Source organism: Chiloscyllium punctatum, chromosome 17 (assembly GCF_047496795.1).
Source record: "Chiloscyllium punctatum isolate Juve2018m chromosome 17, sChiPun1.3, whole genome shotgun sequence".
Lineage (NCBI taxonomy): Eukaryota > Metazoa > Chordata > Chondrichthyes > Orectolobiformes > Hemiscylliidae > Chiloscyllium > Chiloscyllium punctatum.
In genome coordinates this window covers 59,038,507-59,297,003 of record NC_092755.1, presented here as the reverse complement: position 1 = coordinate 59,297,003, position 258,497 = coordinate 59,038,507, and the positions used below count along the sequence as shown (strand labels likewise).

Below are 258,497 nucleotides of genomic sequence, written 5' to 3'. Positions count from 1 at the left end.
TATCTTTGGAAAATCTTCATTTAAATGAGAGAATTCAGAGGGTTCCGAAGAAATTAACTGAATAGTTACTCAGGAAAAGTTAAACTATTAAATACCTAGTTTAGCTTCTGAATAACTATTAAACTGAACCCATACTTATTTCACACACCCTTCAGCCTCTTCCACCCCCTCAGAACCTGACCTGACGGCCCCTTCTCTCCCCCAAGGACTCAACACCTCCACTCACCTCGAGATCCGAAATTCCCTTCCCCCACAATGGACCCAATCTGCCTCCTCCAATCTCTGCTCTCTTTCCCCCACTCCCCGGGACCACCCGCCTTGATCACTGCATCACTCACCTGGCCCCAGTCACCCTATCCCCTGACAACATAGCCCTACATACCATATTAAATCCGTTTAGCACTCTATATCCACCCCACCTCCACCGCACCCAATCATTGACATTCTACCTGCATTGACATTCCCCTAACATCGACTACTTGGCACCCTACTTCCCCATATCCTAATCACCTATTCAACTGATACCCTTCCTGCTTGACACCCTAACCTCACACTTACTTTTTGTGCTTATTGTTTGAGAGTAGCTGTCAAGTGGTTATCTATGACTGGATCTTTACATTTCAGAGTATGGCAACTGACCGCTCTGTAAAATGGAGCATATTTCGCCTCCCCCAAACATTTCCACTCTACAAGGGCACTTGTCAGAATAGATAGAACCTGATCGGAATCTCCTGTGTGAAATGCAGAGTTCTCTTGTTTCATTTCATTACTAACTCCTATTAAGTTGTGAAGAATATCCTGTACTTGCATAAATTGTGTTAGACATTTATGCATATATATATATATATATATATAAATATAAAATCCCTAGAATTTCTGCTGTATTAACCTAATCACTTGAGTAGTAATAATTGGTTTCTGTAACCTTGGCTTGCTGGAATGAAATCAGAAATGAAAATAAAAAATGCTCACAATACTCAGCAGATCAGGCAGCATTTGTGGAACAGAACAGAGTTGACATTTCAGGTTGATGAATTGAGGAAAGATAGAAATATAATTAATTTCAACAAGTATTTTGGGGAAGGGAGTGGGAAGATTGAAAGGGTGGTTCATAATAGGGTGGAGGGTAAGAGAAATGAAATGCCAGAATGTTTTGTGGGACAAAAGCCAAAGAGAGTGGTATTGGGACAAATAAAGAAACAGAAGATGTTCAATGGTAGGATAGCGGCTGAATGCAAAGTGAAGGAATAAATGATTTGGAGATGCCAGTGTTGGACTGGGGTGTACAAAGTTAAAAATCACACACCAGGTTATAGTCTAACAAGTTTAATTGGAAGCACTAGCTTTCGGAGCGCTGCTCCTCACAACGACCAGATGAAGGAACAGCGCTCCGAAAGCTAGTGCTTCCAATTAAACCTGTTGGACTATAACCTAATGTTGTGTGATTTTTAACTTTGAAGGAATAAAGAAAGAAACAAGAGAAGAAGAAAAAATTAGTAACAAAAGAAAACATAACACAAGCAGAAGTTGTGATATAAAGCTGTTGAACTCAATATTAAGCCCACGAGGCTATTGAATGCTACATTCACTCTGTTGGATTAGTGGATGACTCCACGGTTAGGGGCTTCACCCAGAAGCATTGCGGGGACATAAATAAACGGTAAAGGGCATGAGTCCATTCCGATTGGCTGACCCTTAAACTGAAAAATTGATCAAATTCAGCCAAAGTACCAGTTCTGGCAATTTCTTACACTATGTTGATTTGCCCATCCCAGCAACTTTGTAATGGTTAGCTGTTCAGCTATTTTTAATGGATGTAAAAAGGTGACCTAGAACAACACAGGAACTGAATCAATTTCCATTTCTAAGGTAACCGTTTTGTTCCTTTGTGAGCTCCATGGAAACTGTTCCCACTCATTGAATTTGAATACCTTGGAAAAAAGAAAGCTTTTGTTTCATTCATCCAGACAGATGCAAACTCATCTTGTATGGATGGAGCAATTTTATTTTGGAGCTCAAGGTAGAAAATAGACCAAAAATGGGCATGCAGCAGTATCTTTGTTTGCTTCAGTTTATTTGTTCCTCTTGGCTGCTAGATTTGCCAAGGTATTTGCAATTGTGCTTTTCCATACCAAGACAACAGTCTCTTCATTCGCTACTTATGTTGATAAAGAAACTATGGTTTCTAAAGAACCCAGCACAGTCACCAAGATGATACTTGGCAGTAGTGGCAACACTGACATTTGTTTGTCATTCAGGAAAATAAGCAATATCAGTGGGTATCATTGTTAAAGGACAAAGAAAGACCTACTTAAAGTACTAACTTTGCCCCTTAGTCATCCTAACAGATGTTAGCATCTTGCTCCAGGTGTCCACATTAAAATGCAGAGGAAAGCCATCATTACTGAAATTGGATGTCAACATACTTTTCTGCTTGATTTCACTTTGATTGAAGTATTTTTTAACTAACATCAGTGTGGTTTTGAGCAGTAGGAGCCAAAGACATACCTAGCATGATCAAACTCATTTGAAAAGACTTCTAATTAAACAGTGTCACACATTTATTGGGTGACAATGCAGATCACCTCAGCTGTTTCTGGTTGACTTTGCTTCATATTATTTTCAAGATTTGGCACAAAATTTCAAGGGTGAAAAGATGTTGACCACCATTGGCTTCTCTGGACAGTGTAAAGAGGCTGCGATCTATCCTACTGGAAACTTACTGGGGATTTTTACAGCCACCTCCATTACATTCATTAAAATTATGCAAGACAGAAGGAATCCATTGGGTCCTTCAGACCTGTGCTTACCCTTTCAAAGAGCTGTCCTATTAATCCCACTGCCTTGCTCTTTTTCTATAGCTTTGAAAATTTGAAATGGATTTTGTTGGCAGTTTTCTGGAATGAATTTCTGTGTCTCTGTGAGTTGAGAGGGTGGTGATGGGAGTGAGAGGTGCTTTCAATAAGTACAATCACTAGTTGGGAGTCCAGTAAACTTTGGGCTAATCAAGTACAAGGGCTGAGTCCAGAAAGCTGGGGGCACAAGTGAGAGGTGGATAACTCACTGCAGCACTGAAGGAGTGTTGCACTGTTGGAGGTGTCGTCTGTCAGATGCAGTGTTAAATGAAAGCCTTGGCTTCTGGTTTCAGGTGGGTGTAGAAGATAGCATGATGCTATTTTGAATGAGAGCAGGGCAGTTTTCCTCAGTCTCCTGGCCAATATTTATTTCTCAATCACATGACCTATTCATAAAGTCATAGAGATGTACAGCATGAAAACAGATCCTTAGGTCCAACCCGTCCATGCTGATCAGATATCCTAAATTAATCTAGTCCTATTTGCCAACATTTGGCCCATATCCCTCTAAACCCTTATTCTTCATATGTCCATCCAGATGCCTTTTAAATGCTGTCAATGCTGTAAATGCAGCCTTCACCACCACTGGCAGCTCATTCCATACATGCACCACCCTCTGTGTGAAAACGTTGCCCCTCAGGTCCCTTTTAAATCTTTCCCCTTTCACCTTAAACCTATGCCCTTGAGTTTGGACTCCCTTTCTCTGGGACAAAGACCTTGGCTTTTCACTCTATCTATGCTCCTCATGATTTTACAAGCTTCTATAAGGTCACCTCTCAGCCTCTGACACTTCAGGGCAAACAGCCCCAGCCTATTCAGCTTCTCCCTAAAGCTCAAAACCTCCAATTGCGGCAGCATCCTCATAAACCTTTCTGAATCCTTTTATGTTTCACAACATCTTTCTAGCCTAACCAATGTTTATTATGATTTTGCCATTGGTGAAAGCATGCTGTGTGCAAATTGGCTGTTAAGGTTCAGAGATTAATGCTCTTCAAAAATACTTAAATAAACAGAAAAAGAGTTGGAAACAGGGAGAAACAGTTAATGTTTAAGGTAGTTAGTGACCTTTCAACATTTCTAGAAGAAAATAGCAATGGAATAACTTTTATGTGTTGGAATGATGGGGGTGAGGGAACGGAGGGGAAGAAGTTGATTGATAAAGCACAAGAGGAAGGGTCCGTGATAGACATTGAATGACAAAAAAGCCAAAGAAGGTAGTAATGATGCCACCTCCGTGGGAAAATCAATCTCACAGTGATTTAAATGACAAATTTTAAGTAACTTCAGTTAGATTCTTTCATCCACCCACCAATCTGTCCATAATGCACGGTCTAAGACTTTGTCAAAGCTGCAGCACAGTGATAAGTTTAGATTAGATTAGATTAGATTAGATTACTTACAGTGTGGAAACAGGCCCTTCGGCCCAACAAGTCCACACCGCCCCGCCGAAGCGTAACCCACCCATACCCCTACATCTACATCTACCCCTTACCTAACACTACGGGCAATTTAGCCTGGCCAATTCACCTGACCTGCACATCTTTGGACTGTGGGAGGAAACCGGAGCACCTGGAGGAAACCCACGCAGACACGGGGAGAACGTGCAAACTCCACACAGTCAGTCGCCTGAGGCGGGAAATGAACCCGGGTTTCCGGCGCTGCGAGGCAGCAGTGCTAACCACTGTGCCACCGTGCCGCCCATACTGCAGTTCTGCAGTGTCAAAATGTGCTCAACAACTGGTTTGTTAATTTTCTGATTTCTGGTTCTAAATATGTACCTTTCAGCTATCTCCAGTGGTTTAGGACTGAAACCATCCTCCAGCTTATTCACTTTTTGAAAGACAAATCTTTTCCCTTGTTGGGAGCAAATGGCCTCACGCCAATTGGCGTTAGCAAAATTGCTTTCTTGCATTCACTCTAATCTGAGATTGAACCATTTACATTCAACTTCAAATGTGAATGTATTTTAAACTCTGAAAAATGTGTCCATTCTTTGTGTGCATGATTCCTGTCATATGTCGATAGCATTCTGGTGTGCCTCATTGGTCCAGCCACAATATTCTATTTCAGTAACCAATAAATACCTCACTGCACTTTCCATTACAGTGGGACAGATGGAGCCAAGGCAGGACAAACTCACCCAAAGTCCGTCAAGTCAATAGGTGAGTCAGATGCACACTCAGACCCACAGAAGCCCATTCAAACGAGTGCAGTCACATAATATCAGGTGATGGATTCCTGATGAAGAGTTTATGCTCGAAACATCGACTCTCCTGCTCCTTGGATGTTGCCTGACTGGCTGTGCTTTTCTAGTACCACACTCTTCGACAATATCAGGTGATGTTCAACACAATTCAGTCAAAATTTGTGCCGTATTAGTGAGTGGGTAACTGAGAGCCAGTAAATCTCATTCATCACGTTCCCTAATGTGTTTTTGTACCTTCATCCTACCTGGTGCCAAAATGTGTTAGATCTTGGGGAGAGATGCTTGTAAACAAAGAAAAACATGAAGCTGGCCAGTTCGCATGTTTAATGATGTCAGGGTGCACAGTGCAAATTCATAACAAATGAGCACATTCCAATTTTATCTCAAGAGGGTTGGTATATAAAAGCAGCAACGTGCTTCTGAGACTTTATAAAGCTCTAGTTAGGCCCCATTTAGAATGCTGTGTCCAATTTTGGGCCCCACACCTCAGGAAGGACATACCGGCACTGGAGCGTGTCCAGTGGAGATTCACACGGATGATCCCTGGAATGTAGGCCTAACATATGATGATTGGCTAAGGATCCTGGGATTGTATTCATTAGATTTAGAAGGTTGAGGGGAGATCTAATCGAAACTTACAAGATAATGCATGACTTAGAAAGGATGGATCCTGGGAAGTTGTTTCCGTTAGGTTGGGAGATTAGGACCCGTGGGCACAGCCTTAAAATTAGAGGGAGTCAATTTAGAATGGAAATAAGGAGACACTTCAACCAGAGAGTGGTGGGCGCAGTGAAGGCCAGGACGTTGGGTGTCTTCAAGGCAGAATTTGATAAATTCTTGATCTTGCAAGGAATTAAGGGCTACAGGGAGAGAGCGGGTAATTAGAATTGAAACACCCATCAGCCACGATTAAATGGTGGAGTGGACCCGATGGGCTGAATAGCCTTGCTTCCACTCCTATGTCTTATAATGACTGCTGCCTGGCTAAAGGGCATTGACCCCCATGATGTGCTGTGTGTGGTTGCATAGTAGATATACATAGAAGGAGGGGAGCACTTTATAGTTAAGGCATATATCTCATTTTAGAGGCAGTGCCTGTAATGCAGTGTGTATGCAGTTAGAGGTATCATGCACCATGTGGGTGCACAGTATCCTGGTGAAGCCACATATATAGTTGTTCACCTGTTTCTCTCTGGAAAGAGAAGAGTCAATATGTTTCCCTTCCCTTAGGATTCAACATGTCAACCACATTCCTTAATTCAGTGGTGGGTGGCAAACTGAGCTGTTGAAAATGGCAAAGCATTCAATTCAATTTTGTAGGTAGTGAGGGTAGAAATTATGGATGCACTGGTCATAACATTTGGTGATACAGGGAGGTGCCAGGTGACTGGAGAATTGCCAACATTATGGCCTTGTTCAGACAAGACTGTGAGGCTAACGTTGGTTTAACTTTGGCTGTGGAGATACTTCTTGAAATAGGTGTATAACAGTGACATCTGAGTACTGAAAAAGATGTAGGATTTCATCTCTTTTTCTAAACTTCACACTATATATTGTAAAAATTAAAATTGGCCTTGATAAATGAAAACAAATGAAATAATAGTGATTGTTATTTGAAGACAAAGAGACAGTTAAGATCCAAATAACCTATGCTCTCCAAATACTCTCTAGTAATGATACTCACAGTCTGGGCTCACACAACTGGTTAAAGTTTTAAAAGCATTGTGTAGTCCAGCATGAGCTAACACCGTAGGCAAACAGAGAGGGTGAACAAAGAAATTTAAGGTTGCAGAGGAGGAAGAGTGTGAAAACTTGAAATTCAACATGTTTCAGGCACACCTGTAGAACAAGTGCAAAGGACAAACCAATCTTACATCCCCGAACTCTCTGACTTTTGTATCTAATCATGTGTGAAGCAAAAACTGGCAGGTTAATATTGATGAGCTTTCTCCAAAGTCTCTAGTGATGATCAGCCAGGCATCCTTTCCAGTGAGAGCTGATTAGGTGTCCTTATTGCTTATCACCAGTGAAGGTGACAGATTCCATTCCAAGACTATTGGCTTTGATCAAGTGCCTTTTAAGGATTGATGTGCAATGTGACCATCATGCATCACATTAAAGGTGCTTTTCACTGCTGTAAGTGGAGATATGGAGACAGGGCTCATTGATGGAAATTGAATCTTTTAGTAGCCCCTTTGTATGTTGCCTTATTGACACCAGTAATGGTTCTCTCAAACTATGAAGCTACAAAATGCATTATTGAGATCTGGTTTTCACAGAGAAGGGTTAACCTTCTTTCAAGACATTGTTAAAGACTATAATTGTTCAAATATGGCAGCAGTCATCAATTCTTTGATTTGAACACTCAGGTAGGTATTTCTAATCAACTTGCTCAGATGTTGTTATAGACCTCTGGGCCAGGTTGAACTGGGCACCTTGGCTCAGAGATAAGGACACTACCACTGCACCACATGAGGACTTATTTTCTTAATCAACCTGTTCAGAGGGGTTATAACAGACCTCTGGAGCAGGTGGGACTTGAATCTGGGCCTCCCGGGCCAGGGGTGGGGACACTATCACTGTGCCTTGCTATGAGATGTGCCTTTGAGGTTTTGCTCTGTCGTGTGTCGTTTGAGAGAAAGTGTTATAAACTTGGAGGCGTGCTGTCTGCTCTGAGCCCAGCACTGTTGCTAGGTTCGGTTTTTATTTAGAAGCAGATAAAAGGAAAGGATGGATGAAGTCAAACTCCCACACCTCCAGGATTTTAGTTTAACTTTCAGTAGCTGTACATCTCTCCCTGCTACAGCAGAACACTTGAGTTCACTCAGGTGCTATGCTGCAAGATATGATAGTAGTGAATTCAGAAGCGGTAATGCCGTTAAATGTCAAGGGATTCTCTAAAGTAAAAATAAAGAATTGCGGATGCTAGAAATCGGAAACAAAAACAGGAAGTGCTGTAGAAACACAGCAGGTCTGGCAGTATCTGTGGAGAGAAAAACAGAGGTAATATTTCGAGTCCAATGATCCTTTGTCAGATGAAAAGTCACTGGAATCAAAGAGTTAACTTATTTTTGTGTCTCCAGCGCTTCCTTCTGATTAGATTCTCTCTTGTTGGAGATAGTCATTGATTGGCACATGAGGGGCACAAACATCACCTGTCACTTATGAGCCCAAGCCTGAATATTGTCAATGCGTTGCTGTATGTGGACATAAACACCTTTCAAGCACTCCCTGCAGCAACAAGTTCCACCTTCTCCTGGGGCCTATCTAGGTAAAGACATTTCCTGTGAGTCCCTCGATGGATTTCCTATCTTGATAGTCATGATAGTTATAACCTCCCATTTTCAGAAATTCTATTTAATTAGCAGAAATTTCTTTTGATTATCTTTAGAAGTTTCACATACAAGTCAGAGTATTTGGAGCTAAAGCATTAGAAAAATTGCTGAAGCAAATGAGAAAACATTTATAACAGGGAAGAACATTTCTCTCTAAGTTGCACATACCACAGATCCACATTTAACTGAGTCTCAACCACAGCATCTGTTAACATTTCATTTCAAAGATTTTAGCACCTTATCCCTGAGAGAGACTGTTCCTGTTATTAGCCTGTTTCCTAAGGACTCTGAATAGAAACTTTCAAATTCTTTTCTACACCAGCTGTGATGACCCTCTCCTGTCTGCAAGTCTTAAATTTGAACCTGGGTTGGACAAAATATAGCGTTCAGACACTGTCAATCAATCCTCTCTGAGGTCTCCAGTTCTCAATGCCACAGACTCCTTGCCTGTGAAAATAACATCTGCCACTGGCATTAAAATATTAGCATCCTGAACAGTCAAATCAAAGGTAAAAGTGAATAAATTTCCCTCAAAGTTTTCTCTGAAAATGTTCCTGTCTTCCCATTTTCGATTGCTGAGGTACAGTTTTGAGAGCATAGAATATTTTCCCATATCTTGCTGAAAGAGACCAAGCTTCTAATGGGAGCCATTAAATAATGACTGGCTGGGTTATGTCCCTAGCTGGTGGCACTGAGGCCAATTACAGCACACGACTTGGTACTCCAGCTGAGATCAGCTGCTCACCCACTCACCCAATGAAACTATTCAGTCATCAGAAGACTCACAGCAAGTCTGAATTTCAAAGGATGTGACTTCCTGGAATGTTCACTTTTTGAAATTGTGTCCACCAATAGGCTCCAGCCACTTTAATACCAACGGGTTTAGGTTCCTCTGTGCATGACTGTAAAGTTATTGCAGCAATGCCTGTGTGAATTTTTAATGCAGATATTTATCTTATCAAAACAAATATTCAGCAGCTATGCCAAAACAGCACAAAGAGGAACTTCCTCAAAACAGTTAATCTGTGTGATAATTATGTCACACACAGGAAAGTACATTTGAAAAAATTGAATGGCGGTGAAAATTTATCAGGAAATTTTCGTACTAACATTCAACCAGGCGCCATGGACCATTCAGCCTTTCAAGCCTGCTCTGCTATTCAAATAAGGTGACTCAATAATTAGCACTGCTACCTCACAAGCGCCAGGGACCGAGTTTCGATTCCACCCTCTGTGGAGTTTGCACATTCTCCAGGTGCTCCAGTTTTCTCCCACGGTCCAGAGAAGTGCAGATTAGGTGGATTGGCCATGGGAAATTGTCCATACTGTCCAGGGATGTGCAGGCTAGGTGGATTAGCCATGAGAAATGCAGTTTACAGGGTTAGAGTAGGGTGTGGGTAGGATGCCCTTCTAAGAATTGGAGTGGACTCGATGGGCTGTATGACCTACTTCCACATTGTAGGGATTCTAAGATCATGTAATATCTGAATGTAACTTCAAATTGCATTCCTGTCTACCCCTGATAATATTCACCCTCTCGTTTAACAAAAATCAAACCACCTCTGCCTTGGAAACAATCAAGGGCTCTGGTTCCACCATCTTTTCAGTAAAAGATCCGATTGCTCACCACCCACTGACTGAAAACAGTTAGCTCTCATCTCTGTTTTAAATTGGTGATGCCTGATTTTTAAAACAGTGACCACCCCCCCCACCCAGATTTATTAATGTAACATTTGTATGCTCTTCAAAAGGAAGAAAAGCTAACAATTCAAAATTGAAAACCTAACCTTATCAGCGCTCAGTAATCACTCATTTTTCTCTTTGTTCTTTCATGAGATGCGAATATCAGTGGTAAGGCAGTACAGTAGAACCCCCACATCCGCGAATTCGATTTCCGTGTTTCAGTTATTGCGCAATACCGCAGCCCAAAAATATGACATAGAACATTCCAACAATAATGCCGGGGGCTGCCAGGGAGGTAAGTTTCCCATTTAAATGATAGGGTTCACTACTATCCACAATTCCGGGCATCCACGGTAGATCTTGGAACGTATCATCTGGGGATAAGGGGGGTCATCCGTTTTTATTGCTCACCTTAATTGTCCCAAAACTGAGGGGCTGTCTAATTTCTTTCAGATAGTAATTTAGAGTCAACTACATTATTGCAGATCTGGAGTCACATGGAGGCCAGATCAGGTAAGAGTGGCAGATTTCCTTCCTTAAAGGATATTGGTGAGCAGGATAAACTTTCTAACAATCATTGATGGTTTCACCGTGGTTGAAAATTGCTTTCAATACCAAATTTCTTAATAATTAACTTTAGTTCCATCACCAGTCAAAGTGGTATATGAACCTGTGTCCCCAGAGCATTAACTTAGGTCTCTGAATTATTAGTCCACTCTCACTAAGCCATCATCTTCTCACATACCAAGTGTTCCCAGGTCAGACTATGGATTAGTTGAGGAATCTTACTCCCTCTGCTTCACCTCAAAAACATAAATTGGTCTCAACCACAGAAGACATTCTCTTCTTGCACAGATCAGCTTGGATGCTTCTGAATGAGATTTCTCATTTTTGTGAGTAAACTTTAGGCCGACTCCAAAAGGAACTGAACTTAGATTGACTACGTGTATCCGAAGGGGAAAGTACTATGGAAGCTGGGCATCTGAAATACTGACTAAAGATGCAGGAAATACTCAAAGAATCAAGGAAGAAAGAAGCAGCATTAACATTTCTATTCTGAGCTTGTTTATCAGATGTTATTGGGGTAACACTTTTTAAACAGGGAATGGGGTGGTGGGGGAGAAGGGAAGGGTAAGGAAAGAACAATAGGAAAGTCCTGGATAGGATGGACAGAAGGGGTGCCCAGAGAAAGAGCTCTCATATGGAGGAAGTGGGAGGATTCAAAGAATAAGTGAAAATAAAATTAGCCATGATTTGGAGATGCCGGTGTTGGACTGTTGGTGTACAAAGTTAATAATCACACAACACCAGGTTATAGTCCAACAGGTTTATTTGGAAGCACTAGCTTTCAGAGTGCTGCAACTTCACCCTGTGGTTAGATTAGATTAGATTAGATTCCCTACAGTGTGGAAACAAGCCCTTCGGCCCAACCAGTCCACACTGACCATCCAAAGAGTAAGCCACCCACACCGACTACCCTCTGACTAATGTACCTAACACTATGGGCAATTTAGCATGGCCAATTCACCTGACCTGCACATCTTTGGACAGCGGGAGGAAACTGGAGAACCCGGAGGAAACCCACGCAGACACAGGGAGAATGTGCAAACTCCACACAGATAGTCGCCTGAGGCTGGAATCAAACCTGGGACCCTGGTGCTGTGAGGCAGCAGTGCTAACCACTGACCAAAAGATACAAAATTTATAGCAAATGTTTACATTGTGATGTAACTGAAATTATATATTGAAAAATACCTGGATTTTTTGTTAAGTCTCTCATCTTTTAGAATGAATATGTTGGTTTCATTTCTTTCATATGTAAATCACATAACTTTTTTAAAGTTACATTCTCAAGTGAACTTTAACGATTGGTATCATGTTTGCACCAGTCTCACACAGGGCACCTCACACCTTCAATGCATTATCTGGGCTGACATTACACCAACTGTTAAAGTTCACTTGAGAACATAACTTTAAAAAGGTTCTGTGGTTTACGTATGAAAGAACTGAAACCAACATGTTCATTCTAAAAAATGAAAGACTTAACAAACAATCCAGGTCTTTTTCAATATATAATTTCAGTTGCATCACACTGTAAACTTTTGCTATAAATTCTGTGTCTTACGATCTTATACTCCACAACCACCTGATGAAGGAGCAGCACTCCAAAAGCTCATGCTTCCAAATAAACCTGGTGTTGTGTGATTTTTAACTAAGATTAGCCAGGCAGAGGAAGGTGGTGGAAGACAAGCTCTATTCAAGAAACAAGCAAAGTGCCCTCAGATTTCTCTGATGATGAATGTAAATGTAGAGGCACTGATTGTCAGTGTATAAAGGTCACAGTTATTCTGTTCACCTATGTCCTTTAGGGAAGGAAATATGCCATCCTCATCTGGTCTGGCCTCCGTGTGACTCCAGACCCACAGCAATCTGCCATCTGAAAGAGTTTATGAACCACTCAGTTTAGGGACAATTAAGGATGAGCCATAAATACTGCATTATCAGTGGGAATGGGAAATTTAAACTGGAGGAGGGTATCAGGAATGTTACAGATGTAAGTTCAACGTGCTTGGAAAAGTGAAGAAACAAGTGGAGCTAAAGTTATATAAAATCAGTCCACTGGGCAGAACCAGTGGAGTCAGTCAGGATAGTCCTGTCTGTTGTGAGAGAGGTGAGTTCAGGCCAAGTGACGATGAGGGACGATGAGGGAAGAAAACTCACCAGAGAAGATAAGTCACTGAAGATATGAAAATGATGGTTCGGTGTCATGGTCTTTAGGAGAACATAGAATCATAGAATTCCTACAGTGTGGAAGCAGGCCATTCAGCCCAAGTCTACACTGACAATCTCAAGAGCATCTCACAGGATCCACCCCTTACCCTATCACTGTAACCCTGCATTTCTCATGGCTAACCCATACGTCCCAGGATGTTATGGGCAATTTAGCATGGTCAGTGCACCTAACCTGCACATCAAGTCATAGAGTCGTATAGTATGGAAACAGACCCTTTGGTCCAACCAGTCCATGCTGAACATAATCCCAAATTAAACTAGTCCCACCTGGCTGCTCCTGGCCTATATCCCTCCAAACCTTTCCTCTTCATGTACTTATCCAAATGTCTTTTAAATGTTATAATTGTCCCCACATCCACCACTTCCTCAGGAAGTTCATTCCACATGCGAACCACTCTCTGCCTCTTATGTCTTTTTTAAATCTCTCTCCTCTCACCTTAAAAATGTGCCTCTTAGTCTTAAAATCCCCCTTCCTAGGGAAAAGACAACTCCCATTAACTCTATCTATACCTCTCATTATTTTATAAACTTTTATTAGATCGCCTCTCAACCTCCTATCCTCCAGTGAAAACATTCCCAGCCTTTCTTTACAACTCAAAGCTTCCATATCCTGCAGCATCCTGGTAAATCTCTTCTGAACCCTCTCCAGCTTCTTCTAACTGGGCGAGCAGAGCTGGACACAGTAATCCAGGAGAGGCCACACCAGTGTCCTGTACAACCTCAACATCACTTCCCAACTCCTATACTCAAGAGACATCTTTGGACTATGGGAGGAAACATATGCAGGCACAGGGAGAATGTGCAAGCTCCATACAGAAAGTCACCCGAGGGCGGGATTGAACCCGGGTCCCTGGTACTGTAAGGCAGCAGTACTAACCATTGAGCCACCCATGTGGACAGTTAGCATGTCACAGGTCTGTTCATTAAACAATTAACAGTGATACTCTTGTCAGCCAGTTTGATGCAAATGTTAATTTTGAATCTGAAAGTGTGCTGCAAGATCAGACAGAGGTGGGTTAGAGCAAGTGAGTGAAACAAAAGCATTGAGTTGGCTGATTTCTTGCTGATTGTACCCACTGTAAAGATCTAGAGAGGATAAGAGGTTCTCAGTGAAAATGGTGGAGGCAAGGAAAGAGTTTGATGTGCACAATGAAGAGGGTGCAGAGTTGAGGGTGATGGAATAATGTCATCATAATGTCAATCTAGAAGACCACTGAGTTGGAACACAGCAAGGGACAAACCTTCTCTGAACACTTATACTTAGGACCAGAGAGGGAAAGATCAGAGGGGTTAAAACACAGTGAAGAATAAAATAGGAAGGACAAATAGAGTCATAGAGATGTACAGCATGGAAACAGAACCTTCGGTCCAACCCATCCATGCCGACCAGATATCCCAACCCAATGCAGTCCCACCTGCCAGCACCCGGCCCATATCCATCCAAATACCTCTTAAATGCTGTAATTGTACCAGCCTCCACCACTTCCTCTGGCAGCTCATTCCATACACGTACCACTCTCGGTGTGAAAAAGTTGCCTCTTAGGTCTCATTTATATCTTTTCACTCTCACCCTAAACCTATGCCCTCTAGCTCTGGACTCCCTGACCCCAAAGTCCAGAGACTTTGTCTATTTACCCTATCCATGCCCCTCATAATTTTGTAAATATCTATAAGGTCACCTCTCAGCATCCGACGCTCCAGGGAAAACAACCCCAGCCTATTCAGCCTCTCCCTATAGCTCAAATCCTCCAACATCCTTTTAAATCTTTTCTGAACCCTTTCAAGCTTCACAACATCTTTCCGATAGGAAGGAGACCAGGCCTCTGGCACGGAGCCTGTCCCCGCTACTCAGAAGGGAAGGGTGGAGAAGAGCAGAGCAATAATAATTGGGGACTCGATAGTTCGGGGCACAGATAGGCGGTTTTGTGGGAACGAGAGAGACTCACGTTTGGTATGTTGCCTCCCAGGTGCACGGGTACGTGATGTCTCTGATCGTGTTTTCCGGGTCCTTAAGGGGGAGGGGGAGCAGCCTGAAGTCGTGGTCCATATTGGCACCAATGACATAGGTAGGAGGAGTGCTGAGGATGTTAGACAGGCTTTTAGGGAGCTAGCTCAGAGTTAGAACGAACAGAGTTGTTGCCTCTGGTTTGTTACCCGTGCCACGTGATTGAGAGTCGAGGAATAGGGAGAAAGAAGAGTTAAATGCGTGGCTACAGGGATGGTGCAGGAGGGAGGGATTTCGGTACTTGGATAACTGGGGTTCTTTCTGGGGAAGGTGGGACCTCTATAAACAGGATGGTCTGCACCTGAACCTGAGGGGCACCAGTATCCTTGGGGGGAGGTTTGCTAGTGCTCTTGGGGGGGGTTTAAACTAACTCTGCAGGGGCATGGGAACCCAGACTGTAGCTTTAGGGTGCAGGACCTGGAGTGTAGGGAGGTTAGGAATATGGCATCAATTTTAAAGGAGGGTGCCTGTAAACAGAAGAGTGGCTTGAAGTGTGTGTACTTTAATGCCAGAAGTATACGGAATAAGGTAGGTGAACTCGCAGCGTGGGTTGGTACCTGGGACTTCGATGTTGTGGCTATTACGGAGACATGGCTAGATCAGGGACAGGATTGGCTGTTGCAGGTTCCAGGGTTTAAATGTTTTAGTAGGGTCAGAGGTGGGGGTAAAAGAGGGGGGGGGGGTGGCTTTGCTTGTCAAAGATAGTATTACAGCGGTGGAAAGGAAGATGGACGAAGATTTGCCATCTGAGGTAGTTTGGGTTGAGGTTAGGAATAGGAGAGGTGAGGTCACCCTGTTAGGAGTCTTTTACAGGCCTCCTAATAGTCCTAGAATCATTGAAGAAAGGATTGCGAAGATGATTCAGGAGAAGAATGACAGTAATAGGGTGATTGTTATGGGGGACTTTAACTTTCCTGATATTGATTGGGAAAGCTATAGCTCAAGTTCGTTAGATGGGTCAGTGTTTATGCAATGTGTGCAGGAGAGTTTCCTGACACAATATGTAGATAAGCCAACAAGAGGTGAGGCCATACTGGATTTGGTTCTGGGTAACAAACCAGGCCAGGTATTAGAACTAGAGGTAGGTGAGCACTTTGGGGACAGTGACCACAATTTGGTGATTTTTACTCTAGTGATGGAGAGGGATAAGTGTGTACTACAGGCCAAGAGTTATAGCTGGGGGCAGGGAAATTATGATGCGTTGAGGCATGACTTAGGATGTGTGGATTGGAAATGTAGATTCCAAGGCAAGAGCGTAATTGATATGTGGAACTTGTTCAAGGAGCAACTATTGAGTGTCCTTGATAAGTACGTACCTATCAGGCAGGGAGGAAAGGGTCGTGTGAGGGAGCCGTGGTTTAATAAGGAATTGGAATCCCTTGTTAAATGGAAGAGGGCGGCCTTTGTAAAGATGAGGCGTGAAGGTTCAATAAGGGCGACTGAGAGTTATAAGGTAGCCCGGAAGGACCTGAAGAGAGGGCTAAGAGCAGCAAGGAGGGGACATGAAAGGTCCTTCGTTGGTAGGATTAGGGAAAACCCTAAGGCTTTCTATAGGTATGTTAGGAATAAAAGAATGACTAGGGTAGGAATAGGTCCAATCAAGGATAGTAATGGGAAGTTGCGTGTGGAGGCTGAAGAGATTGGGGAGGCACTGAATGAATACTTTTCGTCAGTATTCACTCAGGAACAGGACATTGTTGTCGATATGAATACTGAGGCACGAATAAGTAGAATGGATGGCTTTGAGATATGTAGAGAAGAGGTGTTGGAAATTCTGGCAAGGGTGAAAATAGATAAGTCCCCTGGGCCTGATGACATTTATCCTAGGATTCTCTGGGAAGCAAGGGAGGAGATTGCAGAGCCATTGGCCTTGATTTTTGTGTCCTCTTTGTCTACAGGAGTAGTGCCAGAGGACTGGAGGCTAGCAAACGTGGTTCCCTTGTTCAAGAAGGGGAGTAGGGATAATCCTAGTAACTATAGGCCAGTGAGTCTCACTTCTGTTGTGGGCAAAGTCTTAGAGAGAATTGTAAGGGATAGGATTTATGCACATCTGGATAAGAATAATGTGATCAAGGATAGTCAGCATGGTTTTGTGAAGGGCAGGTCGTGCCTCACAAACCTTATTGAATTCTTTGAGAAGGTGACTAAGGAGGTAGATGAGGGGAAAGCGGTAGATGTGGTGTATATGGATTTTAGTAAGGCGTTTGATAAGGTCCCCCATGGTAGGCTACTGCAGAAAATACAGAGATATGGCATTGAGGGTGAGTTGGAGGTTTGGATTAGGAATTGGCTGGCTGGAAGAAGACAGAGGGTAGTAGTTGATGGCAAAAGTTCATCTTGGAGTGCCGTCACTAGCGGTGTTCCGCAAGGATCTGTTTTAGGACCATTGCTGTTTGTCATTTTTATAAATGACCTGGAGGAAGGGTTAGAAGGTGGGGTGAGCAAGTTTGGGGACGATACAAAAGTCGGAAGAGTTGTAGACAGTGAGGAAGGATGTGGCAGATTACAGCGGGATATAGAGAAGCTGCAGAGCTGGGCAGAAAGGTGGAAAATGGAGTTCAATGTAGCTAAGTGTGAGGTGATTCACTTTGGTAAGAGTAATAAAAAGATGGGGTACTGGGCTAATGGTCGGATACTTGGTAGTGTGGAAGAGCAGAGGGATCTTGGTGTCCATGTACACAGATCTCTGAAAGTTGCCACCCAGGTAAGTAGTGCAGTGAAGAAGGCATATGGCGTACTGGCTTTTATTGGTAGAGGAATTGAGTTCCGGAGTCCTGAGGTCATGCTGCAGTTGTATAAGATTCTAGTGCGGCCGCATCTGGAATATTGTGTGCAGTTTTGGTCACCATACTATAGGAAGGATGTGGAGGCACTGGAACGGGTGCAGAGGAAGTTTACCAGGATGTTGCCTGGTATGGTAGGAAGATCCTATGAGGAAAGGCTGAGGCACTTGGGGTTGTTTTCATTGGAGAAAAGAAGGTTTGGGGTGACTTGATAGAGGTGTACAAGATGATTAGGGGGTTAGATAGGGTTGACAGTGAGAACCTTTTTCCACGTATGGAGTCAGCTATTACAAGGGGGCATAGCTTTAAATTAAGGGGGGGTAGATATAGGACTGATGTTAGGGGTAGGTTCTTCACTCAGCGAGTCGTAAGTTCATGGAATGCCCTGCCAGTAGCAGTAGTAGACTCTCCCTCTTTATGGGTATTTAAGCGGGCATTGGATAGGTATATGGAGGATAGTGGGTTAGTGTAGGTTAGGTGGGCTTTGATTGGCGCAACATCGAGGGCCGAAGGACCTGTACTGCGCTGTATTCTTCTATGTTCTATGTTCTAATTGCATGCAATATTCCAACAGTGGCCGAACCAATGTCCTGTACAGCCACAACGTGACTTCCCAACTCCTGCACTCAATACTCTGACCAATAAAGGAAAGCATACCAAATGCCTTCTTCACTATCCTGTCTACCTGCAACTCCACTTTCAAGGAACTATGAACCTGCACTCCAAGGTCTCTTTGTTCAGCAACACTCCCGAGGACCTTAACATTAAGTGAATACATCCTGCTAAGATTTGCTTTCCCAAAATGCAGCACCTCGCATTTATCTGAATTAAACTCCATCTGCCACTTCGCAGCCCATTGGCCCATCTGGTCCAGATCCTGTTGTAATTTGAGGTAACCTTCTTCGCTGTCCACTACACCTCCAATTTTGGTGTCATCTGCAAACTTACTAACTCTACCTCTTATGCTCACATCCAAATCATTTATGTAAATGACAAAATGTAGAGGAACCAGCATCAATCCTTGTGGCACTCCACTGATCACAGGCCTCCAGTCTGAAATACAACCCTCCACCACCACCCTCTGTCTTCTACCTTTGAGCCAGTTCTGTATCCAAATGGCTAGTTCTCCCTGTATTCCGTGAGATCTAACCTTGCTAATCAGTCTCCCATGGAGAACCTTGTCGAATGCCTTACTGAAGTCCATATAGATCACATCTACTGCTCTGCCCTCATCAATGCTCTTTGTTACTCCCTCAAAAAACTCAATCAAGTTTGTGAGACATGATTTCCCACTCACAAAGCCATGTTGACTATCCCTAATCAATCCTTGCCTTTCCAAATACATATACATCCTGTCCCACAGGATTCCCTCCAACAACTTGCTCACCACCGACATCAGGCTCACTGGTCTATAGTTCCCTGGCTCGTCCTTAACACCCTTCTTTAAACAGTGGCACCATGTTAGCCAACCTCCAGTCTTCTGGCACCTCACCTGTGACTATTGATGATACAAATATCTCAGCAAGAGGCCCAGCAATCACTTCTCTAACTTCCCACAGAGTTCTAGGGTACACTTGATCAGGTCCTGGGGATTTATCCACCTTTACCCATTTCAAGACATCCAGCACTTCCTTCTCTGTAATATGTAACATTTTCCAAGATGTCACCATCTATTTACCTATAGTCTATATCTTTGATATCCTTTTCTACAGTAAATACTGTTGCAAAATACTCATTTAGTATCTCCCCCGTTTTCTGCGGCTCCACACAAAGGCCGCCTTGCTGATCTTTGAGGGGTCCTATTCTCTCCCTAGTTGCCCTTTTGTCCTTTATGTATTTGTAAAATCTCTTCGGATTCTCCTTAATTCTATTTGCCAAAGCTCTATCATGTCCCCTTTTTGCCCTCCTGATTTCCCTCTTAAGTATACTCTTATTTTCTTTATACTCTTCTAAGTATTCACTCGATCTATCCTGTCTATACCTGACATATGCTTCCTTCTTTTTCTTAACCAAACCCTCAATTTCTTTAGTCATCCAGCATTCCCTACACCTACCAGCCTTTCCTTTCACCCTGACAGGGATATACTTTCTCTGGATTCTCGATATCTAATTTCTGAAGGCTTCCCATTTTTCAGCCGGGATGGAAGAGTTTTTGAAGCTCATAGTCCTTGACGCCTGAATGGAAGTGAGAAAGTTTCTTATTAAAGCACTCGGTAAGATAAAGCATGAACTGAATGTGAGAGTCAGAGAGACTCTGAAATAGAAGAGAGAGTTGAAGAGAAACTTTTTCACATCCAAAAGGCACCATACTTCATTTTTACAAAGTAAGCTTCTTAGGAAGGAAAGGGTGCACAGACCAAATAAATGCCCTGTTTGATTGCTGGTCAGCAGTGTGTTTGCTGCCCTGAGTCCAGCTTTAATTGGCCTTAATGCCTGTAGGTGGTGAAGCTAAAGCATAGTCAAATTACCCACTCTGATCACAGTGCTGTAGATCTCCTTCCTGTGTCCTTGATCAGTGTGTTCTAGGCCTAATTAGAAAGCAGGACCTACTAGATCATAGGCTGGGGAATAAGGAGGGTTACATGGATAGGTGTTGGCCAAATGGCCTACTCCTGTTCCTAATTTTAATTTTTTTTTGTTTCTAAATGCATAAAATCCCAACAAGAGCACCAAAATGAGCAGTTTGCTTGACTGCCTGCTTGTCAGGACAAAAGCAGTTCACACCAGGTTTCATTAGGAACAGAAAGATGCCCATTTATTGCAATGCACTTAACTTTAACAACAGCAGAAAAAAGAAATGATTTCCAATCTACTACTGTGTAACTTAAACTATTTCCCTACAAACCCACAAATGCATACATATTCAATCACGATTGAGATTGACAGAAGACAGACAGTTTAACATAGAAACTATGGATAGAAAAAAGATACAGAGTGAACAAAATCCTGAAGACCAAGTCCAAACGGCAAAATGGAAACTTATTTTTGCACAGTCCTTTTTATTTTTGTAATGATCATACCTGTTCTCTTAGGGGGATGCGTGTTCTTCAATACAATGTCTGATCAGGTGGACTTAGGTCTTTTCTTGTTTAATAATTTTTTTGAAGCTTTCTAGATTTTTATTACTTTCTTCCTGGGGGGGGGGGCAAGGAGAGAGGGGGAGAGAGAGATGCCTCCCATGTTCAGGCTCTGAATGTTTTTCTCTGCTGTTCCTGACATTTAAAGCTTTTTAAACACTCCACAGGGCGAGCTCTCAGACAGTTGTTGTCAGGCAGAATTTCCTTAACATAAAAGTTATGACCACATAATCTTGAAGTCTGCCTCTCTCCACTTCAAAGAGCAATGTTATGTTGTAATCTCTAAACATTTGCAGCATTTTATGTATAAGTTGTAAAAACTCTCCATGGGTTTAGAGCAGTACAACTTCCAATTCAGTTTCCAGTTCCAAAAAAGTAAACTCTTAAAATACAAAAGCAGAGAAGTTATGCTGAGCCTTCACCTAACTCAGATCAGGCCCAAGCTAGAGTACTAAACCCAGTTCTAGACACCACACTTTAAGAGGGGTGTGAGGTCCTTAAAAGGGTACAGAAGCAATCTACCAAAATTATTTTTAGTGATGAGGGTTTTTAGCTACAAGTTTGGCTGTATAAATTGGGGTTATTTCTTTTTGAGTAAAAGAGGCTGAAGGGCACTTTGATAGAAGCACAAAATTGTGACCAATTTGGATAATGTAGAGAAGGAAAATGTTTTCTAATTAAGTGATATTACAAGGACTAAGGGACACAGATTTATATTTTTGAGTCAGGGAACGTGACGACAAACTGTGAGTAGTCATGACCTGGAACTGCATGTCCACAAGAAACAGAGAAGAGCAATGATTTCAAAAAGAAATTAGACGAGCTCTTGAATGTATTGAACTGGGGAGTGAGACTGATTTGATTGTCCCACAGAGGGATGGCATGGCCTCGATGGGCTGAATTGCCTTCTTCAATGCTGCAAATGACTGTAACTCCAAATGCATGTGTGGGTGTTGGATTGAGAAAACAGAACAGAGCTTGGCTGTGGTACTCTCTTCACTTAATTTGACTGGCAATGCTACTTGGCTCAGGTATGGAAGATCAGGCAGCATCCGAGGAGCAGGAAAATTTCCAGCTCCTCGGGTGCTGCCTGACCTGCTGTGCTTTTCCAGCAACACACTCTAAACTCTGATCTCCAGCATCACACTCTAAACTCTGATCTCCAGCATCTGCAAATATCACTGTCTCCTCAGGTATGGAAGGGTTGACATCATCTGGGGAGAAAAGCCTTTGTTTCAAGATGGTGCTGACACAAGGAGACTCTTTGTGAGCTCTCTACAGCAGATCTTATTCTCACATTCTTCACAATCATTCTTGCTTTTGTGCACCTTCTTTGCAGCCGTAACTTTGTATTCCTTGCTCAGTTCAATCACCCTATGATCTTTTTATGGTATGATTTGCCTGCACTGCAAGCAAAACAAAACTTTTCACTGTACTTAGGTGCATGTGACAATAATAAATCAAATCAAATCAAATTGAAGGTGCAAAACTATTGAGACCTGGAGCACTGCGAGATATATGCCCACTGAACTGTTATTTACCCCTCTGACCCCACACTTGGAGATGTGTTCCACCCGTAAACTACATTTGAATTGGTCACCCAGAGAGTCAACGGTTACAGTTTCCAAGCAGCAGCAATTCAGACTGCTCTTTTTCACTATCCAGAGATAGTCAGACTTCAGTAAGTCAAGTAAAATTCAGAGGGTTGTTGTGGACTTGTTAGGCGAAATGACCTGTTTCTATACTGTAGGGAATCTAATCTATAACGCATATATTTCACAACAGGAGGTACAATTGAAGAAAAAGACATCCACAGCTTTCGGCAATAATACAAACTGAATGAACTTTAATACTGTTAGTGTGTAAATTTTGAGTGAAAAGACAGAGTTTACAAAGTGATTTGCAGTGACAGTTCACAATTTTTTTGTAAAAATTGAATTGAAATATTTAACTATCAGCAGGATAAGGGGAGAAAAAAGTAAATAACATTTTTATTAAGTCAGGAAAAGATATTTCAAAATCAGAGCTTCAATTTTATCATATTGATTTAATTCACATGGATAAAATAACAGCACAATATGCAGATTTAAAATTGATGCCGCCAAATATATTTAGAGTATCACATTATTGGGAATATCTGGGGAAGGCCAGGCACAATTATAAGTGTTTCACCTGTAATTCTCCAACCATGGAGCTCCCAATCCCTTCCACCTTAAGCAACACTTGGATTAGACACATGATTTGAGGATTTTCATTAAACATATTGCACATCAATATCTCTCAAAATAAAGTAATTCTACTGTTAAAAATATGCAAATAAGTACCTCCTTCATAAAATGTTCATGGCTTTTATTAAAGACCAACTGCCCCAAGTACAGCTTAACCCCTGTTGCTTTCTTTCTCCCCAGTGGCTCGATCCAGACCTAAAGCGTGTTACAAGGTATTCTGCTTTGGTTGGCAAGATTACGGTGCAGTGGAGGACATCTGCGGCGAGATGAAGGTCTCAATGCTGCTTTGACTCGGTGACAGGAGGTGGCTGTGGCCATCCGCTGGCTGTGTGTTTTGATACATGACCAGACTACCTGAGGAAACTGAGAGTGAAGAAGCAAAAGGTAATTGTCACAACGCTGACATTCATTCAAAACATTCTCTACACCTGTCTCCAAGTGAAGACTCTAGGAAAGATATTGTCTTCAGTTTGTCAGGACAATGAAGATTCCTGGCACTCTATCAAATCTGCTTGACACACCACCTGGAGGGCAAGAGGCCACCAAAAGTATCTTTCGCCCCCTGCCTGTTGAGGTAGTATAGTGGTGATGTCATTGGACCTAATAATCCAGAATCCCAGGCTCATGTTCTGACAACATCGTTTCAAATCCCACCATGGCAGATGAACTCCCACTCGAGTTCAATGAAAATTCTAGAATTTAAGAAAAAATGCAATCAATGTTGTAAATATCTGTCCAGTTCACTAATGACCTTCAGAGAAGGAAATCTGCCATCCTTACCTGGTCAGGCCCACGTGTAACTCCAGATTTACAGGAATGCAATGGAATCATAACTGCCTACTGGGCAATAAATGCTGGCCTAGCTAGCAACACCCACATCTCATGTACAAATGAAAAAATATTACTCCAACAATCCATGAGAAATCTCTTTAATTCCATTTTCAGGACAGGGAGAAGGATGGTGCAGACGTTAAGTGTCAAAATGGGGGAACATAGACTGAGAGCAGCTACTTGCAGGTACGTCCACATTTGGAAAGTGGTAGTCTTTTTAAAGTAATATAGTGAGAATTCAGGGCCAGTGTATTCCACCAAGAATTAAGTGCAAGGGCAGCAAGTCCAGGGAACTCTGGATGTCAAGGAATATTGCAAGTTTGATAAAGAAAAAAAATTAAGCATATGTCAGGTACAGTGCATTAAAAACAAGGGAGGCTCTTCAGCAGGGGGCTGCTTAAAAAAGAAATTAGCAGGACAAAGAGGTGCCATGAAATATTTTTGGCAGACAGGATCAAGGAAGACCCTATGGTATTTTATAAGTATATTAAAAGTAAGAGGATTACCAGGGGAAAAGTGGGGCCTATTGGAGACCAAAGGGTTAACTTATGTATAGAAGCAGAGGACATGGGTGAGGTCTTAAATGCATACTTCTCATTTGCATTATAGTCAGGGATATCATTTAGGATGATGAAGTCCTAGAACATTTTAAGGTTAATAAGGAGGGGGGTATTAAATATTTAAGCAGGCATAGGGGTGCGTAAATCCCCAGGGCTTGATGCGATGTATCCCCGGCTGCGATGGGAGGTAAGGGAGGTGATTGCTGGGGCCCTGGCAGAGATCGATGTTTCAGGCAAAAGCCCATGGTTCCTTTGTTCAAGAAGGGCAGCAGGCCAGGTAATTACAGACCAGTTAGTCTGATGTCAGTGGTAGACAAATTATTGAAAAAAATTCTGAGAGACAGGATTAATTAACACTCGAAAAGGCAAGGATTAATCAGGGATAGTCAGTACAGGTTGGTTAGAGGATGATATTATTTCATTTAGTTGAGTTATTTGAGAAATACATTGATGTGTGCAGTGCAGTTGATGTGGTTTACATGGACTTCAGTAAGATCTTTGACAAGGTCCCACTTGGAAGATTGGTTGAAAAGGTAAGAGACCGTGGGTCCAAGACAAGCTGGCAAAACGGATAGAAATTGGCAAAGGGTGATGGGTGGAGGGAATTTTTCATCATTGGAAGCCTGGAACCAGCAGGCTAATACAGGGATCAGTGCTGGGACCCTTGCTGTTTGTTATGTACTTTAACCACATGGATGTTAATGTAGAAGGTATAATTAATACGTTTGCAGATGACTTGAAAATTGGTAGTGTTGTTGACACTGAGGAGGATGGGGTCAGGCTACAGTCAGATATTGATCAGCTGGTAAATTGAGCAGAGCAATGGAGGGTGGACTTTAATCCTGATAATGTGAGGTGATACATTTTGAGAGCTCTAATAAGCGAAGGAAATGCAACAATGAATGATAAGTCGTTGGGGAGTAATGAGAAGCAGAGGGACCTTAATGTATAGGTGCATCAATCCTTGAAAGTGTCAGCACTGGTAGACGTGGTGGTGAAGAAGGCACGCAGATACTTGCTTTCTTTAGCCAGAGCTTAGAATATAGGAGCTAGGGAATCTTGTTACAACTTTATAAAACATACATTAGACCTCAGAAGGAATACTATGTGCACCACACTATTGGAAAGATGTGATTGAACTGGAAAGGGTGCAGAGGAGATTCATCAAGGTGTTGCTATGAGGAGAAACTGGATAGGCTGTGTTTGCTTTCCTTGGAGCAGAGGAAGCTGAGGGGGGAATCTAAATGAATGTACAGGATTATGTGAGGCATAGACAGAATAGATTATGAGAATCTCTTCCCCATAACAGACAGTTGAAGACCAGAGGGCACAAGTTGAAAATGAGAGGTAAGTAGTTTACCTGAGATCTGAGAATTTGTTTTCACCCAGAGGGAGGCAGGAATATGGAATGTGCTGCTTGGGAGGATGGTGGGAGTTAAACTTGCAAAATTTAAGAAGCATTTGGATGAGCACTTAAAATGCAGGGAACAGTAGGCTATGAACCAAGTGCAGGTAAATGGGATTAACGTAGCTTGGTGTCTATCAGTCAGCATAGACAAGGTGGGCTGAACAGCTTGTTTCAATGGTGTATTACTCTATGACTGACTTCTGCTATGTTATTTGATGTCAATCACACTATGGAAAACTGCTATAGAAAATTGCTAATAGAAAATCGCTAAACCCATTCAGTAGAAAGTTCGCATTATCCAAACAACGTCCAAAATTCGTCAATCACGTTATAGCCAATTCGCGCTGACGAAACATGTGTTATAACAGAATGGTCTGTAAGTCACATTGTGATAATGATGGAATGAATTGCATGCTCGTGCCATACTCAAAAATATAGTTAATTTCGTCAAGCTTAAAATTTCCTTCGTGAGTTTGTGATTTAAAACATAATTCTTTTTTGACTGGTCAGCTTTTTCCTGGGATTGTCATATTGAAACCTACAACAGTTGCTGTAAATATTGTTTGCAAATGAACAATCAGTGGAATAAAGATTAGATGAAAAGACATGAAACTTTAAATTATAGACTAGTGAGATAAAGCATCAAGTCTAAAAATGTCAAACATGTCAAGAGCTATAATATTAATTAATGCTTAAATTAATTTACACACCAATAATTAGACATAGTGGTTAATTCGCACCGCAAATTATAAAAAGATTATTTCTTGAAAGCCATTCATTGAAAGGTTAAGCTAAATGGCCAGAAGGCTGCAGATTGGAGTTAGCCTTGAGGGAATTGGTCATGGCTGGGACAGCTTGCATGCTTTTGGAAGAGACAGGAAAGGAACAGTCATTCAACCTTCCTACTGCTTATCCATCATTGCACACCCAGGCCTGGAAACGTTGGCTATGGGTGGAGACAATATGTGGGTCAGGCTGGATTCCCACCAAAGTTCAATACCGACTTGACTCACGATAGAAAATCAGAGCTGTGGTTAAACAGCCCCTGGTTGCCGTGGATGAGTACTTTTCAATGATTCAGAGCTTCATGGCAGAATTTTAAACTGATGTTTTTGTTTAAGAGAAAGGAAGAGGAAAAGGTATGAAAGAGCCTTTTACATTTGGCCTGTCCAATGTTTTTACTTTTTGGATAACATTATACTGTTTGTTACTAATATTAGCAAGGAGAACAGTCTGTAGTTATAATGATGTTTGAACACAAGCTGAGCAAAGAGATAAGACCTAGTTAAGAGCATTCAGTCACATAGCGTTCAGCAGCTGCACTGATCAATTGGGAATTGAATTTAACAAAGTAGACCTGCTTTTAAATAGTAAAGTGATGAACGTTGTGTATACGTTAAGCATTCATCTGAGTTAACATTACTTCAGTTACTTTAGGTAGTAGAAAATGTAAAGGATGTAATCCTCAGCAACTGAACATATATTATGATTCATATTAAATTGAGGGTAACTTCTCTATTAATTTCTGCTCCCTCTCCAAGTCTGTTTGATACATCTGTCTGACCTGGTGGCAGGATTTTGCCAGTATCTTTCAGAAATAGTGCTGGGGGCTGGGTGCTGTACAAAGTTATCTGTCATTTCCCCTCTCTGCCTATGTCCATGCTACGCTCAGCCACAGTCAAGGACTCAGTGGGTGTGAGAGACCCACGTGCAAGTCCACCTTCCGGGAGGATGATGCAGAGGTGCTGGTGTTGGACTGGGTTGGACAAAGTCAGAAGTCACACAACACTAGGTTATAGTCCAACAGGTTTATTTAAAATCGCAAGCTTTGAAGGCACTTCACCTGACAAAGGAGCAGCGCTCTAATAGCTTGTGATTTCAAATAAACCTGTTGGACGATAACCTGGTATCATGTGACTTCTGATTCTGGGAGAAGGCAGTAGATCACAAAGATTAAATGGCCTGGTGATTTACAAGAGTGGGGCCTAAGGGCTGGTCCTGGTCTGAACCTAGCCTTTAAAAACTGTCTAATCTGATACAATAAATTTTCTAATCACCTGGTCCTGCCCCTATGCCCCATTTACAAGGATTGCATATTGGAAAGTTACATGACTTTCTGTTCATTTTATATCCATCAGAGTAACCAGAAAATTTCTTCTAATTAATATAAATTGAGATGACACTGTTGCTTTTATTTCACTCAGGATGGTTATTCCTGCTTGCACTTCACATTTGACAACAAATCTTCAGGTTCAAACTGAAGTTCACGACATGTACAAGAAGAATAAATAATAGAAGTTGCTTGTTAATGGATTGGGTTAGACAGAAGGATGAGGAAAATCGACGTTTCGGGCAAAAGCCCTTCATCAGGAACAATTCATTCCTGATGAAGGGCTTTTGCCGGAAACATCGATTTTCCTGCTCCTCAGATGCTGCCTGACCTGCTGTGCTTTTCCAGCACCACTCTGATCTAAACTCTGATCTCCAGCATCTGCAGTCCTCACTTTTGCCTTAGAGAGAAGGATGACAGCCTTGTACCAGAAGGGTGCAGCATTACGCTTTGCATTCAGTCCTGAAAGATGTGTGACTTGAAAAATAATGTATAATTTCACAGATTACCTACTTTGTGACAATAGGGACTCCTGACGATACTAGCTCTGCTGTAAATTATCGGTCAAAACTGCATCATCTTTATTTCTGTAATCTCAGGTCTTGTGGTTACTGAGAGGGTAGGTTTGCATAGCGTTTGCAATGTCACTTCATGAAGGGCACAGAATAAAGCTTTTCTCCCACGTGGTATAATGTAGCAAATGAATTTGTGAGGATCTTGTCTTCTCAGTAATCCAAACCAAATTGTAAACGTGTTGCCCTTGATACGTGAACATTTGCACTTGAAATGCCAAGAACTTCGGCAATATATTTACAACGTTGATCAAATGATTGATTTATTGTGAGCTAAATTTTCAACTTGCCATCCCAGTCCATCATGAAAAGGGCCCAAATTTCATTTCCATCGATTTTGATTGATAAAATGCCCCTCAAAACAATCAAGCCGTTGCTTGAAGAAGGTAACCATAGAAGGTTATGACGTGAGGAATGGAGAATGGGAACACACTCGGTGGTTTATGTGTGAAAAGCCACAATTTCATCTGCTAAGAACCTCACTTGCCTTCAGGGTGTGAATGGCCATCAGACTAAGGAAGTACTTGGGTGTCTTTGTATTGGAATAGTTAAGTCATTTTAGTCAGCAGTGTGGAAATTTTCACCAAAATTCATCAACCTCAGACACAATTCAACATAAAAAGTTTCGACTGGCTGCAGAGAGCATACTAAATTGCCACTTAGTCACTCATTCTAGCAAGTTAGTTTAAATGTCAGAAGAAAGTGAGGATTGCAGATGCTGGAGATCAGAGCTGAAAATGTGTTGCTGGAAAAGCGCAGCAGGTCAGGCAGCATCCAAGGAGCAGAAGAATCAACATTTCGGGCATAAGCCATGAAGAAGATTCCTGAAGAAGGGCTCATGCCCGAAACGTCGATTCTTCTGCTCCTTGGATGCTGCCTGACCTGCTGCGCTTTTCCAGCAACACATTTTCAGCTCTAAATGTCAGAAGACTCAAGGCATAGATCAGCATAGAATCATAGAATCCCTATAGTATGGAAGCAGGCCATTCAGCCCATTGAGTCCACATTGACCCTTGGAAGAGTATCCAACCCAACCTGCCCCCACCCCTCTGTCCATGTAACCCTGCATTTCCCGTCGCTAATCCACCCAGCCTGCACATCTCTGGCCAATCCACCTAACTTGCAAATCTTTGGACTGTGGGAAGAAACCGGAACAGCTGTTGGAAACCCACTCAGACATGAGAAGAATGTAACAATTGCACATCCCCAATTTCCTTTACCCAACACGGGCAATCCTTCAGCCCTTTAGCATCAAACTCTGAACCTCTCTGCCTAACTCTCACTTTTTTAATGTGTTCACTTGCCCCATATCTCCTTATCTGCCTTGGTGTCAAATTTTGTCTGTGTTCAGTTGAGCATGTAACCATATGGTTTGAACAACAAGGTAAAAACAATGACTGCAGATGCTGGAAACCAGATTCTGGATTAGTGGTGCTGGAAGAGCACAGCAGTTCAGGTAGCATCCAAGAAGCTTCGAAATCGACTTTTCGGGCAAAAGCCCTTCATCAGGATTAAAGGCAGAGAGCCTGAAGTGTGGAGAGATAAGCTAGAGGAGAGTGGGGATGGGGAGAAAGTAGCATAGAGTACAATGGGTGAGTGGGGCAGGGGATGAAGGTAATAGATCAGGGAGGAGAGGGTGGAGTGGATAGGTGGAAAAGGAGATAGGCAGGTAGGACAAGTCCGGACAAGTCATGAGGACAGTGCTGAGCTGGAAGTTTAGAACTAGGGTGAGGTGGGGGAAGGGGAAATCCATTGTAAATACGAACCACTTCTTTGTCTAAGTGGGTCCACTTAATTCCTCATTACTCACTATCTGCTGGATTCTAGCCAAAATAAATGTCTTGAAGTGGACTAACCTTTCGTGTTCTTCAAGAAATTAGTTTATACATGATAAAGCTGTTGTATTTCAGTGTGGAAAATCTTTGCTGATGCCTCACAAATGTATTCAATAAGAAGAGGAGCTGTACAGGTCAGATTGAAACTCAGAGCTGAGCTGAGTTGGCAAGGTTTCTGTTATCCTGATGGACTGTCTCCTTTAGCTACTGTCTCTGTGATGTATCACTGAAAGCAGTGGGTGCAACATCATCTGTGTTAGTGGTGGTGAGGATGGATATTAAACCTTGTTCCAAATATGTCTATCAAGCAGTGGTGATGCTATGCTTCTCGAGTGTTGAGCGTTTGCCCACACAACTGATGTGAACCGATGACCTTTGCGATGTAGATTTGAGCAACTTACCAACAGTAATGTCATTGAAGGGCATGGTGAAATGGTCAGATCTCTTTTTATACCTTGGTGGGATTTGGGTGTTGCTAGCTACACTAACATCTATTGGTCAATCCTAAGAGTTGGCACCATTACTGTGGCACTTTCCTTCCCTAAAGGACATTAGTGAACTAGATGCATTTTTCCCAACAATTGACAATAGTTTCAAGGTCATCATTAGACTCTTAACTCCAGAATTAATTATTAAATTGAAATTCTACCACCTGTCATGAAGGGGTTTGAACCTGTGTCCTCAGGACATTACCTTGGTCTCTGGAAATACAGTCCAGTGATAATACCAGTGGCCATTGCCCTTCCCTCGCATTCTTGGAAATGGGCATTAATTCACACAAATGTTAATCTGCTGCTTTTCAGCTGGAGTCTGCCTGTTGTCCAGACCCTAAGGCTATCATATTTTAGTCATTCTCAGGATATGTTCTTGCTCGTAAAACTAACGTTAATGCTGCCCTTAATTCTCTGTGAGAAGATGATCATGTGCTACCTTCTTGACAACATTTCCTGTTGAAATATATTATACTAATGTCATTGCAATTAGTGCTCCTCCTGAATTTTCAATCTTGCTCCTCCTCAGTTTCAAGTGTGACATCCTGTGCTTCATTCTTGCATTGTTCATGCGCACTCAGCAAGTTTCAAAGGAAGAATATTCCGTACTGAATTCCTTCTGCCTCTCCACTTTTCAGACACTCATCTGAGCATATTCCCTTGACATAGCTTTAAGTTGCAAAAATAGAAACAGCTGGAGAAACTCATAGGTCTGGCAGCATCTGCGGAGAGAGAAACAGAGTCAATGTTTTGAGTTGAGTGACCCTTATTCGGAAGAGTCACTGGACCCGAAACATTAACTCTGCTTTCTCTCTGTAGGTGCTGCCAGACCTGCTAAGGTTTCCAGCTATTTCTATTTTGTTTCAGATTTCCAGCATCTGCAGTTGATTAGAATAGATTCCCTACAGTGTGGAAACTTCGGCCCAGCAAGACCACACCGACCCTCCGAAGAGTAACCCACCCAGACCCATTTCCCTCTGACTAATGTACCTAACGCTATGGGGCAATTTAGCCTGGCCAATTCACCTGACCTGAACATCTTTGGACTGTGGGAGGAAACCCACGCAGACACGGGAGAATGTGCAAACTCCACACAGACAGTCGCCCGAGACTGGAATCGAACCCAGGTGAGGCAGCAGTGCTAACCACTGAGCCACTGTGCCGCCCTTCTTTATGTTTTGTTTATAGCTTTAAATCACCTGTTCTAATATCTCCGGTGTTGACTCAGAGTCAATTTGGATCCAATTATGCTCCTGTGAATTGCCTTGAAATATAACAGAACATTAAGGGTGCTATATCCACTTTTTATGTAAGTGTACCCACTTTTGGAATTTAAAGTAATGTAGTCCCTTCTCCACTTAAAATCAGTAGAGCAATCAATGGGAGCCCACATACAAACGTGTTCTGTTCCTCCTTTCCAGACAGGCAATTTTTGAGATTTATCATGGGGTATTCCAGTGATGAGGTTTGTGTTTCTTTAAGGTCTTGACACCTGTCCCATTAGTGCGACGCATCGGTAAACTTATGTCTCGCCTGAGGTTTTGAACTGAGCTTTGCAACGGACAGCAGGGTTGGATTTAAAAATACATAAATCCTCTTGCCATCCCCAAAGCAGGTATTCCATCGAGGCTGTGAGAAGGTGATGTAGATGTCACAAGCAACATGCCTGGCTGCATGCTCCACACAGGCAGAACACCCACTGCAAATGGAGCTTGTAATGCAAGAAAGGTTGCATTTTCTCTTACAACACTGACTACACACAGTTCATTAGAATATAGTTATCACAGAAACCCTTCTACAATGACGCAGTTCAGTGACAATAGCCTAGGCAATGCACAGTGTGGGCAGTATGTGCCTATCACTAGCAGGGATAACCTCAACAGAACTGTTAGTCAAATATTGTGCAACTTTGATTCTTTTGTCAGGATTTATTGATTGCAAAGCTGAGAGATGGGAGGCAAGCAAGATGACAAGTGGTAATTAAGCTCATTCCTCTTGTGAATTATAGGATAAGATATAGTTGGCACCTGACTCTTGGAAGGGTGGAGCATATAACCGGCCCACATTGAATGAGACTGAAATTTTTGGCAACTGTTTCACCCAGACGCAGCAGCAACAAAGCTCCTCCAGTGATCGGAGGTGGCCGTGGATTCATTTCAAAATGGTGGTGAAGACAGCAAGGTGACAGCTTGGAGGATGGCACCTCGGTGAGGTGGCGGCCTGATCTGGCAGCAGAGCCAGGGACTCCTGGTTGCATGGGCCCAGAGTGGGTCCTCCTGGCATTAGTGAGGCAGTGGCAGAGCCTGGGACTCCTGGTTGCGGGGTGAGTGTGGGTTCAGCATGGGACTCGGCCATCAGTGGTGACATTGATGAGGTGGCCCCAGCAGTGAAGAGATGGTGCCTAAAGAGTGGTGTCTCCCTATGGCGGTGGGTCCAGTGCAAGTGGCAGCGAGGTGGTGCAGGTTTGCTGGTGAGTCGACTTAGTTATATCTTTTATCCCTTTTATTCTTAAACTTTTCAAAATGGTGCCACATTGAAGCAACTGTTGAAGCTTTTCCCTGTATTTTGCTGTATTACTCACTGTAAAATGGGAGTGATAATAAATAAATCAATCATTCATTCCCAGAGTGCTGGCCATGACTTGTTTACTGGACTGAAAGAATATGTCTGATCCAGCTGCTAAGCGCCATGACACTTCAAGCAGCACCAGAAAGAGTGACGACTCAAAGGCGAGAACTGAAGAAGCTCTGGGCTGAAACATTCTGTGCCAGACACATGGCACACACTAACCCTCTCAGGGTGGCACCACTTGAACACCACTAGAGGATTGTGGCATCACAGTGACTCAGTGGTTCATACTGCTGCCTCACAGCACCAGGGACTTGAGTTCGATTCCAGCCTCAGGTGACTGTCTGTGTGGAGTTTGCACACTCTCCCTGTGTCTGTGTGGGTTACCTCTGGGTGCTCCAGTTTCCTTCCACGGTCCAAATCTGTGCAGATTAGGTAGATTGGCCATGCTAAATTGCTTGGGATGTGCAGGCTAAGTGGATTAGCCATGAGAAATGCAGGGTGATAGGGTGGGGGGGTGTTGGTCAAGGTAGGCTGCTCTTTGGAGCGTTGGTGTGGACTCGATGGGCCGAATGATCTGCTTCCACACTGTATGGATTCTATGATTCACAGTAATATAACTACCCTCAGGGAAAACTGCATAAATGCTACCAACTCTAGCAAACTATAGAGTTCAATCATCTTGATTCAGTTCTGTGATGGATGGGATTTGGGAAGAATTTCAGATCTCTAGCTTTGCTGCGAGTGTACCTTTGAAAGTTACTTTTAAACAATGATAAAGATGCAAAGCAGTAAATTTCCTCTGATGATGAGAAAAAGCAATTGTGGGAAGTCGTCAGGCTGTCAGCAAACCACAACAATTAGACGTAACCTCCCTTAATCATGTGCCAAGAAATACACAGGTATAATCTCGACACGTACTTGACATTATGTCTGTGTGAGGGAAAGCTATTCTGTATTCACATCGGCCCTTTCACCCAGATTCGTAAATGGTAGTACATACCAAAACAAACACTGCTGCTATTGCAGTCACCAAATACTTGTTGTCCAAAGCTTTAAACATGTAATCAATTGTATTGTGAATCAGAGTTGTGGGAAATATGGTGAGATACCATATTAGTTGGAAAATCAAAGATCCAAGGTAGTGACTCAATCTCTACTGAAACGACAAGAACATCAACAAAACTTTGCACTACAACATTAACCTACATTTGTATTGTGCCACCAACATATGCCGCCGCCCTTCATAGAAACATAATCCGGTAAATATTTGTCATCTAAAAGGATATTAGGACAAAAGGAAAATACTGGGGTTGCTGAAAATCTGAAATCAAAATAGAAAATGAAGGAAATACTCTGCTGATCAGGCAGTGTCTGTGACAAAATTAGGACAGGTGCTCAAAAACTTGTTCAGAGGGAGGTTTTAAGGAGCACCTTGAAAGGGCAATAGATCTAGGAAGGGAATTCCAACACTTAGGACTTAGGTATAGCTGAAGGTGCGGTGACAAATCTCTGGGCATAGGACTGACAAGAGGCTGAAATTGGATATAATACTTATGATACAGAAGTGTGCAGATAAAGCCTATTGTCTATATCAGGCACTCAGGCCTTAGTAGCCTGTGTGAGTGCCTTTTGCACTGATCTATCTTATTCACTGATTTATTCTGTTAAACCTCATGAATTTACTAGTTTGAAGAGGATTGTCCTTAGCACCGTTACTTCATCATTGGTGGATAAATAATAGATCAAAGAACTGTGACCTTTTGATAATCACAGCTTGTGTTAAATGCAAGTTGATGAGGACATTGATTTAAATTTTACATGAAACCTGAGAGACTAATTGTATAAGACTGAATATATCAGACTTTCAGGTTTGTGATTTGATTCCCTGATGTTTCAACTCTTCTGCATAGTGAACAATTTTGCCACCTAAACATGAATCATGTGTTGTTTTTCCCTTAATAAACACAATCAAAAAAACAAAAACAGAAGTTGCTGGAAAAGCTCAGGAGGTCTAGCAGCATCTGTGAAGAGAAACCAGAGTTAACCAGACCCGAAATGTTAACTTTGATTTGCCTTCACAGATGCTGCCAGACCCGCTGAGGTTTTCCAGCAATGTCTGTTTTCGTTTCTGATTTACAGCACCCGCAGTTCTTTCGGATTTTAAACACAATATTAATTCTGTTTGAATGTGTATCCAGTCTCTTAAAGACATGGGAACTGTAACAATTTTTAAATTACTGAATAGTTTGTTTATGTTTTCTAAACGTTTTGCAGCTTTCAATTTGGATGCCAAATGTTAGCTATCGTATGAAGAAAGGTGACATTTCACAGCATCACCTTCTTCAGGGTAGACTGTCATCAGTCTAACCAAATACTAGACTGTACCTGTGGTGATGGCTGGACTTGCAGAGATCCGATGGATATGTTGAATGGAACCTTCCAGATTCTGCAAGGGGACTTGCTGCGCTGATGTATTGATCTGGTTTTCTGACTGGCTTTCCGAATTTAGTGTAAGAACCTGAATTAAACCAAAAAGGCAATATTAATATAAATGCTATCTATCTATTAGCACTTCTATCACCTTCACTGGATGTGATTGTACTGTTTAAAGCACAAGTGCGTGAGGCGAGATTAGAAAGTTATGTAGGGTTCGGTAGAGTGGATAATGCAGCTCGGGCCTGAACTTCCATGCCTTGGTTGGGCGCGCAGAGATGGGAGGATTCCTGCTTTTGAGAATCTGCTCTTCACAAATGGCTGTCCAGGGTTTGGATATTCTGTCCTTGTGAGGGGCAAGCTGGATTAGAAGTCAGGGCCAGAAATCCTGGAAGAACGGAAGAGTTTGCTGGGTGCAGAGCCAAGTGGGCAGAAAGCTTGTCTTGACAATCCCGAACTGTGTCCAAAGTTTGCAAACAAAGAGTAACACTTGAAACATTCCTCCAGCCTCATCCACCTCCCCTCTCGTCCCCACACACTCCTCATGCTCAATTCGTGCCAACTCATGATGCATCATTTCCCCACCCGCCCCACGACCTCATTCCCTCCATGACCCCTCTACTGCCTTTTGCCTTCACACCCTTTATGCCAACTCATCTCATGGTCACATGGACAGACCTCTGAACTCATGCAGAGATAAGATAAAATGAAGTTCTAAGTGAAGACTCCACTGCATTTAAAAAACACTCTCATGCATATAAACTCATTTATTCCACCAAAATCCCTTCAACTACAGAATGCCTTATAAGAGCAAACATTTCCTTCAAGTGCGCAAACCATTGTAACAACAAGCAGCAGAGATCATTTATAGTTCAACTGCTTACAGTTTATAACCGCTTTGAGTTGTCAATCAATTTGTGAAATGGCAAGCACCCGACTGTGATAATGGATGCTTGTGAAATCAGTCATGCAATCATAGTTCCCAGCAATGGATGCCCTCAAGCCTGTGTCAAGAGACAAAGTGAAGTTTCAAGCAACAATATTTTTTGAACATGCCAGTCATTTCTTTTCCAAAGATTTAAAAGGCAGGACTTTTAATTGCCTTAATGGCTTGATAGCTCACTTTGAAAAGTGATTTTGATGTGTCCTTTTGATACTTCTGACTGTTCCATTTCATAGGTCTCTCTGACAAAAGCCTCTGAGTGTTTTGGCAGTCGATTTTGACAGGTCTGTTGACTATTCCAATAAGCTTGGCAGTAATGAGTTTCTGCACTTATTAAAAACATTAATGCATTCTTTTAACAATTCCAAATTGCGTAACACCCCCACCCCCCACCCAGTGTTTATCTCATCTATCCCTGTGTTTCTGTATAAAGGCTTGGCTCCAGTGTTTTATCACTTCCCCCAGTTGTATCCACATGGATACCTTCCTGCTCCAAAGGAATACACTGGCTTTCTAAACAAATGCACAAAGTTCAAACCTGCTCCTACCAGTCTATGGGTTTCACACACACTATGGATTTCATGCTCCAAAATTACAGAAATCCCATGTGAGTGTAAATGCCTAGCTATATCTGTGTAATGTGGACCCTGACTCTATTCCTGTCCTGTGAAAAGGGATTTGCCATGTTCAGGGCGTGACTTGTCACTTTCAGCCACTTCAGGCATTTTCACTACAACAGAGTCTCAGTGCTGTGATTGAATCTGAGTCACTGTTTCCACTGGGGAAACAGGGACATGAAGACACAGGTACTTGTCCAAAGAACTGAAGGAAGATGAGAATTTTTAATCCAAGAAGTTGTTATTAAGTGAAATTTTCTGCTTGAAAGGATGGTGGAAGCCAATTCTATGTACAATCTTTAAATGGAAGTTATATATATATTTGCAGATCTATCGGGAGACAGTATAAGATTGGGAATAATTGGATGGATATTTCAAAGGGCCAGCACAGGCAGAATGCACTGACAGTCTGTTCAATTCTATTTTATCAGGTATCTTTGCAACTAGTTATCTCCTTCGGTTAAAGTAAATGGCATGATGTGGACTACAGGACCTCTCTGCACTCAGCAACAATTCCAGTGCTTAGCTGTCACCAACAGGAGCCTAATACATCACTTTAAGGAGTATCTAATTGCCAAATTGGCAAGTTTTATTTTTTTGCTGCTATTCTTGAGGATGCTAATTGTATTAACTGGGTATTTAATTCTATCTAGGTAGTAGTCAATAACTAGGGACTCATGTGGTGATTGGAAATTAATAATATGTCATCTGTGATTCTGTATAAAAGTTTGGCTCCAGTGTTTTATCATTTACTGCCTGAATTCTAATATAGTAGCAGAGAATGACTATACCAGGAAGTATGGTTTAATGTATAATTATGTGTGTAAATGTACTTTACATATCTTTAATGAAATCAACTAGTTAGGATACAACATAGTCATTAGCATGCATATCCTTTGATTTTATTTTGTGCAGTAAAATTGTTTCATTTCAAACAGTGAATTTTGTGCCTGAATAACTAGATTTTCACACTTTCAAAATAAAATGGTTTACTGGTCTCTGTGATAATATAAGGTGGGTCATGATGATAAGACTGTGTTTTACATAAAATCCCTACAGTGTGAAAACAGGCCATTTGGCCTAGTAAGTTCACACTGACTGTCCAAAGAGTAACCCACCCAGAACCATTCCCCTACATTTATCCCTGACTAATGCACCTAACCTACAAACCCTGAATGCTATGAGCAATTTAGCATAACCAATTCACCTGATCTGCACATGTTTGGACTGGTTTGTATTTGACAAACATAGTGATCAAGGGAATATGGTTCACCATCATGTTTAATTAGAATTAATTAAATTATCTCAGAGTCTTATGATATGGTTAAAAAAAATTACCTTGTCTCTTAATGCTCACATTTTTCAGATGAAGGTACTGAGGTACAGAGTCCAGCAAGTTCAAGGGCTGGATAGTGGGGAATGTGCATGATTACAAGACTCCTAACACAGCTATCTGCAGGAGAGCTGTCCAGATGACTTAAATGTCCCAAAGAATTAGAGGGATGTGATATTTGTAGGCTATGCAGCAAGACAATGACAGCTAAAAAGGGAAGTCCAGAGTGGGAGAATAAGAAAACACAGTGCAGGTGCTGATAGTGAGTCTGGAAGTTACTCTTGCATCAGAAAACAATCATAAACTGGCACAAGAGAGAAATTTTGCAGTAGTCTTCCCAGCAAGTATAAAATTGGAAGTAGAGACCATGGCTTGAATAGATTGCAAAATGAAATCAAAATCACAGAACAGTCCTGAAACAGAAATCCTTATAGTTGCTACTGATAAACTTTTGGATAGACTAATTGGTAAAATAATAAGTTGCAGTCCACAAGGGACCACAGGCATATCTCTATCTCTAAGAGAATCAATTGGTTATATAACGTCAAGGGCACCAGACCTGGTAAAGCATGGGGCAAGGCAAGCCTATATTAACTAACATAGCTAGTATGGCAATTTAATCCAAATCATTGGAGTGATATGCTAGCTACCCAGGCAACTAAACAAACCAACACCCAGAACAATAAGGTAGCAAAAGAAGCAAAACAGATGGTTAGAAAGTTTATTTTGAGGTACTTGACAAGTTGCAGCCAGTGACACAGACGCATTTATCCTGAGAAATCCCTTGCAGATGGGGTTATGAAACTATAGCCAATAGCTAAAAGGTTTCAGAAGGGACTGAGTGATAGAGATGTTAAAGTGGACTCTCCCCTTGCTGGAAAAATAATTTAAAAATCATTTCAACTCTGACCATGTATTTATGAGATTGTAGATCAATTGACATAAAGATCTTTTTGCAGCAAAATACAGTTTACAGAGGACCGAAAGAGACAGCAGAAGATTAAATTCCCTACAGTGTGGGGACAGGCCCTTCAATTCTACACCGACTCTCCTAGGAGTAACCCACCCAGGCCCATTCCCCTCTGACTTAAGCGTCTAACACTATGGGCAATTTAGCATGGCCGATTCACCTGACCTGCACATTTTTGGATTGTGGGAGGAAACCGGAGCAAATGCACACAGACATGGGGAGAATGTGCAAACTCCACACAGAGAGTCACCTGAGGCTGGAATCAAACCTGGGTCTCTGGCGCTGTGAGGCAGCAGTGCTAACCACTGAGCCACCGTGCCATCTTGGAGGCAAACATACTTAGGAATAGAGTACCCTTTGGAGTGGAGGGTAGTGTAAAGTAGGTGGCAATTATTCTGAACAGAAATAGGAAACTAAAAGTGATACAGCTGTGGGCAAGAGATGGAAGTAATGAGGAAATCCTGAGGCTCGGTGAATGTTTTCTCAAGGTACTTGTTGCTTCTGTGCTCAGTGAAGTTAGCCTGAAGTCCCTAGACCCTCCAAGGTTTCTTAATATGATTCCTTTCAAAGTGCAGTCATGTACAGAAAGAAGTAACCTTTTACCAGGACATTGATTTTACTACGACTTGTATCAACAAGAAGTCAAGTTCTAAAGTTATAAACGGGCCAGGTAGAAATAATGAAGTGATTCAGCATGATGGTAGATGAAATTAAATTAAAAACTGCTAATTTATTCATGGAACATAAAATTCTAAACAAAAGAAAATAAATGGAAACTAAAACCAAACTAAACTAATCCATCAATGATGCTTTGAGGGTGAGGTATTAGTTGGTGAGATATGTTTAGATGAAAATAGTTGCAATCAATCAAAGGCAGATTCCACAATGTTTTATTGTAATCAAAAACTTTCAGACACCATCATACTGCATGTAAATTTTTGTTCTGGTGTCTAATGGGGAATTTGAGAATTTGGTATTAACAAGACCAAATTAAAGTTTAAAATTGAGAACCCAACTTCTGGGGTGTTCGAGTACACTGGTTTAGAAGATGTTAAGTAATAGTAGCCTGATGCAACTTTAAATCCACAATCCTATCTAGATAATATTGCTCCCATCATGGTGAATTGAATGAGGAGGTTATCACAGAAATATGCTCATATATCAAAATGCACCAGGAAACTGTGAAGCTGGATGAGTTAGATTATGTGGCTGCACTCTCAGACTGGGCCAGATGGCAGTTTTGATATGTTGATATTAGACATTTTGACAAAATAGCGCAAATTAGAAAATACTTGAAGGGCAAATAAGACATTACAGAAATTATCACCGGGAAGATGTGTAGTTAAGTTCCAATCCTAAGGTGACCTATTGAAGAAGAAGCTGGTTATGTTTACTGCTGCTTCACCTGCTAACTTGTTAGATGGATAATCAAGTGCCTCTGGTACCATTTGTCATAAGTGAAAATGGGAATGTTTAGTTTCGGAAACTAAACAAAAATTAAAAAGGATCATTAAATTTACTCTGGTTATTAAAACACTTGTTCTTGTGGATGTCAGTGATAATAGGTTCTACTTGGAAAATACTTTATGTAATATGCTATAACGTGGGGATAGTTAAGATAGCATACCCATTGAACATGATGCAGCTTTCATTCATTGCGGGATAATGTATACTCTACAAAACGTGTGAGAAACCATCATAGATTGATCCTGCCAGCCTGAAATAAATGCTGAAGAAAAAGGAAGTATCTAAAATTAGAATGGAAAGATTTAAACAATCAAGTATCAACGTTGTTTTCCTAAAGGAAGTGTGTGACGAAGAAACTATTCAGGAGGAGAAGTGTTTAACAACGTAATGTTTTGTGCAGCACATGGAAGTCATTAAATATTGTTTTTGAAATGTTGATTACACATTTAAGGATAGAAAAAGGAAGTTGCTAATTGTGTAGATATTTCCTTATCAAGTTGTTCAGGGATGTTATGACACACCTCTGAGGAAGGTGGGACTTGAACCCAGGCTCTGCAGTAGAGATATTACACAAGTCCTCTGCTAGTTCTGTACTGTTCTATATCTAGAAGTGCTTTCTCACACACAACCAAACAGCTTTTCCCACTACCAAATCACTTATAACAATTTTTACCTATTAACTCCCATCAGTAAGTGACCTGTGTTTTCCAATTGATTAACTAACTTGCAAAGTCTGTCAAGGGGATAATTGTTTATTAATTGGGTAGTTAATTCAAGTGGTGAGCATTAATTGAGGCTTCCTCTCATACACAAAGGAGCGAGTTGAAGCTATGGTTGTTAAGTTGACAATGTATGGTATATAACATGTCTGAATACTTTGTAAGCAGATAAGGAATTGATTTTCATATTCTGTTCTTTACTGTCTGAGCTCTAGCTCTAAGAAGTGAGCCTGTAATTTTTGTAGGGGTAAAGGTATCTCTGTTGAGATTAATTACTGAGAGTTGTGAGAGCTAATACAGTGCTGCTTTTCAGGGCTCACTTTTTCTAAAATAGCTTTTTAGATGTATTACTTCAGGATATCTGAGCCTCAATAGTTAAATCAGTATTTCTTCCCCATGTACAACTGCCCTTTTGAATTACTGTAGTCTGTGGTGTTGGTATAGCAACAGTGCTGTTAAGAAGGGGTTTTTAGCATTTTAGCTCCGCAGCAGTGAAGCAATAATAACATAATTGCATCAGGATGGTGTGTGACCTGAAGAAAAATTGAGGTAGTGGTGTTTCCCATGCTATTGTTGCCTTCGCCTTTGTCTTTCTAGGTGACAGAAGGCATGGAGTTCAGAAGATACTTCTAAGGGAGGCTTGATGAGTTCTGGCAGTACATTTTGTGGATGGTATGCACTGTGTGTCACTGGACAGGGTGAACCTTTTAAGGTAGTAAGTGAGGTAGCAATAAAGCAGGCTTTTCCTCCTAGGTGTTGTTGAGCTTCTTGAGTGTTGCTGGAGCTGCACCCATCCAGGCAAGTGGGGAGTATTTCATCACACCCTTGACTTGTGCCTTGTCAATGGTGAACAGGCTTGTGTGATCTGGGAAGTGAGTTACTTGCAGCAGAATTCCCAGTCTCTGATCTGTTGTTGCATTGTAAGGTGGTTGTGGTGAAGATATAAGGTTCTCTGATTCGGGACCACAGCATTAAATTGAGGTAGTTATTAACATCCAAGGGGCAGTCAGTAAATCTGTTCATGTCACTGCTTGATAATTTGATCACATTTTCCAAGCCATTCTCTAGTGATCTTGAACTGTTCAAGAGTGTGGACTTGCACATTTGAATCAAAAGATAAATTTTCCCCTTCCTGAGACATAGTGGGAGGATAAATCAGGTGAGAGAGACTCATTTTCTCCCCTCTTGCCTAACCAATGGCAAATATTGGTGAAATGGCATGATCTAAGCAACTCTTCTCTTCATATCACACAGTGCCAAGGTTCAGTTGTAGAATGTGTTGGCTTATGATTATTTGCAGTAAAAACATCATCTTTTAAGATGTTAGAGATCAAATATCATGCACTTTTTTTAAAAAAAAAAGGTATTTGGCCAAAACAAAAACCAACAGCAGTGCACTCCTAATAGTCTGAAACCTTGTCCTTCCTCTGCATCCCTGCCACCAGTGATATTTGGTGACTCCTTTTGCCTAGCTGGAATTTAGCAGATGGATCTAGAGAACAGGTACAGTTTCAGAAAATGGTTTCTTCTCATGTTATTGGCAACAATGGCTGCTGCTACTGCTCTTCAGTGTGGTTTTAGAGCATCCTTTAACGTCTAGCATTCTACCAAAGTCAATTCTGACTGAAATCTTAATATGGAGACACTGTCCAGCTCATCCAAGGGATGTTGGAAAGGCCATTCAGAGTACTATGTTTATAGAGAGCTGGGTTGGTGGAAAAATATTAAGATGCCTGCCTTTCAGAAAGTAGAAATGCTGGGGAAATTCAAGAAGGATTAGATTACTTACAATGTGGAAACAGGCCCTTCGGCCCAACAAGTCCACACCGACCTGCCGAAGCGCACCCACCCAGACCCATTCCCTTATATATAACCCTGAACCTAACACTACGGGCAACTTAGCATAGCCAATTCACCTAACCTGTACATCTTTAGACTGTGGGAGGAAACCGGAGCACCCAGAGGAAACCCACGCAGACACGGGGAGAATGTACAAACTCCACACAGTCAGTCACCTGAGGTGGGAATTGAACCCAGGTTTCTGGCGCTGTGAGGCAGCAGTGCTAACCACTGTGCCACCGTGCCGCCCCCAAATCTGGCTAGATATGTGAAAAGAAATAGGAAAATTTTGGATTTTTAAAATGTTTTTCAAACTTTGAAATAGGAGAAAGACTTGTAGTTATATACTGACTTTCAAGACCACTTTATAACCAATGAAATAATTATTGAAATGTAGTCATTGTTTTGATGTTCAAAAAGCATCTGCTGATTTGCACAGCACTTGTAAAGAGCAGCATGACATGAGGTTTTTTTAAATTTAAGTATAAAACAACAGTGTACAGCACTCCTTGCTCTTATTTAATAAAGCCACAATTTCTTTTTCATTATCTGAGGGGGCACTAAGGGTGACAGTTCAATATGTCAACTGGAAAAATTGTCACCTTCAAAAATGCACTATTCTCTCAGTACTGCACTGAAGTGAAAACCTACAACACACTGGTGTTTCAAGCATTGAATTGAAGACTAATTGGCCAAGTGCTGGAAAATGCAATTGGAGTAGCTTGATGACCAGAATGAATACAATGGGCTGACTAGCCTCTTTCCATGCTGTAAAAACTTTGACTCTGTATTTTATGCTCAAATCTCTCGTTATGAGCCCATGTTCTCTTACGCAGAGGTGATAGTGCTACTGACCTCAGTTATGGCTTATACCAAAAAAGCCACATTAACTAATCAGCTTAAATTTTACCCTTGTAGGTTTCTGATTTTTTTTTTCTTTACCTTTCAGCATTTGCAGAGTTTTCTAACTATTAAATATTTATCAGTGATAAGCTACAATTGTTGAGAACTCAAATTCGACATGATAGCTTGTTGTCAAAGAGTGTGTCTTTTATAACTATTAGGTTGCTCTGCTTGGTTTCTGATTGCAGTATCTCTTATCATATAATAATACCATTCTTCATGAATTTGGGGGTGATTGAAAGCTGCATAGCTACCTGTTATTGAACTGTCAAATTGAAAGCAGCAATTAGTACTCTGTCTTATAAATAGCCAACAGGAGTAACATTAAACCGTCAATATAGATAATCTCTACCCTATTGAACTGTGAAAGAAACTTTAGAGCTTCTGCACAGAAATAATTATATTTTGGAATGCATATTAAAGGTAATTGAGCAAAATGAAAAGTTTAAGTAAGGCAATCCTCAATGCAACTTGTATTTGTCACCATCTATCTCCTGAAGTAGCTCTCTCTTATACTGCACTACAGAAATCAATTTTCCTTTAGCATCTCACTCATGTGGACGTCTATAAGCTTAAACAATAAATGTTAGTAGGTACGTAGACCATGAAGGCTATTGTAGCTGGGTCATCCCAGATGGAGGAAGCCACCCTCAGTGCTCAGTCTTTAGTTCTTATCCTTGTCCTGGCTGATATCCATTGCAGTCACCTATTAAAAAATAGGGATCCCACTAGTCCGGTAGTTCTAGTCCACCAATTCTGATGAAATATTTTAATCTTGGGCTTCTCAATCTGTGTCACTAAAGTACATCCATGTAATAGCAGTTTACATAAGATAGTGTCCTTTCATTATTGGTCTCACACAACCCAATGCATGGTGCTGCATTACATCAGTTCATGAGATGCAGACAGTATTATTACACAAGGTATTGCAACAGGAAGTCAAACTAAACCATATGACCATAGTCACCCAAGATGTAAAACCATGTCACATCTGAGTTATCAATCATTGCAAACACTGGTAGCTATCAAAAAGTAAGAAAAAGTAGTAACTGATGGATAAAAATGTCCATTGGTTCATTTGTGTTGACAAGGTTGGAAAGAATTTCTTTGACAATTTCCGGAATTGGAAATGCATTAAAATTTATAAACTCTTTCTTGAACGCTGAATGACCAAAGAAAATGCTCTCTCCCAGTGAAATCTGACCTTTGGTGGGACTGGTCACAAGATGAGGAGACAAGTTTGGCTCGATGGAGTTGAAGGGTCGCTGGATGTCCAAATCTATTTTGTGGTAACCTCTCCAAAGGGAAGACCGGAGAGTGACAGGAAGTAGGTAACTTGGACTGCTGTCATTTCCAGCTGGCTAACCAGTTTGAGACTAGAAAAGGCCAATTTGAGGTTGAATGAGTGATGGGGAATTAAGTTGAGTGACCTAAAAAGCACAAAAGAATAACAGTTTGGAAATGATATTGTTATGTTTCTCTTGGGAAAGCTCACATCTAAATTTTCCCAGCAAACATGAAATGTGCACTTTCATGTACTTGTAAAGTTGACTCTTCAAGATTTTGAAGAAATGAAATTAAGACGAGCGTACAATGACAAGTGACCCTCAATGTAGGTTAAATTGTTCAAGCAATGTTTGTTCTAGTTATGGTAACTTGTGTATCTGTTATCTTTGCCAGAACGTGAAATAGAATATAGGCTTTTTTGAAACAATTTGCTGCTACAAATCCTCCTTTGACTCCATTGGGTCTGGGCCTTGTCTTATGATCAGTGGTAGAGGATAGACCATTAGAGAGTTCACCAATGAGAAGAGGCATTTCTCTTCGTTAACAAGATGACCTACTGAATCTGAGTCAGAATCCCTACAGTGTGGAAGCAGACCATTTGGCTTATCGAGTTTACACTGACCCTTCAAAGAGCATTCCACCCACCCACCTACTGTACCCCTGTAACCCTGCATATCTCTGGCTAATCCACCTAGCCTGTACATCCTTGGACACTATGGGCAATTTAGTACAATGAAGCCAAGTAATCTGCATGATAGAGGTAGAACTTACACTATTAGTCAGACATAATTACTAAGGACTCTCTGGAGCTATACAGAATATATCCACATCCTTGGAATGCTAATGGCGTGGTCCCCATCTCCACCCAAAGACTGTATGATATGAATGCAAGTTAAATATTAACTCCTTCAGAACCAATAACTTACAGCACAATTTACTATTATGATGATCTCAAATGTCAAGGGGCACAGGAAAGAATGAGGAAATGAGGAATGAAAAAGGAAGACGGCCAAATATTTTCATACAGAGTCTATCAAAAATACACCGTGTTTCTAGGGCCTTAGGTAACATTAACACACAACTGGATGCATCCTTGGAGAGAAAGATGTGAAAGCAGATGGATGGGATTAATCTCTGAAAATAGATCTCTCAAAACAACACTAGGAAACAATGGGTGAAATTTTCTGTCCTCTTGTAATGCATTTGGGCCTGATGCAACCTAAATATTGTGATGTAAGGTGTAATTCATGTATATTTCAACACCACTTAGAATTTGGATTTTGAACTAGTGGCATGTGTGTTTTGGTCTGTGTGTAGAAGGGATTTTAATGATTAATTTGATAGAGTTCTGAAGCGTTTTATTCCCCCAAATACTGTATGACAAAGGGAGTTCTTGCAGTGATAATGGGAATTTGTTTACAATGAGAAAACTTTGTGGTAACACACTCTGCTTGGAAAGCCTATTGATTTCAGTGCCCAGATGTCCTGGTGCAGATTAGATGTATAAAACAACTTCTGAAGAAAGGAAACAATTTAAAATAGGTTACATCAAAGTAAGGAGTTTAGTTTTGAAAGTTCCAGACCAGAAGTGTTTGGGTAGAATCATGAAGGAATGATTTGAAGCTGAGAGTCTAAGCCTAATTCTGTGAATAGTAAAGGAAGAGGCGATCTGACTGTCAAAACTGCAATTGGAAGATACAGTTAAAATAAACCCTTTAAATGTGTGAAAAAGAAAATAATTTTCTCTGGTATTTCACTACTGTAACGGCTTGCTGTTGGGACTGAAAATTTTTACTGTTATTTCAAAATCTTTTAAATTGCATTATATGTAAATAGTTTGGTTTATCCTATTTTGTCATCCTCTACTGGTTGCCTCTACCAACCTAATTAGTTCCAACCTCAAAAGCTCTAATAGATTTATTAAATATTATTTCCCTTTTATAAATGCAAGTTGGCTCTCTCCAGTCATATTATTTTCTAAGTATCCTGTTATCTTGAACCTAATAAGAGAAATCAATATCTTTCCTACAACTGACATCAGGCTGGGTGGTCCAAGCATGCCAGTTTTTTTTAATCTCTCTCTCTCTCTCTTACTGGGAGGTCCTGAGGTGGGACCTGAGGGGATGTGGGAGGTGGACTCAAGGACAAGAGGCCATCAAGGTGCCCTCTTCCTCTCACAAGTCTGTCAGGAGGGAGTGTGGAGTTGAGAAACTAGTAATCATCCAAGGACTGACACCTTCGTTAGTCACCAGCAACAGGGAAGGAGCTTTTAGGAGTCTGCAAACATTAACAACTGCAGTGATATCCTGAGTGATATCCTAGGGGCACTGGTCCTCAGATTTCAAAAGTGTTGACGTTCTGTTTGAAGACCCTGTGCTTGGGTCTTGCTTCCTTCCAGTTGAATCTTGGAGCCATCATGGAAGGGATCCAGCTGAGGAGGTAGCAGTGACTGGTGCTGCTCCTGCTGTTGCTGTGTGGAGGGCATGTCCTCCTTCAACCTAGTCAGGTACAAGCTGGAGCTGCAGAAGATGCTCCTTTGGTGGGCTGGATTTTTGAATTTGTTCACTGACGCTGTTTGAATGTAAAAGCTGGGTGCCTAATCCAGCGGGTGGTCTTCCCACCAGCTACTTACCTGAGGGGCCGTGAAGGAATTAGTATTGAGATTGTGTTGCTGGAAAAGCACAGCAGGTCAGGCAGCATCTGAGGAGCAGGAAAATCGATGTTACAGGCAAAAACCCTTCATCGGGAAGGGCTCCGGCCTGAAACATCAATTTTTGCTGCTCCTTGGATGCTGCCTGACCTGTTGTGCTTTTCCAGCAACACAATCTCAACTCTGATCTCCAGCATCTGCAGACCTCACTGTCTCCCTAAAGGAATTAGTCAGCCTACTGACCGCCAGGCCTCTTGAAAGCCTCAATGGCCTTTCAATTGCATTATATCACTCTGCTGCTATTTTACCCATGATAGGGGGAGGTCTACGCCAAGAGGACAGACTGCACCATACCTTTGGGGCTTTGGTAGTGACCATACCTCTGAGCTAGGAGGTCCAAGTTCAAGTCCCACCTGCTCCAGAGTTGAGGAATAACATCTCTGAACTGGCTGGTTATGAAATTATCCCAGACATCCTCCACCACCCACCAAAGTCAGACTCCCCCTTTTCCCTCGGGATTCAACTTCTCAAATGCAGCCCCCTCCCGGACTATCTCCCTGGCTGGTTCCCATGATATCTTTAGTCCCGTACCCCTCTTTGTCAGGATGGGCTGTAGATCCAGCAACCTTTCACCTGGTGCCCACCAATTGACTGGCATCTCTCCCAAGGTGGTACATCGTCCTGACGTAGGATCAGATGCCTCACAATAAAGAAAAGGACAATGCTCCCATCTGTCAACATGGTGGGCGGGCTTGTGAACTAATCTCTGTCCAGGTGGTCTAAGACCACTGTTTTGTTGGTTGGCGGCAGGAAAAGTGCGGCTGAAGATGAATTAAATTTCAAACAGGGTCATGAGCCTTCCAGGAATTTGGCAATCAACTTTGAGCAATGATTGAACTTTCTGGGAGAGTAAAAGTTGTGAGCTGCAGACCCTCAACAGCAATGGCTGGAGCTCCTCAATGAAGCTAATCAAACCTGGTCTGAAGATGTGCATGTTTGGTGGACTGTAGCCTGGATTGCTCAGTAGGTAGAGCATCCAACTTTTAATCTGAGGGTCCAGGGTTCAAGTCCCTGTTTGGGTGCTGTTTTTTAATCCGAGTTCTCCGTACTGTGTCTAACAATCAATGTGTGATCTGTCTCTAGCGTGGCATGATTGTAGTGTTCTTGCCCCTAAACTGAGAGGATTGGGTTCAAGTCTCACCTGCTCCAGAGGTGTGTAATAACATCCCAGAACAGGTTGATTAGAAAAATAGGTTAAATTTTATGGGTGGCACGGTGGCTCAGTGGTTACAGCGCCAGGGTCCCAGGTTTGATTCCAGCCTCGGGTGGTCTGTGTGGAGTTTGTACATTCTCCCCGTGTCTCTGTGAGTTTCCTCCCACAGTCCAAAGATGCACAGGTCAAGTGAATTGGCCATGCTAAATTGCCCATAGTATTAGGTGCATTAGTCACAGGGAAATTGGTCTGGTTGGGTTACTCTTCAGAGGGTCAGTATGGACTTGTTGGGCCGAAGAACCTGTTTCCACACTATAGGGAATCTAATCTAAATCTAATCTAGGTAAATTGCTCATAGTGTTCAAGGATGTGTAGGTTAGGTGCGTTAGTCATGGGGGAAAATGCAGGGTCATAAGGATAGCGTGTGGGTGGTTATGCTTCAGAGGATTGGTATGGACTTGCTGGGCCGAAGGGCCTGTTTCCACACTGGCAAGTGCTCCACAGTAACCCTGGTGTACTACAGGCACAGCATGGAATCATGCAATGTGGGGAAAGAAGACATTCATGATTTTTACAAAGGCTTTTTTTTAATGATCTCAAATGCTTCTACGCCAGGCCCAGGAGACTTTTCACTGGATTTGCAATCCTTAACTGCAGAAATCTGTCACAGAACAGGATAGAGTTGGGATCTGTCCTTTTTTGAGATTTTTCCATCTCACGGATTCTGGGATCTAGCCCCACTGAGTTGGGAATACTCTGCCTAGAGGTTCTATCCTAACAGATGACAAAGGAAATCTGTGTGCCCAGGACAAGTACAGACTAGTTACCCCTTCCACAGATCAGCCACTCCTAGGTGGGAACTGGTTCTCATACTTTTTTGAAAGAATTGAATTTGGCTATATTTTAATCAGTTAATAAGTCAGAGCCATGTGAAAGTGCAGTCGAACAAGAATCAAAGGTTCAAACACAAGGCCACTGTTGGAATATTGCGTGCAGTTCTGGTCTCCTTCCTATCAGAATGATGTTGTGAAACTTGAAAGGGCTCAGAAAAGATTTACAAGTATGTTGCCAGGGTTGGAGGATCTGAACTACAGGGAGAGGCTGAACAGGCTGGGGCTGTTTTCCCTGAAACGTCAGAGGCTGAGGGGTGACCTTATAGAGGTTTACAAAATTATGAGGGGCATGGGTAGGATAAATAGGCAAAGTCTTTTCCCTGGGGTCGGGGAGTCCAGAACTAGAGGGTATAGGTTTAGGGTGAGAGGGGAAAGATATAAAAGAGACCTATAGGGCAACTTTACATGCAGACGGTGGTACGTGTATGGAATGAGCTGCCAGAGGAAGTGGTGAAGGCTAGTACAATTGCAACAATTAAGAGGCATTTGGATGGGTATATGAATAGGAATGGTTTGGAGGGATATGGGCCGGGTGCTGGCAGGTGGAACTAGATTGGGTTGGGATATGTGGTCGGCATGGATGAGTTGGACAGAAAGGTCTGTTTCCATGTTGTACAGCTCTATGGCTCCATAACTCCATTAGTATTAGCAGCTTGTAGTCACAACTAGATTGTGGTTATATAAGTACTCAGTTGGCAATGTATTTGCAATGTCAGCTCCTATGAGAGACCTGGTTTGTCTTCACATGACCAAAAATGTTCAAAATTTGTGATTTGTTTCTTTCTCTATGTGATATGGGAGGGATTACCAAGGCTTATCTGTACAAAGTCAGCATTCTTAAATGTTATGTGGTTTCATTTTAACTGTCAACACAATATGTAACCAGAGTCTTTCCTGTGGGTGCAGTCTCACAGGCAACCTGATGTTGACCTCCGTCTCACCAGACGTACAGGAATCAGCTCGCACATGATCCACAGGAATATATTAAAGGAAATTCTCCATAAAGTGAATACCCCACTCATGTATGTTTCATTTAACTGGCTTTGACTGAATAATCAAAGGAAGTATCAGGCAATTGTATTGACACTCAGGCTCAGTGATGATATGTTGCTACATCCTGTAACCATAGAAATTAATGTTCATGTGTCAGCTTTACTGAATCATCATGGGAGCTGAAATTAACTCAAAACAAATGGATTAATAAATGAAGCTCAATTGTTTCACTGTAGCTGCTCTGCGTATAATTAGTAAACTGGCTCTCATTATTAAAGCCTGCAAAAGCAAAGGGTGTTCAGAGATAGGATGTAGCGTTTCATTTAATTCTTTACACTGATATTATTATCCGAAGTCCTTTAAATTCTTTTGGATCCACAAACCAGGGTGTTGCACAATTGATCCCACCCTATCCTCAGGATATTGTAGCTAAACATGAGTTCACACAATGGGTTCACGTGTGAGAGATTTTATACTGAATTGGTGCAGAATTGGAGGTTTTAGGCTTAACAGCCAGTTACGCCTAACGTCAGTGATATCATCAAGATGGTAGTGGAGTAGGGCTCCTGAGCCAAGACTTGTTCGCTCTAACTGCTTTTCTTTCTTGTTTCTTTCTTTTTTTTCTTTCTTTGTTCTTTTGTTTCTTTTTCCCTTTTCCTTTATTTACCTCTTGTCCTGAGGCTTGGACGGTGAGAGATCGCAGTGCGAACCCTATGGCAACGGTGAGTGGACCCGAGTGAGCCCTTGCTGACTTTATCGAGGCGAGCACGGGAACTGGTAACAGAATCAATGGCTGTGACATTGGTAGAGGCGCGGTAAACCCAGTGACAAATGAAGATGGCAGCTGAGGATCGGTGACTTTGTCGTTGGTCGGGTCCGGTGCTGACGGTGGCGGGAGGGTATCACAACAACATCCAAGAGATGGGTCTGATGGTGAGAGACTTGACTTTGACGTTGGTGGGTCTGGCGGTGGTGGGGGAGAATCGGCCCAGCAGGAAAAGGTGGCACCTGAAGAGTGGTAACTGCAATGTTGGTTGTGCCCAGTGTCGACGGCAGTGAGGTGGTGGAGGGAGAATGGCAGCATAGATGTCATTGATGATGAGCTGGCTCGGGACTGAAGGACTCTAAGCTATCTCTTACTATTGTTTTTTCTTATTCTTAAATTATTCAAAATGGAACCAGTTCATTGACAACATTGGAAAAGCTTTTCATCATATTTTACAGTTTTTCTCACTTAGAATACATGTGACAGTACACTCATTCATATTCATGTTCAGCTTCGGCTGAGGAAGACTTGAGTGATACGATATCAGTGCCCTTGAGCTACAGAATCTACTTGGAGCCCTGCAAGTCTAGCAGGAAGCCTGGTTAAGTGAATGGTCAAGCAAAAGCACAATTGGGTTGGGGTGGCCCTTTCCCATGTCCAACTCAAGGTTCAATATCCTGCCAGAACTCAATCTGGACACAGACAAAGAACGGGCACTTGCCTGAAGAACTCAAGTGCTCATGGGGCTGGATTGCATGTCCTCTCCAGGAATGACAGATAAAATCCACTGGGGAAAGGAACCGTGAAGAGGTTCCAGAGGAGAGGTTGCAGTCTGACCCTCCCGTCCTCTCTTGGGAGTGCAAAATGTCACTACAGGCCACAATCTGCACCCTCCAACAACCCAGCTGTGATCAGCAACTCCCCAGAGACTGTATGTTTGTGAAAATTCTACGTCAAAAATAACATGTTAGAAAGATGCCACTTCCCTTTTTGCAGATACAAAGCAGGCAATGTTGACTTTTCAGCAACAACACTTATTTACACCTATCAGCTATTAAAGTGTCCCAATGGAGAGTGATCGGGCAGACATATTGCACAGAAGCTGCTTTAAGGATTGAGAGTCTCCCCTGCTGGCTGGAAAGAAGAGGGAGGGGGTGAGAGACACTGTCACTTCCAGAGAGCACTCAGTAGACCACACTCAGGATAAGGAAACAGGTCAGGGGAAGCAGCGTGCTCTCCTACCCCTTCCTCATGCTCCAATCCTCAATCAAGCACTCAGTGCCTTTGTTTGAGGGAACATCTCCCCATAAGGTGGAAACAAACATACACACTTTCACCTGCTGACCAATAACAGGCTCTCTTGCAGCTTGGTCAGTGGCAGAGAGCGGAGATCCTTAAGGAGTCCTTTAATGGCCCTCTCAAAGGCCTCAATTGGCAGTGGGATCCCCGCCCGGAACCAGATTGCCGGGGGGTATGTGGAAGGTGAAAGGATGACCGGATTTGGGTAGGCCACCACCTGACTAATTCAGAGACTCTTCCTCCAAGCTCACCACCTCTGGGAGCAGACGACTGACACTTGAACAAAGGAGAAGTCAATCAGATCGAGGAAAGGCCTACTCTTCAAGGAGGGCCTGAAGGGAGGAAATGAAGATGGCTAGATGGGTAGAGTTCCAGAGAAGCCAACCCACCAGGATTGTCTGGAGATCCCTCGAATGTGGGTCACCAGACAGAGAATCTATTGACCATTCAATTTTTTAAAACATGTTTTATTTGCTTTATTTGAACTTTGCATTTACTTGTTGTGAAAATACTTTGAATGGGAATTAAGTGTTTTAGATTAGATTAGATTACTTACAGTGTGGAAACAGGCCCTTCGGCCCAACAAGTCCACACCGCCCCGCTGAAGCGCAACCCACCCATACCCCTACATCTACCCCTTGCCTAATACTACGGGCAATTTAACATGGCCAATTCACCTAACCTGCACATCTTTGGACTGTGGGAGGAAACCGGAGCACCCGGAGGAAACCCACGCAGACACGGGGAGAATGTGCAAACTCCACACAGTCAGTCGCCTGAGGCAGGAATTGAACCCAGGTCTCTGGCGCTGTGAGGCAGCAGTGCTAACCACTGTTTGATTGGGTTGGGCAGATTGAAGTGGAAGGTGTCTGATGTAGGAATATGTGCAAAAGCATTTACTATTTAATGAGGAGGAATGTAAAAAGGCAAAGTCATCAATTCCTTTAAATACAGAGCTTGATATCTGAATGGATGAAATTGCAGGATGCTGTATCTCCCTGAGGCAGTCAGCACACTTGTTCCCCAATTGGCATCAGGTTTATGCGAGCACTAAACCTTGTGCAAATTGATGGGACACTGTCTGAAGCTTGCTCTCATGGAGATTTTTGACTTGAACTCATTCGTCACTGAATCTGTTTTATTCCCTGATATTTTTATTTTGTTATTGTTTAGTGCTGACAGAGGGACTTTCCCCCGGGAAATCTGCCTGCAATTCCATAAAACATATCGACATTGTCTAGTTTTTAGTCGATGAGCAGATCCCTTGCAGTACAATCTTTCTTTCACTAGGAGTATATGCAGGTTATCACTTGAAGTGCACTTTTCAATCTGTTTAGCAGAGCTTCACAGTGAACATACTGTACACAATTCATGGGAGGGAAGAGGGCACAGAATGCCCACTTGAGACTCTGACGTTTGCCATCTATTATTTAAATGACCACACAGTTAAGTCCTGTATTGGTGGTCTTTTATTTAACAATAAATTTTGAGTTAATTATTCCTTCTGAATTCACTGGTCAGTAGCTGACCTGCATTGTAAAGAAGCGACAATGGATAATAGTCAGGTGTTTCTGGGATGAAAGCAGAAAATGCTGAAAACACTCAGCAGGTCTGGCAGTATCTGAGGAGAGAGAACCAGAGTTAACATTACAGGTCAATAGATGCCTTTCTCTATTTTTATGTTATTTTCAGAATCTGCAGCGTTCTGCTTTTGTGCTTTGACATTTTCTAGCTAACTTCCAGTCGTTGTTTTGCCCTTTTTTGAGTGCAGGAACATAGCAGCACTCGAAAGCTAAGTTGTTTTTCCCTCCCAGGGGAGTCAGTATACATTTACCAGAAAGATGCTTGACAACGCTGATTACCTGCTTCGCCATGGGGAGACTGGTGAGGCTGCTGAGATTGCTGGCATCCGTGAAGACCATAGTCTGGGGGAAGAGACTGGTGTGGTACTGTGGGAGTTCTGGCTTGTGGCTGTAAACAGCTGTATTTAAAGGAAGAAAAACTCATTTTAATAAGTCTCCCCCGTTTACACACCTCTCTCGTGCACTTTACCGTTTCTATATGTCCCATGTCCCAGGGTTGGCCCTGGAATTTAGATACCTGGAAGGTTACTCTCCTTGGAGAGAATGTGGCATTCAGAGGAATTGGGAAGATTGGGGGGCAGAGAAGAAGGACTGGAGGTGGGTGAACAGGTGATGGAAGCTCCCACAATATGCCTCATCAGAGCTGACAGTGTGAAAAGTGCAGACATCAAGGAATTGCTGCCAATTTGTAAGAAGGAAAGGCAGGCCAGGCCCCTAGAGGGCCCAAAGGATCTCACTGTGTACCTTCATAAGAGTGAGCCCTGAGAAAATAACTGCTGGGTGGGGACGAAACAGCAATGAAGTTCCCTCATGTTACTTGGAAAATTTGAGTATTTATCACCTCTTTTTTTTTCAGGGTCTGTGCCCCTTAACCTAATGGTGGGCTTGGAGATGAGATGGACAGGGGGAGGGGGATACTCCTAGGAACTAGGCCCCGCTCTCCCCACTGTAATTTTCAGCTTCAAACCCAGAGGGAGCATGAGGAGTGACAGAGGGAAATGGAGGGAGATGAGGGATGCAGTTATGGACACGAGGGAGAGGAAGCGGGAATTACGGCAAAGCAGGGGAGGGAGCAAGTGCAGGCGGGAGAGATCGGGGGATTAGGAGGGGGAAGGGTGCTGTCGAAGGAGGAGGAATGTGGGATGGAGCAGAGGAGAAGGGAAGAAATCTGAGGTGGTCTTTCAGTTTGAATTTTCCCTGACTGCAGAGGAGAGCTCAGTCTGCTGTAGCAAAGGCAGATGAGCTGGTCTTAAAGAGCAATGTCAGCAGAACGTCATCAGCGGAGAGTCTTTGCATAACTCTCCTTCTGTCCATATTATCTAACATGTGTTGCTGCAGGAAATACATAGCCAGCAAGTTGTCAGCTTAGCAGTTAGATTAAAACAAAACCAAGCCATCAGTGGCACATCTTGAAGGTGTCTCTCTTGTGGTTTGCAGTTTGAAGGTGACTCTCTTGCAGTTCGTCCCTATTTGTAACAAGCAAGGGACAATTAACAGTAAATTATTGTTTCAATGCAGCTATATTAGTCTCCAAAGTGTGTTAAAAACCTCCCTTGGGTTCTGTATCGAAACCACTTTGAAAATCTGCAGGGGGCCTGACAGTTATCACCAGCGAACATACAAATTGCTTTCCCACAACTTCCCATCAATGTTGGAGACCATGAAAGAAAAGATTGGTGTTGGCACAGAAAATAAGCTGATGCAGACAAAAATACTCGTTCTTCTTCCACCATACACCAAATGGCACCATCTTCAGAAGTACTCTGGGACAAAGGGGACTCACTTATATCCGAGTGTCACCCAGTGAAACTGTTTGGAAGATTGATCTCACGGTTCATCGTATACTGTCCAGCTATTGAGTTTTCAACCACAGGGAATGGGAGGGGCTGAAACTGGCTGCACAATATGTTGGATGTGTCTGTGTGAAGTTTCTCTTTTAGCAGGCATGCTGGAGAGGTTGGGTCCCTGGTAAAAGCTGAAGTTGCCGGTTACTTATACTGTGCAAGAATCAACAATCGATTTCTATTTATTCAGGTCTGCTTGGGATGTGGGAAATATTGCACATCCCTGGCTGCTCTGAGGGCATTCCAGGTTATTGGATAGACTCAGCCAAGACTATTTAGATGATATTTACATTTTTAATTTAATTTCATAAACATTGTCCTGGGGGAGGTCATACTCACCAGTGCAATGCTGCTCACACACTGTACCATAATCACCAGAGTACAGATCCCACTATCCATGGACTAGCATTAGAAACGCAACAGGGTGGCACGGTGGCTCAGTGGTTAGCACTGCTGCCTCACAGCACCAGGGATTGGCTTCGATTCCACCTTCAAGCAACTGTCTGTGTGGAGTTTGCACATTCTTCCCAGTGTTTGCCCTGGTTTCCTCCCATGGTCCAAAGATGTGCAGGATGGGTGGATTTGGCCATACTAAATAGCCATAAGTTTCCAGGGATATGTAGGCTACATGGGTTAGCCATGGGAAATGCATGGTTATGGGGATAGGGTAGGATATCCTTCAGAGGGTCAATGTAGACTCGGTGGGCTGAATGGCCTGCTTTCACACTGTAGGAATTCTATGAACACAAGAAAGAATAACTAGAGGAGACCATTTGACCCTGGAAGTCTTCCCCCATTCTGCCCCAACTTCCTGTCCTATTCCCATATCTCTTCATTCTCTAAGCACTTAAAGATCTAATCAAAATCTGTCTTGAATGTGAAACAAAGGCTCTCTGATATATAGAATTTATTCACAACCCTTTTGAATGAAAATATTTCTCCTCCTCTTAGTCCAGATGGCTGACATTTTAGAATCATAGAATCCCTACAGTGTGGAAACAGGCCATTTGGCCCAACAAATCCACACCGACCCACCAAAGAGTAACCCACCCAGACCCATTCCACTACCCTATTACGCTACACTTCCTCCTAACTAATGCAGCTAACTTGCACTTCCCTGAACTCTATGGACAATTTAGCATGGCCAATGCTCATCTTTGGACTGTGGGAGGAAACCCAAGCAGATACGGGGAGAATGTGCAAACTCCACGTAGACAGGTGCCCAAGGCTGGAATCGAACCCAGGTCCCTGGCGCTGTGCAGCAGCAGTGCTAACCACTGAGCCGCCATGCCACCCCTTGAACCAACTGGCTGCCCCCTTAATAAGATATTGATGCTGAATGTGATGTTAATCTTCGAACTCACCTCACCGATCCCCATAATTTTACACTTTTAGACTAATAGAAAATCAACCAATCATTTACAGCATTAAATATTATGCTGGGACACAATGGTCTAATGTATTAGTGTTACACAATTAATCCAGAAACGCAGATAATATTCTGGGGACCTGGGTTCAAATCATGCCATGGCAGATAGTGGAATTTGAATTCAATTGAAAAATAAATCTGGAATTAAGAATCTACTGACTGTGAAAGCATTGTCAGAAAAAAGAAACCTATCTGGTTCGCTAATGTGGAAATCTGCCATCCTCACTTGTTATGTGTGACTCCAGACCCACAGCAATGTGGTTGACTCTCAATAGCCCTCTGAAATGGCCTAGCATGCCACTGAGTTCAAAGGAAGCTATAGATAGGCAATAAATGCTGGCCAGCCAGCAATGCCCACATCCCTTGAGAATAAAAAAAAGTCCTTCCTTTTGACTTCTTAATTATGCTTGTCTGCCTTCATTTATTCTTCAGGAGTTTACACCTCCAAGCCACTCACCACTCTGACTTGGAAATATTCCGCCGTTCCTTCACAGTCATTGGGTCAAAATCCTGGAATTCCCTCCCGACTGGCATTGTCAACCCAACTGCAGCGATTCAAGGAGGCAGCTGTCCACCACCTTCTCAAGGGCAAAAAGGGACGGGCTACCAATGCTTGGCCAGTGATGTCCAAGTCCCACAAATGAGTTTTAAAAAGTGATGGACAGATAACGAGGCACAATTAAATGTCCTTGTTGGGCCTCTGGGAACATTGTATGAGAAATAATTGCAATGTCTTATTACCTGACCTGGAATTTAGGCCAACATCAAGATTTTGAATCGACAGAAAATAAGTAAGACTGACAAATAAGTAAGGCCGACTTCCAAAAAATGAAACCAGATGGATCCAACACACCACGCTTCTACGGATTACCCAAAATTCACAAACCAGGAGCCCCCCTCAGACCCATAGTCTCACTACCTGGAAACACCAACTTACAGATTAGCTAAGGAGCTACATCAAAGACTAAAACACTTCGTAGAAGACTCACACCACTCCATCCACTCCACCCAAGGATTCCTGAAGACCATCAAAGACACTAAGATAGAAGAGGATGAAGTAATGGTCTCCTTTGATGTAACAGCCCTGTTTACATCAATCAACATTAACCTGGCCAAGGGAACACTGACTACACTATTAGAAGACCCAACAACACACACACCAAACACAACTAACTTCATCAACAAGGAGAATATCATCAAGCTAGTGGGCCCAGGCCTTACCACCGACTTCACCTTCAACAACAAAACTTACAGACAAACCAACGGAACACCCACGGGATCTCCGATGTCCGGGTTCTTAGCAGAGGCAGTAATGCAGAGACTCAAACAAGCCATTCTGACAACCATCCAACCAACACTTTGGGTCCGCTACGTAGATAACACCTTTATCATCACTAAACGAAACAAGTTAGAGGAAACCTTCAAGACCATCAATAATACCCTTACTGGCATAAAATTCACTAAAGGGGAGGAAAACAATAACAAACTGCCATTCCTAGATGTCACAGTAGAGTGAACAGCCAATGGGGAACTTCAAACCAGCGTCTACAGGAAAACAACACATACAGCCCAAATATTGAACTACAGAAGCAACCACACCGCCACCTACAAACAAAGCTGCATCAGAATATTATTTCAATGAGCCAAAACACACTGCAGCACAGAGGGACTACACAGAGCAGAGAAAAATCACCTATACTGTGTATTCAAAAAGAATGGATACCCAATGAACACAGTCCGCTGATTTCTCAGCAACAAACTCAAACAAGCAGATAAAACACGTCCAGAAACCCTAGCCACTCTCCCCTACATCAAAGACACCTCAGAAAAGACTGCCAGAATACTCAGACCCCTTGGCATCATGGTAGCCCACAAACCCACCAACACACTAAAACAGCAGCTAATTAACTCGATAGACCCTATTGCAGACAATGAACAAAACTAACATCATTTACAAAATACCGTGCAAAGACTGTAACAAACACTACGTTGGACAAACAGGCAGAAAACTAGCCACCAGGATACATGAACATCAACTAGCCACAAAAAGACATGACACTTTCTCGCTAGTATCCTCACATATGGAGGAGGGAGGACACCACTTCGATTGGGACAATACATCCATCCTAGGACAAGCCAAACAAAGACATGCATGAGAATTCCTAGAAGCATGGCATTCCAACCGGAACTCCATCAACAAACATATCGAGTTAGACCCCATCTACCACCCCCTGAGAAAAGGAACAGGAAGTGACTCCACCACTGGAAATAATATCAGCACAGGAAATGACATCATCAACCCAAAGAAACCCAAACATATAAATAGAAAGCAGGAATTTTCAGCATTGTTTTGCATGAGGTCCATTGAAGATGTTACCTAGTAGGGTAACGGAACGTCTGGAAATGAACCTTTCAGCCCAGCGAGCAAACCTACATCCAAAACCTCAACCTCAGCTACAAATCTTCTCAAAACTTGCTACGAGAAAATTCAGCTCAGAGAGGCTGCAAAGACCGTAAGATCCAAAGGGCTACAGACAGAGTGAGTGAGAGTATGCAAAAAAAACAGCAGATGAAACTTAGTGCGGGGATATGTGAGATTATTCACTTTGGTAGGAAGCAGCTGGTCTGATGAAACATTAACCCTGTCGATTTCCACAGGTACTGTCTGGCCTGCTTAGCATTTTCTGTTTCTAACTATAGATCTCAAGTATTTGATAGAAGGATGAGAAGGCACTTGAAGAGAAACCTTTTCAACCAGTGGGTGAAATGCTTTGGAACTCACTCGACATGAAAGTGTAGGGAAGGCTGAAATCTTCATTGCATTGAAAAAAAATTTCCACACACACTGTAACATGCAGAGATGTGGACCAAGAGCTGCAAACTGGGATTATGCTGGATAGGTTACTTTGAGTAACACAGACAATCATGTGTCAGCCATGTTTCCATGGACTGCAGTTTCAGAGAGCTAGCAGGAAGATGATAGGTTGATTGGCTTCCTTCCATGCACTAGAAGTCTATGATCGGATTAGCAGTAATACATATTTATTTGAGGAGAATCAAACTCTTGTTTTTGTGTAACATGTGGTGGTATAGATCATAACTTTGGGGCCTCATAAAGTCTGTGGTCAATGTTTTTCAAGGTCAGAGGAGTTTGACACTGTTTCTTCATCACTTTCGGTGATGTCTGCCAACAGCCGGAACTCCTTGAACCTTTGTTTGAACTCCAGTCACCCTTTTTCTGGTTATGAACTGAGCAATAGATCTCGGATCTCACCTTTCAATGCTCTCCCTGAAGCAATGTGGTCTCAAGGTTCCTGATGTACAACATCAGAGGAAAACATATTTCAGCGAGTGTTACATGTTTTTCCTTAAAATTTGTGGTTAAATTTAACCACGCTTTTTATTTCCGAGAGATGGACTAATTTCTGCAAAATCAAATGTAGGGTTTGTAAACTTTGTTTTTCCGTGAAGCACTTTTATTGCCTCGACTCTTATGAATAATGAGCTGTTAATCCTCACTGTTTAGATGAATTGATTAACAATGCAAAAGAGATAAGTGTGGCCCATTAATCTGCTACTAAAGTACCTATGTACAGATCACCAATTACACATTCATGGGTGAAATTACCTACCTTTTGCCAAATTATCATTCAACTAAATGATGAAGATGAATAGAATTATATCTTTAGAGAGAAGACTAATCCCTTTAAAACAACATTGAGGCCAGCAAGTTTAACCTCAGCAGTGGAAAAGCTTTTAGGGATGATAATCTGAGACAAAGTTAACAGTCGCTTGGAGAAGTATTGATTAATTAGGGAAAACCAGCATGGGTTTGCTCAAGGCAAATTGTATTTAACTAACTTGATTGAATTTTTTTGATACCAGAGATGATTGATGAGAATAATTTGCATGCTGCGATGCATATGGACTTCAAGAGATTTTTAGATAAAGTCCCACATATAGACCAACAATATTGAAGCCCACAGAACAAGAGAAAAGTGACAAGGTGGCTAAGAAATTGGATGCGTGACAGGAAATAGAAAGCAGAAATGAACAGTTGTTTTTCAAACTGAAGAAAGAAACATTGTGGGGGGGTTCCCTAAAGTCTAAGTTAGGACCACTGCTTTTTTTTTAATGTATATTCATTGCCAAGGCTTAAAACATACAAGGCACAGTTTCAAACTTTGTAAGTGACACAAACACTGGAGGCTGTGAACCGTGTGGGGGATAGTGATAGGCTTCAAGCGGGTGGAATGAGTAGACAGGCAGCAGATAAGATGCAATGAAGAGAAGCAGAAGTCATATGTGTGGGCAGGATAAATGTTGAGTGGAGATACTATTCTAAAGAGGGTATAGGAATGGACAGACCTTATGGGGACATGTACACAAATCATTGAAGGAGGCTTGGCGGGCTGAGACATTTCCTTTTCAAAAACTAGTTTAACATATCGCTGGAGGCCTGGAGTACAAAAAATATCAAGTTTGGATAAATTTTCATAAAACATCATTTTGGCCTCAGCTATGTTTGATTCTGAACACTGCTCAGGATGTGTAGTCCTTATGGAGAATTTGGAGAAAAAAGACTTATGAGACAGGTCCCATGTATGAGGGACTTCTTCAGTCAGGATTTGTTCTCATTCGAGAAGGAGAGATGTGATCAGAAAGTGCTCAGAAACTTGACAGGTCAAGACAGAGTGGGTGGACAGAAACTGGATTTGTAATGCAATGGGGAAAGAGTGAGGGAATGGGACTGTTTGAGTTGGTTTTGCAAACAATTACATCGATATGACAGGCTGAATCTACGGTTCAACGTCATTGAGTCATTCAAGCATGGAAACAGACCCTTTGTTCCAACCAGTCCATGTCGACCATAATTACAAACTAAACTAGTTCCACCTGCCTGCTCCTGGCCAATATTCCTCTAAACATTTCCTATTCATGTACACATCCAAATACTTGTCTAACAATTTCAGATCATAACCACTGCTCCCATTTATTCAGACCAGCGATTAGTTTTGTTAATTTCAGCTCCTCTGGAACTAGGATACTGCAAATCCCTTCACTTGGTGTATAAATTGTTGTTCTCTTTCTAAAGTTGAGTCTTCTTGTGTTTCACCTCCAAGGGATATATTTCCCTCCCCTCCCCTATCACCATTCCAGAGAGACCACTCCCTCCGCGACTCCCTCGTCAGGTCCTCACCCCCCCACCAACCCAACCTCCACTCCTGGCATCTTCCCCTGCAACCGCAAGAAGTGCAAAACTTGCGCGCACACCTCCCCCCTCACCTCCCTCAAAGGCCCCAATGGATCCTTCCATATCCATCGCAAATTCACCTGCACCTCCAAACACATAATTTACTGTATCCGTTGCATCCGATGTGGTCTCTTCTACATTGGGGAGACAGGCCGCCTACTTGCGGAACGTTTCAGGGAACACCTCTGGGACATCCGCACCAACCAACCCAACCACCCCGTGGCCGAACACTTTAACTCCCCCTCCCACTCCGCCAAGGACATGCAGATCCTTGGCCTCCTCCATCGCCAGACCATGGCAACATGACACCTGGAGGAAGAGCACCTCATCTTCCGCCTAGGAACGCTCCAACCACAAGGGATGAATGTAGATTTCTCCAGCTTCCTCATTTCCCCCCACCCCCCCACCTTATCTCAGTCCCAACCCCCGGATTCAGCACCGCCCTCTTGACCTGCAATCTTCTTCCCGACCTCTCCACCCCCACCCCCTCTCCGGCCTATCACCCTCACCTCCTTCCACCTATCGTATTCCCAGCGCCCCTCCCCCAAATTCCCTCCCCTCTACCCTTTATCTCAGCCCGCTTGGCACACCAGCCTCATTCCTGAAGAAGGGTTTATGCCCAAAACGTCGATTCTCCTGCTCCTCGGATGCTGCCTGGCCTGCTGTGTTTTTCCAGCACCACATTTTTCAACTCTTCTTGTGTTTCAGTCCTGTTGGTGAAAAGCTTTGACTCCACATCCCCTGTTATCAAGGCTTAAGTTCAGTGCTTCCAAGCAATTAACACTTTACTCCCTCACCTCCCAGACCAATTTAGGTCAGTTCTCTTATTTATTTTTGTCTGTTTGCATAACTTGGCTGAGAATACAATATATGTAATGTTCTCTTTGAATACATTTTTAAGCCACAAACCTCCTCACAAAAGCTATGTACAGTAATCACCTTTTAGTTACAGCCTGTCTCTCACCGGGACACTGGTGTGCAGAGAGCTACATTTGCATCTGCTCAAGTGGCAAACTGGAAATGAGGTCTTTAAGCGCAGAATCAAATCTGGCAATGGTCTGGCAACAATAGCCACAGAAAGAACTTTGTTAATAGCCTAATAGAGATATGTGTTGTGTTTTGCAATACAGATAAATTGTGTGGCAGGGTCAGCATGGCAATTTATAAACAGGACGAAAGGCATTTGTTCCTGTTTGTGGTTGAAGTGTTTAATATTGCAATGCCTCACACACCCAACTGTGAGAAACAAAATAAACCTCCAAGTATGATCTGCTTTATTCCAGAGGAAAATACTTCACTGAAATAAGTGAGTGGAGACCAGGCAACTGGAACTGTTCAGAGAGTGCCAGATTAGGGACTATAATCTGGACCAAACATTGGTGGCTTGTGGTTGAAGTACAGTGATGCCAAGAATCGGACTTGGAGGTGAGGGAGTAAAGTGTTAATTGCTTGGAAGCACTGAATTTAGGCCTTGATAACAGGGGATGTGGAGCTAAAGCTTTTCACCAACAGGACTGAAACACAAGGAGAGAACTTTAGAAAGAGAACAACAATTTATACACCAAGTGAAGGGATTTGCAGTGTCCTAGTTCCAGAGGAGCTGAAATTAACAAAACCAATCGCCGGTCTGAATAAATGGGAGCAGTGGTTATGATCTGAAATTGTTGGACAAGTATTTGGATGTGTACATGAATAGGAAATGTTTAGAGGAATATTGGCAAGGAGCAGGCAGGTGGAACTAGTTTAGTTTGTAATTATGGTCGACATGGACTGGTTGGAACAAAGGGTCTGTTTCCATGCTCGAATGACTCAATGACGTTGAACCGTAGATTCAGCCTATCATATCGATGTAATTGTTTGCAAAACCAACTCAAACAGTCCCATACCCTCACTCTTTCCCCATTGCATTACAAATCCAGTTTCTGACCATCCACTCTGTCTTGACCTCCTCTGGATCAGGTAGGTCTTGAACCTTATAGTCCAGAGGTAGGAACGCTACCAGTGCACCACAAGAGCCCATATTTATCCAAACTAATACCACATACCAGCCCAACATGCGATGGAGATATTCTCCAATCAGTGTGTTCAGAAATGTTGTGACAAACCTCTGAGACAGGCCTCCTAGCTCAGAGGTAGAGACACTACCACTGCACCACAAGAGCCAATCAAATGTACTCCACTCATAGTATATATATTTTCTAATCTACCTGTTCTGAATTTAGCGATGGTAGAGGGGAGATGAATATTAAGTCTTAATGGGAAGAGGCACTTGTATAATAAGATGTAGTTTATTTCATAACAGCACAAGTTATATTGATTAGTTAGGTGCAATTACGAAATCACAGAAGCCAGAGATGACAAGTCTGGGTATCTCAGATCCTCGCCCCTTCCCCACCCCTAGAATCCTTCTGGACAGGAAGGAGAGTAGCTTCAAAGAGGAACCAGCCACTCACACCCCAACATCACGTCTCTTGAATGGATGCCTCTAGCCCTGAAGTTTGTAGCAGGCCGGCAGCTACTGGGAGACGGAGTTGTAACTAATCAGACCTGGGGACAGTGTCAGTAGTTTCTAAATCTGGAAAGAGTAGACACTAAACATTAACTGCTTCAGAACCATTACCTTTTACAGTCGTAAGGAGTACTATGTTTCAAATCCTTCTGTTTCAATTGACTGTGAAATGCACTGAACAATGTTCCTGGCAAAATCCATACAGCCCCGATCCAGATCAGACAGAGGTATTCTCATAGAGCTAAGGTCAAAGTTCATCATACTTTAATACTGGAGTCTATTACAACCTGAGCTCTTCGGTCTGTACCAATGGGAACGTAGGGTGAAATCTTTTCCTCGTAGAGATGGCAGGCTCAGAGGCAGAAGGAGAACTTGAAGTGGTGTGCCCAGATCCTGTCACCTTCCGGTCTTACCCAGAATTAAGTCTGGGGCAGAAATGCGTAGAAATCACCTTGTCAACAACTAACATCTTTAGTCAACAATTAAGGTTGTCTTGAGGACCTCTGTCCTCTGCTGCTGGAAATAACCAGCTGGGAATAACCAGGCTCCAATACATCTTCCTCTACCCTGTTTACCATGGCAACAGGAAACACATTATCCTTCTATTTCAATAGAAATGTTAATTCATTATCCTTAATTCACAACTTGTTTTCATTTGAATCACTGATTATAATCCAATATCTGCAACAGTTTCATGGAACTTTGGGAGATTCAGTGTCTAAGCCCAACTTAATCAACCTCATGAGACAGTCCCTCCATTCCCAGTGTCAACCTCGTGAATTGTCTCTGGACTGCCTCCAATGCCAGTGTATGTTTCCTTCAAAAAGGGGCTCAAAACTGTTTGCAATTTCCAGCTATGAACTGACTAGTGTCTTGGATAGTTTTAATAAAATTGCCCTACTTTTTTACTTGATTCACTTTGAATAAAATGCCATGTGCCCCCCTTATTACCACTGAAGTTGGATGCTAGCCTTTTGTGAGTCTTGTGGAAGGACAGCTAATTCCCTGTCTTCTATAGCCTTTTTAAATATCTCTCACATTTAAGTAACATTTAGTTCCTCTGTTTTTCCTGCCAAAATACATAACCTCACATTTTCCTACAGTTGTTAGCTATTACCTTTATTCTGGCCTTCTGGGTCAGTTCAAACTGGAAATTAATAAACCTGTGGCCTTTCAACTGTACATGTCTAACAAATCGCAATCATGTTTATTCATTAACCTGTTTCTTTCACTGATTATTTGTAGAAATTATTTGAGTTGGATTCACCTAACTTGATGTTTTAAAATTTGGAGGTACTTAAAATTTCACTGTTAACCACACAGTATGTTTTGGCAGCACAGTGGCTCAGTGGTTAGCACTGCTGCTTCACAGTGCTAGGGACTCAGGTTCAATTCCAGCCTTGGGTGACTGTCTGTCTGTGTGGAGATTACACATTCTCCCAGTGTTTGCGTGGGTTTCCTCCCACAGTTGGGTGAGTTGACCATTTGAAATTGTCCAGAGTGTTCAGGGTTGTGTTGATTAGGTCCATTAGTCAGGGGTAAATGTAGAGTAACAGGATAGGGGAATAGGTCTGGGCGGGTTACTCTTTGGAGGGTCAGTCTGGACTTGTTGATCCAAATAGCCTGTTTTCACACTGTTGGGATTCTATGATTTGATGATATTCCATCTGCCAAGTTTCTGTTCACTTTCTTAATCTGTCTATGTCCCTGTGCCATCCTCACCTCTTGCCTTCCTACTTTTCTTTTGTCATTGCACACCTGTCTATAGTACATTCACTTTCCTCATCCAAGTTATTAATGTATGCAGCAAATAATTGTGGCCACAGCACTAATCCCTGTGATACTCCACTAGTTACCATTCTGAAAATGCCCCCCTTATCCAACTCTTTGTGTTCTCTTAACCCATTCCTGATGAACGACTTATGCCCGAAACATTGACTCTCCTGCTCCTTGGATGCTGTCTGACCAACTATGCTTTTCTAGCAACATACTCTTTGACTCTGATCTCCAGCATCTGCAGTCCTCACTTTCTCCCTGTTCTCTTAGTTAGCCAATCCTCTATCCAGGCCACCCCTACATTATGGGTTCTCCTCTTAAGGAGTAGTCTAATGTGTGGTATCTGATCAAACGCCTTCTGAAAATCCAAATATATTACATCCACTACTCCCCCTTTATCTATGCTCCTCAAAGAATTCAAGTAAATTTGTCAGATCTCATTACACTTGAATAAGTAAAAAGAAACCATTTATTTCTATAGTCAAAAGTGTAAATTCCCTAAGATAGATAATTGCATTTCATCAATGGTATTGTTAATAAATTTGATACAGTAAAAGATTTTTAAAGCATTAAATCTTGGTGTTATTCTTTCAACAGTTAACTGCAAGTTCAAGTTCCTCTTTCAAAGTTATCATTGTCCTCTCCACAAAAATTGTAGCAGATTCCATGGCATTTTTTTGATGAAGTACAGGAAAGTTCTCAGTGTGATCCTGACCAGTATTTAGCCCTCAACTGACATTGCTAAAAGTAGCCATCCAAGACATTTATATCAGTACTGTTAGGGGGACCTTGCTATATGCAATATGGCTGCTGCATTTCTTAAATCACAACACTGACTACACACTGATGTACTTCACATTTGGATAAAATTTAAATTAAATTAAAAATATCTGGAATGAAAAGCTCACCTAACAATGACCATACAACCACTGTCAATTGTTGTAAAATTCCATCTGGTTCGTTAATCTACTTTCAGCAAGGAAATTTATCATCCTTACCTGGTCTGGCTTATCTGTGACTTCAGAGACGAGGAGAAAGTGAGGACTGCAGGCACTAGAGAATCAGACATTCCTCAGACATTCCCGATGAAGGGCTTATGCCTGAAATGTTGACTCTCCTGTTCCTCAGAAGCTGCCTGGCCTGCTATGCTTTTCCAGCACCACCCTAATCTCTGACTTCAGCTCCACAGCAGTGCTTTTGATTCTTAACTGCACTTTGAAATGGCCCTAGCTCTTTATTCAATGGTTAATTAAAAATGAGAAATACATGCTGGCCTCCTTGAGATAGGGAAGGTAGAAATTAGCCAGTGTTCTGCATCATGGTTATCGACAGGTGACTCCTGCTGGAGATCAACTTGATGTTGGGCAAAGACCAAGATGGGACTCCAGAGTGACATCTCTGCCCCTGCCATTAAGTAATCAATGGGAATTCAGAATGGAGATTCGGACAAAGAAGAATGGCCATTTAAGCAGGATAATTAAGGTGATAGGTTGCTCCAGAATATTGCCCCATAGAGTCAGGACCATTGGATCTAGTGGAGAAAGAGTGGAAGAGGTAGGCAAAAGGAAGTAAGCTGAAATTGTGCACCAAGTGAAATTGGAACAAATCCACAACATATTGAGAAACATTTTGAAGTGATCTTCTAGAATCAAAGTCCTGACAACTGTACTTCAGACAGCACAATGGCTTTGGTGCAGCACTATAGCTCAGTGATTAGCACTGCTGCCTCATGGTGCCAGGGACCTGGGCTCGATTCCAGCCCTGGAGTGACTGTGTAAACTCCACACAGACATGCTCCCCGGGACTGCACGGGTATCCTCCAGGTGCTCTGTTTTCCTCCCACAGTCCAAAGATGTGCAGGTTAGTGGATTGGACATGCTAAATTGCCCCAGCGTGTCCAGGGATGTGCAGGCTAGGTGGGTTAGCCATGGGAAATGTGGGGATAGGTTGGGGGGCTGGGTCTGGATGGCATGTTTTTCAGAGGGTCTGGGTAGACTCGATGGTCTGTATGGCTCCTTTCAGAGTTTAGGGATTCCATGCTTCCAACTAATATTTATTCATCAGCATCTGAGTGAGCTTTGGTGGAAAATCTACTCATGAGTTACCATTTAGTGAATAGCTAGATTATTTGAAACCTTGATCAGATAAATATCTAGGAATGGTCAGTTCTAGGTCCAGAAAAAAATGATGTCACAATATTGATCTTTAAAGGGTATTACCCTATTTGCCTCCAACGGATTGGATCGAAGAATCTTTGTGTCAACACTGTTGAATCTGATTGAGTGAGCAGCAGCATCACAATTGACATGAACATTCTAGAATGCAACTTTGGTTTCTGCCAGTCCCATTTTAAACAAAACTTTGGATTAATTAGGAAGTTGTGCAGCTCCCAAATGTTGCCTCCTAGTTAGGAATTCTCGGGGATGATGCCGAGAGGCTGATCACTGTGTGTACAGTGGAAATGTCATGAGTGTACAGTTCTGATTTCACTGGAATGAAGTTCAGTTTCCAGTGTTTGTTCCCACTGTTACTTTGAGGTTTGTGTTTTGCTATTCTTCCATCAAAATCAGAGCAAAGTTGAATAAAAGTAAGACCGTAAGGAGCTTGGGCAAGCAAATGTTTCCTTTGGAATGCAAAATTGGGATTTACATGGAGGAAGGAATGACGGAATGATGTGCAACGTGGAAACATGGAGCAAGGCAGAATCAGGAATTGGGAAGTGATGTGTACAGTTATGAACTGAGGTACAACATGTTAGATGGAATCAAATTGGAGGAGGGAGAAATTGGAGATGACCTTAATGTAATGAGCCACAATTTAGCTTCAGTTTCCAGTCTGCTGCAGTATGATCAATCATGTTGTGCTTCTTCACATTCAACAGCTATGGCTTTCCACTCTCAGATATGTCACCCTGCCTGCCATCTAACATTCCAGTAATACCATAAAAATAATATTTCCTAAATACATGATTATATGATCTCAGAAAATTAAGCTTTTCAGGTAGATCCTACAATCATGAAACACTTTTATCTGGCTGTCAGAGTGTTGTCCTTTTTCTGAAGCTTTGCCTACTATGGTTGTCTTAAGAAAGGAGACTTTTTTAAGGTACAGAATCAGGCAGAAAAGGTATTTGTTGAGCTGATCAAAATCTGCTCTCAAAGCATTTTAACCAAAATAAACATGTATTGGGCAATAAGAGTCATTTTTGTCTCAGTGTTATTGTTGGATGCATTCAGAATAAAGCCTTCTGACCTCATTGAGAAGTTGATACATTTCATGGGATCTTTTGAATTTATTTGTCAAGTTACCTTTCCCTCGTGGGTTCCTCCACATTAGATGTCAGTCTGTGATTACCAATGAACTGTAATTCAACATAGGAACACGAGTAGGCCATTTGGCCCCTCAAACTTACTCCACCGTTCAATGAGATCATGACTGACCTGACATCTCCATGCCCTCTAGGATCAGATTTGATTTGCAACTAAATCCTAGACTTTGTTTGCTTAGTAAATTTGACAGCATTGCTTTAAAAAAAAACTATTTTGCAATGAATCAACATCTGGAATTAGTTGGTAGGTGCAATGGTTAATTGAATCAATGTGTGAAATAGGTAGATTTAATAAAGCATTGATTTGTAATATTGAGAGGTGGGCCCACAGGGGTCCAAGATGCACAGAAACACTGATATAATTTATTGGCACCTCGATTACCTTTCCAAGTGTCCATAAATTAATTGCAAGTTTACTTATTTGCCTTTCATTTGGCAAGCATTAATATACAGTAAAACTATTAACACCCTTACCATTAATATTTGTGTGAAAGTGTTTCATTTCCCAAATAGCTTATCAAATTAGGATAAATTATCGAGGAAGGTTTTATGAGGGGAAGCGATATATTGTTCCCCTAAAGTAAACAATGAATGTTTCTTATTAAAGAAGGGAAACCATTAATAATTACCAAGCAACAGAATGCATTCTGCATTATACCCACTGGCTAAAGTGTCTCTCTGTGACCCCTTTCTTAATCGCACGTTCACTGAAAGGAACAGTCTGTCATAAATGCATTCCTCGATATTTAAGTACTTTTGAAGAGAAATGCAGCAATGTTTAATGAATAATTACAAAGTTTCTTTGTCCTTTATCAAATTAGCCTCCATATTGAGAACAGTAAGGTTAGTCCAGTGGTTTATCCATAAGCAGAGCCATGCTGCTGCAGCTGGCAACCACCATGTCACTTCCAGTTTGGACTGGAGACGGGGATTGTTAGAAACTGCTCGAGTCAAAGAAAATTGCATTTAAATAGTGCCTTTTATGATCTTTTGGTTATTGAAGTACCTCCTAAGTGAGGTCACCGTTACTAAATCGGAATCACGGCAGCCAATCTCCACACAGCAAGCTCCCATGAGCACCAATGCAAATATACCAGGTATCGTGTCTTGTGGTTGTGCGTTAAATATTGGCTGGGAGGAGACAAGAGCAAACTACCTTTGATGCTGCTGGAGATTTGAAATGAGGACAGGCAGTGCTGGAAGTGCTCAGCTGGGCAGGGGTGGACAGGGGTGTATGCATGGAGATTCTGACCATGTCAAAAGCAAGATGATGAAACTGCCCACAATGAAGGGCCAGGAAATGGCACAATGTAACTAGAACATCATTTTTTTCCACACGGCCAATTATTGGGCTCTCCTTTCACTGAGAGAGAAAGGTGTGTGCGCCTGGGGAACTGCTAAACAGAATAATAACAATTTGTGCAAAAAGTACACTTGGGTCAGCTGAATACTTTCCACAGGAATGAAGTGAAAGGATTCTCACACCTAAAGGAGTTGCTGCTGTGTTTCATCCAATGCCTATTGCAGCAATCACAATGCCACAGTGAATGGTTAAGTTCATTCAAGGTTAAAAGGACAGAAACATGTAATCTAAAAGGATTTATTCCCACCACCACAGTGGCGCTGATTCTGACAATTTTCCACAAAGCAATTGTTTAGGATTGCCAACTGAGGTTTAATTGGAATAAATGAGACTTCTATCAAATAATAACTGCTGCTTTCAAAAATGTGAATTATATAGACAATGGCACTGGCTCTGCTTGCCTGAAATGCACCCAACTGACAGAGCTTCCTTTCAATTTAAGCATCATCACCATGTGGCAGTCCGTGACCAGTGGAGTGCCACAAGGATCGGTGCTGGATCCACTACTTTTCATCATTTATATAAATGATTTGGATGCGAGCATAAGAGGTACAGTTAGTAAGTTTGCAGATGACACCAAAATTGGAGATGTAGTGGGACAGCAAAGAAGGTTATCTCAGATTACAAGAGGATCTTGACCAGATGGCCAATGGGCTGAGAAGTGGCAGATGGAGTTTAATTCAGATAAATGCGAGGTGCTGCATTTTGGAAAAGCAAATCTTAGCAAGACTTATACACTTAATGGTAAGGTCTGAGGGAGTGTTGCTGAACAAAGAGACCTTGAGTGCAGGTTCATAGCTCCTTGAAAGTGGAGTCGCAGGTAGATAGAATAGTGAAGAAGGCGTTTGGTCTGCTTTCCTTTATTGGTCAGAGTATTAAGTACAGGAGTTGGGAGGTCATGTTGCGGCCGTACAGGACATTGGTTAGGCCACTGTTGGAATATTGCGTGCAACTCTGGTCTCCTTCCTATCAGAAAAGTGTTGTGAAACTTGAAAGGGTTCTGAAAAGATTTACAAAGATGTTGCCAGGGTTGGAGGATTTGAGCGACAGGGAGAGGCTGAACAGGCTGGGGCTGTTTTCCCTGGAGCGTTGAAGGCTGAAGGGTGACCTTATAGAGACCTACAAAATCATGAGGGGCATGGATAGGATAAATAGACAAAGTCTTTTCCCTGGGGTCAGGGAGTCCAGAACTAGAGGGCATAGGTTTAGGGTGAGAGGGGAAAGATATAAAAGAGACCTAAGAGGCAACCTTTTCATGCAGAAGGTGGTACATGTATGGAATGAGCTGCCAGAGGAAGTGGTGGAGGCTGGTACAATTGCAACATTTAAAAGGCATCTGGATGCATATGTGAATAGGAAGGGTGTGGAGGGATGTGGGCTAGATGCTGGCAGGTGGGACTAGGTTGGGTTGGGATATCTGGTCGGCATGGACAAGTTGGACCAAAGGGTCTGTTCTGTGCTGTACATCTCTATGACTCTAAATCTCCGCTCCGTTTCAAGAAGAAACGATCCCAATTTGGGTCCAGGTTCTGAACTGAAACAGGAGATACAAACGTGGACAGATTTCAGTCCAGCCTGGCTTCCCTCAGTCTCTCCCTCACATCCAGTTAACATGGACGAGTTGGACTGAAGGGTTTGTCTTTGTGCTGTACATCTCCATGACTCTATGACTCTATACTATCTGCCAAAGTATCTGATCATTGCTTGCAAGACAATCTAATGCGAACATGTTTCCACTGTAGTCTAGCCACAACAAAATTAAAAATCACATTCACACATTTACGATTTTGCTAGATAACTGGGAACATTAGCCTAAACCATGTGTGTGTACATACAAAGGCTGGGTTATTAAGGGATGAGCTGGACAGATCTTTGATCAGTAAGGGAATCAAAGATTACGGGGGGAAAAGCAACCAAGTGGAGTTGAGGATGATCAGATTAGCCATGACCTCATTGAATGTCTTATTGTCTTATGTGGTAGGAGAGTTTACACCCTAATAAAGAATTGGGGTAAGTGAGGGCCCACAAAATGCCAACAACATTCATCAATTTATGAAGGCTTCAAGAATTTCCACAGAGTGTAAAAACCCAGACACCAGACTGAAATCACTAACAGAGCCTGGGAATGGAAGGAGGATCGGGGAAGGAATATGAAAGGGTTAATAAAAAGGTGGAACAGTAAACAGGGCGTAATTATCTCTTGCCTCCTTTTCATTTCATTGAAGACAAACAGGAGCAATTTACATTACAATGGCAATTTGGATCCTTTTTCACGTTGTTATTGTACAAAGATTTAAAATCAATGCACTGGCCCTACTAAAGGTACAGCAGCATATTCCTGTCTCATACCTTTACTTGTTCATAACTCCATTGGCATGTTCAGTAAATGGATTTGAAGCAGGAGAGATACAAAGCTAGGGCAGAGGGAGACTGTATTCACAATGCACTTGCGGAGTCTGAATGGACTGACCAATTTCAAACATCAGTAGCCTTTGTTTCCATACTGCTCTTGAGAATGAGTGTTAGCAGCAAGTGCTGTCATACCTTGGGTCTATTGATCCTATTGCCATTTTGCTGAACATCTGTATGTGAGTGTCAGGAGATATTAGGATCCGGCTTAGCTGTAATGCCCCCACAAAGGTTGAATGAGAAACAGATCTTCAGGAAACGATCAGGAAAGCAGCTGGGAGCTCAATCAGAGCATGATACTTCAGGAGAAGAAGGAAACACGTTACTTTGTTTATACTTGAGCTTGTGAGTTCAACCTTTTGTTTCAATCTATCATGAGATGTGGAAAGACCAGCATTTGGTCTCAATCTTTAACTGGTCTTGAATTGAATGGCTGCTAGGCAGTATTAGAGGGTAGCTAACAGTCTGTCATGGGTCTGGGGTTAAACATAGGTCGGACCAGGTAAGGGTAACTGACGGTTCTCGTGGTCACTATTACTGAGACCAGTTCGATATTGCAGATGTAATAATTGAATTTAAATTACATAAGCTGCCATGGTGAAGGTTTGCACCCATGTCCATGCAGCATTAGCTTTGTGACATCATCACTACACCACCACATCAACAACTGCAACCATTTGTACTCAGATAGAACCTTTAATCTACTAAAATAGCCCAAAGTGTTGAACAGGAGCAAAATTTAACAGCAGGCCACATTGGAATAATAAGTTGTGGACCTACAACCTCATCAAAGTAATAGATCTTAATGAGTGTCTTAAAAAGAGTAACATTTTCCATAACTTTCTATTCTAAAGCACAATTTAGCTCACCCAGAAATGGCCTAGAATTGGCAAATAGGACGAGTTGAATTTAGGATGTCTAGTCAGCGTGGAAGAAGGGCCTGATTCTGTGTTGTACAACTCTATGACTCTGATTTCTATTGCATGCAACAGAATATTAAAACCTTGTCATCTCAGAACACCGATGGCCAGTCACCACTGGAGGAGAACTGATTTTCAGGTGATACGCTGTCAAAGGGGATGCAGTGAGCGAACTTCATATGCAGTTTGGTGTTGCTTTAACAACAATCTGCATTTAAACAGCACCAACTTGCTTCAGAAAGAAACAATATTTGACAGTTAAACACCCAGGCGTCTATTAAGATGGTCAAAGGCATAAGTTTTAAGAAGGATCTAAAGGAGGAAAGTAGGGCAGCGAGGAGGAGAGGGAAAGGCAGACTTCAAGAGATTAGGGCTGAGGTATAGCTGTTGGCTAAATAGCCAATGATGGAATGATTAAAATCAGGGGAGCTCATAAGGCCAGAATTAGAGGGGGACACAGAATGATGAGGCCTGCAGTGAAGGGGAAGACGGAGGGGTGAGGCCATGGAAAGTTTTGAGAAGAAAACTGAATTTAAAAATTGATGCATTGTTGAACTTTCAAGTCCAAGGTGATGGAATTGTGTGGGTATGGGCAGCAGAATTTTGGATGACTTTAGGATTACTGGAATTAACTGTGATTTGTTTCTGTTCAATTCAGATGGAGTTCCTCTAAGCTTCACGTGAGCTGGCTTTGTGGTGCTCACAAGATTTTGTTAGTGGCTATTGATGATGTAGAATAATCGGCTTAGAAACAGACAATAGTAGGGAATCTCCATGGTTACAGCTGGCAATTTCTGATGTTAAATGTAGGCAGTTTGATTCAGTTTAGGAATCTCAGTTAGGTTCTTGTCTTGGGTGATTATTGGGTCCTGGGGTATGTTAATAACTATTGACTGGACAGCACACTGTGTTACCATGCTGTTCCTTAATTTCAGAGAGTATTGGTTTACCCCCAACCCAGGGAAACGCTGTTGCATTGCAATGTCTCCTGTGTCTGCTGGAGGCCACCACCAGGAAGGATTAAGAATGAGAATGAACCGATTTTAAACTAACTGGCAAAAGAAGCAGAGGCAGTAAGGGGAACAAAACATCTTCACACAGCGAGTGGTCAGAGTGCACTGCTAAAGAGAAAGGTGGAGTCAGGCTCAATCAAGGCCCTTGATGGGCAGTTAGACTGTTATTTGGAAAAGGATTAATGTGCAGGATTACCAGCCCAACGTGAGATGGGCATTCAGAAAGCTGGCACAGTCACACTGGTTTCTCCTGCACCACTCTGTGAGGACAGATTGATTGCGAAGTTGCAGCAGCAGGGAGTCACTCAGTCCTCCCCTAGATTGCTTCCCTCTGACCCCTGTCCCAGGATCAACCTGAGAGCTGTAGCTGAGCATATGGCAGTCTGTGCTCCCAGCTCCCTGGGCTACCAGGCGATGCCTGCTCAGTGACTGCAGTTTGTTGGTCTCTTTGAAATAAGATGAGCCCTTGGACTTGCCCCCTTCCAGCAACAAGGTGGGAGGGGTCACTTCTCAGCAGCACACGCTCTTCCCAGTCACTTGCTGAAACCTCTGGGTGCCATTAAAGAAGGCGCCCTCCTCTGTAAGGTCACAAGCAGCGCTTCACATCATGGCAACTGCCCCACCCACCTCTGGGTTAATACCTGCAGGGATGGATGAGGCCCTTCACTGGTCATTGTCTGTCCACTTAAGGGTCACAATGGGCAAGAGGGCAGACCACAGACCTTCCCATACCCAGCACTTACCTCTGACAGAGGTGGGATGACTGCAGCATACTTGCACAGCACTCTACCTGATCAAATACACCTCCCTGCTCCCAAACACAGGAGGGGCAGGAAATTCTATCCTGAATTTTTTTTTAAGGCTCTATTGATTACTGTGCAAGGTAGGTTGGACATTTTTACAGTCCTACCTAATCTACTGTAATTAGGGGAGGCAGTGGCCTAGTGGTTTTATAACTGGACTGTTAATCCAGAAACCCAGATGATGTTCTGTGGACCTGGGTTCGAATTCCACCTCAGTCGGAGGGGAGGAATTTGAATGCAACAAAAAAAAATCTAGAGATTAAGAATCTGATGATGATGAAACCATTGTCGATTGTTGGTAAAATCTAATGTCCTTTAGGGAAGGAAACTGCCATCCCTAGCTGGTCTGGCCAGGATGGACAAAAAATGCTGCCTATTCTGTAAATGAATAAAGAAAAAAAGCTTGAAACTCTGCTTGGGTAATGTGAGAACATCAATGAGGCATTCTACTGGCCAATGTTGACCCTACAACGGAAGACAGTTTAGGGAGGGAAACTCTTGGGGAGACTGATTATTCTTCATGTTCTCTGCCCAAAGGTCAATCTGACTCATAATGTCCTTGGTTGGATGAGGAGGATAGTTCTGAACCCACCCCATTCAGATCACAGATCGAATTCCACATTGGGAGTATCAATCTGATCCATGCGATTGTCCAGTCAAATCTCAAAGGGGTCCTAGTTGCTTTGGCAACATGCATTTTTATAGGCAACTTGTAGCCGGGACCGTTGATGACACGACCTCCAATGTTCCTTCCAGCAAACACGTATCAAGGAATCTGTCCTGGTTTTATTGTCGGCCAGTGGCATAGGTTAGAAGTTTTTTTTTCGATTAGATTCCCTACAGTGTGGAAACAGGCCCTTCAGCCCAACAAGTCCACACTGACCCTCCGAAGAGTAACCCATCCAGACCCACTACCCTCTAACTAATGCAACTAACACTATGGGCAATTTAGCATGGCCAATTCACCTGACTTGCACATCTTTGGACCTGTGGAAGAAAACCCACGCAGACACGGGGAGAATGTGCAAACTCCACACAGACAGTCACCCAAGGCTGGAATCAAACCTGGGACCCTGATGCTGTGAGGCAGCAGTGCTAACCGCTGAGGCACCATGCCGGCACCTTCCTTCACCATCAAATCCAGGATTGGGATTTGCACTTGCAGCTTCTGCCTCCGGAGCAGAATGCTAATGAATATCCCTCAAGATTGGAAAATAGCGATGTATAAAGAGACCTAGTGCCCTTGTACACCAAACAGTTTTAGGATTAAAATGGTTTTAGACGGTCATCTCAGGTGCAGTAAATGAGAAGTGGAAACACTACTCCCAGGTGACTGTCCCTCATCCTAACCCCAGTTTGATAAAATGAAATCTTGAAAGAAAACAGGCACGCATACGCACACAAACATACACACGCATTCGTGCATGCACGCACGCACACACACGCGCGCACACACACACACACACGATAGGAGGCGAATGGTATGTTGGCCTTTATTGCAGACGAGTTTGAGTACAGAAACAAGTAAGTCTTACTGCAGTTAGACTGAGCCTTGGTGAGACAATGCCAGGTGTGTCATGGGCAATTTTGCTCTGTTACCCAAGAAAGGATCGACTTGCTGAAGAGGGAATGCTGTGAAGGCTCAAGAGACTGAGTTCTTGGAAGGTCGAAGTGTTGTTTGATTAGGGCAGGAGTTACACAGTTAATGTAGGGCCTGGGGATTGTTGTAGAACAAAGAGACCTAGGGGTTCAGGTACATGATTCATTGAAAGTTGAATCACAGTTGCACAGAGTGGTAATAAAGGCATTTGCACACTTGCCTTCATTGATCAGGCTATTGCGTTTAGGAATTGGGACATTATGGTGAGGTTGTACAGGATGTTGATGGGGCCACTTTTGGAAAGCTGTGTACAGTTCTGGTCACCCTGCTATAGGCAGGATATTATTATATTGGAGAGGGCTCGGAAAAGATTTACCAGGAATGGAGGGTTTGAAGTTATAAGGAGAGGCAGGATAGGCTGGGACTTTTGTCACTGATGCATAGAAGATTGATAGCAGTTCATAAAATCATGACAGGCAAAGATAACGTGAATAGCAGATATCTTTTCCCCAGGTTTGGGGAGTTCAAAACTAAAGAGCATAGTTTTAAGGTGAGAGGAAAAAGATTTAAAAGGGACCTCAGGGGCCACATTTTTCACACAGAAGGTGGTTTGTGAGTGGAATGAACTGCTAGAATATGTGGTAGATGTGTACACAGTTACTTTTAAAAGACATTTGGACAGGTACATGAATAGGAGAGATTTAGAGAAATTGGGGCAAATGCAGGCAAATGGGACTAGTTTAGTTTGGCAATCTTGGTCCACATGGACAAGTTGGGCAGAAGGTTCTGTTTCCGTGCTGTATGACTCTGAGTCTATCACTGGAATTTCGAAGAATGAGGGGGGAGTCTTACTAAAACATATAAAATTCTGACAGAGCTGGATAGACAGGATGCAGGGATGATGTTCGCCTGACCAGAACAAGTGGCCACAGTCTCAGCATATACGGAGGTGAGGAGAAATGTCTTCACTTTAGAGGATGGCGAACCTGTGGAATTCTCTACCACAGAAGGCTGTGGAGGTCAAGTCCCAGAATATGCTTAAAGAATAGATGGACTTCTAGTGACGAAAGTTGTTGAGGGGTCAGGGGAGGGCAGGAGTGTGGCATTGATTTAGAGGATCAGCCATAATCATAATGAATGGCAGAGTGGGCTCCATCAGCCAAATGGACTACCTACTCCTATTTTATAAGTTTCTAAGACCTCTTCTACTAACAGCCACTGATCGTCTCTTAAATTACATACATACATAAGGTGAAGGAGGGTAAAATGTAAAAGGAATTTCTCAACTAAACTTGAATTCTAATGAAGCCTAATCTTACCTGGGCTGCACCTAATCTAATATATTTACTATGTAAAGATACCTGGACACACAGATGTTCTGTTGTAACATTATGCTCAGACTGGATGAGCAGTCTCGAATTATATGGGGAGTGTACAGTGTTGAAAATAGAGAAGAGTAGAACATATTTACACAGGCCAATAGGGATAGTGTGTGATCACATCAAATACCACAGTAACCAATGGAAATAAAACTCATACAGTGAATGCCCCAACTTGCTGCTTTAATCTGGCCCGGTCCCATCTTAATTCCAGTTCAGACCCAAAGCAAAACTGACCTTGGAATCCACGTAACTTCCACACTGAGGGTCAAGAAGCTGTCATAACAGTTGGATCCATCAATTCCCTCCTGGAATTTCACACTGATCCTCCAACTCCATCACCAGTCAGCAAGGTCTCTCACCAAACTCAAATAACAGGAATAGGCTTCAGCCTATATATAGGTGGGTACAATCATATGAGGTTTAGAGGGGATTTGAGGAAATACATTTTTACCCAAAAGATGGTGGGCATCTGGAACTCACTGCCTGAAAGTGTGGTAGAGACAGGAACCATCACAATATTTATTTAGATGACCACTTGAAATACATCAGCAGACAAGCCTGCTGGCCAAATGCTGCAAAATGGGATTTGAAGAGATGGATGTTTGATGACTAGCATGGACATGATGGGCCAAAAGGCCTCTTTCTGTGCTGTGAAAATTCTATGACAATTGTCACCTCAAAGTAGACAGCTACCTGCAAACAAAAGGCATTTGCGATACTCTGAACAACTAAGATATGTAAGAGTAGGCTGAGCTGAGGGGGCGGTGGGAAAGACATCTCACAGTTATCAGACAATTCACCAGAAGCACCAAGAGCCCTGGGTTTGATCAGAACATTCTCCCAAATACAGGCAGCCAGGCTGTGTAGTTTGCTTGCTAACTAAAGCATGATAAAGTATGCACCATACTGTAATAAAGCACAGTTGGCTCTTAATTTGTGCTGATGTTGGGGTAACAAGGTTTGAGCAATAGCTTTTTTTTTGAAATTATGTATTGCTGGGGAAAAAAGAATTACATTTTGTTGAAGCTTTTTGTCAGGCACCCATCAGGACAATTCACAAGAAATACCAATGTTGAAAGGAAAACCAATAATTATACTGTATGTGGATTCTGATTGGTAAGACATAGGTAGAATGCACAAGTTAATGATACACGACAGTTAACTGATAGGCTTTTTTCCCTTAAATTTACAAGTAGGCAGGTTGACTTTGGTGAAGGTACTGCCCTGAGAAATTAACCAGCTGATGGCTATCATCTATATTGCTGAATTTAAATAGAAGAAGTGTATGTACACGTTCCTTTTATCTGCAAAAGACAGGGCCCTGAATATTAATACACATAGTTTCCAGTACACGCAAGTGCACCTCACTGTGAGACTGACTGAAAATCCTAAACTGCTTGTCAGCATATTTCTTTGCACATTTAGTTCTTTACAGGATGTTGCCCAGGTATGGAAAGTTTGAGTTCTAGAGAAAGGCTGGATAGCCTGGGTCTTTTTTCACTGGAGTGTAGGATGTTGAGAGGTGACCTGAAAGAAATTTATAAAATAATGAGAGGTATAGATAGAGTTTATGGTAGTTATCATTTCCTTCGAATGGGGGATTTCAAGACTAGGGAGTACATTTTTAAGGTGAGAGGAGAGAGACTTTAAGAAGACACGAGGGGCAATTTATTTTAGACAGAGAGTGGTTCGCATGTGGAATGAACTTCCTGAGGAAGTGATGGAGGCGGGTACAATTACTGTGTTTAAAGGACATTTGGATAGATATATGAATAGGAAAGGTTTGGAGGGATATGGGCCAGGAGCAGGCAGGTGGGATAAGTTTTTTGTTTGGGATTATGTCCGGCATAGACTGGTTGGACCAAAGGGTCTGTTTCCGTGCTGTATGACTCTATGACTATGACTGTACTATCAAATGACCTTGGGGATGAAACGATATTGATGCTGCCTGACCAATACATATGAATATACAAAATAAGAGAAAAAAAAGACCATTCAATAAGATACATGAGTCAAATTTCACATTTGCATTGAGCTCAATAACCTTTAATTTCCCTGCCCAACAAGAACCCATCCAGCTCAGCCTCAGAAATATTCAATGACTCTGTTTTCATTGCCCTCTGAGGCAGAGTTCCAGGGTCACACATATCACTGTGAGAAATAATTTTTCCTTATCTTTGTCCAAAAAGTGCTTCCCCTCATTTTAAAACAATCACCCCTAGTTCTGGATACTTCCACAAGAGGACACATCCTCCTCATTTCACCAGGTCAAGATCATTCAAGATCTTGTACACTTCAATCAAGTCATCCCTTTCTTTTCTCAACTCCAATAGAAACAAGACCAGCCCATTCAGCCTGTGCAGAGGGCCCTACACTGTGGCCAGCCTTATCTCTTTGATTGTTTTGGTTGACATTTGTAACACTATGCAAATAAGAAACAGAATTTCTGACCAAAATGGGTTGGCCCATAGATGGCACTTCTACTCTCGTTATATGGCAATGAGTTTCTGCTCTGTCACAGGGACTGACCACATAGGCCATGCTATTACAATATCAACTCAGTGCCACAGACAGTAGACTGCACTGTATGATTCTATGATTCCAAAATCAAGGCATTTTGGGTATGTTTGGCTCAGGGTAAAGTCACAAGGAAAAGGAGTGTCAAGTAGAGGGGAGTATTACCGAGTGAGGAGAGGGAAATGGAGACTAAACAACTGCAGTGGAACTGCAGCACCAACTCTGTGTTCAGAAACAAAACTTCTGACTTTGAAATTTCACGAATCTGCAATGATTCCTCCAATATAAAGGTCAAGAATGGAGGCTGATTGGATCCCATGACTAGTTTGTGGGTTAGAATGACACCAGTAAGGCAGGTTCAATTCCCAATCTGGCCGAGGTAGACTTCCTGCCTCCTCGTGTGACCCCTAGCAGTAGGAAGCAGAGGAGGTGCCAAAGATAGCAAAGATAGCAAATGAACTTAGCAATGTTGGATTCACAGACTGTTGAAGATATAAAATTCACAAGACTGTTCTGAGTTGATAGTTTCACTGTGAGGGAGTTAGGGTTAGGGTTAGGGTTAGGGTTAGGGTTAGGGTTAGGGTTAGGGTTAGGGTCAACTGTTGTTGGCTTTCTGGGCAGGCATGTATGCAGTCACCTAAACTGACAGGCCCATTGACTGCTTGAGAAGAACCCAAGGATTGTTGTTACTGGGTGGAATAAGAACAGAAGATTCTGGAAACACTCAGCAAATCTGGTAGCAGCCATGGAGAGCGGAACAGTTAACAGGCTGTGTTTTACCAAGAGTCAAGAGAATCATTGAGATGCAGTGGCAGGGGTTTGGCTGGTGAAGTGGAGGGAGAAGATATGGTGATAGAGCCTGATACCTCTGTACCATTGTGGAATATTCGCGATGACAGGTACAGCAGTGGCAGAGCTGCCTGTTGACAGGACATGGGCATCTAATTGGTCACCTCTATCCCCAACTGGGATGTGGTAGGGAACCACATTGACTTGCCAATGTGTTAGACCTGGCAGCAGGGGGAGGCGTCTTAATAGCCGCACCATGGTGCACAAAGGGGCCCTACAGTGGCAATGGTCAGCCCCACGGCTGAGATGGTACTGCTGGACTGGAGGGATGAGCCATCTCCAATTGTCAAAGCTTGCCATAATCTGTGTGAAGGGAACTGTCTTGCCCTTTGAGGCCATGGAGGTGCTCCCTTCTTCTTACCACTGGGCTTCTCTCCCCAGATGGCACTACTGAAACGTCATCTTCTTGACGTGACTGGCAGCTCTGTGAGGGAGAGCTCAACTGGAGGATGGTGCTTCCAATGGCAGCCATTGATACTATCCCACCTGGGATCATGCTGACCAAACGCTCATTTGGTACGAATGGTGGAACAACTCAGAATTTGGGAAAACACAACCAATGTTTCAGTACACAAGTTGGCCCTTCGGCCCATCAACTCTGCACAACCAACTGTCTATTCTAATCCCATTTTCCAGCACTTGGCCTGTAGCCTGTATGTGTTGGCATCTTAAGAGCACATTGAAGAAGTATTTCAATGTTATGAGGGTTTCTGTCTCTAACACCCTTACAGGTAGTGAGTCCTAGATTCCCTTGGGTGAAAAAGGTTTTCCTGACATCCCCTCCAAGCTTTCTGCCCCTTACTTTAAATCTATGTTCCCTCTAGTCATTGATCCCTCCACCAAGTGGGAAAAGCTCTGATAACTTTTTATCAGGAAGTGCTCAGCAAAGCCGGCATTTTCTGTTTTATAGAATTATAGAGGCCATTCTTTGTGACTTCAGACGCCCAGCATCCAAGGTATTTTGTATCATTCCGGCTGGCTGATATCTTTGCCAGGGAATTCATTTCCACAGGAATTGGGCGTTCCACACATTTTTTTTTTGTTTGTGGTTGAAGAAAAACTGGTCTCTTGTATTTGTGGTGGTGGTGGAAGGAACAGTTCCCTTCCCTTGTTCCTAACATGTTCAGCAGTTACAGCTAATCTCATCAAAGGACTCAGCATACCTCCCCAACCAGGGGTTGAATTCTCAACTGTTTAAGGCGAGATTTGTGCTGAACACAGAGTTCCACGAGGTCACTTTTTGAAACCGTAGGGTAGGAGTGTCTCACCGTGTGGGTTTTGAAGCTGGGCCATTGTAGCCATGAATGAACTCTGAGCCATGTGACCCTGGACCTGATGCATGATTGGCTGCTGATGGTGGGCATGCAGTTGTTGTGGAAACTGTACGGGCTGGAGGGTCGTCAGGCTCCCTCCCACACTGTTGATGACCGGAACATTTTGGGCTTGAGTCGTAGCAAGGCCTGGAAGCACAGAAACAAGTATTTGTCTTTGTATTTTTATTGGCGCACTCTGTGTAGTTAAAACCACAAGACACATTAAACAGTTCAAACACAACACACACTGTGGGCCAATAGAAGTTTTTTTTTGTACGGGAATTAAGGATCATACAAGTTTAGGAGTGACTCCTGTCCACTTCCAGCACAACACAGCTCTGTAATCCGCCATCTCAGTCTCCTGGGGAAAAAAAATTGCATTTCTATAGTGCCTTTCATGATCTCAAGATATCTCACCAAGTGTTTTACAACCAAATAGATACTTTTGTAACGTAGTCGCCACTGCAAAGGTAGGAGGTGCAGCATCCTGCAAACAGTGTGACAAAGGCTAGATAATCTTTTCAGTGGTGGTTGAGGGATAAATATCAATCCTGCCCTTTGTCGAACGATGGGATGGGGTCTTGAATGTCCATCTGGGAGGGCAGACAAATGCAGGAAAGACAGTGCCTCCCAGCAATGCAGTGCTCACTTCATACAGCTGTATGTTACTACACTGCATGCTCAGGTCTCTCTGGAGTGGGTTTTGAAGCCTCAAAGGTAAAAACAATGACTGCAGATGCTGGAAACCAGATTCTGGATTAGTGGTGCTGGAAGAGCACAGCAGTTCAGGCAGCATCCAAGTAGCTTCAAAGTCAAACATGTCAGTAATAGCTGACACCAGTCTGGGAACGGCCACAAGAAAATGTGGATGCATCAACTTAATCAATCCTGCTTGATTTGTGAATCCAAAATGTCCCTGCCCTCTTGCTTTTGTTCATGACGCTTTGCCTGCACTACTCAATCTGAAAGTCTATTCCATCACTTTATCTCACCTATTGTCATGGGAAAGGTCCTCACACCAGTTCCACTTTTACTAGTTTCAGCCTCGATCAGAGCAAACGTAAAATACAGCTGACACCAGAATCCTGAACTACAATCAGCAAGTGCTTAATGACCAGTTATTGATTTGAAGTGTTAACCTAGTTTTCTACCTCCATGGATTCTATCTGCCTGTTTAGTCACTTCTAACATTTATTGTGTTTTTTTAAGAAAATTGTATCCGGGTCCTGCTCTTGTGATTTAACTTATTCTGGATTTACTTCATTTTCATAATAGACATTATACTCGTGAGGTTATAAGAGACAGAATGAAAAACACACAGAGAACGCTGGAGAAACTCAGCAGGTCTGGCAGCATTTGTAAAGAGAGAAACAGAATTAATGTTTTGAGTCCAGGATGCCTTTGTCAGAATGGTTTTGAAGAATATTCCAGCCAGACTTGAAACATTAACTCTGTTTCTCTGTCCACAGAGGTATTTTAATCATTCTGTTCAGATTTGGTGCCATGGTGGGTGGCTCAGTGGTTAGCACTGCTGCCTCATAGTGCTAGGGTCCCAGGTTCGATTCCAGCCTCGGGCGACTGGCTGTGAGGAGTTTGCACATTCTCCCCGTGTCTGCGTGGGTTTCCTCCCACATTCACAAAGATGTGCAGGTCAGGTGAATTGGCCAGGCTAAATTGTGCATGTATGCTAGGAACATTAGTCAGAGGGTGGGTTACTCTTCGGAGGGTCGGTGTGGACTTGTTGGGCTGAAGGGCCTGTTTCCACACTGTAGGGAATCTAATCATGTTACTTACATCCCTCTGAAACAGGTGGGACTGGAACCAAGGCCTTTGGGCTCAGAGCTCGGGCGGCACGGTGGCACAGTGGTTAGCACTGCTGCCTCACGGTGCCTGAGACCCGGGTTCAATTCCCGCCTCAGGCGACTGACTATGTGGAGTTTGCACGTTCTCCCCGTGTCTGCGTGGGTTTCCTCCGGGTGCTCCGGTTTCCTCCCACAGTCCAAAGATGTGCAGGCCAGGTGAATTGGCCATGCTAACTTGCCCATAGTGTTAGGTAAGGGGTAAATGTAGATGAAGGGGTATGGGTGGGTTACGCTTCGGCGGGGCGGTGTGGACTTGTTGGGCCGAAGGGCCTGTTTCCACACTGTAAGTAATCTAATCTAATCTAATCAGGTAAGGACACTACTGCTGTGCCACAAGACCCCCTTTTCAGAGAAGATGCATGAATGGAGTTAAGTATTCCACATTTAGGGACTTTGCAGAGGTCAGCACCTCCGAAGTGCAATGGGATAGTCTCATCCTGGGAAAACCTCCTTCGTGATCATTGTCTCTCCCCTGCTAGGTTAGTATTCGGACACTGCCAGACCTGCTGAGTTTCAGATTTCCAGACTCCACAGCATTTTGCCTTTGTAAGAAAACTGGGTTGCGCAGGATGACAACAGCATTTTTTTTAGATTCCCTGCAGTGTGGAAACAGGCCATTCAGCCTAACAAGTCCACACCAACCCACCCAGACCCATTTCTCTACATTTACCCCTGACTACTGCACCTAACACTACAGGCAATTTAACATGGCCAATTCACCTAACCTACACATCTTTGGACTGTGGGAAGAAACCCACGCAGACACGGGGAGAATGTGCAAACTCCACACAAACAGTCATCCACGGCCGGAATCAAACCCGGGTCCCTAGCGCTGTGAGGTAGTAGTGCTAACCACTGAGCCACAGTGCCGCCCGAACAGAGCTCCCTCTGTTCTTTGACATTTGGGTGTTTCATGACTACTTGCTATTTACAAGTTCAATTAAAATCTCAGTTCAAACAAACTCGGGAGCCCTGAATTGGGATTCCCTCTAGGAATTCTTGTTGGAATGCATTCATGTTGCACTGGTGTCCAAAAACAGGTTTATTTCCATCTGCTTTAAGCATTGTCCCGGGCTAGTGTCCGGATTACGTCAACCTTTTGAACAGTACGTCAACCTTTTGAACAGGTAGTGCTGGCTAAACCTGGCATGAGCTGCAGAGATGGTTGTCCTGCTGATAAAAACTTATAAATGGAATTCATCTGAACTTGGGTTTTAAAGATTTCCATTGATGGGACTGTGAACATTTTCTGTGACATTTATTGAAATAAATTGAATTGAATTAGCTTTATTGCCACACGTACTCACATGAGTACAGTGAAAAGTTTACAAGTCACCACTTGCAGCACTATCTTAGGTACAAGGTACCTTGGTACGCATTCTTCAATATGTAGTCCTTGGGAAGAAAGGTTGCACTGACTTGGAAACCAGTGAGAGTTGTAGATGTTGTTTACCATTTTTTCATTGCCAGAGGGCACCAAGGACTTGTTTCTCTCAATTCCCATCAGTCCATTCCATATTTTATAAATTAGAACAGGTGCAAATGTGGCCTTCTGAGGCTAGACCAGTAAACAAAAGGCAGCAAGACTCATAATCTGATCATACTAGAGCTCCATTTTAAAGAATACAGGATGGGTCAAACCAGCCCGTCTCTGATGTGAGTATTACTGGTTTTCTCCTTTGGGTGTGGAGGACAGCACTCCCACCAGCTCTTATCCAGGACACACAGGTCAGTGGGTTTGGAAGGTTCCCCAATCAGAGACCACTTCTCTCCTGCATTTGGTGCTGAGGTGTTCACTGTGATTGAAGGAGCAGCAAACAGTGAAGATGCCTCACATCTCCTGATCTTCCATAGAGTCCATTCTCTCTACAGCTTTGGCAGCACAGTCCCTCTGTCTCTGAATCTTTGTATCTCTGCCGATCCCCTCTCTCTCTCTGTCTTCTCTCTCTCTCTCTCTCTCTCTGTTTGTCTCTGGTATGTTTGATTCTGTTTGTTTGCCTCATTCTGATCTGTCTCTCACTTTCTCTTTCTGTCTCTCTCTTGTCATTCTCTCTTTGTCTCTCACTCTCTCTCTATCTCTCTCCCTCACTCTCTGTTCTTTCTATCTGTCTCTCTATCTCTCTTTCGCTCTTTCTCTCTCTCTCTACCTGTCTGTCTCTCTCTCTCGCTCTTTCTCCTCTTTCTGTCTGACTCTCTGTCTCTCCCTTTTCATGCTGTGGGATATTCCTATGAGCAGACTGCCTCCATTACAATAGCGACTACACATTTGCTATAAAGCACTTTGAGACATGCTGAGATCATGGGTAGATATAAATGCAAGCTCTTTCTTTCAGATCAATTTACTAGAATACATCCAGGAGGACAGGTAACGATTAAACCAGAAACCGTTGCCCCTTTTAAGAGAATGGCCTATACCCTCCAACATATTAAACAATGAGGATAGGGCAAGGCAGTGGGATTTTATTTACATTTCTCCAGCAAAGAGTCAACATAGACACAATAGGCTGAGTGGCCTCATTTAATGTTGTAGTCTTTGATCATATGATTAGCAATGGTGGCTCACAGCCCCAGGGACCTGGGTTCAATTCCAGCCTTGGGAGTTGGTGTGTCTGCATGGGTTTGCTCTAGTTTCCTCCCACAGTCCAATGATGGGTAGATTAAGTGAATTGGCCATGCTAAATTGCCCATAGTATTCAGGGATGTGCAGGCTAGGTGTATTAGTCAGGGAAAAATGTGGGGTAAGAGGGTAGGGGAGTGGGTTACTCTTCAGAGGGTCGGTGTGGCCTCGTTGGGCCAAATGGCCTGTTTCCACACCGTAGGGATTCTATTCTATTCCGAAGTTAAAAATCACACAACACCAGGTTATAGTCCAACAGGTTTAATTGGAAGCAACACTAGCTTTTGGAGCGACGCTCCTTCATCAGGTGGTAGTGGAGGGCTCAATCCTAACACACAGAATTTATAGCAAAAATTTACAGTGTGATGTAACTGAAATTATACTTTGAAAAATTGATTGTCTGTTAAGCCTTTCATCTGTTAGAATACAGTGATAGTTTTACTTCTTTCATGTGTAAATCACAAAACCTTTTTTTAAAAAAGTTGCATTCTCTTGTTAGCTGTTAACAATGGTGATAGCTAGACAATATGTTGAAGGTGTTGGCCCCCTGTGTTCTCTGTCTATGCCATCATGTTTAGATGGATTCTAATCTAAAAAGTGAGATAACGGAGTTTTACATGAATTCATGCAGTTTTTGAGCAAAGTACAATGTAACCCTGCAAGTACAAATTCATCCCACAAAATATATGTGTGCATGTGGGTCTTTGTCTGTGTGTGTGTCTGTCTGGGTTGGGGGTTGTGAGTGTGAGAAAGTGTATGAGTGTGTGTAGTGAGTGCAGAGTGTCTTAAGTCTGTGAGGGGGTGCATGTGTGGGTGTGGGAGTGTGTGTGTCTATAAGGGTGTGTGTGGGTGTCTGTGTGCGCGTCTGTGTATATATGTGCCCGTGTGTATGTGTGTATAAGACTGCCTGTGTTTGTGAGAGAGTGTGTGTGTGTGTAGGAGTGTCTGTGTGTGTATAGTGCAATGGTGGTCACCTGTAGTGTGATATGAACCCAAGGTCTCAGATGAGGCCTTCCCTATGGGTACTGAACTTAGCTATCAGCCTCTGCTCGGCCACTTTTCTCTGCTGCCTGTCCCATAGTCCACCTTGAAGGATGGTCACACAAAGGTCCGAGGCTGAATGTCCTGGACTACTGAAGTGTTCCCCAACTGGGAGGGTACCCTCCTGTCTGTTGATTGTTGTGTGGTGCCCATTCATCTGTTGTCGTAGCCTTTGCTCAGTTTCCCCAAAGTACCATGATTCTATTCCAGCCAGTGTATTTACCAAATTGAGATGTTTTCTGCTTTTTAATTAATTGATATTTGTTCTTTGAATAGCATGTTAACATCATCTGCATGTGATAGTCAATCAAATAGACGCTGAGGATTTTATGGTATATTTACATTAGAGCCCTGAGTTCTCTTAGTATCTTATCTCACATTTCCTCCCTCGGAAAACATTGTAAAAACAGATTAATTAGTTATGGAATTGACTGCTGGTGGGATCACATCCCACGCAAAATAGTTGCCACAATGTTTTCGTACACAACAGCAGGCTTCAGATATGGAAGTGTGTGTGATGTGTTCAGAGGTGCTTATTGCAGCAATGTGAAGGACCTACTCACCGATGACCAAAGCAGAAGCTCCCCCATTGGTGAGTGCAGGCGACAGGCAGGTTGACTCACTCGGTGCAATGGCCATGACGCTTGGTAAGGAAGCCATGATGAGGTTCTGGGTCTGCTGAGCTACAGCATGTGGGTTGTGGGGTAAACTGTGAAGGGCAGTCAGTGTACTGACCGGGGGAAGGGTTCCTCCTGACGCAGCTATCTGTGAAACAAAACACACCAAGTTAAAACAGGAGGGACAAAACATGCAATGCCCACAGCATTCTGTAGTCTGCTACTATGCATTAGAGGGCACATTGGGACCTTAGCTTGGCCTTAGACCAACTTCCGACTTAAATCTCAACAGGACGTAGGATTCCAACCATTACACTAAGCCACTTCTGGTGCAGGATTTGTGAGTGAGCAGACAAAAGGTATGGAAAATAGGTGCAGGAGTAGGCCATTCGGCCCCTTGAGCCTGCCACACTGTTCAATATGATCATGGCTAAGCATGCCATTTCAGCATCCTACCCTCACTTTCTTCCCATACCCCTTGATCCCTTTAGCCACCAGGATCACATCCAGCTCCCTCTTGAACATATCTAACAAACTGGCCCGAACAGCTTCTTGTGGGAGAGAATCCTACAGTTCACATCTCCCTGAGTGAAGAAACTCTTCCTCATCTCAGTCCTGAACGGCTTATCCTTGTATTCTTAGACTGTGACCCCTAGTTCTTGATCTCCCCAACATCAGGAACATTCTTCCCACATCTAAGCTGTCCAGTCCCAACAGGATTTTCCATGTTTCAAGGTGAGATGACCCCTCATTTGTCTAAATTCCAGTGAGTACACGTGCGGTAGGAGGTAATGGGTTGCCACTTTTTGATGGGTCTAAAGCCAGGTGACAATGTGATGCTTTCTCGGGATGGTCTCAAGTTGACTGTATCCCATCTTGGAGATGGCACATAGGTGTCAGGAAGCTTGGTGTAAGGATGGCCTCCTCCTCACGCAGAAACCTCCCATTCAGTGGTTTGGATTGAGAGTCAGAGAGTGGATTGCTGGAACTGGATAAAGGCATCATGGCAGCAGTCAGGATGAGTGACACTTGTCTATGTCAGCAGCTGGGTATCATCACGCAGTTGCCACTGCTGCTATGGGAGTAAAGTCCAATGTTTGTGTATTCTCCAGCCCTAGTACTGAAACATGTTCAGGACATGGACTGCAAGTGAGCTTTTCAGCTGGGAAGAGAGACTAGAGAGAGATGGGCTGTTTTCCTCAGAGCAGGGAAGGCTGAGGTGAGGGTGGCAAAGTTATGAGCTGCATTAGATAGGAACTCCTCCCCTTAGGAAAAAGAGTACAGCCAATGAAACCTTGCACCTTGGTGCAGCCCGGAATCCTGGCTAAATCCGGAATCCTGCCTTCAATCTGAAAGGAGATGAAGTTAGCTCTGGGCAAGAGTAAATCCTTCACCTGCTTGATGTGGCTGTGGATAACCAACTTTACACAGGGGGAGAGGTTCAGATTAAACTCATTTAACTGCCTTGCCTTCAGTCCATAAGCAAAGTGTCTGATATCCACACTGAGGTGTATTTCCAAATCATTTGTCAAGTTGGTTAGAAAGAAGAGACTCTTGCAGCAAGTTTTCTCTTAGGTTTAAACAAGTAGTACTATTCATTGGCAGTCATGTCTGAGGTGGACTTCTGAATCTCACACAGATGATCTCTGACACACACACACACACACACACTCTCTCTCTCTCTCTCTCTCTCACACACACACATGCGCACGCACGCACACTCTCTCAGACACATACACATATACACACACATGCACTCACACACTCTCTCTATACAACACATACACTCTCTCTTTCTCTCACACACGCACTCTCACACACATACACACACACGCACTCACACATATTCTCTCCTTCAGACACACATGCACTTACACACACTCTTGCCTTCAGACACACACACACATATTCTCTCTCACTCTCTCACACACACACACACTCTCTCTCAGACACACACACACACTCTCGCTCTCTCTCTCACACATAAACACACACTCACTCTCACACACACACACACTCACACACACACCAATTTTTACAGCTACATATATTAAAAACCAAAAGTTAATATGTTAATTCCCAAAGGGTAGCTAATATAACCCCACTACTTTAAAAATGAGGTAAAGAGAAAACTGGGAGCGAGATACCGGCATCAGTAGTGGAGAAAATGTTAGCATCCTTTATAAAAAGCTTACTAGCAGAGCACTTGGAAAACAGAGATAGACTCAGTTAGAGTCACCATTGATTTCAGAAAGGTTGAATGGCGTGTTTTGTGTGTGGAATAAGATGACTACATTTTGAATTCAGCTAGTGACAGAGAATGGACCTGCATGCACAGCAACAACCCATTGCTCCCTCTCTTTCTTTCTTTTCCAGTCCTCTCAGAAGAGTGTGAGAGTTAAAAATCCACCTTCACCACTCAAGGAGTGTTCCAGAAGACAGCTATCTTAGAATGTACTGCATTGCCTGAAGTAAAGGGAATTCAGCAAACGGCAGCGATCTCAGGTAGACAGCCAAGCATCAGGTGCTTGTGTGTGTTCAGAATAACTTCAGACAGACAACAAAATTTGGCACAATCCATGGCAAGCCTTTTGTCTTCGTGAGCTCAACTCTCACTTAGTGTGGTCAGCCCTAGATCCGATATTTTTTCTCTCTAATTGACAAAGTTCACATATTGTTCACAGTCTAAGAATAAGGGTAAGCCATTCAGGACTGAGATGAGGAAGACCTTCATCACACAGAGAGTTGTGAACCTGTGGAATTCACTATCAGAGAAAGCTGTTGGGGCAAGTTTGGTTAGATTTATTCAAGAGAGAGCCGGATGTGGCCCTTGCGGATAAAGGAATCAAGGGGTACGGAGAAATGCAGGGATAGGATTCTGAAATAGCATGATCAGCCATGATCATACTGAATGGTGGAGCAGGCTCAAAGGGGCCAAATGGCCTACTTCTGCATGTATTTTCAATGAATCTAAGAATAAATGCTGATGGATGGCATGCTCCAATGCTGGTTATTGGCCGTAGCATTTTCAAAAGTACATCAGTGACTGCACTCCCTACCTAATGAATTGTCTCTGAAGAACCTTGGAAAGTCAAGAGTTTGTGAAAGGTCCTGTATAGATGCTAGCCTCTCTTACTCTTGTCTCTCAACATGCAGAACAATATCCCAAAATAATAGGCTATGAGGTAAGATCAGAATCTCAAATAGAAATCCTCAGCATTAGTTTCTGAGTCAGTTTCTCAGCTGTGTTGACCTGTCTGCGTTTGCCTTTCAGGACCTGATTATGGTGGTACCAACCAGGCAGACATCACTCCTAGTTGCGAGCTGTAATGGGCTTTGCTGAAAACCACCCAACAACACGATGGATGTACCTATGCAGCACGGATGGAGCACAGGAAGACTGCTGAACACCAACTTCTCCAGGGCAATTAGAAATTAGAAATTTAATATTAGTCTTACAGGTTGTTTAAAGGTGGAAGGGTCTGAAAGGAGTATTACTGAGGAATGTCTTAATCATGATAATGTCATAGATCTATGGGCAGAGCAGCTCAGGCTCTCAGGGGAAGACATTACATCCATCCCCATAGCCTCTGTAACAATGCCTAACAGTTCAATGTAACCTGCATCAAGTTGCAACTACTTCTTGTTCAATACATGAGCATTTTCCAGTTACACCAGAAAGGAGTTTCCTCTACTGCACTAGTCCAGGCAGGCCCTGTACTCAGCTACACTTAAAGCGGATGGTGGCAGCCATCCACTACATGGTGAGATACAGACTCTGTTTAGTTGCAAACACAATATTGCCAGCAACACCTGCATCACAGAAATGAATTTTAAAAAAAGGGCATCGGGGGGAGAGAGCAAGGTAGCAACTGTTGAAAACTCCGTCAATGCTCACCATAGAGTCATGGAATCATACAGCATGGAAACAGACCCTTCGGTCCAACCAGTCCATACTGAACATAATCCCAAGCTAAACCAGTCCCACCAGCCTACTCCTGGCACATATCCCTCCAAACGTCCTATTCCTGTACTTATCCAAATGTCTTTTAAATTTTGTAACTGTGCCCATCCACCACTTCTTCAGGAAGTTCATTCCACCCACGCAAGAAATTTGCCCCTCCTGTCTTTTTTAAATCTCCTCTCTCTTTAAAAATGTGCCATTAACCCAATCTATACCCCTCACAATTTTATAAACTTCTATCAGGTCACCTCTCAACCTCCTATGCTCCAGTGAAAAATGTCCCAGCCTATCAAGCCTTTCTTTTTTACTCAAACTTTCCATTTCTGGCAACATCCTGGTAAATCTCTCCTGAACCCTCTCCAGCCTATCAATATCCTTTCTACAACAGGGTGACCAGAACTGGACACAGTACTCCAGAAAAGGCCTCACCAATGTTCAATACAACCTCAATTTCGCCTCACAGTTCAAAATGGCCACTTTGGAGTGAGGCACAGAAATTGGTAGCTGGTACCTCAAAAGGAAGATGGAGAAAAGGAAGGTGCAGGCAGGAGAACAGACAGACATCTACACTCCCTATTGCGTTGGGTTGTATCAGCTTTTATTCAACTGAGTTGTCATAATGCATAATTGAAATAGCCATAAAACAAAGAGCATTTTACTTAATAGCCTTTAATTTTAGGAGATCTGTTTTATGAAGTGTAAAAACAGTTGATGAAGCCTTCAGTTAATGAATCAAATAATATAAAATAATGCTTCCAAAGCACTTTACTCAGGCAAGGCAATTGCCCATATAACCACACTCAGGGAATGATTACTATATTTGGAGAGAATTGTTCAGCCCTAACAGAAAAATAACGTCGTAATTGGTGTTTAATGAATCAGGCCTGTTCTGCTGGGCCCCTGCTGTCTCCACTCATCTCCCTGACAACTTTACATTCAGCTGAACAAATATGGAAAAGATAAGATTTGTTGACAGCTATAAGTGTTATTCTTCTCAATTGAGCATCACATTCTAGTCTAAGTGTTTTGTTCTGACGCTTAATTGGGCCTATTGCCTTGTTGAGAATTTGGAACATTGCAGTGTGGCTTACAACACAAACAAACTCTTATGTTTCAAATTAGATTTCATTCTCTGTTCTGGGAAACTCTGGCTTATGTTACAAAGCAGTTCACCGGCATTGACTGTCCATAGATACTTCACCCAAGCTGCTGTTCTTACATGACACCACGTTTTTTTAAGGTATTACCTTAAACAGGAGCTCTATTGCCCCTTGATGCTGGGCAAAAGACAGACCACGGAGCTCAGACAAATCATAGAATTCTTCCTGGGTTCCAGGCCGATGTATAGCACTCAATCAATATCGCTAAATTGATAACCTGCTCATTGCCATGTTACAATTTGTATGCTCCATTTGTATGTTTTCCTGCAATATGCGGAGGTGCTGATGTTGGACTAGGATAGACATTGTTAAAAATCACACAACACCAGGTTATAGTCCAACAGGTTTATTTGGAAGTACAAGCTTTCAGAGCGCTGCTCCTTCAGGTAGCTAGTGGGGCAGGATCATCGGGCACCGAATTTATAATAAAAAATCAAAGTGTCACACAACTGATGCAATGTATCGAACAAACCGAAATTGCTGTTAAGTCTTTAATCATTCATGAATGGAGATGCAAATTAATATATAAAACGCAGAACTTCTTTCAAGTCTCAGTCCCGAGATAACTTAAGGTTTTATTTAAAAAAAGGTGACATCTCAGCTCAGACAATGCATTAAAGGTGTGAGATTAGAGTCTGTCTGTATCCCAACCTTGAGTCAGACTGGTTCTATTTCCAATGTAGGAATTTATAAAATATCACATGGACTGACTGCTTGCAGACCGTGTGCTTTTGAACAAAATAAAATGTACCTGCAAATACAAATCTGTAAATGCAAATTCACTCCACAGACGTGTGTGTGTGTGTGTGAGTATACAAGAGAGGGTCTGTTTGAGTGTGATCATGTGTAAGAGTCTGTGTATGTGTGTGTGAGAGTGTATAGTGTAGTGGGGTCACCTGTAGTGTGACATGAACCCAAGATCCCAGTTGAGGCCATCCTCATGGGTTCCGAACTTGGCTATGAGCCTCTGCTCAGCCACTCTACATTGTTGCATATCCCAAAGTCCGCCTTGGAGGATGGTCAAACAAAGACGCAAAGCCAAAGGTTGGGATACAGACAGACTCTAACCTCTCACCTCTCATTGTCTGAGCTGAGATGTCACTTTTTTTATAAAACCTTAAGTTATCTTGGGACTGTGGCTTGAAAGAAGTTCTGGGATTTACATATTAATAAATCAAAATCTGCATCGCCATTCTAAGTGATTAAAGACTTAACAGCGATCTAGGTTTGTCTACTACATTGCATCAGTTGTATGACACATTGATCTTTTACTATAAATTCTGTGTTCTATGATCCCGTCCCACTAACTACCTGATGAAGGAGCAGTGCTCTGAAAGCTTGTACTTCCAAATAAACCTGTTGGGCTATAACCTGGTGTTATATTCTTTCAATATGGCAGTGAGTTTTTAAAAATGTATTTGTGATCGACCAGCATTTATTGCCTATCCCTAGTTGCTCTCAGAAGTTGGAGATGAGCTGCCTTCTTGAAGTCCATCTGCTCTGAGTCAACCCACAATGCACTTAGGGAGAGAATTCCAGGATTTTGGCCCAGCGATAGTGAAGGAGTGCTGATATATTTCCAAGTCAGGATGGTGAGTGGCTTGGAGGGGACCCAAACATGGTGGTGTTCCCATGCATCGGCTGCCATACAGTCACAGAGTCAAAGAGATGTAGAGGCCAAAAACAGACCATTCGGTCCAACTCGTCCATGCCGACCAGATACCCTCTATTAAAATAGTCCAATTTTTCAGCATTTGGCCCATGTCCCTCTAAATCCTTCCTATTCACATTTGCCTTTTAAATACTGTAATTGTACTGGCTCCCACTACTTCCACTGGCAGCTAATTCCATACACACTTCACCTTCTGTGTGAAAAGGTTGCCCCTCAGGTCTCTTTTATATCTTTCCCCCTCACCCGAAACCTATGGCCTCTAGATCTGGACTCCCTTACCCCAGGGAAAAGACTTTGTCTATTTATCCTATCCATGCCCCTCATGATTTTATAAACCTCTATAAGGTCACCCCTCAGCCTCCGATGCTCCAGGGAAAACAGCCCCAGCCTATTCAGCCTCTCCCTATAGTTCAAACCTTCCAACCCTGGCAACATCCTTGTAGATATTTTCTGGACCATTTCAAGTTTAGCATCATCTTTCCTATAACAGGGAGACCAGAATTGAATGCACTATTTCAGAAGTGGCCGAGCCAACGTCCTGTACAGCCACAACATGACCTCTCAACTCCTATACTCGATGCTCTGACCAATCAAGGCAACCCTTGTCCTTCTAGATGGAAGTGGTTGTGGGTTTGGAAGGTGCTGTTTGAGGATCTGGGTGAATTTCAATGTACTGCGGAAGTGGGTTTTTTTAATAGGTGTTTTTATTGAAAATTGAACATATTTTTACAAGTTTACAAAATATAAAAAAAACCCCAAGTATCAACATTGATATACAATTAAATCTTAAATAAATAATGACCAAAATTTAACAAAAGAAAAAAATACCAAGAAAAAAAACAAAACTCAACTAACCTACAACTAACCAGAGTGTATAATTAAGTCTCTTACATTATTCAAATAAGAGAAAAACACCCCGACGGATAACACAGAAATTGGGTAGTGAGATACATGCTCGGAATGTATTAACATTAAATCGTAACAAAGCCTGTATTCGTGCGGGATTCCTCTCCCAAGGGGCCCCGGACCAGCCAGGTTCGCCATCTCAATTAAATAAAAGCCCTTGTTAGGATGGCCAAGATATCTGTATTTATATAATTCAAGAAGGGCTGCCATAGTTTATGGAATAATGCGGTCTTTTGGTGCACCATATTTGTAAGGAAGTCAAGGGGAATACATTCCATAATTAATCTGTGCCAATTTGAAAGTCCAGGGGGGGCCTCAGTTTACCAAAATATTTTTCCTTGCACAGAAAGAGAGAATAGAAAATAATCTCTTCCCGTGCATGTCCAGGGAGGGTAAGTTCGAAAAGCCCAAAAGGAGAGATACAGGGTCCAATTTCCGTTCCTAAGATTTCTGTCAGAGCACTTGCTACTTTAGTCCAATATCTACGGATCTTATGACAGGTCCATAAGCAACGTACAAGAGTGCCCACCTCTATTTTACATTTGGGACACATTGGAGATGCTCCTGCCTTAAATTTTACCAATCGATCCGGTGCTATATGGGCCTTATGAAATATCTTCAGCTGGATAGCCTGAGTTCTGTTGCAGATGGTGATTCTTCTGGCATTTTCTCAAATGTCATTCCCAAATGTTTCTTTAGAGATTTCTAGTCCCAAATCCTGATCCCATGTTTTAAGCAGATTGTCCATATCTCCTGATACTTCATCATGTAATAAATGATAAATAATGCTGACGGAAGATACCCCCATTGGCCATAGCACTCTACATTCTCTTATCTGATTTATAAAGACTATCTAATAACGTAGTCTTCTTCTGTATAAAGTCTCGAATTTGGAAGTATCGATCGAGGTCTCCATTAGGTAATCCGAATTTCTGACGCAGCTGTTCAAAAGACATCAGGACCCCATCCTTAAATAGGTCCCCTAGACATGAGATACCCCTGGATCTCCAGAGTTTAAAAGTGGCATCAGTAAACCCCGGTTGGAATCCCCATGCTCCCACTATCGGGGCATAGGGGGACGTTTTATGTGAGTTGCCCTCATTTTGCCGCATTATATTCCAAGCTTTAATTGTATTTAGTATTATAGGGTTTTTACAGTGATCTGTAATGATTTTCCTCTTGTCTGAAAATAAAAGGTTAATAAGTGGGCATTTTACTTGAGAAGCCTCTATGTCCAGCCAGATTGATTGTGGGTCAGACAAGACCCAATCAGCTATGTAACTTAATAGGGAACTTAACTGATATTTCCTAAAATCTGGGAAATCCAATCCTCCCCTTGCCTTTGGAAGCTGTAGCTTCTTCAGCTTAATGAGGGGCCGTCTATGATTCCAGATAAAGGAACCCAACCAGCCATATAATTTACGTAGTGCCAGCCTCGGCAGCATCACCGGAAGCATTCTCATAGGGTATAGGAGACGGGGCAGGACATTAATTTTAATTAGTGCTATTCTACCCAGCCAGGAAATTGAAAATTGGAAGGTCTCCCCATCGCTGGAGGTCCTGCCTTATCCTTTCCAGTAAATGCACAAAGTTAGCCTTGTATAACTGACCAAATACTGGGGTAATAAAAATGCCTAAATATAAAAAACCCTCCAGGGACCACCGAAAGGGAAAGTGGGATCCGTCCAATAAGTGGGATATACTAGCAAGGCCACCCATTGGCATAGCTTCCGATTTTGAGAAATTAATTTTATAGCCTGAGAATACACTAAATATATTAATAACTTGAATTAAGCGAGGCACGAACATCAGGGGATTACTGAGGAATAGGAGAACATCATCTGCATAAAGAGTAATTTTATGTTTACCTGTACCAATCCTCGGGACTGTTATATTAGAGGCAGCCCGTGTAGTCTCTGCTAGTGGCTCAACTATTAGCGTAAATAGCAATGGCAAGAGAGGACATCCCTGACAGCAGCCCCTATCCACACTGAAGCTATCCGAGCCTAATCTATTGGTAATCACAACTGCCTTGGGATCACTATACAATGTTGAGACCCATTTGGTAAACACCTTTCCAACACCAAACCTTTCCAATGTGTAAAACAAATATGATCATTCAACTCTGTCGAATGCCTTTTCCGCGTCTAATGAGACTACTACTCCTGGTATCTTTCCCTGATGACAGGCTTGAATCACATTCAAAACCCTTCTCACATTATTGGATGATCTACGGCCCTTAATAAACCACGTCTGATCCTCCTTTATGATATGTGGCAATACCCTTTCTAGCCTCAATGCTAACATTTTAGAGAGGATTTTAAAATCTACATTTAGCAAGGGTATTAGTCTGTATGACACGCAATCTTCTGGGTCCTTTCCTTTTTTAAGGATAAGAGAGATATTCGCCTCTTTCAGTGAAAGCGGGAGACAGCCCTGACTATATGCATAGTTATACAAATCCATAAATGGACCAGCCAATATTCCTGTAAATTCTTTATAGAATTCAGCTTGAAAGCCATCTGGGCCAGGTGCCTTCCCGCTCTGAAGTTGCCTGATTGCGTCAAGTATTTCTTGGACTGTTAGGGGAACACTCAAGACTGAGACCTGTTCCAGAGTTAGGCCCGGAAAGGTCAGGTTTTTAAAAAAATGACTGCATCCTCCTAGTCCTGTCTTCACAATCCTGCAATTTATATAAATCAGAGTAAAATTTTCTAAAGATTGCGTTAATCCTTTTATGATCATGAGTCAAAATAGCCGTACTTTCTTTGATAGATGTGATAGTTTGAGGGGCCTTCTTTTTCTTTGCAAGAAATGCTAAGTATCTACCTGGTTTATCGCCAAATTCATATAACCTTTGTTTTGCAAATAATATTTCCCTCTTAGCCATTTGGGTAAGCGTGGTGTTTAGAGCTGTCCTAAGAGCCGTAATCCTTTGCAATTTGATAATAGAAGGTCTGTCAGCGTATGCTCTTTCAGCTGCTTTTAAGCGAGCTTCGAGCAGACGTTGTTGCTCTCCCTTTAACATTTTCTGAGTCGCTGAGTATGAGATGATCAAACCTCGTGCGTAAGCTTTGATGGTCTCCCACATCATTGATGGGTTGCTAGCCGTACTTGAATTAATTCTAAAAAAGTTTAAAATTCATGAGAGAAGTACTTTACAAATTTACTATCTTTCATCAGAAAGGGGTCCATACGCCAATGCCTGGGGGATGTCTCATTGTTCCTTGCCTTGATTTCCATATATACAGCAGGGTGATCGGAAATTGCTATACTGCCTATTTTACAGGATGATATGGAATTTTAAAAAATCAAGGGGGCAAAAAACATATCAATTCTGGTATGACATTTATGTGGATTGGAGTAAAAAGAAAAATCTCTGCCCTGTGGATGAAGGCATCTCCATACATCTACTAATCCTAATTCTTTGTTCAAATCCATCAATTATCTGGATCTGGGAGATACTCCTGCAGTACTCTTGGGAATCCTATCTATTTCCGGATCCATTATACAATAAGGTCTCCCCCTATAATTGTATGACGAACACCGAGAGCCATCAATTTTGAGAAGGCTTCAGTTATAAATTTAAAAGGATGTGCCAGGGGGCAGTACAAATTTAAAATCCTATATTCCTCTCCATTTATAAGGGCTTTAATCAGAATATATCGTCCAGATTTGTCTTTTATCTGATTTAGGATTTTGAAAGGGAAATTCTTCTGAACAAGAATAACAACTCCCCTGCTTTTTGAGCTAAAAGAAGAAAAAAAGGCCTGATCAAATCCAACCTGTCGTAATTTCAAGTGTTCTTTATCCAATAAGTGTGTCTCCTGTAGGAGAGGTATATCAACCCTTTCTTTCTTGAGGTTTGATAATATTTTCTTCCTTTTGACTGGTGAATTACTCCCCTTGACATTCCAGGTGCACCACTTAACCGACTGATCAACCATAATCATCCGGGCAAATCCGATCCCCTCGGGAGGGGAAACCCTATCCAGAACATCCCAAGCATAGAGTATATAAAATTCACAAAAATAAAGGCTCTCTAATACACTCACAACTGTATAATAAAAATCTATTTCTATATTTAAAAAAATATAAAGTGTATTTAAATGGAGATTTTCCCCCTTGTTCCCAGGGGGTATCACTTCCTTTCAAAAAGTCCATCTATCCTCTCCCAAACAGTGTCCCACCCTTGACCCAGGCGCTCCTTAAGAGGATGAAGAAAATTCAAATATACTTCAGAGTTAGAGTTAACAGTGAGCACCCTATACCCCCCCCCCCCGCCCCCCCACCCACACCAACACCTGGATATATTTGGTAATCTTAATACCATGTATAAACATATGTAACTATAAAATTACAGCCTCAACAAGTAATAATTAGAAATAATAATACAAAATAACAAGGGAAAAACAACCCCGCTCCTGGAGACAAAGATAAAATAGGATAAGATAACCACCTCCCCCCACCAACATTAATTAAACCCCCCGGCCTATTTATAATTTTAAAAAAAGGGGAGAAAATCATTAAGTAGAGAACAAATAAATAAATCCCTCTCCCCACCCCCAAGATAATATTAAACAATAAGGTTAAAAAAAGAGGGGGGTGTAAACCGGAGTGGGGGGAAAGCAAACCAACATCAAGTAACTCTTATAATTTATCTAAGAGAGTCCAAAAATTCCTTGGCCTTTTCCGGTGATCTGAAGTTATACACGGATCCTTCATAGTTAAAGCGTAGCGTCGGTGGGTAGCGCAAGGAGTACTGAATATTTAAGTCCCTTACACACTTCTTTGCTTCATCAAACGCCTTCCTCTTTTGGACCAGAGCTGGGGAAAAATCCTGGAATAACATGATCTTGGATCCTTTATAGATCATGGCTTGGGGATCTTTTCCAAGATTTCTGGAGGCTTCTAAGAGTATCTGCCTCTCCTTATAGCTCTGCAGCCGGAACAGGACCAGGTGGGGGCGCTGGTTCATGCCGGGCCTGCGTATTGCAACCTTGAAGGCCCATTCCACCCTTACCTGGCCTGATCTCCACCCTTACCTGGCCTGATCTCCACCCTTGCCTGGCCTGATCTCCACCCTTACCTGGCCTGATCCAGCCTCCAGATTTAAAAGTTATGGAAGCCACTGTTCAAGGAACACTGTAAGCTGCCCTTCCTCTTCCTGTTCAGGAAGGCCCAGCAAACGAATATTTTTTCGACGACCTCGATTCTTGAGATCGTCAATGTGATTTTCTAAGGTCCGGACTCGCTGTTCGAGAGGCCGGACCCGATCCACGGCCGATTGCGCTGTAGTTTCGGAGGTCGCGGCCTTTAGCTCCGCCCCTCTGACTCGGCGCTCGATTTCTTTAATGTCTCGGTCGTGCTTTTGCAGCGCGGCCGAGAGTGAGTCCCATCGGCTTCAGGATTCTTCAATAAAAGTGTTGATCTTCGCATCCAGTTTGGAGATGATTTCTACAAGGCTCGCCACTGTAGGTAAGTCCCCCGAGGCGGCTGTGGACGCCTCTGCTGCAGCTGGAGAAGGTGGGGGAGGGGGTCCTGCTTGCTGAGAGCTGCAGGCTCCCTTCCCTTTAGCCATTTTTACTGGAGATTAAATTGTTTAAATTCAATACTAAACGACTAATTACATTAAGTAAAAACTATTTTAAATGATTTGGTGAGTTTGGTGGGGGTGGGTGGCCCACTTTGCCCAAGTCTTGGGAGGAGCACTGTAGACTCAGACTTGCTGGGTCGCCGCCATCTTGGATCCCCTCGGAAGTGGTTTTAAAGAACTCTGCAGTGCCCTGCATCATGAAAAGTGCTGGTGTCAGGAGTTTATTCAGGGAAGCATAATTACATCCAATTCTCACCATTTTTTCCATCTAAACGTTCCTCCCAATTAATAGCATCTATCCTCACAGATGCTCTTTCCTCTCTACCTTAAGCCACTGTGGCCAATTGTAGATCTCCAGTCCACTGCTGCATTGGAGCCAAAGACTGATGAACAAAGTGCACCCTGAGGGCTGAGCTCCATTGGACCCCTCTCTGGAGAGGCTCAATCACACTCCTTTCCCTTTACCACTTGAACTGTAGGGCTGTCTAAACCAGATCTGAAACCAATTGTAGCTGTTTCAAGGAAGATCTGGCTGTTAGGGATCATCATTGAGTAAGATGTATTTATCAGAATCAGACCTGGGTACAGAGTTCAATCCAATTAAGGTATGTCAAAACAAAGCCAGTCATACTCAGTGCCCTCATAATCTGGTTTTCTCAAGGGATGTGAGGATTATTGACAAGGCCAGCCTTTGTTCATCATTCCTAATTGTCCTCGAGAAGGTGGTAGTGAACAACCTGAAATGCTTCAGTCTACATGGTATAGGCACACTCACAGAGCTGTTAGAGAGGGATTTGCAGGATTTTGATGAACAACTGCAAAAGAACAATGATCTATTTCCAAATCTGGATGGGAGTGTAGCTTGGAGAGGAACTCCACAATGGCGGCATTCCCACATACCTTCTCCCCTTGAGGCACCATCCTGGTGTTGTAGGTGAAGACAGTTTATGACAAGGTCCACTGATCTGACCCAGCGTGAAACAACACCCCGCCTTCAGCAGGACTGAGTTGTCAATTCACTTTCCTTGCAATGGATTTATTACCCTCTTCCTATAGGGACACCTCCAGGGACCAGTCGGTTTTGTCTTCAAATATATTTCGCACCACATCTGAATTTGAAATTTGAATTAGCTTTATTGTCACGTGCATTCGAAGGAATGCAGTGAAAAGTTTGCAATGTCACTGCTTTTTGCGCCATCTTGGGTACAAGATAACCTAGGTACAGACACTTAAATATTTGGTACAAAATTGAAAGAATAATAAATGAATACCCAGCATAAGAATAAAAAGAGAAAAAATTTACTCAATTTGCAGTCCTTTCACTCCAGTGCGTGCCAGCACGCAGTCTCCAGACCACGCAAGCATCAAGTCAACCCAGGTCAAGTACAAATCGAATTCAGTGTGGAGTTCTCTACTTGCCCCAACAACAGGTCTAACTGCAGCCTCCATTAAATGCCCCGATTGCATCCATAACATTTGTTTGTTTTCTTTAGCTGCACTCTATCACTAGGCAGGGCTGGTGACATTTCATAAAAAGAAAACAATTCCCCCAGCCTCACTGATGTGTACTGACAACAATTTGCTGTACTCTTACAGGAAGATCTACTAGTAATATGACTTTTTTTTAAAAAATGAGTGCACAGAGGGTAAATGAGGTGCACCGTTTTCACACAATGTAATATACAGCCTGAAAGGATATTGGCAGCAGCTTCAATAATAACGTTTAAAAAGAGGAAACAGATGAATATTGGATGGGAAGCTATTGATTGGGTTTTGGGGAAAGTGCAGCAGAGTGTAAATGAATTACTTTTTTTTCCTACAGTAGCTGATTTATCACACAATGGGTATTATGAAATATGGCTGCCACACTTTGACATGCTACTGATGCACAGCCTTTATGTAAGAAACACGCACTCAGTTGCAAAGTTCTCTGACCAGAGAGCAATTGCTGAATTGTTGCAACTCTTGTTGTGTGACAACCAAAAAAATGCATTACGAGGCCTGAGACTCTGGCTCCTCCACCTTCGGTCCCTTTGTGCTTGTTCCTCAGCCACAGGGTGTGTTTTGATGATAGTACCTCATCCCAAATTGCTTTAGAGCCTTCTCCAGCTCCAGAGGCTATAGCAACAGCTGCATCACACGTTCGCAGTTTGGTGTTTCCGAGGTGCAGGGCGCAAGGGGTGAGCAGGTTCAGATTTTGGTCAGAGAGCCGTTGTTAGGTCACAGATTTGGAGGAAGAAAGTCTACTTCGGCAATCTCAGCCTGTTTTCACTCCTCTCAGGGCTCACCTCCATACTCGGCTGTTTTGTGTACTTTCTGCTTTAACTTCCAACCTCTTGTTTGTAGGTTTAATTTTGCAGAGTCTGAGCCATTCTAGCACTTTTACAATGCTTTAGCTTAAAGTAGACTCTTGTTAGGAATTTTTGTTACCTCATTTACATGACCTTCATGTTAATTTTCTGATTTCTGATCTTTCGATTACGATTGGACCCTATTGTCTTGCTCTTTTCCTATCCATTCTTTCCCTTAACATTCCTAAAGCACCTCTGTTGCTCGGGATTCAATGCTGGTGAAATGATTTACACCTGAAACATTAACTGGTCTCTAATCTTCATGGATGCTGACAGAATTACTGCACACGTCTCACGCTTGCTTTCTTCTGGACACTTCTTTTCTCGGTCTGCACCAGTGCAAAGTTCTTATGCTACATCAGATGTAGCCTCAATCAGGACATCTGAAAGGACATTATTTGGTTATCTGAAATGGAACAACATGCAGGACTACAGGGAGAAGACAGACAAATGGCACCAAGTGAACCAATGGACTAATGGTCTCCTCCTGTGTTGTAATCAACTAGGAGCAAGTGAGGACTGCAGATGCTGGAGATCAGAGTCAAAAAGTGTGGTGCGGGAAAAGCACAGCCAGTCAGGCAACATGAAGCCTTCCTAATGAAGAGCTTATGCTCGAAATGTTGACTCTCCTGCTCCTCAGATGCTGCCTGACCAACTGTGCTTTTCCAGCACCACACTTTTTGACTCATCCAGTGTTGTAACAATTTTGTGTTTGTAGGTATATTCTTCAACCAACGTCAGTATCAGCTTCATTAATGTTTCCACAGTTTTAAGATGCCTCAATTTTAATTACAACTAAATTCCTATCAGCAGTGACCTTAGGGTCAGAGCAAATTCTAGTCCATTCAGGCATCTCTACCCCTTCCTCTGACAAATTATTGTTGACATTGTCACACACTGCACCTGTTTGAACTCAACAAAATATTGTGAGAGCCATTCTCTGGTTCATTTATCAGGGCAAGCCTTGATCAATCAGAGCCAACCTGCCTGGTTTAAAATTTAAACAAAACTTGACTGTTAATTGTCAATCATTGTTAACTAGTGCATTCTCCATGGCAGCACCTCTACCAATCAGGTACCACCTGGCAACTACTCAGCAATCTCCATCATACAGTGAAAATGTTTTTTTACCCCATTACTGGTATTTCATGTGAACTGTCCTGATGAGGGTGAAAATCTTTGACAAAATGAGTCTTTTTCAGTATACTCAAGCTCTGTACCAGCATACGACAACTTTTAATAGTATATTGGGCACAGTTGGCAACTCAGTGAGTTTTATTCAGGGATTGACTTAGATATTCACACCGTGAAGGTCAATGATGGGGCTATTCTGAGTAAACAACTAATCTCAGACTGGGTAGGAGTCAGTACAATTGGCCAATACATTCCTGGCTTAAGGACAGAAGTATTAACCAGGTTTCCCACACCCATTCATTCTCCAACAACATTGGCTACAAGTCTCAATGTAAGAACACCAAACATCAGGTTCAGCTATGGACTCCTTTATGGTTCAACGGGCTGTTAATATGGACTGTTTAGGTTCATACACAAATTAATAGCCTTTTGGGGAAGGTACTAGAGGAGAATGTGCCTGCAGAATAAATGTCTGAGCAAAGAGGCATCACCATCAGGGAGGCAGGAAGGAGGATCATGGAGAAAGAGAGGAACAAAGCACTTCCTGACTATGTTTGCAAAAAACATAGAACATTTGGCTCTTAGCCATCCTCTCAATTAGCCTGGCAAGATCACTCCCAGTGGTTCAAAGAGGGCAGCTCCCTGCCATGAGCTCAGGGTAATGAGGGATGGCCAATAATTGGCAGCAATGCCTATATCTCGACACTGAATTAAAAAAGGGGAAAAGTCACAACAATGCCCTAGTTCCTAGAGATAGGATGGAATTTGCTGTCAGCCAGGACATCAGGGATAAAGGATAATTTGAAATGTAACTCAGGCGCTTTCAGGCACAACTATTTCAAGATTAATGTTAACTTTAACTCAAGCTATAAAGGGCAAATGGAATTTTTCCAAGAAACACATTATTGAAGTGTCCCACATGTGACTCTCAGGTCTCAGTCCAAATACATAAGCAGACTCCGGCGCCAGTATTTCCAAATGCATTTTATTTGCTGTACTTAGTGTGGGAGCTGGTGGATACCAGTGCCAGAATTCAGCTTTGGAGGAACCTTAACCAATGCCCTTAAGCAATAGGTATGAGGTTCATGCTCCTGAACTGACCATAGCACACGGTCCTGAGCATCATTCAAATGGGTGAGAAAACAGAAATGTAATAGAAATAGAAAACAGTGCAGATAGGGGAACACGGTGGCTCAGTGGTTAGCACTGCTGCCTCACAACACCAGAGAACCAGGTTCAATTCCAGCCTTGGGCGACTGTCTGTGTGGAGTTTGCACAGATTTGCTCTGGTTTCTGGTTAGGTGGTAAACTTGGGTTATGGGATATGGTAAGGTCAGTGCAGTCTCAATGGGCCAAATGGCCGCCCCCCCCCCCACCGTAGGGGCTCTCTGAATCAATGATATACTGTTATTCTCCAGTTAAAAACAGATAGCCTCAAAAACTGTGTTCCCTACCTGGTGCCAACGGTCAGGAATTCTCTTCTGGGCTGGAGTGGGAGGGGAAGGATCCTGTTGTCATGGCCCACGTGGGTACCAATAACATAGGGTGGGCCAGGAAAGAGGTTCTGCTGAGGGATTAGAATAGCATGACTCTATATGCTGGTTTTCCCCTTGAATTAGTATTCTTAGGAATTCTCTGGATGAATACAAGACAGACATTTTGACAAAATGCGCCATTTTCTTTCCAGCATAGCCAAGTCCTAACCTACCAAACAGTAGAATAAGTGTGGCACTGGAAAAGCACAACAGGTCAGGTTGATGTTGCAGCTGTACAGGACTTTGGTTAGGCCACAGTTGGAGTACTGTGTGCAGTTCTGGTCGCCTCACTTTAGGAAAGATGTGGAAGCTTTGGAGAGGGTGCAGAGAAGATTTACCAGGATGTTGCCTGGAATGGAGAGTAGGTCGTACGAGGATAGGTTGAGAGTTCTCGGCCTTTTCTCGTTGGAACGGCGAAGGATGAGGGGTGACTTGATAGAGGTTTATAAGATGATCAGAGGAATAGATAGAGTAGACAGTCAGAAACTTTTTCCCCGGGTACAACAGAGTGTTACAAGGGGACATAAATTTAAGGTGAAGGGTGGAAGGTATAGGGGAGATGTCAGGGGTGGGTTCTTTACCCAGAGAGTGGTGGGGGCATGGAATGCGCTGCCCGTGGGAGTGGTAGAGTCAGAATCATTGGCGACCTTTAAGCGGCATTTGGATAGGTACATGGATGGGTGCTTAATCTAGGTTAGAAGTTCGGCACAACATCGTGGGCCGAAGGGCCTGTTCTCTGCTGTATTGTTCTATGTTCTATGTTCTATGTCAGGCAGCATCCAAGGAGCAGGAGAGTCGACGTTTCGAGCATAAGCCCTTAATCAGGAATGTAGAGGGGTGCGGTGGAGAAGGGAGCCGAGAGATAAATAGGGGGAGGGGGGAAGATAGCTGGGAAGGCGATGGTGGGGGGTGATGGTGATAGGTCAGTAGGGAGGAGGACCAGCTAGGTGGGAAGGGAGATGAACAGGTAGGACAGTTCAAGAGGGCGGTGCATTGGTTTTCATTTACCAAGCACATTTCTATGGCATACAATACTGCTTGTTCTGAATAATAAATGGTGAATTAGAATAACATTATATCCTTCACTCCAAAGACCACAATTCACATGAAGTCACAAACTGCAGGGGACGGGGGTGTAGGAAGAGGTATAGTTAATTACCCTATCAAAATGCCATAGTGTCACGTCTTCCAGCTTAAGATGTGTAACCAGCCACATCTTCATGATTGCTGAGAGTGGCACGGGCAGATTTCAGTTTGTCACCAAACGTCTCCCTTCCCCTTCTCTCCCCTCCAATGCTGTTAAACTGCTTGGCTGTGAATGGAATCACAACAGAGTTAGATCTTTTCTCTACTGGTCATCATCAGGGGGTCAAAATTAATGGACAAACTGACAGAATCATGGTTTTGCATTTAAAAGTGTGGAAAGGCCTGAATTTGGCCACATGTAAAATATACATCTTCATTTAAGCAATATGATATAATACATGACTAATAACTGTGCAGCTCCATGTAGCTACATGGTCATTCTTTCCTGCAAAAAATGATCAGATCAGGGCAGAATATCATCTCAATTACTCTGAGACAACAGGAAGTGATCTGTAGGAAATTGGACAGACTTTCTGGGACAGTTTAAAAGGTTAACCATTATCTTGGCAATTTGTTGTTTTCAAATAAAATGAAAGCAGCAGAAACTTTGGGTGGCTCTGCTGCCTCACAGCACCAGGGTCCCAGGTTCAATACCAGCCTTGGGTGACTGTGTTTGGAGTTTGCACATTCTCCCTGTGTCTGTGTGGGTTTCCTCCCCACAGTCCAAAGATGTGCAGGTCAGGTGAATTGGCCATAATAAATTGCCTATAGTGTTAGGTGCATTAGTCAGAGGGAAATGAGTCTGGGTGGGTTACTCTCTGGAGGGTTGGTGTGGACTGGTTGGGCCGAAGGACCTGTTTCCACACTGTAGGGAATCTAATCTAAAAGTCTGGAGTTAATTTTGTGCCCAAAACTTCCAAATTAACCTTTAAGCTTAATATTTCTCTGTCTTATACAGGAAATATCAATTTTCTAAGTGGAAGGTTTTTTTTATCTCACATTATCTCCTCTCCATTTTGTAAATGGTTGTTAGAGTTCAATTAGAATGCTGTTAGATCTGAAAGACTGGGGCAGTTTAATACAGGTCCTCCAAGTTTGAGCCAAGATCCACACTGAAATGGAAATGTTTTTGTCTGCAAACTTGGTGGCAAATAAGTTACTGAAGGGCTGCAAATACTTCAAACACCACGGGTGTATGAGCAAAGAGGAAACCCAAGTAATTTGGAAGTGCTGGAAAGCAGGAGCCAGTGTCAACAACAGCAAAGATACCACCAGAATTTCAACAAACATTTCCCGTTCAAAGTCACCTTCAAAGTGATATTTCTTTCCAAGCAGATTTCCTGACGTGATCCAATTCAGTCAGAGCCATCTGGTATCACATGACCCATCTGGCACACTGACAGCCATTTTATCGGCCATTTTGAGTAATGACTGGACTGCAGAATTGTTGTGAAATAAGCAGGAAATGTGTCACCTGCAGCACATGAGAGGAAACAAAACCTGCATTTCTAGGATACTTTTGAATGTCCAAAGTACTTTATGGCCAATGAAGCGGTCACTGTGGCAATGCAGGGAATTGAGAAACCAATGTCCCACAAAATCCAGGAGGTTGGCGAGGGGTAAAAATCACCAGGACCATGGGGAGAACTCGCTTACTCTTCTTCAAAATAGAGGCAGGTGATATTTTATCGCCATCCGAGAGGGTAACCAGGAGCGTAGTACTTTGGACAATTTCTTTTTAATGATTTGTTCACAGAATTACAGGCATCCCTGGTGAGGCCAGCATTTATTACCCCTCCATAATTGCCCTGAAGAAGGTGGTAGCAAGCTGCCTTCTTGAACCGCTGCAGTCCTTGGAGTGTAGGGACACTCCAGTGCTGGTAGGCAGGCGATTCCTATGATTCTGACCCACTGAGGAACTTGTGATAGAGGGGCCAAGTCAGGGTGGTGTGTGACTTGGAGGGGAACTTGAAAGTGTTGTGTCCCCTTGCATTTGCTGCCCAAGGAGCCTTGGTAAGTGTTATGGACCAGACAAAACCTCCTTCAAAATACTCAGAAGATAGTCTCAACCCTAGCTACTTCTTATTTTAAAGGTAACCGTCAGATGTTATGTTCCAGATGCAATTTGATTGGTCAAACTACTCGATGTTAAGCAAAGCACAATTTATTCATATGCTACAGTTAAAATACAGCAAAAGAAAAAAAAAATTAATAAAATAATTAGCTTAGCTTTAACTCAGCCAAAATAAAAGATACAGTAACTATTACTAATTAACTGTTCTGATATAATAATAACCCATAAACACACCCCTGGCAAAAGCAAAGGCAATAAAATAGATTGTCTCAACGCAACAACAGCAACCCAGGAGGGAAAGTATCAGGAGAATGCTTACAGAGTGTATCAGGGAGAGGTTGTACTGCAGCAACAACTGCAACTGAAAACTTATGAAAGTGAAAATCCTGGTTCTTTGAGAACTTTACCACACCCATTCAGGCTACTTCTATTGTTTCAACTTAAACAAAAACTCATGCCTCACAAGCTGTTTACTTTATTGGCTTTCAAATTGACAACTCGGCACTGCTGTCTTAAAATCTCTGTTTGAAAAAAAGGACTAAATGAACTCTTAAAGCTATTGTATTGCCATATGAATTACTGCAGTGTATATCGTATATGGTACATACTGCTACAACAGTGCATTAAGGGTGAAGGGAATAAATGGTGTGGATGTGCCCAGAAACTCCTTGCTCTGAATGGAGATTACCATCAACTCAGCAAATGCTTGAATCAATTGCCATAAATCAAAGGTGCTATTTCCCTCAATGATAATTTTACTCGACAGATGAACCCAAATTCCACTGAAGTTTTGAATAAAAGTATTGACAAAAAGAATTTCTACAATTACAATGTGCTTAATCATTTTATACCAACATAATATTTCAGTGCTGCCCCTGTGTTTCTGACTCATACAAACTGCACTGGTTTGTATATGATTGTTTCCAAAGGATTTCACTCTGCTTTACAACAATTGCGCATCTTACAGTGACTATTTAACTGGAGGTTGTACTCATCCCTAAAGGCATGGCTCATTAAAAAAAAACCTCAAGGGATAGACGTAAACACACTTCCTGCTGTTTCCCCAGCCAGAACTAAAACGCATCACCTCTCACTGCCCTGATCACTGGAAGGACTTCCAAGAAATTTCAGAGCCGGTTTGTCTGAATTTGCAAGCTGAGCACTTGAAGCACAGTAGTACTGTCGTTATCTCTAAGCCAGGACATCTGAATTCGAGTCCCACCTGCTCCACAGGTGTGTAATATCATCTCTGAACTGCTGGATTAGGAAAATATCTGCAAAACATGTTAGGCTTAACATCAAGACATGGACTAGCATGTTTGGTGTTTGGTGCAAATTTCTAATGCCTGAAAGCTTCCCTCTTTGGTTACTGATAGAATCTACTGACAAAATTAATGAGCCTGTGCTATACAGATACAAAAATAACAAATGCAATAGTTAAGTCAGTATTGCGGAAAAATAAGTGCCTACTTTTGCAAAATGACTGGCACTGACATTGCACAGCCGATTTCAACCCATTAATTTGCAGCAGGTGAAGGATTTCCTCAGTGTTCAAATGACTTTGATAGGAGGTTGTCTTGACCATTGTGTTGTATGGAGCCAGCCCAGAAGAGAATCGCTGAGCGTTTGCACCAGATAGGTAGCACAGTCTTTGGGGCTGTCTGTTATTACTGGAGGAAACAGTATCTCATTGAATCATACAGCCCCTACAGTATGGAAGGAAGGATGCCCCTACAGTATGGATCAAACTTACCTTGCAATTATTTTGATAAGCAGTGCTGTCACCACCTCATTCTTGCAATGGGAGCAGGAAAGAGATAGAATGAGGATAATTGCCTGGCATCTGTTTCTTTGCAGCTGTACTCTGACCTCACCAGTGTTGTGTTGTGACAAGAATGTCATTCCAGGAACACAAGCAAGTTCAGTCGCGGCAATCCAAGTTCGAGTTGAGTAATACGAGCAAAAGTGAAATGTTTGTTTTTGTTTGATTCTGTTGAAGGGATCATTCAGGCCTATTTAGCTTGGCTCAGCTCCTTGAACAGTCAGTACAGAGAATCCAAACATGTAAAATTAACTTGTATTTACAATTTCTCAGCAGCTTAGATTTCATCTACTGCACCCTCCTCTGAGTTTAAAAGCAAAAGAGACTTTATCATACCTGAGTCAGCTTGGTTCAGTTTGAAGCTCTCTTTTAAAACATTGTGGCCATTAGCTTTCTGAAGCACTGTTTGCAGAAGACCTATCTGTTCTCTTGATGTCCTGGATTCTGATTTCTCTCACCAACACACACCAAGAAAAGCAAGTCCTTGGATTTCCTCCTATTGCTGTTTGTTGTACTTTTTGGAACTGAAATGGCTAGTGTATTTACCCATGCAATAGCAGTCCCTGCTTTTCATATTAACCCACTTGATGATCAACACTAGTGGGCTATATATAAATTCAATATTTTTATTTAAAAGCGAGTCTTTTAAAATTCAGCAAGTTGATCTTTCAACATATCTACACTGATGACATCCCATGTGGGAAAAATAATGGTTGATATCAGAACTCGTGGTTTTGAACGTCATATAAAATAATGGTTTTGAGGAGGAGGACTGTTTCAGAAAGGGGATTGCAGAGCTAAGAGTCAAAACTGCTGAAGGTACAACCACCAATGGTGACATGATTAAAATTGGGATTCTTCAAGAGGCCAGAATTAGCAGAGTGCACAAATCACAGATGCTGGTTAGGTTGTAGGAGATTACAGAGGAGCCAGGCCATGGAGGAGTTTGAAAACATTGAAGGTAATTCTGAAACTCAGCTGTTAGTTGAGCAGGAACTACAGTGAGCACAGGAGGGACTGGAGAAAGGGACACGGTCTGAGTCATGGCCTGATCCCAGTTGATGTTTGCACTGGCCAAAGGTGGATCCCAGACTGAAGTCAAGCCTGAGTGAAAGGAAAGCAAAACAAAATCTGATCTAACAAGATGGCCTTTCATTGAAATACAAAGACGCAACACCACAGATTTGGTTTTAACAATAGAATAGAAGTTCATTATGCAAAAGAACTGAAGATAAAGCAGAATAAACCCAAGCTATTTATACATAACACATTTTGAAAAATTTAAAATTTTGAAAAATTTAAAAGCTCACAGTTAAAATGCAACCCCAGCTATCCCAACACTATATCTAACTGAATTCAAACACGAGACAGAGTTCACTTTTGCATCACATCTAAAGGTTAAACTTAACTGTTGCTTTCATGTCCTGGTATTAGGAGTTTTGTAATTCTTATACTGACATAAACATTTCCTAACAAACTAAACCAGTATTTTTCTTTGGGAAAAACTGTTCAGGGTACCTAACTTCCAACTGGATATCTGCAAACTGAAGCCAAAAGCTTTCTAAGTTATGGGTTTTCTCCTCTCTCCTGACAAAAAAATTTCACCCTTCTAAACAGAAAACAAGCTAATACTCCATAATGTTACTCTGTCCGCTCATAAAACTCTCCAGACACAAACAAATCTGTTATTACCGCAGGCACTCCTTCTCCCATACTAGTTAACAAAAAAACCTGGTTCTAGAAAAACTGAGAAGTTAATTTTTAAATCACTTTATGCACACAAAATAAAACCAACATGCCACTAGTTCAAAACCCAAATTCAAAAAATAAACAATATTATAAATTACATATGACACCCTTTGCCGTACAACTGCCCCACTTAAGAATGAAAATATACCCTTGGGTTGCATTTTACTCGTCCATCCAAAAATTACCGAAACTCTATTTTTATCTGACATATTATAAGTTTAATGTCAATATGTTACTCCTGTCAGTTACCCAGCAACCATATTTTTCACAAGTCAATGAGAACCACATCACTCAGTGTCCTTCATAGGTGCTCTCAATGAAGTATTGCCATAACATTTTCTTTTCCAGGCACATGGACAGTTTTCAAATTATATGGTTGGAGAATTAAGCTCCACCAAATAATCAAAAGTGTGTGTCTCAAAATCTCTCAAAGAAAATCACAGTGTTGCATTCAATAAAAACAACAGGATCTTCCACATTGTTGGTAATGTATATTTCAAAATGATGTAAAGCCAACATAAAACTCATTGTCTTCTTCTCAATCATTGAATATTTTTACTGACATGCTATCAGTTTCTTTGAAAAATGACTAACAGGCTGCTCGATCCCCATTTCATCACCTTGCAGTCAAACAGTCTCCACACTGCTGTCACTGGCATCAATAACCAGCTTGAATGGCTCCTCATAATTTGGTATGGATAGAGCAAGTGCAGTTCTTAGCACAGCTTTGCGGTTTTCAAAGCTGCTCTAATACAGAAGAACCTTGATTATCCAGCATTCGATTAACCGAATTTTTGGATTATCCAAACAAGATTGCAAGGCCCCGATGCGTGGCTAACTATGTTATCCGGCATTCGATTAACCGAATGAAATACTCCCCGCTCATGTCCTTTGGATAGTCAAGGTTCCTCTTTACTCCCATACCCATTCAAATTTTCCCTTTCCCTTCAACAAATTTGTTCCAAGGTGCGGCAACAATGCTGAAATTCAGGGTGAACATGCGATAAAATCCACTCATGAACGTAACATAAAATTTCACGTTTTGTCCTAGACATGGGAAAATCCAAAATACCATTTGCTTTCATTTCTGTAGGTACAGTGTGGCCCAAATAAGTCATTCGGCAAATTCACTCTTAGCCAGCTTTTATAACCAAACTCCATTTTCATCATCAATCAAAACCATTGAGTAAATGATTTTCCCAGGTTTATCTAAAAATAACCAAATCACTGATGTAAACAACATTTTATAGTCTCTCAATTTATTGGCTAACTGTTGAAACATGTTGAAATGCTGACATATTTTCATTCCAAATGGCATGACTTTGCCTTGGATAAAATCCATCTGGTGTGAACAAAGCCAACATTTCTTTCCTCCTATCAGTCAACAGAACTTACTGTTACTGATAAGAGAGAATGTCACAGCTGTACTGAGGAAGAACACCTTGGGAAGGCTCATGTGGTGAGACCATATGGGTAGCGCTCAGGAATAGGAAGGGTGCAATCATTTTGATGGGATTATCCTACAGGCCTCCCTACAGCCAGCGGCTAATAGTGGAACAGATATGTGGACAGATAAGTAAATGGCAGAACCCTTAGTAGCATCATCTTACAGTGGGATCTAGGCATACTGATCCACAGTTCCCTGAAAGCAACATCGCAAGTGGATAAGGTGGTGAAAAAGGCATATGGCATGCTCATTGGATGATTGTTAGATGAATTTTACTGGACTACGTTGGGCTGGAAATAAGGCACAGAACAAGCAATAATACCGCTTGACTAGCAACATGTCAAGAGAAACTCACCCCAATGCCTGGCCAGTACAGACATGATGGGCCAAATGGCCTCCTTCTGGAACTGTAAAATTCTATGATTCTATAAATGGATATAAATATGCAGTGCGATGCTCCTATTGCGCAATCTGAAACACCAACTTGTATGAAAATGTTGCCCTCAGGTCCCTTCTAAATCTTTCCCCTCTGACTAAACCTATACCCTCCAGTTTTTGACTCCCCTCCTCTGAGAAAAAGACCCAGCTATCCATGCTCCTCATGATTTTATAGACTTCCATCAGGTCATCTCTCAGCCTCCGATGCTCCAGGTAAAACAGCCCCAGCCTATTCAGCCGCTCCCTGCAGCTCAAGCCCTCCCAATCACAGCAACATTCTTGTAAATCTTCTCTGAACCTTTCCAAGTTTAACAAAGCCTTTCCTATGGCAGGGAGACCAGAATTATGCACAGTATGTCAGAAGTGGTATCACCAATGTCCTGTACAGCCGCAACATGACGTCATAACTCCTATACTCAATGCACTGACCAATGAAGACAAATGTACCAAATGTCTTCTTCACCACCCTGTTCATCTGCGACTCCACTTTCAAGGAACTATGCATCTGCACCCCTCGGTCTCTTTGCTCGGCAACACTACCCAGGGCTCTACCATTAATTGTATAAGTCTTGCCCTGGTTTGCCTTTCCAAAATAAAAACTAATCAATTTAATGTGTACGATATGAGCAAGTTTGATTACTGAGCCTGGGGAATGAAAGTGCAGTGAAGATACACCTTAACTTCCTTGTTGACAGCACCATTTTCTGTAATTGGGTATGATTCAATAATTCCAGACATACTTACCAGTTTGGTATCAGTCGTTAACAAGCTATGGCTTGGCTCCAGACCTGGAGGAGAAACAGGCTGCAGTACAGTGTGAGTTGTCACCATGGTGCTGTTACTCTGATGACTCACAGATGCAGGCACAACATCATTGGAAGCTTGCTGCCCGTATCTTATACCTGTCACAAGAAAAGAGAACTTAGGGGATTTGTTGAAAAGCACTTATTGTGCGTGCAGAAAGCATCAGCTCTATCAACATCTTGTGGCAATGATGTATACGGAGGGTCAAATATTGGTCACTGCATGTTGGTTTAGTTCTGAGTATGACGGGGTTAAGAAAATTGGTGTGTAATTGACCACATTATTTAACATTTACAACATTCAAATCACATCACAATAAATGGATTATGTCAGACTTGTTCATCTTTGGCGTCTTTGTCATGGGTTGGTGAACAACAACGAGTACTTTTGTGTTCACTCTTGGTGCTGCTGCTAGCCATCACCAAATATGGAATAAAATTAATTTGCATTTATGAATAGATGTAAACATCCCAAAGGAAACTGCAGAGGGATGGGGAATAGCAAGGGAAAGAGAGAGTGGTAAATAAATACAATAAGTGATGGAATTAATGCTGAAACATGATGGGAAATTCAGGAGAGATAGCTGAACATTTGACCAATAAGATAGACTTTTACTGGTTTTTTTAAGGCTAGGATGAAGTAGAAAAGTTTAATGGAGGAGTATCAGAAAACGGGAGAAAAAGAATTCACAATACATCTTACAGAACAGATTGGACACTTGAGAGAGAGTTATTTGAATAGAGAACCCTTAATCTCCCTCTAAACCCAAGGTTGAATGTGCTGAGCTATGTCAAACTTCACATTTCCAGTTGTCTTGTAAATATCTGGTTTTAATGTAATAAGGTAATTTTTAGGACAAGTAATCGTGCATGATGTTAACATCCAGTGAAACATATTTACTATGATTTTGGTTTGCACAAGGTTGTAATTAGTAACATTTGAAAAGGTCACTTGGCTGAGCAACTGAAAATAGTTTGGCTTTGCTTGGACATTCAGTTATCTTTCCCGCTGGGCACTCGCCTGTCTCTCAATTTATTTAAGGCACACATTTTTACACTTTTTTAAAACAAGCTGCAAAATCAGTCAAACTTGAAGTGTAATGGATCAATCTTTATGACCTTGTATGTCTGGGAGATGGGTTTGACTCCAGACCAGGGTGAAAGTCACTGTACAATAGCTGCCAAGTATTACATTAATTTAAGCAATGTCTATTCAGTTGGTGCAACACCAAGCTACCCTCAACTCAGAGATGCTGAGATCAAAATGGCAGCATAATGGAGAACCCCAGCTAATGTTCTGGGGACATGTGTTCAAATCCCACCATAGCAGAAATTTGAAATCAACAAAAATGTGGGATAAAAGTCTAACTGTTCAGATCATTGTTGATTGTCATAAAAACCCTGTCCTTTAGAGAAGGATTATCTGCCTTCCTTATCTGGTCTGGCATGTCACTAAGTGACTCTGGACCCAGAGCAATGTGGTCGACTCTTAATTGCCCTTTGGGGCAATTAGGAACAGGCAACAAGTGTTGTCTGAGCCAGAGTTGCCCACATCCAAATATTAACATGCTGGAAGGGGAAATAGCAATGTCACACTGGTGAATCAGGGAGGTGCTGTTCTGACACAGTATGAAAGCACCTGAATGCAGGAAGCGTTGCTCAGCATCTAACCCATAATTAGCTGATATGGTGCTGACACTAGTGACAAGCGTTGGGAAGATACAGGTGAATCTTTCCAGCCCGGAACAATGTGGGCAGTGGCTAGTCAGTTGGGAAATTACGATGAGTTCAGTTAATTGACATTCCTACTCAGGGTGACATGGTGGCTCAGTGGTCAACACTGCTGCCTCACGGTGCCAGGGACCCGGGTTCGATTCCCGCCTCGGGTGACTGTCTGTGTGGGGATTGCACATTCTCCTTGTATCTACATGGGTTTCCTCTGGGTGCTCTGGTTTCCTTCCACAATCCAAAGATGTGCAGGTTAGGTGAATTGGCCGTGCTAAATTGCCCAAAGTGTTCAGGGATGTGTAGGTTAGGTGTATTAGTCAGGGGTAAAATGTAGAGTAATAGGGAATGGGTCTGGGTGGGATACTCTTCATAGGGTTGGTGTGGACTTGTTGGGCCAAATGGCCTGTTTCCACACTGTAGAGATTCTATTCTATTCTCACTTTGCGCAAAGATGGGTGCTCAAAGCATCTCTACCTTGCCTTGTCCTTTTGTGCATTGCCACCTCATTCACAACTTATAGCACCACATTATTCCTGCCTTGCCTGGCATTGTAGTGCAGATACCAGGTCAGGAAGCCTGTCTCTGTAGTGATCCGTCAAGGGTGTGGGATACATTGCTGTACAGTACCGTGCTGTGTCAATCCCACAGCAGCACCACGTCCAGCAAACACACTCCATGTGCTTCAACCCAATCACCATCTTTCAAAGTCGAAGGGGAGCAGTTCTCAGTCAAATTAAGGAGTCCATTGTAGGTCATTTGCAATGCATAAAGGAACATGAAAGTTTGGACGAGCCGTTGGTGGGAAGCGGAGGGAGGGGGTGGGGTGGTAGAGGCACCTAGACTGAGAGGCTGAGCCTGCAACTCACTCCATCTGGCTGTAACTTTGCTGCCTTCCATCACCATCCCAATCACAAATGTGCAATCGAAAAAGCCAGCCTCAGTGGGACCTGTTGGTTTTCGAGTTTTGGGCAGGGCAATTAGAGGCCAAATGTCCTGCCCAAATGCATGATTTCCCCCCCAGCTCAGCTGGAAATCCCACAGGGTAGAGGGTAGCAGATGGAGTGGAGGTGGAAGCCAATGCACCTCTGGGGTGTCCTCAGAGAAGACAGTTAGGGGCCTGTAAGGGTTCCTCTTCTGGCTGGGTGCCCTATCACCTTGTAAGGAAAGAGGCACCTGGAGTGAGGTCCACCTGAGCGTCAGTGGTGAGAGTGATGGAGTGCAGGACTGTGCACACACCCAGGGAGCATCACGTGGGCTGGCCCACTACCACATCCCTTCCTGACTGGGGTTGAGTAGGTGCTTTGTCTCTGGCAGTCCTCCAAGTGCCAGCACCCCATGGCTTTTCATCCCCAACCAGCTGTAGAGATCATGGAAGCCCTACAGTATGGAAGCAGACCATTCAGCCCATCAAGTCCATTCCAACCCTCCAAAGAGCATCCCACCCAGACCCACCTCATCCCTGTAATCCCATTATTGATCCACCTAACCTGCACATCTTTGGACTGTGGGAAGAGACCAAAGCACATGGATGGATATGGGGAGGGCGTGCAATGTCCACACAGACAGTCGCCCAAGGGTGGAATCGAACCCAGATGCCTGGTGTTCTGAGGCAGCAGTGCTAACCACTGAACTACTGTGCTGCCTTATGCATCAGTGATGTGTTTGCCCGCCAGGACATGTAGAACCTAGCGTCACCACATGAGGGGTCACAGCCCTCTGCAGCTAAGACAAGGATTCTCTCCTAGTGACAGAGAAGAGATGAATGTCAGGCTCAACACCACCCACCTTGGTCCTTTCTGTGCTAGTGTGGGCTGTTTTCTCCTGGAACAGTTGGGATGCTGTTTGGAGGTTCAGGGTGACTCGATAGGCTGAATGGTCACTATCTGCATTGTAGGGATTCCATGACCCAAGGACAGGGACTGAGTGAGACGAAAGTGGTTGGCACAGCTGTGTGTGCTGGTGAGGGAGAGATGGTAAAATGCCCCAAACGGGTGCAGGGGGCAGGAAGGCTTTGTGGCCTGGGGTGGTGGGGCCACAATAATTGGAAGATGCTGCATGCAGTAGTGCAGATGTTAGCCTTGGTGAGAAGTAGAGTGAATATGAAGCAGCAGAGTGCATCTGGTGGTCCTTACAGTGCCAGGGTGGAGAAGGTCATTATTCACCTTCCCATGTTGTTGGATGTTCCTCCAGGCTGTCAACGGCACAGTGACCCTTTCAGAATCATAGAATCCCTAAAGTACGGAAACAGGCCCTTTGGCCCAACAAGTCCACCCACACCTACGCTCAGAAGAGTAACCCACCCAGACCCATTCCCCTACCCTATTGTCCTATATTTACCCCTGACTAATGCACCTAGCCTACACCTCCCTGGACAATTTAGCATGGCCAATTCACCTAACCTGCACATCTTTAGATTGTGGGAGGAATCCCATGCAGACACAGGGAGAATGTGCAAACTCCACACAGACAGACAGTCACCCGAGGCTGGAATTGAACTCAGGTCCCTGACACTGTGAGGCTGCAGTGCTAACCACTGGGCCACCATGCCGCCCTTTGTTTTAATGGCACTTTGCTGGCAATTTCAGCCCAACATGGCAGAGTTGGTGCCACTGCCTTCCCTCCTGCTCCTAAGGAAAGAGGACGACTTTCCTTTCCATCAAAGCATCGAAGTTCCAGCTGGCAAAGCCAGGGGCCAATTGCCCTGCTTACCCATGTCTTCTGGAATCCAGCAACAGTGCACTCTGAATGGCACTGCCTGGTTGAGTACTGTGCCAATGGTATGAAACCCAGAAGGTCCCAGCAGTGGTCAGTACTTCTACCACCAGTGAGAAGACAGTGCCATTGAGGTAGGATGCATTCATACAGAGGAATAGTGTGAGGTAACTTGCTAGAGCTTATAGAAGGAAGCACGTCATTGAATCCTCCCAAAAACTGACACTTAGCTGATTTTGGGTAAAATTTCTGCCCCGGTCTTCAACAGCACCAAATACGCCCGGTTGCTAAACTGGCTGAGATGCATTAACATAATGGGCTTGTGAGTGGACGACTAAACCAAAGAATCCCATCATGCAGATTGAGAATTTGAATTCAGTTTTTAGTAAAAAGAATTTTGCATTGCTATAAATACCCAGCTAGCTTACTCATATCATTTAAGGAAGAAATTATCAATGAAATTAAATGGCAAAAGTTTGATACTGACATTAAAAGTGATCATGAAGACATTGGGTCAATCTGAATGTCTAACTGTATCACTCATGTCCTTCAGTTAAAACAAAATTGGATAATCCTCCCAAGATTGACCTACATGTCATGTGAAATCTGAGCTTGTAAGGTGGCTCCATGTTTGAAACTTTGGAAATAATTTTAAACCAACTCATTGGCACCTCACATGATCATGGTGGCTCAGTGGTTAGCACTGCCACCTGAAAGCGCCAAGGACCTTGGTTCAGGTGGCTGTCTGTCTGTGTGGAGTTTGCACATTCTCTCCATGTCTGCGTAGATTTCCTCCCACAGTCCAAAGCTGTGCTTGGGTGAATTGGCTATGGTAAATTGCCCATAGTGTCACAGGGATGTGCAGGCTAGTTGGATTAGCCATGGGAAATGTGGGGTTACAGGGATGGGGTGGGTCTGGGTGGGATGCCCTTCAGAGGTTTGGTGTAGACTTGATGGGCTGAATGGCCTGCTTCCACATTGTAGGGATTCTATGATTTGGGGACGTCAATGTTGAACAAAATTAAGGGAATATTTAAAAGTGGAATTGTAGCTGATCTCACCATGTTTCCCCAGTGGAAAGGTTAGGTTCAATTTCAAAATAAATCTCTTTGTCTGTCAGTTGTAATATTTTTAAATAACGTGCAAATGCATTGGATTATCAAAAGTTATTAATTTCAAGCACTGATGAAAAGTAATGTTTCTCATCCCCTGTTCTTTTGAAGAACACCTTCGGTAACAGTGTTGTATTTATGGCCATAATGACCCTTCACTCCTTCTGAACAAAAGCATCAATTTTGAGACATCAACAGTTGGGCTCAGACTGCTCAAATACATTTCACACAGGATTCCTATAGCTGACAGACAGAAGAGGCTTTTATCCTCAGCCAGTCCCAAAGATGACAGGCCAGTGCCTAACCTATTTCATTACTCAGTCCCCTGATTAAATACGCTGTAAATTTAAAATAGCACACACACACAGTACATTTTTATCTACTAACACAGGCTGACTCAATAAAAATGAACAGTTACTAATAGTGTAAGTAATAAGGATGGGATTTTTGGTATCACTGTGCAACAGACCTTGGCAATTAGAAAGAAAATCCAACTTTCCAATTCTGAAGCTAATTAATCAGCCGTCGCATCTGAATTCATATATGCACCATCCCACAATATCAAGTAATCCCACACTTTGCATTAATGTGAAATAAAATTTAGAAAATTACTTACTTCGAGGAAGTTGAAAAAATGATATGGAATTTGTCAAATGCCAAGAAGGGCAAAGGCAGGCAGAGGAGCACAGCAGTGTTAACGTAAATGGGTAATTGTGACCAACATCATCCCACAGCACTGAACTATTGTAACATCTGAAGCAGGGCCAACATTGATATAGGTCTCTGCAAGGGAGACTACAGGAATGATGAAAGGTGGATGGATTAATAAGCTTTTAATTATCTGGATGGCATTTTAACTAAGTTCCCAAAGCACAGAAATATTGCACAATGTTAGCACTGTAGTGTGTGATCTGAACATTGGTGTTTCCATGCATGTAAATGCAATACTGCTTCAACAATGCAGAGAACAGAACCTACTGAAAGCAACACAATTTAACGTTAATATTATGTGCCTCTGCACTCTTTTGCTACTCCATTTCCTTCTTCCTTTGTGTTTAAGTTTGTTCACCTGTTTTAATCTTGCTCTGGATTAGAGTGGTGTTGGAAAAGCACAGCAGGTCAGGCAGCATCTGAGGAGCAGGAAAATCGACGTTTCGGGCAAAAGCCCTTCATCAGGAATAGAGGCAGGGTGCCTGCAGAGTGGAGAGATTTTCCTGCTCCTCGGATGCTGCCTGAACTGCTGTGCATTTCCAGCACCACACTAATCTAGACTCTGGTTTCCAGCATCTGCAGTCCTTGTTTTTACCTTGTTGATTTTAACCCTACTGCGAATCCTCTTGCAAGGATGCCTGCCTCGAAGATGTTTTTCTCCTCTCTCTACAAGAATCTCAGTGAGTCTATCCACTCTGCAGGCACCCTGCCTCTATTCCTGATGAAGGACTTTTGCCCGAAACGTCAATTTTCCTGCTCCTCGGATGCTGCTTGACCTGCTGTGCTTTTCCAGCACCACTCTATTCTAGACTCTGGTTTCCAGCATCTGCAGTCCTTGATTTTATCCTGTTTGAATCCTGCTGCCTGGTTATATGCTTCTTTTTCCTCCTCCTCGTTTCTGTCAGAGGCTGATTTCTCCACTGTCCTGCTCTGCCTTTCTTGATGCTGCCACCATCTTGGTGAATCACTGAAGATGGTTGTTTAGTCAGTGAGAAAGAGCAGAAAAGAAACTTTCACTTGTGAGGGGGTGGATCCCAAATTAAGGCTCATTAAGTTATATAAGCACAATAAATTCAATAGGAAATTCAGGAGAGACCCAAAACTGTGATAAAGATTTGGCAAGCATTGCTATCATAAAGAATAGTGGAGCTAAATGGCATAGATATATTTATGGAGAAGGTCATAGAATCACTGCAGTGCAGATACAGGCCATTCAACCCATCGAGTCTGCATCAACTCCCCACAGAGTATCCCACAAAGACACGTGTAGAATGTGCAAACTTCACACAGTCAGCCAAGGCTGGAATTGAACCTGAGTCCTTCGTACTGTGTGGCAGCAGTGTTAACCACTTAGCCACCATGTTGTTACTTAGATAAATAAGGAATAGTTGGATATGGATAGAGACCTGAAGAAGGATCATACTGAATTTGAAACATTAATTCTGCTCACAGACCCTGCTGAGTTACTCCAGCACTTTGTCTTTGTTCCAGATTTTGATTGTCCACAGTCATTTGTTTTTGAAAGGATGGATGTGCTGGAGGGTGAGACAAGGAACCATGTTGGGAACTTGTGTGTAGACAAGTTGAGCTGAATGGGCTGTTTCTGTGCTGTAGGCCAAATGTAGTACTTAATATCTCACCAAAGTGTTTCACTTCAGTGTCAGCCATTTGTGTGTGCAGCAGAACTGGGATAAGTCAAACATACTGGAGAGGCCAAAGGAGATTGGGTGACTGCTTTGAGGAATACCTCTGTTCAGTTAGAGTCATAGAGTCATAGAGTCATAGAGATGTACAGCACAGAAACAAACCCTTCTGTCCAACTCGTCCATGCCAACCAGATATCCCAATCCAATATAGTCTCACCTGCCAGCATCCTGCCCATATCCCTCCAAACCCTTCCTATTCATATACCCATCCAGATACCTTTTAAATGTTGCAATTGTACCAGCCTCCACCACATCCTCTGGCAGCTCATTCCATACACATACCACCCTCTGCATGAAAAAGTTGCCCCTTAGGTCTCTTTCCCCTCTCACCTTAAACCTATGCCCTCTAGTTCTGGACTCCCCCAGTCCAGAGAAAAGACTTTGTCTATTTATCCTATTGATGCCCCTCATGATTTTATAAACCTCTATAAGGTCACCCCTCAGCCTCCGACGCTCCAGGGAAAACAGCCCCAGCCTGTTCAACACCACCCCCCCCCAACCCCGAGCTCAAATCCTCCAACCCTGGCAACATCCTTGTAAATCTTTTCTGAACCCTTTCAAGAGGAGGCAAGATAACTGTAAAAAGAGATGAGACCAAACAGACCATATATGGGCTCAAAAGGGAGATCCCAAGGTCACTACATTGAGTGCAATTTTTTTGTTGTTCAAAGGACAGGTGAATAAACTGAGGAAGGATTTCCAGTATCGTTATTTAGCAGTTTGCGATTTCTCTCAGTAATTTGGAATGGCAGCCTGATTAGAAACGTTTGCTCTAAGCTGCGAGGTTGCAGCCCCCTCCCAGGTTCCACACTCCAAAACTGCAGCATTGATTTCTGGCTTCAGCTGGAAAGAAAATTAGAGGGAATGCTGATGGTTGGCTGGAGATCCCCAACATGCATTGAAAGGAAATTGCTACTTTTATTAACCTGACGGGAACTGATCTTCCCATTGTGTTTCATCCGGTAGAAATATGGTTAAAAATCGCCCAGCGAAAAGCGTTTCAGTTTGATATAGAGTTGGCTTTAGTTACTGAAGTATGTAGGATTGAGTGTTCAAAGTACAATGGCATTTTCCATCACAATATTAAGATGGCTATATTTAAATATAAAAATGACCCAATGCATTTTACAAATATTGGATATGTGCCTAATCACAAATAATTGCAAACAAAATCTGCAGAGATAGTCCTACGAAAGGTTAGAATTGATGTGTGATCAGGTGTGGCATTTGTCTGCAATGAATACTACATTCTCAAGCTGTTGAGCAGACCATCAGATAGGATTGTTATAAGAAGTTAGTAAACATGGCCAATAAGGATGGATATACAGTGTTTACTGGAGTCAGAAATAAATGATGAATAAAATTGCTTTCCATTTAAAGTAAGCTTCCAAAAATGACAGGGTTGCTTTAACAGAAGAGGGCACATGATGGGAAAGAGGAACAGTGGCCGAATGGATCGTTTATCGAGTCTATTGAGTCTTATCTGTGACAGATTTCCACAGAGAAAACGGAGAAAAGCAGATGTGACCGAAACCCCCTCTCTAATCCTCCACTGGTTCACTCTGGTCTGCTGTTCATATAGCTTGATTCAGAATCAAACACAATTTTTAAAAAATATCTACCAGAAGTACTGGTTGAAGCGTTGCACAATGAGAGTCGGAACTGAGTGGGTCACTGATTTTACTTTGTGAATTAACCATCATGCCCTTTTGTGTATTAATCACCATCAGAATATAGCAACTGGTCTTCTTGGTCAGTACAACTAGATCTGGAGTGATGTCATAGAATCACAGAGCACGGAAACAGACCCTTCAGTCTAACCCATCCATACTGACCAGATATCCTAACCTAATCTAGTCCCATTTGCCAGCATTTGGCCCATATCCCTCTAAACCCTTCCTATTCATTTACCTGTCTAGATGTCTTTTAAAGGTAATTGTACCAGCCTCCACCACTTCCTCGGGCAGCTCATTCCATACACGCATTACCGTCAGCCTCATGTTTAAGAGACATATCGAAGAGTGTGGTGCTGGAAAAGCACAGCCGGTCAGGCAGCATCTGAGGAGCAGGAAAACTGACATTTCAAGCATAAGCTCTTCATTATGATCTTCCTGATTAAGAGCTTATGCTCAAAATGTTGATTCTCCTGCTTTTCAGATGCTGCCTGATCGGCTGTGCTTTTCCAGCACCACATTCTTCAACTCTGATCTCCAGAATGTGCAGTCCTTATTTTCTCCTACCCACTATGTCACATGACTTAAAGGTATAAAGATCTCAGGCTCCACTCCACATTGGACCACTTGATGCATGACACTCTATGGAAGCACGCTCCTCTTGTAGTAATCCAATGGCTTTGACTGATCTGGTCATTTATTTGCCTGAGAAATGAAATGCTTCTACATTATAACTTTAATAATTGTCTGGTGGATTCTTCAATATCACAATATCTACATCCAGTTTCTTATTTTACAGGAAATTAAATGAGCATTGCTGTATTGGGTAAAGCACACAACTGGGGACAAACACACTCCAGTTTAGGCCCAGTGCACTGACAGAAAGCCTGACTGAATTTTACCATGGTTACCAGGAGCTCAACATGAGACTAAATGGAAGGGTTCCTTGTTGTCAACTTGCTCAGCAATTTTAAGGGGAACAGTCTAACTGGTCACCTCTGACTCACTAAAGGAGAATGGTTGGGATGGCGATGTTGCCAGGCTAAGCACAAGACCAGCAGCTCTGAAGTCTGGTGCCAAGGGAAATCTGTCCTTTACGTTACTGCCACTCTGCCCCTTCCTAAAATGACAGACTGCAGCACTCCTCCCATCACACCTTGCTGTTCCTCCCCATGCCATTTACTTCCTCTCCCTAGTGTTCCTCCAATTCACAAAATGCTCGTTGGTCTCCCAAAACACAGCCTTCGGCAGTTTAGTTGCAAAATAGAAAAAAATGCAAGCCTCGCACCATAAACTCAGCAAGAGATCAATTAAAGAATAAGCATTGGATAGATCAGAAACTTCAGTGAATCAGAGGCTAGAGGCTGTAACTCTCAGTGGTGGAGGATGCCATCGAACGAGGTATGTTTTATATTTGACTGCCTTCACAAAGCTGGCAGTGTGGTAACCTGAATGTTGGACAATAATGCAAAGGAGACAACTTAACAGCTGCCTGTTTCACATGGGCAGATGTATAAATGGGGTTATCCCAAGGTTGCTCTCTTTTCACATTACCCTATCACAAAGCAGTGCCAGGCTCTAGCGATCAAAATTACTGGGTGATCTGTTTTTGTCATTAACACTGAATGGGAATCTGCCACTCTGCTTCAGTTCCTGTGGAAAAATCCTGGAAAAGAGATCAGCGAGCCAGTGGGAAACATCCCACTTTTACCCAACTGGAAAAGTGTGCAAAATGCAGGCCAGTGAGGTTTGTAACACATTCCACAGCCAATATATTGGGCATTACGATTGCTAAAATGCTGTCTACCCATCACTTACTGACCTACTTCAAACCTTTAGTGCTCATTAAGTAATTGATAAAAAGCTTTAAAAGCATTATGGTTATTAATTGGTTGTCAAATCAGTGCACAACAGCTTGTCAGCACTGAAATGCTGGTAATAGATGACGGGTCTACAGTAAGTGAGCTGCCTGGTCATGGATTAGAACACTGCACTTCAGGCTTGAACAGAGGATCTTGGTTTATGTACTTCTGATGAGACTTGTAGCTCTTTCAAAACAGGCATCAGTCCAAAGCCTCCTGATTGTCAGAGACCAGACCCACGACTGAATGTTGTGTTGTGGTAGAGATTCCAGACCAAGCGGGAAGTGTTTTCAGTTATACAGTTACCTTGCACAGTTACAACATGTGACATTCCAATTTAAAGGTACCAGTGTCTTCAGTCACTGTGTAATGGAGTTTTGCAGTTAATCAGCCACGTGTCTAATGGTCAGTAACATTAGTAATCGCACAGAACCCAGACTGTATGTGTAAGTCTGTGGTACTCTAGCCACGTAACAGTTTATGTAGCAAAACAGTTCTTAAGACGGGTCACATAAATTCTGCTTTCGCTGCACGGAAGCCGCTCGACCTGTGGAGGTTTTACAGCAACTTCTGGTTTTGTTGTTGACGTTGACTAATGTGTTGTGTATCAAAAGTGTGTTCTTTGATTTTATACCTTCTAGGCAACTCAATTTGAGGTCCAGTGTGCTCGGCCTTATTTAAGTTGAATGTCCCACAATGGGTATCTGAAACAATGTTCCACTGCTATGCTGTAAAATGAGAAATAGTGAACAGTTTGGCCTTACCTTGCAATTTACTGGGCGACAAGGCACTTGGTTGCATGGGCGAGTTACTATGGGGTGTCACAGGGGTTACTGTGTGGGGTTGCTGAGTGCCATATGCATCCATTGCTAACTTGTGACGAAAAGCTTCTTCTTTCCTACGGTTCGCAAACCAGTTGTATACCCGAACCTCGGTCACAAGGTTAGAGCCCAGGCCATGGGCTTGTGATGGGGAAACGCCTCGCTGTATACACTCTGCTCTGCAATAAACATAGACGTGAAATGCGTAGGAAGTCAATTTAAATTCAGTACGTTAAATCTTTCCAATTTTTATCCCTAAGCATTTGGACTTAAGAATCTGTACCTAAGATGGCACCTTCTTGCAAGCAGGGCATTTGATCCATCGAGTCCATACTGTCCCTCCCAAGACCCACCTTTCTCATCCCAGTAACTCATCCCCCCAAGGTGGAATTAAACTTGAGTCCCTTGTGCTATGCGGCAGCAGTGCTAACCACTGTGTCACCCCTATAAATGTTTTACTGAAATCATATGATAATGAAGCTAATTCTAATTCTCATTCAATCAGTTAGCAGGGAACATTTCTATAAGGTAGATTACTTTCCAGGTGAGTTACACCTTTTTAAAGCTGCCCAAAATCATACAAAGGATTCATATTTTTTTTTAAAATCATCAATTATGGGTCAAAGAAGGTTTTGTCAGTTTGTATATTGTCACAAATATTAATTCCCTGTTCCAGGCTAAAAATAAACAGAACTTTGTCACCACCAAATAAGCGCTTTAAAAAAAATTATCATCTTAAAAACACAATTGAACCCTATTCTGAACCAGTTCAATTACGTGTAGCAACAATTAGCTTTTCTGATGATAGCCCTCAGTGGCACAGGCAACAACCACAAATTTGCACTTACATAGCACCTTTTATACAGCACAATATTCAAAGACACTTTCAAATTTTGATGTGAAGCAAATTAAGGCAATATTCTGATTGTTTTGGTCAATAAAGTAGATTTTGAGGAATGTCTTAGAAGGAAGAAAGAAAGATAAGAAGCAGAGTGGCAAATTCAGGAGGACATCCAGAGGGAAACACCTAAATAATGGAAGGGATATTTGCCAATGGTGGAGTGATTAAAACCAGGGGTGCACAGAATTGGGAAAGTGCAGAAGAGGTTGGAGGAATAGGGAAGATTGGGGCGATGGGGTGATTTGAAAACATGCTAGAGAATTTAAAAATCAATGCGGTGCCTGACCCAAATGTAGTTTAGCAAATCTGAAGCAGCTGCGATTGGGAACGGGACTCCATTGGAAGCAAGGTTTGGGTGGGTTCAGGTTTTTAAGGTGGGAGGCTGACCGGGAGACCATTGAGGTCCAGAGGCAACAAAGGCACTGGTGGGGCTTTTAACAACAAATGAGGGGAGAGATGTCGTGGGGTGAGATGGGTGAAAATACTCAATCTTGATGGTGGTGGTGGTGATGAGGTCAAGAGCTAAATTTAGGGTGCTAAGGCATCGATGAGTGTATGAGAGAGGTCAGGACAGGGGCTTGGGGGCAGATCGAGATGGCTGCTGGAGAATAACATTTGCGTCATCAACGACTTTGCTCGTTCCAACACTTAAATGAGTCTTAAGTTATTTAAGCGCTTTTGTTTATTTTCCGGCGAAAACACTAGAAATGAGGCAACAGGCTATATTACTGGGTGGGGCAGTTGTGGGTGGGAGGTGATGTGATGAAAACCAAAGAAACATGGCCAGATTTGGTGCCTGGAGAATCATATAGGTGTGAGACTTATCCAGTCACCGTGGCAGATTATGCGGGGTAGACACTAATGAGGTTCAACAGAGCCTGGAGCATTATTTCTGCAAATGTACACAGTACATGACCCCATTTTGTGTCACTTGCAAATGCAGCTGCTTCAGATTTAGATTACATGCAAAAATAAGCTGGATGCCAAGAGGCAACTCTCTGTGTCACTATAATCAGAGAGCTCATTCCTGCATACGTTTGTGTATCTGACTCTCACTATGTACCAGGTGAAAGTGAGGACTGCAGATGCTGGAGATCAGAGCTGAAAATGTGTTGCTGGAAAAGCGCAGCAGGTCAGGCAGCATCCAAGGAGCAGGAGAATCGACGTTTCGGGCATCAGCCCTTCTTCAGGAATGAGGAAAGTGTGTCCAGCAGGCTAAGATAAAAGGTAGGGAGGAGGGACTTGGGGGAGGGGCGTTGGGCTCCACCTATCGCATTCCCAACGCCCTTCCCCCAAGTCCCTCCTCCCTACCTTTTATTTTAGCCTGCTGGACACACTCTCCTCATTCCTGAAGAAGGGCTGATGCCCGAAACGTCGATTCTCCTGTTCCTTGGATGCTGCCTGACCTGCTGTGCTTTTCCAGCAACACATTTTCAGCTCTCACTATGTACCAGACTGGATACTATTCTAGCTGACAAAAACTACTTGGTGGCAACTGTAAATGGCAAGACCTGATATAAACGAGTAGCAAATCCTCTGAACTAACATAAAATCTTCATTTTGCTGCTTTATAAATGGTATTTGTAATGTCTCTCTCCTGAAGTTTCTGACAGGGAAAATGATGGTCATTCAAGGGGTCATTCCTTCCGCAGTGCCTTGAGATATCTCGGGAAAGGGTTCTCCCAATTGGACAGCTGTTTATAAAAAAAACTTGTGTCCTTTATTTTCTTGCTTTGAATATTTTCGTTTGTTCTAAAGGTATTGGAAATGAGGAAATGGTGTTGCTGGATCTAGGGAGCAGTGTAACCTCCAGGAAGTTGTGCAACCAAAGTGTTAGGCCCCTATTACATTTGCATTTGCTATATGTTAATTTGGAATTGTATTTCTTTCTGCAGACTTTAATCTTCCAGACTCACCTTAGTTTGTCCACTTCCTGCCAAACAACCATTTCCTGCCAGACATACACTTCAGCATGTGATGTTTCCCAATCGCTCATGACTGGCAAAAAGGAGTTGCAGAGGTGAAATCGAGGCTTCATAGACGGTTTGAAAGCCTCCCAAAAACCTATCTGCCCGACACTCCCATCCCACTGGGGAGGCTATAGCCCCCTCTCTTATGCAACATCCTGCTCTGAAAACTCTGCTCACAGTTTGAGGACTGTGACAAATTCCACCACAGCAGCTGCGATGGTGCACAAAATTCCAAAGAAAATCAATTCACCTCATCTCCTATTATTAACAGAGCCCTTAAAATAGAATCCAGGAGCCGGAATCTATAAATCCACCAAAAACACCACACCCCGTCTCTGCATTGAAGTTAGTTTTGAAGCTACATTATTCACAAACAAGATAAACAGGCTGTAAACATTTGGCACTGAAAGTATCGTGTTTGTTTATTTTCTGATGTGAGGTTAAAAGTAGGGCATTGTAATTCCCCACAGCCAGCAAAATGTTGCAATTAAAGTTATTGTTTCAGTTAGTGTTGTTTCAGACAGACTAACTCAGAGCATTATCAATCACTACGTGCTCACTAACCGACATTGCTTTCTGGATCACCACACCTCCAATTTAAGAATCACTTTCTTGTTTTAAAATCCTTCCTGATCCTTACCCATTTCTATGAACTCCTTCAGCCCAACAACCCTCCTTGAACACAACATGGGGAAAGGTTTGATAAAGCCCATTGGTGAGTTAGTGATATTGTAATTACACCACACCACACAGGGGCAGCATGTAAACTTTGCACTGTCTGCTCATCCCCTTGATTGAGGTTCACAGGCAGTGGTTAACACAATGCTGAAGGATTGTAAGCTCAGGAGGGGCCAAGGTCTGTGAGAGGCCACAGGAGCTAAAAGGGAAGGTGCAGTGCTGTCTGCTGCAGATGCTCAAAGTGTTTCAGAAAGACTTTCTGATCAAAACAAATGCTAAGCCAATGGGAGTAGCAGGCCAGAGTTTAAAACTGGGGAAGACATTTCCCTTCCTAATTATGACAACTGAGCCAACATCTGCCACATTGGGAATCGAGCTCATGTCCCTCGATCATGGGCCTGGGATTGCTCATCCAGTCTGCCTCCGAGACTTGAAGATGAAGCCCTGGAGATGTTCAGAGTGCGGAGGTGGAAAGCAGAGAGAGGTAACCTTTCCCCAGACACCAGGGAGTGCTCCAGATTTACAGTTGGAACACAACTGAGAGCAGTTATAGATTACTTACAGTGTGGAAACAGGCCCTTCGGCCCAAGAAGTCCACACTGACCTGCCGAAGCGCAACCCACTCAGACCCATTCCCTTACATTTATCCCTTCACCTAACACTACGGGCAATTTAGCATGGCCAATTCACCTAACCTGCACATTTTTTGATTGTGGGAGGAAACCGGAGCACCCGGAGGAAACCCACGCAGACATGGGGAGAATGTGCAAACTCCACACAGTCAGTCGCCTGAGGCGGGAATTGAACCCGGTCTCTGGCGCTGTGAGACAGCAGTGCTAACCACTGTGCCACCTTGCTGCCCACTGCCACCGTGCAATGCCACTGATGTCCACATCCAGTGAACAAAAATTAAACTCAGCCTGTGGTGAGTAACTGGGAATGACTGGGCTGCAGCAAGGCTAGGGGCAAGGACAGGAGGTTAGCCAGGTCCCAGAGGGTGAGGCTCTAGGAGAGAGAGCAGACAGGACAAGACTGATAGCTGGATTTATGGAAATTATTCGCAGGCCGGTCACTATCGAAGGTGCACGGGGGAATCTACTCCATGTTGTCACAGGCCTTAATGTAGAATGTGGCAGCCCCTCCTCTCCAGCCTGGCAATGGGGCCTGATTTTAGGAGATCGCTCATAGGCCCTGCCGGACTGTTGTATGGTGGTAGCAGCACCATCCACACTGCCCTGCCGATGCACCACAGCAACTCAGCAAGGCTCTTCCGACAGCACTTCCTAAAGCTGTTACCTCTACCACATGCCAAGGCAGTATCATGAGCTTTCAGTACCACCACAACAGGCAGCAGCTTATGGAGACCCTCATGCTGGTTCCTCTGCTCCACCAGATCAAGGTTTATTTCTATCTTAATGTTTTTGAATTAGAACTAGATTCCGTACTGTGTGGAAACAGGCCATTTGGCCCAACAAGTCCACACTGACCCTCCGAAGAGTAACCCACCCAGACCAATTCCCCTACCCTATTACTCTGCATTTCCCCCTAACTAATGCACCTAGCCTATACATCCCTGAACATTATGGGCAATTTAGCACAGCCAATTCACCTAACCTGCACATCTTTAGATTGTGGTTGAAGATGTGCTTCTGAAGAATTTGCTCTTGACTGGCCACTCATCACAGCAGTGCACTATGACAGTCTCAGTAGTCAGAGTCAGGATGAGTGACAGACATCCCGAATTAGCTGCACCCTCACATGTACCTTCTCGCAGCTAATATCCGGAACCCTGAGCTGTCAATCATTCTTCCCATTCTCCAGTTTGTACGTCAATGAACCGCATTTCTGGCAACATGGATATACACCGAGCTCTTTGATGTGGTCATGTGGTTCCCCCTTGGACTCATGTTGTCCCTCAAAATCTGATTAATGTTGGTTTTTATTTGTCATATGAACATTTGCAGATTGACGCACGTTTATTTTTATCAGCAACGTTACTGCTGTCATCTTCACAATTGAAACACAAGTGGGCAAAAGTCTTTAGAACAATCCACCTTTTTTCAGGAACTGAGCTATTTGACTATTTCTAATGAGCTCAAGTATCTTTGAACAATTTGGTTGCATCACTATCCTAGACCACAGCTGGGAGTATAGTGCGCAGTGTTGATCTCCCCACCCAGAAAGGACACACTTGCAATAGAGAGAGTACAGCAGAGGCTCACTAGCAGATACCTGGGATGGAAGGATTGTCTTGTGAGGAGAGACTGGTTCAACTCGGCCTGTGTTCACTCAGGGGATAAGAGAGGATCTGATGAAATGTACAAAATTCTAATAGGGGTGGGCAGACCAGATGTGGAGAGGATGTTTCCCCAGATTTGGGAGCCTGGAACTAGGGGAGCCCAGAACTGGGGGAACACACTGTCTTGGGATAGAGTTTAGGACTAAGATGAGGAAAAACTTCTTCACTCAAAGGGTAGTGAACTTGTGGAATTCTTAACCACAGAAATCATAAGTCATAAGCCAAATCACTGAATGTATTCAAGGAAGACAGATTTTTTAAAAGACTTTTAAAAGGATTCATGAGGTTCTGGGAGAAAGCAGGAATACAGCATTTCGATGGAGGATCAGCAATGATTGTATTGAATAGCACAGCAGGGTCAAAGGGCTGAATGGCCTCTTCTCCCTTCTGGTTTCTAAGTTTCAGTTCCCCCCTCCACCCCAGGGGATATTGAAACTATACCTTTATAACCTTTACCAGCACCAACCATCCCTGCATTGAAAAATCCTTGCAAAATTCATTTATGACTACAGCAACAATTCAGAAAACAATCAATGTGATCTTTCCTCCTTTAGTCTTGTCTAGTTTATCCCCTTCCCTCTCTGCCGGCATGAAAGAGAGTGATTTTGACTTTGTGTTATTGTAGAACAGATGATAGTGAATCAGCAAGTGTAATTTTCTATGTGAAGTTTAACAAGAATTTAACATGCCATTGCAGTAACATCTTAAAACTCTCAAAAGGGAGTGATGGTATTTTTTTTGCACAGTGAATGGAAAAGCAGCTACTAACTTGGGGTAATTTGCAATTCAGGCTCTCTCTTCCTCATTACAAAGTGCTGGATGATTTGCACATGAATAACAGCGTGTATTATTCACACATCGTTAGGTTTACAGCATATTCTGAGCCATTCTCTTCTTTAGTGCCTAAAGCTCCCAGGAAATAACCACATTGTATTAATAGAGGGTCAGATCTTCACTTGTGCAACAGCAAATTGGCAGCTCATCTCCCACTGGAGATAGTCATCAGGAAGGATGCATATCAGGCACTCAACTGGCTATCATTTTATATTTTACACCACTGCATGAACTGAAGCTTTGGCCAAGAAGCATTATCACATCACTGTGACAATAAGCCAATAAAATACAGGAGCAGAATTAGACCATTTCGCCCATCGAGTCTGCTCCACCATTCAATCATGGCTGAGATGTTTCTCAAGCCCAGTCTCCTGCCTTCTCCTCGTAACCCTTGATTTCCTTACAAATCAAGTACCTATCGATCTCGGTTTTAAATGCACTCAATAACATGACCCCCACAGCCCCTCTACAACAATGAGTTCCAATCTCCTAGCCTGTCCAAGTTCTTCTGCAGCCTCCTTGCTTTCCCAACACTACAGTCATAGAGCCATAGAGATGTACAGCATGGAAACAGACCCTACAGTCCAACCCGTCCACGCCGACCAGATATCCCAAGCTAGTCTAGGCCCACCTGCCAGCATGCAGCCCATATCCCTCCAAACCCTTCCGATTCATATACCCATCCAAATGCCTCTTAAATGTTGCAATTGTACCAGCCTCCACCACATCCTCTGGCAGCTCATTCCATATACGTACCACCCTCTGCGGGAAAAAGTTGCCCCTTAGGTCTCTTTTATATCTTTCCCCTCTCACCCTAAACCTATGCCCTCTAGTTCTGGACTCCCCAACACCAGGGAAAAGACTTTGCCTATTTATCCTATCCATGCCCCTCATAATTTTGTAAACCTCTATAAGGTCACCCCTCAGCCTCCGATGCTCCAGGGAAAACAGCCCCAGCCTGTTCAGCCTCTCCCGGTAGCTCAGATCCTCCAACCCTGGCAACATCTTTGTAAATGTTTTCTGAATCCTTTCAAGTTTCACAACATCTTTCCGATAGGAAGGAGACCAGAATTGCACGCAATATTCCAACAGTGGCCTAACCAATGTCCTGTACAGCCACAACATGACCTCACAACTCCTGTACTCAATACTCTGACCAATAAAGGAAAGCATACCAAACGCCTTCTTCACTAACCTATCTACCTGCAACTCCACTTTCAAGGAGCTATGAACCTGCACTCCAAGGTCTCTTTGGTCACCAACACTCCCTAGGATCTTACCATTAAGTGTATAAGTCCTGCTAAGATTTGCTTTCCCAAAATGCAGCACCTCGCATTTATCTGAATTAAACTCCATCGGCCACCTCTCAGCCCATTGGTCCATCTGGTCAAGATCCTGTTGTAATCTGAGGTAACCCTCTTTGCTGTCCACTACATCTCCAATTTTGATGTCATCTGCAAACTTACTAACTGTACCTTTTATGCTCGCATCCAAATCATTTATGTTAATGACAAAAAGTAGAGGGCTCAGCGCTGATCCTTGTGGCACTCCACTGGTCACAGGCCTCCAGTCTGAAAAACAACCCTCCACCACCACCTTTGAGCCAGTTCTGTATCCAAATGGCTAGTTCTCCCTGTATTCCATGAGATCTAACCTTGCTAATCAGTCTCCCATGGGGAACCTTGTCGAACACCTTACTGAAGTCCGTATACATCACATCTACTGCTCTGCCCTCATTAATCTTCTTTGTTACTTCATCAAAAAACTCAATCAAGTTTGTAAGACATGATTTCCCACGCACAAAGCCATGTTGACTATCCCGAATCAGTCCTTGCCTTTCCAAATACATGTCCCTCAGGATTCCCTCCAACAACTTGCCCACCACCGAGATCAGGCCCACTGGTGTGTAGTTCCCTGGCTTGTCCTTACCACCCTTCTTAAACAGTGGCACCACGTTTGCCAACCTCCAGTCTTCCGGCACCTCACCTGTAACTATCGATGATACAAATAACTCAGCAAGAGGCCCAGCAATCACTTCTCTAGCTTCCCACAGGGTTCTCAGGTACACCTGATCAGGTCCTGGGGATTTATCCACCTTTAACCGTTTCAAGACATTCAGCACTTCCTCCTCTGTAATCTGGACATCTTGCAAGATGTCACCATCTATTTCCCTATAGTCTATATCTTCCATATCCTTTTCCACAGTAAATACTGATGCAAAATACTCATTTAGTATCTCCACCATTTTCTGTGGCTCCACACAAAGGCTGCCTTGCTGATCTTTGAGGGGCCCTATTCTCCCCCTAGTTACCCTTTTGTCCTTAATATATTTGTGAAACCCCTTTGGTTTCTCCTTAATTCTACTTTCCAAAGCTATCTCATGTCCCCATTTTGCCCTCCTGATTTCCCTCTTAAGTATACTCCTACTTTCTGTAAACTCTTCTAAGGATTCACTCGATCTATCCTGTCTGTACCTGACATATGCTTCCTTCTTTTTCTTAACCAAACCCTCAAGTTCTTTAGTCATCCAGCATTCCCTATAGTTACCAGCCTTCCCTTTCACCCTGTTAGGAATATACTTTCTCTGGATTCTTGTTATCTCATTTCTGAAGGCTTCCCATTTTCCAGCCGTCCCTTTACCTGCGAACATCTGCCTCCAATCAGCTTTCGAAAGTTCTTGCCTAATACCGTCAAAATTGGCCTTGCTCCAATTTAGAACTTCAACTTTTAGATCTGGTCTATCCTTTTCTATTACTATTTTAAAACGAATAGAATTATGGTCACTGGCCCCAAAGTGCTCCCCCAGTAACACCTCAGTCACCTGCCCTGCCTTATTTCCCAAGAGTAGGTCAAGTTTGCACCTTCTCTAGTAGGTACATCCACATACTGAATCAGAAAATTGTCTTGTACACACTTAAGAAATTCCTCTCCATCTAAACCTTTAACACTATGGCAGTCCCAGTCGATGTTTGGAAAGTTAAAATCCCCTACCATAACTACCCTATTATTCTTACAGATAGCTGAGATCTCCTTACAAGTTTGTTTCTCAATTTCCCTCTGACTATTAGGGGGTGTATAATACAATCCCAATAAGGTTATCATCCCTTTCTTATTTCTTAGTTCCACCCAAATAACTTCCCTGGATATATTTCCGGGAATATCCTCCCTCAGCACAGCTGTAATGCTATCCCTCCCCTTTTGCCTCCCTTTCTATCCTTCCTGTAGCATTTGTATTCTGGAACATTCAGCTGCCAGTCCTGCCCATCCCTGAGCCATGTTTCTGTAATTGCTATGATATCCCAGTCCCATGTTCCTAACAATGCCCTGAGTTTATCTGCCTTCCCTGTTAGGCCCCTTGCATTGAAATAAATGCAGTTTAATTTACTAGTCCTACCTTGTCCCTGCCTGCCCTGACTGTTTGACTCACTTCTGTTCTCAGCTGTACCCGTCTCAGATCGATCTCTTTCCTCACTATCTCCCTGGGTCCCACTCCCCCCCCCCCCCCCCCCCCCCCCCCCCCCCCCCACCTTACTCGTTTAAATCCTCCCAAGCAGTTCTAGCAAATTTCCCTGCCAGTATATTCGTCCCCTTCCAATTTAGGTGCAATCCTTCCTTCTTGTACAGGTCATTTCTACCCCAAAAGAGATTCCAATGATTCAAAAATGTGAGTCCTTCTCCCATACCCCAGCTCCTCAGCTATGCATTCATCTGCTCTATCCTCCTATTACCTGCCCCTCCGCCTATCTTTTTCCCATGTGCAAACTTTGTAACAATGTTTTCACTTCCTTCATCCAGACTGTTAATGCATAATGTGAATAACTGTGGTCCCCACGGGCACCCACGGAACACCGTCAGTCACCAGCTGCCAACCTGAGAAAGATCCTTTTATCCCTACTCTCTGACCTCTGCCAGTCAGCCAATCCTCTGCCCATGCCAGTACCTTGTCCCTATCACCATGGCACTTTTATTATTTAGTAGGACCTTGTGAAAGACCTTCTGGAAATCCAAATAGACCACATCCACTGGCACTCCTTTGCCTAACTTGCTCATTACCTCCTCAAAAAATTCTAAGCAGATTTATCAGGCATGACCTCCCATTGACGAAGATGTGCTGAATCAGCCCAATTTTACCATGCACTTCCAAGCACTCCACAATCTCATCCTGAGTAATGGACTGTAAAACAGACAGAAGTTTACCTGGACTTCCACACACCTCATCTACTGTATCCATTGCGCCCGATGTGGTCTCCTCTACATTGGGGAGACAGGACGCCAATTTGCAGATTGTTTCAGACAACATCCCTGGGACACCCGCACCAACCAACCTCACCGCCCCGTGGTGAACATTTTAACTCCCCATCCCACTCCATCGAGGACATGCAGGTCCTGGGCCTCCTCCATCACCAAACCCTAACCACCCAACGCCTGGAGGAAGAATGCCTCATCTTCTGCCTTGGGACCTTGCAACCACACAGGATCAATGTGCATTTCACCAGTTTCCTCATTTCCTCTCTTCTAACCTTATCCCAGTCCCAAGCCTCCAACTCGGCACCACTCTCTTGACCTGTCCATCTTCCTTCCCACCTATCTGCTCCACCATCCACTCTGACCAATCACCTCACCCCCCCCCCCCCCCGCACCTTCATCTCCCTAACACTTTCCCAGCTACCAACCCTGAGACCCATCCCCTCCCATTTATCTCTCAGCTCCCTTGGCCCACAAGCCTCATTCCTGAGGCTTATGCTCAAAATGTCAATTCTCCTGCTCCTCAGATGCTGTCTGACCTGCTGTGCTTTTCCAGCACCACACCCTCAACTCTGACTCTGCAGCATTTGCAGTCCTTACTGTCTCCTGTAAAACTAAGGTCAGGCTAACTGGCTTATAGTTTCCTGTCTGCTGTCTCCCTCCCTTCTTAATTAGGGACATTACGTTAGCCATTTTCCAGGCCTCTGGGATCTTCCCTGACTCCAGTAATTCCTGAAAGATCACCACTCATGCCAGTACAATCTCCTCAGCTGTCTCCTTCAGAACTCTGGGTGTAGTCCACCTGGTCTGATTTATCTACCTTCAGACCTTTCAGCTTCCCCAGCACTGCCTTGTTAGCAACGGCCGCTACACTCACCTCTGTCCCCTGACTGTCTTGAAGTTCTGGTATGCTGCTAGTGCCTTCCACTGAAAACTCAGTTCCTCTGCCATTTCTTTGCTCCCTATCACTACTTCTCCAGCTTCATTTTCCAGTGGGCCAATGTCCACTCTTGCCTCTCTCTTACCTCTTCGATATTGAAAAGAGAACTCTTGCAATTTTCTTTCACATTGCGAACTAACTTACCTTCATATTTTATCTTCCCCCTGCCTTTTTTAAAAATTTCCTCTGCTTCCCAATCCTTTGGCTTCCCACTAATCTTCACCACATTGTACGCTTTCTCTTTTGCTTTTATGCTGCCCCTGACTTCCCTTGTCAGCCATGGTTGCCTCATCCTCCCTTAGTATGCTGCTTCTTCCTTGGGATGAATTTCCGCTGTGCCTCCTGAATTACCCCTAGAAACCCCTGGCATTACTGCTCCACCAGCTTCCCTGCTCGATTCCCCATCCGATCAACCCTGACCAGCTCCTCCCTCATGTCTTTGTAGTTCCCTTTACTCAATTGTAATGCCATTATATCTGATTCCAGCTTCTCCCTCTCAAACTGCAGGGCAAATTTGATCACATTATGGTCACTGCCCTCTAGGAGTTCCTTCACCTTAAATTTCCGAATCAAGTCGCCTCATTCCATATCACTAAATCCAGAACCGCCTGTTCCCTTGTGGGCTCTACCACAAGCTGCTCCAGAAAAAAATCCACAAGTTCCTTTTCTTGAGATCCAGTACCAACCAGATTTTCCCAGTCCACCTGCATACAGATGTTCCCCATGATCATTATAAAAGTGCTTTTCTTATACGCCTTTTCTATATCCCAATTTATTTTCTCCTCAAATCCTGACTACTGCTTACAGCCCTGTGTACAACTGCTATCAGGGTCTTTTCTCCTTTGCAGTTCCACAGTTCAACCCACAAAGGTTCTACGTCTTCCAACTCTGTATTACTTCTTGCTATCAATTTGATTTCATTTTTTATTAACAAGGCAACCCCACACTCGTCTTTTCGATAGGACGTGTTTCATGGGATATTTAGTTCCTGGCTCTGAATCCCTTGTAGCCACGTCTCTGTGATACCCACAACATCATACCTGCCAATGCAATGTCATCTGCGCTATAAGCTAATTTGCCTTGTTTCATATACTGCATGCATTCACCCTCAGTCCCATATTGACTGCCCCACCGCCCCACCCCTTCTCACAGTAGCCTCCTGTGCAGCACCTTGTCTGCTGTGCCTGAAGTTACTCTCTGTTCTATTATTTTTTCTGGAAACTTTAACAACCTCTGATGAGCCCTCCCTTGCCTTTAACTTTTTCCCTAATTTTCCGTGCAACTGAACCCCACCCTCACTATTTACTTTAAGCCCTATCCACAGCCCTAGTTATATGATTCACCAGGACTTTGGTCCCAGCATGATTCAGGTGGAGCCCTGAATCCATTGGAATACCTCCCTCCTTCCTCAGTACTGGTGCCAATGTCACATGAATTCAAACCAGTTTCTCCCACACCAATCTCTAAACCAATTGTTTATCTCTTTAATCTTGTTCATCTTGTACCAATTAGCTTATGGCTCATGTAGTAATCCAGAGATTATTACCTTTTTAACTTTGCCCCTAGCTGTTCATATTCCCTCACTCTCTTTGTTCTTTCTCCCTATATCATTGTTACCTATGTGAATTACAACAACTGGATCTTTCCTCTCCCTCTCCAAGTTCTATCCCAAAAATTCAAGACAGTGAGGTTGCCATCACCAAGGAGAAGGTGCTAGAAAAACTGAATGGCCTGAAGGTGGATAAATCACCTGAACCAGATGGACTACACCCCAGCTCTAAAGGAGAGAGTTGAAGAGATAGTGGAGTCGTTAGTGGTTATCTTTCAGGAATTGCTAGAATCAGGGAGGCTCCCAGAGGACTGGAAAATCACTAACATGGCACCCCTGTTTAAAAAGAGAGTAAGGCAAAAGACAGAAAATTACAGACCAATTAGCCTAACCTCAGTCGTGGGTAAGATCCTGGAATCCATTGTGAAGGATGAGATTTCTGAATACTTGGACGTTTACGGTAAAATAGAGCAAAGTCAGCATGGTTTCATCAAGAGGAGGTTGTGCCTGACAAACCTGCTAGAATTCTTTGAGGAAGTAATGAGCTGGTTAGACCAAGGAGAGCCAATGGATGTTATCTACCTGGACTTCAAGAAGGCCTTTGACAAGGTGCTGCCCAGGAGGCTACTGAGTAAGATAAGGGCCCATGGTGTTATAGGCAAGGTGCTACCATGGATAGAAGCCTGGAAGTCAGGCAGGAAGCAGAGAGTGGGGATAAAGGGGCCCTTCTCAGGATGGCAGTCGGTGACAAGTGGTGTTCTGCAAGGCTCAGTGTTGGCACCACAACTTTTCAGTTTATACAGTAACAATCTAGATGAAGGAACTGAGGGCATTCTGGCTAAGTTTTCAGTTGCTTCAGAGATAGTAGAGGGACTAGCATTCAGGAGGTGGAGAGGCTACAGAAGGATTTGGACAGGTTAGGACAGTGGGCAATGAAATGGCAGATGGGGTACAATGTGGGAAAGTGTGAGGTCATGCACTTTGGTAGGTAGAATAGAGGCATGGACTGTTTTCTAAATGGTAAGAAAATTCAGAGGTCTGAAGTGCAAAGAGACTTGGGAGTTCTCGTCCAGGAATCGCTCAAGGTAAACTTGCAGGTTGAGTCAGTAGTTAGGAACGCAAATACAATGATGACATTTATTTTGAGAGTACTTAAATATGAAAGCAGGGATGGACTTCTGAGGTTCCATACACGATGGAGTTTAGAAGTTTGAGGGGGGATCTAATTGAAACATATAGAATACTGAATGGCCTGAACAGAGTGGATGTAGGGAAGATGTTTTCATTGGCACAGCCTTTGAGTAAAGGGAAGACCTTTTAGAATGGAGATAGGGAGAAACTTCTGCAGCCAGAGAGTGGGGAATCTACGGAATTCACTGCCACAGAAGGCTGTGGAGGCCTGGTCATTGAGTATGTTTAAGACTGAGATAGATGGGTTCTTGAGGATCAAGGGGATCAAGGGTTATGGGGAGAAAGCAGGAGAATGGAGTTGAGAAACTTATCAGCTACGATTGAATGGCGGAGCAGCCTCAATGGGCTGTATGACCTAATTTCTGCTCTATGTCTTATGGCCTTCCTCTGCAGCCCAGATGATAAATCCTGAACCTAGGCACCAGGCAGTCATCACATCCTTCAGGACTCTCACTCTTGGCAACAGAGATCAGTATCTATTCCTCTGACTATACTATCCCCAATTGCAACTACATTTCTCTGTTTTCCCCCCTCCTAAATATCTCCCTGTACCACAGTGCTATGGTCAGTGTACTCAACCTTCTTGCAGCCCCCACTCTCATCCACACAGGGCTAAAAGTCTCAGACTGTTAGACATCCTCAAGGGCCGAGGCTCCTTCAGCACTGCCTCCCGGATCCCTCTACCTGCCACACTGGTAGTCACACCCCCTGCCCCAACCATTGACTGAATTTGAGGCAATTAATCTAAAGGATGTGATTGCCTCCTGAAACCAAGCATTCAGGTAAATCTCCCCCTCCCTGATGTGTCATAGTGTTTGTGCTCAGACTCCAGCTTATCAGCTCTGAGCCAAAGTTCCTCAAGCAACCAACCACTTATTACAGATTTGGTCACTATGAACAGTAATGGGGTCCCCCATTTCCCATGTCATGCAGTTACAACACATAGTCTGGTCCTGCATCATCAGTTCAGTTCTTAATTTGACTTTTAAAACTGGAAAGCTGCAGTGGAGAGAGATTTGGTACAGAACAGGTTAAAACATTAAAGCTGTCAGTGTTCTACCCTAATCAAGACACACTTTGGAATGTCCTGGTTTTCACTGAAATGTCTAATATTCACATCCAGCTGTGCTGTGTGATAGACCGATGGCACAGATACCAAGGATATTACCAACGTGAGTGGAAGGAAATTGTCAATTCACTCAACTTCCTTTATTACGTCCATCTGTTTTAGTGCACCGGAAAACCATGACATTAGACTTAAATAACTTTTGTTACTCATTTGTGATATGTGGGTGTTGCTGCCTCGGCCAGAATTTATAACCCATCCTTAAATCGCCCAGGAGGAGGTAGAGGTGAGCTAACTTAGAGTCATAGAGATGTACAGCATGGAAACAAATCCTTCCGTCCAACTCGTCCATGCCAACCAGATATCCCAATCCAATATAGTCTCACCTGCCAGCATCCTGCCCATATCCCTCCAAACCCTTCCTATTCATATACCCATCCAGATACCTTTTAAATGTTGCAATTGTACCAGCCTCCACCACATCCTCTGGCAGCTCATTCCATACACATAACATGAAAAAGTTGCCCCTTAGGTCTCTTTTATATCATTCCCCTTTCACCTTAAACCTATGCCCTCTAGTTCTGGACTCCCCCAGTCCAGAGAAAAGACTTTGTCTATTTATCCTATCGATGCCCCTCATGATTTTATAAATCTCTATAAGGTCACCCTTCAGCCTCTGACGCTCCAGGGAAAACAGCTCCAGCCTAGTCAACCTCTCCCTAGAGCTCAAATTCTCCAACCCTGGCAACATCCTTGTAAATCTTTTCTGAACCCTCTCAAGTTTCACAACACCTTTCCGATAGGAAGGTAACCAGAACTGCACACAATATTCCAACAGTGGCCTAACCAATGTCCTGTACAGCTGCAACATGACCTCCCAACTCCTGTACTCAATACTCTGACCAATAAAGGAAAGCATATCAAACACCTTCTTCACTATCCTATCTACCTGCGACTCTATTTTCAAGGAGCTATGAACCTGCACTCCAAGGTACCTTTGTTCAGCAACACTCCCGAGGACCTTACCATTAAGTGTATAAGTCCTGCTAAGAATTGCTTCCCGAAAATGCAGCATCTCCTTCTTGAACTGCTGCAGTTCTGGGGATGAAGGGTTGGGAGCGCAATGCAATGAAATGGCTCGGTCTGGGTAAGAATGACTATGTACCTGGATGCAATCCATGCCAGTTAGTTAACAGAAGAAGATGTGGTTCATAGTGACCACATCTGTAGCAAGTGTTGGCTGCCCGAGAAGCTCCGTCACAGAGCCGATGAGCTGGAGTCTGCTGTGAACTATCGACACACAGGAGCTGGGAAGGGAATCAAGGAGGTGAGGGAGTCTCATCTAGAAACCAGGGACAGAATTTTAATGCCCCCCTTGGCTGAGGGTTTCGAGGAAGGAATCGTATATAACTAGCATGTGGGTGAAACAGAGCCAGGAAAAGAAATCATGATCCCTGGCGCCACTCCAAATTCCAGGCTCCCTACCTTTGACAGCATCTGACAGCTCCAACGTGACGCACTTTGGGTTCGAGAGAACAGGATATTTCAGCACAAAAGAAGATCGTTCAACACATCGAGTCTGCGTCAGACCTTTCAAAGAGAAATCCAGTCTGTGCTATCATCACCTCCCCTCCTAATCTAACCCCCTGCCATAGTTTCTCCGCATTTTCTCCCTCCAAGTGTGTATCAAATTTGAAGTCGTATCCACTTGTAACGTTAGGGTGAGTGTGCAATCCAAAGCCGAACAAATCTTTACATGAAAGGTTTTCCTCAAATTACATCCATTCCTTCTGCCAAAAAAGTTAAATCTGCAACATTTGATTACTCTATGGCAGAGGAATAAATAATTCAAATCTCTTTTTCAATCAAAATCTTTTATAATTTTATATACTCCCTTGACTATCTGACTTCTTGGTTTTTAGGAGAACAACATCAGCTTCTTTATAATCCCTCAACCTTGGATGCATTCTGGAGGAAGTGAGGACTACAGATGCTGGAGATCAGAGTTGAAGAGTGTGATACTGGAAGCACATAGTCATGGGCCTCATTCTTGCTGAAGAGCTTATGTTTGAAACATCGACTCTCCTGCTCCTTGGATGCTGCCTGACCGGCTGTGCTTTTCCAGCACCACACTCTTCGACTTGGAACCATTCCGTTAAAATTCTTCCGAATTCTCTACTTCTTGTCCACAGAATTAGAACCAATAGTCACATAAGGTCAAAATGTGTTGTATGGATTCAACAAAGCTTCTTGCCTTTTGTACACTATGCCTCATTCATAAAGCCCATCAAATGCTCAGGTGTGATACAACCATCGCGATGTCAGACAATTACACACAACCTAGAGTGATGGAGTCATAAGACCCTTTGGTCCTAATTGTCTATACTGACCAAATATTCCAAATTAACCTAGTCCCATTTGCCAGAATTAGGCCATTTTCCTCGAAACACTTCCTATTCATAACACAATCCAGATGCTTTTTCAGTGTTGCAATTGTACCAGCCTCTATCACTTCCTCTGACAGCTCATTCCATACACGTACCACCCTCTGCAAGAAGAAGAATCCCCTAGGTCCCTTTTAAATCTTTCCCCTCTCACCTTAAACCTATTCCCTCTAGTTTTGGACTCGCCTACCCAGGGGACCAGACTTTTGCTATTCACCCTATCCATACCCCTCATGATTTTATAAACCTCTATAAGGTCACCCTCAGCCTGCAATGCTCCAGAGAAATCAGCCCCAGCCTGTTCAGCCTCTCCCTATAGCTCAAACCTTCCAACCCTGGCAATATCCACTTAAATCTTTTCTGAACCCTTTTAAGTTTCACAACATCCTTCCCAAAGCGGGAGACCAGAACTGAATGCAGTATTCCAACAGTGGCCTAACTAATGTTCTGTACAGCCACGACATGACCTCCCAACTCCCCAACTCAATGCTCTGACCAATCAATGCCCTGATTACCTGCAACTCCAGCTTCAAGGAGCTATGAACCTGCACCCCAAGGTGTCTTTGCTCAGCAACACTCTCCAGGACCCTACCATTAAGTGTATAAATCTTGCCTTGATTTGCCTTTCCAAAATGTAGCACTTTACATTTGGTCATTCAAGTTATGCAATCAACTCTGCTTCCTTGAACCCAGCCCTGTGCAATATCCAGAGAGGAACATGAAACAGACCAGAACTCATAAACACTGCAGACAATAACCCCCATATAGGAATATCACTAACTCACTGTGATACTTCCAATAGGTGCATGTTCCTGATTTCACTTCCAACTTTAAAAAAAATCAAAACTTTCCCTTAAATTCATATCAACAAATTTACCTACTATAATGTGATTTTTCTATCCACTTAAGTGACTTTAACAAACGAATTTTGTGTCATAATGAATATTTTCTCATTTTACATTGAAACTAACCACACTTACAAATGCCCTGTTTAGAGCATGTAATAGGAGAATAAAATACTACAGATACTGGAAATCTGAAATACAGTAGAACCCCCGTATCCGTGGATTCGGTTTCTGTGGTTTCAGTTATCCGTGGTTTGCCGTGTCCCAAAAATATTCCTGATGAAGGGCTTATGCCAGAAACATCGATTCTCCTGCTCCTTGGATGCTGCCTGACCTGCTGTGCTTTTCCAGCAACACCCTCTCGACTCTGATCTCCAGTATCTGCAGTCCTCACTTCCTCCTGAAAATAGTACATGGATCATTGCAGAAATAATTCCAGGGGGCTGCCAGGAAGGTAAATTTCCCATTTAAATGATAGGATTCACTACCATCTGCTGTTTCGGGCATCCGCGTCTTGGCATGTACCACCCGCAGACATGAGGATATGCCTATATAAAAAGAAAATGCTGGAGAACTCTAGGTCCAGTAGAAACTCTGGTGGGCAACTGAGAGAGAAAGAGTGTTAACGCCACAGGTCCATAATTTTCTAGTTCAGAAGAAGGACTGCTGACCATTGTTTTTTTCTCTGCGTTGATGCTACCAGATGTGCTGAGTGTTTCCAATGTGTCCAATTATAAATGGAGCAAAATTAAGCCCTTTACCTCCAATTGGGGGTCTAAACTTCCAGCTTTTCTTTACTGAACGCCTGCTGGACTGTGGAACTTGCTGCCACATGAACTGGCTCAGCTGAACAGCCAGATGCGGGACAATGAGAAAGGAGGATATGGGAGAGTGTGATGAACTTTGCAAGTTGCAAAATCCCTGCATTTCAGACTGTCCCAAATGTAAAACTAAGCAAGGATTCTGGCTAGGGGACCTAACTGAAATTCCTGGCTGAGAAATCATTTCTGAGAAATTCGATTCTGATAGAGGTTGCTGTGGAACCGAAAACTAGGGAACGTATAACGGCCAACAGCTTCAAATGTGCTGGACAGAGTACTGAAAATACCTGGTGTTCAGGAGAAGCAAGCTGGGTTTTCGAAGAAAAAAAAAGACTGTTGTTAGTTCGATAGGAAAAGATAGGAGGGGAACTCATGGTGCGGAAATGTGCAAGACGGCTAAAAGGGACTGAAGCTTACAAATGGTGTGAATACTTCAGGAATGGTAAAAAGCTGGGTGCTTTTAATCAGAAATCACCAGACTGACTGGGCAGTTGAAAAGGAATTGTGAAAAACTACACTATCATAACTGAGAGAGCAAAAGCATGGGAGGGCAAGAGAGAGAAAGAGCAGACAAACATCAGACAAAGAGAAAGAGCACGAAGCGGCCAGAGAGAGAAAAGACAAAAGATTCATCTTGTTGGTGATAATTCTGTTTGGCAAACTCAGATGGAATAGAAATGATGTTACAAGTGGCTGGAGGATTGAATCCTTTGAGTGGGAAAAGGCTACACTCAGGAGATAGTTTTTAAAGGGCTTTAGACCGGACATGGTACTACACACGTATTGGGAGTGTCACTGAGAAATTCATGAGAATTATCATTGTCTGGCTGTTTAACATGAAATCTATTGTTTCTATTGAAGTAATACATGTCTGTTAATGCATGTTTAATTTATATTGATTTTGGTTAAAAATGTTAGAGTGAAAACTTGTTTTATAAAGGTTAAACCGTGTCTCTTTGGGGAACATACCAAGACGGTGAAAGGAAGGAATTGGAGGTTTAAACAATTGGATTGAATAGTGTTCTGTGGCACAGAACAAGGTGAAGTAATTCTCTTTGCTTTGCTAAGGGCGTTCGGAACAACATACAACCTTAAATCTAGAGCCTCAAAGGCAATCCCAGGAAGCACTCCCCCTCCCAACAAGCAACAGAAATCTAAAACCTCCCCAGAAAGTGGAAGCTCAATTGAAAACTTTGAAACTAAAAATGGCAGACTTGTGCTTGCCAAGGTTATAAACAGGACAATAAAATCAAGACGGGTAAATGGAGTGAAATTCCAGATCAACTGTGATTGAACTAAACAGCAGAGTGAGATTGAAAAGCTGAACTCCCCTCTCCTGTTCCTATTAATTTAGCTGTTTTCCCCTGCCCCGAGTCAGTAACACTGAAGCCAATTTCAATGCCCAATTGCCCAATGCAGTTGAATTTAGCTAATACAACAGATCAAAAGGAAATAGATTGCTGACATTTATCTGTGAACTATGGCAATCCTGAGGGGATGACAGAAGTAAATAAGTGCAAATTCCATTCCTACAAGCCACCCCCTCGCTGTACTGGAAACAGCTCTCTCAAAAATGAGTAGTTCATGATTTGATTTATGCTCGTTCTGGCTACTTCTCATTACGCCCCCAACAACATCATTTCACAGCCTTTCGCTATCACTTACCACTACAATCAAATTCACTTTATCGGGCACGCACCAGGATTCGGTGGTACCAATAAATCAAAATTGCAGGTTAACACCCTGGAAGTGAACTAAAACATGCCCTGGCATATAGTGCAATTTGCAGCCTCTCCACCTTTGACTCTTCTCACTGTTGGGAAAAAAACTTCAATCTTCAGCAGGCTAATTTTATAATCGCTTCAGACTGACATCAGTATTTAATAATGGAATGCCAAAGGGGATATCAGAGATATCAGTTCGAGGAAGATTCAGGTTTGTGAGGTGTCCAAAAACACAAAAAAAGTTATTGTAAATGCATGTGGAAGTGGAATTTCTATGACTACAGGTTTAGTTGAAAAATTAGGGGGTTACAAATGAGTAACATTTTTGGAAAGTTTAAAATCTACCCTCCCCTATTGCTTTGCTATTGTTCTGCTACATTACAGCCTGTACCTGCTAAACACACCCTCGAAAGGAGTCGAAAGTATGTTCACTATTTAATTTTGTTATAAGTAAGTAACAATCACCATGAAGATATGATTTGGAAATGCGGTGTTGGAGTGGGGTGGACAAAGTTAAAAATCACACAACACCAGGTTATAGTCCAACAGGTTTAATTGGAAGCACACTAGCTTTCAGAGCATCGCTCCTTCACCAGGTGGTAGTGGAGGGCTCAATCCTAACACACAGAATTTATAGCAAAAATTTACAGTGTGATGTAACTGAAATTATACATTGAAAAAATGATTGTCTGTTAAGCCTTTCATCTGTTAGAATACCGTGATAGTTTCATTTCTTTCATGTGTAAATCACAAAGTTATTTTTTAAAAAGTTGCATTCTTGGGTTAGCTGTTACCAATGGTGATAGCTAGACAATATGTTGAAGGTGTTGGCCCCCTGTGTTCTCTGTCTATGCCATGATGTTTAGATTGATTCTAATCTAAAAAGTGAGAAAACTTTGACATAGATGGTGGACATAGATACCACCATCACACGTGGGGACACCTCCCATCTTGTACACGGCAGGTACTCGTGTGACTCAGCCAACATTGTCTATCGTATACGTTGCAGGCAAGGACGCCTGGAGGCATGGTACATTGGGGAAACCGAGCAAAGGCTACGACAACGGATGAATGAGCACCGCACAACAATCAACAGACATAAGGGTTCCCTCCCAGTTGGGGAACACTTCAGTGGTCCAGGACATTCAGCCTCGGACCTTCGGGTGACCATCCTCCAAGGTGGACTTCAGGACAGGCAGCAGAGGAAAGTGGCTGAGCAGAGGCTGATAGCTAAGTTCGGTACCCATAGGGAGGGCCTCAACTGGGACCTTGGGTTCATGTCACATTACAGGTGATCACCATTGCACTATACACACACACAGATACTCACACATATACACAGATGCGCCCACAGACATCCACACACACCCTTACAGACACACACATTCACCCCCTCACAGACTTAAGACGCTCTTCACTCACTACACACACACGTACACTTCCTCACACTCACAACCCCCAACCCAGACAGACACACACACAGACAGACAAAGACCCACATGCACACATATATTTTGTGGGGTGAATTTGTACTTGCAGGATTATATTGCACTTTGCTCAAAAACTGCATGAATTCATGTAAAGCTCCGTTATCTCACTTTTTAGATTAGAATCAATCTAAACATCATGGCATAGACAGAGACGCAGGGGGCCAACACCTTCAACATATTGTCTAGCTATCACCATTGTTAACAGCTAACCCAAGAATGCAACTTTTAAAAAAATGGCTTTGTGATTTACACATGAAAGAAGTGAAACTATCACGGTATTCTAACAGATGAAAGGCTTAACAGGCAATCAATTTTTCAATGCATAATTTCAGTTACATCACACTGTAAATTTTTGCTATAAATTCTGTGTGTTAGGATTGAGCCCTCCAGTAACACCTGATGAAGGAGCGACACTCCGAATGCTAGTGTGTTTCCAATTAAACCTGTTGGACTATAGCCTGGTGTTGTGTGATTTTTAACCATGAAGATAGGCATTACTCACTGTACTCTAACTTCATTGCATTTATCAAATCCAACAAAAGCAAAAGCCACATTTATAATTTTATATGACTTCAAACAACATTTTCACAGAGCAGAAGTGAATACTATGGAGCAACAGAACATACACAGAATGTTCTGAATGTAGGTTTGCTCGCTGAGCTGGAAGGTTCTTTTCAGACATTTTGTCACCATACGAGGTAGCATCTTCAGTGAGCCTCTGAATGAAGCACTGGTGGTGTAGCCCACTTTCTATTTATATGTTTGGGTTTCCTTGGGTATGGTGACAAAATATCTTAAAACGAACCTTCCAGCTCAGCGAGCAAACCTACATCCAGAACCACAACCTGTGCTATAAATCTTCTCAAACTCGCTGTATAGAACGTGTCTTAAAATCCATTATAAATCACCATCCTCCCTGTCCTCTTCAGAACCAAATGTTGCATCCCATTCTGCTTCTTAAATGGCATCATCCTAACAATCATCAAGATCATTTTCATCAGCAAAGCTATATTGCCATCGCCATAACACTCCACAAATGTACCATCAAGTGCATTGGGTATTTCGCATTTTTTAGATGATTTGTCAACAATCTTCATTCTGATTTCAACCAGGACTCTACAACTCATTTGCGCAGACTTGCTAACATTAGAGGACTTAGAGGTAGAATTAGAAATAGAATTAGAATTGGACTTAGAATTTGAATTAGAATTAGACTTAGAATTTGAATTTGCTTTATTAGAATTAGCTTTATTGTCACACGTACTCAAACGACTACAGTGAAAAGTTTACAAGTCACCATCTTAGGCACAAAGGTCCCTCGGGACACATTCTTTAGTACAAATTCTTAGGGAGAAAAATAGAAAAAGGAAGAGATAGATGTCCAGCATTAGAGATCATAGGAATGTATTTAAAAAGTAAAGGAATGCAAAGCTTAGAATTATATAAATCATTGGAACATTACTGAATGTCTTCTCTCCTCTGATCATACACATTTTTTCTTATTACTCTTTAAGGGATGGCTCAGAGAGACATTCAAAAATTAAATGAGGGTGGTTAGACCATTGACAATCACCACAATACCTCTGTTTTGTGATCTAACTTCAACAACAATTATTCCCGGTTGTTCATAATACCAGACGAAACCATCGTGCTTCACTCAATGATTGCCCCTAAGTTCAACATGTTGACACAAAGATGGATTTTGACAGGATATGATTCATCACAAAACTATTGTAGGTTCAAGTTACAGGTTTTGATGGAAGAGCTGTCTAAAGCGAGCTGGTAAAAGTAGGTAGATGATCAGGGGTCGGATCTCTAAGCAGAATTTTCAGAATGCTCAGCAATAAGTGTATTCCAGTCAGAAAGGACTCACTAAGAAGAGTGAGCCACCCACGTTTAACAAAGGCAGTCAAAGGAGAGCATCCAATCAAAACCAAAGCACACGGGAGCCAAAAACTAATGGTAGGCTAGAAAATAGGAGCTTTCAGGATCAAGCAGCAGATGACTAAAAAGATAATAAAGAAATGAAAAAAAGTGATTATGTAAGCAAGTTGGCAAGAAATGTAAAACAACATAAACTTTGTTAAGAATACAAAAAGACAGTAACTAAAATTAGTGTGAGACCCTTCGAGATGGTACTGGGGAATTAATAACAGGGAAATGGGATAACTTAAACCAATGTTTTGCTTCGGTCTTCATGGTGGAAGATACTATAAAGACAACAAAGAAAGCAGATGAGCAAGGTGCTAATGGGAGGAGAGATCTTTAATATGCTCTACCAGAAGGAAAATGTATATGACAAATTAATGGGACTATAAACAGGAAGGTAGCCAGGACCGGATATTCTACATTCAAGGGTGTGAAAGGAGGTGGCTGTGGAGATATTGGAGGTATTGGTTTAAATATTCCAGAACTTACTGGATTTGGGGAGGGTTCTGGTGGATTGGAATTGCAACACTCCTTTTAAAGGAGGGTCAGAGACAGGAAGCAGAAAACTATAGGCCAGTTAGCCTAACATGTATTGCTGAAAAAATACTAAAGTCCATTATTCAGTAAAATAAAATAGCAGTACATTCAGAAAAGCTTAATGCAATTAAACAGAGGCAACATGGTTTTGTGAAAGGGAAATCATGGTCAAGTTAGAATTCTTTGAAGTTATAAAGGAGTAGAGTTGAAGAGGAACCAGTAGAAGTAATGTTGTTGGAACAGAATGCCTGAGGTTCAAATATATGGTTCTTTGTTCGTTGCGTCACAGTTAGACAGAATAGTAAAAGAAGACATTCAGCACGCTTGCCCTCATTGGTGTAGGAGTTGGGGTGTCACATTGAGGTTGTACAGAATGTTGATGAGGTCACCCTGCTATTGAAAGGATTTTATGAAATTGGAGAGGGTTCATAAAAGCTTTACCAGGATGTTGCCAAAACTGGAGGATTTGAGATATAAGGATAGGTTGAGACCTTTTTTTTCCCCCTGGAACACAGAAAGTTGAGAAGCTTATAAAATCATGAGGGGCATAGATAATCATGAGGTGAATAGCAAAGGTCTTTTCCTGAGTGAGTGAGTTCAAAACCAGGGGGCATATTTTTAAGGTGAGAGGAGAAAGATTTAAAAGGGACCTGCAGGGCAAGCTTTCAAACAGAGGGTGTGAAATGAATGCCAGAGGAAATGGTAGATGCAGGTGCAGTTGTAACATTTAAAAGACATTGGGATCGTTCTTAAAATATCAACTTCTACAGAATCAGGTTAGGACCCTCAGTAACTTTCATTACCATACAAATACGGGACATGATCAGATGGTTCACAGCATTTTGTAAGTATTCACAATGTACTTGAAGTTGTGCTATAACTTTAAATAGTGATAGAAATTCCTCATCTGAAATATTGTCTATAGCTCTGATTCTGATTTATGGATTCACCTGTCACCTCAAGGGTGAGTGTTTAACGAGGAGACCAGGAGTTCAGAATCTAGGTTTCTATCATCTTTTACACGTGATGTTAAGTCAACCATTGATTTGCAGAACTGTTTGTAAATATTATATATGCAGTCACTCTTGGAGGGATGAGTGAAGGCTTGTGATGTTTGCACATGTCCTACAGGAACTTGACTCTTATCGAACATTCTGATTGCTTGATGACAGATGTCTCCATTTGGATCTGCCATGGTTGTATTTCCCATCTTTTGCAATAACTAAAATGAAGGCATTTAACTTTTATGAGGCACTGAGTTAAGCTTGCATAATTATCTCTGGAGAAAAGCAATGATCTGATTGGTGCCCTTAATTATGAACGAGGTCAAAGTGAAACAACTCTTCTCTCGAGCAGTAGTTTGACAACAAGGAAATGACCCTATCAGAGCCTGAGTTGGTTCAAAGCGAATCTGAGGAGATTCAAGTTGACAGATGATGAGAGAATATAATGGTGCTGGAAGGCCACTGATGTAGAAGCAATTATAAAAAGGTAAAACAATACTTTGTTAGGAAGCAGGAATGTAAAGGAATGTGAAGAGTGGGGATGTAGGATGACAGATAGAATTACTGTGAGCTTGGTGCACTCATCTTGTTCCTTAACTCCCACGTATTTTCTTCAATCCCTCGCTCTTTGTCTCTTCTGATTGGAGTAGCTCATCTTTGAGTTTGTTTGTGCGTGCATTAGCAGCTTCTACAGCTCATCTGAATGGCCTTTCTTCAGATGACAAGTTCGACTTAGCATCATCATGTTGGTTACAAAGGGTGCCGATGTTGTCGTCAACCTATGTTCACACAGCACTCTCCCGATAAGAACATGTACCTACAGTGAGAGCCTGACAGGTTCCCACCACTCCAACTGTACCCAACCCCTGCCCTGCCAACCTTACCATCTCAGCATTGTAAAAGTCAGTGATAGCCCTCTACCAGCTGCTGGCAAGATATCAGCTGGTTCATTCACACAGCAATATCAACAAGTGCCCATTGTTCATCACACTTCATTCAACGTACCTGTTGCACTCTTCAACCAATGCTTCCCGTTCTTCCTTGCTTGGGTTCTTCTGCCTCTCATAAGCCTGAAATAAAATCTGCTGCGAGGCGGGTCCCCACTTGAATCGGTTCCTCCGCATCTTCTTGCCGGTTGGCTCTTCAACAGGTTCTTCCCCGGGAGCTCCCTGAGCTGCATTGCTGTACTCTGCAAAGAGAAACAGCTGCTGCCTGCTCTCTGCCACATTCTGGCCTGCCTTTTGGGTTGGTTGGCTGAACTCTACAATGGGAAAGGTAGAAATAAATGTCGCTTGTTCCTTCATTCACAACAAAAAGGCAACTACACAATCTAAGGGTCTTAAAAAAACTAGAACCTTAAAATGACAGAACACTATAGCCGTCATTTTTCTTTGTGGAATTATCATCTTAATTAGATTAGATTACTTATAGTGTGGAAACAGGCCCTTCAGCCCAACAAGACCATTCCGACCCTCCGAAGAGCAACCCACCCAGACCCATTCCTCTACATTCACCCCTGACTAATGCACCTAACACTACAGACAATTTAGCACGGCCAATTCACCTAACCTACACATCTTTGGATTGTGGGAGGAAACCGGAGCACCCAGAGGAAACCCACACAGACACAGGGAGAATGTGCAAACTCCACACAGACAGTTGCCCAAGATGGGAACTGAACCCAGGTCCCTGGTGCTGTGAGGCAGCAGTGCTAACCAGTGAGCCACCGTGCCACCTGACCTAACTACAATCAATAATCCTATTCATCAGAGGTTAAAAAAAAAGACAGCCTAAGTTCATGTCTTCAGTTTAGATTGGTTTTCATTAAGGGATCTTGTGACATAGTGGTAGTGTTCCTATCTCTGAGGCCTATAATTCAAATCCCACCTGCTCCAGAGGTGTATCCTGATATAACAGGTTGATTATAAAAATCTAGATTTGATTTCTGCTTTGATCCATCTGCTCACCCAACAGGATTCATAATGCAGTAGATGTCCAATGTGTTACTGCCTTCTGCTTGCTCTCTTAGCTTATTCTTCTGGGAGGACAGCCAATATCCAGAATTTACCATACACAATGCACTATCATGGATATGAACCAGAATGGAATATAGCACGTGTAGCAACACACAAATATCAACTCTGATTAGTCTGTGGATAATGCACGTGATTGAAATCTAAATGTCCCCACACCCTCTCTGCAAGCCAGTAAATAGTAACAGAAGCTGTTTTGTATGTGCAATTTGTCTACTGTATATCATTAGCATGATACAGGCTGATAAAGGAACGACAATTTGTTTGAAGTTAATGGGTAAGAAACCCAGGCATGATGTAATGTGCAATGCTGGTTTTCGAAGGCCCCATTTGTTGTTACTGAGCAGAGGCCAACTCCACCAAAGAGAATCCTTTGTACAGTAAAGTGAGTCATGCTAGAGTTGTCTGCTTGAGCTCCCCACACAGAAAAACCCAAGGACTGAGGGGTATTCTATGGCTCAAGAAGGCTTTACTGCCAAATGACACAAGAGGCATTTATTTTTGTCCATCTAGATTTTTACATTTAATTATTGGAGGCACAAGCAAACACCTGAGGGTCTGTATGATGATTTCAGCAACAGCCAAGCATAAAAAAGATTATTGGAAAATAGAATTTTTAGTATTATAACAAATACAAAACAATACAATTCAAAACAATACAAAAGGAAGAACACAAAATAAATGTAAAAACCCAAAGCCCATCTACAAATGCATAAATATGTATAGAAAAATGTATAAATTAAAAAACTCAACTACTTAACTAAATAAATAATAATGAACAACAAACTAATAAATAATAATAATAACTCAGCTCAAACAAAACACTCACTCTCGAATCTTGAGAGCATTAATTTTCACATATTCATACATTCACTGTTCCCCCTGTCTGGATATTGGACTCATAAAGGACAATCGTTACGGCTATATAAAAGCCCTTATCAGTGTGGCAGATAAATCTGTGTCCAGGTTTCCAAAAAGGGCCGTCATGTCTTTTAGAAATTCTCAGTTTTGTGGTGCACCATACTTGCGGGAAAATCCAAGGGGATATGCTCCATAACAATCTTACGCCAACCCATAAGACCATAAGACATAGGAATGGAAGTAAGGCCATTCGGCCCATCGAGTCCACTCCGCCATTCAATCATGGCTGATGGGTACTTCAACTCCACTTACCCACATTCTCCCCGTAGCCCTTAATTCCCCGAGACAACAAGAATCTATCAATCTCTGCCTTGATGACATTTAGCGTCCCAGCCTCCACTGCACTCTGCGGCAATGAATTCCACAGGCCCACCACTCTCTGGCTGAAGAAATGTCTCCGCATTTCTGTTCTGAATTTACCCTTAGGGTTCCCTTACTTACCCGTCAGGCCTGGGGTATTTTCAGATACCCAACCTCACAAGATATTCTTTCTTGCGCAGAAAGTGAGGATATTGGAAGGCTTTTTCCCTATGCGCATCTACAGGGAACACTCTGGGCAGGCCAAGAAGAGGAGAGATGGGGTCCTTCTCCACCCTTACACCCAAAATCCCCTCCATTGCACCCGCCACAGAGCTCCAGTATGTTTGAGGCCTACCACAGGACCAGAGACAAATGAGAAAAAGTGCCCGTACCAACCTTGCACTTGGGACATGTTGAAGCTACCCATGGTTTAAATTTTGACAAATGGTCTGGAGCCAAGTGGACCCTGTGGAGAATCTTCAATTGTAAAGCATGGGTCCTATTGCAAATTGATATCTGTCTTGCATTTTCCCAAATATCTTCCCGTGCCTCTGAGAACACCTCAACACCTAGCTCTCTCTCCCACACCCTGCAGAGTCGATCGAACTCAACTAAGGGGCCATCCCCAGCTGATGATACAAAATGCTGACAGAAAGTGTACTCTTAGCACTGAGCACCCTCCTCTCCATGTCAGATTTGTAGGGATCAGTCAAAAGTGTAGTTGTTTTTTTTGAATAAATTCCTAACTTGAAAAAAAATGAAAGAGGTCCCTGTTAGATAGCTCATATTTCCTGAGCTATTCTGATTCCTGATGAAGGGCTTTTGCCCGAAACGTCAATTTTATTGCTCCTCGGATGCTGCCTGAACTGCTGTGCTCTTCCAGCACCACTAATTCAGAATCTGGTTTCCACCATCTGCAGACATTGTTTTTACCTAGCTCATTTTTCCGTGCTAACTGATCAAAGGACATCATTGTGTCTCCTTCAAATAAATCACCCATGCAAGACACACCCCTAGCTGCACAACGTTTAAATCCAGAATCTATCATTCCTGGTTGAAAACCCAGCATACCCACTTATAGATGTACGAGAAGATGTTTTGCCAATATTGCCTTCCCTCTGCCAAATTGCCCTCCATGCTTTTAACAGTATTGATAACTATTGGGTTATGGCAATGTTCCATAACTGTCGTCAATTTGTCCAAAAGCAACAAGCTAGTCAGGGGGCACCCTGGCCTGAGAGGTTTCGATATCTAACCATATTGAAAGAGGGTCCCCACAAGCCCAATCACTCATGTAAGATAAAAGCGAGCTTATTTGATAGTTTTTAATGTCCAGGAGATCCACCTCCCCCCAATGTGGGCAATTGCAGTTTAGCTAATTTAGTAAAGGGCCGCTTACAATGCCAAATAAAAGAGCTGAACCAGCTGTTCAGTCTCCTAAATCTTTGCTTATCGAAAATCAGGGGGAGCATCTGTCTTGGGTACAACAAACGGGGGAGCATATTCATCTTAATAAGTGCTATCTGACCCAACTGCGAGACTGGAAGTGCCTCCCATCTTTGAAGGTCTTGTTTAATTTTGTCGAATAATTGAGCAAAATTAGTTTTTAATAGCCAATCCAAAACTGGAGTGATGAATATGCTCAAATACACAAAACCCCCCTGTGACCACAAATAGTAATCTATAGTCGCCCTTAAGACCGAGCACCTTTGTAAGACCACCCAAAGGCATAGCCTCTGATTTTGCAAAATTAATCTTGTACCCTGAAAAGGTGCCAAACGCACTGATGCATTATCAGCCGAGGCAACGAAACTACTGGATTTGACATAAAAAATGAGGACATCGTCTGCGTACAACGAAATCTTATGTAATTTTGACCCCACTTCTAAAGCCAATATATTGGGATCCCTACTAAAGGCCTCCGACAATGGTTCAATGTAAAGAGCAACGGCGAAAGTCAAATGTTAAAATGTTAAAAATGTTAAATTTGCTGGATCATATTCCATCGGTGATGACCGCAGCGAGAGGGTCACTGTAGAAAACCTTTACCTACCTTATAAAGGCTTCGCCCAAGCCAAACTGCTCCAGAGTATAAAAAAGGTACAGCCACTCAACTCGATCAAATGCCTTCTTTGCATCTGGAGAAATCACCAATCCCTGTATTGACTACTGTTGACACACATGAGTTACATTAAGCAGCCTCCAAACATTTTTGGAGGATCTGTGGCCCTTTATGAAGCCCGTCTGGTCCACTTTAACAATAGAAGGTAACACAGTCTCCTGCCTTAACGCAAGAATCTTAGAGAGGATTTTAAAAAGTCCACATGCGAGACTGAAATGGGCCTGTCCCTTTTATAAGAATAAGCTGATTATTGCCCTCTCTCAGGGATGGCGGGAGACGATCATGACTGTATGAGTCATTGAACATGTTGAGGATCAGGCCTGACAATATGTTCAATGAGAGAATTTGCTGGGAAGTCCATCAGGACCGGGCACCTTTCCACTCTGAAGCTGCTTCACAGCCTCCTGCACCTCTTGCGCTGATATGGGGGCATTGAGAAAAGACTCTTGTTCAGGGGTCACGCCCAGGATCTCCAGATCCTTGAAGAAGGATTCCATCTTGGCCCACCCCTCCTCACAACATTCAGATTGGTATAACTTAGAGTAAAATCTCTGGAATGCCACATTAATCTTTTTGGAATCACATGTTACGTTCCCAGACCCTTCCCTAACTGACATAATGGCTTATGGGGCACTCCTTTTCCTGGTGAGATATGCTAAGTATTTGCCTGGCCTGTCACCATGCTCATATAACCATTGCTTTGCGAAAGTAAGCTCCTTCTTTGCTGTCTGCGTGAGCACAGAATTCAATGCAGACCGGTGCGCTATCATCCTCTGTAGCTTGACCAACGAGGGCCTGTCAAAGTAAGCCGTCTCGGCTACCTTCAACCGTGCTTCAAGGAGATGTTACTGTTTACCCTTTTGCCACCTCCTACTGGTAGAGCAAGAAATAACTAACCTCTGGCATAGGCTTTGGCAGTTTCCCAAAGGACGGACGGGCTACTAACCGAGCCTGAGTTAATGTCTAGGAACGCCTGAAATTCCCTAGAGAAGTAGGGAACTTATTATTGCCAGTGCCTTGGGCCCACTGTAATGTCCTTAATCTTAACCAACAGGTACACTGGAACATGATTGGAGATGGTAGTATTACCAATCATACAAGATCCTACCAAGTCCACGGTTACCACGGGGGGGGGTTGGAAAAACATCAATCCTGGTGTGACATCTGTGCAGATTCGAAAACAATGTAAAGTCCCTGCCTGTAGGGTGGAGACGCCTCCAGACATCCCTAACTCCACACACAGATCCACTAATTGTTTAGTTTGTACAGATGGCATCAGGGGCTTTTGGGCAACCTGTCTACCGTGGCATCCATTAAAATCTCCCCCTATAATGATATGCCGGGACTCCAGACTGATCAGTTTAGAGAACGCATCTACCAGAAATTTGAGAGGATGAAGCAGAGGGCAATAAACATTTAAAACGCTATATTCATCCCCGTTTATCAGGGCTTTGAGAATTACAAACCTCCCGTGTGTGTCTTTAACGCACCTCTCGTAACTTAAATGGGAGACTCTTCTAACCAATATAGCCACTCTCCTACTGCTAGTCTTAAAAGCTGAAAATTTAAGCCACTCTGCTATAGTTTCAAATGCTCCCTATCGTCCAAGTTTGTCTCCTGTAATAAAGCAATATCCATCTTCTCCTTTCTCAGACTCGAAAGTACCTTCTTCCTCTTAGTTGGTGAGTGACTCCTAACTACTGCCACACCATAAGCACAAGCAGAAAAGGAAGAAAATGCATCATGGAATAGCAATGTGAATAAAGAAATTTTGAAAAACAAATAGTCAGTACCCCACCCATCCTTTGGTATAACTTAACTTAGAAATTGAAAGGACACATCTCAACCACGCTAAACACAGGTTAGACCACATTGTTACCAATAAGAAAGCTAGGAAAATAAAACCCCGACCAGACTTTCTCCTTTTTTTGAAAAGGAAAACCAAAGACATACCCAAACAACACTACTATTTGTACATACTAAATTGTTCACATTAGGTTAATTTGCCCACAAAGTCTTTTGCCCTCTCCGACATGTAAAACAGATGTACAGATCCATCTAAGGGGATCCAAAGCATCGACGGATATCTCAGAGAATTGGATCCCAAGCTCCCTCAGTCTTTTCTTGACGTTGTCTTAGTATTTTCTTTTCTGGATCACCGCTGCTGAGAATTCCTGGAAGAACATGATCTTCGAGCCCTCATAAACTAGGGCCTTCGGATCCTTCTCCTGGATTCTGGAAGCTTCCACGATTCTCTCCTTATTTCTATAATGATGAAACTGCACCAAGATAGGACGAGGATGTTGATCCAGACCTGACCTCTCCGCCGTGACCCGATGAGCCCTCTTGATCTTCAAGCCTCTCATTCCAGCCTCCAAGTTAAGGAATTTCAGCAACCAGTCCTCAATAAATTCCACCAGCCGCTCACCTTCCTTACTCTCTGGCAGAACGACGATCCAAATATTGTTTCACCTGCCCCTGTTCTCGAGGTCATCAACCTGATCAAGCAAATTATGACCTGGGTCTCCAGGGCTTGGACCCTATCCTTAGACGAACCAGTATCAGCTTCCACTACTACAGCTCTGTATTCGACCTCATCCGTCCTTTTGTCCAGGTCTCCCAGTTGCTGTTCATGTTTCTGCAGCATGATAGAGATCCGAGCCAGCTTCCCCTCTGTCTGCTACCCAACATCTTGTGAGATTTTGTGAGCTCCTTCACCAGGGCCTGGTAAGAAATAGAGTCCGAGGATCCTGCAGGCTGGTCTGCGGGCCCAGCCTTGGATGCTCCTCAGACTCAGGCAACTGTCTTTGTGGAGTTTACACATTCTCCTCGTGTCTGCATGGGTTTCCTCCCACAGTCCAAAGATGTGCAGGTTAGGTGAATTGGCCAAGTCAGGGGTAAATATGGGGGAATAGGTCTGGGTGTACTTGTTGAGCCGAAGGGCCTGGTTCCATACTGTGAGGAATCTAATCTAGTTTCTGATGGTTGTCATCCTGTTAGCCGGCGGGCTCCGGGTTTCATTTCAGTCAGAAATGAGAGTTGCGTTTGTGAATTACACCAAGTAACAGCAGGCGAGAATAATCAGGAAATCAGCGGTGTAACTCTGTGCTGGAAACTTTATATTGTATCTCGAAGCACCGAAGCTGAAGTTCATCTTGCCGAAAGGGCAACTAGCACCCAAGCAGACATTCAATACTGTAACGCCAGCTTTCAGACAATAAACTATTTCATCTTTGCTCTTGGGTTTCTATCATTGGTAGTCCCTTTTTGTGGGATAGTCACTATCCACCATGTATTATCACACTGATAAAGGAAAGAGGACACTCGTGTACTCTTCACTATTCAGACTTTTCCCACATAATCCACGCTGAAAAACATATCACTGATTAATCTAGTCGTTTATCACACTTCTTCAGTGCAGCTAACATTGATTCCAGTATTTCTCACAGAGCAGGGCTTGCAACAGACACAAGACCAGGGACTGGACTGAGATCTGAACATGTGCAGTTGGTGTGGGTTTAGTGGAACTATGGATGGGAACTGCAATCCCAGCCTCAGGTTACAGGTCTGACTAGAAATTGAATTTATTCTCTATATTGAACTTAAAAGCTAAGCTTGAGGATAGCCGATCTATTTACAAGGTATAATTAAAGGATTTCATTAAGTCGAAACAATCAATCAGTGTGGAGGTATTTATACATAAGCCAAGTTTTCTTGCGATTAAACAGAAATCATTAATGCATGTTCAAAGAAAGCACATTTTACTGCAGGAGAATTTGCTGTTTTTGAATTCATGTGTCGCTGGATATCGGAGTGTATCTGGGAAAATTAACAAGCAGTGAATTTCACAACTAATCTTGGAGGAACCGGTTTGGGCAAAGTTCACAACACAGAATCAGATAAGATAATTGTTGTTTAAGTGTGTCCAAGAGAAAGGCTGTATTAGTGAGCACAGTGGATTCTTTCTAGATTATATGTTTTTGGAGATATGTCTCTTGATTAAACTTAAAGTATAGCCATAGCTATTAATTTAACCTGGGGCAAGGTTTTGTAGAGGAATAAGACAGTGTTATTTTCTGAGTCTGTAGATTGTGAAGGAGCAAAAATGGCCTTTGTACTTCTTGTCAGATGTGGGAGTTTAAAGAATGTTTAAGGGTTACTGTGGGTTATATCTGCCATAAATGCTGTTGGATGCGAATCTTATCAGATTGAGTGGATCGGTTGGAGAGACAGTTAGAAGTGATGAGGAATTTGCAACAGCAACAGTATGTGATGGATGGCAGTTATAGGAATTGGGGAAAAGTCTCAGTTCCAGTCACATAGATGGGTTAACTCCAGGAAGGGTAAGAGAGGTAGGCACCTAGGACAGAAGTCTTTTATGGATATACCCATTTCAAACAGGTATGCTGTTTTGGAAAATGTACGAGGTGATGGATTCTCAGGGGAACGTAGCACGAACAGCCAAATTTCTTGTATTGAGACTGGCTCTAATGCAATGAGGGATACGTCAGCTTCCAAGAGATCAATTGTGTTAGGGGATTCTGTAGTCTGAAGTCCAGACAGACGTTTCTGTGGCCAGCAGAGAAAAAGCAGAATGGTCTGTTGTTTCCCTGGTGCCAGGATCAAAGATGTCTCAGACAGGGTGCAGAATGTTCTCACGAAGGAGAGGGGCCAGCAAGAGGTCATTGTCCACATTGGAACCAACGGTATAGGAAGGGAAAAGGTTGAGATTCTAAAGGGAGATTACAGAGAGTTAGGCAGAAATTTAAAAAGGAGGTCCTCAAGAGTAGTAATATCTGGATTCCTCCCAGTACAACGAGCTAGTGAGGGCAGGAACAGGAGGATAGAGCAGATGAATGAATGGCTGAGGTGCTGGGGTATGGGAGAAGGATTCACATTTTTTCATCATTGGAATATCTTTTGGGGTAGACGTGACCTGGACAAGAAGGACGGATTGCACCTAAATTGGAAGGGGACTAATATACTGGCAGGGAAATTTGCTAGAACTGATTGGGGGGATTTAAACTAGTAAGGTGGGGGGGGGGTGGGACCCAGGGAGATAGTGAGGAAAGAGATCAATCTGAGACTGGTACAGTTGAGAACAGAAGTGAGTCAAACAGTCAGGGCAGGCAGAGACAAGGTAGGACTAATAAATTAAACTGCATTTATTTCAATGCAAGGGGCCTAACAGGGAAGGCAGATGAACACAGGGCATGGTTAGGAACATGGGACTGGGATATCATAGCAATTAGAGAAACATGGCTCAGGGATGGGCAGGACTGGCAGCTTAATGTTCCAGGATACAAATGCTACAGGAAGGACAGAAAGGGAGGCAAGAGAGGAGGGGGAGTGGCATTTTTGATAAGGGATAGCATTACAGCTGTGCTGAGGGAGGATATTCCCGGAAATACATCCAGGGAAGTTATTTGGGTGGTACTGAGAAATAAGAAAGGGATGATCACCTTTTTGGAATTATATTATAGACCCCCTAATAGTCAGAGGAAAATTGAGAAACAAATTTGTAAGGAGATCTCAGCTATCTGTAAGAATAATAGGGCGCTAATGGTAGGGAATTATAACTTTCCAAACATTGACTGGGACTGCCATAGTGTTAAAGGTTTAGTTGGAGAGGAATTTCTTAAGTGCATACAAGACAATTTTCTGATTCAGTATGTGGATGTACCTACTAGAGAATGTGCAAACTTGACCTACTCTTGGGAAATAAGGCAGGGCAGGTGACTGAGGTGTCAGTGGGGGAGCACTTTGGGGCCAGCGACCATAATCCTATTCGTTTTAAAATAGTGATGGAAAAGGGATAGACCAGATCTAAAAGTTGAAGTTCTAAATTGGAGAAAGGCCAATTTTGATGGTATTAGGCAAGAACTTTCAAAAGCTGATTGGAGGCAGATGTTCACAGGTAAAGGGACGGCTGGAAAATGTAAAGTCTTCAAAAATGGGATAACAAGAATCCAGAGAAAGTATATTCCTGTCAGGGTGAAAGGGAAGGCTGGTAGGTATAGGGAATGCTGGATGACTAAAGAAACTGATGGTTTGGTTAAGAAAAAGAAGAAAGCATATGTCAGGTACAGACAGGATAGATCGAGTGAATCCTTAGAAGAGTATAAAGGAAGTAGGAGTATACTTAAGAGGGAAATCAGGAGGGCAGAACGGGGACATGAGAGAGCTTTGGCAAATAGAATTAAGGAGAATCCAAAGGGTTTTTACAAATACATTAAGGACAAAAGGGTAACTAGGGAGAGAATACGGCCCCTCAAAGATCAGCAAGGCAGCCTTTGTGTGGAGCCACAGAAAATGAGGGAGATACTAAATGAATATTTTGCATCAGTATTTACTGTGGAAAAGGATTTGGAAGATATAGACTGTAGGGAAATAGATGGTGACATCTTGCAAGATGTCCAGATTACAGAGGAGGAAGTGCTGGATGTCTTGAAATGGCTAAAGGTGACCTGATCAGGTGTACCCGAGAACTCTGTGGGAAGCGAGAGAAGTGATTGCTGGGCCTCTCGCTGAGATATTTGTATCATCGATAGTTACAGGTGAGGTGCCGGAAGACTGGAGGTTGGCAAACGTGGTGCCACTGTTTAAGAAAGGTGGTAAGGACAAGCCAGGGAACTATAGACCAGTGAGCCTGACCTTGGTGGTGGGCAAGTTGTTGGAGGGAATCCTGAGGGACAGGGTGTACGTGTATTTGGAAAGGCAAGGACTGATTCGGGATAGTCAACATGGCTTTGTACGTGGGAAATCATGTCTCACAAACTTGATTGAGTTTTTTGAAGAAGTAACAAAGAAGATTGATGAGGGCAGAGCAGTAGATGTGATCTATATGGACTTCAGTAAGGCGTTCGACAAGGTTCCCCTTGGGAGACTGATTAGCAAGATTAGATCTCGTTGAATATAGGGTGAACTAGCCATTTGGATACAGAACTGACTCAAAGGTAGAAGACAGAAGGTAGTGGTGGAAGATTGTTTTTCAGACTGGAGGCCTGTGACCAGTGGAGTGTCACAAGGATCGGCGCTAGGTCCTCTACTTTTTGTCATTTACATAAATGATTCGGATGCGAGCACAAGAGGTACAGTTAGTAAGTTTGCAGATGACACCAAAATTGGAGGTGTAGTGGACACCAAAGAGGGTTACCTCAGATTACAACAGGATCTTGACCAGATGGGCCAATGGGCTGAGAGGTGGCAGATGGAGTTTAATTCAGATAAATGAGAGGTGCTGCATTTTGGGAAAGCAAATCTTAGCAGGACTTATACACTTAATGGTAAGATCCTAGGGAGTGTTGGTGAACAAAGAGACCTTGGAGTGCAGGTTCATAGCTCCTTGAAAGTGGAGTCGCAGGTAGATAGGATAGTGAAGAAGGCATTTGGTATGCTTTGTTTTACCGGTCAGAGTATTGAGTACAGGAGTTGGGAGGTCATGCGGTGGCTGTGCAGGACATTGGTTAGGCCACTGTTGGAATATTGCATGCAATTCTGGTCTCCTTCCTATCAGAAAGATGTTGTGAAACTTGAAAGGTTTCAGAAAAGATTTACAAGGATGTTGCCAGGGTTGGAGGATCTGAGCTACAGGGAGAGGCTGAACAGCTTGGGGCTGTTTTCCCTGGAGCATCGGAGGCTGAGGGGTGACCTTATAGAGGTTTACAAAATTATGAGGGGCATGGATAGGATAAATAGACAAAGTCTTTTCCCTGGAGTGGGGGAGTCCAGAACTAGAGGGCATAGGTTTAGGGTGAGAGGGGAAAGATATAAAAGAGACCTAAGGGGCAACTTTTTCACGCAGAGAGTGGTATGTGTATGGAATGTGCTGCCAGAGGAAGTGGTGGAGGCTGGTACAATTGCAACATTTAAGAGGCATTTGGATGGGTATATGAACAGGAAGGGTTTGGAGGGATATGGGCCGGGTGCTGGCAGGTGGGTCTAGATTGGGTTGGGATATCTGGTCGGCATGGACGGGTTGGACCGAAGGGTCTGTTTCCATGGTGTACATCTCTATGACTCTATTTATTTTGTTTTATGTTCAGCACTTTTGGTAGAATGTTCCTGGTTTCTGAATGACATGGGCAATGGTGAGTCAGTTGGGAAACGATAGTGAGATCAGAAAAATGAGATGGCTATCGCCGTCAAGAGGGAAAAGTCAGATTTTTCACCCGAAGTTTGAACGAGAGGGGAATCACATAAATATGAGGCGAGAAGTCTATTTGTGTGGATTGACAGCTCATCATTACCTATTCATGCTCCATTGACGTGCCATTTGCTCTTTTGCACAGGCAGTGGAGTGAAACGAGACAGCAACAGTAGCGAGTATGAATGTTCCACCCAAGCCTTTCCCAACATCCCATGGCACAGTCCATGGGCAGTGACCATCTGCATCCTTCATCCACGGAGGGTGATGTCGGACAGGCACCAGCCCCTTTACATCCTCCTGGCACATCTCAGGCCCTATTAGAAATAACGCATCATTTCAATACTGCAACTCAGTGAGCACCAGCATCTCTCACAGCGATGCATCTGCCAGGCCAGATTCCACACAGGAGCAGGGACCTGTTTCTGCAACGTGCATCCCAGGGCTCTTAGTTTGCTCTTCTGCATGCTCACTCATCCAATTGTGCTAATTCAGATGATCACTGCATTTCTGCCTTGCCTTGCCTTGTTTTTTTACACAGTGCTGCCTCATTCAGTATAGGTCTTGCCTTGCCTTTTGCCACAGACCAAAGCCTAGCTGTTTGACACTGTTTACCGATAATGATCAGTGAACAGTCATCTTACTTCATGGCACTGTGCCACATCAATGCACCTTAGCTGCAGGGAAATGGTGGCCTTGTGTTTTTATTGCTGGACTGTTAATCAAGAAACCCAGATAATGTTCTGGGAGATCAGATTCAAATCCTGCTACAGGGTTGTGGAAGTTGAATTCAATTTCTTAAAAAGTTTGTAATTAAAAATCTAATGATGAGCATGAAACAAATGTTGATTGTTGGGCAAAATCCATCTGGTGCCCTTTAGGGAAGGTAACTGCCATCCTTGAGGCCTACACACAATCCACAGAAATGTAGTTGATTCTTCAAAGTTCTCTAGGCAACTAGGGATGGATAATAAATGTGACACCCGTATCCCATGGATAAATTTAAAAAGAAAATCTACTTGTGTCAGCAGCACATGAGACAAACACGCATGGCCATGTCTCAAAGTTGAAGGGGACATGTCCTCAGTCAAGTCAATAGCGACTGTTTCAGACAGGGCTTCTGCTCCAGTCCAAGTCTGATCCCAGCCCAGACTCGGTCACAGTCAGTCAGCCAGCTGCACAGTTAGGGGTTGCTTATCATTACAGTGCAGGGGTTAGGCTCTAGTCCAGTCCAAACTGCCCAGGGAGTAGCGGTATATCAATCAGGAACTGCACAGAGATCAATGAGCCATCATTTAGGGCTGTCATTCCAGGTCAGTCAGGGGTCTCAACCATTAGCAGATCTGGCAGGATCTGTGGACTGGCCAATCAGAGAGGTGGGAATCATTAGAGACCACTTCTGTCTGGAAAGCAGAAAGTAGTGATTGGAGGCAGTGGAGACACTGGGATGCAGAGGAAATAATAATAATAGTGAAGGAGGGTGACCCAAGTGCAGGAGATGATCTGTGCCCCCTCCAATTTTCTTTCCAGGTGCACATACCTCCAAGGTCAAAGGGCAAGGGTTTGTCGATGCTGGCTGCCATGTGCAAAATGGCAGGAAGAGAGAATATTAAGCATGGCAGGACATGGGTTACTGTGGGAAAGTGTGACATCGATCACCACCCTGGGTTTGACACCATGGGGGAGCAGGGAGGGGGGGGGGGGGGGGGGGGGGGGCGGGTGTGGTAGTAGTTGGCATGGCTAAACTGTAGGCCTAGGGTTTGGGGTTATGTGGGGGTGCTGGCCAGGAACATAGTGAGGACTGCAGATAGTGGAGATCAGAGTCAAGAGTGTGGTGCTTGAAAAGCACAGCCGGTCAGGCAACATGCAAGGAGCAGGAGAGTCGACATTTTGGGCATAAGCCCTTCATCAGGATAGGGACCATCAAGACATTCCTGATGAAGGGGTTACGCGCAAAACATCAATTCTCCTGCTCCTCGGATGCTGCCTGACCCACTGTGCTTTTCTAGCACCACATCCTCATCTCAGAATTAAATTAAATCAACCTTGGAGGGCGGCTCTGGATTAGTGGTGCTGGAAGAGCACAGCATTTCAGGCAGCATCCAAGGAACTTCGAAATCGACGTTTCGGGCAAAAGCCCTTCATCAGGAATAAAGGCAGTGAGCCTGAAACATGGAGAGATAAGCTAGAGGAGGATGGGGGTTGGGGAGAAAGTAGCATAGAGTACAATGGGTGAGTGGGGGAGGAGATGAAGGGAGGAGAGGGTGGAGTGGATAGGTGGAAAAGGAGATAGGCAGGTAGGACAAGTCCGGACAAGTCATGGGGACAGTTACTGAGCTGGAAGTTTAGAACTAAGGTGAGGTGGGGGAAGGGGAAATGAGAAAACTGTTGAAGTCCACATTGATGCCTTGGGGTTGAAGTGTTTCGAGGTGGAAGATGAGGCGTTCTTCCTCCAGGCGTCTGGTGGTGAGGGAGCGGCGGTGAAGGAGGCCCAGGACCTCCATATCCTCAGCAGAGTGGGAGGGGGAGTTGAAATGTTGGGCCACGGGGCGGTTTGGTTGATTGGTGCGGGTGTCCCAGAGATGTTCCCTGAAGCGCACTGCTAGGAAGCGCCCAGTCTCCCCAATGGAGAGGGGACCGCATCGGGAGCAACGGATACAATAAATGATATTAGTGGATGTGCAACTAAAACTTTGATGGATGTGGAAGGCTCCTTTAGGGCCTTGGATGGAGGTGAGGGAGGAGGTGTGGGCGCAGGTTTTACAGTTCCTGCGGTGGCAGGGGAAAGTGCCAGAATGGGAGGGTGGGTCGTAGGGGGGCGTGGACCTGACCAGGTAGTCACCGAGGGAACGGTCTTTGCGGAAGGCGGAAAGGGGTGGGGAGGGAAATATATCCCTGGTGGTGGGGTCTGTTTGGAGGTGGCAGAAATGTCAGCGGATGATTTGGTTTATGCGAAGGTTGGTAGGGTGGAAGGTGAGCACCAGGGGCGTTCTGTCCTTGTTACGGTTGGAGGGGTGGAGTCTGAGGGCGGAGGTGCGGGATGTGGACGAGATGCGTTGGAGGGCATCTTTAACCACGTGGGAAGGGAAATTGCGGTCTCTAAAGAAGGAGGCCATCTGGTGTGTTCTGTTGTGGAACTAATCCTCCTGGGAGCAGATCCGGCGGAGGCGGAGGAATTGGGAATACAGGATGGCATTTTTGCAAGAGGTAGGGTGGGAAGAGGTGTAATCCAGGTAGCTGTGGGAGTCGGTGGGTTTGTAAAAAATGTCAGTGTCAAGTCGGTCGTCATTAATGGAGATGGAGAGGTCCAGGAAGGGGAGGGAGGTGTCAGAGATGGTCCTGGGCCTCCTTCACCGCCGCTCCCTCAACACCAGACGCCTGGAGGAAGAACGCCTCATCTTCCGCCTCGGAACACTTCAACCCCAGGGCATCAATGTGGACTTCAACAGTTTCCTCATTTCCCCTTCCCCCACCTCACCCTAGTTCGAAACTTCTAGCTCAGCACTGTCCCCATGACATGTCCGGACTTGTCCTACCTGCCTATCTCCTTTTCCACCTATCCACTCCACCCTCTCCTCCTTGACCTATCACCTTCATCCCCTCCCCCACTCACCCATTGTACTCTATGCTACTTTCTCCCCACCCCCACCTTCCTCTAGTTTATCTCTCCACGCTTCAGGCTCAATGCCTTTATTCCTGCTGAAGGGCTTTTGCCTGAAACGTCGATTTCGAAGCTCCTTGGATGCTGCCTGAACTGCTGTGCTCTTCCAGCACCACTAATTCAGAATCTGGTTTCCAGCATCTGCAGTCATTGTTTTTACCTTGGAGGAGGGCTGCCTAGTTTAACAGGCTGAGCCTGTGGGTCAGTCTGCGAAGAGTAATCTACGGTGCATTCTATTCTCATTCAGATCACAAATGCACAATGGAAATGAAAAATGGTTACAGCCACAGTTGGAATATCTGGTGTAGACATTTTATTTTTCCATCAGAGGACATGGGTTATAGCCTGGAACAATAATGACGCCCTTTAAAGGAACATTAATCAGGCACTTGCCGAATACAAGTTTAAGATATCTGGAATTCTGCCAATGAAGTACACGCACTGTTTAACTATGTGGGATACAAATCCTTGCTCACAAGTTATCTTCACATGTCATTGGTCTTTGCAGATTGAAGATAGTCTTCCCAAAAGCAGAATTAATCCCAGTGACATTAAAAGGGCCACAATCCAAGCTTTCATAAACGGAACAATGCAGCTGATTTCATCTCACATTGGACCAAAAGTATTTTGCATCACTGGCAATGCTGCCTTTCTTGGGGTGATATGGGGGGGGGGGGGGGTAGGTTAGAGGTTTCATTAACTCTACCATTGTTACAATGTTGGACTATACTCACACAACATGACTTCTGTCACACGTCGGAATAAGGACCCCAACATCAAAAAGGTCCACGTCGAGGCGCCAATGACCCTCCTTGGTCTGAGTCCCACTGTGTTGGAGATGGCACTAGATGGTCATTGAGGTGTGATGCTGATACTGACTGTTCACATTACTGAGGATCAATTTTGTTTCTGATGCTCCCCACACAGGTTCAGTGGAGCCAGCCACAGCAGGGTCATCCTCATTCTCACCACAATAGGACAGAGGTGCAAAACATGGAGGAGGTTCAGCTGCCCCATCAAGTGGCAACCGATGCCAAGCAGCCTCCAGACGCAGCTACATAGCTGAAGTGCCCCTCAGAGTGTGGGAGGAGGAAGTGCAGGAGGCCCAGAGTTGATCATTCCCTACACCGTGTTGTCCAATTGAATGAGACACTTTGACGGCTATCGAATGGGATGTCAGGGGAACACTGTGACAGAACTGCAACGTCTGGAGCAGAACAGTGCCCTGAGGGAGTCTGTGGCCACCCTAGCCCAACTGGCCATCATAGTGACAGCTACACTAAATCCTTATGCCACTGGCTTCCAAGGAGCCAGTGTTCAATGTTCAATCCACAAATGTTCTAGACTGAACCAACATAGCTGGCTTACTCCTGGTGCCGGGCACTATAGATAGCACATGTGACATGATGACAGGGACAGATGTAGATTTAAAATCAATAGAAAAGGCTTCCATTCAATAAAACATACAAGTCATCAGAAATCATTGGTGCCACATCTTCAAGGTCTATGCCTGGTACCCTGGCACTACCAGGATGCCTATACCCTTGATAATTCTCAGCTTCCTGTATCCTGCTTTCACCAGCAGTGGGAATTTTCCCTTCCATTGCTGGCACCTTCCTGGATTCACACCTCTAGCACAGTACTTAAAGGTTTGCAGAAAGATTTGTAGCTCAGGTGCCGTTTGCTGTGGTTGTGGGTAAGTTCGCGGAGCTGGGAAGTTGATTTGCAGACGTTTCGTCTCCTTCATTTCAAGGGGCGGGGCCTTAAAGGGACACCTCCTGTGCAGCTTTATTATTGTCGTTCCTGAGACAGTCAGACAGATGATGATATAAAGAGGAAATGCATTTACAAACATCACAGGGTGGAAACAGGCCATTTGGCCCAACAAGTCCACATCGACCCTCCAAAGAGTAATCCATCCAGACTCATTCCCCTACCCTATTATACTACATTTCCCCAGGCTAATGCACCTAGCCTACACCTCCCTGAACACTATGGGCAACTTAGCATGGCCAATTCACCTAACCTGCACATTTTTGGATTGTAGGAGGAAACCAGAGCACCTAAAGGAAACCCACGCAGACATGGGGAGAATGTGCAAACTCCACACAATTAGCCACCCAAAGGTGGAATCGAACCCAGGTCCCTGGCACTGTGAGGCAGCAGTGATAACCACTGAGCCACCATAGCAAAAGATCCAATATCCATCATGTGTAAGACTAACGTAATTTACAAGATTCCATGCAAAGACCGTACCCAGCACCATCTAGGACAAACAGCAGACAACTAGCAATCTGCATCCACAAACACCAACTACCCACTAAATGTCACAAGCAGCTGTCCCTAGTGTTTATGACACAGGGTAAACCCCTCTGCTAAATTTAAACACAGATAAGACTCACCCCATTCCATAATCTGTAAAAATGCAAGAGGCAAAGAGCTATCCCAGAAGTCACTATTTAAAAGTAAAAATTTTTCAGAACTTTATTAAGTCCAACAGAGAATATTAACTGACAACTATTTAAAACTACTTTCTCTTAACCTATCTTTTACCTCTCTACAATGCTGGTCTGATAAAAATCACGATTACAATTTACAAAAAATATAATCACGTTTCAAAACCAGGCAGATTAGCCAAATGTCCTCTGTAGATTTTCCTCGGTCTTCTTTTCTTCTTTTTTGGGGAGTCTCCTTCACCAGGTCTTTGATGGATAAAGGTATCTTTAAGACAGCAGTTCTGCGGGCAGTCTGTATTGTTCTGTTTTTGTTGGTGCTCTTTGCCGCTCTGAGTAACTGTTCAAAATGTCTGATGTTTATGCCCCACTGCATCGGATCATTTCACTAGTTTTAATATTATCAAAGTACTAAATTCAAATTTGATTGGAGTTTGGTCTCTTGGGGCATAATTTAAACTGATTGGCCAAATTCAAATTTCTTTTTGTATCCTGGCAACACAGTTCTTAGTTGTTTCGACCAAATGTTTACATTGTTACCTTGTTCCGGACAGTCTGTGATTCTCTAAGTCCTTGCTAGCTTTTCACATCTCTTAAACGTATAGTACCCCTACATCTTCATAACACCAGTAGCCATACAAACAGATGGCAAGGACCACAAATTTGACTGAGACAATACAGCAATCATAGGACCAGCTAAAGAGAGGTCAGCCAGAGAATTCCTAGAAGCATGACACTCATCCATAGTCTCCATCAATAAACACATTGACCTGGTCCCAATATACCGGCCACGACAACAAACAACCAGAACAGGGAACAGGAAGCAGCAAGAACGGAACCAAATAAGTTCCAGAAGACACAGTGCAGAAGCGCTTCACGGGAGGCTCCAAAGCCCTGAAGATGTCACCAAGACAGGGGACGAAACATCTGCAAATAAACTTCCCAGCTTGGCGAGCATACACACAACCATGGCAACTGGCACCTGAGCTACAAATCGTTAAGCAAACCTTTAAGTACTGTGCCAAAGGTGTGAATCCAGGAAGGTGCCAGCAATGGTGAGGGAGTATTCCTACTGCTGGTGAGAGCAGAGTAGTGTCAACACAGGATCATGCAAACATGGTGCTGTGGTAGTGTCCCTACCCGTGGACCAACAGATCTGTATTCAAAGTCTCACCTGCTGCAGTGGTGTGTAATAATATTTCTGAACGGATTGATTAGAAAAACAGGCTCAAAAATATGCAAAGAGGTGTGCAGCAGGGAATTGCATAAAATGAATCACTCAGAGAAAGCACATCTCTATGAAACTCCCTTTAAAAAAATCTAGTCAATGTTTTAGTAAAATTTAGTCTTTTGTTTCTTCTGGAATTTTGCATACATTGTCAGGTAATATCTCATTGAGAAAGATTGGACAGACTGGGACACTTTCATTTGAGGGGTGAAGGAATTAAAATTAAAACAGCAGGCATGGAGAAGAGGGAGTGTCCAAAACAAAGGGTCATAAATGTAAGGGAGTGGTTAATAAACTTAATAAAGAAATCAGGAGGAACTGCTTTTCACAGAGAGTGAGGACAACGTGCAACTTGCTGGTACTTGCGACACCATGGAGTAACTGAGAACAGATTTCAGAGAGGTGCAGCAGAAGTTACGTTGAAACAGCAAGATGACAAGAGCAGGGAACATTGAGTAGCACAGGTTCATTGAACCAATGCCCAGTTTTGCTGTCAATTTTGTATCAGGAATCAATTTTAATCAAAATCTAAACAATGTTCCTTAACATACAGACACACATATACATATGAGCTCACAAAAAGTAGTGGCTTGCATTCAAGATCATTACAATAAGTTATGGTTGAGTCAATTCTACTGCACGTGCACTCTCATTAAAGTTATCATTCCTGTTTAAATATTAAACTATCAATATTTTTGTAAGCTGCCATGGTCTCCAAGTCTTGTTTACACATTGGAGTCTGCTCACAATCATTTTCTGTTGCTACAGGCACAGCTCCAGGCCCCACATGTTCAACACTGAGGAAGCCAGTGCAGTGATAATTCATTCCTGGCAGCTTTAATGTTCTCCTAATGAAATCAATCCCAATCTAAACAAGACTAATGCATAAAGGAGTTGGGGCGGCACAGTGACTCAGTGCTCAACACTGCCACCTCACACTGCTCGAGACCCAGGTTTGATTCAACTCTCAGACCGTATGTCTGACTGGAGTTTGCATGTTCTCCCAGTGTCTGTGTGGGTTTCCTCTGAGTGCTCCAGTTTCTTGAGGCGGCACGGCGGCACAGTGGTTAGCACTGTCGCCTCAAAGCGCGAGAGACCCGGGTTCAATTCCCGCCTCAGGCAGACTGTCTGTGTGGAGTTTGCACATTCTCCCAGTGTCTGCATGGGTTTTCTTTGGGTGCTCCGATTTCCTCCCACAGTCCAGAGATGTGCAGGTTAGGTAAATTGGCCATGCTAAATTGCCCGTAGTGTTAGGTGAAGGGGTAAATTTAGGGGAATGGAGTCTGGGTGGGTCGGTGTGGACTTGTTGGGCTGAAGGGCCTGTTTCCACGCTGTGAGTAATCTAATCCTCTTGATGAGCAAACTAGGTGGATTGGCCATGTTAAATTGCCTGTGGTGTGCAGGTGAGGTGGGTTAGCCATGAGAAATGCAGGGAGGGATCTGGGTGGAATATTCTTCAGAAAGTTGGTGCAGACTTGATGCGCCAAATTGACTGTTTCCACAGTGTGGAGATCCCATGAATTCTGAGGTACTTTGTATTCTATTTTACTGCCATTGGAAATATGCACATGTCAACTCCTTTGCATTTGCCAGTGGGATGCATTAGCTTCAGACCTCGGTTTCTAACTCCTGAGATTGGGAATTGACAACAGCAGTTGTCCTGTAATAGAATCCATCACAGTATGTGTTGGCTATAGGATCTTCAGTAAGGTGAAAACATTCCAAATGCAAAGAGTTAAGCATCCTACAGGAAGGGGTGGCACGGTGGCTCAGTGGTTAGCACTGCTGCCTCACAGCGCCAGGGTCCTGAGTTTGATTCCAGCCTTGGGCGACTGTCTATGTGGAGTTTGCACATTCTGTGTGTCTATTGGTTGAACTGGCTGTGCTAAATTACCCATAGTGCTAGGTGCATCATTCAGAGGGAAATGGGTCTGGGTGGCTTTCTCTTCGGAGGGTCAGTGTGGACTGGCTGGGCCGAAGGGCCTATTTCTACACTGTAGGGAATTTAATTTAATCTCAGGAAGCTTTGCTCACTTTTCAGTGGCCGTGCTACATCTCAAACAACTCCAAGTTCTTGCCCCTCTCAGCCAATCCTGCAAATCTTGCTATGTGTGCCTTCTATTGTCAGATCTTACCATGAGTTTCCTCACCATCACCAACCGCATCCCTCAGTGTTCATTCAAAGGGCCTGAGCTGGGCCAGGGATGAATCACTTCTGGACAGCTCAGTCTTAGCTGGATTGGCTGGAATAAGCCTGGAATAAGGTACATCCCTGCAGTGGTTATGGGGCGGCCTTCAACATCTGCAAGAGTGGGTCAGGGATCTGAAGTGACCTATCATGCTTGGTCAATACTGGAGGAACATTCAAGACCTTCCTGCGCAAAGTGCTGTAGGTTTCACTCCAACCTGGCAACTAGCTGTTACCGCTTAATGTGTGTAAGTTGCACATTCTGGCCAGCTCAATGAGAACCAATGGACCATCTCCAACCAGCATTTTAACAGGCTTTAATCACTCAGGACATCCCTTGCACTCAGCCTGGAGCGAAAATGTTGTCACAGTAACAGTGACGGTGGCAGTGGGGTAATTGAAATGTTACGCTGGAACTGGGGAGAGCTGAGCTCAAGTATGTCAGCATTGAACATATTGCATCTTTACCCCACTTAGACACCAGTTCCCTCTCTCAGTCAAGTCGTCAGTAAAAGCTGTTTGTGGGAGCTTTGTGCTGCTTCAATGGGAGGGAACGAGAGACAGAGAGTCCCTCACCTCAGGGTGCTTTGGCATTTCCTCAAGAAAAGCTTTACAGTTTGGTGAACATAAGCCTGGGAGCAAATTGCTGCTTATCACAACATTCAGGGAAGAGCCATGCACAAAGTGGCAGGGCGTAGGATTGCTTTTAAAGTGAAAGTGCGAGAAAAAGCGAAGTTAATATACTTCTGAAAGTATATTATCCAAAGTTCTGAATGGCTATGTTAATGTAAAATTCATGGCCGGGCCTGGAGTTTCAGCCAAGGCCTGAGGTATGGGAAAGAATGATACTCACGCTGGGCAATCTCTCTCTGTTTCCGGACATACCAGGTGTAGAGAGCAGCCCTCTTCTGGTTCTTCATTGGCGTTCCCTTGTTCAGATGTTGCGATAAGTGAGACTGGTTTAAGCCAGTTGTGTCGACCACTTCTCGCTGGGGGATATTGTGCTGTTGCATGTAGCACTTGATCATCTTTGCTGCCCTCCATGGGTCCTCCCTGTGGTGAAGGTGAAGAAACAGAAAGGTTACCATTAGAATATTAACATCTTTGTCTCCTTTTCTCATTTCCCTCACGTCAAAGCATGAATCACAAGTATTGATCACCGTTCTGGACCTCAGCCAAGAGACCATCTGATCCTGTACAATTAAACACAAGTAAACAGGCTCATGGGAAAAGGGATTGTATTCTGGCTAGAACCAATGTACAGACACAGACGGACACGGAGGAAGGTGGTCTACAACTAAGCTTGGTGTACAAAGATAAACGGAAAGGAAATCCTGTAAACATAAATCTGTGAGAGAGGGCATATCAGGAGCACAGGATTAGGTTCACCAATAACAACACAAAGCCAAATGTTCTGGTCAGTTTCAGGAAGATGAGCACTTGGGAAGTTAGGAGGTGTAACTAATGTCCATGAAACCAGCCTCTTATAAAACGGCATTTCTACACACACAGAGTTAAGTTTCTGCCCCACAAACAAGGCTCACTTGGTTAAATCAGTAAAATTTTCCAGCCAATTTTCTCTCCTTTGCTTCCCATTTGCAAGACCAAGGGTATTGAGAAATAGAAAGAGAATTTGCTGGAGAAACTCAGCAGATCTGACAGCATCTGTAGTGAGAGAAAATGCAAGATCCAGTTGGATCGAATGGCCTGTACCAGTGACACCCTGCTACCAAAGCTACGTTTAGCAAACCCGGGAGATCTTCAGAGTTAGACTTCATTTGGAGGCAAAAAGGAGCCATTAACAGATTGGAAAGCTTGCCAACTGCTTTCCTGAGTCAATTAGCAAGGCAAAGTAACGTTGGGGACTTGAAGCAGGGGATAAAGCTGGATCAGCAATGGGCTTCAGTATAACACTACAAAAACAAAATTCGAAAGGGATTTTGTTGCAGAAGCTGCCAGGAGCTGTCAGCTAGTTCCATTTGTACTCTAAACTGAAGACGGGCCCTACAACAAACTAAGATTTACATTTATAAATTTAAACACCATCCATTCAAAGACAAGTGAATGTGCCTTGCCCACAAACTTACAGGCTCACTTCAAAACTGCACTGGGAGATCTGCAACTCCTTACTCCCCTCAAAATGCTTTCTGCCAGTCCCCTATCTGTCAGATGCACTCATCTTATCAGATGAATAAAAATTCCAAAGAGTTAAGTCAGAAACTCTCAGAATTACACAGAACTGAAAAAGAGAGGGGAAATTAATACATCAGGCCTAATCTTTCAATCTGTGTTCTGACAAAAAAGTGGCAGGTCATCTGCATCTGAAAAGAGATGAATATTTCAGGTGATGTCTCTTTTTCTGTACTGTAAGTACAGGAGTGGAAGCTTATCAATCACAATGTGGTAATCACTCAATTACAGCAGTCTTAACATATCCTTGGGAATTTATTTGTGGCAACTGGCTTCCTGGTACTCATCCGTAAAAAGAACACGCAGCAGCAATTGAAGAAACTGAAGATATCGGAGTGTCTCTGTGCCACTAAGTACAAAATCCTTTCAGTTCCTGTCTCATCTGTTGTTCACCGTACTTAGAGTCATAGAGATGTACAGCATGGAAACAGACCCTTTAGTCCAACTCTTCCATTCCAAACAGATATCCCAACCTAATCTAGTCCCATTTGCCAGCACATGGCTCGTATCCCTCTAAACCCTTCCTATTCATAGACCCATCCAGATCTTGGATTTAAAAGTTACTACGTTTGGTCTCTCTCCTCTGGAACTCTGAAATCTCAAATCAGCGGGAGATTTTTATTCATTCAGAAGATCTGGGCTTTGTTGGCTAGTCCAGCATTTGTTGCCCAACCCCTATTACCATGGAGAAGGTGATGGTGAGCTGTCTTCCTGAACCAATGTGTCCTTGGGGTGTCGATACCCACAACGTTGTTAGGGAGGGATTTCCAGGATTTTGACCCCGTGACACTAAGGTAAAGCGATATATTTTTAAAATCGAGAGTGTGGTGCTGTAAAAGCGCAGCAGGTCAGGCAGCATCCGAGAAGCAGAAAAATCAATGTTTCAGGCACACTGTTATGTGGGATCCTAAAAGAAATGATCATATCACTACTCTCCAGGGAGAACATACCCAATTTACATACTTGCTGTTCATAATCCAATCCCTCCAACACTTCAAATCATGCTAGTTACTCACTTCATGTCACTGCAGTGAAAAATATGTTTAAAAGTACTTAATTGTGAAGCACTTTCAGTTATTGTGAGGTCAGGACGTTGCTCTGTAAACGTGCTTTTTTTTCTTTACAGAGCTTGTTCAGAGGTGTTACCTCACACCTCTGGAGCAGGTGGGACTTGAACCCAGGCCTCTCAGTCCAGGGGTAGGGACACTATTACTGGACCACAAAAGGGCCCTCAAAACATGCTTCTACCACCACTTTATAAAATGATAGAGTTTACTTTAATCTTTTACTGAATGATTCAGCAGGTACATCGTTACCAGAAGGGAGGCGAAATTGAAAGGTTAAGTCATCCTCAGGCACACCCAGAAACGAGCTATAGTTTAGTACAAAATAAATTTCTGGTAACAGTTTGCCCTTGCTCACGCTGGAGTCAGGGAATGAGTCTTGGAAGTCCTCAGGCCCTTTGGCCCATCGAGTCTGCGTCATTCAAAAACAGCCAATCCCATGATTAGTGTGATTAGTCCTGTGGGAATGTGTAAGGAATGGAAAAGTCTCATCATTCACTTAACAAACGCTCTCACCTGTGCCTTTCAATTCTTTCCAGGCTGCCCCCAGCCCCAAACTCTGGCAGCTTCACCTGAAAATACTTTCATGTCTCATCCCCAGTGCTGCATCATCTCAGTAATAAACTCAAGGCTGACTGTATCAGCTCCACCTCCTAGCTCCTTGTTTTTCTCTGATCTGTGGAATGCCTTGTCTTTTCCCCCTTCCACCTACAGACTGCAGCCATTGAAAACTCATCCTAGCCTCACCAGCTTCTATTATCTTGCCTCCTCTCTCGTTATTCTTCCAATAACAAAAGAAGAGCTAAAGCAGCTCGAAAACAAGCTGGTTGTGTGGGCTGGAACCAAACACACAAACCACTTATGATTCAGACTGCAAAGACCTCACTTGTTTAAAAATGGAGACATAAATTGAAGAAACATTGTGGTTTTCCTTTTGACTGCTGTTTTCTTGAAACTCCAGAGCCCAATTGTAATCCCTTGCATGTAATGGTATGTACTACAGACTGTAGAGCAAGTCACGTCCATGATGTTTTGTCTGCATGGACACAATGTCACATAGGAAACTGTGATGCACTCCAGCCAGAGTGAGCACTGGCCTGCTCAGCGTATGTGTTATATAACATATGTCAGGGTCAGGTTGCTATAGCTCGGTTTTGCATTTTTGTGGTAACCGGGCTCAGCTGTAATTCCACCCTAGTTCATATTCTGTTTGGATAAGCAATGACAGGCCCATCGATACGGCATGGAACTTTTGGTCAGTCCAAATGATAATCATAATGTTTTTCTTACTAAAATACTAAATAAGGACGTTGTAAGTTTGGATTTGGAAAGCAGGTTAAAATTTCAAGTTCTGAAGAGTCACATCGGATTCAAAGTGTCAATTGCGTTTTTCTCTCCACAGATGCTGTTGAGTTTCTCCAGCAGTTTTTATTTTTATCTAACGCTTCTTGATCTATTTTCGCTTTTGGACGACAGTAATTCAGTAAATAGATCGTGGTTATGGGCTCTGGGTCACGGCTATGGGCTCTGGATCGTGGTTACGGGCTCTAGGTCTTGATTACAAGTTCTGGTATCTCAGTTACATGCTCAGGGGTCCCAGTAACGGGCTCTGGGTCTCTGTTACGGACTCTGGGGACTCTAGTGCGCTCTGGGATCGCGGTTACGGGATCTGGGTCTCAGTAACAGGTTCTGGGATCGCGGTAACGGGATCTGGGTCGCGGTAACAGGATCTGGGTCGCGGTAACAGGATCTGGGATCGCGGATACATGCTATGTGTCTTAGCTACATGCTATGGGGTCTCAGTAACGGTCTCTGGGCCTCTGTAGTGGGCTCTGGGATCACGGTTACGGGTTCTGGGGTCACGGTTATAGGTGCTGGGATCACCATTACAGGCTCTAGGGTCACGGTTACAGGCTCTAGGTCGGGGTAAGGATCTCTGGGGTTGGGGTAACGGGCTCTGGGACGCTGTAACGGGATAGGGGTCGGTGTAACAGGCTCTGGGTCGCAGTAAGGATCTCTGGGGTCGGTGTAACGGGCTCTGGGTCGCGGTAAGGATCTCTGGGGTTGGGGTAACGGGCTCTGGGACGCTGTAACGGGATAGGGGTCGGTGTAACGGGCTCTGGGTCGCGGTAAGGATCTCAGGGTCGGGGTAACGGGGTCTGGGTCAGGGTAACGGGGTCTGGGACGCTGTAACGGGGTCTGGGGGTCAGTGTAATGAGCTCTGGGATCGCGGGTACGGGCATTGGGTCGTGGTAACTGACTCTGGGTCGGGGTAACGGGCTCTGGGATTGCGGTTATGGGCTCTGGGGTCACGGTAATGGGCTCTGGGGTCACGGCAAGGATCTCTGGGCCGGGGTAAGGGGCTTGGGTCGCGTTCACCGGATCTGGGTCGCTGTAAGGGGATCTGGGACGCGGCAACGGGATCTGGGACGCGGCAAGGATCTCTGGGTCACGGTTAAGGGGGGGTGGCATTGCTAATTAGAAATGGTATAACGGCTGCAGAAAGGAAGTTTGAGGGGGATCTGCCTCTGGAGGTAGTATGGGCTGAAGTCAGAAATAGGAAAGGTGCAGTCACCTTGTTGGGTGTTTACTATAGGCCCCCCAATAGCAGCAGAGATGTGGAGGAACAGATTGGGAAACAGATTTTGGAAAGGTGCAGAAGCCACAGGGTCGTAGTCATGGGCGACTTCAACTTCCCAAATATTGATTGGAAGCTCTTTAGATCAAGTAGATTGGATGGGGCGGTGTTTGTGCAGTGTGTCCAGGAAGCTTTTCTAATGCAGTATGTAGATTGTCCAACCAGAGGGGAGGCCATATTGGATTTGGTACTCGGTAATGAACCGGGACAAGTGGTGGGCTTGTTAGTGGGTGAACATTTTGGTGATGGTGACCACAATTCTGTGACTTTCACCTTGGTTATGGAGAGAGATAGGTGCGCACAACAAGGTAGATTTTCCAATTGGGGGAAGGGAAATTACGATGCTGTAAGACAGGATTTGAGGAGCATACGTTGGGAGCATAGGCTGTCAGAGAAGGATGTGGTGGAAATGTGGAACTTTTTCAAGGAGCAGATACGACGTGTCCTTGATATGTATGTACCTATCAGGCAGGAAAGAAATGGTCGTGTGAGGGAGCCTTGGTTGACGAGGGAGGTTGAATGTCTAGGAAAGAGGAAGAAGGAGGCTTACATAAGGTTGAGGAAACAGGGTTCAGACAGAGCAGTGGAGGGATACAGGATAGCCAGAAGGGACCTGAAGAAAGGGATGAGGAGAGCTAAGAGAGGGCATGAAAAATCCTTGGCGGATCGGATCAAGGATAACCCCAAGGCATTTTATGCGTATGTGAGAAACCTGAGAATGACGAGAACGAGGGTAGGTCCGACCAAGGACAGTAGTGGGAGACTGTGTATTGAGTCAGAAGAGATAGAAGACGTCTTGAACAAATACTTCTCTTCAGTATTTACGAACTAGAGGGACTGTATTGTTGAAGAGGAGAGTGTGAAACGGACTGTTAAGCTAGAAGAGATACTTGTTAGGAAGGAAGATGTGTTGGACATTTTGAACAACTTGAGGATAGACAAGTCCCCCGGGCCTGACGGGATATATCCTAGGATTATGTGGGAAGCAAGAGAGGAAATTGCAGTACCGTTGGCAATGATCTTCTCGTCTTCACTGGCAACAGGGGTGGTACCAGGGGACTGGAGAGTAGCGAATGTTGTGCCCCTGTTCAAAAAAGGGAATAGGGATAACCCCGGGAATTACAGGCCAGTTAGTCTTACTTCTGTGGTAGGCAAAGTAATGGAAAGGGTACTGAGGGATAGGATTTACGAGTATCTGGAAAGACACTGCTTGATTAGGGACAGCCAGCACGGATTTGTGAAGGGTAGGTCTTGCCTTACAAGTCTTATTGAATTCTTCGAGGAGGTGACCAAGCATGTGGAGGAGGGTAGAGCAGTGTACATGGATTTTAGTAAGGCATTTGATAAGGTTCCCCATGGTAGGCTTATGTGGAAAGTCAGGAGGCATGGGATAGAGGAAAATTTGGCCAATTGGATAGAAAACTGGCTAACCGGTCGAAGTCAGAGAGTGGTGGTAGATGGTAAATATTCAGCCTGGAGCCCAGTTACAAGTGGAGTTCCGCAGGGATCAGTTCTGGGTCCTCTGCTGTTTGTAATTTTTATTAATGACTTAGATGAGGGAGTCGAAGGGTGGGTCAGTAAATTTGCAGATGATACGAAGATAGGTGGAGTTGTGGACAGTGAGGAGGGCATTTGTCGTTTGCAAAGGGACTTAGATATGATGCAGAGCTGGGCTGAGGAGTGGCAGATGGAGTTCAACCCTGCCAAGTGTGAGGTTGTCCATTTTGGAAGAACAAATAAGAATGCGGAATACAGGGTTAATGGTAGGGTTCTTAGTCAGGTGGAGGAACAGAGGGATCTTGGGGTCTATGTACATAGATCTTTGAAAGTTGCCACTCAGGTGGATAGAGTTTGTAAGAAGGCCTATGGAGTATTATCGTTCATTAGCAGAGGGATTTAATTCAAAAGTCGTGAAGTGATGTTGCAGCTGTACAGGACTTTGGTTAGGCCACAGTTGGAGTACTGTGTGCAGTTCTGGTCGCCTCACTTTAGGAAAGATGTGGAAGCTTTGGAGAGGGTGCAGAGAAGATTTATCAGGATGTTGCCTGGAATGGAGAATAGGTCATACGTGGATAGGTTGAGAGTTCTCGGCCTTTTCTCGTTGGAACGGCGAAGGATGAGGGGTGACTTGATAGAGGTTTATAAGATGATCAGAGGAATAGATAGAGTAGACAGTCAGAAACTTTTTCCCCGGGTATAACAGAGTGTTACAAGTGGACATAAATTTAAGGTGAAGGGTGGAAGGTATAGGGGAGATATCAGGGGTGGGTTCTTTACCCAGAGAGTGGTGGGGGCATGGAATGCGCTGCCCGTGGGAGTGGTAGAGTCAGAATCATTGGCGACCTTTAAGCGGCATTTGGATAGGTACATGGATGAGTGCTTAATCTAGGTTAGAAGTTCGGCACAACATCGTGGGCCGAAGGGCCTGTTCTGTGCTGTATTGTTCTATGTTCTATGTTCTATGTAATGGGATTTGCGTCAGGGTAACAGGCTCTGCGGTCGCGGGAACGGGCTTTGGGGTCACGGATATGGGCTGTGTGTCTTAGTTACATGCTATGGGGTCTCAGTAACAGGCTCGGGGTCTCTGTTACGGACCCTGGGCACTCAGTAATGGGCTCTGGGATCGTGGTTATGGGCTCTGGGTCGCGGTAACAGGCTCTGGGTTGCGGTAACGGGCTCTTGGATCATGGTTACAGATTCTGGGGTCACGGTTACGGGCTCTAGGTGGCGATAATGGTCTCTGGGTCTCTGTTACAGGCGCTGGGCTCTGGGTCTCAGTTACGGGTGCTGGGGTCAAGGTTACAGGCTCTGGGGTCACAGTTACGGGTTCTGGGGTCACGGGTACAGGCTCTGGGGTCACGGGTACAGGCTCTGGGGTCATGGTTATGGGTTCTGGGATCTCTGCAATGTCTCTGGGTCTCAATTACAGGCCTCTGCTGCCACGATTCCTGTGGCCACTGTGACCAAGCTGTGGCTATGGGCCTGGGGTGCACTGGTTCTGTCCTTCCTGTTCCCCACCTGACGCTCCTCCAGAAACTGCCGACGGTCATTGATCGTTAGGGACCTCCAACACTTTCAACTACACTAATCCCCCTTCAGACCACATCTGCAGGACTGAGCTGCAGACCTGGAGCCTCAGCCCAGCCCAGGATGGTCAGCCTGGGACTTGCTGCTCATTGACCAGGAAAGCCCAGACTTGGAGCTGGAGCTGTGTCTGCCTCACTCTGGTTCTGCTGCTGCTGGAGGCCTCCTCCTTCATCCTTCACTCAGCCTCAGCTGCAGCCGCTCTCCAGGCTTTAGTGTAAAGAAAACAAAAAGGAAAAAGAAAAAAAAAGGAAACAAGCAGAAGTGAAAAGAAGGAAAAGGAAGCAAAGAAGAAAGAAAGCTAAGGGGAGCAGGCGGGTCCTGGGCCCAGAGCTGCTACTCTGCCGCCATCTTGAATTAATCTGATAGCTTTTCAAAAAGCTGACAGAGGAACACTGGGCTGGACAGGCTCCCTCTGCACTGTCTGAATCTACAGGGGGGAGTCTCACGGCGAGAATTATGGTCGGATCATGTGAGCACTATCTCAACGTCAGGAGCACTGCATGTCATCTTTTATGAATTTGATGGCAGGATTGTGGGGCGGGGGGGGGTTGCGGTTTGGGTGGTGAAATGAGTTTCTCACTGGGCAGCAGCGAGTTCCATTTAAAAGGGGGATTGTTGCTCGTTAAACTCCTTGTCAATGGCCCAACATGCCTCACACACTATCAGCTCCCAATCTTGCCAAACACTGGGGGACCAGAACAAGTACCTGGTTACTTTAGTGGCAGACTTTAGCTTATTGTCATGCTGCAACGATGACGCTGTGGTCAGGGACACGCACCCAGCTCATAAAATATACAAACATACAAATAAAAAAGGAAGCAGAAGCAGTTCATTCAGTCCTTGGGGCTTACTCTGCCACTCAATGAGATCACGGGCGATCTGTTTGTGTTCTAAATACCACATCTCCATTTCTCCTCGAGATCCCCTGCCTAACAGAACTTTGCTCACCTCAGTCTTAAAAATATTCAATGATCCTACCACCAACATTTTCTGAGACAGCGTTCCAAAGTCTCACAACTCTCCCCTCAAGAGAAAAACGTTCTGCACATCTCTATCCTGAAAGGGCCAATCCTGATTTTAAAACAGAGTCCCCTAGTTCTGACTGACCCACAAGAGGAAAGCTCCTTTCCATGCCCACCTTGTCACCCCCTCACCCTTCTAAACTGCAATGGAAAGAAACCCAGCCTTAACCAATCTAACCTCATGAGACAGCTCACTCGTTCCTGGCATCAATCTAGTAAACCTCCTCTGAACCATCTCCACTGTAAGTACAGCCTTCTTTAAATAAGGAGACCAAAACTGCACACAGTATCCAATATGTGGTCTCACAATGCCTCTTAATGGAAGTAAAGTGTTCTTACTGTAACCATATATACTCGAGTAATAGTTGATCTCATGTCAAAGTCTACCCCTATTTTTGGCCAAACATCCTGGAATTCTCCATTTACTTCATGTAAAAGTCAACCCTAGTTCTTCACAGTTAAACAGACCAATGTTTAGGAGTCAGTGTGCCGGCTGTCAATGTTCAGCTCCAGCTTTCCAGTCTGCTGGTTGTTCCATTCCGCTTCCAGGTCTTCCAGAACGCTGGCTGCTGCGTTCTACACCAGGTTCTTAGAATTAGAGTCATTGAGATGTACAGCACGGAAACCGACCCTACGGTCCAAGCCATCCATGCCAACCAGATATCCCAATCCAATCTAGTCCCACCTGCCAGCACCTGGCCCATATCTCTCCAAACCCTTCCTATTCATCTACCCATCCAGATGCCTTTTAAATGTCGCAATTGAACCAGCATCCATCACTTGCTCTGGCAGCACATTCCACACACGTACCACCCTCTGTGTGGAAAAGTTGCCCCTAGGTCTCTTTTATCTTTCCCCTCTCACCCTAAACCTATACTCTCTAGTTCTGGACTCCCCTACCCCAGGGAACAGGCTTTGTCTATTTACTCTATCCATGCCCCTCATGATTTTATAAACCTCTATAAGGTCACTCCTCAGCCTCCGACGCTCCAGGGAAAACAGCCCCAGCCTATTCTGCCTCTCCCTATAGCTCAAACCCTCCAACCCTGGCAACATCCTTGTAAATCTTTTCTGAACCCTTTCTAATTTCACATCTTTTCGATAGGATGCACGCAATATTCCAAAAGTGGCCTAACCAATGCCCTGTACAGCTGCAACATGACCTCCCAACACCTGTACTCAATCTGATGAATAAAAGAAAGCATACCAAATGCCTTCTTCACTATCCTATCTACCTGCGACTCTACTTTCAAAGTGCTATGAACCTGCACTCCAAGGTCTCTTTGTTCAGCAACACTCCCTAGGACCTTACCATTAAGTGTATAAGCCCTGCTAAGATTTGCTTTCCCAAAATGCAGCACCTCACATTTATCTAAATTAAACTCCATCTGCCACTCCTCAGCCCATTGGCCCATCATCAAGACCCCGTTGTAATCTTCTTTGCAGTCCACTACACCTCCAAATTCAGTGTCATCTCCAAACTTACTATCTATACCTCTTATGTTCACATCCAAATCATTTATATAAATGACGAAAAGCAGTGAACCCAGCACCAATCCTTGTGGCACTTCCCTGGTCACGGGCCTCCAAGTCTGAAAAACAATCCTCCACTACCACCCTCTGTCTTCTACCTTTGAGCCAGTTCTGTATCCAAATGGTTAGTTCTCCCTATATTCCATGAGATCTAACCTTGCCAAATGCCTTACTGAGTACATATAGATCACGTCTGCCGCTCTGCCCGTCTTCAAAAAACTCAATCAAGTTTGTGAGACATGATTTCCCACACACAAAGCCATGTTGACTATCCCTAATCAGTCCTTGCCTTTCCAAATACATGCACATCCTGTCCCTCAGGATTCCCTCCAACAACTCTCTCACCATCAACATCAGGCTCACTGCTCTATAGTTCCCTGGCTTGTCCTTACTACCCTTCTTTAACATGTTGAAAGATGTGCAGGTTAGGTGGATTGGCTATGTTAAATTGCCCAAGGTTTGCAGGGTAGGTAGATTGGCCTTGTGAAATGCAGGGTTACAAGATGGGGTTGGATGCTCTTTGGAGGGTCAGTGTGAACTCAATGGGCGAAATGATTTGCTTCCACACTGTAGGGATTCGATGTTCAATTCCCTTTGTTGATAAGGATTGGATCAGATAAGCCTTATTGATTCTGTGCTGTACCTATTAGCTTTTTGTGTGCAATGCATCAGAACACCAAAATCCCTCTGCACCTTGGAACTGTCATTTTCTATCACTTGCTACTCATGCTGTTTGGAATGCAAGTAGCCCTGTTTGGTAGTGTCACCAGTTTGACACCATATTTTTAAGTCTGTCTGGTGATGCTCTGGGCATGCCCTCTTGCACTATCCATTGAACCCAGGGTTGATCTCCTGGTTTTATGGTCATGGTTGAGTTACGGATATGCCAAGCCATAATGCTGCATATTGTGTTGGAAGTCAATTCTACTGCTCATGGCCCACTGCATCACAAAGATGTGCAGTCTTCTGTGTTTTGCTGCTGTGTAAAAGATAGAAGGAAAAATATAACAGAGAATCAAATTGGGAAAGTAAGCTCTAGGGAGGATTAAGAGTCTGCAAAGAGATATAGAGAGGGTAAACACACATGCAAAAATTTGATAGTTAAGCATAATGTAAGGAATTAAGTTAGATTATTCATAAAGGTAGTAAAAATGTTAAAACAAAAATTCCAATCAGTGTCAGAAACCCTAGTTCTGAACTAATCAGACACTAAAATATACTTACATGTAGATGGATACAACATTGAAAATCTCTTGACAAGAGCTACATGCTACAAAATAGGGGAGACCTGACCTAAAATTCTCAGTCAGCTGCAGAGAGGTTTATTGTCAGAATGTGCCCTTTTTTTTTAGAAACAGCAGCCAGTTCACATGTTCTCTGTGGTTTAAGTGCCCACCACCACCTGCCAGACACTTTACTTACCCTTTCATAGCAACTGTCAATGTGGGATCAGTGTGAAGACAGAGAGGGTGCACGAGATTAAAAAAAAGAGCAAAAAGAAAACACATAAGAGAAAGAAAAGAGAGTAAGAGAGAGGAGAGAGAAAGAGAAAGAAAAAGAAAGGAAATGTGTTCGGTGATTGAAAGGATATGGGAATGAATATGGGATGAGGGGATTAGGATTCAAGGTAGGTGAGGGGGTAGGCTCCCACATGGGTGAGGGATTTAAGGTAGCGGAGTTAAGGAGGGGTATGGTGACAGGGGAGTAAGGGAAGTAGGGAGTAGAGTGACATATGAGTGAGGGCATTCAGGGCTTTGGCCTGCAAGGTGGGTGGGAAGCAAACGGATGAGTGTATACGGGTGGAGAAGGTTTGTCAGGTTTGGCGGGGAAGTGGTGTCAGACTGGTGTTGGAGAGGGGAAGCAGGTTTAGTGCGGGGGGGTAGGTGGGAACTATTGTTGGGGAGGGTCAGGGTGTCCAGCCATGAGGGTTTGGAGGTTGTGGGCTCAGGCAATGGAAAGGGGATCAGGGTGGTGGAAGCAGCGAGTCAGGTTAGTGAGGGGGGTGGGGAATGGTAGGGGTTGATAGGGGGTGCTGCTAATTGTTGGGCCGGAGTGAGATCAGATTGAGCCGGAGTGGGGAGCAGGGCAGGGCAGATGTTAAGGGAAAGGGTGGTTAGGTTGGGTGGGGTTGTGGTTTCTCAGGTCAAGGGGGAAAAAGGCCAGGCAGTGGTGAGTGTTTCAGGTGGAGGGTTAGATTTAACATACATCAGGGGCTGTACCAATTTCTGGAGTAGGAGTAGGCCATTCAGCCCCTTTGAGCCTGCTCCGCCCCTCAATAAGAGCATGATTGATCTGACTGCAACCTCAAATCCACATTCCTACCTGCCCCTAATAACCTTTTAGCCCTTTCCTTAATTAGAATCAATCTGCCTCTGCCTGGAAAGTATTCAAAGTCTCTCCTTCCACCACCTTTTGAAGAAGAAAGCAGTGAAGACTTGCAGCCCTCAGGAGGAACAATGTTGCCTCGCCTGAGTTTTAAATGTGCAGCCCCTGATTTTCACAGTGATCCCTAGTTCTTGATTCTAATGTAAGAGGAAACATCCTTTCCACATGTATCTTGTCAAGACCACTCAAGACTTTGTTTAAATCAAAGCACATTTTAACTCTAAACTCCAGTGGAAGCAAACCTAGTCCATGCAACCTTTCCCTGAAAAACAATCCTCCCATTCCAGCTGGTAGTCCAGGAAAGCATTTACATCCTTTCATTTCTAAACCATATTGTACACAATACTCCAGATGTGGTCTCACCATTCCCCAGCGTAATTGTACCATTGCCTTCTTACGTATCAATTCAATTCACCTGACAATAAATTATAACATTATATTATAACATTATATTAGTTTTTCTAATTACTTGCTGCCAGCTACAAACAGTATTACTTGAACCTGCATCCTAGCCTTTTGTGATTCATACAATGAGACACAGAGATTGCTCTGCATCTCAGAGTACTGCAACCTATCTTTCACTGTTACAATAATATGTTTCTCTCTCGTTCTTCCTGCCATATCTTTGCCCAAATATTTCACCTATATTTTCGTAAGTCTCTTCACAATTTACTTTCCTATCTGTCTTTGTGGTCACCAGCAAATTTGATATCTTCATCCAAGTCATTTGTATAAAATTATAAGCGGTTAAGATCCCAGCATTAAACTCTGTTGCACACCATTTGTTACATATTGCCGACCTGAAAACGATCAACTTACGCCTATTCCCTGCTTCCTGTTTGCTAGAAATAGATGTTGTTCTCACACCATGAGCTTATATCTTCCACAACAACCCTTGTGGAAATTTAACAAATGTATTCTGAAAGTGCAAGTAGAGCACATCCACAATTTCCCCTTTATCTACATGCTCTTTTGAGGAAGTAACACCAACAGATTAGTTAAACATGATTTCCCCTTCACAAAACCACAATGCCCCTACCTGATCACCATATATGTTCCCGAGTGGCTCAGTGGTTAGCACTGCTGCCTCACTGTGCCAGGGACCCGGGTTTGATTCCAGCCTCAGACGACTGTCTGTGTGGAGTTTGTACATTCTCCCCATGTCCTCCCACAATCAAAAGGTGCGCAGCTTAGGAGAACTGGCCATGCTAAATTACCCCATAGTGTTCAGGGATGTGTAGGCTAGGTGCATTAGTCAGGGGTAAAATGTTGAGGAATGTCTGGGTGGGTTACAGTTTGGAGCGTTGGTGTGGACATGTTGGGCCAAATGTCCTGTTTCCACACTGAAGGGATTCTATTTCCCCTATTTCAGATCGTAAGCTAGCTGGCCTGTTGTTTCCTGCTTTCTGCTTCTCCCATCATGAATAAAGAAGTTACATTAGCTATTTTCTAATCTAATTAGGTCCCTTCCTGAATCTAGAGAGTGTGTTGGAAAATTAAAACCTATGCATCAACTATCTCAAATCGCACTTCTTGGGTACATAGGATGAAGACCATCAGGACCTGGGTAGGTATCAGCCCACAGTTCCAAATGTTTACTCCGTGCCACTTCTCTGATGAATATAATTTTCCTGGAGTTCCTTTCTCGTTTCCATTTCCCAATTTTATCGCTGCTTCTGGGATGTTAGTGGGGGTGGGGGTGTATTGGGAGGATGGGAACAAGTGCAAAAGTAAAGAAGGCTTATTATCTTAGAAAGGTCACACTAGGGGTACTGGTGTCCTGAGCAATATAAAGAGATACTTGCCTCAGAGGGGGTGCAATGAAGACGACTCAGTAGATTGAATCCTGGGATGAAGACGTTGGGTAGAAAACGGTGGATTCTGAAGGAGTGATGAGATGAGGTGATGAGGCAGCATTGAAATCAATGGTGAGTCAGCTTCAAGGAACTGCTTGGTCCTATTTCTAATGTTCTTATGTTCAAGTGTTTTTTAATCATGCACAGGCACATGGTTGACACTGTTTATGCCAGCATTTATTGCCCATCCCTACAGTGAGAATATACTTTAAACCTGAACGTCAACACACAGACACTGCAACATTCAGTTGAATGCACATCACGTTACTGCTTAACCAAAAAGGGAGCAGCAAACTCCCACAAACAGGACACCAGGGTTAATGGCGTGTAAGAAGTTGTGATTTTCAAAGTTTTTAAAAAATAGCTTTTCCTCTTTTGTCTCATAGCTGACACTAATTAATTGGAATTTGATCCACTTGCAGCTGTTGACAGTGGCATTGGAGAAGGCCCTTTACCATCCTCCCCTGCGGATTATCCGAATGTACTTCCCAGAGATGAAGTGTTTTAACTAGTTGCCTCATGTAGCTCCATTCATCTCTCATCACCTTAGGAGCTGCACTTCGGGGAATATTTGGTGACCCCCCTGAGAGGGTCTATCTGGCTGCCCAGTGACAGAAGATGGGATTTTGTCCCAGATATATAAAAAGTAAGTAGGAGCAAACTACTGCAGATGCTAGAATCGGTTCTGAAAACAAAAATTGCTAGAGATTAAGTAGTCAGGTAACTTTATACCAAACAAATACTTCAATTTAAACACATGCAACCACAGAAAGTACAGCTGCATTCCCTTCTCCCTAATGGCAATTTTATTTAATTGACTATACAATACACATTGTCTACCACAGCATGGAGATATTACAAAAGGCCCAGAGGGAGAATATATGGGGCTGCTTGACTAGATTCTCAATCATGGAAAATTTGTAATGAACATTATTTCTAATGCAATCCTACAAAATGGAGACTGCCAGGCTGGAACTATCTAAACAGATTTGCCAAAACAGAGGGATGCACAAATTGATCTTAAGAATATTCCCTCATCTGTTTTAAAAAGGATTAGAAAAAAATTCTTCCTCCTTCATATCCTCTTACTTCAGAAAAGCTGATTGGATATTTTCACATGCTCAAGCGGGAACGTTTTCTTTACCCTGTTTGGTTGATTGGGGTGAATATAAAGTTTAACATTTGCATTTCTTTTTTAATATGACTTCAATTTTTGCCAACTAGCTGTTCAATCAAAAGAGCTCTCACAGACCAACACCATCCCTTCCTGATCCATGCCTCCAAACATGCACTTTCCACCAGCAACCATTGGATAAATGATCAGAAAAGGGAACCTTGGCTAATAACACCTCCATATCTCAGAGAGAGCTGATTTTGCACAGTTTCCAAAGCTATCCCTGTTCTGCTGTTTGAGCAAATACTCTTGTCACTCAAACAGCAAGCTGAACTGTGTTAATAGACACATATCTGCCCTTTAGTTCTTTTGGGTGCGGTCCAGATGATCTTAGCAAACAGCACTGTGTTCCTGACTGAGGTGGAATAAACAGCTTGCCATTAACATTCTCACTGGGTTTAACAAAACAGATAAACCTTTAACCATTAGCAAACAAAATCAGATTGCTCAAAAGACAACCTATAAAAGGACTCTGCAGCTCCACAGTATGTATCTCATTCTTTATTTCCAATTAAAGGAAATTTGTGTCTTTTCTTCCTGTCTGTCTAAGTTGAATTTGCCTCCAGCTTTATTAATAACAAGTTAATTGATGCTCAGCACACCCATGAATTGGAAGCCAAAAATAAAAAGATGCAGATCCATGTAGTTTGCCTTCTACTGCTCCAGTAATTAGATGATACAATGATAATGGGGGCTTTTAACTAATCATAGCAGTCTGGGCCTATTATTGAGTCTACGACAGACCCAGATGTGTGGTGAGGAAATGGTCTACCAGCATTCCAAGCTCCTGTCCAAATCCTAACTGGCCTCCCATGGAGCCCCTTTTCTACAGTGGGAAGTATGGATGGAGTCAATAGATAGGAGGCTGGTATGGGTGATGGACTGTGCTGTGTTCACAACTCTCTGTGGTTTCTTGCGGTCTTAAGAACAACAGTTACCAAACCACACTGTGATGCATCCAGATAGGATGCTTTCTATGGTGCATCTATAAAAATTAGTCTTTCTAGGCAGGATCTGAGGAAGTAAAGACATTGCAATCACCAAGAAAGCACAACAATGTGGGTGGACCCAGGACAGATTGATGGTGATCATCACTCCCAGGAACTTTATGTTCTCCACCATCACCACCTCAGCTCCACTGATGCAGACAGGGGCTTCATGAAGTCAATGACCAGCTCCTTGGTTTTGTTAACGTTGTTGGAGAGATTGTTGTCTTTATGCCACGTCGCTAAGCACACAATCTCTTTCCTGTACTCTGTCTCGTCACCGTTTGAGATCCAACCTGCAATAGTGGTGTCACCAGCAAGCTTGTAAATGGAGTCGGGAGTGGAATTCAGCCACAGTCAAGAGTCTATGAGGAGAACAGTAGGGGGCTGAGTATGCAGCCTTATGGGACACCGATTATAATGGAGAAGGTGTTGTTGCCTCTTCTTACTGATTGTGGTCTATGGGTCAGGAAGTCAAGTATTCAGTAACAGAGGGGGGAGCCGAGACCAAGGTCTTGGAGCTGAGAGATGTGTTTGTTTAGAATTATAGTGTTGAAGGTAGAACTGTAGTCAATAAGTAGGAATCTAACATCAGTATCCTTTTGTTTTCCATCTGTTTCGGTGATAAGTGTAGGGTCAGGGAGACAACAGCCTTTGTGGATCTGTTGCAAAGGATCAAAACAATTTGATCAGCTGGAGTTGATGTGAGCCATGACTAACCTCCCAAAGCACTTCATAATTATGGAGGTCAGAGCCGCTGGGCAGTAGTCATTGAGGCACGTCGCATCATCCTTCAGTTTCCAATCCCTCTGCCAACAGGGATAATTTGTCCCGATCAATCGTGTTCAGACTTGAACACTTCTGTCAAATCTCCTCCTTACTTTCTCACCTTTTGGGAAAACAACCATAACGTCTCCAATTATGTTTCCACATCAATCTAGTCTTTCAGTCCTGGAAACACTTTCCTGTATCATTTTTGATTCTCCTTCACATCCTTCCAAAAGTACGCCACCGAGAACTGGATACAATATTCCAGTTGAGGCGGAAACAGTGTTTTATACAGGTTTACCAGAAAGGAATTTCATTATTAACCACTTCCAAATGCCAGATCACTTTCAACAATTTGTGCACATTTATCCTCAGGCCACTGTTTCTGAGTGCCTTTTTAGGAATGTATTGTTTACTTTGTACTGCTTTTCCTCATTCTTCCTACCAATATGTATCACTTCAAACTTCTCTTCACTAAATTGCATCTGTCACGTCCCTCCCCCTCTCAGTTCCACCAGCCCAAATATGTCCGCTCTAAGTCCATCATCACTATCTTCCTTGCAGTTCACAAGATTTCCAAGTTTTGTATCATCATAAAATTTTGAAATTGTACACACAGGAAAAGCAATCGTCCTAAAGTTTCAACCCCTCAATACCTTCCTCCGGTCTGAATCAGCTCCTCTTTGTTCTCTGTCATTCAGCCAACTCTGTTATGGGGTGGCACGGTGGCTCAGTGGTTAGTACTGCTGCCTCACAGCGCCAGAGGCCTGGGATCGATTTCAGCCTCAGGTGATTGTGCGGAGTTTGCACATTCTCCCTGTGTCTGTGTTGGTCTCCTCTGGGTGCTCCAGTTTCCTCCCACAATCCAAAGATGTGCAGGTTAGGTGCATTAGCTATGCTGAATTGCCCATAGCATTCAGGGATGTGTAGGTTAGGCAGATTAGTCAGGGGTAAATGTAAAGTAATGGGAAATGGTTTGGCTGGGATACTATTTGGAGGGTTGGTGTAGACATGTTGAGCCGAAGGGCCTATTTCCACACTGTAGGGGGTCTATGATCACCCAGCCACTGTGCATTTATTCCATGGGTTACAATTTGGCTGACAAGTCTGTTGTAGTAAAAACAATGACTGCAGATGCTGGAAACCAGATTCTGTTGTAGTGCCTAATCAAAAATCCATGTAACCAGGTCAACTGTCTTACCCTCAATCAAAAAAATGCTTTTAAACATGTTTCACTTTGGGCTCTCCATGGTTGCCCACATGACTGAACTTTATTCTGGACTGTTGTTTCGAAAAGCTTTCTCAGTTAAACTGATCAGTCAGTAGTCGCACTGCTTATCCTAACACAGTTTGGAAACAGCAATATTTGCGCTTCTCCAGTTCTCTGGAACCAAAGCCGTATGCAGAGAAGATTGGGAGATTATGGTCAGTGCCTTCCCAATTTCCCTCAACACCTTCACATAGATTCCATCCTGCCTTCAATTTTAAGTGAGATTAGCATTTTTACTGCCTCTTCTTTGTCAGTTATCAGCCTATCTCTGCTTTCAGTATGACTTTGGGAGCATCTCCTTTCTTGATAAGCCAGGCAAAGAACTCATTCAATATTTTACCCATACCCTCTGCTGGGATGGAATCATCTTCTGTTTGGTCCTAACCCGGCTGATCCCTTCTTTTTCAATTTACTCCTATTGAAGGTTTTTGGGGTTCCTTTTATGTTAAATGCTGGTCTCTTCTCATATTCACTTTCTTCCATAGTTTATTTAAGACTTGACCTTAGAAGTTCTCAATTGAATTATTAACCTGACATCAGTCATAAGCACCCAATATCTGCTTCATGTTCCTCCCGATCTCCATCGATCCAGGTGCTCTGCCTTTGTATGTCTTACTTTTCCCCATTGTGCGGGTGTACTTCAAATGTACATGAGCTAATTCCTCTTTAAAGTCAGCCTGTTACTTGCTAATTTGTGATTCCAAACTATTTGGGCCAGACCCATTCTCACCCCAAGAACAAGATCCCTCGCCTATTATGATTTGGAGACGCCAGTGTGGGACTGGAGTGTACAAAGTTAAAAATCACGCAACACCAGGTTATAGTCCAACAGGTTTATTTGGAAGCACTAGCTTTCGGAGCCTCACTCCATCAGGTGATTGTGGAGAATAAGATTGTAAGACCTTATAATCTTATTCTCCACAATCACCTGATGAAGGAGCAGCGCTCTGAAAGCTAGTGCTTCCAAATAAACCTGTTGGACTATAACCTGGTGTTGCGTGATTTTTAACTCTGTTCCATTATTAACCTGAAACTATTCAAGGTATGGTCACTGTCCCCTAAATATTCCCCTATTGACCCTTGATCCATTTGATCTCTCTTTTTCCAGAACCAAAGCTAACAATGCTTCCTTTCTTGTTCTGAAAAAAAGATTTCACATTTCTTTCCAGTATTGGCAGTGCAAATTCTACCCTACTTTTCTATTTACTACGTAATGAGAACATGCAATGTTTACTCAGCACTGGTTTAGCACCAATAGGCGCAGCCCACATTGCAGAGATTTGAAGTGTATGGTGAAAAGCTTTAAGTCCAATTCAATGACTGGAAAAAAGCACTTCAACATGCTCATTCTGAAGAGCTATCACAGTACAGAGTTCAATTCCCTTTGCACCATCCAATATATGGAAGACAGTAAGTGTTTATCAACTGTGTTTTTCTGGCAGGTTTGGAGGGTTCATGATGTAAAGGGCCTGTCACAATCACTGATTGCTTTCTTTAACAAAAGAGGTTTCAGTCACTGCTGATTTTTCAACAGCCCACAAGAACAATTTCCATTTCCTTTTAAAATTCCCTCAGTGTTCTACTTCTTGAATAATTGGAGAACAGGATATAGACCAGATGCAGTGATTGATTTGAAAGCCTTCGAGAACCCAAGGGAGAATGCTGGGAGGTGGAGATACAGAGTGTCAAAGCAGATGGGATGGTGGGGGCAGCGTCAATATCTCTTGTCTCTCTGCCACTGGCATTTTATCAGCCATGTGGTGGGTGACGATGACCATCCCTCCCTCAGGCAAGCACATGGGCAAACCTGGTAACCTCCCTCTGGGTTCCGGAATACCTTCCTAATCAAACACACTGGGCACAGATCAGATCGATGCAGACAAGACAGTTAACATGAAAGAACAAAGTAATTTGGATCTAGGATCGAGCTTGGAGGCTTCTACAGAAAAGCGACCATAATATTATATTGAGTTTGAAATGATATTTTAAAAATCAGGATCTTAAATCTGAACAAAGTAAACACTATAAGCATGAGGGTTGTTGAAGATAGATTGATAAACTATTTTAAAAGATACGCGTTCTGAGGATGTGTCACTCGACTTGAAAAGTTAACTCTGATTTCTCTCCACAGATGCTGCCAGACTTGCTGAGTTTTTCTAACAACTTCTATTTTCGTTAAAAGATACAAGGGTGGACAAGCAATGACGAGCATGAAAAGAATCTACATTTAAATCGGTTTCTGTGTGTTTACATTTACTGATTGGTTAGTAGATGGATTGGTTTGCAGAGTCAGGCTCACATATCTCAATCACTGCCTGAGCTCTCACTGTTGCCTCGCCTTCCTTATGCTCACCTAATCCCCATTAGTCCATGGTTGTTCTTACTGGGCTCTGGCCCAGCTCTCAAGGCTCCACAGCCTCACTTACCAACGCTCAACTAACCTGAATCTTGCTTTCAGAATTAGATTTAGAAGAATTAGAACTGCAGTTTGCAACTTTGAAGTAAAATGTGAGTCAGAACGGGCATGAATGTTCACTCCCTGGTGCTGTCAAAATTAGACACAGAATCAGAATTTCCTCCAGTCACAATCACAAAACTATGAAGTCGCTACAGAATTAAAACAAGAAGCCTGAACAATTAAGAGTAGCAACGCTAGGTCAAGAATACTGAGAGCTTTAAGAAGTAGGAGAAAATGAGGATTGCAGATGCTGGAGATCAGAGCTGAAAATGTGTTGCTGGAAAAGCGCAGGTCAGGCAGCATCCAAGGAACAGGAGAATCGACGTTTCGGCCATGAGCCCTTCTTCAGGAATGGAGGAGAGTGTGCCAAGCAGGCTAAGATAAAAGGTAGGGAGGAGGGGCGTTGGAAATGCGATAGGTTTCTTCCTCCTTCTACCTATCGCATTTCCAATGCCCCTCCCCCCCAAGTCCCTCCTCCCTACTTTTTATCTTAGCCTGCTTGGCACACTCTCCTCATTCCTGAAGAAGGGCTCATAGCCGAAACGTCGATTCTCCTGCTCCTTGGATGCTGCCTGACCTGCTGCGCTTTTCCAGCAACACATTTTCAGCTTTAAAAGGAGTAGAAAAGCTAAGTGCAGAAATTTTGATGGTTGTGAAGTTACACTTTCAACACTTGACCAATAGTACATTTAAACTGTGTTCAATGCTAGAGCTCAGGGAGAGAACACAGAACATAACAGCGCAGTACAGGCCCTTCAGCCCTTGCGTTGCGCCAACCTGTGAAACCAATCTGAAGCCCATCTAACCTACACTATTCCAATTTCATCCATAAATTTATCAAATGAACATTTAAATGCCCTTGAAGTTGGTGAGTCTACTACTGTTGGAGGCAGGGCGTTCCACACCCCTACTTACTCTCAGAATAAAGAAACTACCTCTGACATCTGTCCTATATCTATCAGCCTTCAATTTCAAGCCATGCCCCCTTGTGCTGACCATCACCATCCAAGGAAAACAAGTGTCTCACTGCCCACCCTATCTAACCCTCTGATTACCTTATGTGTCTCAATTAAGTCACCTCTCAGCCTTCTTCTCTCCAACGAAAAAAGCCTCAAGTCCCTCAGCTTTCCTCATAAGACCATCCCTCCTCATACCAGGCGACGTCCTAGTAAATCTCCTCTGAACCCTTTCCAATGCTTCCACATCCTTCCTATAACGCGGTGACCAGAACTGTACGCAATATTTGAATTTTCAAAAGAACATTGAAAAACAGTGCCACACAAAGCTGACCTCATTATAACTTCAGTACTTTTTGCATCAAGGTTAAGAGGAGAATGGTTTGACATCAAGGCACCAATTGATCAAGTACGGCACCAAGGAGCACTAGAGGGAGGATACTGATGATTATGTGGCAGCAATGATGGATCTAGATCCTCAAACAGTTCAAGGACTGGAGTGTAGCAAACATAATACTGATGCTTAAAAAAAAATGAGGAAGGGAGAAAACAGGAAAATTTAGACTCATTTAACCAACATCAGTAGCAGGCAAAATGCTGAAATCTATTACCGAAGGAATCACAAAAAGACACGCAGAAAGTCATTATATGATTAAGCACGGAGACTTATGGAAGAGAAATTTGTTTGATAATTCCACTAGGAACTTTTGAGGATGGAACTGTTAAGATTGATAAAGAAAAACCAGCGATGGAACATATTTGAATTTTCAAAACAGCATTCAATACAGTGGCATACAAAGCTGACCTCATTATAACTTTGATGCAAAAGGTACTGAACTTCAGAGAAGACTAACTTTGACATCAAGGCACCAATCGATCAAGTATAACATCAAGGAGTGCCAGAAAAACTGGAGTCAACAGATATCAGGGAAAACTCTATGGGGGTTCGAGCCATCTGTAGATGCTTGTGATTGTTGGAGGTCAACGATTTCAGACTCAGGACATCTCCTCAGGGAATCCTCAGTGCAATGTTGCAGGTCCAGCCATCTTCAGTTGCTTCATCAATGACCTTCCCTCCCTGGTGTAAGCTCAGAAGTGTGAATGTTGCTGATGATTGCACTACATTCTGCATCATTCACGACTCCTCAGAAACTGAAGTAATATATGTCAAAATGTAGCAAAAACCTGAATAATATTCAGGTTTCGGCTAACAAATGTTAGATAAGATTTGTCCACACATGTCAGGTGATGATCATCTCCAAAGAGAGAATCCAACCATCATCCCTTGATACTCAATGATATTACCATTGCTGGAACCCCCATTGTCAACATCCTGGGGTTATCACTGACCAGAAACTCAACTGGACTGACCATATAAATACTGTGGCTACAATAGGAGGTCAGAGACTCGGGTTACTGTGGTGAGTAACTCACATCCCAACTTCCCAAATAATGTTCACCTTCTACAAGGCACAAGTCGGGAGTGTGAAGGAATACTCCCTGCTTGCCTGGAGCTCCAACAGCACTCAATGACAGATCTGAAACTGTAACACTGTTTTGCTCTCCATGGGTAGTGCATAACCTGCTGAGTATTCCCAGCAGGATCTATGTTATTTCCAATTTCTGGCCCCAGTAGTATTCCACATTTCTACTTCTGGTGATGGTTGTCATACGGAACCACACAAGGAAACTACACACCCAACTCTTACCTTGCAACCCCTTATTCTAGTTTCACCACTACAAATTATGCAAATAGAAATGAACAATTTGTTTTGTTTGAACGAAACTAGCAATACTGTTAATACTAAGTACTGTCTCACAAGACAGAATATTCTTTGTCCCTCCCATTTATAGGAAAAACCAGGTGGAAAAGAAATTCACCTTACAATGCAAAGTTCCCCAGAAAACATACCAATATTGTGACTTTAATTTATAATAGTCACTTGCAGAAGATTTTCACAATACTCCACTCAAATCTCCATGCCCTGTCACAGATGGAGTTTACAGAATTAGAAATAAATAGTTACATTTAAAGTTGTTACTCAGACCTGAGGCCCTTCATACACAAAATGCCATATAATGTTATTTTTAAATCTAAATCTGTTTCATCATATAAAATCAGTTCAACAAAATAATGGATCAAATCCCTTTGTCAATATCATTTTGGTGAATGTTGCAAATTTGGTTGATTATAGGCTAGACAAAAAGATTATTTATACTGGTTTTACATCACCAACTGGGTTCCTGTTGTATGATCGCCTGTTTCTAAAGTTTGAACAGTTTAATGTTAAAAAAAAATTAGCTCCTAATGACCTAGGACATTTAAAAATGAATACATTATCTAACCTGGCAATTCCTGGTTGCTACCAAATTTTGTTACAGACTTGTCAATTTTTCCAGACCAGGCAGCAGCCATTTAATATCACAAGTTATTAAATAATGCATGTTGGGCCAAATTGTAGCACTTCTGTTTATGGAAAATCATTCTCAGCAAAGCCCAAATCAGCAATAAAAACAAAACAAAACATGAAAATAACTGAAATGTCTACAAAAAAAAAATCAGTAAGTGTGCATTCCCCCAGGTAAATGGTCCATTGGCATCTTCTATTTTACACTGTTCATTTTCAATACCGACTGTTAGCACAAACATTCAGTCAGACAATTTATTATTTAATTGCCCTTTAAATGGCAAAACAGTGCTTTGACTCATTTATTTCCAGTTCAATCCAATGGATTCTTCCATTGAGAATCACGGCTCACTCCCCTAATGATCAGGTGGGTGAATGCACTGCCAATGTGGTACTAATCCCCACAGAACAGGAAGGTCAGAGCTATCTCTGCCATTTCAGCTCAGTATGTCCTGACACAACTACATGTAGCCATAGTAACTTAGGCTGCTAAGTGTTCCAAATGGGAAAGAAAAGATCCATATTCCTCCTGCCAGGTGTACATATGCAAATGTTCGGTGAGGAACGATTGGAGTCAGGGTTACCTACCTATTAACACCTATATCTCCCTGACACAAATTAAAAAATGGTCCTTGAAATGAATGTCTAGGATTGGAATCAATGGAGAATCTCGTTAAAGTGTTTACATTGGGTTCCTAAAACTGCTGTAGGATGCCACCCAAGTCTCACGCGTAGATATAAAAATATTGAACAGTCTTTCCAATGGAGGAGAAAGTGAGGACTGCAGATGCTGGAGATCAGAGCTGAAAATGTGTTGCTGGAAAAGCGCAGCAGGTCAGGCAGCATCAAAGGAGCAGGAGAATCAACGTTTCAGGCATGATGCCCAAAACATCAATTCTCCTGTTCCTTGGATGCTGCCTGACCTGCTGCGCTTTTCCAGCAACACATTTTCAGTCTTTCCAATGACCCTAGTAGGGAATGCTAGAGACCACACAGCAAGGAGGAGAGGAGATGGTGGCATAGTGATAGTGTTCCTGGACCACTAATGAGAGCCCCAGGGAACTGCTCAGAGGCCATAGATCGAGACATCATACGTGACCTCGTCCTTACCAATCTGCCAGCAGGAGATGCATCTGTTCATAACAGTATCAGTAAAAGAGACCATCGCAGTCCTTGGAGGAGATGAAGTCCCTCCTTCACTTTGAGGATACCCTTCATCATGCTGTGTGGCACGATCACCATGCTAAGTAAGACAGACTTTGAACAGATCTGGCAACTCAAGACTGGGCATCCATGAGGCACTGTGGGCCATCAACAGCAGCAGAATTATACTCCAGCACATCCTGTAACCTCCTGGCCCACCATATCCCCCACTCAACCATTACCACCGAGTGAGCGAATCAACCCTGGTTCAATGGAGAGTGTGGGTGGGTATGCCAGGAGCAGCACCAAGCAGATCTGAAGATGAGATGTCAGCCTGGTGAAGCCACCAAACAGGACTACTTGAATGGCAAAGAGCATAAGCAGCTAGTGATAGACAGAGCTAAGCGATCCCACAACCAAGAGATCAGGCCTAAGCTCTGCATTTCTGCCAGATCCAGTTGTGAATGGTGGTAGATGATTAATAACTCACTGAAGGAAAAGACTCCACAAATGTCTCTATCCTCAACAATGGGGGAACCGTGCAAAAGACAAGGCTGAAGCATTCACAGCAATCTTCAGCCAGATGTGCCAAGTGGATGATGCATCTTAACCTCCTCCAATTATCCCCAGTGATACAGATACCAGTCTTTGACCAATTCAATTCACTTCACATATTATCAAGAAAATGGTTGGAGGCACGAAATATGGCAATTGCTATGGGCCCCGATAACATTCCGGCAATAGTACTGAAGACTTGTGCTCCAGAGTATGCCACTCCCCTAGTCAAGCTGTTCCAGTACAGTTACAACACTGGCATCTACCCGACAATGTGGAAAATTGCCCAGGTACGTCCTGTAGATAAAAAGTAGAACAGATCCAACCCAGGCAATCAGTCTACTCTCGATCATCAGTGAAGTAGGTTCTTCAACAGTGCTATCAAGCAGCACCTGCTCAGCAATAACCTGCTCAGTGGCACCCAGTTTGGGTTCCATCAGGGCCACTCAGCTCCTGACCTCATTACAGCCTTGGTTCAAGGATGAACAAAAGAGCGGAATTCCAGAGGGGAGGAGAGAGTGACAGCCCTTGACATCAAGGAGTCCTTCAAGACAGGAATTAATGGGTATCGGGGGTAAACTCTCCGGTGGTTAGAGTTATATCTGGCACATATGAGGATAGTTGCGATTGTTGGAAGTCAATCATCTCAGCTCCAGGACATCTCTGTAGAAGTTCCTCAGGGTAGTGCCCAAGGCCCAACCATCTTCAGCTGCTTTATCAATGACCCTCTCTCCATCATAAGGTCAGAAATGGGGATGTTCACTGATTGCACATTTTCAGCACCATTCACAATTCCACAGGTACAGAAGCAGTCCATTTCAAATACAAGAAGATCTGGACAATATCAAGGCTTCGGCTGACGAGTGGCAAGTACCATCATGTCACTCCCAGTGACTCAGAGTCAATGCGGACCTCACTAGTCATCTGGAGATCATACTTGACCCTGGTTCGCTCAGCAATGAAGCACCCTCGCCCAGAGTTCGTTGATGACACTGCACACTGCTGAGACTTGTCAGCCTCAGATCAGTGGCTTTACTCTTGCCTCTGACTCACATTTGTCAGTATGTGTACCTCTCTGATCAAGACAGGACAAAAATCTGGAGGAGTACTGCATTGTTCTATCTCAGCTGGATATTAAAGATCCCATGACACTACATGGAAGAAAGGTCGGGGATTTTGACCAATACTTATCGCTCGATCAACTCCACCAAGAATTCAATTACCTGTTGTTATCACATTGTTTTTATGATTGGTTAGTTTCTGTCTCTTCTACATTATAACAATGGCTATATTTGCACTTGAAGTTCATCATCTGCAAAGCAGTTTAGAAAGGTGGCTAGGGTTTTTGGGGGAGGGTTGGAAACAGTGATTGAGAATTGGTTATTACAAATTTAGCAGTTACTAAGATTATTCCTTGCTAAATTGCCTTTGAGCCCTGCTTTTGAATTGTTGTGGGTGTGAGTGTGACAGTCAGGTTCCATTGATAATTAAATGTGGCTTTTAATACTTGATGTAGACAAGGATTACACATCAATATGAGGCGTTCACTGAAATTCAATAATGTGATGGCCTCACATCAGAGGTGAGTGCATTTCCATCCTGTTAAATCAGCCATGGAGAGAACAGCTCTCTCCTCAAGTTGCACGGGTTGGCTGCTTCTGAAATACCATCTTTACTTCTAACGATGATCAAATGAAATGTCTTTCTCACACATTTTAGATGTTTAGAACCTGGTAACCAAAAGCATGAAGTAGCAATTCAGAGGGACAACATTCCAAATAATACTTTGATAATAGTGAAACATCACACAATCCTTAGAGCTGACTTTAACACAATTGTCTGAATGGCCTCCTCTGTGCGGACAATTTGATGTACACCATTAGATATGACAAGGTGGTAGCGGAATTATAGGCCACTACAGGTTAAGACACTTTCCAAGTGTGGTAATGATATTTCTGTCTGTTGTGTCATACTGTTTTGAAATGATTAGATTAGATTCCCTACAGTGTGGAAACAGGCCCTTCAGCCCAACAAGTCCCCAATGACCCTCCGAGGAGTAACCCACCCAGACCCATTTCCCTCTGACTAATACACCTAACACTATGGGACAATTTACTGTGGCCAATTCACCTAGTCTGCACATCCTTAGACTGCGGGAGGAAACCGAAGCAAACCCACGCAGACACGGGGAGAATGTGCAAACTCCACATAGACAGTCGCCCAAGGTTGGAATCAAACCCAGGTCCCTGGTGCTGTGAGGCAGCAGAGCTAACCACTGAGCCACCGTGCCACCCCATGCTTACATTCAAATAGTATTTACTTTCTCTTGACCATGTTTACAAATTAGCATCAGAGAAAAAAAAATCAATTGTCCATAGCATCCAACCACAGCTTTCGACCTGGGAACCAGGTAGAACACAAGGGCTTTGTTTGAGGAATCATTTCAATTGCGCAGTCACAGCATGCAATCAGATGAAATGTTTAAGATAGTTCCTATTATAATAATCTCAGCTCAGACTGCAAAGGTCTATGGGCTCAATGAGTGTAGGAAATGCTTCGGCACAACATTGAGGGCCAAAGAGCCTGTACTGCACTGTAATGTTCTATGATCTATGTCTTTCGTTCTAATGGAAGATTGAAGGCCCATAATACAATAGGATTTCATTTCACCGATTTATGAGATTTGGAAGGAGAACCAAGTGATGAGCAACCTTAAGTTGAAATAGTAACCCTTATCAAACTCCAAGAAAAAATATTCCAGAAGATTTTAACCCTTATCAATTGACTGTAAATTCATTGCTTTCAAGTATTTAGCCCTATCAGGTTTTTGATATATTGTTTGGCCTCTGTTATATATTAACTAATAAGTAAAGCCAACACTGGATTTAGCCTTTATACATTGATCGCCATTTTGAAAGAAATAAGAGTGTGGAACTAAGAGACAAGTTGTGTAACCCCATTAACTACGCCTCATAATTAAGGCTTAAAGAAGACCATAGTTTCAGATTCATGACCTGAGCACATTTACAAGTTACTTTTCCAAATGTGGTTATGTCAGGCAACCTCCTAACTAACGCACAGTGAAATGCAGGAATTCAATAGTGTCCAGATACTCTCTTTATGTGATACTGGTTGAGGGATAAATATTGACCAGGATGAAGGGATAACTCCATGCGTTCTTAAGGACAGTACAAACTTTCTGCCTGCAAGGCCAGTCAAGCCCTTTGCTTCACTGTAGACCTCTGTCTGTAATACCCTGGAGTATTGGCCGACATTATGCCCTATACTCCCTGGAGTGAAATCTCAACGGACAATCTTCTGAATGAAAAGCAAACATTACACTGTTGATCCAAGTCTGACTCCATTTCAGGTTAGACCATGCTTTACGACTACCACTTAACATACAAGGGGATAAAATCACCTCTTAAAAACACCTCCAAACACCTGGAAAAATTCAACTGGGGCAACCAATATAGCCCAGGGAGAGAATTGGTCCTCCAATAACAGGCTGGTTCTCTCTCAAAAGAAACTGGAGAGAGACACACAACCCATGAGTGGAAGAGCATCGTGGGGGAAGGAAAAGGAGGCTGCACGAACAGGAAGGAAGGTGAGAAGGAAATTACAAGAGGAGGACAAGGAGGCTCCAAGGGACTTGAGAAGAGGGAGGAGCAGCAAAGTGGACGAAGGCACAGAGAGAAACGGTGAGAAGTAAAGGGGTGTTGTGGCGAAGGGGGGGGGGGGGGGTGGGGGGAAGAGTAAAGGGGGAGGGGGGGAGGAGAGAGAGTAAAGGGGGTGATGGAGGGGAGTAAAAGGGAGAGATGAGTGTAGGAATGAGTGAAGAATAATATGGGGAACACTCTTGTAATGAAGAGAGCACCAATGTTCAATTTATGTTTGAATTTGAGATCTGAGATGTAGTAAAAGGGTGGTAAATGCCTAATTAAAACCTTCTAGCCTTGTACAAATGTGATGGTAACTTACTAGTTGTGATTTTACCAGCCTGTGAAAAGGTGTGTTTAGGGTGATGGCTTTCTCATCGTAGAAGTTTGTATCAGTTACTTTGAAAAACACTTTTGTCGCCAATTTATGCCTGCTGTATTGCACCAATTTAAATCCTGCTCTGTCTGTCTGAGAAAGTAATGTGTGCCTTCCTTTAAACATAAATGGTAATTATTCAGGCTGTTGAAGTGAGATCGATCATATTCTCTGAGACACAGGACAAACTTCTCACGAATAAGACAGGATGGAAATGATGCATAAGCAGCATTCAGCATGTAGGGTGGTTCAGTGGTTAGCATAACCACTGCACAACACCAGGAATCTGGGTTCGATCCCAACCTCGGCAAATGTCTGTGTGGTGTTTGCACATTCTCCCTCTTGGATTTCCTCTGGGTGCTCTGGTTTCCTCCCACAGTCCAAAGATATGCAAGTTAGGTGGATTGGGTATGGGGAACAGGACAGGGAAGTGGGACACTCTTCAGAGGATCTTCAGTGGAGTCATTAGGCCGAATGGCCTGCTTCCACTCTGTAGGGATTCTTTGAGCTGCTGAACTACCACACTTATACGTTGGTCAAAAAGGATTGCCACACAATAGGATCATGGTTCCCACACAATTATACAGTCAGCCCACAGCTTATAAAGTCACAGCTCTCCACTGAGAATGACCAGAAGCCTGCAGAGAGAAGTGCACAACAAACATGAAAGAACACACCCAGACAATAAACAGTCGGAGAGAGAGAAGTCAAACACAGCTAAACCATGGATGACACATCTGAAGACTGAGAATGGCCAAGGGCAAAATCCATATCTCCATAAATCTGTACCACAACAAAACCTGGAAGAGTTGTTAAGCTACTGAAATAATATCTGGACTTGTAGATGTCTGTACTCAAAGTTTACAGTCTATGTACAAATAATATTGCTATTACCCAATTCTTATGCATTTTCACTACCTTTGGAAAACAAGGGGATAATGCATTATTTTTCAACATTTACAAAGCTCAATATGCATGTCATCACACAACCAGGGGTCATAATCAGGTGGAACTGGAGCACCCTAGCATGTATCCAGAGATTACTCTGTACAAATTTAAGTACAGATTGTCAACTTAATTGAATCAACATACCTCCTCTGTATTACATTTAAATGCTAGAAAAATATTCTGCAAAGCCAACTCTCAATCTCTCCAATTCTCCACATGAGAGACGTGGATTTGAATTCTGAATTTCGCCAAAATGTAAAAAGTATTTAAAAATCAATCCACATCTATATCAGCCAAGTATTGTACAGTTGAAGGATAATGTTGCACTTGCCAAACCTTGGCAGCAATCTCTCTCCAAAGGCCCTTCTCATTCTTAGGCAGACCCTCAACACTGACAATGACTCTCTTCCACACCAGAATTGTAGGTCTTGCAGTGACTAACTGATCTCATGGTGGATCTGCACACACTACCAAGGTGGGCAGAAAGGCAGAGAGTGGGATCACTCTGTTGTTCCACATGCTCCTTCCACCGTTTAAGTTTGGCCTCCACTAGTGACCTGCCAGAGATGCCCAAGGTGGTTGGTATGTTCACTAGGCAAATAAAGATCTCTTTGAGTTGGTAGGGATAATGCAGTTTTTTCAGGAAGGCTTAGAGGGCATTTTTGAAGCACTTTCAATACCCTCCCAATGACTGCTTGCCATAGAATCATATAGTCCCTACAGCAGGCCATTCGGTCCATCAAGTCCACACCAACCCTCCGAAAAGTATCCCACCCAGACCCACTTCCTGCCCAATCCCTGTAACCCTGCATGTCGCATGGCCAAACCGAAACGTTGATTTCGCTGCTCCTTGGATGTTGCCTGAACTGCTGTGCTCTTCCAGCACCACTAATCCAGAATCTGGTTTCCAGCATCTGCAGTCATTGTTTTTACCAAACCACCTAACCAGCACATCTTTGGCCATGGTGGAGCTTAGAGTGGAGAGAGTTGGATTTAGGAGTCCTACATCAGGTGGACAGAAGAGGTGGCCCAGCCAATGAAGCTGATTGACCATAACAAGTGCCTTGATGCTGAGGACTTTGGTCTGAGAGAGGGCACTGATACTGACAGCAAATTTTCAGGATTTTGCAAAGTCAAAAGTATTGCTCGTGATTTTTCTCTTTGGATTTGAGATGTCGACTGCTCGTTTGTTCATTTGTTTTGAATACATAACTGATTTATTCAACTTTTCTCCAGCATATTAACCTCTACAGTGGGACTGGAAGTTATTAATGTAAGCAGAAACAGCCTCAAATGAACATGGATCAATCCAGGATGCAACTTAAAAACCCAATCACTGCGGTGACTTGAGAGTTCCCTGGTGCCGCAATAAATTGGATGACCACCCTTTCCACAGACAGTGCAGATGAATGGTCTTTCCCCACTGTGAACTGGCTGATATGTCAGCCGGATAACTGAGTTAATCCCTTCCCAAACTCACTAGATGGAGCACCACTCCCCAGCACCTTGTTCAAATTGCTGATATATTAGAGAATGGTAAGTAACACTGTTACCCTGTGGACCATGACTTGGTACCCGGATTCAAGGTCTTTGTCATTAAACTATGCTCCTCAGACAGCCAAAGGCTACAGTGCACATTGGAGATGATGTTGAGTTTCATGATGTGTCCTTCAGGGAAGTCAATGTGCCATTGTTAACTTGTCTGGTCCATGTATAGCTGCAGACCAACAGCCAATGAGATTGAACGCCAACATTTCTCTGATATGGGCTTATAATTCACTCAATCTGATCAAAAACAGCTACAATAGGCCACAGCTCGCCACCACCTTAAGGATGATAAGTGAATGGCAATTTTATTGCCAATGACGTGGGAGCAAATGAATCAATCAAGTAGGTCATTCCTTTATTTATTAACTATTTCTACTGACAGAAAATTAGCCTAGTTTAATTTGAGGCATGCATCTTATTTCACAATCAATCAATTATTATTCTACAGCAACCCTAAAAGATCCATTTGAACAAGGAAGAGGGAAATGTGCCCATCGTGGTATTGACATTTGCTGTCAACACTAAATTAAAGGGCATGGCAAAATAAGGAACAAAGCAAAACAAAACAAATCACAGGAAGACTTAAACAGGTTAGAGAATTGGCAGATGCAGTGAAATGATTCATTTTCAAAAGAAGATGAACATCACAAGAACAGGGACAGGCCTTCAGACCTTTGAGCCTGCCCTATCATGTAGTGTGAGTATGTCTGATCTGTGAATTCATTCCGGGCCGTTACCCTAAACCCTTAATGCTTTTGGTTAACAAAAATCTACCACTTAGATTTATAATTCACAATTGGGCTATCAGTTGTTATTTGCAGAAGACATTTCTGAGCTCCAAGCTCCTTTGAAGCAACAAGAGTTTCCTAATTTCACTCATGAAAGATACGCCTCTAAAGCAGAAATAGTTCCTTGCTATTTATCCAACAGTTCCGTTTAATATCTTGAAATCTGCGACCAATTCAACTCTTAACCTTTTTTAATTTCAGGGAATCCAACCCAAGTGTTTACAATCTCTTCAACCTTTGAAGTAGGAGTAGCATTCTGCTCCCTGGAATCAGCCCGAAAAGCTAAGGCAGGTATATCCATCCTAAGGTGTGGTGCCCTGATCTGGCCACAGGGAATGGCACATTATACACTAGAAGATAACTGTACTTTGAAACAGAGTCCAAATCCACAATTCTACTGAGAGCTTTATTTCTGATAACGACACTGCATAAAACTCACACCCTACAGATTACTTCTTATATTTATACAAGCAATTCAAATTCAATTAACTCTTCATTAGTACATCCATCATCCACCATCCTCTCATTCCGTCAAGTCTCAGGTATTCCTTCAGACCATATGAGATGATAACAATGGAAAAATACACATTGTGGCAGGTGGAAGTGCAGACAAAAGGAAACAGAACAAAAATGGCATATGAGATTCCAGGTTGCAATAAGTACATGGCCATTAAATATAGAAACAAGGAGGTGAGTATGTATCAGAAACTGGTTTGCAGTATTGCTGGATATTCCACCTGTGGCAAGAGAAACGCTAAAGCAAATATTCACTGGAATAAATGAAAAGGGATAAAGTTGTGAAGAAAGATGTCCAAATGTTGAGGCTTCTTTTTGTGCGGTAAACAAGAAATGTTATTTGGTGCAGTTCTAATGGGCGTTCTTCAAATTTATCAGAAGATTTTGTGACTGCAATCATCAGGTGCAAGCAAGGAGGATGTAAAGAAATGACTCCTGAACGAGTTGGACCGAAGGGTGTTTCCGTGTTGTACATCTCTCTGACTCTAAGTGGTTAGTACACATTTATTCAACTGAAGCTACTGAGGTTCCCGCTTCTTGTTGTATACTAATGGCCTAGACTTTGGTGTGCATGGTCTACTTTTAAAATCTGCAGATGACACAAAACTTAGAAATATTGTGAACTGCAAGGAGGATAATGTAAAATTTTAAAAATAAAAAGGACATGGATGGGCTGATGGAATAGTCAGACATGGCAGTTAACATCTTCTAGGAGAAAGTGAGGACTGCAGATGCTGGAGATCAGAGCTGAAAATTAGATTAGATTAGATTACTTACAGTGTGGAAACAGGCCCTTCGGCCCAACAAGTCCACACCGCCCCGCCGAAGCGTAACCCACCCATACCCCTACATCTACATTTACCCCTTACCTAACACTATGGGCAATTTAGCATGGCCAATTCACCTGGCCTGCACATCTTTGGACTGTGGGAGGAAACCGGAGCACCCGGAGGAAACCCACGCAGACACGGGGAGAACGTGCAAACTCCACACAGTTTGAACCCGGGTCTCTGGCGCTGTGAGGCAGCAATGCTAACCACTGTGCCACCGTGCCGCCCATAATTCCCGAAGAAGGGCTCATGCCCGTAACGTCGATTCTCCTGCTCCTTGGATGCTGCCCGACCTGCTGCGCTTTTCCAGCAACACATTTTCAGCTCAAGGCAGTTAACATACAATAGAGTGAAGGGATTTATTGTGTTGAGAAGAATGCAGAAAAATGGTCACATCTACATCAACAATTCCAAGAAGGACCTAGATGTAAATGTGCATTAATCGTTGAAGGTGATTGAACGGGTTAATAATGTTTACAGAATCTCAGGCTTTATAAGAGGGAGCATAGGGAACAAAAGCATGAAAGATCTGATACACCTGGTTCAGCTTCACCTGGAGAACACTGTCCAGTTCAGGGAATTACTTAAAATGTGAAACTATTTCAGCAGGGTTTAGGGAAACAATTCCACGGAACATAGAATCCCTATATAGTGTGGAAGCAGACCCTCTCAGAGTCTGTCACCCAAATCCCTACATTTCCCATGGCTAACCATCCCTGGACACTATGGCCAATTCACCTATCTCCATAAACTGGAACACGCAAAGGAAACCCACACAGTCAGGGGGAGAACATGCAAACTCCACACAGTCACCCAAGGGTAGAATTGAACCCAGGTTCCTGATGCTAGGAGATAGCACTGTCATCTACTGAGCCAACATGCCATCCAGATTAGGGACTTTAGTTATGAAGACAGATTGAAGAAGTTGGAGCTGTTCCCCTTGGAGAAGTGATTTGATCGAGGTGTTCAAAATCAGGAAGAAATCTGGGCAGATAGAGAGAAGCTGGTCCTATTGATAAAAAGGACCGAGCAGGCAAAATGGCAGAGGTAAAAGAAGCGATGCGTAGGAAGAAAAAACATGGAAGCCAATCCATTTGTAATTTTCAATTAAAACTGGATCACTATCTGAAGAGGATTAATTTGCAAGGCAAGGGAGTGGGACCATGTTATCTGCATTGGCAGAGGGCTAGCACCAAAACAGTGAGCCGAGTTGCCTCTTCCCGTGCTGTGGCCATTCTGTAGTTCTCTCGTTCTGTTTTTGGATGAGCAAATGCACCTGTCTTTAGGCCACAGGTGGTTTTGAAATGAGATAAATTCAGTTCAGCAATTGTTCAAACTGCAGTATAAAACGCATCGGGGTCTATCTGAAACCAGACAGAGAAAGGCCTCTTCTGAAATGGTGACAGATCCCAAATTCTGAACCAGGAGGCCTGGGTTCAAGTCCCACCGGCTCCTGAAGTGAGTAATAATATGTCTGAAACAGACTGATTAGACCGTTTCTATAACACAGACCTGCAAATATTTTCAACTCAACTCAAACAGCCTGGAAAATACTGTGAAAATATTGTTCCTAAAATCAACCATTTTGTACAACATCTCGTACGGTTTCCCTCATACGTGCTAATCCTGAACTACTTTTTTATTGAACTGTTGATGTTGAGCTACTGATAAAACTTGCAGCCGGAGCAAAGTCCAAATCTTGAAACAAACAACAGCCCGAGTTTCAGCGCGCCTTTCCCTGCTTTTACAAACTCCATTTGTACTTTGTCTGGGTGCTGTCAGATTTACTAAAGGGCTCTGTCCTGCCGTTCTGCTGCCTGTCAATCGCGATCCCGATTAGGCATCTAACCGGAGTGTGGTTCGCTTTCAGTGGGAGCTGGTTTGACTATTTCGTGTCCATCCCCAGAACAAGCCAAAACAACACTTTGACCCGCCCAGTGAACTGCCAGTTTCCACCCTCGCTAATGAAATGTATCCAATTCACAACAACAACCCCATCGTACAATCAATGGATTCAAATCACAATCATCAATGCCAAAGTATACTGCACTAAATAAAACTATACTGCTAGCTAGTCATAACCAACTTTTAAAAAGAAAATCAAACTTGCTTTAACCTACTGGAGAACTTTGCTATTCTGAAAGTTTGCAGATGTGATGACAACAAGATAATTACTTAGGACTGCTCAAATATTCGATACTTGTTTTAAAACTCTTCTTGTAGTTTGCTAAACCAACAGAATTCATTAGTACACACAAGTCATGCACAAACGCACTGCAATAACTCCAGTTATAAGCAGGCCTTTTTAAACGCAAAAAGGGGGAGTGAGAAATCGATGATTTTTTTTGTATTAACCCGCTTTGTGCAATGTTTTAATGTGACTACCCAGGATCTGTAACAGACATTCCTTTTACATCCTTCCCCCCCGCCCCCCCGTGAAGTTTCATCATTTCATTTTTAAACAAGATTTAATTATAAATGGAACTCAATCTGAAGGATTATAAAAAGGGTAAACATTAATTCCTTTTTACCCAGACTTTGACACAGGGTCGCTGAGTGGCGTGAATTTGTTACAATCACCTTGCACGAAGGGTATAGACAATTGCCAACACCATTACCCACAAATTAATTAATAACAAACGAGGATATAACTTTAATCTGAACAGGCATTCCATATCTGTAATACTTCCGGACGTCCTGTATAATCAGTAGTTAATGATCAAATATAAGCAAAAAGGGACGGCTATGCTATTGTAGTTTATATTTTGCAAAAAGCACAAAGAAATAACAATCACTTGGATAATTAGTAACTAGTTGTGGCACGCCTAATTCAGCCAAGCGGTTTCCCATCACACTTGCACAGAATGGGCTGCACAAGATCAGGGAACAGTACCTGCAGCAACAAGTTCTCACAGAACATCAAGGTGGGGAAACAAGTGGGAGGGTTTCTTACTGGAGAAACTGTTCCACGATCGCCTTCTGCTGAGCGGCTTCCTCCGGGCTGAGATTGAGCGGTTCCTTCAGGATGGCCGGAGTGTCGTAGTCATCATCGCCGTCCTCTGAGCTCTCATCCCCGGAGAGTTTGTCGGGGTGGCTGTGGCCGTTCAGTAAGGCCGGCAGGGATTCGGGTTTGGAGGCATCGCTGGGGAGGATGCTGAGCGCTGAGCCCTGAGCCTCCTCGCTCTGGCCAGTTGGATAAGGCTCCAGTTCCTGAAGAGCTTCGACCAGGGTCTCTTTGGTGAGCCCAGAGCCAACCAATGCGTTGACCAGCTCCTGCTGCAAGGCTGTCAACTTGGTCACCATCTCCCACCAACACCTACCCCCCCCCCCCCCAAAAACAAAACCCACTCAGCCTAAACTTGTAACAATCCACTCTCTTCCCCCTCTTTAGTTCCAATTTATTTACCCCTCGCCATGACAAGATGTCCTTTGATGTTATGGAACTCTTTCCACATGTTCAGTTAAATTGCAAGCTCTTCCAAAAACAAGTAAGTCACCAAAACCATTAGTTTCTAAACCAGAAAGTGACCCGATTTGGTCATCACCAGCGTGGCCTCGGTTCCTCTGTTTACATTCGAACTGGGCACATTTTCCTGGGTTCACATTTATCCATCCGCTCCTGCAGCCATTGGACTTTGGACCCCATTTTAACTGTTGTACAAAGTGCAGGGAAACATGTCAAACACTCAAACTGCATTCAATCGTTACATTAAAAACAATTCTTTTTTTTGCCCCCACCCCCCATCTTTCTACACCTGAAAGGCTTGAAATAATAAAAGCTTTTCCTTTGCAAATCCAATTTTTTTTTCATAGCTCAACCCCCACCATATGTGTTTAAATATTTATTTTCAGCTCATGTTCAATATTGATCCAGATATCAGACCCAATCAGCTGCTCTCTAGCCACCTATCAGTTTGAACTGGAAGATAGGTACAATGGTCACATGTTTTCTGGCCTACACCCAGTTGAGACAGGATTACTAGTTCTCCTGACATTCTGGTCGTGTATTAAAAGCAGACTCCATATCAATTGAGAGAGATGCATGGCGCAGAAACAAGAAAGGAACATGTGTAGGTGCTTTCACAATGTCAGGGTTTACAAGTCAAACTGCTATACTGCTTTTGATGAAGGGATGATTTGGGGTACTTTGTAGGGGCTGCTGGGAAGGAAATAGGACAAAGGAGGCACCCTCCGACACAAGAGAAAACGGTGGGATGTGTCTCCCTCATGATCAACACTGACTGTGCCTCTGCAAAGAATGGCAAAGAGAGTGCACTTGCCCTCTTGAATAAACAACAGCAGAAATAAAATCAGAAAATACTGGAGAAATTCAACAGCATCTGTGGAAGGAGAAACAGTTAATGTTTCAATTCTGGTCGCCATAATACAGGAAGGATGCAGGGGCTTTGGAGAGGGTGCAGATGAGGTTTAGTTACTTATTCATGATATGAGGGGGGGTCGCTGGCTAGGCAAGCATTTATTGCCAAACCCTAATTGCCCAGAGGGCAGTTAAGAGTCAACCACATTGCTGTGTGTCTGGAATCACATATAGGTCAGACCAGGTAAGGATGACAGTTTCCTGCCCTGAAGGACATTAGTGAACCAGATGTGTTTTTCTGATAATTGGCAATGGATGAATGGTCATCATTAATCACTTAATTCCACCCATTTTATTGAATTCAAATTCCACCATCTGCCATGGTGGCATTCAAACCCCAGTTCCCATTAACGAAGTCTCTACGTCCCAGTGATAATACCACGAGGCCATCACCCATCCCATTTACCAGGATGCTGCCTGAGCTATAAGGAGAGGGGAGAAAACCCCAGTTGTTTTCTCTGGAGGAGCGGAGGCCGAGGGTAGACATGACAGAAGTCTATAAAATTATGAGATGCATAGATAGGGTTGACAGTCAGAACTTTTCCCCAATTGAAACAGGGAAAGGTTCTGACTGTGTAGGGGGCATGCATTTAAGATGAGAGGGAGAAGTTCAAAGGAGATGCGAGGGGCAAATCTTTTACAGTTATCTGGAACACACTGCCAGGGTGGAGGTGGAGGTGGACACAATCGGGTCATTTAAGGGACTTTTAGACAAGCAGATGAATATGAAGGGATATGGACCAATGGCAGGCAGAAGGGATTAGTTTAATTTGCTGTCCTGCTTGGCACAACATCGTGGGCTGAAGGGCCTGTTCCTGTGCTGTACTGTAATATTTCTATTTTTTGGAGAGGGTGCAGATGAGACTTACTTACTCATTCATGGGATGAGGGTATCACTGGCTCAGCCAGCATTTATTGCCCATCCCTAATTGCCCAGACGGGATCATCTGAATCCTCTGTAAGGACATCTGTAAGGACATATGACTTACAACATCTCTAATAAGGAAGTTAGCATTAAGGCACTTTACCTGAATGCTCGTAGCATTCATAACAAAGCCGATGAATTAATGGCACAGATAATAGTGAATGATTATGATGTAGTAGGCATCACAGAGACTTGGTTACAGGGGGGTCAGGACTGGCAGTTAAACCTCCATGGTTTTTCAACTTATCGAAAAGACAGAGAGGTGGGCAGAGGGGGTGGGGTTGCCTTGTTAGTTAAGAACAAAATTAAATCTATGGTATTGAATGACATAGCGTCGGATGATGTGGAGTCTGTGTGGGTGGAATTGAGGAACCACAAAGGCAAAAAAACCATAATTGGAGTTGTGTACAGACCTCCTAACAGTGGTCAGGACCAGGGACGCAACATGTACCGGGAAATAGAGAAGGCATGTCAGAAAGGCAAGGTTACATTGATCATGGGTGACTTCAATATGCAGGTGGACTGGGTAAATAATGTTGCTAGTGGATCTAAAGAAAGGGAATTCATGGAATGCTTACAGGATGGCTTTTTGGAACAGCTTGTCATGGAGCCCACAAGAGAGCAGGCTATTCTGGACCTAGTGCTTTGCAATGAACCAGACTCTATAAAAGATCTTAAAGTAAGGGAACCCTTAGGAAGTAGCGACCATAATATGGTAGAGTTCAGTCTGGAGTTTGAAAGGGAGAAGGCAAAATCTAATGTAATGGTGTTACAGTTGAATAAAGGTAATTATGAGGGCATGAGAGAGGAACTGACTAAAATAGACTGGAAGCAGAGGCTAACCGGGAAGGCACTAGAGCAAAAATGGCAGGAGTTTGTAGGTATAATTGAGGACACTGTACAGAGGTTCATTCCCAAGAAAAGAAAGATTAACCGGGGAGGGATTAGACAACCTTGGCTGACAAAGGAAGTCAGGAAATGTATTAAAGAAAAAGAGAGATCCATAAAGTGGCTAAGAACAGTGGGAAATCAGAAGATTGGGAAGGATACAAAAGCAAACAGAGGATAACAAAGAGTGTAATAAGAAATGAGAGGATCAAATATGAAGGTAGGCTAGCCAGTAATATTAGAAATAATAGCAAAAGTTTCTTTCAGTACATAAGAAACAAACGACAGGCAAAAGTAGACATTGGGCCACTTCAAACTGATGCAGGGAGCCTAGTGATGGGAGATAAGGAAATAGCAGGAGAACTTAACAAGTACTTTGCGTCAGTTTTCACAGTGGAAGACATGAGTAATATCCCAAAAATTAAAGGGTGTCACGGGGCTTAGTTGAGTATGGTTGCCATTACGAAAGAGATAGTGCTAGAAAAGTTAAAAAGTCTTAAAATTGATAAATCTCCTGGCCCCGATGGGATACACCCTAGAGTTCTGAGAGAGGTTGCTGAGGAAATAGCAGAGGCATTGGTTGAGATCTTTCAAGAGTCACTGGAGTCAGGAAAGGTCCCGGATGATTGGAAGATGGCTGTAGTAACCCCCTTGTTCAAGAAAGGATCAAGGCAAAAGATGGAAAATTATAGGCCAATCAGCTTAACCTCGGTTGTTGGTAAAATTCTAGAATCCATCATTAAGGATGAGGTTTCTAAATTCTTGGAAGAGCAGAGTCTGATTAGAACAAGTCAACATGGATTTAGTAAAGGGAGGTCATGCCTGACAAACCTGTTGGAATTTTTTGAAGAGGTAACAAGTAGGTTAGACCAGGGGAACCCAGTGGATGTGGTCTATCTGGACTTTCAAAAGGCCTTTGATAAGGTGCCACACGGGAGGCTGCTGAGCAAGGTGAGGGCCCATGGTGTTCGAGGTGAGCTGCTGGGATGGATTGAGGATTGGCTATCTAACAGAAGGCAGAGAGTTGGAATAAAAGGTTCTTTTTCAGAATGGCAGCCGGTGACGAGCGGTGTCCCGCAGGGTTCGGTGCTGGGGCCACAGCTGTTCGCATTATATATTAATGATTTGGATGAGGGAATCAGGGGCATTCTAGCGAAGTTTGCCGATGATACGAAGTTAGGTGGACAGGCAGGTAGTACTGAGGAAGTGGGGAGGCTACAGAAGGATCTAGACAGGTTGGGAGAGTGGTCCAGGAAATGGCTGATGGAATTTAACGTGAGCAAGTGTGAGGTCTTGCACTTTGGCAAAAAAAATATAGGAATGGACTACTTTCTAAATGGTGAGAAACTTAATAAAGCCAAAGCACAAAGGGATCTGGGAGTGCTAGTCGAGGATTCTCTAAAGGTAAACATGCAGGTTGAGTCTGTGATTAAGAAAGCGAATGCAATGTTGTCTCTTATCTCAAGAGGGTTGGAATATAAAAGCAGAGATGTACTACTAAGACTTTATAAAGCTCTGGTTAGGCCCCATTTGGAGTACTGTGTCCAGTTTTGGTCCCCACACCTCAGGAAGGACATACTGGCACTGGAACGTGTCCAGTGGAGATTCACACGGATGATCCCTGGAATGACAGGTCTAGCATATGAGGAACGGCTGAGGATACTGGGATTGTATTCGTTGGAGTTTAGAAGATTAAGGGGAGATCTAATAGAGACGTACAAAATAATACATGGCTTTGAAAAGGTGGATGCTAGAAAATTGTTTCTGTTAGGCGAGGAGACTAGGACCCGTGGACACAGCCTTAGAATTAGAGGGGGTCATTTCAGAACGGAAATGCGGAGACATTTCTTCAGCCAGAGAGTGGTGGGCCTGTGGAATTCATTGCCACGGAGTGCAGTGGAAGCCGGGACGCTAAATGTCTTCAAGGCCGAGATTGATAGGTTCTTGTTGTCTAGAGGAATTAAGGGCTACGGGGAGAACGCTGGCAAGTGGAGCTGAAATGCGCATCAGCCATGATTGAATGGCGGAGTGGACTCGATGGGCCGAATGGCCTTACTTCCACTCCTATGTCTTATGGTCTTATGGTCTCTGCAGAAGTGAAAGCGAGAAAAAGGTGGGTTTTATGCTGCAGACTGAGGGGTAAGAGGAACAGCTGGTGCGGGTCCACACAAGACAAAAGTCAGCCAATGGTGGCAAAGAAAAGATGGTGATGTAAAATAGGTGTGAAAGGGAGAAAATGGGTTTGCTTTCTGAGAGCAAACCAACGAGACAGAGCTGGGGTGGGTGATGGAGGGCTGAGGTCATGCCCTGTCTTAGTGATTATTGTCATTTCGGGGACCTTTCTGAAAAATAATGGCAGTCTGCTCTGAATGATATCTTTCTGAATTTCTCATTCTGGCCAGAAAATATGTTTATAGTATCTGATAGAACTTCAAAATTTATGAGGAGTTTTTCTGTTTTTGATGGATATCTATAAAGAAATTACAGCATTAACATTGTACACCATCAGTCACATTACTACACATTTCTGTTCAGATTTCCTGTTAGCATCACATGCCCCATTTTCATAAGTCAACCATCAACAGCTTTGCAACCCTTTAAGAACTCTGTATTCTTCCAAATCCGGCCTCTTGTACAACACTCATTCCATTGTCCCTTCACTGCTGGCTGTTCTTTCAGCTTTCTTGGTCCCAAACCCTGATATTCCTTCACTAATCCTTTCCACACTTTTTAAATTGTACCAAATGAACACAAGATCTAAATAGAGATCCCTCTGTATAGGAGATGGTGCTGATAGTGAGAAGATGGTCCTGATGGTGAAACCCTCTCTTTAGAAAGTCACGCTGATGGAGCAACAAGTAGATTTAGAAAATGATAAGGAAGGTGAGATCACTCTCCATAAAAAGAAGTGTGATTGTGGGACCCTCTCTTTTACTTGTTACATGTTACTGTTACATGTTACTTAACATGAGACTTTTGCTTTAGAAGCGATATTGGTGTGAACTTCTTGAAGTGGGCCAAGTAAGTTTTCAAAACCATTACTGTCATTTGTTTGTGAATTTCAGTGCAGAACTACAATTTATTTGCTATATTTGGCAATTAAGCTGTGTTCTCTCCACAGATGCTGCCAGAGCTGCTGAGCTTTTCCAGCAATTTATGTGTTTGTTTCTGATTTACAGCATTCACAGTTCTTTCTGTTTTCACAAGGGCTGGGTTTAGATGCTGATTTTAAAATAGAGGGGGTGTACGGACATCATGTTGTAGTTGTAAAGGACATTGGTGAGGCCACTTTTGGAAGACTGTGTACAATTCTGGTCGCCCTGCTTTAGGGGGGGATATAATTAGATTAATTCAGAAACAATTTAGATTAGATTCCCTACAGTGTGGAAACAGGCCCTTCAGCCCAATAAATCCACCACCGACCTTCTGAAGAGTAACCCACCCAGACCCATTTCCCTCTGACTAATGCACCGAATACTATGGGCAATTTAGCATGGCCAATTCACCTAGCCTGTGGGAGGAAACCGGAGCAAATCCGCACAGACACAGGGAGAATGTACAAACTCCACACAGACAGTCACCCAAGGCTGGAATTGAACCTGGGACCCTAGTGCTATGAGGCAGCACTGCTAACCACTGAGCCACTGTGCCACCCCATTTACAAGGATGTTACCAGTACTGGAGGGTTTGAGTTACGAGAAGAGGCTGGATAAGCTGTAACATTTTTCACTGGAGCGTAGGAGGTTGAGGAATGACATTATAGAGGTTTATAAAATCATGAGGGCAAAAGTACGGTGATTAGCAAAGGTATTTTCACCAGAGCAGCGGGGTTCAAAACTAGAGGGCATATTTTTAGGTTGAGAGAAGAAAGATTTAAAAGGGACCAACTTTTTCACACAGAGAGTGATTCATATGTGGAATGAACTGTCAAAGGAAGTGATAGCTGCAGGTACAATTACAACATTTAAAAGACATTTGGACAGGTATGTGAATAGGAAAGGATATGGGTCAAACGCAGCCAAGAGGTACTAGTTTATATTGGGAAACTTGGTCAGCATGGACGAGTTGGACCAAAGGGTCAGTTTCCATGTTATGTGGCTCTATGATTCTATGAATATGAAACATCAAGGAGACACTGACAATAGCTTTGAGCAAGAGACTGTTATTTTATTCCTTATGGCATCCTTTGTCATTTTGCTAACTACTGCAGTTTGGTCACCTAAAGTCTAAATTTGCCTGTTCTTAACTGTTTATTTCCAAGCAAGTATTGAGCTCTTTTTCTCTGAATGAGCAAGTAAATAGGATATCTTAATCATGGCATGGGCCCTTGGTTGTGAGACAAGTCCTAAGCTTATCTTCCAAAAATAATTCAAAGAAAAGCTGCCAACAATGCTTGAGGCTCAAAGCCATGTTAAAATTTCACATTCAGTCACAATAGCAAGAAGTAAATTACCTAGGGATACCAGACATCACATGTTGCTGATTAGACAGGGGTAGAATCTAATATTCTGCTTGCTATTATCTTTGGCACAAACCGACTTCATATATTTGCCATTATTTCAAAACAGACTGCAAAAGCTTTTGTATTTCATTTATCTGATAGCAGTGTTAACATCCCAGAGAAACCATTGCAGTTACAATACCTCTCTAAAAGAGGCATAAAGATGTTTTTGTTCATTTGTTTTTTACATGCACTGAAATATTAACAGATGCAGTCTTCATAGGGTTTTCCAAGCTATCGGTGGGAATTGGGAATTTTGGAAATAGTGTGCCAGAGAGAAATTTGCTTTCATTATTTTATCATTTGTAAATAATCAGCAAGGCACTATTCAAAGCCATTCACATAATTCAAAGTGAAGCTGTATTTTAAAATGCCAACCTTGAAAGGAGTGGTGCTCAGCAGTTCCAGAATGCATTAATCCTACCCATTAAGGCTTTCAACATTTTCTGTGTTATTTGTGCAAACATTGCAGTTTTTTGGCGTTCTCTAAACAAGGTCCATGTGTGAAGTTGAAGCTGCTCCTTGGTGATGTAGCAGTCAATAGTTTTCCCTTGCCATCTTTAACAAAGGAATTGGGCATGGGCCAATGGGCCAAGAAATGGCAGATGGAGGTAAATTTGGATAAATATGAGGTACTACATCTTGGAAAGGCAAATCGGGGCAGGACTTATACACTTAATGGTAAGGTCCTGGGCAGTGTTGCTAAACAAAGAGACCTTGGAGTGCAGGTTCATAGTTCCTTGAAAATGAGTTGCAGGTAGATAGGATAGTGAAGGCGGCATTTGGTATACTTGCTTTATTGGTCAGAGCATTGAGTATAGGAGTTGGGAAGTCATGTTGCAGCTATACAGGACTTTGGATAAGCCATGTTTGGTATGCTGCATATGATTCTGGTCTCCCGGCTATAGGGAGGATGTTGTGAAACTTGAAAGGGTTCAGAAAAGATTTACAAGGATGTTGCCAGGTTTGGAGGGTTTGAGCTAGACAGAGAGGCTGAATAGGCTGGGGCTATTTTCCCTGGAGCATCAGAGGCTGAGGGGTGACCATATGGAGGTTTATAAAATCATGAGGGGCATGGATAGGGTAAATAGACAAGGTCTAACCCCGGGGTGGGGGAGTCCAAAACTAGAGGGCATAAGTCTAGCGTGAGAGGGGAGAGATTTAAAAAGGACCTAGGGGGCAAATTTATAATGCAGAGGTGGAGCATGTATGGAATGAGTTCCTAGAGGAAGCTGATACAATTACAACATTTAAAAGGCATTTGGATGGGTATATGAATAGGAAGCTTTTAGAGGGATACAGGCCAAATGCTGGCAAATGGCACTAGATTAGGTTATGACATCGGTTCGGCATGGGTGAATTGGACCGAAGGGTGTTTTCATGCTACAGTCTCTATGATTCTATATTATATATGACACAAGTCATGAAATGCCTCCTCGTGTGGTCAGTTTCGCCTCAACTGCTCTGTATTAATTGCATTTGAAATGTAAAAGAGAGGTAAGCTGCGACTACAGACAATAGTCTCAGGCAATTTCATTGGGTTACACTGGAGCATTCGTCTAAAATAGCATTGGTCTAAACTACCCAGACCCCAAGAGTGGCATGTGCTTTATTGTATCTTTGATCAGGTCTGTGGGAACACCTCATGGTGCTACACATTCAGGAACAATACACAATCTTGCTCCCTCAACAACCATCTATCCAAGCTCCTTGGTGCTTTGGGGACTTTGGGAATGTACTGTAACATGATAATACATGGCAACTGTCAGATGACCAAGTACCTACGTCAGAGTGTATTTGTACTTGTGGAATGAAGCTCTTTTCTGGTGATGTGGAGGTAACATTAGAGGTCACATTTTGTGTGTGTCATCAATATTATTGGTGAACAATCTGGGCCAACGGAAAAATTGTAAGAATCTTCAGTAGGGAAATAGATGCCCTGCATGGTTAGACAAAGCAAAGCAATTGATCAGTGGGGTTAAGGAGATTAAACATTGATGAAATGATCAGGAGCTGACTTCGTTTGATATGAGCTCCAACTCCCTGGATTCACCAACTGGAAGTGACATAGCAATGAGCAAATTGCCTTTCCCCTCGTGGGATGAATACTCACTATTTATGTACCTTGCTACAGCTACAACAACACTTGGGAATTTCATTACAGTTCAGGATAAAGCAGATCACTTGATTGTAGCCCTGCCACTGAAGTCACTTGCTGTTGCTGCAGAAAGCACTTGTACGCGATGCATTGCAGAATAAAGTCATTTACAAAAGAACCAAGCAGAAGGCGTGGAGAACTTTCAAAATTGTTACAGCTGTTATAGTTGGTCATCATAATCTGGAGCCACCGAAAAGGTTGATGGATGCAGTTTTGATATTAACTTACCCAAAATGAAGTTGTGTATTTAGGAGAACCAGAAACCGAAAGAAGGCAAGGATTACAGGGTGGGGTGAAGCAGACAAGGAAGTGGAATTGACGCTACAATTAAATCAGATCATGATCTTATCCAAAGGTGGAGCAGGTTCAAGGAGCCAAATGGCCAACCTGTGAGCTAATTTGCATGTTCTTGTGTGTGTTTGTGCGCACAGATACTTGAAAAGGAAACACTTAGAAGGCAATGGGGAAAGACCTGGATACGAGTCGAGTTAAATAGCTACCTCAAACAGTAAGGAGAAGCAGATTGGGTTAAAAAGCTCCCTTTTGTGTGATATGATTCCATGACAGTGATACATTGCCCTGTTAAAGTAGCTATTGCCAGAGTGATGTTCACTGTCCTCCTTTATTACAGTGAAACCATTTTGTCAGCCAACATCAGAAAGTTAACCAGAATGTGAATAAAGTTATAATGGCAACCTCCCTGAAACCAGCTGAGATCCCTTCCTCACCTCCTCCCAGTGCAGTTAAGATAGCATTCATTCTTTCGAGCATGTTGGCCAGTGGCCACTATTCTTTCACAGGGTGTAAATGAGTCCAACTTCCTGTTGTTCATCACAAACTCTGGAATTTCCTGCTGCAAACATTGAATGACACTTGCATGGTAATGGTGTTATTATGGGTAAAAACAATGACTGCAGATGCTGGAATCTCATCTGCTGTCATTCCCGAACCCTAAGGGTGTCACAAATCTTCTAGGGTGGCCATTGGGTCAAGATTCCTGGGTTCATCCCCTGGTTCCATGATGACTCATGGATCCAGGTGTAGTTTTGGGTAGTTGAAGTTTTTTTAAAATTCATCCACAGGATCACTGGTTGGACCAGAGTTTATTGTCCAGAGGGTAATTAAGAGCCAACCACAATGCTATGGATCTGGAATCACATATAGTTCAGACCAGGTAGGGGCAGCAGATTTCCTTCTGTATTAGTGAACCAAGTGAGTTTTTTTCCCCCCTGCTGATCAGCAATGGTTTCATGGTCACTGTTAGATTTTTAAAAAAGTGAAATCAAATTCTACAATCTGCCACGGTCTCCAGAATATTACGTGCACTTCAGGATTAATAGTCTAGATAATACAACTACACCATTGCCTCCCCTGTGACGTTTAGGTAAAAATTGCTTTGAGCTGCACCCTAAACGATTGGGGATAATCAAAAGAGAATTTCAATTCATTAACAAGAGCAATTCCATTGAAACCTCGGCCATGGGGTCATAATGGAATCCAGCTGTTAGCCTGATACCTGCACACATCATGTTCTGGGTTAACACATGAAGAATGATCTCTGGGACAGCAGAGAGGGCCCAGTATCATTCAATGCAGCTGGAACTGTGAATGACTCTTTAATAAGGACAAATATACCTGATAATTTCTACTGTAGAACTCATGTTCTCAAGCATTTTCAATTTTCACAAAAGAAAGGACGATCTTAATAAGGAATTATTTAAAGTGTGACATTCTAGATAAATATTAGGAGAACAGTTAACGTGATTATTTTAGCTTCATTGTATATTCCAAAATCTAAAGAGCACGCAATTAAACAGGCTGACGTTGTACTTGCAAAATACTGTGTGACCTCATTGCAAAGTGATGCTTGTAAAAAAAGGGTACGTCCTTGGAGAGTTTTGAGTGTTTTGTAGAAAAATTCACACTTCTGGGACTTTGAAAAACACTTCACAAATTGTAAATAGCTTGGAATGTGGTTTTCTCACAATCTCGCCTGGTGATAGTGACATGTTTTGCAGAATGGTATTGAGTTGATTTGGGCAGCCAACCATCAATGTTCACAAAACAAAAAGCAAAGGCTTCACTGAATCAGAATGGGAGAGGCCTGAAACTCTTGTTTTGGATGCATTGACAGTGGGGAATTTTGCATGTTGGTGACATATTAACGGGAATTCCTCAGGTTTTCCCCTGGATTAATATAGCAGGGGCATTTCCACCATTGTTTCACACACATAGTCACAGTGACCAGACTTGCTGACCAGTCACTGCAGCTTCTGAAATGATGGCACCTTCTCTGAGTATTATCGTGTAGGTGAGGTAATAGACTGTGACTGCACACTAGGCAGGAACAATGCCCATGTCAGGCCAAGTGCTGTCAATTATCTGATGCATCAGCAAAGCTGAATCCAAACAAAAGGATAATAAATAACCCAGCAACCCTTAGGAACAGGAAACAGTATGATGCTGAGAAACAAAACTAAACATAGCAAAACAAAAGAGCTAATCTCAACAAAAGGTCAATTTTGGACAATTATAGAATGCCTTTGTGTGTGCAGACCCCGTTTTTGTCCAACTTTGTAAGGCACAAAGTCCTGGCCACTCACCAACGAAACAAAGCATTAAGTAACTTGCCCAGTTTACCCTGTTAGCTGTGAGTTCATCTGGAGCCAGACTACTTAATTCCTCGGGAATTCTGAATTCCAATCTGATCTGCATTTCTCCATTTATTAACACATTATTTCTGTGGCCACGTGCACCATGCAAATGTAACCGATCCGTTTCTGCAGTGAATATGTTGTTCCTTTTGGCACTGTCGGTGTGTCAGTGTACTTGATACAGACGTGTCAAGTCTACTGGGGTTTGCCAGGTGTGAGACTGACCACAAGACTCTGCCAGTCCTCTGAGGACCGGTGGAAGGAGTGTTGGGGTGGAGGGAGGTTAGGAGATGGTAAAATATTGGACAGCCAGGCTGGTCTTATGGTTGGAGCATTTTACCAATGGTGGGATGGATAAGGAGAGGCTGCCTGTCCCAATGTCCTAGGCAGGTCAGGCGAGTCACAACATGAAAAGCACAACTGGGACCCATCTAACTGGGGCTGTCAGCATTTTGCCAGCACCTGGGCAAATCCCCATTTGGAGCAGGGTAGCCTCCTGAATCGAGATGGCTTCCCTCCCATATTTCATGGTTGGGGCAAAGGCCCAGGGAGCAAAGAAGGGATTGTGGAAGGTGAAAGCAATGCTTGTCCCCAATGATTTCCCCTTAGTTTTGTGAGCATGAAACTTACCTGTCTGGCTGCCAACGTCCCCTGCATTCCTTAGACTGGCCACATACCCTTGTGGTGTTGCAGGAGTTTCGGAGCAGACTGCTGTCTGATTGAAATGACGCTATGTGAAGCCCAGTCACCAGACCAAATTGGAAACTACACACACAGGCGGCTAATTAGGCATCTATAAGATCTGGGAGCAGGAGTAGGCCAATCAGCCCAAGAGATCTGCTCTACCATCAATGAGACCATGGCTGATCTAATAAACCTCTACTCCACTTTTTTGCCTTCTACCTATAACCCTTGATTCCCTTACTTTTTAAAAATCTGCCTGCCTCAGCTTTGGATATACTTAACGGCCCAGCCTTGATGGAATTCAGTGATGAAGAAATCCACAGATTCAATACCATCCGAGAGAGGACATTCCTCCTCAATGTCTTAAATGTGTGACCCCTTGTTCAAAGACTATTCCCTCTCATCCTAGACTCTCCCACATGGGAAACAACCTTTCCATATCTAACCTGTCATGTCCCTTAAGAATCTTTGATGTTTCAATAAGTTCACCTCTAATTCGAATTAGCACAGGCCCAATCTAATCAGACTCTTCTCATACTGCCCCTCATACTGCCCCTCTCATGCCATCTCCAAACGGACCCCACCACCAGGAATATATTTCCCTCCCCTCCCCTATCAGTGTTCCGAAAAGGCCACTCCCTCCGTGACTCCCTCGTCAGGTCCACACCCCCCCACCAACCCAAGCTCCTCTCCCGGCACCTTCCCCTGCAACCGCAAGAAATGCAAAACTTGCACCCAAACTTCCCCCTTTACTTCCCTCCAAGGCCCCAAGGGATCCTTCTATATCTGCCATAAATTCACCTGCACCTCCACACACATCGTTTACTGTATCCGCTGTACCCGCTGTGGCCTCCTCTATATTGGGGAGACAGGCCGCCTACTTGCGGAACGTTTCAGAGAACACCTCTGGGACACCCGGACCAACCAACCCAACCCGTGGCTCAACACCTCAACTCCCCCTCCCACTCCTCCAAAGACATGCAGGTCCTTGGACCATAGCAACACGACGGCTGGAGGAAGAGCGCCTCATTTTCCGCCTAGGAACCCTCCAACCACAAGGGATGAACTCAGATTTCTCCAGTTTCCTCATTTCCCCTCCCCCCACCTTGTCTCAGTCCCAACCCTCGAACTCAGCATCACCTTCCTAACCTGCAATCTTCTTCCTTACCTCTCCGCCCCCACCCCCACTCCGGCCTATCACCCTCACCTTAACCTCCTTCCACCTATCGCATTTCCAACGCCCCTCTCCCAAGTCCCTCCTCCCTACCTTTTATCTTAGCCTGCTTGGCACGCTTTCCTCATTCCTGAAGAAGGGCTCATGCCCGAAACGTCGATTCTCCTGCTCCTTGGATGCTGCCTGACCTGCTGCGCTTTTCCAGCAACACATTTTCAACTCTGATCTCCAGCATCTGCATCCTCACTTTCCTCCATATCCAGGGTCCACCTAGTGAACCTTCTCTGGATTGCTTCCAAAAGCAGTACATCCTTCTTTAGATAAGAGGGACCAAAATGGTTTACATTATTCCAGCTGTTATCTAAGTGGTTTCTTGTATAGGTTCAGCAGACCTTCCTATTGTTATAGTGTATTTCCTTTGAAATAAACATCACAGTCCATTTGCCTTCCCTATTACACATTGAACTTGGACTCTAGTCGTTTATGATTCAGCCACGAAGACTCCTAGATCTTAAATGTTGCAACTTTCTGCAGTCTTTGTTCATTTTAATAACATTTAGCTGTTCTATTCTTCCTGCCAAAGTACATAACATCACGATTTTCCCAATTTATAATCAGGAGAAAGTGAGGACTGCAGATGCTGGAGATCAGAGCTGAAAAATGTGTTGCTGGAAAAGCGCTTTTCCACCAATTTCTAATCAGTTTGGTCCACTCACCTAACCTGTCCTTTGGGAGACTCTTTGCGTCATCCTCACTACTTGCCTTTCCACTCCTTTTTGTAACATCTGCAAAACTAATGATAGTTCACTTTCCTCATCCAAGCCATTAATACATACCGTAAATAATTGTGGCCCCAGCCCTGATCCCTGTGGTTACAGATTACCATCCTGAAAATGACCCCTTATCCTAACTCTCTTCTATTAGTTAACCAAACCTGTATTTATACAAATATGCCACCCCCAACACCACAGGCTGTTATCTTACTGAGCAGCCAAACATGTGATACCTGATTAAACACCTTTGGAAAATCAATTACATGACATCTAGTGCCTCCCCTTTATCTAACCTGCTTGTTACCTCCTCAAAGAATTCTAATAAAATAGGTCAGCACAACCTTTGTTTTATCCAGCCATGTGGACTTTGACTGATTATGTTATTAATTAATAAATAGTCTCCAATTGCATCCTTTGACACTTTCCCAATGAGAGCTGTGAAACTAACTGACCTATATTTACAAAAATTGCCTGCCAGAAAAAAGCATCACAGCTTTAACCAAGTCAAAATCCTGGAGCTCTCCTCCAACCAGCATTCTGGATATACTTATCCAGCCAAGGACTGTCGTAGTTCAAGAAGACAGCTCATCGCCACTTTCTCTTGGAATTATTAGGGATAAGTAATAAATTTTGGTCTAGCCAGTGTCACCCCGATTCCAGGAATGGATAAACACCATTGCCCTATGAGTGAGAACAATCCCAGTAAGTTTTATTGAACACCTGGTTACTTCATGTACTGTAATGGCCATCTTACCAGTTATATATTGTATGAGAGATCAACTAAGTATAACTTCCCAGTGACAGGAACTTCTCCAATACATATATTTCATGGGTAGCAGTCTCCAAGGTCCAAAGTCTTTGTCGACAGCAGACTGCTTATCAAAAATTTACATGTTTGGTCCAATACTGTGAATGGGAAGAAAGTGAGGACTGCAGATGCTGGAGATCAGAGTCAAAAAGTGTGGCACTAGAAAAGCACAGCCAGTCAGGCAGCATCCGAACTGCAGGAGGGTCTACGTTTTGAACATACGCCCTTCATCAGGAATGTGAATGGGGAGCCTGTGGTCAAAAATCCATGTTGTAGCCTACCTATGACACAGAGAGCACTGACAGTGCTGAGTAGGTACTGAAGATTTCTGAAGAAAGTAATTAATTACTAATGGTAATAATTTATAAACTGTGTAGATAAGTCAGAAAAGATGGGTCGTTCTGATATCCATATTGCATTCATAAAATTCTGAAAATCTGAAAAGATCAGGAATGCAAAGGATCATTTGGATCTGAAAACAGCTAACAGATGAATGCAAGGGTTTTATTAAACACAAGTGTGCCAAGGGCTTCTGTGTCTGTATTCACAAGCTGTGATGTTATCCCTATGAAAGTGAATGATAGTAAATCACAAGCTAATGAGTGCAGGCACTCAAAGCTCCATAATCTCCATGCAAGTTAATCATCTGAATTTTTTTTTAAAGCCCCCTGTGCAGTTTTACAAAAGAATGCCAAATTTGTGCCATTTACTTTTTTTTCGCTACCTTCTGGCTAAAACCTACTCAAAGTAACAGGAGTAGATCGTATCAGGATGAAGTTGGTTTTTGTTTTCTCTCTTGTCAAATTCTGGTGGGTTTTGTCATGACCACACACCATAAACTTGGATCACCTATGGGCATATCGGACTTTCATCACAGCCAAAAGTTGATTGCAAATATAAATGGAGTAGCCTTCCAGAAAGAGAGAGAGACAGAGAGAGATTCTGGAATGTCATGCTTTTGGTGAATTCTCAAACAATTTTCAAAATGGAGAAAGGCACTATAAACTGAACTTGTAAACTCCTGGGAGGCCTCAGCCTGGGAACATGATGATTGAAAAAAGGCAGCGTGCTGGGCAAGACGCATATTTGTGTTTACCCCTTTCAGGGGTTAGAAGCAAGGTTCAACTCTAGACAGTATATTTTAGTGACCTGACATCCTTGTGTGTAAGCTCGCATGTTTTGACCATCACAACTCTAAGAACAGACAGAGGTGGGTACTGCAGATGCTGGAGAATAGAATCAAGGTTAGAGTGGTGCTGGAAAAGCATAGCAGGTTAGGCAGCATCCGAGGAGCAGGAAAATCAACGTTTCAAACAAAAGCCCTTCATCCTGATTAAGGACTTTTGCCTGAAACATCGATTTTCCTGCTCCTCAGATGCTGTTTGACCTGCTGTGCTTTTCCAGCACCACTCTAATCACAACTGTAAGAACAGCCATTTAAACACTTCTGCGCTGCAGGTTGAAGAAAAGGAATACATCTCTCTCTCTCTCTCTCTTTCATGCTGAGTGCTGCCAGTCAGCCACTGAGAGAGGAATCAGGAGTCTCAATCAAAATGCAACTGTTCAACTGCCAATGTCAACACTACCATTAATCTCCACTTCAATAGACATAAGATTCAACAAGACACACTTCACAATTCAGAGTCTGATCTGTATATGTAATTCTTTTTATGGATTTGCCTCTCATTTCAAATCTGTATGTATGATGCATTGTTATTCTTCTTCCAATTAGTAATTACTAAACTCTTTTTGTTAGTTCAAGAAAGCCTGGCTAAATTGTCTCCTTTTAAAATATAAATTCATTCAGACCTGGGAGAAAGGAATCCATAAGGGTAGGGATCTTTTGTAATCTAACCCTGTTGTGACCAACCAAGGCAGTGGGTGAATAAAGAAGGGGAGGCAGTTCTCTCCTCCATGCTTAGAAGATCAATGGTTTGAGCCATGGGAACTATATGGAACTGTAATAATTGGGAACATTGCCTACGAACTGGATGTGACAGATCTACATTATCACATAATTTGCTCAGTTCCACCGTTAGCTTTACAAAATTGACAGCTCATGGTCAACCTTCCTCATGTTTTCGGGAATTGTTACATTTGTGATGTGAGAATGAATGCAACTATCCCTCAGATAACTTGCACTCACCAAGTTTCCGTGAACAGCAGTGCCATAATGACCAGACAAACTGATTTAGTCATGTTGTTAGCAGGATAAATACTGGCCAGGTCATTGCGGAAAACCACTATACTCTTCTTCAAATAGCACTGTGTGGTATTTTATATTCACATGAGCAAGCAGAAGAGATCCAGCTATAATATCACACCTCAAAGACATCCCCTTGAATAGGACAAAGCTTCCTCAGCAACACATCAGAGTGTCTGACTGAATTTTGTAAGTAACTGAGACAAAAAAAAATTCCCCTTCATCAATCTGCTCAACTCTTAATTCTTTATCACAACTCTCTTTAGATGCCTCACTTGCCACAAGCCAATCAGCACGTCAAGGAGGTGAGCTGCTATCATACATCTCTCCCATTTCAGTCACTACATGGTGCACCGAGACACGATGCTCACAACAAGTTGACTCATTTTCTGAATAATTTTAACATTTGCTGCTTTGCCCTCCAGGAGGCCCTTTTGCACCATACATTTTGTGACATCTGCCAGCACTGCAAGGCAGAAGTGAATCATGTCAGTACCGAATGACTCTGAGATGCCTGTACCGAGGATGAGGTTGAAGCTTGTTTGGGGATGCGGAGTGATTGACCTACAGGGCGTCTGAGATTGGGCATCAGTCATCATCAACCAACTGCACCTTATGTTTGTAAATGGGCAGATTCGTTGTCAAGTGATGATGAATAAAACTTATTTAATAGGTTTCTGAGCTTTTTTATTGCAAAATGGAAAACATTGTAACTCATTGTATAAAAGTCACATTTGCCCAGAAGATAAGAAAAACTAAAATATCATCAATCATGTTGCTCATAATGAAAACTGATTCTGCTAGTGAGGGCTTCGTTCTGCATTAATCCATTGTACGGGTTTTTATTCAGGCTTCTCAGAAAATGTTAAAGCACTTTTAAGCACTGAGAGTCATAACCTAAACATGTACTATGCAAAAACATTCCCCTCCCTCATGACTAATTTGGTGACGCGGTCATTTAGTCAAGCTGGAGAGTGGTGGGTGGAGGAACCTATGGATGGTCTCCCCACCCTGGTACCAATTCAGGCCACCTTCGGTATTGTCAGAGAGTATGACAACCAAACACATGCCCGGGTTACTTGCCGGCTCCCGGGATGTCTCTCATTCAAAGGCACTCATTGTTTGTTTAAGGGACCCAGTGTCAGAAATGGCAAAGTATGATGAGATTCACCACCCAGCCCCCACTCCACCTGTATCCCCAACTCACAACTGTCTCCCAATGGGCTTTGGCTGAGCGTCATATTTCCAATAACCACTGCCTCAAAAGTGGCATTGCCATTCAATACAGCCACCAGCCTCTGATTGTGGGTAAGACTTCTACCCTCAGGGTCCTTGATCCTGGAGGAAGTCCCACTTCTGGCCTGATAAGTGCTGGAGTGACACTTAATGTGGCAGGATTACTCTAAAAAGGCAATGCTTGTTTTTAACAAGACTCATATCAGTTCCATTAATTATTGTGCATTGCGTTAAATACCATTATATCCACAGAAATTCCCCTGCTGTTCGTGTGCACAATTCAAATTGACTCATGGGTTGCTTTGCCTCTGAGATTTGGACTATCTGAACATTTCTTTCTGCTACATTTCTCCCACTGACCAAACCTCCTCCAACATTACACCCACATCTTTCTCTTGTTCCTTTCTTATTATCCTCATCTCACCCATGAGACCAACCTTCTCTTCCTTTAACCCCATTCCCACTAAGTTACTTAGTACCCACATTAGCCAATGTCATTCATGGTTTCTTCAATCACTGTTCTCTCTCTCCTTACAATCTGCTGTCATCCCTGTTCTCCTCAAATCAAAGCAAAACCCTGCTTCGTCATCTCCAAGCTCCCCACCCTCTCCAAAGTCATTGAAAATGTTGCACATCTATGCCCATTTTTCCTGGAATTCCATATTTGAATTCTTCCACAAGGGTTTCCCAACCTGCCCCAGCACTGAAACAGCTCTTATTTATGTCCCAGGTGATTCCCGATGTGAGACCGTGGCCAGCAATGACAGAAACAAATTACTGACAGTCAGAATGAGCATAAAATGCAATGAGATAACAAGAATCCAGAGAAAGTATATTCCTGTCAGGGTGAAAGGGAAAGCTGGATGACTAAACTAATTGAGGGTTTGATTAGGAAAAAGAAGGAAGCATATGTCAGGTATAGACAGGATAGATCGAGTAAATCCTTAGAAGAGTATAAAGGCAGTAGGAGTATACTTAAGAGGGAAATCAGGAGGGCAAAAAGGGGACAAGAGATAGCTTTGGCAAATAGAATTAGGGAGAATCCAAAGGGTTTTTACAAATATATTAAGGACAAAAGGGTAACGAGGGAGAGAATAGGGCCCCTCAAAGATCAGCAAGGCAGCCTTTGTGTGGAGCCACAGAAAATGGGGGAGATACTAAATGAATATTTTGCATCAGTATTTACTGTGGAAAAGGATATGGAAGATATAGACTGTAGGGAAATACATGGCGACATCTTGCAAAATGTCCATATTACAGAGGAGGAAATGCTGGATGTCTTGAAATGGTTAAAGGTGGATAAATCCCCATGACCTGATCAGGTGTACCCGAGAACTCTGAGGGAAGCCAGAGAAGTGATTGCTGGGCCTCTTGCTGAGATATTTGTATCATCGATAATCACAGGTGAGATGCCGGAAGACTGGAAGTTGGCAAACGTGGTGCCACTGTTTAAGAAGGGTGGTAAAGACAAGCCAGGGAACTATAGACTGGTGAGCCTGACCTCAGTGGTGGGCAAGTTGTTGGAGGGAATCCTGAGGGACAGGATGCACATGTATTTGGAAAGGCGAGGATTGATCAGGGGGATAGTCAACATGGCCTTGTGCATGGGAAATCTTGGCTCACAAACGTGATTGAGTTTTTTGAAGAAGTAACAAAGAAGATTGATGAGGGCAGAGTGGTAGCTGTGATCTATATATGGACTTCAGTAAGGTGTTCAACAAGGTTCCCCATGGGAGACTGATTAGCAAGGTTAGATCTCATGGAATACAGGGAGAACTAGCTATTTGGATACAGAACTGGCTCAAAGGTAGAAGACAGAGGGTGGTGGTGGAGGGTTGTTTTTCAGACTGGAGGCCTGTGACCTGTGGAGTGCCACAAGGATCGGTGCTGGGTCCTCTACGTTTTGTCATTTATATAAATGATTTGGATGTGAGCATAAGTTAGTAAGTTGCAGATGACACCAAATTGGAGGTGGAGTGGACAGTGAAGAAGGTTACCTCAGATTCAAACAAGATCTGGACCAGATGGGCCAATGGGCTGAGAAGTGGCAGATGGAGTTTAATTCAGATAAATGCGAGGTGCTGCATTTTGGGAATGCAAATTTTAGCGGGACTTATACACTTAATGGTAAGGTCCTAGGGAGTGTTGCTGAACAAAGAGACCTTGGAGTGCAGGTTCATAGCACCTTGAAAGTGGAGTTGCAGGTAAATAGAATAGTGAAGAAGGCGTTTGGTATGCTTTCCTTTATTGGTCAGAGTATTGAGTACAGGAGTTGGGAGGTCATGTTGTGGCTGTACAGGACATTGGTTAGGCCGCTGTTGGGATATTGCGCGCAATTCTGGTCTCCTTCCTATCGGAAAGATGTTGTGAAACTTGAAAATGTTCAGAAAAGATTCATAAGGATGTTGCCAGGGTTGGAGGATTTGAGCTATAGGGAGAGGCGGAACAGGCTGGGGCTGTTTTCCCTGGAGTGTCGGAGGCGGAGGGGTGCCCTTATAGAGGTTTACAAAATTATGAGGGGCATTGATAGGATAAATAGACAAAGTCTTTTCCCTGGGGTTGGGGAGTCCAGAACTAGAGGGTGAGAGGAGAAAGATGTAAAGGAGACCTAAGGGGCAACTTTTTCACGCAGAGGGTAGTACGTGTATAGAATGAGCTGTCAGAGGAAGGGGGTGGAGGCTGGTACAATTGCAACATTTAAGAGGCATATGGATGGGTACATGAATAGGAAGGGTTTGGAGGGATATGGGCTGGGTGCTGGCAGGTGGGACTAGATTGGGTTGGGATATCTGGTCGGCATGGACAGGTTGGACTGAAGGGTCTGTTTCCATGCTGTACATCTCTGTGACTCTACGATGAAAATTATTAGAAAGACAATGAGCAGTACAATCCACTCGAATACAATGATTAATCTTTAACTGTTCACACAGTTTGGTGAATAAGTCAAAAGAAAGTCTTGTTAGATAAGGGTAAGGGTAATACAAAGAGATTCTATAAGTACACTAAGGACTAAAGAGCAACTAGGGTGAGAATAGCACCCCTTAAAGATCAATGAGGCTGTCTATGTGTAGAACCACAGGAGATAGAAGGGACACTAATTGAATATTTTGCATCAGTATTTACTGGGGAGAAAGACATGGAAGCTAGAAAACTCAGGGAAATAAATATTGATCTCGTGAAAACAGTCCACATTACAGGATGTCTTAAGATGCATAAAGGTGGATAAATCTCCAGGACCTGATCAAGTGTATCCCAGCTCATTGTGGGAAGATAGGGAAGAAATTGCAGGACCCCTTGCTGAGATATTTGTATCATCCATGGCCAGGAGTGAGATGCAGGAAGACTGGATGATGACCAGTGTTGTGGCTATAAACTGGTACGTCCGATGTCAATGGTGGGTACACTGTAGGAGGGGATTCTGAGCTATAGGATCTACATGCGTTTGGAGATGCAAGCATTGATTAGGGAAGTCAGCATGGCTTGGTGCGTGGGAAATTATGCCTCACTAAATTCATTGAGTTTTTGAGGATATGACCAAGAAAATAGATGAGAACAGAGTGGTAGACATTGAAAACATGGACTTCAGCAAGGATTTGACAGGGTTATGCATGGTAGACTGGTCAGTAAAGTTAGATCACCTGGGACCCAAGTGAGCTTGCCAATTGGATACAAAGTTGGCTTGCCAGTAGAAGATGGCAGTGGAGGGTTGGTTTTCAGACACGAGTCTGGTGACCAGCAAAGTTAATTTATACAAACAATTTGGATGAGAATATAGATAGCACGGTTAGTAACTGTGTGGATGACACCAAAATTGGTGATATAGTAGACAATGAAAGATTGTCTAAGAGGAATCTTGATCAACTGGGCCAATGGGCTGAGGAGTGGCAGGTGGAGGTTAATTTAGCTAAGTGTGAGATGTTGCTTTTTTTATGATAAACAAAGATAGGTCTTACACAGTTAATAGTAGGGCCCTGGGGAGTGTTGTCGAACAGACAGACCAAGGGCTCCAGGTACATGGGTTGTGAAGAAGGTATTTATCATGCTGACTTTCATTGCTCAGGCTATTGAGTATAGGAGTTGGGACGCCATGTTACAGCAGTACAAGACAATGGTGAGGCCAGTTTGGGAGTACTGTGTATAATTCTGATTGCTGTACTATAGGTAGGATGTGATTAAATTGGAATGTGTAGAAAAGATTTACAAGGATGTTATTCGGGACTGGAGAGTTTGCGTTATAAGGAGAGGCTGGATAGACTGGGACCTTTATCACTGAAGCATAGGAGGTTGAAGGGTGATCTTATAGAGGTTTATAACATCATGAGGAGGGCAGATAAAGTGAATAGCAAAGGTCTTTTTCTTAGGGTAGGGGAGTTCAAAACTAGATGGTAAAATTTTAAGGTGAAAGGGGAAATATTTAGAAGGGACCTAAGGGGCAACCTTTTCATGCAGAGGGTGGTGGGTATATGAAATGAGCTATGGAAGTGGTAGAGGTGAGTACAGTTGCAATATTTAAAAGGTATTTGGACAGGTACATGAATAGGAAAGATTTAGAGGGATATACGGCAAATGTAGGAGAATGGGGCGAGTTTAGTTTGGGAAACTTGGTCAGCATGGTCGAGTTGAGCCGAAAGATCTCATGCTGTGCTCTATGACTCATTGTGGTAGAACTAACTCTGATATCCGATGATGAGACGAGACAGGTTCAAGGGGAACATTTCAATTCTTTAATTTTTCAAGGAAGAATGATCAGGATCGGTGACAGACATCATGCTGAGTAAGTAGCAATCATCAAGTTGTACAATTGTGGAAGTGAACATGTGGGGGTTTGTTGGTAAAGTGAGCACAGTGGGTGAATGCAGGTTTCCATTCTCATGAACAAAAAAACATCCAGAGTTTACATACGTCAGCACAAATCGATCAACAGATTCCTTGCACAGATTGAGAATGGTTTTTGCAAGGTTTGTGAAGGTTTGTAGCTCAGGTTGAGGTTTAGGGTGTAGGTTTGCTCGCTGAGCTGTAGGTTTGATATCCAGACGTTTCATTACCTGGCGAGGTAACATCATCAGTGGTGACCTCCAAGTGAAGTGAAGCTGTTGTCTCCTGCTTTCTATTTATATGTTTGTCCTGGATGGGGTTCCTGGGGTTTGTGGTGATATCATTTCCTGTTCGTTTTCTGAGGGGTTGATAGATGGTATCTAGATCTATGTGTTTGTTTATGGCGTTGTGGTTGGAGTGCCAGGCCTCTAGGAATTCTCTGGCATGTCTTTGCTTAGCCTGTCCCAGGTTATCCCAGTCGAAATGGTGTTTTTTTTTCCTCCGTGTGTAGGGCTACGAGGGAGAGAGGGTCGTGTCTTTTTGTGGCTAGCTGGTGATCGTGTATCCTGGTGGCTAACTTTCTTCCTGTTTGTCCTACGTAGTGTTTGTGGCAGTCCTTGCATGGAATTTTGTAGATGACGTTGGTTTTGTCCATGGGTTGTACTGGGTCTTTTAAGTTTGTTAGTTTTTGTTTGAGAGTGTTGATGGGTTTGTGTGCTACTAGGATTCCGAGGGGTCTTAGTAGTCTGGCTGTCATTTCTGAGACTTCTTTTATTGTATGGTAAGGTGGTTAGGGTTTCTGGCTGTGTTTGGTCTGCTTGTCATGGTTTGTTCTTGAGGAATCTGTGTTTGTATTTTTTGAGATTGAGAATGAGCTCTATTAAAGCCATTTTTGATTTGGGGTAACATTTGGGACAACAAGAAGCCATCTGGCATGGATATCCAAGGTATTGCCAAGAAAAATGTTGCGTGGCTCAGAAATCCAAAAATACCTGCTTAATCCAAATATCTTCCACAAAGGAAATTCGTGAGAGCAAATGACTCCAAAATGATGCTATGTGATCGTTCCCTGTTTCAGCATGGAAAAATACTGCATAGGAAATTCAGGAGCTCAAGGGTCCTCAGATGGAGCAAATGATCAATTGTTTGGTTCAGCAGGAGCAATGTCCTTTCTGAAGAACATTCAAGGTCTTGTAGTGGGAGAGACTTCACAGGTCTTTTGAGTCTAGGACAGAATCATAGTTAACATCCTCAGGCCAAGACCAATCAACCCTCCAATGCAAATAAATCATGTTCTGGAAGAATGGTGAAACCTCCTGATTGCCTGCACTTGTGATGTCAGAGACTTGGGGGAGAGCAGGGAAGTGAAAAATATAGTTATACACGTGAATATGTACAGGTTAGTTATGGGAAGAGAGGCTGGGGAGATATGTTGTATAAGGCAATGGGTCTGAAAACATGCATGGGATATCAATGGCCAGGCCAGAATTTATTGCCCATCTCTGATTGCCCAAAGAGCCTGGAGTCACATGTAGGCCAGATCAGGTACGGCCAACAGATTTCCTCCCAAATGGATATCAGTGAACCAGATAGGTTTTTTACAACATTTGGCAATGACTACACAGTCATCATTTGTCCAGCATCTTTGTTCTGTTTCTGTCAATGCTGTTGATGCAAAATGTATCGGTTTCCAGGTTTCATCATTCTGAATCTGAGTGTAGCTACTTCTGTGGGTTTACCTCAGTAATGCTGAGCTTGGCTTTTAATTTATCTTCTCAGAAGCTGCAGTCTGTTTCTAACATGTTTGACCTTGCTTTAAGATGTCAACCATTGGTTGTGTAAGTAGGTCTAATTTAGGAATCAACATTTCTTCATGGTTCACCAGGAAACTCTGTATATCAATTAAATACTTCAGGTTTGGGAATTCGTCTTTTGACCTTCATCTTTCTGAAATCTTGCACTTGTGTTATGTGTCCCACAAACATGATTTTTGTCTTGGAGAATTGACATTTTTTGTTCAGAAGGCCTGCACTTTGTGACGCTTTTGAGAGCATTTTCTGACTATGTGATCATGTTACTTTTTAGTCTGACTGTGTGCCAGGTTAGCATCCATGTGACAAAACAGGTACACAATCCTTTGTCCGAAATCCAAAATCCGAATTATTTTCGTGGAGTGTGGAGGGTCATTTTAGCATGCGAGCAGGTGACCCAACTCCACACCAACTCAAACCATGTCACGCAGATGTGACGTGGTGGTGTGGCCCAGCGCTAGCAGGTGTGAGTTGTGGCTCAGCGCTTGTACTATTTACATGTGCGTCTGCTGTTCGATCATTCTTTTTTATTTCACTGTGAAAATGTCATTTATTCCAAAATCCGAAAAATTCCGAAATCTGAAAAACAACTGGTCCCGAGAATTTCAGATAAAAGATTGTATACCTGTACTACCTTACTTGCTTTTAAGGATCTGTGATGTCGCACAATGAAAGATTTCTGCTGATGACAAGATTCTAAAAGGGAGACAATGGTAACAGAATCGTCTAAGAGGCATGATGAAAATGGTTAACAAACCTGTCTTATCGTCTCAGCATGTAAAAATCAGCTATTTGCAGTCAATTTGGTTAAAATTCTGCTCCTGCTAATCTGCCCAAATTGTTGTTGACTGAAGAAATAGGATCGAGATTAGAGTGGTGCTGGAAAAGCACAGCAGTTCAGGCAGTATCCGAGGAGCAGTAAAATCGACGTTTCGGGCAAAAGCCCTTCATCAGGAATAGGATAGGGTAACCGTCTCTTTGAACCATCTTGATCAGTTGAACGAGAATGGCACAAAATCGTGGTTCTCTATTGAGTTTATGAACTGCTACAGTCGTGAGCTCCATCTGTAAACGCAGATGTAATGCTGCTTCTTCACATTGGAGAAGGTAAAGACTGCAGATGCTGGAGATCAGAGTCGAGTGGGGTGCTAGTAAAGCACAGCAGGTCAGGCAGCATCCGAGGAGCAGGAGAATCGATGTTTCGGGCAAGATCCATTCATCAGCAAGAGCCTCATTCCTGATGAAGGGCTCTTGCCGAAATGTCGATTCTCCTGCTCCTCAGATACTGCCTGACCTGCTCTGCTTTTCCAGTGCCACACTCTTGACTCTGCTTCTCCACATTGTCTAGTTCTGCCTTCACGTTCTCTACACTGGTTGAAGTACTTTTTCAGGAGTGTAGACAAGTGTATTGACTTAGCATCTTTCTGCAGTTTCATGTGGTTTCTTGTTGAGTTATCCTAAGCCTGTGAAAAGCTCTGGAAACTCCTGGCAAAATTATTTCCTATGTTTCTCTTGTAGCACTGTACCTGCTCTCTTTAAGAGACCTTGCTGGATGTATGCAGAGTGTTTTTGGTCTCTCTTGGTGGCTGAGTGTGGTGGCAAACTGACCATGCACCTGACAATCTGTGTCCCTGGGATTTTGCTGTTTGATAATTGCCAACTGAATACCCACTGGTTTTAACCAAAATCAGCTGTCAACCAAAACTCAGTCAGGCTCCCCTCGATATTTTACCTAACCTCGTTTATGTGGAATAGGAAATTGCTCACTCAAGCGTGAGCTCCTCTTGGCAAAGTAAATCGGAAAATCTTTCGACCCTGAGACCTAAGATGATGCAATCTCTTATAAGCTCATCCTTTAAAGCTGTATATTCACAGCCCCCTGCTGCTCTGTATAAGTCAATTACAAATGTTTCAATTGATTCCCCTTGTCACTGGCAGCTGGCAGTTTTCCCACTGGAGCTGCCATCTGAAGCAGTGACTGCAATGTGCTGACCTTGGTATTTTTTTCCTCTTGTCTTTTGAAGTCTTCTGGTTATTTCCCCTTCTCTTCTCCTGTTGCACTTTTTTGCCATTAACATCTTCCAACATCCTGATCTTCCCTCTTCTTTTGCTGCTGCCTCCAGGACCATGATCTGTCTTCAATTTGTTAAAGTTGAAATCTTCCTTGCTGTCACCATACTTCAACAGAATTCCCCAGCCTCCATACCTTGGGCTGTTGGACCTAATACTACAGATTGTGCTTATGTCATTAACTATTACTTATTGGTTGTCCTTTCACAGATAACATACTCTCTTGATTCTCTTGGGTTGTCTACATTTGTATTCTTCGAGGTTGCAGCTTTTTACTAGGCTATTGTTCTGAATCCCTTGCATCTCCAGTTTATCCTTAACTTAAAGTAAGTCTCTCACTCTCTAATACTGTAAACTCATTATTTACTCTTATGTACATCATACTTGTTGGTACAATGCTTCTTTGCTCAAGTCTTTTCTGAAGAAGTTTTCCCTCTCTTCTCTGTTCTGTTGATGTCAGAGTGGCATCAACATCGTTGACATATTCATATCCCATTATTGTACAATTTGACATCCCTTCCAAACTGGACAGAATAGATTGGATTTGAACTTGTTCCTGGCTATAAAATGGGTGTCATAGATGGGCTGCTCAGTGTAGAAACCATTCAGTTTTCCCAATGGAAATGCTAATTAGGGTGTTCCTATTGAGCATATCAATCTGCAATGTCATATTTACACTTAGACCTGACCACTGATGTCTCTAATTTTAACATTATCACCTTACTTTGTACTTGCCCCTGTTTCTAATCCTATGTGATATTTGTGCAGCCTGATCATCTTGGCATCCATCTCTAAAGCTTGATTATGTTAATCTAAACAACCTGCAAATCCCTGATACACCCTAACGTGCTCCTGCATCATGTTTTATCAACCACTTTCATAGAGGATGATGATATTCCCATTGCTCCACATCAACTGGTGGTGGTAAAGACAGATTACACATTTAATCATTTACAAAGAGGTTCAAATCATGATTTTGCAATAGGAAAAACAAATGTCAAATTAATGTCAACAGTGGCAAATATAAAGAGTACACTATAGGGATATAGGGTGCAATTTCAGCATACAATGAATGGAATAGAATTAATATAAAGTGATTTAGAAAGGAATATATGAGTGATTATAGACATAATACTTTCCATATTAAAATAATGGGACATGTAATGAAAGCCCTAATAAAATTCTGGGATATATGAGCAATGGTTTCATAGTTTTTTTGTTTATCTGGCCATAAAGCATCTTGTGACATCTTCCTTTTTTATTTAGATCGTGGTTGGAATATCACGTTCATTCCTGATAATATGAAGATCATGTCCTGTGATATAGGTAATGGTTGTGAAATGATTAATGTTGAAGATTGTATTCAGATCCATCCTATTTAATGATGTCATACAGTCTTGGGTGGAGGACCAAAGGAGCAAAGTCCCAATGGAGACTGATGAATTAGAAATGTCTCCTGATGCACACGCAGTTGGTTTGCTGTAATATCACCCTCACAATTTGGAATGTGTCCATCGCAAGGTTACATGGTCTCAGGTGCTGGGTTGAGGTTCCATCCTCTATGGGGCCAAAACTCTCATTGCATTCAATCCAGGAATATCTGGCAAAAAGCCATGCAGAAGAAAACACCAAGATTGTCAGGGATTGACAGGTTAAAAAGATCCCAGGTGACCAGAGAAGATCAGAGAATATTACTGTGGTAATGGGGACATAAGCCCAGTGAGCAACAGTTTAGTCTGCTCTTCATGAATGGATACAAGGATCAATCATATTGCCACTTTGCCACAAAGGGAGCAACTGCTAAACAGACTATTGGGGTCAAAGGCAGACAAGCACCAGGGTCTGATAATCTACATCCAAGGGTCTTAAAGGAAGTGGCAGCAGAGATAATGGATGCATTGATTATAATATTCCAGCACTCCCTGAATTTCTAGAAGAATCCAGTGTATTAGAAAAATGATAAAGTAAAGCCCATGTTCAAAAAGGAAAGTAGACAGACAGTAAGAAATTACAGACCTGTTAGTTTAACACCTGCCATTAAGAAGTTGTTAAAGTCAAATAATTGCTTCAAATTCGAAGGAAGCAATAACACGACATTTTGAAAGTCAAAATGCAATTGATCAGAATCCACATGGTTTTGTGAAGGGTAAATCATATCTGACTTATTTGCTAGAATTCCTCAAAGAAGTAACAAGCAAAGTGAGTAATGAGGATTCATTAGGTGTAGTATATCTGGATTTCCCAAAGGTATTGTATAAGGTGCTGCTCAAAAGATAAATTCACAATCTAAGATCACACGGGATTAGGGATCACATTTTAGCTTGAATAGAGACTTGGCCAACCAACAGAAAGCAGAGAGTTGGAATAAATTGGTCATTCTTTGACTGGCAAGCTCGAGCTACTGAGGTGCTATCGGATTTAGTCTTGGGTCCAACTATTTACAACTGTATTAGTAACAGGGACAGAAAGGCTTTTACCCGAAACATTGATTTTCCTGCTCCTCGGATGCTGCCTCACCTGCTTTTCCAGCACCACTCTAATCTAGAAAGTATAGTAGCCAAGCTTGCAGATTAGACTAAAATAGATCAGAAGCTAAGTTGCAATGAAGAAATAAGAAATTTACAAATATACAGATTAGATGATAGGGCCAAAATTTGGTAGGTGGAATTTAACTTGGATATGAGTGAGATTAGCCATTTTGGTTGGAAGAATAGAAAGGCAACTTATTATCTCGATGGAGACAAACTTCAAAATACTTCACTGCAGAGGCATTTGAATGTCCTCATGCATGAGTCAAAAGAAGTTAATAAGCAAGTATAGTTGTTAATAAGGAGGGCAAATGGAATTTTGACATTTATTGCTGAAGGAATGGAGTATAAAAGAAGGGAAGTGTTGTTATAACTGTACAAAGCATCAGTGAGACTACATCTGGAGTACTGCACACAATTTTGGTTCCCAAATTTGAGCAAGGATGGAATTGCATTGGAAACAGTTCAGAGAAGGTTCACAAGATTAATTACAGAGATCAAAGGCTTGTTTTTAATGAGGTTTAAGCCTATACTCTCTGAGGTTTAGAAGAATGAGAGGAGATCTAATTGAAGTATATAAGTTGATGCTAATCAGGATTGACAGAGTGAATGTAGAGAGGGTGTTCTTCTTGTTGGACAATCAAGAATGAGAGGTCATGGTTTGAGGATAAAGGGTAACAGATTTAAAATAGAAATGAGGAGGAATCACTTGTCTCAAAGTGTTCTATATCAGTGGAATATGTTACACCAGAGTTCTGGGACATTGAGTAAATTTAAGAAGACACACAGACCTTTACTTAGTAATGGATGGAAGGGTTGTGAAGAAAAGGCAGGAATGCGGAGTTGAGGCCATGATGAGATCATCCCTGATTGTATTGAATGGTGGAGCAGGCTCAAGGGGCTGAATTACCGATCTCCAGGAGCTGACACTATGCAGTACCAGGCTGAGTGCAACAGATGGACACCTTAGTCCCTCTGCTCCAGCACCAGCTCATGGAGGAGCAAGCTGTGAACCTTCAAAGGATACATCAGCAAGGCATTCACCTGTGCCCACCACCAGTGCAGAGCTAATCACGTTTGCTAGATACATTGGATTGAAACATTCAAGTTCTCAAGTGATTCTTGTTCTTGGCTGTCTCCATGGAGAGGGTGGGGGCGGGGTCACCTTTGAAACCCAGATCCAGGACAATGCTCAATGGCTGCTGGATGTGGGTTTGGGCCTGCACTCCATCACTCAAATAATGTCTGCCCAGAATTAATGGGAAGGCAAGAGAGAGGTGAGGCACCCTCCTCCAGATGCCCCTTCTTCTCAAGGTGGCAGTAAGAGCAGCTGAACAGAGGGAAGACCATGAAGCCCATCATAGTGAAAGCACTGTCAGTCAAGGTGCTCGAGTGTTGCAGGGGTTGAAAGCTCACTCCATCCTGCGGCACAACATGGGTAGTATAAAACACAAAAGGAACAATCTCAGGTTTTGAGACAACTTGTGAGCATCCACCAGGGTGTGACATGACTTAAGGTTTTTTTTAATCAACCTGTTCAGAGCTATTATTACACAGCTCTGGAGCAGGTGGGACTAGAACCCAGGCTTCCCCATCCAGGGCTAAGGACACTACTACAGTGTCATAAGAGGGCTTCCCAGTGCCTCACGAATTTGCATATTATCCATGTAATGCCATGCTAATCTTTTCTGTATTGTTACGGTGTTAAGACATGTGCTGCCAAAGCTGACATTTGTTAAATGTCTTTGGCGCAGGGACCATTTTAGCACAATTATCCAAAGCAATGGAAGTGCTCACTGTATCAGAGTCACTTTTGCATTAAAACTGGGTCAGAGCAAGCTTTTCACACACTTTGCAAAAGAATCACAGTTAAAAGGAACAGTCAAGAGTTCATCGCATAAATAATTCAATTTGAGAAAGATTCAAGAATGGCATACAGCAAGAGACGACTGACTGAGTGGTCCAGGATGTACAATTCATGGCAGTTCCCTGGCTGTCTCATGCATTATTTGGCTCCTGTAGTCATAAATGATTTGAATGTTAATGGAGTGGAATCGTTTGCTGTTTGCAAAGGTTGCTGACCAGTGATGGAGCACCCTGATTGCTATGTGGGTGCAATCAATTGGCCCTTGAACCTTGTGGGGATCCAGTGATGACTGAGAATCCTCAAACCCTCGCTCTCTGACTCTCCTCAAAAGGGGAAATGTGATGATGGTTGGACATTCACAATGACAGCACCCGATGCAGTTATGAGATGAGGATTATGAAGAGCCACACGGGGGCCTGAAATGATCCGCTGGCAATGAAATGAAAGGCAGCTGCTACATTTCAGGCTGTTTGGGATGGGATTGCCACTGCGTTCCTGGGTACGTAGATCTTTGCCCAGCAGCTGGCACAGGTATGAGATGCTGGCTCAGGACCGACTGCGTCATCTCCTCCTCTAGTTCTCATTCATTTGCAGGAAGCTAATAATCCCCTTCCCTGCAGGAACTCTCCTTCGGCCTACTGGCTTTTGTCCTGCTGCTCCTTGCTCTGCAGGCTGTGAGGTCAGAATGATGCTATTGACATCAAGGCTACAATTAGTTATTCGCTGATGATTACTCGATGTTCAGCTCCAGTTACACCTCCTTAGATACTGAGGCAGTCAATACCCAAGTGCACCAAGGTCTGGGCAATATCCAGAGTTGGGCTGACAAGTGGTGAGTAACATTTGCATAACACAAATGCCAGGCAGTTACCATTGCCAACAAGAGATAATCTAATAATGGCCTTAGTATCACCAAATCTCCAACTATCAACATTCTGGGAGGTTACCATTGACCAGAAGCTCAACTGGACTCACCATATAAATACAGTGACTATAAGAGCAGGTCAGCAGTTCAGAATACTGCAGCGAGTAACTCACCTCCTGACTTCCCAAAGCCTGTCCACCATTTACAAGGCACAAGTCAGGAGTGTGATGGAAGATTCCCCACTTGCCTGGATGGGTGCAGGCCCAACAACACTCAAAAAGCTTGACACCATTCAGGACAAAGAGTCCGCTTGAATGGCACCACATTAACAAACATCCACTCCCTCCACCCACTGACACTCAGTAGCAGAAGCGAATACTATCTACGGGATGCCCTGCAGAAATTTACCAAAACTCCTTTCACAGTACCCTTCAGACCCATGACCACTTCCATTTAGTAGGATCAAGGGCAGCAGATACTTGGGAATACCACCACCTGCAAGTTCCCCTCCAAGCCACTCATCATCCTAATTTGGACCTACGTCACTGTTCCTTCATCGTTGTTGGGTCAACATCCTGCCACTCCTTCTTTAACAGCATTGCGGGTGGACTGATTCCAAATAAACTGCAGCGGATCAAGAAAGCAGCTCACCATCAGCCTCTCAAGGGCACCAAGGAATGAATGATAAATACTGGCCAGCCAGCAACACCCACATCCAATGAGAAACAAACTCTGGCCCAGAGGTGGGGAGAATACCACAAGACCCTTGGATTTACTGTACCTGAGCTCTCTTACCCAAGTATTAATAAGGCTTGAGGTTGTTTAGCTTCTGAAATCGGGTGCTTTCAGATTAGTTTTGCAATAGGTGGATGATATCAGGTACGTTAATCATTACAATGACATATTTCTAGAGCAGGTATCCTGATCTGAGGTATGGACACTGCAATTGTATCACAAGGCTGACGTGCTGTTTGAGAGGGGACTGACGGTCAAAGGATAGTGATATGTAATCTCTGGATTCCTGATTACTGGAACAACCCTTTCGATAGCCTCCCATTCCAGCCCTGACCTCTGCTCCCTTTCAAAAAGACTATTATTTACTCCTGTCTCTTTGGGTGCACTCTGCCGATGTCAAAGCATGTTGCACAGTTGAGTTTTGGACCAATATGATAAGCTTTAGAATTTGCACTTGCTGTCATGATTGGCAAGTTCTGTCTGTGACCCAGAATAACCCCTCTCATTCATTACCTTCCCTCCTCTCTGTTTCCTCAATGACCCTTCATCATCACTCCCATAAAGTGAGCCACTTTATTTTGCCGTCCACATCCCCATTTTACCCCCAGAGTCCATGACCATCAAAGTGCCAATGCCCTGACTATCATTGCTCCCTCCTCACACTGAGGCCAGAGTAAACACAACTTGCTTTGGCCCTGGTTCAGATGGCACCCCTCAGCTAACAAATCCCATTAGGATCAATCCCTGACTTGAGCTGCTCCAGCCTCAAAGGTGCCACTGAGAGGTCCGTAATATTCCCCAGATTATATCCAACAACCCCCTCCAAATGATTGTGGGCCGTTTCCTGAACAGACTTCACAGGACAGTACAGTCCCAACTAACCACGGCCCACCTGCTGGGCTGAATTTGCAGGAATATCCTGACAGACAGACCAGCAAAGCCTGAAGAGATTCTGTTTGACCACAAGCCTTGAGCATGGTCCAATCCCCAAAATGAAATGGAGACAATCACTGGGATTGTGATGAACCAACTGCCTGACTGTCCCTGGATCAGCCCCTGAACTGACTGTGGTGGTGCTACTTGACTAGTCTCCCCAATAGGCCATGCCTTCCCTTTGCCTTTTGCACATTACAATGCTCTTTACGCACATGTAGTATGTTTACCAAGCCACCTCTTGCGTTGACACAGCACCATGCCATACAGCGGGATGTCCTCCTCTTCCACATTGACACTTCACTGTTTCCTCCAGCTGCATGTTCCTGCTTTGCCTGCTGCACTAAAGTGTCATTCTGATATAAAAGCTGCTCGCTGGCCCTGTCTGCTAACACATCACTTGTGAAGCTGAGCTGATGCATTGCTATTTTTCACTGGGTCCAGGGACACTTTCTGCCCCAGTCGCCCAGAAGTTCCCATTACAGTTGTAAAGGTTGCAGCCCAAGTGAAGATTAAGAGAAGGTTTCAGTAGAGGCAGCCCAGACTGACCCAGTACTGCCCCAGACAGAAAAGCAAAGGCACCAGGCACTTAAAATAGCCATAGTGAGAGCACAGGGTCAACATGAGACTGACAGAGTCATAGAGCTGTACAACACACGAAACAAACCCTTTGGTCCAACTCGTCCATGCCGACCTGATATCTGAAATTAATCTAGTCAAACTTGCCAACATTTGGCCCATATCCCACTAAATCTTTCCTATTCACTTGCCCATCCAGGAACTGTTATATAGAGTCATAGAGATGTACAGGATGGAAACAGACCCTTCGGTCTAACCCATCCATGCCGACTAGATATCCCAACCCAATCTAGTCCCACTTGCCAGCACCCGACTCATATCCCTCCAAAACCTTCCTATTCATATACCCATCCAAATGCCTGTTAAATGTTGCAATTGTACCAGCCTCCACCACTTCCTCTGGCAGCTCATTCCATACACGTACCACCCTCTGTGTGAAAAAGTTGCCCCTTAGGTCTCTTTTATATCTTTCCCCTCTCACCCTAAACCTATGCCCTCCAGTTCTGGACTCCCCGATCCCAGGGAAAAGACTTTGTCTATTTATCCTATCCATGCCCCTCAATTTTGTAAACCTCCATAAAGTCACCCCTCTGCCTCCGACGCTCCAGGGAAAACAGACCCATCCTGTTCCGCCTCTCCCTATAGCCCAAATCCTCCAACCCTGGCAACATCCTTGTAAATCTTTACTGAACCCTTTCAAGTTTCCGATAGGAAGGAGACTAGAATACTCTAACAGTGGCCTAACCAATGTACTGTACAGCTGCAACATGACATCCCAACTCCTGTACTCAATACTCTGACCAATAAAGGAAAGCTACCCAAAAGCCTTCTTCACTATCCTATCTACCTGCAACTCCACGTTCAAGGAGCTATGAACCTGCACTCCAAGGTCTCTTTGTTAAACAGCACTTCCTAGGAACTTACCATTAAGTGTATAAGTCCTGCTAAGATTTGCTTTCCCAAAATGCAGCACCTCGCATTTATCTGAATTAAACTCCATCTGCCACTTCTCAGCCCATTGGCCTATCTGGTCAAGATCCTGTTGTAATCTGAGGTAACCCTCTTCGCTGTCCACTATATCTCCAATTTTGGTGTCATCTTATTAACTGTACCTCTTATGCTCACATCCAAATCATTTATGTAAATGACAAAAAGTAGAGAACCCAGCACCGATCCTTGTGGCACTCCACTGGTCACAGGCCTCCAGTCTGAAATACAACCCTCCACCACCACCCTCTGTCTTCTACCTTTGAGCCAGTTCTGTATCCAAATGGCTAGTTCTCCCTGTATTCCATGAGATCTAATCTTGCTAATCAGTCTCCCATGGGGAACCTTGTCAAACACCTTACTGAAGTCCATTGATCACATCTACCACTCTGCCCTCATCAATCCTCTTTGTTAATTCTTCAAAAAACTCAATCAAGTTTGTGAGACATGATTTCCCATGCACAAAGCCATGTTGACAATCCCGAATCAGTCCTTGCCTTTCCAAATACATGTGCATCCTGTCCCTCAGGATTCCCTTCAACAACTTGCCCACCACCGAGGTCAGACTCACCAGTCTATAGTTCCCTGGCTTGTCCTTACCACCCTTCTTAAACAGTGGCACCACGTTTGCCAACCTCCAGTCTTCCGGCACCTCACCTGTGACTATCGATGATACAAATATCTCAGCAAGAGGCCCAGCAATCACTTCTCTAGCTTCCCACAGAGTTCTCCGGTACAACTGATCAGGTCCTGGGGATTTATCCACCTTTAACCCATTTCAAGGCGCCCAGCACTTCCTCCTCTATAATCTGGACATTTTGCAAGATGTCACCATCTATTTCCCTACAGTCTATATCTTCCATATCTTTTTCCACAGTAAATACTGATGCAAAATACTTATTTAGTATCTCCCCCATTTTCTGTGGCTCCACACAAAGGCCGCCTTGCTGATCTTTGAGGTGCCCTATTCTCTCCCTCGTTACCCTTTTCTCTTCAATGTATGTGGGAAAACCCTTTGGTTTCTCCTTAATTCTATTTGCCAAAGCTATCTCATGTCCCCTTTTTGCCTTCCTGATTTCCCTCTTAAGTATACTCCTACTTCCTTTATACTCTTCTAAGGATTCACTCGATCTATCCTGTCTATACCTGACATATGCTTTCTTCTTTTTCTTAACCAAACCCTCAATTTCTTTAGTCATCCAGCATTCCCTATACGTACCAGCCTTCCCCTTCACCCTGACAGGAATATACTTTCTCTGGATTCTCGTTATCTCATTTCTGAAGGCTTCCCATTTTCTAGCCATCCTTTTACCTGTCAACATCTGCCCCCAGTCAGCTTTGGGAAGTTCTTGCCTAATATCGTCAAAATTGGCCTTTCTCCAATTTAGAACTTCAACTTTTAGATCTGGCCCATCCTTTTCAATCACTATTTTAAAACGAGTAGAATTATGGTCGCTGGCCCCAAAGTGCTCCCCCACTGACACCTCAG

General features: G+C 43.2%; 1 protein-coding gene, 1 long non-coding RNA gene and 1 pseudogene across 4 annotated transcripts; 1 reads left to right on the top strand and 2 right to left on the bottom strand.

Moving 5' to 3' along the window:
* Positions 1-22,343: 22,343 nt before the first annotated feature.
* On the bottom strand, positions 22,344-220,739 carry LOC140487880 (hepatocyte nuclear factor 1-alpha-like). 2 transcript variants are annotated; one of them, XM_072587260.1, is made up of 10 exons: positions 220,390-220,739; positions 182,132-182,331; positions 159,232-159,487; positions 131,703-131,938; positions 119,376-119,533; positions 91,644-91,845; positions 85,516-85,707; positions 55,531-55,649; positions 35,729-35,861; positions 22,344-23,328 (listed from the first exon to the last, which is right to left on the bottom strand). In XM_072587260.1, the coding sequence occupies exons 1-10, from the start codon at positions 220,737-220,739 to the stop codon at positions 23,201-23,203; spliced, it is 1,974 nt and encodes a 657-aa protein (XP_072443361.1). In that variant the 3' UTR covers positions 22,344-23,200. The 2 variants fall into 2 exon arrangements, with proteins under 2 accessions (XP_072443361.1, XP_072443362.1); XM_072587261.1 differs by lacking the exons at positions 22,344-23,328; positions 35,729-35,861 and adding an exon at positions 55,176-55,289.
* On the top strand, positions 23,832-38,414 carry LOC140487881 (uncharacterized). 2 transcript variants are annotated; one of them, XR_011962960.1, is made up of 3 exons: positions 23,832-23,982; positions 35,618-35,853; positions 37,768-38,414. It is a non-coding gene; the product is annotated as an uncharacterized lncRNA (long non-coding RNA). The 2 variants fall into 2 exon arrangements; XR_011962959.1 differs by lacking the exon at positions 23,832-23,982 and adding an exon at positions 33,104-33,242.
* LOC140488215 (U1 spliceosomal RNA) lies at positions 87,784-87,909 on the bottom strand (annotated as a pseudogene).
* Positions 220,740-258,497: the final 37,758 nt, after the last annotated feature.

Excerpts from the sequence above, each read along its gene's own strand:
- LOC140487880 (XM_072587260.1), bottom strand. The coding sequence starts at position 220,739 with ATGGTGACCAAGTTGACAGCCTTGCAGCAGGAGCTGGTCAACGCATTG. Across the intron at positions 182,332-220,389 it reads ATCGTGGAACAGTTTCTCCA|GGAGGACCCATGGAGGGCAG; the intron begins GTAAGAAACCCT and ends CCTTCACCACAG. Across the intron at positions 119,534-131,702 it reads GTCGCCCAGTAAATTGCAAG|GTATAAGATACGGGCAGCAA; the intron begins GTAAGGCCAAAC and ends TTCTTGTGACAG.